This window comes from Salmo salar, chromosome ssa14 (genome assembly GCF_905237065.1).
Source record: "Salmo salar chromosome ssa14, Ssal_v3.1, whole genome shotgun sequence".
NCBI classification, from domain to species: Eukaryota; Metazoa; Chordata; class Actinopteri; order Salmoniformes; family Salmonidae; genus Salmo; species Salmo salar.
In genome coordinates this window covers 92,111,445-92,368,944 of record NC_059455.1, presented here as the reverse complement: position 1 = coordinate 92,368,944, position 257,500 = coordinate 92,111,445, and the positions used below count along the sequence as shown (strand labels likewise).

The 257,500-nt window shown below is 45.1% G+C and overlaps 7 protein-coding genes and 1 long non-coding RNA gene across 12 annotated transcripts in view; all 8 read right to left on the bottom strand.

Annotated features, from left to right (window-relative positions):
* Positions 1–5,165, bottom strand: part of LOC106570639 (AT-hook DNA-binding motif-containing protein 1) — a 54,530-nt gene extending 49,365 nt beyond the window's left edge. Inside the window, exon 1 of the mRNA XM_045693716.1 lies at positions 4,551–5,165. The gene's annotated coding sequence lies outside the window, so the exon portion shown is untranslated. The remainder of the gene's footprint in view (positions 1–4,550) is intronic.
* Positions 5,166–13,107: 7,942 nt separating this feature from the next.
* On the bottom strand, positions 13,108–59,387 carry LOC106593574 (proto-oncogene tyrosine-protein kinase Yrk). 2 transcript variants are annotated; one of them, XM_045695022.1, is made up of 13 exons: positions 58,959–59,387; positions 32,909–32,952; positions 32,229–32,471; positions 29,967–30,069; positions 25,908–26,006; positions 25,522–25,625; positions 24,565–24,714; positions 19,078–19,242; positions 17,900–18,079; positions 17,647–17,723; positions 17,165–17,318; positions 16,946–17,077; positions 13,108–13,714 (listed from the first exon to the last, which is right to left on the bottom strand). In XM_045695022.1, exons 3-13 carry the CDS (start codon positions 32,449–32,451, stop codon positions 13,506–13,508), a joined length of 1,596 nt encoding a protein of 531 aa, XP_045550978.1. In that variant the 5' UTR covers positions 32,452–32,471; positions 32,909–32,952; positions 58,959–59,387; the 3' UTR covers positions 13,108–13,505. The 2 variants fall into 2 exon arrangements, with proteins under 2 accessions (XP_045550978.1, XP_045550979.1); XM_045695023.1 differs by lacking the exon at positions 19,078–19,242 and adding an exon at positions 18,798–18,953 and having other exon boundaries at positions 13,109–13,714.
* A 27,863-nt stretch (positions 59,388–87,250) lies between these two features.
* Positions 87,251–89,565, bottom strand: LOC123726879 (uncharacterized). Its single transcript, XR_006759011.1, has 2 exons — positions 88,022–89,565; positions 87,251–87,910 (listed from the first exon to the last, which is right to left on the bottom strand). It is a non-coding gene; the product is annotated as an uncharacterized lncRNA (long non-coding RNA).
* Positions 89,566–91,459: 1,894 nt separating this feature from the next.
* LOC106570634 (syndecan-3) lies at positions 91,460–98,867 on the bottom strand. The gene is made up of 3 exons (XM_014143102.2): positions 98,334–98,867; positions 97,334–97,532; positions 91,460–91,874 (listed from the first exon to the last, which is right to left on the bottom strand). Exons 1-3 carry the CDS (start codon positions 98,676–98,678, stop codon positions 91,708–91,710), a joined length of 711 nt encoding a protein of 236 aa, XP_013998577.1. The 5' UTR covers positions 98,679–98,867; the 3' UTR covers positions 91,460–91,707.
* Positions 98,868–99,406: 539 nt separating this feature from the next.
* LOC123726878 (putative uncharacterized protein DDB_G0271982) lies at positions 99,407–152,389 on the bottom strand (the record flags this gene model as incomplete). The annotated part of the gene is made up of 3 exons (XM_045695021.1): positions 151,728–152,389; positions 100,443–100,536; positions 99,407–99,756 (listed from the first exon to the last, which is right to left on the bottom strand). Coding segments are annotated over exons 1-3 (504 nt in total), but the record flags the coding sequence as incomplete, so codon positions are not given.
* Positions 152,390–157,084: 4,695 nt separating this feature from the next.
* On the bottom strand, positions 157,085–216,875 carry LOC106570615 (pumilio homolog 1-like). The gene is given in 25 exon segments (XM_045693715.1): positions 157,085–157,736; positions 160,170–160,362; positions 160,484–160,605; positions 160,827–160,952; positions 161,505–161,642; positions 162,769–162,903; positions 185,159–185,288; positions 185,824–186,091; positions 186,226–186,468; positions 191,785–191,889; positions 192,194–192,373; positions 195,440–195,577; positions 195,710–195,833; positions 196,117–196,259; positions 196,447–196,545; positions 201,133–201,208; positions 202,888–203,017; positions 203,019–203,126; positions 208,705–208,871; positions 211,454–211,644; positions 211,764–211,869; positions 212,531–212,599; positions 214,269–214,445; positions 215,987–216,141; positions 216,863–216,875. Coding segments are annotated over 25 exon segments (3,468 nt in total). The 3' UTR covers positions 157,085–157,604.
* Positions 216,876–224,847: 7,972 nt separating this feature from the next.
* Positions 224,848–237,173, bottom strand: LOC106570599 (sodium/potassium-transporting ATPase subunit beta-1-interacting protein 1). Of its 4 annotated transcripts, XM_014143057.2 has the most exons (8): positions 236,819–237,165; positions 236,217–236,552; positions 231,958–232,095; positions 230,168–230,257; positions 228,574–228,771; positions 227,249–227,309; positions 226,475–226,556; positions 224,848–225,910 (listed from the first exon to the last, which is right to left on the bottom strand). In XM_014143057.2, exons 2-8 carry the CDS (start codon positions 236,268–236,270, stop codon positions 225,901–225,903), a joined length of 633 nt encoding a protein of 210 aa, XP_013998532.1. In that variant the 5' UTR covers positions 236,271–236,552; positions 236,819–237,165; the 3' UTR covers positions 224,848–225,900. The 4 variants fall into 4 exon arrangements, with proteins under 4 accessions (XP_013998532.1, XP_013998533.1, XP_013998531.1 ...); XM_014143058.2 differs by having other exon boundaries at positions 226,471–226,556; positions 236,217–237,173; XM_014143056.2 differs by having other exon boundaries at positions 236,217–237,165.
* Positions 237,174–245,130: 7,957 nt separating this feature from the next.
* LOC106570614 (U5 small nuclear ribonucleoprotein 40 kDa protein) overlaps positions 245,131–257,500 on the bottom strand; it is a 22,599-nt gene continuing 10,229 nt past the window's right edge. The window contains exons 6-10 of the mRNA XM_045695020.1: positions 246,386–246,506; positions 246,018–246,100; positions 245,772–245,833; positions 245,559–245,662; positions 245,131–245,397 (exon numbers count right to left, since the gene is read on the bottom strand). Of these exons, the coding sequence (XP_045550976.1) occupies positions 245,348–245,397; positions 245,559–245,662; positions 245,772–245,833; positions 246,018–246,100; positions 246,386–246,506 (420 nt within the window). The 3' untranslated portion in view covers positions 245,131–245,347. The remainder of the gene's footprint in view (positions 245,398–245,558; positions 245,663–245,771; positions 245,834–246,017; positions 246,101–246,385; positions 246,507–257,500) is intronic.

Sequence of the window (257,500 nt, the reverse complement as noted above, 5' to 3'; positions counted from 1 at the left end):
AGAACCAGAACTAGAACCACAACTCTAAGTGGGAGTGTCATGACCTTCAGTTAGATAGGGTGTATGACACACACACACACACAAATACATACATGAAGCAGTCCAGGACAAACACTCAACGTACACATTTCTGTATAGATGTGTGTGTGTGTGTGTGTGTGTGTGTGTGTGTGTTGACTGCTGACCTGGCCTATAAGGACAGCGAGAACATCAGCGGCGATACAAGGCTGTTTCTATGACTACCACCACCGAGCACACAGGTACACAATAGGTCTACGCTATTATATATCCTGCAATGGCACACACCTACACACACACACACACACCTACACACACCTACACACACACCTGCGCAAATACAGACGTACATACCCACACCCACGTACATACCCACACCCACGTACATACCCACACCCACACAGACGTACATAGCCGCACCCACACAGACGTACATACCCACACCCACACAGACGTACATACCCACACCCACACAGACGTACATACCCACACCCACACAGACGTACATACCCACACCCATACAGACGTACATACCCACACACAGATGTCTCTCCCTTTAAGACATATCATTCTGCATCACGTGCACAAGTTGTGCATGTCAATAAGGGCCCTAAATAAAATAGCACTGTCAGGGCACATGTACACTGTCTCATCTTTATCTCTCTTTCTCTCTCTCTTATTTACAACGACGGCCAAACCCTAACGACGCTGGGCCAATTGTGCGCCGCCCTATGGGACTCCCAATCACGGCCGGTTGTGATACAGCCTGGAATCAAACCAGGGTCTGTAGTGACGCCTCTAGCACTGAGATGCAGTGCCTTAGACCGCTGAACCAGGGTCTGTAGTGACGCCTCTAGCACTGAGATGCAGTGCCTTAGACCGCTGAACCAGGGTCTGTAGTGACGCCTCTAGCACTGAGATGCAGTGCCTTAGACCGCTGAACCAGGGTCTGTAGTGACGCCTCTAGAACTGAGTTGCAGTGCCTTAGACCGCTGAACCAGGGTCTGTAGTGACGCCTCTAGCACTGAGATGCAGTGCCTTAGACCGCTGAACCAGGGTCTGTAGTGACGCCTCTAGCACTGAGATGCAGTGCCTTAGACCGCTGCGCCACTCGGGAGCCAAACCTTTCCTGACTTCTAAGAACAGAAGAGAAAATGTCTGTTCTGGGAACGTTTATTTTTATGTTGCAGGGAGGTCCTGAGAACGTTTTACTCTGGTTCCAGGGAGGTCCTGAGAACGTTTTACTCTGGTTCCAGGGAGGTCCTGAGAACGTTTTACTCCGGTTCCAGGGAGGTCCTGAGAGCGTTTTACTCTGGTTCCAGGGAGGTCCTGAGAACGTTTTACTCTGGTTCCAGGGAGGTCCTGAGAACGTTTTACTCCGGTTCCAGGGAGGTCCTGAGAACGTTTTACTCCGGTTCCAGGGAGGTCCTGAGAACGTTTTACTCCGGTTCCAGGGAGGTCCTGAGAACGTTTTACTCTGGTTCCAGGGAGGTCCTGAGAACGTTTTACTCCGGTTCCAGGGAGGTCCTGAGAACGTTTTACTCTGGTTCCAGGGAGGTCCTGTCCTGAGAGCGTTTTACTCTGGTTCCAGGGAGGTCCTGAGAGCGTTTTACTCCGGTTCCAGGGAGGTCCTGAGAACGTTTTACTCCGGTTCCAGGGAGGTCCTGAGAGCGTTTTACTCCGGTTCCAGGGAGGTCCTGAGAGCGTTTTACTCCGGTTCCAGGGAGGTCCTGAGAGCGTTTTACTCCGGTTCCAGGGAGGTCCTGAGAACGTTTTACTCTGGTTCCAGGGAGGTCCTGAGAGCGTTTTACTCCGGTTCCAGGGAGGTCCTGAGAGCGTTTTACTCCGGTTCTAGGGAGGTCCTGAGAATGTTTTACTCCGGTTCCAGGGAGGTCCTGAGAGCGTTTTACTTCGGTTCCAGGGAGGTCCTGAGAGCGTTTTACTCCGGTTCTAGGGAGGTCCTGAGAACGTTTTACTCCGGTTCCAGGGAGGTCCTGTCCTGAGAACGTTTTACTCCGGTTCCAGGGAGGTCCTGTCCTGAGAACGTTTTACTTCGGTTCCAGGGAGGTCCTGAGAGCGTTTTACTCCGGTTCCAGGGAGGTCCTGAGAACGTTTTACTCCGGTTCCAGGGAGGTCCTGAGAACGTTTTACTCTGGTTCCAGGGAGGTCCTGTCCTGAGAGCGTTTTACTCTGGTTCCAGGGAGGTCCTGAGAGCGTTTTACTCTGCTTCCAGGGAGGTCCTGAGAACGTTTTACTCCGGTTCCAGGGAGGTCCTGAGAGCGTTTTACTCCGGTTCCAGGGAGGTCCTGAGAGCGTTTTACTCCGGTTCCAGGGAGGTCCTGAGAGCGTTTTACTCCGGTTCCAGGGAGGTCCTGAGAACGTTTTACTCCGGTTCCAGGGAGGTCCTGAGAGCGTTTTACTCCGGTTCTAGGGAGCTCCTGAGAACGTTTTACTCCGGTTCCAGGGAGGTCCTGAGAACGTTTTACTCCGGTTCCAGGGAGGTCCTGAGAGCGTTTTACTCCGGTTCTAGGGAGGTCCTGAGAGCGTTTTACTTCGGTTCCAGGGAGGTCCAGAGAGCGTTTTACTCTGGTTCCAGGGAGGTCCTGAGAACGTTTTACTCCGGTTCCAGGGAGGTCCTGAGAACGTTTTACTCCGGTTCCAGGGAGGTCCTGAGAGCGTTTTACTCCGGTTCCAGGGAGGTCCTGAGAACGTTTTACTCCGGTTCCAGGGAGGTCCTGAGAGCGTTTTACTCCGGTTCCAGGGAGGTCCTGTCCTGAGAACGTTTTACTCCGGTTCCAGGGAGGTCCTGTCCTGAGAACGTTTTACATCGGTTCCAGGGAGGTCCTGAGAGCGTTTTACTCTGGTTCCAGGGAGGTCCTGAGAACGTTTTACTCCGGTTCCAGGGAGGTCCTGTCCTGAGAGCGTTTTACTTCGGTTCCAGGGAGGTCCTGAGAGCGTTTTACTTCGGTTCCAGGGAGGTCCTGAGAACGTTTTACTCCGGTTCCAGGGAGGTCCTGTCCTGAGAACGTTTTACTCCGGTTCCAGGGAGGTCCTGAGAGCGTTTTACTCCGGTTCCAGGGAGGTCCTGTCCTGAGAACGTTTTACTCTGTTCCAGGGAGGTTCTGAGAACGTTTTACTCTGGTTCCTTGAAAGGTTTCCTGGAAGGTTTTCTTAAGGTTATTTGGAGGTTTTTGAATGACTTCCTTAAAACTTTCACTGAACGTTTCAATAACCCTACTAGCTTATTTTGGAACTCCAAGTACAAAGAGGCATTAATCATGCAGTGGGATATGAACTTATAACCTGTTATTTATCCATGGAAGTAGTCCACTGCGCCACCAGGATGGAACTAAAATGCTTTGTTTTTTTACACATACAAAACAGTTCATTTTAGTTTATTCAAACAGACCCCATTTCAAAGGAAACAAGTACTCGTTAAAACCAGTTGTGGCCAATTAGTGGGCGAGGCCAACACACCTGAACACACTTTACAAGATAGAGTTTTATTGATGGTGAGAACGGAATGTATATGTTTTTAAATAATTCTTATATTCTGAACGTTACTTAAGTACATTTGTTTATGGAAAGTTCTCAGAACCATTTGAAAATATGGTTTTAAATAGAACCATGAGTAAATGTATGAAACTTTATGCTGAATTACTGAAATTCCCACAGAAGAAGGTTGCTTTCTTAACATTCTCTGAACTACTTGTGAATGTTCCCAATGTCCGAACCAGTTGGAGAGATCGTTCCTAGAACATTACCAAAATGTCAATTAAATTGAAAGTAATGAAATGACAAGAAAATCATGTATTTTATTTTTTTTGCCAAGTTCCTTAAATGTGCTGAGAATGTTCCAAAACCAAGCAAACATCCTGTACCATTCCCAGAACGTTATGGGAAGGTTGTATACAAGATAAACATAGGACAACAACACTCTCACCAAGCTGTAAGAAACATATGGTTCTCAGAATGGTACGTGCTAGCTGGGCTTTCTCTATCTCCAAATAAATTAGAGTAAACATCTGTCGGAGCGCGCCCAGGGCTCGCGCCACAGCAGCACCGGGAGCACCGAATGTTCCATTGAGCTCGAGACCGATCGCGTCCATTCACGGTGAATGCAGATGAGAGACAGTCTGTCTCAGTAACGGATATGTGTTTTTGTATGGTAGACATCTTGGGTTTCACAACCAGCAGAAACAATAGCCTTAACTCTCTCTCTCTGTGTGTGTGTGTGTGTGTGTGTGTGTGTGTGTGTGTGTGTGTGTGTGTGTGTGTGTGTGTGTGTGTGTGTGTGTGTGTGTGTGTGTGTGTGTGTGTGTGTGTGATCACCATCAGTAATTAGAGGGAAGCCCACCACATCAGTGACAGACTGACCCAGCGCGAATTATAACCGCACCGCCGAGGTTAATACAAATTCCTTCAATAAAAAAAAAATGCAGCGGTGCCGCGCGCTTCTGGCAGCGGCGCTAGAACAGCCCAGTATGCAAATATGGGTTGTGTATACAGACACACGATGCATGCGCACTCACCGGGAGAGGCTTGGTGCTGCAGCGGGTCTTCTCTCCTCGTCGCGCGGGTCACGAATTTATCGGTAATATCACGGCTGCCACCGCTGGCGCACAGCATTTTCCGTTCATTCCTCCAGTTAACGTCGTTGTCTGTCTGTCTCCTCTCGGTGCCTCGCACTTCTCTGTCTGTCTGTGTGTGTGCAGGGCTCCGACACAGAAAACCGTTTCTCTAAAAACAAGCTGGTGTACATCAACAGCAGAGACCAGAAAACGGAGAAAAATACAGAAAAAAAGGAGAAGATATGGAGAGAAGGGGAAACGGAGAGGGGGGGCGGTTACTCCTGCATACACGCACACACAGGAACACTCCTCAAACCCTGCTAGAACGATCCCGTGGCAGACAGGCGCGGGACAGACGTTCCTGGAAGAAAACAGAGGAAAGAACCAAATATTTCGTCCGTTTCTCTCTTTCCCCGCGATATGATATCCACCTTTCTATCTCTGTCTCTCTTGTCTCTCACACTGCAATCTCGCCTCTCGTTTCTCGCCAGACGTGCCTGGCTGTCAGTCCCATCCGGGGACCCGTATTTGGCCTCGGTACTACCGATAAGTACTCTGGGAAGTGTATTTCTATTTTTTTTATTATATCAGAACCTGTTGTCTGGGTTACGCAATGCCGATGGGGGTGGGGGTAGATAGAGTCGTCAGAGAAAGAACTGAGATGGAGAAAGAGACAGCGAGGAAGAGAGAGATATCTACTTCACTTGCTTTGGCTATGTTAACATATGTTTCCCATGCCAATAAAGCCCTTGAAACCTCTTAAGGATCCACCTCTTTTTTTTCTTTCAATTTTTTCCTAAAATGACATACCCAAATCTAACTGCCTGTAGCTCAGGACCTGAAGCAAAGATATGCATATTCTTGATACCATTTGAAAATGAAACACTTTGAAGTTTGTGGAAATGTGAAAGTAATGTAGGAGAATATAACACATTAGATCTGGTAAAAAATAATACAAAGAAAAAAACATGCATTTATTTTGTACCATCATCTTTAAAATGCAAGAGAAACGCCATAATGTATTGTTCCAGCCCAGGCGCAATTTAGATTTTGGCCACTAGATGGCAGCAGTGTATGTGCAAAGTTTTAGACTGATCCAATGAACCATTGTATTTTTGTTAAAAATGTTGTATGAAGACTGCCCAAATTGGTTTATTAATACATTTTCAATTTCATAACTGTGCACTCTCCTCAAACAATAGCATGGTATTATTTCACTGTAATAGCTACTGTAAATTGGACCGTGCAGTTAGATTAACAAGAATTTAAGCTTTCTGCCAATATCAGATATGTCTATGTTCTGGGAAATGTTCTTGTCACTTACAACCTCATGCTAATCACATTAGCCTACGTTAGCTCAACCGTTGAAATTTAGAGAGAGAGCGGGCACTGAGTCAGTGCTATAATAACTGGTTGTAACCCTATGCTTATGAGGGACAGTGATGGCATAGATACAACTGCAGACAAACTGACCTAACCACAGGAGGAACCCAATTTATAGTAGACTGGCCACACCAGTCAAAATGTGTGTGTGTGTGTGTGTGTGTGTGTGTGTGTGTGTGTGTGTGTGTGTGTGTGTGTGTGTGTGTGTCTTTAGAAACAATGGAATCAAGACACACAGGTATTGTGGAATAGCCTTTACCATAAACATCTGAAACAAGAGAAGGCCAGAAACATTTGAAACAAGAGAAGGTCAGAAACATTTGAAACAACAGAATGTTACAATGATAAAAAAAAAACAGTAAAAATCTAATAAAACTAAAGCAGCCTATGTGGGAGGAGCCATGTGTGTGTTATAGGCCTATAGTTCGTTTTTGGGGGATTTCACATCTTGCCACTGGGGGGCAGTAATACATAAGGAGATGGGACCATAGACTTGGATAGACAGTATCCATGTATCTGTGTCATGATGATGTCTGTGAGAACATGGGCAGCACCGTTGAGGACATCTCTCATCTTGAAATAGTACATTTTGTCACGACTCCAACCGGGTCATCAGGAGAGATCAGCCAATGAAGTTGGAAGTCCCACCCAGTTGACTAAATCAAAATGGCTAAAGTCCTCAATGGCGCGGCCACAGGCTTTTGGTCACTAGAGGACTCTATACAACTCCCTGGCCAGGAAATATGTTCGTTAAGGTTTAAATTAGAAATCCATCCTAATTTGACTTGGATTTAAAGGATAAGCACCTAGACTGGTGCCAGAAATATGGCCCATGTTTACACCAATCTAATGCTTTTGTAACTTTCCTAGTAGATGTAAGAAGAATCAAGTACCTTTATGTGACAAAAACAACAAATGAAGTCATGTGAAATGTTATGTTTATGTAATATGAAACATGTATCATCACTGTGACTAACCCCTTGAAATTGGGTTCATAAAACAGCTGCAACAAAAGCAAAAACATGAGCAATGCAACACTTCTTCACAAATCTATAAGTGTGTGTGTGTGTGTGTGTGTGTGTGTGTGTGTGTGTGTGTGTGTGTGTGTGTGTGTGTGTGTGTGTGTTTTTGTGTGTGTGTGTGTGTGTGTGTGTGTGTGTGTGTGTGTGTGTGTGTGTGTGTGTGTGTGTATGTGTGTATGTTTCTGTTCAACCAAACAAGATTCTCTGGATTATCTTCAAGAAGACTCTGCATTCCAAAGAGGTTGTCGTTCGGTTTTTCAAGCCTGATGAAAGGCTGAATATTCTCTCCGTGAAAGCTTGGGATGCAGGGGCAGGAACCAGATCCAGTGCCACAATGCACAGCCATCCTTGCCTGCCAGAACTGGAGAGGTGACTCTGTAAACATGCCCCTCTTTACCTCTTCCAGGTATTTCCACAGCTCACACAGGGCACTGAATACCCTGACAGGTTGACCCTCCGGCTCGACTATCCTCGATGCGAGGAAACTATATTTCTGAAGAACTGTGGTCGAGATGCTTGCTGGATTCAATGTGCTGGCATCTTGCTGGGGTCCTGCTGCTCCATGGCTGTACTCTCTGATTTGCTGAAGTACAAAAGACTCTGCTTCCCTGATCAGTGGCTCCACCTATGTTGAGCAAGCTGCTGTAGAGTGAGGATTGAAGTTTGCTGCCAGAGGATTCAGTGTGCATGCAAAGCGCTCACGCAGCGACATAAGGAGGACCTGTGCCAACTGTTTTGCAACAGTAGTTGACTGCAAGTGTGACTCGCGGTTGAGACGACACCACATCAGACAGTGACTGGCTGTCAGTTTGAAGTCTGCGAACGGCTCCAGCAACTTCACAAGCTGCTCTAGCTTGGCCCAGTCACGCTCCGTGCTCACCCTCGGATTTCTTCCCTGTTAGTTAGTGATAGCTAGTGATAGCTAGTGATAATGATGCACAAGCTAGGCCTATTTGTAACATCGGCAACCACTGGCAGCATTCTTCTCTGCATGTCTGCTAAAATCTGGGTAAAAGATTGAAAGGAATGTGAGTCTTATTCAATACATTTAGTTATTGCTTGCTTTTCTAAAGTCTTCCAACCTTGACAGCCGGCATGCCAGCTAAGACAGACAAGCTAGCTACTCTAACTTGATTGATAGTCTGAAATGGCTTCTTGGTAGTTAGTTATGAGGTTGGGAGAGCTGGGCTAACCAAAGCCAACTTCATAAACTTGCTAGGTGGCTAGTAGTATGACAGAGAAACAACAACTAATATATATATATATATATATATATATACTGCTCAAAAAAATAAAGGGAACACTTAAACAACACATCCTAGATCTGAATGAAAGAAATAATCTTATTAAATACTTTTTTCTTTACATAGTTGAATGTGCTGACAACAAAATCACACAAAAATAATCGATGGAAATCCAATTTATCAACCCTTGGAGGTCTGGATTTGGAGTCACACTCAAAATTAAAGTGGAAAACCACACTACAGGCTGATCCAACTTTGATGTAATGTCCTTAAAACAAGTCAAAATGAGGCTCAGTAGTGTGTGTGGCCTCCACGTGCCTGTATGACCTCCCTACAACGCCTGGGCATGCTCCTGATGAGGTGGCGGATGGTCTCCTGAGGGATCTCCTCCCAAACCTGGACTAAAGCATCCGCCAACTCCTGGACAGTCTGTGGTGAAACGTGGCGTTGGTGGATGGAGCGAGACATGATGTCCCAGATGTGCTCAATTGGATTCAGGTCTGGGGAACGGGCGGGCCAGTCCATAGCATCAATGCCTTCCTCTTGCAGGAACTGCTGACACACTCCAGCCACATGAGGTCTAGCATTGTCTTGCATTAGGAGGAACCCAAGGCCAACCGCACCAGCATATGGTCTCACAAGGGGTCTGAGGATCTCATCTCGGCACCTAATGGCAGTCAGGCTACCTCTGGTGAGCACATGGAGGGCTGTGTGGCCCCCCAAAGAAATGCCAACCCCACACCATGACTGACCCACCGCCAAACCGGTCATGCTGGAGGATGTTGCAGGCAGCAGAACGTTCTCCACGGCGTCTCCAGACTCTGTCACATCTGTCACTTGTTTAGTGTGAACCTGCTTTCATCTGTGAAGAGCACAGGGCGCCAGTGGCGAATTTGCCAATCTTGGTGTTCTCTGGCAAATGCCAAACGTCCTGCATGGTGTTGGGCTGTAAGCACAACCCCCACCTGTGGACGTCGGGTCCTCATACCACCCTCATGGAGTCTGTTTCTGACCGTTTGAGCAGACACATGCACATTTGTGGCCTGCTGGAGGTCATTTTGCAGGGCTCTGGCAGTGCTTCTCCTGCTCCTCCTTGCACAAAGGCGGAGGTAGCGGTCCTGCTGCTGGGTTGTTGCCCTCCTACGGCCTCCTCCACGTCTCCTGATGTACTGGCCTGTCTCCTGGTAGCGCCTCCATGCTCTGGACACTACGCTGACAGACACAGCAAACCTTCTTGCCACAGCTCGCATTGATGTGCCATCCTGGATGAGCTGCACTACCTGAGCCACTTGTGTGGGTTGTAGACTCCGTCTCATGCTACCACTAGAGTGAAAGCACCGCCAGCATTCAAAAGTGACCAAAACATCAGCCAGGAAGCATAGGAACTGAGAAGTGGTCTGTGGTCCCCACCTGCAGAACCACTCCTTTATTGGGGGTGTCTTGCTAATTGCCTATAATTTCCACCTGTTGTCTATTCCATTTTCACAACAGCATGTGAAATGTATTGTCAATCAGTGTTGCTTCCTAAGTGGACAGTTTGATTTCACAGAAGTGTGATTGACTTGGAATTACATTGTGTTGTTTAAGTGTTCCCTTTATTTTTTGAGCAGTGTATATACAGTGCCTTGCGAAAGTATTCGGCCCCCTTGAACTTTTCGACCTTTTGCCACATTTCAGGCTTCAAACATAAAGATATAAAACTGTAATTTTTTTGTGAAGAATCAGCAACAAGTGGTACACAATCATGAAGTGGAACGAAATTTATTGGATATTTCAAACATTTTTAACAAATAGAAAACTGAAAAATTGGGCGTGCAAAATTATTCAGCCCCTTTACTTTCAGTGCAGCAAACTCTCTCCAGAAGTTCAGTGAGGATCTCTGAATGATCCAATGTTGACCTAAATGACTATTGATGATAAATAGAATCCACCTGTGTGTAATCAAGTCTCCGTATAAATGCACCTGCTCTGTGATAGTCTCAGAGGTCCGTTTAAAGCGCAGAGAGCATCATGAAGAACAAGGAACACACCAGGCAGGTCCGAGATACTGTTGTGGAGAAGTTTAAAGACGGATTTGGATACAAAAAGATTTCCCAAGCTTTAAACATCCCAAGGAGCACTGTGCAAGCGATAATATTGAAATGGAAGGAGTATCAGACCACTGCAAATCTACGAAGACCCGGCCGTCCCTCTAAACTTTCAGCTCATACAAGGAGAAGACTGATCAGAGATGCAGCCAAGAGGCCCATGATCACTCTGGATGAACTGCAGAGATCTACAGCTGAGGTGGGAGACTCTGTCCATAGGACAACAATCAGTCGTATACTGCACAAATCTGGCCTTTATGGAAGAGTGGCAAGAAGAAAGCCATTTCTTAAAGATATCCATAAAAAGTGTTGTTTAAAGTTTGCCACTAGCCACCTGGGAGACACACCAAACATGTGGAAGAAGGTTCTCTGGTCAGATGAAACCAAAATCGAACTTTTTGGCAACAATGCAAACCGTTAGGTTTGGCGTAAAAGCAACACAGCTCATCACCCTGAACACACCATCCCCACTGTCAAACATGGTGGTGGCAGCATCATGGTTTGGGTCTGCTTTTCTTCAGCAGGGGCCGGGAAGATGGTTAAAATTGATGGGAAGATGGATGGAGCCAAATACAGGACCATTCTGGAAGAAAACCTGATGGAGTCTGCAAAAGACCTGAGACTGGGACGGAGATTTGTCTTCCAACAAGACAATGATTCAAAACATAAAGCAAAATCTACAATGGAATGGTTCACAAATAAACATATCCAGGTGTTAGAATGGCCAAGTCAAAGTCCAGACCTGAATCCAATCGAGAATCTGTGGAAAGAACTGAAAAGAACTGTTCACAAACGCTCTCCATCCAACCTCACTGAGCTCGAGCTGTTTTGCAAGGAGGAATGGGCAAAAATGTCAGTCTCTCGATGTGCAAAACTGAGAGAGACATACCCCAAGCGACTTACAGCTGTAATCGCAGCAAAAGGTGACGCTACAAAGTATTAACTTAAGGGGGCTGAATAATTTTGCACGGCCAATTTTTCAGTTTTTTATTTGTTAAAAAAGTTTGAAATATCCAATAAATTTCGTTCCACTTCATAATTGTGTCCCACTTGTTGTTGATTCTTCACAAAAAATACAGTTTTATATCTTTATGTTTGAAGCCTGAAATGTGGCAAAAGGTCGAAAAGTTCAAGGGGGCCGAATACTTTCGCAAGGCACTGTATATACAGTGGGGCAAAAAAGTATTTAGTCAGCCACCAATTGTGCAAGTTCTCCCACTTAAAAAGATGAGAGAGGCCTGTAATTTTCATCATAGCTACACGTCAACTATGACAGACAAAATGAGGGAAAGCAATCCAGAAAATCACATTGTAGGATTTTTAATGAATTTATTTGCAAATTATGGTGGAAAATAAGGATTTGGTCACCTACAAACAAGCAAGATTTCTGGCTCTCACAGAGCTGTAACTTCTTCTTTAAGAGGCTCCTCTGTCCTCCACTCGTTACCTGTATTAATGGCACCTGTTTGAACTTGTTATCAGTATAAAGGACACCTGTCCACAACCTCAAACAGTCACACTCCAAACTCCACTATGGCCAAGACCAAAGAGCTGTCAAAGGACACCAGAAACAAAATTGTAGACCTGCACCAGGCTGGGAAGACTGAATCTGCAATAGGTAAGCAGCTTGGTTTGAAGAAATCAACTGTGGGAGAAATTATTAGGAAATGGAAGACATACAAGACCACTGATAATCTCCCTCGATCTGGGGCTCCACGCAAGATCTCACCCCGTGGGGTCAAAATGATCACAAGAACGGTGAGCAAAAATCCCAGAAGCACACGGGGGGACCTAGTGAATGACCTGCAGAGAGCTGGGACCAAAGTAACAAAGCCTACCATCAGTAACACACTACGCCGCCAGGGACTCAAATCCTGCAGTGCCAGACGTGTCCCCCTGCTTAAGCCAGTACATGTCCAGGCCCGTCTAAAGTTTGCTAGAGAGCATTTGGATTATCCAGAAAAGGTAAGGGGAGAATGTCATATGGTCAGATGAAACCAAAATATAACTTTTTGGTAAAAACTAAACTCGTCGTGTTTGGAGGACAAAGAATGCTGAGTTGCATCCAAAGAACACCATACCTACTGTGAAGCATGGGGGTGGAAACATCATGCTTTGGGGCTGTTTTTCTGCAAAGGGACCAGGACGACTGATCCGTGTAAAGGAAAGAATGAATGGGGCCATGTATCGTGATATTTTGAGTGAAAACCTCCTTCCATCAGCTAGGGCATTGAAGATGAAATGTGGCTGGGTCTTTCAGCATGACAATGATCCCAAACACACCGCCCGGGAACGAAGGAGTGGCTTCGTAAGAAGCATTTCAAGGTCCTGGAGTGGCCTAGCCAGTCTCCAGATCTCAACCCCATAGAAAATCTTTGGAGGGAGTTGAAAGTCTGTGTTGCCCAGCGACAGCCCCAAAACATCACTGCTCTAGAGGAGATCTGCATGGAGGAATGGGCCAAAATACCAGCAACAGTGTGTGAAAACCTTGTGAAGACTTACAGAAAACGTTTGACCTGTGTCATTGCCAACAAAGGGTGTATAACAAAGTATTGAGATAAACTTTTGTTATTGACCAAATACTTATTTTCCACCATAATTTGCAAATAAATTCATAAAAAATCCTACAATGTGATTTTCTGGATTTTTTTTTCTCATTTTGTCTGCCATAGTTGAAGTGTACCTATGATGAAAATTACAGGCCTCTCTCATCTTTTTAAGTGGGAGAACTTGCACAATTGGTGGCTGACTAAATACTTTTTTGCCCCACTGTATATAGTTGTTGTTTATGAAGTTAAAAACATTTAAGAAATAAAATTATATATATATATATATATATATATAATTTTTTTTCTTAAATGTTTTTAAACAGGGCACATTCTTTGAGGGGACACGTGCCCCCTATGGGCATGCCGCCTCTGGCAGCATTTACCTGCCAGATTCAGAAGCTCGAAAAAAAACAACAGACTTAAGAAAGGTTACAGTAAAAATCCACTTTGACATGAAAGATGGTTAAAGAGTAAAAAGCATTGGAAGTGAAGACATCATCATCATTATCATATTACACTGAGTATAGATTTAAGGCACAATCTGGCATGCTACAGCCTACAAAAACTGTGTGTGTGTGTGTGTCTGTATTTATGTGAGTGAGTGTCTGTCTGTGTGCGTGTGTGCGTGTGGTCACAGGTTCTCTCCAGGCTGGTACTGGGGTTCAGTAGCAGTGAAGTAGTCTTCCAGGAAGGCCTGCAGGTATTCAAAGGTGTGTCTCTCGTCCGCATCATTCCGCCAGCACTGTACCATCAGGTCATGGAGGGAGGCAGGACAACCAACCGCACAGGGCATCCTGTACCCCCTCTCCACCTGCTCCAGGACCTCGCGGTTATTCATACCTAGAGAAGATGAGGGAGATGGAGTGGTAGAGAGGGAGAAAGAGACATACAGTGGCAAGAAAAAGTATGTGAACCCTTTGGAATTACCTGGATTTCTATATAAATTGGTCATAAAATTAATAACCCACAAATTATTGAATTCTTCTTGTCTATATTGAATACATCATTTAAACATTCACAGTGTTCAGTCGTGGCCAAAAGTTTTGAGAATGACAAATATTAATTTTCACAAAGTTTGCTGCTTCAGTGTCTTTAGATATTTTTGTCAGATGTTACTATGGAATACTGAAGTATAATTACAAGCATTTCATAAGTGTCAAAGGCTTTTATTGACAATTACATGAAGTTGATGCAAAGAGTCAATATTTGCCGTGTTGACCCTTCTTTTTCAAGACCTCTGCAATCCGCCCTGGCATGCTGTCAATTAACTTCTGGGCCACATCCTGACTGATGGCAGCCCATTATTGCATAATCAATGCTTGGAGTTTGTCAGAATTTGTGGGTTTTTGTTTGTCCACCCGCCTCTTGAGGATTGACCACAAGTTCTTAATGGGATTAAGGTCTGGGGAGTTTCCTGGCCATGGACACAAAATATCGATGTTTTGTTCCCCGAGCTACTTAGTTATCACTTTTGCCTTATGTCAAGGTGCTCCATCATGCTGGAAAAGGCATTGTTCGTCACCAAACTGTTCCTGGATGGTTGGGAGAAGTTGCTCACGGAGGATGTGTTGGTACCATTCTTTATTCATGGCTGTGTTCTTAGGCAGAATTGTGAGTGAGCCCACTCCCTTGGCTGAGAAGCAACCCCACACATGAATGGTCTCAGGATGCTTTACTGTTGGCATGACACAGGACTGATGGTAGCGCTCACCTTGTCTTCTCCGGACAAGCTTTTTTTCCAGAGAAAATGACTTTTTTCCAAGATTTTCCAGAGAAAATGACTTTACCCCAGTCCTCAGCAGTCCAATCCCTGTACCTTTTGCAGAATATCAGTCTGTCCCTGATGTTTTTCCTGGAGAGAAGTGACTTCTTTGCTGCTCTTCTTGACACCAGGCCATCCTCCAAAAGTCTTCGCCTCACTGTGCGTGCAGATGCACTCACACCTACCTGCCGGCTGCCATTCCTGAGCAAGCTCTGTACTGGTGGTGCCACGATCCAGCAGCTGAATCAACTTTAGGAGACGGTCCTGGTGCTTGCTGGACTTTCTTGGGCGCCCTGAAGCCTTCTTCACAACAATTGAACCGCTCTCCTTGACGGTCTTGATGATCCGATAAATGGTTGATTTAGGTGCAATCTTACTGGCAGCAATATCCTTGCCTGTGAAGCCCTTTTTTTGCAAAGCAATGATGACGGCATGTGTTTCCTTGCAGGTAACCATGGTTGACAGAGGAAGACCAATGATTCCAAGCACCACCCTCCTTTTGAAGCTTCCAGACTGTTATTCAAACTCAATCAGCATGACAGAGTGATCTCCAGCCTTGTCATTGTCAACACTCACACCTTTGTTAATGAGAGAATCACTGACATGATGTCAGCTGGTCCTTTTGTGGCAGGGCTGAAATGCAGTGGAAATGTTTTCCGGTGATTCAGTTCATTTGCATGGCAAAGAGGGACTTTGCAATTCATTGCAATTCATCTGATCACTCTTCATAACATTCTGGAGTATATGCAAATTGCCATCATACAAACTGAGGTAGCAGACTTTATGAAAATTTATATTTGTGTCATTCTCAAAACTCTTGGCCACGACTGTAGGTTGGAAAAAGTATGTGAACCCCTAGGCTAATGACTGCTCCAAAAGCTAATTGGAGTCAGGAGCCAGCTAACCTGGAGTCCAATCAATGAGATGAGATTGGAGATGTTGGTTAGAGCTGCCTTGCCCTATAAAAAACACTCACAAAATTTGAGTTTGCTATTCACAAGAAGCATTGCCTGATGTGAACCATGCCTCAGACAAAGGAGATCTGAGATGACCTAAGATTAAGAATTGTTGACTTGCATAAAGCTGGAAAGGTTTACAAAAGTATATCTAAAAGCGTTTGTTTGTCAGTCCACGGTAAGACAAATTGTCTATAAATGGAGAAAGTTTAGCACTGTTGCTACTCTCCTTAGGAGTGGCCATCCTGCAAAGATGACTGCAAGAGCACAGCACAGAATGCTCAATCAGGTTAAGAAGAATCCTAGAGTGTCAGCTAAAGACTTACAGAAATCTCTGGAACATGCTAACATCTCTGTTGACGAGTCTACGATACATAAAACGTTAAACAAGAATGGTGTTCATGGGAGGACACCACGGAGGAAGTCACTGCTGTTCAAAAAAAACATTGCTGCACGTCTGAAGTTTGCAAAAGTGCACCTGGATATTCCACAGAGCTACTGGCAAAATATTCTGTGGACAGATTAAACTACAGTTGAGTAGTTTGGAAGGAACACACCTCACTATGTGCGGAGAAAGAATAGGCACACAACACCAACATCAAAACCTCATCCTCACTGTAAAGTATGGTGGAGGGAGCATCATGGTTTGGGGCTGCTTTGCTGCCTCAGGGCCTGGACAGCTTGCTATCATTGACGGGAAAATGAATTCCCAAGTTTATCAAGACATTTTGCAGGAGAATGTAAGGCTATCTGTCCACCAATCGAAGCTCAACAGAAGTTGGGTGATGCAACAGGACAACAACCCAAAACACATAAGTAAATCAACAACAGAATGGCTTCAACAGAAGAAAATACACCTTCTGGAGTGGCCCAGTCAGAGTCCTGACCTCAACCCAATTTGAGATGCTGTTACATGACCTCAAGTGAGCAGGTCACACCAGACATCCCAATAATATTGCTGTACTGAAACTGTTTTTTAAAGAGGAATGGTCCAAAATTCCTCCTGAAAACGTTTGGTTGAGGTTATTGCTGCCAAAGGAGGGTCAACCAGTTATTAAATCCAAGGGTTCAAATACTTTTTCCACCCTGCACTGTGAATGTTTACACAGTGTGTTCAATAAAGACATGAAAATGTATAATTGTCTGTGTGTTATTAGTTTAAGCAGACTGTGTTTGTCTATTGTTGTGACCTAGATGAAGATCAGATCACATTTTATGACCAATTTATGCAGAAATCCAGGCAATTCCAAAGGGTTCACCTACTTTTTCTTGCCACTGTACAGAGATGTTTAGTAACACATGGTATCCTATGCCTGGAAAAAAGAAGGGAGAGAGTAAGACACGCCCACCTACCTGGGTAAGGTACGCGTCCCTTTGTGATGAGCTCAGTGAGCAGTATACCAAAGCTCCACACGTCAGACTTGATGGTGAAACGCCCGTATAGAGCTGCTTCAGGAGCAGTCCACTTGATGGGGAACTTGGCTCCTGTAAAATCAATCAATCAATCAATCAATCAATCAAATGTATTTATGAAGTCCTGTTCTCATCAAGAGTTGTCACACTCTCTCTTACCTTGTCTGGCAGTGTACTCATTGTCCTCTATGAGTCTGGCCAGACCAAAGTCAGCGATCTTGCACACCAGATTATCACTGACCAGAATGTTAGCCGCTCGTAAATCCCGATGGATGTAGTTCATTCGCTCTATATACGCCATGCCTGCCGCTATCTACGCGCGCACACACACACACACACACACACACACACACACACACACACACACACACACACACACACACACACACACACACACACACACACACACACACACACACACACACACACACACACACACACACACACACACACACACACACACACACACACACACACACACACACACACACACACACACACACACACACACACACACACACAGGAGGAAGGGTTAGAGGTGCCCGTCATCCCCACTTGTCCCACCTACAGCAGAGTGTGAGGTGGCACCAGCGCCCGACCAACAGAGGAACGTGGTCAAGATGGTGGATGTGTGTTCTGACCTGTGCAGCCATATCCACCAGTTGAGGCAGCTTCAGATTTCCTCCTTCCCCATCCTTCAGGAAGTCCAGTAGACTTCCTGCAGTACACACAGTTGAATACATGTCAGAAATCATTGCAAAAACATGTGGTGTGTGTGTGTATATGAGTGTGTGTGTGTGTGTGTGTGTGTGTGTGTGTGTGTGTCTGTGCGCGAGTGTGTGTGCGAGCTTCCTTGCTTAGGTGTGTGTGCATGCTGTGTGCTCCGTGCAGCACCTTGGCTCATGAACTCTGTGATGATGTAGATGGGTTCTTCAGAGACCACAGCGTACAGCTGCACCAGCTTGTCATGTCTCAGTCTCTTCATGATCTGAGCTTCTTCTAGGAAGGCCTCTGGAGACATGGTGCCTGGCTTCAACGTCTTCACTGCTACCTTGGTGGTGCTGTTCCACATACCTGACATACACACACACACACACAGAGGCAGAAACACACACAATGATATACACACACGCACACCTACACACAGACTTAAATAGTACACACATTAAAAGAGTGATGATGAGGTCATGCGTGGAGGAGGCAGGGTGGGGTAACAATTGGGAGAGAGGGAAGGAGAGAAGGGTGAAGAGACTGGAGGAGGGATGGGGAGGAGAGTGGGGAGGAAAGAGGAGGAGAAAGGGGAGGAGAGAGGGAAGGATAGAGGAGAGAGAGAGGGAGAGGAGGAGGGAGGGGAACAGAGAGGGGAGGAAGGAGGGAAGGAGGGAACGGAGGAGAGAGGAGAGGGGAGGAGGGAGGCGAGGAAGGAGGGGAGGAGAGGGGAGGGGAGGAGAGGAGGGAGGAGAGAGGGGAGGAGCGAGAGGAGAGAAGGGGTACCAGCATGAAGCTACAGTAGCACATGAAGCTGGACCAGTAAAACACCCTCTGGTCTGGACACACTCACACACTTTAACACTGACACAGAACAGCACTGGTCTGGACAGACACAGACACTTTAACACTGAACTGGACACCGGGAACACCACATCAGCAACACATTGGGAATCTCCAGAGACACACTGAGAAGCCCTTCTGGAATACAGACTGTACAAAGTGGGCCAACATACAGTAAAAGAAGGTGACTGATTGATTGATTGATTGATTGATTGATTGATTGATTGACAGTCGGTCTCACCCATCCAGACATCTCCGAAGCAGCCCTGACCCAACTTCTTGTTTAGGGCCAGCGTTTCCCGGGCAACCTCCCAGGCGTCCCGCCCCAAACCCAGGGTGAGGGGCGTTGAATTGGGACAGGACATGGTCAAGAAGTGACACATCCCATCGTTACTGCCTAGAAGAGGGAGGGGTGGAGAGGATGGTAGGAGTGGAGAGGGAGGAGGGGGTGGAGGGAGGGATAGAGGGAGGGAGATTAAATGAGATGAAGAGGCATGCAAAGACAGAGAACTAGTTCCTACCCATCCAGACTTCTCCAAACTGCCCGTTGCCCAGCTTCTTAATGAGCTGGAGAGACTCTCTGGGAATCTCCCACACATCCTTGGTCTTTACCGATAGGTCCGCAAGCTTAGGCATGCCCCGCCTACAGCTGCCAATCAACCTACAGCACAGACCTGCAGCTCGCTCTGATGGGAGTGAGAGAGAGACAGAGAAAGACAGACAGACAGAGAGAAAGAGAGACAGAGAGAGACCGAGAGAGGGATAGAGAGAGAGAGGGAAAGATAGAGATAAAGAGAGAGAGAGAGGGAGAGAGAGAGAGAAAAAGACAGACAGACAGACAGACAGACAGACAGACAGACAGACAGACAGACAGACAGACAGACAGACAGACAGACAGACAGACAGACAGACAGACAGACAGACAGACAGACAGACAGACAGACAGACAGACAGACAGACAGACAGACAGACAGACAGACAGACAGACAGACAGACAGGGAATGAAGAGATCAAAGGCAACAAACACATATAGAACACATATAGAACACATAAAACAGGATGCTTTACTTGTTCCACTAAAGAGTACTAACATACATAACATAGATACACTACGAGACTAAAAGTATGTGGACAGCTGTTTGAACAACTCATTCCAAAATCATGGCGATTTTTAGCGCTACGCACTTCAGCACTCGGCAGTCCCGTTCTGTGAGCTTATGTGGCCTACCACTTTGCGGATAAGCCGTTGTTGCTCCTAGACCTTCAGCACTTACAGTTGACTGGGGCAGCTCTAGCAGGGCAGAAATTTGACGAACTGACTTGTTGGAAAGGTAGCATCCTCTGACGGTGCCACGTTGAAAATCACTGAGCTCTTCAGTAATGTCATTCTACTGCCAATGTTTGTCTATGGAGATTGCATGGCTGTGTGCTCAATTTTATGCACTTGTCAGCAATGGGTGTGGCTGAAATAACCGAATCCATTAATTTGAAAGGGTGTCCACATACACTGCATCACCAAAAGTATCTTACAGACACATAACACATACACATTAGCACTGACACACCATGCTGTCCAATAGTACCGACACCATGCTGTCCAATAGTACCGACACCATGCTGTCCAATAGTACTGATACACCATGCTGTCCAATAGCACTGATACACCATGCTGTCCAATAGCACTGATACACCATGCTGTCCAATAGTACCGACACACCATGCTGTCCAATAGTACTGACACACCATGCTGTCCAATAGCACTGATACACCATGCTGTCCAATAGTACTGATACACCATGCTGTCCAATAGTACTGATACACCATGCTGTCCAATAGTACTGATACACCATGCTGTCCAATAGTACTGATACACCATGCTGTCCAATAGTACTGATACACCATGCTGTCCAATAGCACTGATACACCATGCTGTCCAATAGCACTGATACACCATGCTGTCCAATAGTACTGATACACCATGCTGTCCAATAGTACTGATACACCATGCTGTCCAATAGTACTGACACACCATGCTGTCCAATAGTACTGATACACCATGCTGTCCAATAGTACTGACACACCATGCTGTCCAATAGCACTGACACACCATGCTGTCCAATAGTACTGATACACCATGCTGTCCAATAGTACTGATACACCATGCTGTCCAATAGTACTGATACACCATGCTGTCCAATAGTACTGATACACCATGCTGTCCAATAGTACTGATACACCATGCTGTCCAATAGTACTGATACACCATGCTGTCCAATAGCACTGATACACCATGCTGTCCAATAGTACTGATACACCATGCTGTCCAATAGCACTGATACACCATGCTGTCCAATAGTACTGATACACCATGCTGTCCAATAGTACTGATACACCATGCTGTCCAATAGTACTGATACACCATGCTGTCCAATAGCACTGATACACCATGCTGTCCAATAGTACTGAATTTAAATATGCTCTCTCTAATTCTCTCTTTCTCTCTTTCTGTCTTTCTCTCGGAGGACCTGAGCCCTAGGACCATGCCTCAGGACTACCTGGTATGATGACTCCTTGCTGTCCCCAGTCCACCTGGCCGTGCTGCTGCTCCAGTTTCAACTGTTCTGCCTGCGGCTATGGAACCCTGACCTGTTCACCGGACGTGCTTGTTGCACCCTCGACAACTACTATGATTATTATTATTTGACCATGCTGGTCATTTATGAACATTTTAACATTTTAACATCTTGACCATGTTCTGTTATAATATCCACCCTGCACAGCCAGAAGAGGACTGGCCACCCCTCATAGCCTGGTTCCTCTCTAGGTTTCTTCCTAGGTTTTTGGCCTTTCTAGGGAGTTTTTCCTAGGGAGTTTTTCCTAGCCACCGTGCTTCTTTCACATGCTTTGCTTGCTGTTTGGGGTTTTAGGCTGGGTTTCTGTACAGCACTTTGAGATATCAGCTGATGTACGAAGGGCTATATAAAAATAAATTTGATTTGATTTGATTTGACAGCATGGTGTATCAGTGCTATTGGACAGCATGGTGTGTCGGTACTATTGGACAGCATGGTGTATCAGTACTATTGGACAGCATGGTGTATCAGTGCTATTGGACAGCATGGTGTATCAGTACTATTGGACAGCATGGTGTATCAGTGCTATTGGACAGCATGGTGTATCAGTACTATTGGACAGCATGGTGTATCAGTGCTATTGGACAACAATAGCACTGATACACCATGCTGTCCAATAGTACTGATACACCATGCTGTCCAATAGTACTGACACACCATGCTGTCCAATAGCACTGATACACCATGCTGTCCAATAGTACTGATACACCATGCTGTCCAATAGTACTGATACACCATGCTGTCCAATAGCACTGATACACCATGCTGTCCAATAGCACTGATACACCATGCTGTCCAATAGCACTGATACACCATGCTGTCCAATAGCACTGATACACCATGCTGCCCAATAGCACTGATACACCATGCTGTCCAATAGCACTGATACACCATGCTGTCCAATAGCACTGATACACCATGCTGTCCAATAGTACTGATACACCATGCTGTCCAATAGTACTGATACACCATGCTGTCCAATAGTACTGACACACCATGCTGTCCAATAGTACTGACACACCATGCTGTCCAATAGTACTGATACACCATGCTGTCCAATAGTACTGACACACCATGCTGTCCAATAGTACTGATACACCATGCTGTCCAATAGCACTGATACACCATGCTGTCCAATAGTACTGATACACCATGCTGTCCAATAGCACTGATACACCATGCTGTCCAATAGCACTGATACACCATGCTGTCCAATAGTACTGATACACCATGCTGTCCAATAGTACTGACACACCATGCTGTCCAATAGTATTGACACACCATGCTGTCCCATAGTACTGACACACCATGCTGTCCAATAGTACTGATACACCAAATCAAATCAAATTTATTTATAAAGCCCTTCTTACATCAGCTGATATCTCAAAGTGCTGTACAGAAACCCAGCCTAAAACCCCAAACAGCAAGCAATGCAGGTGTAGAAGCACGGTGGCTAGGAAAAACTCCCTAGAAAGGCCAAAACCTAGGAAGAAACCTAGAGAGGAACGAGGCTATGAGGGGTAACCAGTCCTCTTCTGGCTGTGCTGGGTGATTATAACAGAACATAGCCAAGATGTTCAAATGTTCATAGATGACCAGCAGGGTCAGATAATAATAATCACAGTGGTTGTAGAGGGTGCAACAGGTCAGCACCTCAGGAGTAAATGTCAGTAGGCTTTTCATAGCCAATCATTCAGAGTATCCCAACCGCTCCTGCTGTCTCTAGAGAGTTAAAAACAGCAGGTCTGGGACAGGTAGCATGCTGTCCAATAGTACTGATACACCATGCTGTCCAATAGTACCGACACACCATGCTGTCCAATAGTACTGATACACCATGCTGTCCAATAGTACTGACACACCATGCTGTCCAATAGCACTGATACACCATGCTGTCCAATAGTACCGACACACCATGCTGTCCAATAGTACTGATACACCATGCTGTCCAATAGTACTGATACACCATGCTGTCCAATAGTACTGATACACCATGCTGTCCAATAGCACTGATACACCATGCTGTCCAATAGTACTGATACACCATGCTGTCCAATAGTACTGATACACCATGCTGTCCAATAGTACTGATACACCATGCTGTCCAATAGTACTGATACACCATGCTGTCCAATAGCACTGATACACCATGCTGTCCAATAGCACTGATACACCATGCTGTCCAATAGCACTGATACACCATGCTGTCCAATAGTACTGATACACCATGCTGTCCAATAGTACTGATACACCATGCTGTCCAATAGTACTGATACACCATGCTGTCCAATAGTACTGATACACCATGCTGTCCAATAGCACTGATACACCATGCTGTCCAATAGCACTGATACACCATGCTGTCCAATAGCACTGATACTATTGGCCACAGCTGCTTATTTAATGTGCTTGATAATGCATTACTTGATCATATTAAGTATGCTAGAATGGATATTGGACATACAGACACAGGAATTAGCACACACACACATAAGAAAGATGCTGCTATAACAGACTGCGCCACCAGAGAGCAGACAGACACTGGGAGAGAGGAGAGGAAACAGGGCCCTGACTTACCGAAGCCTTGGACATGGAGAGAGGAGAGGAAACAGGGCCCTGACTTACCAAAGCCTTGGACATACAGAGAGGAGAGGAAACAGGGCCCTGACTTACCGAAGCCTTGGACATACAGAGAGGAGAGGAAACAGGGCCCTGACTTACCAAAGCCTTGGACATACAGAGAGGAGAGGAAACAGGGCCCTGACTTACCGAAGCCTTGGACATGGAGAGAGGAGAGGAAACAGGGCCCTGACTTACCGAAGCCTTGGACATACAGAGAGGAGAGGAAACAGGGCCCTGACTTACCAAAGCCTTGGACATACAGAGAGGAGAGGAAACAGGGCCCTGACTTACCAAAGCCTTGGACATACAGAGAGGGGAGGAAACAGGGCCCTGACTTACCAAAGCCTTGGACATGGAGAGAGGAGAGGAAACAGGGCCCTGACTTACCAAAGCCTTGGACATACAGAGAGGAGAGGAAACAGGGCCCTGACTTACCGAAGCCTTGGACATACAGAGAGGAGAGGAAACAGGGCCCTGACTTACCAAAGCCTTGGACATACAGAGAGGAGAGGAAACAGGGCCCTGACTTACCGAAGCCTTGGACATGGAGAGAAAGGCCTTGTCCAGAAATAACCCAGAAACAACCCTAGCCCCAAATTTTATATACTTCCCCTTATGCCCTACACCCTACACCCTAGTACCTAGCTTTTATATACTTCCACCTACACCCTAGCCCCTAGCTTTTATATACTTCCCCCTATGCCCTACACCCTACACCCTAGCCCCTAGCTTTTATATACACCCTAGTCACACCTTTGTAGTGCTCCACCAGCTGTTGCACAGTGTCAAACTGTGTGCGTGTTGTTATGTAATATCCACCACTGTCCAGCTTCCTGATCTTATAATGCTTGACATGGTCACCTTTACCATCATCCCAGTCACAGATAGACAGAGAGTAGGCACCTGGAGATAGGAGAGAGGGGAGGGGGGGGAGACAGAGAGAGACAGAGAGAGGAGAGAGAGAGAGAGAATGAGAGGGGGAGAGAGAGAGATGAGAGGCGAGAGACAGAGAGAGAGAGAGAAAGAGAGAGAGAGTGATGTGAGAGAGAGAAAGAGAAAAAGAGAGAGAGGGGGGAGGGGAGAGAAAGAGGGGGAGAGAGAGAAAGATTGACGATGGGAGAAAGAGAGAGGTGAGAGATAGAGAGAGGTGAGAGATAGAGAGAGGTGAGAGATAGAGAGAGGTGAGAGATAGAGAGAGGTGAGAGATAGAGAGAGGTGAGAGATAGAGAGAGGTGAGAGATAGAGAGAGGTGAGAGATAGAGAGAGGTGAGAGATAGAGAGAGGTGAGAGATAGAGAGAGGTGAGAGATAGAGAGAGGTGAGAGACAGACAGACAGACAGACAGACAGACAGACAGACAGACAGACAGACAGACAGACAGACAGACAGACAGACAGACAGACAGACAGACAGACAGACAGACAGACAGACAGACAGACAGACAGACAGACAGACAGACAGACAGATAGATAGATAGATAGGGAAAGGAGGGAGAGTGAGAGAGATGAGATAGAGAGAAAGCGCCCGTGTAAGAGAGAGAGGTGAGATAAATAGAGAGAGAGATGAAAAGGGGAAAGGAAGAAGTTAATAACCTGATGATTCTAAAGCTGTACCCAAGACAATAACAAAGTATAGCTGTGTGTGTGTGTGTGTGTGTGTGTGTGTGTGTGTGTGTGTGTGTGTGTGTGTGTGTGTGTGTGTGTGTGCGTACCCATGGTGGTCTCACTCTCTCTGATAAGGAATGTTCCTCGGGGGTTCCCCTGACCCAGGAGCTGTCTCTCTGCATCCTTCCTCCCCATCTTCCCAAAATACCACCTGGCAACACACACACACACACACACACACACACACACACACACACACACACACACACACACACACATACACACACATACACACACATACACACACACACACACACACACACACACACACACACACACACACACACACAATCTAGTCATACAATTCATCACCATGACAACCAGTCACCTCAATATTTCTTACAGTTCAGACACAGATGTTGTACTGTAGTTGGTGAGTAGGTGTGTGTGTGTGTGTGTGTGTGTGTGTGTGTGTGTGTGTGTGTGTACTCACTCCTCAGCCTGTATGGAGTCTACAGGAGCGACGTAGTTACTAGGGATGTATCCTGAGATCCCCGTGTTCAACGACCGGGCCTCCCACCAGTCCCCCTCTCTGTAGAGACAGACAGTCATCAGACAGGACCTCCCACCAGTCCCCCTCTCTGTAGAGACAGACAGTCATCAGACAGGACCTCCCACCAGTCCCCCTCTCTGTAGAGACAGACAGTCATCAGACAGGACCTCCCACCAGTCCCCCTCTCTGTAGAGACAGACAGTCATCAGACAGGACCTCCCACCAGTCCCCCTCTCTGTAGAGACAGACAGTCATCAGACAGGACCTCCCACCAGTCCCCCTCTCTGTAGAGACAGACAGTCATCAGACAGGACCTCCCACCAGTCCCCAGCTCTGTAGAGACAGACAGTCATCAGACAGGAACTCCCACCAGTCCCCCTCTCCGTAGAGACAGACAGTCATCAGACAGGACCTCCCACCAGTCCCCCTCTCTGTAGAGACAGACAGTCATCAGACAGGACCTCCCACCAGTCCCCAGCTCTGTAGAGACAGACAGTCATCAGACCGGGCCTCCCACCAGTCCCCCTCTCTGTAGAGACAGACAGTCATCAGACAGGACCTCCCACCAGTCCCCAGCTCTGTAGAGACAGACAGTCATCAGACAGGACCTCCCACCAGTCCCCAGCTCTGTAGAGACAGACAGTCATCAGACAGGACCTCCCACCAGTCCCCCTCTCCGTAGAGACAGACAGTCATCAGACAGGACCTCCCACCAGTCCCCCTCTCTGTAGAGACAGACAGTCATCAGACAGGACCTCCCACCAGTCCCCCTCTCTGTAGAGACAGACAGTCATCAGACAGGACCTCCCACCAGTCCCCCTCTCTGTAGAGACAGACAGTCATCAGACAGGACCTCCCACCAGTCCCCCTCTCCGTAGAGACAGACAGTCATCAGACAGGACCTCCCACCAGTCCCCCTCTCCGTAGAGACAGACAGTCATCAGACAGGAACTCCCACCAGTCCCCCTCTCTGTAGAGACAGACAGTCATCAGACTGGACCTCCCACCAGTCCCCAGCTCTGTAGAGACAGACAGTCATCAGACTGGACCTCCCACCAGTCCCCAGCTCTGTAGAGACAGACAGTCATCAGACAGGACCTCCCACCAGTCCCCAGCTCTGTAGAGACAGACAGTCATCAGACAGGACCTCCCACCAGTCCCCCTCTCCGTAGAGACAGACAGTCATCAGACAGGACCTCCCACCAGTCCCCCTCTCTGTAGAGACAGACAGTCATCAGACAGGACCTCCCACCAGTCCCCCTCTCTGTAGAAACAGAGAGTCATCAGACAGGACCTCCCACCAGTCCCCCTCTCTGTAGAGACAGACAGTCATCAGACAGGACCTCCCACCAGTCCCCCTCTCCGTAGAGACAGACAGTCATCAGACTGGACCTCCCACCAGTCCCCAGCTCTGTAGAGACAGACAGTCATCAGACTGGACCTCCCACCAGTCCCCCTCTCCGTAGAGACAGACAGTCATCAGACAGGACCTCCCACCAGTCCCCCTCTCCGTAGAGACAGACAGTCATCAGACAGGACCTCCCACCAGTCCCCAGCTCTGTAGAGACAGACAGTCATCAGACTGGACCTCCCACCAGTCCCCAGCTCTGTAGAGACAGACAGTCATCAGACAGGACCTCCCACCAGTCCCCAGCTCTGTAGAGACAGACAGTCATCAGACAGGACCTCCCACCAGTCCCCAGCTCTGTAGAGACAGACAGTCATCAGACTGGACCTCCCACCAGTCCCCCTCTCTGTAGAGACAGACAGTCATCAGATAGGACCTCCCACCAGTCCCCAGCTCTGTAGAGACAGACAGTCATCAGACAGGACCTCCCACCAGTCCCCAGCTCTGTAGAGACAGACAGTCATCAGACAGGACCTCCCACCAGTCCCCCTCTCTGTAGAGACAGACAGTCATCAGACAGGACCTCCCACCAGTCCCCAGCTCTGTAGAGACAGACAGTCATCAGACTGGACCTCCCACCAGTCCCCAGCTCTGTAGAGACAGACAGTCATCAGACAGGACCTCCCACCAGTCCCCCTCTCTGTAGAGACAGACAGTCATCAGACTGGACCTCCCACCAGTCCCCAGCTCTGTAGAGACAGACAGTCATCAGACAGGACCTCCCACCAGTCCCCCTCTCTGTAGAGACAGACAGTCATCAGACAGGACCTCCCACCAGTCCCCCTCTCCGTAGAGACAGACAGTCATCAGACTGGACCTCCCACCAGTCCCCCTCTCTGTAGAGACAGACAGTCATCAGACAGGACCTCCCACCAGTCCCCAGCTCTGTAGAGACAGACAGTCATCAGACAGGACCTCCCACCAGTCCCCCTCTCTGTAGAGACAGACAGTCATCAGACAGGAACTCCCACCAGTCCCCCTCTCCGTAGAGACAGACAGTCATCAGACTGGACCTCCCACCAGTCCCCCTCTCTGTAGAGACAGACAGTCATCAGACAGGACCTCCCACCAGTCCCCAGCTCTGTAGAGACAGACAGTCATCAGACAGGACCTCCCACCAGTCCCCAGCTCTGTAGAGACAGACAGTCATCAGACTGGACCTCCCACCAGTCCCCAGCTCTGTAGAGACAGACAGTCATCAGACAGGACCTCCCACCAGTCCCCAGCTCTGTAGAGACAGACAGTCATCAGACAGGACCTCCCACCAGTCCCCCTCTCCGTAGAGACAGACAGTCATCAGACAGGACCTCCCACCAGTCCCCCTCTCTGTAGAGACAGACAGTCATCAGACAGGAACTCCCACCAGTCCCCCTCTCCGTAGAGACAGACAGTCATCAGACTGGACCTCCCACCAGTCCCCAGCTCTGTAGAGACAGACAGTCATCAGACAGGACCTCCCACCAGTCCCCCTCTCTGTAGAGACAGAACGTCATCAGACAGGACCTCCCACCAGTCCCCCTCTCCGTAGAGACAGACAGTCATCAGACAGGACCTCCCACCAGTCCCCAGCTCTGTAGAGACAGACAGTCATCAGACAGGACCTCCCACCAGTCCCCAGCTCTGTAGAGACAGACAGTCATCAGACTGGACCTCCCACCAGTCCCCCTCTCTGTAGAGACAGACAGTCATCAGACTGGACCTCCCACCAGTCCCCCTCTCCGTAGAGACAGACAGTCATCAGACTGGACCTCCCACCAGTCCCCCTCTCCGTAGAGACAGACAGTCATCAGACTGGACCTCCCACCAGTCCCCAGCTCTGTAGAGATAGACAGTCATCAGACAGAACCTCCCACCAGTCCCCAGCTCTGTAGAGACAGACAGTCATCAGACAGGACCTCCCACCAGTCCCCCTCTCTGTAGAGACAGACAGTCATCAGACAGGACCTCCCACCAGTCCCCCTCTCCGTAGAGACAGACAGTCATCAGACAGGACCTCCCACCAGTCCCCCTCTCCGTAGAGACAGACAGTCATCAGACTGGACCTCCCACCAGTCCCCAGCTCTGTAGAGATAGACAGTCATCAGACAGGACCTCCCACCAGTCCCCAGCTCTGTAGAGACAGACAGTCATCAGACAGGACCTCCCACCAGTCCCCCTCTCCGTAGAGACAGACAGTCATCAGACAGGACCTCCCACCAGTCCCCCTCTCTGTAGAGACAGACAGTCATCAGACAGGACCTCCCACCAGTCCCCCTCTCCGTAGAGACAGACAGTCATCAGACAGGACCTCCCACCAGTCCCCCTCTCTGTAGAGACAGACAGTCATCAGACAGGACCTCCCACCAGTCCCCCTCTCCGTAGAGACAGACAGTCATCAGACTGGACCTCCCACCAGTCCCCAGCTCTGTAGAGACAGACAGTCATCAGACAGGACCTCCCACCAGTCCCCAGCTCTGTAGAGACAGACAGTCATCAGACAGGACCTCCCACCAGTCCCCAGCTCTGTAGAGACAGACAGTCATCAGACAGGACCTCCCACCAGTCCCCAGCTCTGTAGAGACAGTGCAACGTAATGTGGATGTGACTCTCACGTGTTGTTGAGGATGTGGAACTTCTCTCCCTTCTGGAAGGACAGATCATCTTCAGTACGAGCATCATAGTCATACAACGCTATGAAGAGAGTCACACCTCCACCTGTAAACACATACAACACTATGAAGAGAGTCACACCTCCACCTGTAAACACATACAACACTATGAAGAGAGTCACACCTCCACCTGTAAACACATACAACACTATGAAGAGAGTCACACCTCCACCTGTAAACACATACAACACTATGAAGAGAGTCACACCTCCACCTGTAAACACATACAACACTATGAAGAGAGTCACACCTCCACCTGTAAACACATACAACACTATGAAGAGTCACACCTCCACCTGTAAACACATACAACACTATGAAGAGTCACACCTCCACCTGTAAACACATACAACACTATGAAGAGAGTCACACCTCCACCTGTAAACACATACAACACTATGAAGAGAGTCACACCTCCACCTGTAAACACATACAACACTATGAAGAGAGTCACACCTCCACCTGTAAACACATACAACACTATGAAGAGTCACACCTCCACCTGTAAACACATACAACACTATGAAGAGAGTCACACCTCCACCTGTAAACACATACAACACTATGAAGAGAGTCACACCTCCACCTGTAAACACATACAACACTATGAAGAGTCACACCTCCACCTGTAAACACATACAACACTATGAAGAGAGTCACACCTCCACCTGTAAACACATACAACACTATGAAGAGAGTCACACCTCCACCTGTAAACACATACAACACTATGAAGAGTCACACCTCCACCTGTAAACACATACAACACTATGAAGAGAGTCACACCTCCACCTGTAAACACATACAACACTATGAAGAGAGTCACACCTCCACCTGTAAACACATACAACACTATGAAGAGAGTCACACCTCCACCTGTAAACACATACAACACTATGAAGAGAGTCACACCTCCACCTGTAAACACATACAACACTATGAAGAGAGTCACACCTCCACCTGTAAACACATAGAACACTATGAAGAGAGTCACACCTCCACCTGTAAACACATACAACACTATGAAGAGTCACACCTCCACCTGTAAACACATACAACACTATGAAGAGAGTCACACCTCCACCTGTAAACACATACAACACTATGAAGAGAGTCACACCTCCACCTGTAAACACATACAACACTATGAAGAGTCACACCTCCACCTGTAAACACATACAACACTATGAAGAGAGTCACACCTCCACCTGTAAACACATACAACACTACGAAGAGAGTCACACCTCCACCTGTAAACACATACAACACTATGAAGAGTCACACCTCCACCTGTAAACACATACAACACTATGAAGAGAGTCACACCTCCACCTGTAAACACATACAACACTATGAAGAGAGTCACACCTCCACCTGTAAACACATACAACACTATGAAGAGAGTCACACCTCCACCTGTAAACACATACAACACTATGAAGAGAGTCACACCTCCACCTGTAAACACATACAACACTATGAAGAGTCACACCTCCACCTGTAAACACATACAACACTATGAAGAGAGTCACACCTCCACCTGTAAACACATACAACACTATGAAGAGTCACACCTCCACCTGTAAACACATACAACACTATGAAGAGAGTCACACCTCCACCTGTAAACACATACAACACTATGAAGAGTCACACCTCCACCTGTAAACACATACAACACTATGAAGAGAGTCACACCTCCACCTGTAAACACATACAACACTATGAAGAGAGTCACACCTCCACCTGTAAACACATACAACACTATGAAGAGTCACACCTCCACCTGTAAACACATACAACACTATGAAGAGAGTCACACCTCCACCTGTAAACACATACAACACTATGAAGAGTCACACCTCCACCTGTAAACACATACAACACTATGAAGAGAGTCACACCTCCACCTGTAAACACATACAACACTATGAAGAGAGTCACACCTCCACCTGTAAACACATACAACACTATGAAGAGTCACACCTCCACCTGTAAACACATACAACACTATGAAGAGAGTCACACCTCCACACACACACACACACAAACCTCCACCTCCACACACACACAGACAGACAGTAAGCATTGATAGTCCAGCCACAAAATCGAACACACTATGAAATAAATAGTTCCCCTCTGCACTTAGCAGTACACACATAGATACACACACCTCACCAACAGACACATATCCCTACACCTTACCTGTGATTACTCCTGCACAGGGTTGTGTGTTGGTGTTGGGGAAACACACAGAGCCAAATGGCTTGTTGAAGTCAGGTATAGTCTGGTGGGTGGGGTCAGGGAGATAACAGGGTGTGGCTAACACTATAGACACACCCCCATCAGGGCTGTTGCTAGGAGATGGGTCAGCTACCTCGGCTGCCTTGGCTGCAGCATTGTACTGTTTACAGTGGGCACAGCCCATATTAACCACAGAGACTATCGCTACGGAGACAGAGAGAGGAGGGGGGGTGCATAGACATATAATTATTTCACAGTAATTGTCTTTCTATAGAGGGGTAAAAGAGGGGACAAATGAGAGAGAAAGAGAAGGTGATAGAAAGATAGAGAGCAAAAGAAAGTGAGTGAGAGAAAGAAAGAGAGAGTGAAAGAATGAGAAAGCGTGCGAGAGAGAGAGCGAGAGAGAGAGAAAGAGAGAGAGAGAGAGAGAGAGAGAGAGAGAGAGAGAGAGAGAGAGAGAGAGAGAGAGAGAGAGAGAGAGAGAGAGAGAGAGAGAGAGAGAGAGAGAGAGAGAGAGAGAGAGAGAGAGAGAGAGAGAGAGAGAAAGCATGAGAAAGAAAGAGTGAGAAGGAGAAGTATAAAAGAGAAGTAGAGAAAAGGATGAAAAAATATGGAGTGTAAAAAAGGGCAGAGTTTGTTACCGGCTGTCTTCCTATGTCAAATCATCTGTCAGTCAACATTGCCACTAGAGAGAGAGAGAGAAAGAAAGGGAGAGAGAGAGAGAAAGATATGATGAAAGGGAGAGATGAAGAGAGAGAGATTAGCCACTTCCCTTTTCAGTCCTCTGAAAACCTACAGTATACAATTCAACGGGCTTTATTGACATGGGAAACCTATGTTAACATTGCCAAAGCAAGTGAAATAGACAATAAACAAAAGTGAAATAAAGAATAAAAAAGTCAACATTACACTCACAAAAGTTTAAAAAGAATAGAGACATTTCAAATGTTATATTATGGCTATATACAGTCGCAAGAAAAAGTATGTGAATTACAGCTCTAGTCACACTGGAACAGAGCATGTGTGATATATCACTGTGACTGTCCAATTTATGGATCTATGCACACTCAAAACTGGCTTGTTTTTGCTGTAAATTCAATTCAGGTTTGTTTATCAAAATTGTCTGGGGATGTATATAAATCTCAAAAAAGCTCCAATGTTTACACAAATGGTCTCAAATTATAGCTCTAGTCACACTGGAAAAGAGCACCATGGTTTGGGGCTGCTTTGCTGCCTCAGGGCCTGGACAGCTTGCTATCATCGACGGAAAAAGGAATTCCCAAGTTTATCAAGACATTTTGCAGGAGAATGTAAGGCTATCTGTCCACCAATCTAAGCTCAACAGAAGTTGGGTGATGCAACAGGACAACGACCCAAAACACAGAAGTAAATCAACAACAGAATGGCTTCAACAGCAGAAAATACACCTTCTGGAGTGGCCCAGTCAGAGTCCTGACCTCAACCCGATTGAGATGTTATGGCATGACCTCAAGAGAGCAGTTCACACCAGACATCCCAAGAATATTGCTGAACTGAAACAGTTTTGTAAAGAGGAATGGTCCAAAATTCCTCCTGACTGTTGTGCAGGTCTGATCCACAACTACAGAAAATGTTTGGTTGAGGTTATTGGTGCCAAAGGAGGGTCAACCAGTTATTAAATCCAAGGGTTCATATACTTTTCCCACCCTGCACTGTGAATGTTTACATGATGTGTTCAATAAAGACATGAAAACGTATAATTGTCTGTGTGTTATTAGTTTAAGCTGACTGTTTGTCTATTGTTGTGACTTAGATGATGATCAGATCAAATGTTATGACAAATTTATGCAGAAATCCAGGTATTTCCATACTTTTTCTTGCCACTGTACAGTGTTGTAACCATGTGCAAATAGTTAAAGTACAAAATATAAATATGGGTTGTATTTACAGTATCTATCACAGGTGTGTGTGTGGTCTGCTGAACAGTGAGAACATGACACAGTGACACTTGAATTAGAAATGATCATTACCACTGGTGTGTGTGTGTGTGTGTGTGTGTGTGTGTGTGTGTGTGTGTGTGTGTGTGTGTGTGTGTGTGTGTGTGTGTGTGTGTGTGTGTGTGTGTGTGTGTATGTGTGTGTGTGTGTGTGTGTGTGTGTGTGTGTGTGTGTGTGTGTGTGTGTGTGTGTGTGTGTGTGTGTGTGTGTGTGTGTGTTATCACTCAGTTCACTTCCTGCTTTGCAGTGAGGTAGGAAGTCACAGCTGAGATCAGGAAAAACAAAATGGCCGTTGAGAGGAAACAGTCAATCTTCTCTCTCCAGGACCAGCGCTGATATACTGTACGTGTAATGCATTCTATTCCACCGCAAACCCAGAATTCAGACTTACCTACGTCACAATCACATATTCTACAAAGCATTCTAGAATCATCCCTGCTATTGGATCCATTCATGGATAAAGGTGACTACACTTCAAGTCTTAGGAAGGCTACATCACTGTGCGATGCTAGTTTATCCGTCCACTGCGCTAGCACAATCCCTCCTGTGCCATACAGGTCTGGAGCTCTTGGCATAGCATTTAATAATATACAGTTGGGAGAAATCTGAGATTCCTGATTTACCAGGAACAATCACATCTCGGAATACTCTAAAGAAAATCTCAACCTTTCTCAAAACAACAAAAGCATGATGGTGATGGACGCAATCCAAAACACATTTCAGTGCTTACTGCTTAGTTTACAACAATATTTTCACAAGAACTCCCAACACACACACACACACACTATCTGGTCGGCCATCAGGAAAGCCACAGGAAGTCAGCCCTGTTAGAGTTTCCTGTCCACCCCTATGATGGCTCCCCCGTTTTCCTGGAAACCCAGGACACAGTTCATCAACACATACAGAATCCTCCCATGCCAGCTGCAGTCCCACTGCCCCCACCACACTCACACCTCTCCCTCTTGGTTTCTCTCCTACAACAAGAGAAGAGGAATGTCTGCTCACTGTACTGCTGTTCCCAAATGTCATTTCTTAATGAGGCAAATTACAACATTATGGTCTTTGTCAGGTAAACTACTTCTCTCTCCTGACATTCTCTATCTCTCTTTCTATCTCTATCTCTCTCTCTCTCTCTCTCTCTCTCTCTCTCTCTCTCTCTCTCTCTCTCTCTCTCTCTCTCTCTCTCTCTCTCTCTCTCTCTCTCTCTCTCTCTATTCAATTACATTTCAATTTCAGGGCTTTATTGGCAGGGGAAACCAAAGCAAGTGAAATGGATAATAAACAAAAGTGAAATAATCAATAAAAACAATTACAGCAAACATTACACTCACAAAAAGTTCCAAACGAATAAAGACATTTCAAATGTCATATGTGCAAATAGTTAAAGTACAAAGGGGAAAATAAATAAACATAAATATATTTACAATGGTGTTTGTTCTTCACTGGTTGCCCTTTTCTTGTGGCAACAGTTCACAAATCCTGCTGCTGTGATTGCACATTGTGGTATTTCACCCAATAGATATTGGAGTTTAGCAAAATTGGGTTTGTTTTCAAATTCTGTGTGGATCTGTGTAATCTGAGGTAAATATGTGTCTCTAATATGGTCATACATTTGGCAGGAGGTTAGGAAGTGCAGCTCAGTTTCCACCTCATTTTGTGGGCAGTGTACACATAGCCTGTCTTCTCTTGAGAGTCAGGTCTGCCTACGGCGGCCTTTCTCAATAGACTCTTCCTAAAGCTGGCCACCCGGCCAAACTGAGCAATCAGGGGAGAAGGGCCTTGGTCAGGGAGGTGTCATTCTGACAGAGCTCTAGAGTTCCTCAGCTCTAGAGTTCCTTTGTGAAGATGGGAGAACCTTCCAGAAGGACAACCATCTCTGCAGCACTCCACCAATCAGGCCTTTAATAATAACAATAAGGCTTAAAGTACGACTTTGTCTTCTTTGCTTCACGAAAGTATTCAATCTTTATTGATTTCATACATTTTAAGAATTGCTTCCTTAACACTGTCATAATCATGAACAAAGTTAATGTCCGTAGTCACATAGGCTTCTCTTGCCTTCCCTGTTAGCAGACTTACAAGCAGAATCACTCACGCTTCTCTCGGCCAACCACACGTAGCCGCCATCTGTTCAAACGTTGCAAGGTACACTATATTTCATCATTGTCAGTGAGCTTGGGCAGTGATGGGTCCAGCCGGAACGTCACTGGCACCGGGCCCCTTGGATCTGGGTGGGGATTGGACTGATCAGGTAAGCCAGTGCTGTTTTCTTTTAGGTCAATAACCATCACCTCTACCAACTCGGGGCTCCCGAGTGGCGCAGAAGTCTAAGGCACTGCATCTCAGACCCTCTTTCGATTCCAGGCTGTATCACAACTGACCATGATTGAGAGTCCCATAGGAGGGTGCACAATTGGCCCAGCGTCGTCCGGGTTAGGGTTTGTCCATCATTGTAAATAAGAATTTGTTCTTAACTGACTTGCCTAGTTACATAAAGCTTAAATCCTTTTTAAAACATTTATTAACTGGAGCTGAGCCTCTTGTCTCTGCTCCCGATGCTCGCTCTTTTTAATGCTCAATTGGAGCAAGTCCATGAGCTCCAGCATAGCACACAGCTGTGGATCACGTTGCCTCTTGCCCACAGAAAATGCAGCATTGCTGATATGTGGTTGTCTGTGTGCAAATCTCTGTGGTGTCCCCAGCCCACTCAACAATATATCCTTCTGTATTGCGCCTTGTGTTAATGCCATCCGTACCTGGTTCCTTGGTAGTTTTGTGGTAGCTCCCAACCCGTGCTCCATCGTCGTATCAAATCAAATCAAATTAAAGTTTATTTGTCACGTGCGCCGAATACACGTGCGCCAAATTTTTGCACTATTGGGTAGAGCATTTTTGCATAAGCATTTCACTGTAAGGGTGACACTCACACCTGTGTTAATGAGAGAATCACTGACATGATGTCAGCTGGTCCTTTTGTGGCAGGGCTGAAATGCAGTGGAAATGTTTTTGGGGGATTCAGTTCATTTGCATGGCAAAGAGGGACTTTGCAATTCATTGCAATTCATCTGATCACTCTTCATAACATTCTGGAGTATATGCAAATTGCCATCATACAAACTGAGGCAGCAGACTTTGTGAAAATTAATATTTGTGGTATTCTCAAAACTTTTGGCCACGACTGTACATGTAGATATGGTTAAAGTGACAATACATATATGATGAACAGAGAGTAGCAGTAGCATAAAAGAGGGGTTGGCGGGTGGCGGGACACAATGCAGATAGCTCGGTTACCCAATGTGCGGGAGCGCTGGTTGGTCGGCCCAATTGAGGTAGTATGTACATGAATGTATAGTTAAAGTGACTATGCATATATGATAAACAGAGAGTAGCAGCAGCGTAAAAGAGGGGTTGGTGGGGAGGGGGGCACACAATGCAAATAGTCCGGGTAGCCATTTGATTACCTGTTCAGGAGTCTTATGGCTTGGGGATAAAACTGTTGAGGAGCCTTTTTGTCCTTGACTTGGCACTCCGGTACCACTTGCCATGCGGTAGTAGAGAGAACAGTCTATGACTGGGGTGGCTGGGGTCTTTGACAATTTTTAGGGCCTTCCTCTGACACCGCCCCAGTGATGTACTGGGCCGTACGCACTATCCTCTGTAGTGCCTTGCGGTCGGAGGCCGAGCAATTGATGTACCAGGCAGTGATGCAACCAGTCAGGATGCTCTCGATGTTGCAGCTGTAGAACCTTTTGAGGATCTCAGGACCCATGCCAAATCTTTTTAGTTTCCTGAGGGGGAATAGGCTTTGTCGTGCCCTCTTCACGACTGTCTTGGTGTGTTTGGACCATTCTAGTTTGTTGTTGATGTGGACACTAAGGAACCTGAAGCTCTTAACCTGCTCCACTACAGCCCCATCGATGAGAATGTCAGTGTGCTCGGTCCTCCTTTTCCTGTAGTCCACAATCATCTCCTTAGTCTTGGTTATGTTGAGGAATAGGTTGTTATTCTGGCACCACCTGGTCAGGTCTTTGACCTCCTCCCTGTAGGCTGTCTCGTTGTTGTTGTGTCGTCTGCAAACTTAATGATGGTGTTGGAGTCGTGCCTGGCCATGCAGTCGTGGGTGAACAGGGAGTACAGGAGGGGACTGAGCACGCAACCCTGGGGAGCTCCAGTGTTGAGGATCAGCTTGGCAGATGTGTTGCTACCTACCCTCACCACCTGGGGGCGGCCCGTCAAGAAGTCCAGGATCCAGTTGCAGAGGGAGGTGTTTAGTCCCAGGATCCTTAGCTTAGTGATGAGCTTTGAGGGTACTATGGTGTTGAACGTTGAGCTGTAGTCAATGAATAGCATTCTCATATAAGTGTTCCTTTTGTCCAGGTGGGAAAAGGCAGTGTGGAGTGCAATAGAGATTGCATCATCTGTGGATCTGTTTGGGCGGTGTGCAAATTGGAGTGGGTCTAGGGTTTCTGGGATAATGGTGTTGATGTGAGCCATCAACAGCCTTTCAAAGCACTTCATGGCTACGGACGTGAGTGCTACGGTCTGTAGTCATTTAGGCAGGTTGCCTTTGTGTTCTTGGGCACAGAGACTATTGTTGTCTGCTTGAAACATGTTGGTATTACAGACTCAATAAGAGACATGTTGAAAAGGTCAGTGAAGACACCTGCCAGTATACAAAACAGGGTCCGTACGCTTTCTGTTTTTAGCGCACTAGAATCCTCAAAGCCACTGCCACCAAATGCCACAGAAAGATATCTGGATATGGGCTTCATCTTAATCCACAACATCTGCCTATGTCGGCCTTCTGAATCTTTGGTGGAAGGTGGCAGAGCTACAGCGGTGTTTGTCAGAACATTTCATATCCCGAAAATCGGTCTTCTAACGAAACAAAGCGTATGAACGGTTTGGCCTACAAACTGATATGACCACTCTATGGAAAGATGAGACTCTCACAAATATGATGGTGTTCTCTGTTTTAACCTACGACCCCCATGAGTGTCACGGGACCTGTCTGAATGTAATCCAAAATATATATATGTCACGTCCTGACCAATATTTAGGTATTATTTGTATTATATTTTGGTCAGGACGTGGCAGAGGTATATTTGTTTTGTATTTTGGGGTTTTGTGTGTGGTGTAGTGGGGTGTGTTAGTGGTTGGTATAGGTTCTAGGTTTGTTTTTCTATGTATAGTTAATTGGGGTTGGACTCCCAATTGAAGGTAGGTGTGTTGAGTTGCCTTTGATTGGGAGTCCTATATAATAGGGTGTGTTTGTCTTTGTGTTTTGTTGGTAGTTGTATTTTGCACTGCGTTTATTTATGCCTGTAAAACTGTCACTAGTCTTATTTCGTTTACTTGTTTTTCCTCCGTGTTCACATTCGTTTAATAAATTAAGATGATGAGCACTAACTCCTCTGCGTATTGGTCCACGTTCTCCGACGATGATTTCGCTATATCGTCTAGCGACTAATAAATCTGTGACAATATATATATATATATATTTTCCTGAGCTTTCTTATAGCTCCTAGATATAGGACAGGCATTTTAAAAACGTATCCCTTATTATTTATTTTATGTTTGCCACTTATGAATGTGTTAATCAATGTGTTTCAGCATAGACTAGCCTAAATTTCAAACTGGTCGATACTGGTCTATTCTGGTTTATTCTAGTCCATGCTGGTCCATACTAGTCCATGCTGGTCTATGCTGGTCCATGCTGGTCTATGCTGGTCCAAGCTGGTCAGTGCTGGTCTGACCAGCATGGTCTAGCTCAGGCCTGGGCAATTCCAGTCCTCTGGGGGCCTGATTGGTGTCACACTTATCCCCCATCCCTAGCAAACACACCTGATTGAAACAAAATGCATGTTTAACTGAAGATCATGATTAGTTGATTATTGGAGTCAGGTGTGTTAGCTGTGGCTGGGGCAAAAGTGTGAAAAAAGTCTAGCTGTTTAGGCTGGCCGACAAGCTGGTCAAGCTGGTGATGCTGGTATCCTGGTGACTGAGCTGGTCCATGCTGGTCTATGCTGGTCCAGCATGTCTTATTAAGAACCTTTAGGTCACCCCCTCTTAGACTCGCTTCACTTCCTGTTGAACGTAGAGTGCGAAAAGAGGGAGAATTCAGTTTGTTGTTTTAGAAGGTTCTGAAAGTCTATTGAAAAAGTTTGGTTACTAGCTAGCTACCTTTTGAGTTTGGATCCCGCGACGTGGTTGGCATCGGTTGCTGGGGCAGCAACTATTTGTCCAGTGATCCTGCCGACCAAGGCCAGGTCTGAGGAGCTGCTTAGAGTAGCAGCTAGCCTATCAAGCTAGCAGGGTTTTCTTAAGGGCTTGAACGTAGCCCACGATGCACTTAGCCATTGTGGCTGGGACCACAGATTATCCCGAGCTTGTGGCTGTCTAGAACCCTACTGTTTATTGTTGTTGTTTTCAATCTTCCTTGCAACCTGCCCTGTCTGGAACTGAAAGGAGTAACAGCGTAACCTACTGTTGTTACCATGACAAAGACCAAAGCCGGCCGGAGTATCATTGAGGACAGTGGTGTCTTTCTATTACGGGAGAAAGATCTTTTAAAAGAACATTAAGAGTTCTACAAACAGTTGTTACAACAACAAGAAAATAGCTTCAAGTGTTGTGTCCAAATACTGGTGGAGTCGACTAATAAAAGAATGGACGATCTGACCAGAGAAGTCCAAGACCTGAAGAACAGTTTGCGGTTCTCTCAGGGTCAGCTCGATGAGTTTAAACAGAAGAACGGCAAGATGACTGCAATCTGTAAGTCAGAGGACATCAGTTCTGTTTGTGAATCCATGATAACAATGACAGAGAAATCAGATTATCTTGAGGGACAATCAAGAAGGCACAACACTGTTGTGGACGGAATTACATAATCTCCATGAGACCTGGACAAAGTCTAAGGACAAAGTGAGGGAAATTATCTTGGAGAAACTGAACATGGACCACAAGAATATTGAGGTGGAGCGCGCCCACAGGACTGGAAAACCCACCACCGGCCCAGGGCAATAATAGTCAAGTTCCTGATGGTTCAAGGACAAGGTAGCTGTTCTGGAAAGAGCCAAGAACTTGAGAGGAACGTACATCTTCCTCAACGAGGATTATCCTGAAGCTGTGTGCCAGAAGAGGAAAAAACATATCGCAGCCATGAAAGGTGCCCAAGTGTGTGGGGACATTGCTTACATCCGCTATGACAGGCTCATTGGTCACCCTCCAAATTATTATTATTATTATTTAACTATACAAGCCAGTTAAGAACAAATTCTTATTTACAATGACAACCTACCCCGGCCAAACCTGGACGACGCCGAGCCAATTATGCGCTGCCCTATGGGACTCTCAATCATGGCCGGATGTGATACAGCCTGGATTCAAACCAGGGACTGTAGCGATGCTTTTTGCACTGATATGTAGTGCCTTTGACTGCTGAGCCACTCAGGAGCCCAAAAAAGCCCGGAAGGGATGAGAGAGCCAAGCATATGGGTTCGTAGCTTCAACCCTGCAGCACACATCAACTGATTAATGGACCGCTGAACGTATATATTTGGTTCTTGCTCTGTTTGCTCTTTTCCATATTATGTCTATATCTGATACCCAGGAAAGGGCTGAAAATAGCCCATATTAATATATGTAGCCTTAGAAATAAGGTTCATGAAATCAATAGCTTGTTAAGATCAGATAACATTCATATATTAGCCATTTCTGAGACGCACTTAGATCATTAATTTGATGATATAGCAATACAAGGATATAACATCTATAGAAGAGACAGGAATGCTTATGGGGAAGATGTGGCTGTATATATTTAGAGCCATATCCCTGTAATACTTATAAGATCTTATGTCAAGTGTCATCTAAAGCCTTTTCTTTTGGGGTGTTGATATAGGCCGCCAAGTGCTAACAGTCAGTATCTAAATAATATGTTTTTTTATATTTATTTATTTCACCTTTATTTAACCAGGTAGGCAAGTTGAGAACAAGTTCTCAATTACAATTGCGACTTGGCCAAGATAAAGCAAAGCAGTTCGACAACATACAACAACACAGAGTTACACATGGAGTAAAACAAACATACAGTCAATAATACAGTAGAAAAATAAGTCTATATAAAATGTGAGCAAATGTGGTGAGATAAGGGAGGTAAAGGCAAAAAAGGCCATGGTGGCAAAGTAAATACAATATAGCAAGTAAAACACTGGAATGGTAGATTTGTAGTAGAAGAAAGTGCAAAGTAGAAATAAATAATGGGGTGCAAAGGAGCAAAATAAATAAAATAAATAAATACAGTAGGGGAAGAGGTAGTTGTTTGGGTTAAATTATAGATGGGCTATGTACAGGTGCAGTGATCTGTGAGCTGCTCTGACAGCTGGTGCTTAAAGCTAGTGAGGGAGATGTGTTTCCAGTTTCAGAGATTTTTGTAGTTCGTTCCAGTCATTGGCAGCAGAGAACTGGAAGGAGAGACGGCCAAAGGAGGAATTGGCTTTGGGGGTGACAAAAGAGATATACCTGCTGGAGCGCATGCTACAGGTGGGTGCTGCTATGGTGACCAGTGAGCGGAGACAAGGGGGGACTTTACCTAGCAGGGTCTTGTAGATGACCTGGAGCCAGTGGGTTTGGCGACGATTATGAAGCGAAGGCCAGCCAACGAGAGCGTACAGGTCGCAGTGGTGGGTAGTATATGGGGCTTTGGTGACAAAACGGATAGCACTGTGATAGACTGCATCCAATATGCTGAGTAGAGTGTTGGAGGCTATTTTGTAAATGACATTGCCGAAGTCGAGGATTGGTAGGATGGTCAGTTTTACGAGGGTATGTTTGGCAGCATGAGTGAAGGATGCTTTGTTGCGAAATAGGAAGCCAATTCTAGATTTAACTTTTGATTGGAGATGTTTGACGAGTCTGTAAGGAGAGTTTACAGTCTAACCAGACACCTAGGTATTTGTAGTTGTCCACATATTCTAAGTCAGAACCGTCCAGAGTAGTGATGCTGGACAGGCGGGCAGGTGCCGGCAGCGATCGGTTGAAGAGCATGCATTTAGTTTTACTTGTATTTAGGAGCAGTTGGAGGCCATGGAAGGAGAGTTGTATGGCATTGAAGCTCGTCTGGAGGGTTGTTAACACAGTGTCCAAAGAAGGGCCAGAAGTATACAGAATGGTGTCGTCTGCGTAGAGGTGGATCAGAGACTCACCAGCAGCAAGAGCGACATCATTGATGTATACAGAGAAAAGAGTTGGCCCAAGAATTGAACCCTGTGGCACGCCCATAGAGAATGCCAGAGGCCCGGACAACAGGCCCTCCGATTTGACACACTGAACTCTATCAGAAAAGTAGTTGGTGAACCAGGCGATGCAATCATTTGAGAAACCAAGGCTACTGAGTCTGCCGATAAGGATGTGGTGATTGACAGAGTCGAAAGCTTTGGCCAGGTCAATGAATACGGCAGCACTGTATTGTTTCTTATCGATGGCGGTTACGATATCGTTTAGGGCCTTGAGCGTGGCTGAGGTGCACCCATGACCAGCTCTGAAACCAGATTGCATAGCGGAGAAGGTGCGGTGGGATTCGAAATGGTCGGTAATCTGTTTGTTGACTTGGCTTTCAAAGACCTTAGAAAGGCAGGGTAGGATGGATATAGGTCTGTAGCAATTTGGGTCAAGAGTGTCCCCTCCTTTGAAGAGGGGGATGACAGCAGCTGCTTTCAAATCTATGGGAATCTCAGACGACACGAAAGAGAGGTTGAACAGGCTAGTAATAGGGGTTGCAATAATTTCGGCAGATAATTTTAGAAAGAAAGGGTCCAGATTGTCGAGCCCGGCTGATTTGTAGGGGTCCAGATTTTGCAGCTCTTTCAGAACATCAGCTGAATGGATTTGGGAGAAGGATAATTGGGGAAGGCTTGTGTGAAAGCTTGATAGTGTACTTAGGTCTACTTTCTTGGGGACCTGAATACTGACTGGTTTTCATCAAGCTGTCCACTCAAGAGGAAGCTCTCACTGTAACCAGTGCCTGTAATCTGGTTCAGGTTATTAATCAACCTACCAGTGTTTACAAACACTACAGGAACAAGATCATCCACATGTATTGATCACATTTTTACTAAACTTTGTTCTAAAGCTGTATGCGTACCCATTAGATGTAGTCATCACAATATAGTGGCTATATCCAGGAAAACAAAAGTTCTGAAAGCTGGGCCTAAAATAGTGTATAAGAGATCAATATTTTGCTGTGACTTATGTGGATGATGTTAAAAATATTTGTTGGTCTGATGTGATTAATAAGGAGCATCCAGATACTGCACTTGATAAATTTATGAAATTGCTTCTTCCAATTATTGATAAACATGCATATCTGTCATATCTTTAATCTGAGCCTAGAGGAAAGTCTTTGTCCTCAGTTCTGGAGGGAAGTCAAAGTCATTCCGCAACCCAAGAGTGGTAAAGCGGCCTTTACTGGTTCTAACAGCAGACCTATCAGCTTGCTGCTAGCAAACTGTTGGGGAAAAATGGTGTTTGACCAAATACAATGCTATTTCTCTGTAAACAACAGACTTTCAACATCCTTATAGAGAAGGGCACTCAACATGTACTGCACTGACACAAGTGACTGATGAAATAAATTGCTAATAATAAGATTGTGGAAGCTGTACAGTTAGATTTCAGTGCAGCCTTTGATATTACTGAGAAAACGTACATTACCTTTCAAAAGTTTCGGGTCACCTCAAAATGTCATTGTTTTCCATGAAAACATACATGAAATTAGTTGCGAAATGAATAGGAAATAGAGTCAAGACATTGACAAGGTTCTAAATAAGGATTTTTCATTGAAATAATAATTGTGTCCTTCAAACTTTGCTCTCGTCAAAGAATCCTCCATTTCAAGCAATTACAGCCTTGCAGACCTTTGGCATTCTAGTTGTCAGTTTGTTGAGGTAATCTGAAGAGAGTTCACCCCATGCTTCCTGAAGCACCTCCCACAAGTTGGATTGGCTTGATTGACACTTCTTACGTACCATACCGTCAAGCTGCTCCCACAACAGCTCAATAGGGTTGAGATCCGGTGACTGTGCAGGCCACTCCATTATAGACAGAATACCAGCTGACTGCTTCTTCCCTAAATAGTTATTGCATAGTTTGGAGCTATGCTTTGGGTCATTGTCTTGTTGTAGGAGGAAATTGGCTCCAATTAAGCTCCATCCACAGGGTATGGCATGGCGTTGCAAAATGGAGTGATAACCTTCCTTCTTCAAGATCCCTTTTACCCTGTACAAATCTCCCACTTTACCACCTCCAAAGCACCCCCAGACCATCACATTGCCTCCACCATGCTTCCCAGATGGCGTCAAGCTCTCCTCCAGCATCTTTTCATTTTTTCTGCATCTCACGAATGTTCTTCTTTGTGATCCGAACACCTCAAACTTAGATTCGTCTGTCCATAACACTTTTTTCCAATCTTCCTTTGTCCAGTGTCTGTGTTATTTTGCCCATCTTAATATTTTATTTCTATTGGCCAGTCTGTGATATGGCTTTTTCTTTGCAGCTCTGCCTAGAAGGCCAGCATCCCAGAGTCGCCTCTTCACTGTTGACGTTGAGACTAGTGTTTTGCGGGTACTATTTAATGAAGCTGCCAGTTGAGGACTTGTGAGGCGTCTGTTTCTCAAACTAGACACTCTAATGTACTTGTCCTCTTGCTCAGTTGTGCACCGGGGCCTGCCACTCCTCTTTCTATTCTGGTTAGAGCCAGTTTGCGCTGTTCTGTGAAGGGAGTAGTACACAGCGTTGTACGAGATCTTCAGTTTCTTGGCAATTTCTTGCATGGAATAGCCTTCATTTCTCAGAACAAGAATAGACTGACGAGTTTCAGAAGAAAGTTATTTGTTTCTGGCCATTTTGAGCCTGTAATGCTGATGCTCCAGATACTCAACTAGTCTAAAGAAGGCCAGTTTTATTGCTTCTTTAATAAGCACAACAGTTTTCAGCTGTGCTAACATAATTGCAAAAGGGTTTTCTAATGATCAATTAGCCTTTTAAAATGATAAACTTGGATTAGCTAACACAACGTGCCATTGGAACACAGGAGTGATGGTTGCTGATAATGGGCCTCTGTATGCCTATGTAGATATTCCATTAAAAATCAGCAGTTTCCAGCTAAAATAGTAATTTACAACGTTAACAATGTCTACACTGTATTTCTGATCAATTTGATGTTATTTTAATGGACAAAAAATGTGCTTTTCTTTCAAAAACAAGGACATTTCTAAGTGACCCCAAACTTTTTGAACGGTAGTGTATTGTGTTATGGCTTTTCAACCTCTGCGATATCGTGGATTCAGAGTCATCTATCTAATAGAACTCAGATGGTTTTCTTTAATGGAAGCTTCTCTAATGTCAAACATGTAAAGTGTGGTGCACCTCAGGGCAGCTCTCTAGGCCCTCTACTCTTTTCTATTTTTACCAATGACCTGTCACTGGCATTTAACAAAGCAGGTGTCCATGAATGCTGATGATTCAACCATATACGCATCTGCAACCACAGCTAATGAAGTCAATGAAATCCTTAACAAAGAGTTGCAGTCTGTTTTGAAATGGGTCGCCGTTAATAAACTTACCCTGAACATCTTTAAAACTAAGAGCATTGTATTTGGTACAAATCATTCCCTAAGTTCTAGACCTGAGCTGAATCTGGTAATGAATGGCGTGGCTGTTGAACAAGTAGAGGACAATAAATTACTTGGTGTTACCTTAGATTGTAAACTGGCATGGTCAAAACATACAGATGAAATGGTGGTAAATATGTGGAGAGGCCTGTCAGTAATAAAGAGATGCTCTTTATGTAGCTACATTTGAAATGGTATATCAGCTACAACATGGTATATATCATACACTACAGTTGAGGAATAATGAGTAAGTAATTCTGCTTTGAAAGTTGATAAACTTGTAACCTCACTTTAGAGAAAATGGCCCTTGAATGTTTTGGTACACCTACTGGAGAGCTCCTCTTTGTCTACACCCATTCAGCATCATTCACACCCTCTTAAGCCCCACCCATCTCTTTAAGGATTCACATGTGAGGCCATGTGCTAAACAGAGTGGGTACGGTAGTGTACTAAACAACAAAAGATTTCAAGACTAAAGGCTGGTTTATACTACGTCTATCGACATGAACATTCTATTGTCGTACGACATCAAACTTGTCGTTGTGAAAAAGTATCAACCCCAAAAACTCCAGGCTGCAGGACATCAGCAGCCTTGTGGTGCAAAATAGCATAACTGGTGTATTTTAACACCAATATACCCATCCATTTAAAAATGAATTTAGTATATGTCAATCTAGCAAACCAGGCAAAAATAAGCAACTTTCTAAACAATGTTTTGGTTCGTGTCTAGCTTGTTAGCTAACCTTAAATTAGCTGGCTAACCAGTTCAAATAATGACCATATCATATAGCTGACAACGTCTTCACTTTAGCTTATTTGTATTCAATATTACAGGAAAATAAACTCACAACAAGATCATTATTTACAAGTTAATCACAAGCTAATTACAGAAAATACCTTACGGTTGTGATTGTGACTAAATAAAAGCAGGGCAGTCTACCGAATAATTTTAGAACTTGGACACTGTCTCATTGGCATAACAATATATCATAATTTGACTTTGGTGCAGGTCATGTTGTTCTTCACATTACCCTCTCTGGTAAACACACACTATATTAAATAAGAGCAAAGTATATTTGTCACATGCACAGGATACAGAAGGTGTAAATTGTACAGTGAAATGGTTCCTTGCATAGTGGTGTCTTTTGTATAGACATGTAGCTAGCTAGCTAAACAATGAACCATAATCCCAACTCATAACATTACTACCCTGCATGAATCTGCAGGTAACTAACCAACTAGGTTCAATGTTAGCTAGCTAGCTAACATTAGGCTATAACTAGCAAGGCAAATGGCTCTGAGATACAAATAATATTACTACACAGATCATACACGTAATGTTAGCTAGCTAGCTAGCTAGCGAGCCAGCCAGTTAACGTTAGCTAACTAGCTAACAGTACGCTTTAACTTGCAATGAAAACGACTTTGAAAAATTTTGAATTATATAATATCTGAAAATGTAGCTAGCTAAACACTCTTACCCGTATAAATGCATGAACGCTTCTCCCTCTCTATCACGAATGCCATGGTTGCCCTTAGTTTGAAGATATAATCCGGAGACAGGTGTTTTATACAACAGCCTTCTGTGTTCTCTTTTCGACTCCCTCCACATATTTGGAATCAAACGGCAGAATTTTCTTCATCTCCTTAGCTATCATACTCTGATTCCACTGGGCATTCCACTGATTTCAAAACTCAGTCCTCCAGAAAGTGGAGAGCATTGTCAACACTTCTGCAGTAATTTGTGATTTCTTTCAAAAAGCCACGTTAGAAAGGATTACCTACACATACTGATCAGCTCATGTTACAAGGCAGACCAATTCGAAATCAGCTCTCAGCATGTCCAGGCCTTCCATTATCTCAGTCAATCATGGCTAGCGGAAAGGTTCCTTTTTCCGTGGCTAAATCAACTAGGCTCATAATTTAACAATTCAATTCGTATTTACAGATAGCGTACAAGTTTGTTATTAAGGTACATGAAAGTTCACATTTTCCACAAGGCATTTCTGTAAAAAAAAACGCATTTTGATAAAAAAATGTATGTTTACATTCAAATGCCTCCCCTGTGAAGTAGTGACTCGCAACATACGCCTAGTTTCCTGAAACGAGTCACATTTATTCAAGTGCTGCAAAGAAAAACCTAGTTAAGCTGCAGCTGGCCCAGAACAGAGCGGCACATCTTTTTCTTAAAGGACTAATATTAATACTAGGCATGTCAGTCTCTCTTGGATACAAGTTGAGGAAAGACTGACTGCGTCACTTCTTGTTTTTATAAGAAACATTAATGTGTTGGAAATTCCAAATTGTTTGCATAGTCAACTTACACACAGCTCTGACCAGTGGTGGTCGGTGCCGTTTAAGATGAGGAAGGACATCCATTTTTTTCATGAGCGTGGCCTTATTTCTATTACAGCATATTGGATGACTGTAATTCATATTCCATTCACCCAGTTCAATGTAACATCAATAGGTTTAGCCTACTGCATGATTTACATGGTAACATTTTCCCTATACCCATCATGAGGTTGCTACAACCTAGCCTATGAATGAAAGTTTACAACGTAGGCGCACACAGGTCGAGAGAAAGATTGTGACAAACAGTGAAGCATTCAATACCGCCTTGCATCTAGGGTGTAATCATTAGTCCAACAGTTGCAAACAACAGTTTCTTTTGGACTAATTCCTGTACATTGATTAATTAATCAATCATTTTTGTCCTATGCTACACAAAGATAAATAACATACATTTTCTAAACTAATCAAATCTGTTAGTTGGACTTGTTGCACCGCTACTGAAATGGTTGTTCCAGTTTAGATGGTTAAGGTTGTCTCATTTATTTTTCTTTCCAACCCTGCCAGTCATTCTGAATGCAGCGAAGGCTGGTGACCAGTGTCTAAAACACAACGAAGGCTGGTGACCAGTGTCTAAAACACAACGAAGGCTGGTGACCAGTGTCCAAAACACAACGAAGGCTGGTGACCAGTGTCTAAAACACAACGAAGGCTGGTGATCAGTGTCTAAAACACAACGAAGGCTGGTGACCAGTGTCCAAAACACAACGAAGGCTAGTGACCAGTGTCTAAAACACAACGAAGGCTGGTGACCAGTGTCAAAAACACAACGAAGGCTGGTGACCAGTGTCCAAAACACAACGAAGGCTGGTGACCAGTGTCCAAAACACAACGAAGGCTGGTGACCAGTGTCCAAAACACAACGAAGGCTGGTGACCAGTGTCTAAAACACAACGAAGGCTGGTGACCAGTGTCCAAAAAACAACAAAGGCTGGTGACCAGTGTCCAAAACACAACGAAGGCTGGTGACCAGTGTCTAAAACACAATGAAGGCTGGTGACCAGTGTCCAAAACACAACGAAGGCTGGTGACCAGTGTCAAAAACACAACGAAGGCTGGTGACCAGTGTCTAAAACACAACGAAGGCTGGTGACCAGTGTCTAAAACACAACGAAGGCTGGTGACCAGTGTCTAAAACACAACGAAGGCTGGTAACCAGTGTCGAAAACACAACAAAGGCTGGTGACCAGTGTCCAAAACACAACGAAGGCTGGTGACCAGTGTCTAAAACACAACGAAGGCTGGTGACCAGTGTCCAAAACAAAACGTAGGCTGGTGACCAGTGTCAAAAACACAACGAAGGCTGGTGACCAGTGTCCAAAACACAACGAAGGCTGGTGACCAGTGTCCAAAACACAACGAAGGCTGGTGACCAGTGTCTAAAAAACAACGAAGGCTGGTGACCAGTGTCTAAAACACAGCGAAGGCTGGTAACCAGTGTCTAAAACACAACGAAGGCTGGTGACCAGTGTCCAAAACACAACGAAGGCTGGTGACCAGTGTCCAAAACACAACGAAGGCTGGTGACCAGTGTCTAAAACACAACGAAGGCTGGTGACCAGTGTCTAAAAAACAACGAAGGCTGGTGACCAGTGTCTAAAACACAGCGAAGGCTGGTAACCAGTGTCTAAAACACAACGAAGGCTGGTGACCAGTGTCTAAAACACAACGAAGGCTGGTGACCAGTGTCTAAAACACAACGAAGGCTGGTAACCAGTGTCGAAAACACAACAAAGGCTGGTGACCAGTGTCCAAAACACAACGAAGGCTGGTGACCAGTGTCTAAAACACAACGAAGGCTGGTGACCAGTGTCTAAAACACAACGAAGGCTGGTGACCAGTGTCCAAAACACAACGAAGGCTAGTGACCAGTGTCAAAAACACAACGAAGGCTGGTGACCAGTGTCCAAAACACAACGAAGGCTAGTGACCAGTGTCTAAAACACAACGAAGGCTGGTGACCAGTGTCTAAAACACAACGAAGGCTGGTGACCAGTGTCCAAAACACAACGAAGGCTGGTGACCAGTGTCTAAAACACAACGAAGGCTGGTGACCAGTGTCCAAAACACAACGAAGGCTAGTGACCAGTGTCAAAAACACAACGAAGGCTGGTGACCAGTGTCCAAAACACAACGAAGGCTGGTGACCAGTGTCAAAAACACAACGAAGGCTGGTGACCAGTGTCTAAAACACAGCGAAGGCTGGTGACCAGTGTCCAAAACACAATGAAGGCTGGTGACCAGTGTCAAAAACACAACGAAGGCTGGTGACCAGTGTCAAAAACACAACGAAGGCTGGTGACCAGTGTCTAAAACACAACGAAGGCTGGTGACCAGTGTCTAAAACACAACGAAGGCTGGTGACCAGTGTCTAAAACACAGCGAAGGCTGGTGACCAGTGTCTAAAACACAACGAAGGCTGGTGACCAGTGTCCAAAACACAGCGAAGGCTGGTGACCAGTGTCCAAAACACAACAAAGGCTGGTGACCAGACTAACCAACAGACTAACAGACTAACCAACAGGTTGAGAACTGATGAAAAAAAGTGATAGATAACTGTCTGATGGACTTGTAAGCAACATACACAGACCAGAATGACTAGCCCACAGACCTGCCGTTGAGAATGGTTACATCTCCCTGATACAGGCCAGGGTGTCTGGTTTGAGAGAGCGTGTACATCTGTGTGAAACTGTGTGTGTCTGGTGTGAATGTTATGGTTCTCAGAAGTGCTGTCAGTTTAAATAAGGCCTATTTATGTCAGAGTAAATTTAACAGCAGCTATAGTTCCCCTCTGCTCTACCCTAACCAGAGATATTAGAGCAATCTCTCTCTCTCTCTCTCTCTCTCTCTCTCTCTCTCTCTCTCTCTCTCTCTCTCTCTCTCTCTCTCTCTCTCTCTCTCTCTCTCTCTCTCTCTCTCTCTCTCTCTATATATATATATCTCTATCTATCTATCTATCTCTCTCTCTCTCTCTCTCTATCTATCTATCTATCTCTCTCTCTCTCTCTCTGTTTTTTTTCTCTCTCTCTGTTTTTTTTCTCTCTTTCTCATGGGTGAAACCCTTTACTAAACTTATATTTGCATAGATTAAAAAAGAAGCAACACTGTATCAAAATAGTGTTTTGGAGATAATGGCATGCTTGTACACTCATCCCCTCTATAGGGGTGGAAGCCAACCCTCCTGCAGGAAAGCTACTGGGTGTGCAGACTTTTGCTTCAGCCATACTGTAATCAGTGGTGTAAAGTACTTAACTAAAATTATTTAAAGTACTACTTAAGCAGTTTTTTGGGGTATCTGTACTTTACTTTACTATTTATATTTTTGACAACTTTTACTTATACTTCACTACATTCCTAAATAAAATATTGTACTTTTTACAACATACATTTTCCCTGACAACCCAAAGTACTTTTGAATACTTCACACACTTATCAAGAGAACACGTGGTCATCCCTACTGCCTCTGATCTGGCAGACTCACTACACACAAATGCATCTTTTGTAAATATTGTCTGAGTGTTGGGAGTGTGCTTCTGGCTATCCGTTCATTTTAAAAACAAGAAAATACTTCATATGAGGAATTTGAAATGATTTATACTTTTACTTTTGTTACTTAAGTATATTTTGGAATTACATTTAGTTTTGATACTTAAGTATATTTAAAACCAAATACTTTTAGACTTTTATTCAAGTAGTATTTTACTGGGTGACTTTCACTTTTACTTGAGTAACTTTTTATTAAGGTATCTATACTTTTACTCAAGTATGAGAATTGGGCACTTTTTTCTACCACTGACAATAACATACCTGATTCAGCTAATCAAGGTCCTGTTGAGCAGCTGATTAGTAGAACCATTTTTAAGTAGTGGTGGAACAATACCCAGCATACCCAGCATCTCTCAAGAAGGAGGGTTGGCCACCTCTGATATACGGGCAGTAACTCTCTTTGTACTCAACCGGTTACAAGAAGTTCAGTGGTTTAAATCCAACTCAGGCTATTCCCACCTAAATTGCCTATCTAATGGACATGGAGGGATTTTAAAAAAATAAAACATTTACTCTGGACTGAAAACGCATAGCAGACACACACACCACCCTCAATCATCACACTCACAGACATCCAAACACACCCTTTCCTGTGCCATCTCCTACAGATAAACAGCTCCCAGCAGGGAATTCACAGCAGGAACAACACAGTAGGAACAACAGAGTAAGAACAACACAGTAGGAACAACACGCACACACAGCTATGTGGAGTAAGTTTGGGTTGGTATACAGAATACTTTATCTCTCTCATTCTGGCCTAGTTACAGAATCCTTTATCTCTCTCATTCTGGCCTAGTTACAGAATCCTTTCTCTCTCTCATTCTGGCCTAGTTACAGAATCCTTTATCTCTCTCATTCTGGCCTAGTTACAGAATCCTTTATCTCTCTCATTCTGGCCTAGTTACAGAATCCTTTCTCTCTCTCATTCTGGCCTAGTTACAGAATCCTTTCTCTCTCTCATTCTGGCCTAGTTACAGAATCCTTTATCTCTCTTATTCTGGCCTAGTTACAGAATCCTTTATCTCTCTTATTCTGGCCTAGTTACAGAATCCTTTATCTCTCTCATTCTGGCCTAGTTACAGAATCCTTTATCTCTCTCATTCTGGCCTAGTTACAGAATCCTTTATCTCTCTCATTCTGGCCTAGTTACAGAATCCTTTATCTCTCTCATTCTGGCCTAGTTACAGAATCCTCTCTCTCTCTAATTACCTGCTTTCGGTGCCTGTGAGGGTTTCTCTGGGCTTGACTACAGACCAACAAACAATCTCCCTGCACTTCTCACACTCACTTTGTTTGAAAAATCACTCTGTCATTTAACCAAACCAAAACAAAGTTTGTGAAATTGTGCTGGTTTTGTTTTCGCTGAGTGAGTGTGTTGAGTAACTTCAGATTTTATTTTTTACGGATGTTGGCCAGTGAAGCGTGAAGGGCAGCGCTTACAGTTCACACTGAGCCTGTTAAGTCAGTTATTTTGAAATCAAATTACAGAGCAATAAATGGAACACTAGATTAGGAGTAAATAACGGTGGTGAATCAAAGGCTGCATCTGACTTCATGACAGTGTTGCCTATTCCCTATATATGCCTAGTGTACCGTAGGCCTACTAGGCTATTTTTGTTCAGATACATATAGCGAGGGACAATACATGAGAACGGATCCTTGGTGTCCACATCACCAACAAACTAACATGGTTCAAGCACACCAAGACAGTCGTGAAGAGGGCACGACAAAACCTATCCTCCCTCAGGAGACTGAAAAGATTTGGCATGGGTCCTCAGATCCTCAAAGGTTTCTACAGCTGCACCATCGAGAGCATCCTGACTGGTTGCATCACTGCCTGGTATGGCAACTGCTCGGCCTCAGACCGCAAGGCACTACAGAGAGTAGTGTGAACGGCCCAGTACATCACTGGGGCCAAGCTTCCTGCCATCCTGGACCTCTATACCAGGCAGTGTCAGAGAAAGGCCCTAAAAATTGTCAAACACTCCAGCCACCCTAGTCATAGACTGTTCTCTCTACTACCACACGGCAAGCGGTACCGGAGCGCCAAGTCTAGGTCCAAGAGGCTTCTAAACAGCTTCTACCCCCAAGCCATAAGACTCCTGAACATCTAGTCAAATGGCTACCCAGACTATAAGCATTGCCTCCTCTCCGCACCACTGCCACTCTCTGTTGTCATCTATGCATAGTCACTTTAATAACTCTACCTACATGTACATAGTACCTCAACTAACCGGTGCCCCTGTACATTGACTCTGTACCGGCACCCCCCTGTATATATATATATTTAACCATTGTTGGTTAGGGGCTCGTAAGTAAGCATTTCACTGTAAGGTTGTATTTGGCGCATGTGACTGATACAATTTTATTTGATTTTGATTACATAGGGAGGGATGCTACATAGGGAGAGATGCTACATAGGGAGGGATGCTCCATAAGAAGGGATGCTACGTAGGGAGGGATGCTACATAGGGAAGGACGATACATAGGGAGGGACTTTACATAGAAAGTCTGCAACATACGGAGGGATGCTACATAGAGAAGGACACTACATAGGGAGGGATTCTACGTAGGGAGGGATGCTACATAAGAAGGTATGCTACATAGGGAGGGATGCTACATAGGGAGGGAGGGTACAAAGGGAGGGACACTACATAGAGAGGGACACTACATAGAGAGGGATGCTACATAGGGAAGGACGATACATAGGGAGGGACTTTACATAGAAAGTCCGCAACATACGGAGGGATGCTACATAGAGAAGGACACTACATAGGGAGGGATTCTACGTAGGGAGGGATGCTACATAAGAAGGTATGCTACATAGGGAGGGATGCTACATAGGGAGGGAGGGTACAAAGGGAGGGACACTACATAGAGAGGGACACTACATAGAGAGGGATGCTACATAGGGAAGGACGATACATAGGGAGGGACTTTACATAGAAAGTCCGCTACATACGGAGGGATGCTACATAGAGAAGGACACTACATAGGGAGGGATTCTACGTAGGGAGGGATGCTACATAAGAAGGTATGCTACATAGGGAGGGATGCTACATAGGGAGGGAGGGTACAAAGGGAGGGACACTACATAGAGAGGGACACTACATAGAGAGGGACGCTACATAAGGAGGGATGCTACATAGGGAGGGATGCTACATAGGGAGGGATGATACATAGAGAGGTACACTACATAGAGAGGGACGCTACATAAGGAGGGACAATACATAAGGGATGCTACATAGGGAGGGATGCTACATAGGGAGGGATGCTACATAGGGAGGGACGCTACAAAGAGAGGGATGCTACATAAGGAGGGATGCTACATAGGGATGCTCCATAGGGAGAGATGGGGATGCTACATAGGGAGGGATGCTACATAAGGAGATATGCTACATAGGGATGGATGCTACATAGGGAGAGATGCTACATATGGAGGGCAAAAAGTACTACAGTGGAGGAATATGGCTCTGGTCAAAAGTAGCCTAGTGCATTATAAGGGAAATAAGATACGGCCTGACACTTTTCTGTTAGCTTGACAATGGCTTTTTGGACGTGGTCATTAGCGATATAGAGGAAATCTTCGGCTCTGTCGATTACAGGATGAGTGTACTCCTATGTCATAAAGGTTCAGACCTCTTGGTAGAGGCTATAGTAGGCCAGAGGCAGGCGCCCACTGAAACCTTCTTTCACTCTATCACTCCCTTTCTCTACTTTTCTATATGGAGGATGTGATGACATCACGTGGAAACAGGAAGACCCTGTGCCTGAGACACCTGACTTCGCAGAACTTTTCCATCTCTCCCTCACCCTTCATCACTCACTCTCTCTTTTTCCACCCCCCAACCTCCCCCTGTACCTCTCACTCAGTGGAGGCTCCACAGAGGAGGAAGGGGGGACCATCCTCCTCAGTAAATTTTATTAAAATTAAAATTGTAAAACATTTAAAAAGTTATAATTTTTTTATTAAACTATACTAAATATATTCACGTCACCAAATAATTGATTAAAACACACTGTTTTGCAAAGAAGGTCTACAGTACTCTGTAGGGTAGCACCATTGTGTAGCTGGAGGACAGCTAGCTTCCGTCCTCCTCTGGGTACATTGACTTCAAAACAAACCTAGGAGGTTCATGGTTCTCACCCCCTTCCATAGACTTACACAGTAATTAGGAAAACTTCCAGAGGATGTCCTCCAACCGATGAGAGCTCTTGTAGCATGAACTGACATGTTGTCCACCCAATCAAAGGATCAGATAATTAATCAAGTGCTGAAAGCATAAGCTACAACTAGCTAGCACTGCAGTGTATAAAATGTGGTGAGTAGTTGACTCAAAGAGAAAGACAATAGTTGAACAGTTTTTAACTAATTCATTTCTTACAAAATGAAGGAGAAGCAAGAGAGAGAGAGAGATTGTCATTTTTTTTTACTTTCAGTTTCACTTACTTAGCTAGCTAACGCAGCTAGCTAGTTTAGCCTACTCAAACACCTTTCTCAAACAGAGGGATGCTATGTTAGCCAGCTGGCTATGACTATCCAACACAACACTGGAACTCTTCCAAGTCAAGGTAAGCTTTTTTTTACAAATGTATTGCCACTAGGGCCTGCCGGTATAAGTGCTAAACTGCTTACTGACTGTACACTATAATGTTACTGCATGATTGTAGAGGGTAACAGGGATAAACATATCTGAATTTGTCCAATAGAAAACTCTTGTTTGCAACACCCTATATCAGCTAGATGCAGGCAAGCTTGTGCAATACGGTATTGAATGTGTCACTGTCTGTCCATCTGTCACTGTCTGTCACATCAAATTTTTCTCTCAACCTGAGTGCACCTACGTTGCAAACTTTAATTCATAGGCTAGGTTGTAGCAACCTCATGATGGGTATAGGGAAAATGTTAGTATCATGCAGTAGCCTAAACCTATCGATGTTACATTGAACTGGGTGAATGGAATATGAATTACAGTCATCCAATATGCTGTAATAGAAATAAGGCCACGCTCATAAAAAAAATGGATGTCCTTCCTCATCTTAAAACAGCACCGACCGCCACTGGTCTAACAACCCCCCCCCCCCCTCTCTCTCTTTCCCTGCCCTCTCACTCTCTCTCTCCTTGCCCTCTCTCTCTCTTTCCCTGCCCTCACGCTCTCTCTCCCCCTCTCTCTCTCCTTGCCCTCTCTCTCTCTTTCCCTGCCCTCTCGCTCTCTCTCCCCCTCTCTCTGTCCTTGCCCACTCTCTCTCTCTCTCCTTGCCCACTCTCTCTCCCTGCCCTCTCTCTCTCTCTCCCCCTCTCTCTCTCCTCCTCTCTCTCTCTCCCTGCCCTCTTTCCCTGCCCTCTCACTCTCTCTCTCCTTGCCCTCTCTCTCTCTTTCACTGCCCTCTCGCTCTCTCTCCCCCTCTCTCTCTCCCCCTCTCTCTCTCCTTGCCCACTCTCTCTCTCTCTCCTTGCCCACTCTCTCTCCCTGCCCTCTCTCTCTCTCTCTCTCCCTCTCTCTCTCCTCCTCTCTCTCTCTCTCTCCCTGCCCTCTTTCCCTGCCCTCTCACTCTCTCTCCCCCTCTCTCTCTCCTTGCCCACTCTCTCTCTCTCTCCTTGCCCACTCTCTCTCCCTGCCCTCTCTCTCTCTCTCTCCTCCTCTCTCTCTCTCTCTCCCTGCCCTCTCTCCCTGCCCTCTCGCTCTCTCTCCCCCTCTCTCTCCTTGCCCACTCTCTCTCTCTCCTTGCCCACTCTCTCTCTCTCTCTCTCCCTGCCCTCCATTTTCTCTGTATATCCCCACTATTCCTCTTTTTCGCTACATTGAAGGTTATGCTTTGAGATAAAACAAAATATGGGCTCCTAGACTGCTCACTTCTCAGTATCCTATCACTACTGCTCCACTCACACCCTGCAGTGTTTCCTGTTGACCAGGAGAGAGAGAGAGAGAGAGAGAGAGAGAGAGAGAGTGTGTGTGTTTCATACCTGTGCCTGTGCCCTCAGAAATAGGGGGAAACAGCCAAAACAATATACATTTACATTGCTACACACAGACATTTGAACTTTACCATAGATACACATACACACACTGAGTATCTTTTTTTAGGCTACAGAGGTTTACACTCAGTCTCAGAAAGCTAAATAAGAGTCGCAAACATGACTGACTCACCGGAGAGCATGAAGGGTCGTCCGTTATTCGCGCTGGCTGGCGGAGAGAACAGCACCAGGGAGTTAAGTCCAGGCGCACGGGACAGAACGGGATGAGACCGTGGCTCGCGGAGCGCTCCTCTAGAGGGGATGTGAACGCGCGGCGCTCTCTCTCTCTGTCCGGAAGGGTTGGATTGACTGACACGCGCACTGACTGACATCCACTCCGAAGAGCGCACCCTGGATGTGCTTGTGATTTAACAGGAAAAATAGAAATCTGGTTTTGACTTTCAATTACGTGATTCATCTAGAATTTTTTTGGACAAAACCGCTGAGCCCGGGAATAGAACCAGGTAGTCCCTTCCGCCTATCCTGCTAGAGAGACATATGTTTCCCATGAAATAGAGCCCTCGAATTGAAAAAGAGACAGACAGATAATGTCTCTCTTTCTCTCTCTTCCCTACCTCTTTCTCTTTCTCTCTTTCTTTCTCTTCCCTACCTCTCTCTCTTTCTCTCTCTTCCCTACCTCTCTCTCTTTCTCTCTCTTCCCTACCTCTCTCTCTTTCTCTTCCCTACCCCTCTCTCTCTCTTTCTCTTCCCTACCTCTCTCTCTCTCTCTCTCTCTCTCTCTCCCTCTCTTTCTCTTCCCTACCTCTCTCTCTCTCTCTCTCTCGGCATCTAGAGAGGTACTGGAAGCGGATAAAGTGTGATCTCGCCTACAGTCTAAAACTTAACGAACGGGTTTTCAGCGTAACATCAGTTTGTTCAATGCTGGAGACACCAAAGAGTAATGACGTCTTTTTGTAGGCATTAACTCCGCCATGGTTCGTTGGCCAAAACCTACCGGGAAAATTCATGGCGTGTTTGTAGGGTTTTCTGGACTAAAGTCGAAAATAAGGTCTGTGGTGAAGATAATCTTCATTCGATTCCAGGCTGTATCACATCCGGCTGTTATTGGGAGTCCCGTAGGGCAGCGCAGAATTGGCCCAGCGTCGACCGGGTTTGGCCGGAGTAGGCCATCATTGCAAATGATTTGTTCTTAACAGACTTGCCTAGTTAAATACATAGATATTTATTTTTTCCAAAACCCTATTCATTCCCCATTCATTTTTCCCATAGGGATGACTGAACGAACCAGAGGTAATATATTTCCGGGTTTTATAACTACAAACTGGCGAGATTTGTTCTCTGTTGGGAACAAGAGGTGGTTATAATGATTTTAGAGTTCTATGAAACTCAGGAATTGATGGAGGAGCCAGTAAGAGAAGGGACGAGCTGTCCTTTGTCTCCACGCGGTGGCCAGTCTGTGGAACTGCAGATGCGATTCACTAAATATTTTACCTCTTGGTGATGTCATTCGGTAACACAATGTCAACTTTCACTGCTATGCGGATGACACACAGCTGTACATTTCGATGAAACACGGGGAAGCTCCGAAATTGCCCACCCTGGAAGCCTGTGTTTCAGACATAAGGAAGTGGATGGTGGCAGATTTTTTACTTTTAAACTTTGACAAAAACAGAGATGCTAGTTCTATTTCCCTAGAAACAAAGAGACCTGCTGTTGGATCTGACAAGTAATCTTGATGGTTGTACAGTCTTCTGGAATAAAACTGAAGGACCTCGGCGTTACTCTGGACCCTGATCTCTATTTTGACAAACATATCAAGAATATTTAAAGGACAGATTTTTTTCCATCTTCGTAACATTGCAAAAATCTGAAACTTTTTGTCCAAAAATGATGCATAAAAATGTATCCATGCTTTTGTCACTTCTAGGTTAGACTACTGCAATGCTCTACTTTCCAGCTACCCGGATAAAGCACGAAAATTAACTTCAGTTAGTGCTAAACACGGCTGCTAGAATACTGACTCGAACCAAAACATTTGATCATATTACTCCAATGCTAGGCTCTCTATGTTGGCTTCCTGTTCAGGCTAGGGCTGATTTCATGGGCTAGGTCCCTACGCATCTCTGTGAGGACAGACACTGTAGATGAGAAGCAAGTACAGGAAGTGAACATTTAATAAAACATGGACATGAAACAGAACACGGACAGCATCTGGACAGGGGAAACGTAAACGACAATAATGCTGACACGGGGAATCAAAGGAGGAACAGACAGATATTTTTTATTTTATTTTTTATTTCACCTTTATTTAACCAGGTAGGCTAGTTGAGAACAAATTCTCATTTACAACTGCGACCTGGCCAGGATAAAGCAAAGCAGTGCGACACAAACAACAACACAGAGTTACTGTCACGTTTGTGTGTAGGAACGGACCAAGGCATAGCGTGAATATCGTTCCACAGCTTTTATTTTGATTGTGAAACTTAGCTAAACAAACAAACTATAAACAAAACACAAACCGTGACGAAAGAGGTGCAACATGCACTAACTCAAAATAATCTCCGACAAACAAAGGTGGGAAAAACAACTACTTAAATATGATCCCCAATTAGAGACAACGATAACCAGCTGCCTCTAATTGGGGATCATCCAAAAACCCCAACATAGAAAAACAGAAACTAGAACCAAACAACATAGAAAAATAAAACTAGAATACCCCCCCCCCCAGTCACGCCCTGACCTACTCTACCATAGAAAATAAGAGCTCTCTATGGTCAGGACGTGACATACACAGAGTTACACATGGAATAAACAAACATGCAGTCAATCAATAATACAATAGAAAAGGTCTATATACAGTGTGTGCAAATGAGGTAGGATAAGGGAGGTGAGGCATTAAATAGGCCATAGTGGCGAAATAATTACAATATAGCAATTAAACACTAGAGTGATAGATGTGCAGAAGATGAGTGTGCAAGTAGAGATACTGGGGTGCAAAGGAGCAAGATAAATAAATAAATACAGTATGGGGATGAGGGAGTTGGATGGGCTGTTTACAGATGGGCTATGTACAGGTGCAGTGATCTGTGAGCTGCTCTGACAGATGGTGCTTAAAGCTAGTGAGGGAGATATGAGTCTCCAGCTTCAGTGATTTTTGCAGTTCGTTCCAGTCATTGTCAGCAGATAACTGGAAGGAAAGGTGGCCAAAGGAGGAATTTGCTTTGGGGTTGACCAGTTAGATATACCTGCTGGAGCGCGTGCTATGGGTGGGTGCTGCTATGGTGACCAGTGAGCTGAGATAAGGCGGGGCTTTACCTAGCAAAGACTTATAGATGACCTGGAGCCAGTGGGTTTGGCGACGAATATGAAGCGAGGGCCAGCCAACGAGAGCATACAGGTCGCAGTGGTGGGTAGTATATGGGGCTTTGGTGACAAAACGGATAGCACTGTGATAGACTGCATCCAATATGCTGAGTAGAGTGTTGGAGGCTATTTTGTAAATTACCACCGAAGTCAAGGATTGGTAGGATGGTCAGTTTTACGAGGGTATGTTTGTCAGCATGAGTGAAGGATGCTTTGTTGCGAAATAGGAAGCCGATTCTAGATACATTTTGGATTGGAGATGCTTAATGAGAGTCTGGAAGGAGAGTTTACAGTCTAACCAGACACCTAGGTATTTGTAGTTGTCCACATATTCTTAAGTCAGAACCGTCCAGAGTAGGGATGCTGGACGGGCGGGCGGGTGTGGGCAGCGATCGGTTGAAGAGTATGCATTTAGTTTTACTTGCAATTAAGAGCAGTTGGAGGCCACGGAAGAAGTGTTGTATGGCATTGAAGCTCGTCTGGAGGCTAGTTAACACAGTGTCCAAAGAAGGGCCAGAAGTATACAAAATGGTGTCGTCGTAGAGGTGGATCAGAGAATCACCAGCAGCAAGAGTGACATCATTGATGTATACAGAGAAAAGAGTCGGCCTGAGAATTTAACCCTGTGGCTCCCCCATAGACACTACCAGAGGTCCGGACAACAGGCCCTCTGATTTTACACACTGAACTCTGTCTGAGAAGTAGTTGGTGAACCAGGCGAGGCAGTCATTTGAGAAACCAAGGCTGTTGAGTCTGCCAATAAGAATGTGGTGATTGACAGAATTGAAAGCCTTGGCCAGGTCGATGAATACAGCTGCACAGTATTGTCTCTTATCGATGGCGGTTATGATATTGTTTAGGACCTTTAGCGTGGCTGAGGTGCACCCATGACCAGCTCGGAAACCAGATTGCATAGTGGAGAATGTACGGTGGGATTCGAAATGGTCGGTGATCTGTTTGTTAACTTGGCTTTCGAAGACCTTAGAAAGGCAGGGTAGGATAGATATAGGTCTGTAGCAATTTGGGTTGAGAGTGTTTCCCCTTTGAAGAGGGGGATGACCGCGGCAGCTTTCCAATCTTTGGGGATCTCAGACGATACGAAAGAGAGGTTGAACAGACCAGTAATAGGGGTTGCAACAATTTTGGCTGATAATTTTAGAAAGAGAGGGTCCAGATTGTCCAGCCCGGCTGATTTGTAGGGGTCCAGATTTTGCAGCTCTTTCAGAACATCAGCTATCTGGATTTGAGTGAAAGATAAATGGGCGAGGCTTGGGCAAGTTGCTGTTGGGGGTGCAGGGTTGTTGACCGAGGTAGGGGTAGCCAGGTGGAAAGCAAGGCCAGCCGTAGAAAAATGCTTATTGAAATTCTCAATTATCATGGATTTATTGGTGGTGACAGTGTTTCCTAGCCTCAGAGCAGTGGGCAGCTGGGAGGAGGTGCTGTTATTCTCCATGGACTTTACAGTATCCCAGAACCTTTTGGAGTTTGTGCTACAGGATGCAAACTTCTGTTTGAAAAATCTAGCCTTTGCTTTCCTAACTGCCTGTGTATATTGGATTCTAACTTCCCTGAAAAGTTGCATATCACGGGGGCTATTCGATGCTCATGCAGTAGGATGTTTTTGTGCTGGTCAAGGGCAGTCAGGTCTGGAGTGAACCAAAGGCTATATCTGTTCCTGGTTCTAAATTTTTTGAATGGGGCATGCTTATTTAAGATGGTGAGGAAAGCACTTTTAATAAATAACCAGGCATCCTCTATTGATGGAATGAGGTCAATGTCCTTCCAGGATACCCATGCCAGGTCGATTAGAAAGGCCTGCTCGCTGAAGTGTTTTAGGGAGCGTTAGACATCCTGGAAGGATATTGACCTCAATTCATCAGTGGTGGTCGTTTGACCGCAGACCCATTACGGATGCAGGCAATGAGGCAGTGATCGCTGAGATCCTGGTTGAAGAAAGCAGAGGTGTATTTGGAGGGCAGGTTGGTTAGGATGATATTTACATTTACATTTTAGTCATTTAGCAGACGCTCTTATCCAGAGCGACTTACAGTAGTGAATGCATACATTTCATACATTATTTTTTATGATAATTTTTTTCTTCTTCTGTACTGTATGATATCTATGAGGGTGCCCGTGTTTACGGATTTGGGGTTGTACCTGGTAGGCTCATTGATAATTTGTGTCAGATTGAGGCCATCAAGCTTAGATTGTAGGATGGCCGGGGAGTTAAGCATGTCCCAGTTTAGGTCACCTAACAGCACGAGCTCTGAAGATAGATGGGGGACAATCAATTCACATATGGTGTCCAGGGCACAGCTGGGGGCAGAAGGTGGTCTATAGCAAGCGGCAACGGTGACAGACTTGTTTCTGGAAAGGTGGATTTTTAAAAGTATAAGCTCAAATTGTTTGGGCACAGACCTGGATAGTAAGACAGAACTCTGCAGGCTATGGCTGCAGTAGATTGCAACTCCGCCCCCTTTGGCAGTTCTATCTTGTCGGAAAATGTTATAGTTAGGGATGGAAATTTCAGGGTGTTGGTGGTCTTCCTAAGCCAGGATTCAGACACGGCTAGGACATCCGGGTTGACAGAGTGTGCTAAAGCAGTGAATAAAACAAACGTAGGGAGGAGGCTTCTAATGTTAACATGCATGAAACCAAGGCTTTTACGATTACAGAAGTCAGCAAATGAGAGCGCCTGGGGAATGTGAGTGGAGCTAGGCACTGCAGGACCTGGGTTAACCTCTACATCACCAGAGGAACAGAGGAGAAGTAGGATAAGAGTACGGCTAAAGGCTATAAGAACTGGTTGTCTCGTACGTTCGGACCAAAGAGTAAAAGGAGCAGGTTTCTGAGCATGGAAGAATAGATTCAAGATATAATGTACAGACAAAGGTATGGTAGGATGTGAATACAGTGGAGGTAAACCTGTGCATTGAGTGACGATGAGAGAGATATCGTCTCTAGAAACATCATTTAAACCAGGTGAGGTCACCGGATGTGTGGGAGGTGGAACTAAAGAGTTAACAAAGGCGTAGTGAGCAGGGCTAGAGACTCTACAATGAAACAAGGCAATAATTACTAACCAAAACAGCAATGGACAAGGCATATTGACATTAGGGAGAGGCATGCATAGCCGAGTGATCATTCGGTCCAGTGAGTAGCTGGGCGAGCTGGAGACAGCGATTCAAACAGCTAGCGGGCCGGGGCTAGCAAGCTAGCAGAAGGGCCTTAGAGGGACGTCGCGATGGAAGAAGTCAGTTGTAGCCCCTTCGTGCAGTTACGTTGGCAGATCAGTCGTGATGGATCAGCAGGGGTCCGTGTAGTAAAAGGGTCCATGCCAATTGGCAAAATAGGTATAGTAGCCCAAAAAGAAATTGGCTGATGGACTTCTTCAGCCAACAGTCCTGTGTGCTCTAGACAGCTAGCGGGCCGCGGCTAGCAGGCTAGCAGATGGGCATTCCGGGGACGTCGCGATGGGGGAGCCAGTTGAAAACCCCCTCGGGTGGATTACGTCGGTAGTCCAGTCGTGAATGATTGTCGGGGCTCCGTATCAGCAATAAAAGGGGTCCAGGCCAATTAGCAAAAAAGGTATTGTAGCCCAAGGAGTGGCTGATGGACCTCTTCAGCTAGCCGGAAGATGGACCTAGAATAGGCTAGCTCCAGGCTAATTGGTGCTTGCTTTGGGACAGAGATGTTAGCCAGGAGAAGCCAATCGGATAGCAGCTAGCTAGCTGCGATGATCCAGGTGAAAAGGTTCAGAGCTTGCGGTAGGAATCCTGAGATATGGAGAAAAATAAGTCTGATTTAATCTGGTTTGAGTCGCGCTGTCCAGACTGGCGAGAGTTGTCCAGGCTGAAGGTAGCTGATGACCGCTAGCAGTGGCTAGCTGACTACTAGCTGGTAGCTAGTTAGCTGGCTAGCTGCTGTTGAGGGTCCCGGTTCAAAAGTAAAGAAAATAGCAGAATCATACCACATTGGGTGAGGCGGATTGCAGGAGAGTATGTTGAAGTTGAGGTTAAGAAAAATCTAAAAAAAGATATGCGAAGAAAAAAGATATAAAAAGATATATACATGGGACACGACAAGACGAAGGACAAAAGATGTCTGACTGCTACACCATCTTGGAAATGCATGGGGTATCGTCGGACGGGGCCACAGTGTCCCTTGACCCACCCCTGTCTCAGTCTCCAGTATCTATGCTGCAATAGTCTATGGACAGTCTGTTATATCTGCTGTAATTCTCCTGTCTTATCTGGTGTCCTGTGTGAATTTAAGTATGCTCCCTCTAATTCTCTCTCTCTCCCTCTCTCCCTCTCTCCCTCCCATCTCGGAGGACCTGAGCCCTAGGATCATGCCTCGGGACTACCTGGCCTGATGCCTCGTGGCTGTACCCAGTCAACCTGGTCGTGCTGTTGCTCCAGTTTCAATTGTTCTGCCTGCGGCTAGATAACCCTGACCTGTTCACCAGACGTGCTACCTTGTCCCGGACCTGCTGTTTTCGACTCTCTCTACCGCACCTGCTGTCTCGACCTCTGAATGCTCAGCTATGAAAAGCCAACTGACATTTACTCCTGAGGTGCTGACCTGTTGCACCCTCTACAACCACTGTGATTATTATTATTTGACCCTGCTGGTCATCTATGAACGTTTGAACATTACATTTGAGTCATTTAGCAGACGCTCTTATCCAGAGCGACTTACAGTAGTGAATACATACATTTCATTTCATGCATTTTTTCTTTTTGTACTGGCCCCCCGTGGGAATCGAACCCACAACCCTGGCGTTGCACACACCATGCTGGCGTTGCAAACACCATGCTCTACCAACTGAGCCACAGGGAAGACCTGAACATCTTGGCCATGTTCTGTTATAACCTCCACCCGGCACAGCCAGAAGAGGACTGGCCATTCCTCAGAGCCTGGTTCCTCTCTAGGTTTCTTCCTAGGTTCCAGCCTTTCTAGGGAGTTTTTCCTAGGCACGGTGCTTCTACATCTGCATTGTTTGCTGTTTGGGGTTTTAAGCTGGGTTTCTGTATAGCACTTTCTGTATAGGGCTTAATAAATACATTTGATTGATTGATTGTCTCGCTGTGTGTGTAACCTGATTTTGTGTGTGTGTGTGTGTGTGTGTGTGTGTGTGTGTGTGTGTGTGTGTGTGTGTGTGTGTGTGTGTGTGTGTGGTAATGGCCAAACCAAACTGCAGGCCTCTCCTCCACCACTTCACGTAGGCAGTCAATTAATCCATCCATTAACCACACTACACAAACCAATTGTTCATGTTTGTTAATGACTGTGAATCTCTGTGGGTCCCAGGCAGGTCAGGTAAAGGAGAGGAGGGAGTGGAGCCATCAGTGGAGCAGCTACCCCTTATCATGAATAGTCCACATCCCCTTTACGAAACACCAGCCTCCCCCTCCAAGCTACCTTCCTGAATCAAATCAAATCAAACTTTATTTGTCAAATGCGCCAAAGTGTAGACCTTTCCGTGAAATGCTTACTTACAAGCCCTTAACCAACACTGCAGTTCAAGAAGAGTTAAGAAAAAAATTTACCAAATAAACTAAAGTAAAAAAATATTAAAAATTAACACACTAACATAACAATAACGAGGCTATATCCAGGGGGTACCGTTACCGAGTCAGTGTGGAGGTTATATACAGGGGGTACCGGTACCGAGTCAGTGTGGAGGCTATATACAGGGGGTACCAGTACCGAGTCAGTGTGGAGGCTATATACAAGGGGTACCGGTACCGAGTCAGTGTGGAGGCTATATACAGGGGGTACCGGTACCGAGTCAGTGTGGAGGCTATATACAGGGGGTACCGGTACCGAGTCAGTGTGGAGGCTATATACAGGGGGTACCGGTACCGAGTCAGTGTGGAGGCTATATACAGGGGGTACCGGTACCGAGTCAGTGTGCAGGGGTACAGGTTATAGGTAATTTGTACATGTAGGTAGGGGTGAAGTCACTATGCATAGATAATAAACAGCGAGTAGCAGCAGTGTACAAAACAAATGGAGGGGGGGGGCAATGTAATAGTCCGGTGGCCATTTGATTAATTGTTCAGCAGTCTTATGGCTTGGGGTTAGAAGCTGTTAAGGAGCCTTTTGGTCCTAGACTTAGCGCTCTGGTATCGCTTGCCGTGCGGTAGCAGAGAGAACAGTCTATGACTTGGATGACTGGAGTCTCTGTCAATTTTATGGGCTTTCCTCTGACACCGCCTATTATATAGGTCCTGGATTGCAGGAAGCTTGGCCCTAATGATGTACTGGGCTGTACACACTACCCTCTGTAGCGCCTTACGGTCAGATGCCGAGCAGCTGCCATACCAGGCGGTGATGCAACCGGTCAGCATACTCTTGATGGTGCAGCTGTAGAACCTTTTGAGGATCTGGGGACGCATGCCAAATCTTTTCACTCTCCTGAGGGGGAAAAGGTTTTGTTGTGCCCTCCTCACGACTGTCTTGGTGTGTTTGGACCATGATAGATCGCTGGTGATGTGGACACCAAGGAACTTGAAACTCTCGACCAGCTCCACCACAGCCCCGTTGACGTTAATGGGGGCCTGTTCGACCCGTCTTTTCCTGTAGTCCACGATCAACTTCTTTGTCTGCCTCACATTGAGGGAGAGGTTGTTGTCCTGGCACCACACTGCCAGTTCTCCTCCCTCCTCCCTATAGGCTGTCTCACTGTTGTCGGTGATCAGGCCTACCACTGTTGTGTCGTCAGCAAACTTAATGATGGCGTTGGAGTCGTGTTTGGCCACGCAGTCGTGGGTGAACAGGGAGTACAGGAGGGGACTAAGTACACACCCCTAAGGGGCCCCAGTGTTGAGGATCAGTGTGGCAGATGTGTTGTTGCCTACCCTTACCACCAGGGGGCGGCCCATCAGGAAGTCCAGGATCCAGTTGCAGAGGGAGGTGTTTAGTTCCTTAGCTTAGTGAGGAGCTTTGAGGGCACTATGGTGTTGACCGCTGAGCTGTAGTCAATGAACAGCATTCTCACATAGGTGTCCCTTTTGTCCAGGTGGGAAAGGGCAGTGTGGAGTTCGATTGAGATTGCATCATCTGTGGATCTGTTGGGGCGGTATGTGAATTGGAGTGGGTCTAGGGTATCCAGGAGGATGCTGTTGATGTGAGCCATGACCAGCTTTTCAAAGCACTTCATGGCTACCGACGTGAGTGCTACGGGGAGGTACTCATTTAGGCAGGTTACCTTTGCTTCCTTGGGCACAGGGACACTGGCGGTCTGCATGAAACATGTAGATTTTACAGACTCAGTCAGGGAGAGGTTGAAAATGTCAGTGAAGACACTTGCCAGTTGGTCCGCGCATGCTTTGAGTACACATCCTGGTAATCCATCTGGCACTGTGGCTTTGTGAATGTTGACCTGTCATGCTAGGTCATGCTAAAATCGGCTACTGAGAGCATTATCACACACTCATGCAGAACAGCTGGTGCTCTCGTGCATGCTTCAGTGTTGCTTGCCTCGAAGCGAGCATAAAAGGCATTTAGCTTGTCTGGTAGGCTCGCGTCACTGGGCAGCTCGTGTCTGGGTTTCCCTTTGCAGTCCATAATAGTTTTCAAGCCCTGCCACATCCGACAAGCGTCAGAGCCGGTGTAGCAGGATTCAATCTTAATCTTGTATTGACACTTTGCTTGTTTGATGGTTCGTCTGACGGCATAGCGGGATATCTTATAGGCGTCCGGATTAGTGTCCCGCTCCTTGAAAGCAGCAGCTCTAGCTTTTAGCTCGATGCGGGTGTTGCCTGTAATCCATGGCTTCTGGTTGGGATATGTACGCACGGTCACTTTGGGGACGACGTTGTCGATGCACTTATTGATGAAGTCGATATCCTCCTCAATGCCATTGGATGAATCCCGGAACATATTCCAGTCTGTGCTAGCAAATCAGTCCTGTAGCGTAGCATCCGCGTCATCTGACCACTTCCGTATTGAGCGAGTCACTGGTACTTCCTGCTTTTGTTTTTGCTTGTAAGCAGGAATCAGGAGGAAAGAATTATGGTCAGATTTGCCAAATGGAGGGCGAGGGAGAGCTTTGTATGCATCTCTGTGTGTGGAGTAAAGGTGGAATAGAGTTTTTTTTCCTCTGGTTGCACATGTGACAAGCTGGTAAAATTTTGTAAAACTGATTTAAGTTTGCCTGCATTAAACTCCCCCAACCCTACCCACAACCCCATCCAGTGTTAAACAAATCAAAATATATTTTAGATTTCACATTCTTCAAGCCCACATAACGGACCGTATAACATACAAACAATTACTCACAAACAAACATGGGGGAACAGAGGGTTAAATAATGAACAAGTAATTGGGGGACTGAAACTGGGGGATTGGGGGATTGCAGCCCAGGTGTGTAAGACAAAGACAAAACAAATGGAAAATGAAAAGTGGATTGGCGATGGCTAGAAGGCTGGTGACATCGATCGCCGAACGAACAAGGAGAGGGACCGGCCTCGGCGGAAGTCGTGACAACAGGACAACGACCCAACACACCTCCAGGGGCTATGTGATCAAGAAGGAGAGGGATGAAGTGCTGCATCAGATGACCTGGCCTCCACAATCCCCCTACCTCAACCCAATTGAGATGGTTTGGGATGAGTTGGACCACAGAGTGAAGGAAAAGCAGCCAACAAGTGCTAAGCATATGTGGGAACTCCTTCAAGACGGTTGGAAAAGCATTCCAGGTGAAGCTGGTTGAGAGAATGCCAAGAGTGTGCAAAGCTGGCATCAAGGCAAAGGGTGGCTACTTTGAAGAATCTCAAATATAAAATATATTTTGATTTATTTAACACTTTGTAACGTCTGTCTGGAAGAGGGAACCAAGGTGCAGCAGAGGATGTGTTCATCATTAGAATTGTAATTAAAAAAAACAAGAGAACACTACAAAAATGAACAAAACGACAGCAAACAGTCCTGTTAGGAAAATACTCAAAACAGAAACAATTACCCACAAAACACAAAGGAAAAACAAGCTCCTTATGTGTGACTCCCAATCAGCAGCAACGAGCTTCAGCTGTGCCTGATTGGGAGCCACACACGGCCCAAAACAAAGAAATACCAAAACATAGAAAAAGGAACATAGAACGCCCACCCAATGTAACACCCTGGCCTAACCAAAATAAAGAACAAAAAACCCCTCTCTATGGCCAGGGCGTTACAGTACCCCCCCCCCCCAAGGTGCGGACTCCGGCCGCAAAACCTGACTCTGAAGGGGAGGGTCCGGGTGGGCCTTCTTACGGCGGCGGCTCAGGTGCGGGACGTGGCCTCTGCTCCACCCTTGACGTCGCCCTTTTAGGTGGCGCACCTGGCCGCGCCGAAGGTCTGGTGGGCGACGCTGACTGCGCCCGGCTGGCGGGCGGCGATGGCTGCGCCCGGCTGGCGGGCGACCCTGGTTGCGCCCGGCTGGCGGGCGGCGATGGTTGCGCCCGGCTGGCGGGCGGCGATGGTTGCGCCCGGCTGGCGGGCGGCGATGGCTGCGCCCGGCTGGCGGGCGACCCTGGCTGCGCCCGGCTGGCGGGCGTCCCTGGCGGCGCCCGGCTGGCGGGCGTCCCTGGCGGCTCCGACGGCACTGACCCAGGATTCACCAGGCTGGGGAGACATGATGGATGCCTGGCCCTGGGCACAGGCACAGGACTCACCAGGCTGGGGAGACATGACAGAGGCCTGGCCCTAGGCGTAGGCACAGGACTCACCGGGCTGGCGGGCGTCCCTGGCCACTCTGGCAGTTCAGGGCAGTCTGGCCACTCCGGCAGTTCAGCGCAGTCTGGCCACTCCGGCAGTTCAGCGCAGTCTGGCCACTCTGGCGACTGTTGACTGGCGGGCAGCTCTGACGACTGTTGACTGGCGGGCAGCTCTGACGACTGTTGACTGGCGGGCAGCTTTGGACAGGTGAGACCCACTGGAGGCCTAGTCCTGGGAGGTGGCACAGGACGGACCAGGATGGGGAGACCCACTGGAGGCCTAGTCCTGGGAGGTGGCACAGGATGGACCAGGATGGGGAGACCCACTGGAGGCCTGGTCCTGGGAGGTGGCACAGGATGGACCAGGATGGGGAGACCCACTGGAGGCCTGGTCCTGGGAGGTGGCACAGGATGGACCAGGATGGGGAGACCCACTGGAGGCCTGGTCCGAGGAGGCACAGGATAAACCGGGCTGTGGGGGAGCACTGGAGTTCTGGTACGGACACTCTTTACCCATACTCCAGGCTGAATGCCCACTTTGGCCCGGCACGGGCGGAGAACAGGCATTGGGCGAACTGGACCCTCCCAGCGCTCTGGAGACACAGTGCGCAACGCCGGCGCAGGATAACCTGGACCGAGGAGGCGCACTGGAGACCAGACGCGCTGAGCTGGCACCATCCGCCCTGGCTCGATGCATGCACTCGCATGGCACTTGCTTGGGGCTGGTATGTAGCGCACCAGGCTTTGAACGCGCACTGGGGATACAGTGCGCTCCACAGCATAACACAGTGTCTTACCAGTACCACGCTGCTTCCGGTAAGCACGGGGAGTTGGCTTAGGTCTACCACCTGACTCCGCCAATCTCCCCGTGTGCCCCCCCCCAAAAAAATTGTGGGGCTGCCTCCCGTGTCCGTTGCGCTCCCTCTCCTCATACCAGCGCCTCTCAGCTCTCGCCGCCTCGATCTCCCACTGTGGGCGGCGATAATCCCCAGCTTGAGTCCATGGTCCTTTCCCGTCCAGGATTTCCTCCCAAGTCCATGACTCCAGATAGCCTTTCTCCTGGTGCCTCTCCTTGTGCTGCTCCTTCCTCTGCTGCTTGGTCCGTTGTTGGTGGGTAATTCTGTAACGTCTGTCTGGAAGAGGGAACCAAGGTGCAGCAGAGGATGTGTTCATCATTAGAATTTTAATTCAAAAAAACAAGAGAACACTACAAAATGAACAAAACGACAGCAAACAGTCCTGTTAGGAAAATACTCAAAACAGAAACAATTACCCACAAAACCCAAAGGAAAAACATGCTCCTTATGTGTGACTCCCAATCAGCAGCAACGAGCTTCAGCTGTGCCTGATTGGGAGCCACACACACGGCCCAAAACAAAGAAATACCAAAACATAGAAAAAGGAACATAGAACGCCCACCCAATGTAACACCCTGGCCTAACCAAAATAAAGAACAAAAAACCCCTCTCTATGGCCAGGGCGTTACACACTTTTTTGGTTACTATATGATTCCATATGTGTTATTTCATAGTTTTGATGTCTTCACTATTATTCTACAATGTAGAAAATAAAGAAATACCCTTGAATGAGTATGTGTGTCCAGACTTTTGATTGGTACTGTATATATGTATTTTTTACCTAGGGTATATGCAGGGACCTTATGGCTGGCTTGTGTTCTCATGTTTTACTCACATATGGAGGGGGGGGAGGGGTGTTACAGCTCATCTGTAAAGTGCATTGATATTTTCTTTTTACCTTTATTTAACTAGGCAAATCAGTTAAGAACAAATTCTTATTTTCAACAACAGCCAAGTTCAGGGGCAGAACAACAGATTTTTACCTTGTCAGCTCGGGGATTCGATCTTGCAACCTTTCAGGTACTAGTCTAACGCTCTAACCACTAGGCTACCCTGCTGCCCCAATATGGTTTGCCTACAAGAATGTGTTTGTGCTGCTATTGTAGTAATAGGAATTCAAATACTTTAATTTAATAGGATCTTTAGTAAATTACATATCACCCACCAGAGGGAGCCAAGAGCTACACAACGCATTTCATTCACTTTACAAGGAAACAATACTATAAGACTACAGTTTCTATAGAGTTACATTCACAATGAAACAATACTATAGACTACAGTTTCTATAGAGTTACATTCACAAGGAAACAATACTATAAGACTACAGTTTCTATAGTTACATTCACAAGGAAACAATACTATAGAGTACAGTTTCTATAGAGTTACATTCACAAGGAAACAATACTATAAGACTACAGTTTCTATAGAGTTACATTCACAAGGAAACAATACTATAGACTACAGTTTCTATAGAGTTACATTCACAAGGAAACAAGTACAGCAAGTACTAGCAGCAATCCCCATACCTCTCCCTTTCTCTCTCCTTCCCCAGGGGATGAGTACAGATTATTTTGCATGAGGTTTGTGGAGGTATGTGGTGACTGGGGTGTAATACTATAATCAAACAGCAGAGGGTGCAGTGTGTCACAGCATCACCCAGTCAGCGTCACTCCATCCATGTATGACTAAACATTGGATTCTCTCAGCTCTACTCAAGTGCCTAGGAGGTAGAGGTTATTGATGTGAGATTCAGAGGTCTCTGAGAGCGATATGTTTGTGTGTGCTATATGTCTGTTCCATATGTAGGGTGTCCAATCAAAAACTAATCTTTTGACCAATAGGTAAAATAATATGTAAATGGTGTAGATAATCCTCGAAGAAAACCAATGGTCCAAACCTCATGTCTTTATCATAACCCAATCAAAAATAGTTTTTACCCTTGTAGATGGTCAAAATCAGGGTGACTAAATCAGCCAGAGAAAAAAAAGTTGTCAAAAATCTGGAAAATAGCATCACATCAGATATTCTGGATTCTGTGCAAGAATGAAGGCTATTGGTTACCAGACAGAGGCTCCCTTTCCCATTGATCTCATCTTTCTTCTCGAATCCGCAGGACATAAAACAATATAGAGGTCAGATGGATATGTATTTTGAGACATGGCATGTAGTATTCTCATTATTTTAGTATACACTTTTCATATTAATTTGAAATTCATGTTAATTTCTCGCCAAAACAAGCTTATCTCTGGGTAACACTTCCTTTTTAAGGGGTCCTTATTACATAATGTAATTACACTAACAAGTTTAGTTAACTATAGCAACTCAGTTACACTCTAAAAAATGTGTGATGCAACAAGGGTTCCTCTAAGATCCTCAAAGTTCTTTTGAAGAACCTTCAGGTTCTTGACACTGAAAATGGCCCCCAAAAGGTTCTTCCGAGAACCCCATAGGAGGTGGGATTCATCAAAGAACCTCCTTAGTTGTTGGAGGTTCTTGCAGGAACCTAACTGCCCATCTGAAACATTTGGATTTAAAGGACAGCAAGTGCAGGCACTTAAATGAAACATGTAAAGATCTCCTCAATTGAAGGTAAGGTTTGTCCCTTGTATGATCTAAATTGATATTGTTTTACGATAACACCATCTATCTTTCCATATTTGTGCAAATCTTTCTAAAACAGAGAATGGACACAATTCAATGGATATCAATCAACAAAGAGGTAAGAATATGTAGGCTATGAGGATATGTTGAAGGCTAGTTGTATTGGGTGCAGATTCCCGAACTGCTCACTTTTGTGTCTGTAAGTATACAGACGAGGAGGGATACAAAGGTATATCAATTGGTATGTTATGCAGATCACATGTACCATCCTCCTCCCTTACCTCTTCAATGAATATCCCATAGGCCTCTACATTATGGACAAGGGATGAGTATGAAAACATTTATCAAAACAGTTTTTTTCATTCACATTGACCACAAAAAAACCAAGGTATGAATACTGTCTGTGCATGTTTTGTTAACCTCTCTAGGATAGGTGGCACCAAATCGTCCCACCTACGTAACAGCCAGTGTAATCCCGTGGCGCGTTATTCAAAAACCTTAGAAATGCAAAAACTTCAATTTTTCAAACATATGACTATTTTACACCATTTTAAAGACAAGACTCTCGTTAATCTAACCACACTGTCCGATTTCAAAAAGGCTTTACAACGAAAGCAAAACAGTAGATTATGTCAGCAGAGTACCCAGCCAGAAATAATCAGACACCCATTTTTCAAGCTAGCATATAATGTCACATAAACCCAAACCACAGCTAAATGCAGCACTAACCTTTGATGATCTTCATCAGATGACAACCCTAGGACATTATGTTATACAATACATGCATGTTTTGTTCAATCAAGTTCATATTTATATCAAAAACCAGCTTTTTACATTAGCATGTGACTAGCATGTGACTAGCATTCCCACCGAACACTGCCGATGAATTTACTAAATTACTCAAGATAAATGTTCACAAAAAGCAGAACAATTATTTTAAGAATTATAGATACAGAACTCCTCTATGCACTCGATATGTCCGATTTTAAAATAGCTTTTCGGTGAAAGCACATTTTGCAATATTCTCAGTAGATAGCCCGGCATCACAGGGCTAGCTATTTAGACACCCAGCAAGTTTAGCACTCAGAAAAGTCACATTTACTATAAGAAAATTTTTATTACCTTTGCTGTCTTCGTCAGAATGCACTCCCAGGACTTCTACTTCAATAACAAATGTTGGTTTGGTTCAAAATAATCCATAGTTATATCCAAACAGCGGCGTTTTGTTCGTGCGTTCAAGACACTATCCGAAAGGGTAAATAAGGGTGACGAGCATGGCGCAATTCGTGACAAAAAAATTCTAAATATTCCATTACCGTACTTCGAAGCATGTCAACCGCTGTTTAAAATCCATTTTTATGCCATTTTTCTCGTAAAAAAGCGATAATATTCCGACCGGGAATCTGCATTTAGGTAAACAGAGGAAAGAAAATAAAGCATTCGGTCGACTCGGGCACACGCCTAAGCCCACAGTACTCTGAGCGGCCACTTGCCAAACGCGATAATGTGTTTCAGCCAGAGCCTGCCTCGATATCCTTCAGCTTTTTCCCGGGCTCTGAGAGCCTATGGGAGCCGTAGGAAGTGTCACGTTATTGCAAAGATCCTAAATCTTCAATAAAAAGAGCCCAGATGAAACACAACTTGTCAGACAGGCCACTTCCTGCATGGAATCTTCTCAGGTTTTGGCCTGCCATATGAGTTCTGTTATACTCACAGACACCATTCAAACAGTTTTAGAAACTTTAGGGTGTTTTCTATCCAAAGCCAATAATTATATGCATATTCTAGTTACTGGGCAGGAGTAGTAACCAGATTAAATCGGGTACGTTTTTTATCCAGCCGTGTCAATACTGCCCCCTAGCCCTAACAGGTTAATAAATGTAACAAGAAACCTGTTCGATCACCATGTACTGCAAAATCATTCTGGCTATGGATACGGAGAACATCAACACATTAACATCAACAGGACAGAGGATATACCCACTGGACTTGGTTGAATATCCAACCTGAAACTGTTTTTACCTCGGTAGAAGAGCAACACATTAACATCAACAGGACAGAGGATATACCCACTGGACTTGGTTGAATATCCAACCTGAAACTGTTTTTACCTCGGTAGAAGAGCAACACATTAACATCAACAGGACAGAGGATATACCCACTGGACTTGGTTGAATATCCAACCTGAAACTGTCTTTACCTCGGTAGAAGAGCAACACATTAACATCAACAGGACAGAGGATATACCCATTGGACTTGGTTGAATATCCAACCTGAAACTGTCTTTACCTCGGTAGAAGAGCAACACATTAACATCAACAGGACAGAGGATATACCCACTGGACTTGGTTGAATATCCAACCTGAAACTGTCTTTACCTCGGTAGAAGAGCAACACATTAACATCAACAGGACAGAGGATATACCCACTGGACTTGGTTGAATATCCAACCTGAAACTGTTTTTACCTCGGTAGAAGAGCAACACATTAACATCAACAGGACAGAGGATATACCCACTGGACTTGGTTGAATATCCAACCTGAAACTGTCTTTACCTCGGTAGAAGAGCAACACATTAACATCAACAGGACAGAGGATATACCCACTGGACTTGGGGCACTGGTGGGAGTTTAATTCTGCTTTGCCACTAAAATCTAAGTAAACACTGACAACTAAACTATTGTGTTTTTGTTGTTATTGTTATGCATATTAGTATTATGCATAATAATAGGGGAGGGAGGGTAGTCAAAAAATTAACTCCAAAACGTTCTTCAAAAGGTTCTTCAAGTATCCATTAAAATGGGTTCTTTGAATAATTTCTAGGGGTTCCCCCACAGTTTCAATTTGAAGAACCCCTAAAGGATACTCTAGGAACCTTTTGTTTTTAGAGTGTATAACGATGACAAACGGTGCCCACAAACTGTTAGGGCCTACATAAAGCTGTCCCCGACAGCGAAGCTTTCTTTTCAGCAGCACGGGGTGAATCATCACCACTGCTACACCTGGCAAATCAACAGAGCCTCATCTGGCAGCAAAAATTATCATTCAGCCTCATTTACTGTCTTTTTAAAAAGTCATACCTGACATGGCTGACTTGCTTAAATTTATAAATATTGTTTCTACTTTGTTGTGTAACTCGATAAAAAAACAAAAACATTCTCTTTCAATAAAAATGAAAGCCGACATGAGTTCTGAATATTTAACCATACACAAACATGATTACATTTATGTTCAGTAGATTCATAATGTTTGTTTGTATATCATTATCAGCTAGCTCTAAGTATAAGCAAGTGCAAGCAAACGAGCTGCAACGAGGTAGGCCTTTGTTCAGCACTTTCAAAATGGACACCAACAGAAATTCAGATCGGTGTTAGTTCAGATTAAACCAGCAAGATATTGAGGCCTTAACTTTACTCTTCTTTACGTCACCACTGAGAGAGAGACGACACGGTTAGCCTACAATTTGAAGTATTATTTTAGGCCTACATGGTCTAAAAAGGAAGGTAATTACAATCATGAGGATCCACTTTTATAGACAATATAACGAAGCACAGACAGCACATTGCGCAAACAAAACAACCATCACAATATCAAATGGAATTGCATGGGTCTGTTACTGAATGGTCACTGACAAACATAGTTATAGACCCAAAAACATTATATAGTATCCCCTCTTCATGGTTACAGACCCAACAACATTATATAGTATCCCCTCTTCATGGTTACAGACCCAAAAACATTATATAGTATCCCCTCTTCATGGTTACAGACCCAACAACATTATATAGTATCCCCTCTTCATGGTTACAGACCCAAAAACATTATATAGTATCCCCTCTTCATGGTTACAGACCCAACAACATTATATAGTATCCCCTCTTCATGGTTACAGACCCAACAACATTATATAGTATCCCCTCTTCATAGTTCCAGACCCAACAACATTATATAGTATCCCCTCTTCATGGTTACAGACCCAACAACATTATATAGTATCCCTCCTCATGGTTACAGACCCAACAACATTATATAGTATCCCCTCTTCATGGTTACAGACCCAACAACACTATATAGTATCCCCTCTTCTTGTAGTAAAGCACATGAGCTAATTATAATACACAAAGTATGCAAAACAAAGAAATGCATAATTCCTACATTGCCTAAAATGATGTATAAGATACTGAGATAGACCTATATAACAATTGAGATGTACAAACTATGGCATAAGGGAACAATGAAGGGATAAGAGGCATTTTTGATTAAGACATTAATGAGCGAGTTCAGAGTGACGATATAACTCTGTGTTCAGCCCTTTTGAAATGGACAGTGACAGATTTTAGAACATGGGCCGTTCTTACAGTGTTCTCCCTGTATACCAAGTCTGTCACGAATTGCTAGGAGTGGTGGTAGGAGTCAGGCGCAGAGAGCAGAGGTAAGGAAGTAATGGATTTATTTTCTCTGGTACAAAACGGTCAACGCCAACACAACAGGCACGTGAACAAAATGACCAACCCAGTAATAACGGGCACACAGTCCGGAAAGGAAATCAAGGTGAATAACCAGCACATCCAAAAAACACACTGACATAAAATAATCCCGCACAAACCTGGGCGGGCTAAGCAGGCTTAAATAAACACAAATCAAGACACTCACATAGGGAACAGGTGCAACCAATAAGACATTACAAACAGAAAAGGAAAAAAGGATCAGTGGCGGCTAGTAGGCCTGGCGACGACGACCACCGAGCGCCGCCCGAGCAGGCAGGGGTGCCACCTTCGGTGGGATTCGTGACAGTACCCCCCCCCGACGCGCGGCTCCCGCAGCGCGCCGCCACCGGCCTCGAGGGCGACCCGGAGGACGAGGCGCAGGGCGATCCCCATGAAGGCGGTGGAAATCCCTCAGTAGTGAGGGGTCCAAAATGTCCTTCACTGGTACCCAGCACCTCTCCTCCGCGCCGTACCCCTCCCAGTCGACGAGGTACTGTAGGCCCCCCACACGACGTCTGGAGTCCAGAATGGCGCGTATCGTATACGCCGGGGACCCCCCAATGTCCAGAGAGGGTGGAGGGACCTCCGGCACCTCACCTTCCTGCAGGGGACCAGCCACCACCGGCCTGAGGAGAGACACATGAAACGAGGGGTTAATACGGTAGTAAGATGGAAGTTGTAACCGGTAACACACCTCGTTTATCCTCCTCAGGACTTTAAACGGCCCTACACACTGCGGCCCCAGCTTCCGGCAGGGCAAGCGGAGGGGTAGGTTTCGAGCCAAGAGCCAGACTCGATCCCCTGGTGCAAACACAGGGGTCTCACTGCGGTGCTGGTCAGCGCTCTTCTTCTGCCGTCCACTCGCCTTTGTTAGTGCGTCTTGGACGGCTTTCCAAATGTCCTTCGAGCGCTGCACCCACTCCTCCACCGCAGGAGCCTCGGTCTGGCTCTGGTGCCATGGAGCCAGGACCGGCTGGTAGCCCAACACGCACTGAAACGGTGACATGTTAGTTGATGAGTGACGGAGGGAGTTTTGGGCTACCTCTGCCCATGGGACGTATCTCGCCCACTCCCTGGGCCGGTCCCGGCAATACGTCCTTAGAAACCTACCCACCTCTTGGTTCACTCTCTCCACCTGCCCATTACTCTCGGGGTGGAAACCCGAGGTCAGGCTGACCGAGACCCCCAACCGTTCCATGAACGCCCTCCAAACTCTGGACGTGAACTGGGGACCCCGATCAGAAACGATGTCCTCGGGCACCCCGTAGTGCCGGAAGACATGGGTAAACAGGGCCTCCGTAGTCTGCAGAGCCGTAGGGAGACCGGGCAACGGGATGAGACGGCAGGACTTCGAGAACCGATCCACAACGACCAGGATTGTGGTGTTTCCCTGAGATATGGGAAGGTCGGTGAGAAAGTCCACTGACAAGTGCGACCACGGCCGCTGTGGAACGGAGAGGGGCTGTAATTTCCCTCTAGGCAGGTGTCGAGGAGCCTTGCTCTGAGCGCACACCGAGCAGGAGGAAACATAAAACCGCACGTCCTTTGCCAAGGTGGGCCACCAGTACTTTCCCCTCAGGCTCCGCACTGTCCTCTCGATCCCAGGGTGACCCGAAGAGGGGAGATTATGGGCCCATCGAATCAATCGATCACGGACACCAAGCAGCACATACTTAACACCTGCTGGACACTGAGATGGTGCTGGTTCCAACCGTAACGCCCGCTCGATCTCCGCGTCCACCTCCCATACCACCGGTGCTACCAAGCACGATGCTGGGAGGATGGGAGTTGGATCGATGGCCCTCTCCTCGATGTCATATAGGCGGGACAGCGCGTCGGCCTTCGTGTTTAATGAACCTGGCCGATAGGAGATTGTGAACCGAAATCGGGTAAAGAACATGGCCCACCTGGCCTGACGCAGATTCAGTCTCCTAGCTGCCCGGATGTACTCGAGATTACGGTGGTCAGTCCAGATGAGGAAAGGGTGCTTAGCCCCCTCAAGCCAGTGTCTCCACACTTTCAGAGCCTTGACTACAGCTAACAACTCCCGGTCCCCCACGTCATAGTTCTGCTCCGCCGGACCGAGCTTCCTAGAAAAGAAGGCGCAAGGGCGGAGTTTTGGTGGCGTGCCCAAGCGCTGTGATAGCACGGCCCCCACCCCAGTCTCGGACGCGTCCACCTCCACTATGAATGCCAAAGAGGGGTCCGGATGAGCCAGCACGGGAGCATCGGTAAACAGCTCCTTCAGACGACTGAAAGCTCTGTTCGCCTCTGCTGACCAGCGCAAGTGCGCCGGACCCCCCTTCAGCAGTGAGGTAATGGGAGCAGCCACCTGACCAAAGCCCCAGATAAACCTCCGGTAGTAATTGGCAAACCCTAAGAACCGCTGCACCTCCTTTACCGTGGTCGGTACGGCCTTAACGCGGTCACACTCCATCACCACCCCCGAGGTGGAAATGCGTATAATGGTATTGGTTTCCCTGTTTATATAGACAGAGTTTTGAAATCTGAAAACGGCACTAACTGGTGTTCCTCGTCATTCCCCCGTGTGTTCATGTTTCTATGTGTGTGTGAATGTGATATGTGTCACGTCTTTCGTAATGGATGGACCAAGGCGCAGCGGGTATGTGAATGCTCATTTTTATTAAACACGAAACAAAACAAAAAAAAATGATGACCGGACGACAAACAGTCTTGTAGGCTCACACAGCAATACAAAGAACAATCTCCCACAATCCCCAAAACAAACAAACTCCTAATTATAGGACCTTCAATCAGAGGCAACGATAACCAGCTGCCTCCAATTGAAGGCCCCGATCCCAATTACTAAACATAGAAATAAACACCCTAGAAACATACATAGAACTGTACAACATAGAACTAAACCAAAAACCCCGGAAACATAAATAAAACGACCCTCTACATAAACACACACTCAAAACCATATGAAACAAATACCCCCTGCCACGTCCTGACCAAACTACAATAACAAATAACCCCTTTACTGGTCAGGACGTGACAATATGAGAATTGTGTGAGTGTAGAAATAAATGTTCATCTGAAGTTTGGATAATAACATATAGAAATTTGCATTATAAGAGATTGGAATTTGTATAATAAACTGATTTAAATTTGGATAATAAGTTTTGATATATGGCGTTATCTTGGGGTTCCGTCCATCACTGCCCATCATAGAATATCACAGGCTGGTATTGAGCGTGCCATGTTATTTTAGACAGTAGCGGCATGTCTATAATTTCTGGAAGTCTATAGAGAACCGTTGAGGATACGGGTGGAGCATTATTCCTATGACCCGCCGGGCAGCGTCCAGGAAACTAACATTTTGGGTTCTGCTGGGAGTAATATGGATGGAGAGTCATTGAAAACGCACATGGAGTGATTCATTAATGTGAGTACCTAACATTTCTACATTATATATTGATTCTGTGAAGATATGAGAAAAAAAAATATATATATATATATATTTTTTAATAATGATGAATTGTATGTGTGTATAATCGATTACTAGCAATTTGATGAAGAATGATGGAACTAAATTATGAATAATATACTAACACCCAGATGTAGAGGTACGTCGGGTGGGGAAATAGTAAATACACGTTTTTTCTGAGTTGGTCCCCTTTATGGATCATTTGATAAGAGATAAGGTTAAAGCATTATATGACTGTCTAAATACTTATGGGATTTTTCCTGGTCCTGGAAATACATTTATAGAAAACTGCCCTTAAGGCCTGAACATGTATTTTTTTGCAGTAAGAGATGAGTTGCTATATTTATTGAATAGATGCTTTTCCCTTACAGTTACAGTGAATTAAGATGGAATCTCGACGTAACTTATATGTCATACAAAGCCAAATTAGGGTTTCCATTAAACTAATTATCTTTGCGAAGCTAATGTGACGTAGCACAGTAATTTAAATATGTTGCATGAGAAAAGATCATTTGCTTTTAAGGCTGGTTTTGAGTTAATGGATGTTGATTGTATTTGTTTGACTGCTATGAGAGATGTGGAAATCTCTGTGGAGAAACACTTGACTGAACTTTAAGGCTATTTTCTGGTAAATTGTGTCGGTATTGTCTGTCAGATGTTAAGACTACAGACCGTTATAATTGCGTTATTTGCGGGATTTGTTTGTCATTTCAATAGCATTGGGTCTGTTTTACTGACTGTTTCTGATTGTGATTTCAACTATTTCCATGTTATTTTTTCTTCAGAAAGTTATAGCAGCCAGTGTTTTGTTTTAAGATATAAACTGGATGATTTTACAGCTTGCTTAGTTCGATTTTGAATGACTCTTTAATCGCCTGATAGAATAGGCTACTAGGAATGATGTCGTAATTTAAATCACTGAATCAAATATTAATGATATGGATATGAACTGAATATATGCTTGTTCAAAAAAATGCAAGTGTTTGTTTTATTACCTGTAGCCTGATCAGAAGGGACAGTTACTACGTCTAATGAATTTTAATAATAACGGATGGGAAATTGCGATGGATCTGTGACAATGATCATAGTTGATAACTATGTATGGGTATTAATTATTGCATGATAACAAGGCTACAACAGCAATGGATTGATGTTATGGACAGAAAGAGCCTCTATCATTGTGAACTATCAGCTCCCATCAAAATGTATTTATTCCCCTTATGATTTGACATATAGATTTTATTTAGCGCATTACATGTTCATTTCAAAGTCATGGACATTTAATAAGTGTGAAACAGAGGTTGTAATTAAAAATATAGAGTAATATTGTTTGGGTAGACTGAAATTAAGACAATGCCTTTTAATAATTTGAATGGACATATGTATTAGTTATTGATGGTTTCTGGGTAGACTACTAATGCCATGTTTTTAGTCCGCTGTTGAAAGTGAGTTGTGCTCGCTGGGCTATATCGGGCTGTAAGGGATGCAGTAAACGGAACTGGCCTGGCCATTTTTATTTGTTTTTGCCATATGGTTTGCAAATACCCACAACACATTTGTTATGAATATTTGTTGGTGGTGTTAATATGTGTTTGTCACGACTTCCACCGAAGTCGGTCCCTCTCCTTGTTCGGTCCCTCTTTTAAATTGAAAACATTGACATTTTTTTTATATACGAAATGTCCGGTAAATGTGAACACGGGATACGAAATGTATGAAATGTTTTGACTGTTTTTCATTAATTAGTCTAATATAGTGAGAAACACTTCTTTGAAGGTTTTTGTATGACCTCTGTCCTGACTTTCTAGTGTGGTTTGATCACCCTCACCAAAAAGCCATTAGGATGATGAATTTGAAGGTAATTTGTAATGCTGATTTGAAGGTCATTAGTAATACTGATCATTATGATGAAGTGTATGGTTCATAGCCCTATCTGTGATTTGGACCACCAGGAAGAAGGAGATGGTGTTGCTTTTGAATAAGGGTAGGCTGTCATAAGTCTATTTTCATATGACTGTACGGGTACAAATTTATTATTATCGTTATTATGGGTAGTGATTCTAATTATATTTTTGTTATTTGAAATTGTTTTGTTTTATTTTTAACCAGTAGTGTAGCTTTGTTATTTTAACACATTACTCACATTGAGTATTGTGTCAAAAATGGGGGAATAGTGATATGTATGAGTGTATCGAAGTGATACACTTCGGGGGGGGGGGACCGAATTGCTCAACTATGCCCAGAATTGATTTTAAGTTGGGGTATTAAGTTGATTGTAGAGGTATACACCCTGCTAAATTGACTTATTTAGATTAAGAATGCATTGCGATACTGATCTGTGGTTATATTCATGATAAGAAAGTAAACACTATAGTAATGGATAATTATGCTGTATGCTAATATAAATATACATTCTGCCAGTATCGATGTGCTTAGTTGAGGGTTTTTAACTTTGAGTACTAGGACCAATCCCTGAAGCATTGTCATTCTAATTTTTGTGTTGGATAATTAATTGGGTATTGATTATGATTTGGAAACTGAAATATATTTGAAAACTGACCAATTGATTTGAGTATGTTCTTAGTATGTTAATAACTATATGAGTGAAGCAATTCATGTATTATGGATTGATTGTTTTGATTGATGTAATGATAATTGTAAAGAAGTTGTGAACAAAAGGTGTTGACAGTATTCACAGCATGCCCTGGTGAATGGAGAGGGTGAACTCTGATCCCGAGAGATCCTATCCATTACCAAATTACATTTTCTAAATTTCCACCATGCTGACCCGTAATTATTGTACCAGGTGCCAGTGTGACGGTTGTGTTGAATGTTGTAATGAAGCTTGAGTGCTATGTGACTAAGAGACGATTGTCGTATTTGTGCTACATTCCCTTGTGAACCTAAATAATTGATTGTAATGTTTGTGTTGGAGTTAGTACCTCCAAAGCGGGGAGTGAAAGGAATGTTATAATATCTGTACATTATAGGAACACCTGTAATTACAAAAGTACAATGATTCATGTTTTACATTAGCTTGAGATTAAGAATCAGTGGTAGAGACTTTATAAGTGCATGAAGAGGTCAACTGTACAAAAGTCAGATGTCTGTGTGTTGAAACTATCCTTTCAGTTCCTGTTGAATACTATGTTCCAGTCTTACTTCTGCTAGCACATGATAGCAATAGGAGGAAGGATTGAGAAACTAACTGCAAATAACAATAAGCTGAACTCCGCCTAGCAGAGACATCGTTGTATTAGCAACTATTAATTATGATCTTATATGGTATTAAAGTTAAGGGACATCACCCTGGGCGGGGTGATCCTCAGTAGGGGATACAAAGGGAAAACACCATCTTTTGTACTGAGTGTGTTACTTGCAAATGACTGTAAGCGTATACTCCGGGTTGCAATCCGGCTTGCGATCCTTATTAAACAAACTAACCTCTGATTAAAGAAGTTTCCTGTGGTCTCTGGTATAAACACAGGGCACAATTCCCTTACAAGGGGACTTTGAAGGCGACAGCCACAAAATGTAAAATCCTCTACAGTTTTTATGAGAAACCAGCACCGTTATGTCAATAGAGCTTGGTGCTTACTATGGGATGTATTAGGTTACTAGCATAACATTAATGATATGCTGGAGAACAACCCCACTGAATGATTCAGAACATGAATAATCATACTTGTCTTGTTTACATGTTAGTCATTTAGCAGACACTCTTATCCAGACAGACTTACAGTAGTGAGTTCATACAGTTTCATACTGGTCCCCAGTGGGAATTGAACCTACAACCCTGGCTTTACAAGTGCTGTGCTCTACCAGCTACACGGGACTAAGTGTAAAATGTATTTTATAACATAAGGAAGTGAAATTATCACCGAAGAGTGTTAACCATGTGATATTGCGATTCACTATTCAGAGCTCTTCACCCCATCAGTCCCCTCATGTTCCTTCCACCCACACAGCCTCAGCCAATGAAATCACAGAGAACAGTGAGTTAACCAATGAGGTCTTTTATTTGGAACAGAGTGGCAGGGCTGTTGCGAGGAGGTCCGTCTCCCGGCGCCCAGCAGTCAATGACAGAAACTCAGCCTTAAAAAATGTACATGTATAAAAACAGGATGGGTAACCGTGAATACGGCTTGGCACACACACACACACACACATACACACACACACTGTGATGTGTGTGTCAGTCAGTCCTAATACAAACAGAGAGACAGACTGTGTGAAAAAGCAGACTAGCCCCACATTCAGCAGTGAACAGGTGAGATCTACACACACACACACACACACACACACACACACACACACACACACACACACACACGTCTACAGGTGTGACTACCTGACTATGGAAGAGCGTCAGAACTGCTGGAACAGGTAAAATACACACCTGCCCACAGTATATTCCTCTCAGAGAACACCCCTCACACACACACACACACACACACACACACACACACACACACACACACACTAGTATAGTTTGACTCCCATGCAGTTGTTCTATAGTATATTAGAAGATATTAGCCTGGTTGTATTATTAGCATGGTATTGTACTGTTGTGTTGGTTATTGTTACAATCTTAGATAGAAAGCACAACTCCTGTCCCCACACCTACCCACAGCCCCCAACCAAACTCCTGTCCCCACACCTACCCACAGCCCCCAACCAAACTCCTGTCCTCACACCTACCCACAGCCCCCAACCAAACTCCTGTCCTCACACTTACCCACAGCCCCCAACCAAACTCCTGTCCTCACACTTACCGATGGACAACTTCTACTTGAAGAGTCACTTTCAGCATCGTAAGTCCCACCCTCACAGTTACAAAGAACCGCCCACCCCCAGACAGACAACCAATGGAATAAGAGAAAGAAAGAGCATGCAGGAGATTGGATGGATACACGATTTTGCTTTTACACAACGGACCAAACTCTAACCAACCTGAAACGGATTGATGACTTATCAATAACGTACTGAAACCATCTTGTCTGATGAGGACAATGATATGTTGACTGATATGATTGATGTATATTTAGTCAATGAAGCGCAGGTGATATGTATGTTTGTGTGTGTATGTCTGTGTTCGAGCGTGTGAACACGTGCTTGTGTGTGTGTGTGTGTGTGTTTGCATGTGTGTGTGTGTGTGTGTGTTGAGAGCACAGCGCCACAGACCGACGTGATATAGAAACAGTGATCGTGGTTAGAGTGACAATGACAGACAATGATATTTACATATAAACTTTTGAAAATGCTAAATACATATGCTCCCGTTGGAGTATTATCAATATTATCATTTACCATCCAGCCTGGAACATTGACATATTATTGATGATCAATATCACTATCCATAGAACTAATCACTTTTGTACAGCATAAAGGAGCAGACCAGACAACTAGCCACTATTCCTGTGCATACAGCACCAGGGTCCTATTCATTAAGACACGCAATGGACAATGTTGGAAAATGTTTTGCAATGGAAAACGGAAATGAGCATTTCTTACAGGACAAGGCCAGATAGTCCCTCTCCCCGTTTCCGTTAGTTTTCTTCATTTGCTGCTTGATGAATACGACCCAGGGATGTAGGAGGGTAAACGCTCGTAAACTGTTGTTTAAACACCCCTTTAGTTGGTGAACAGTGTTAATTGTTGTTTAAACACTCCTTTACTTTGTTTAAACTCCCCTTTACTTGGTGAACAGTGTTAATTGTTGTTTAAACACCCCTTTACTTTGTTTAAACACCCCTTTACTTTGTTTAAACACCCCTTTACTTTGTTTAAACACCCCTTTACTTGGTGAACAGTGTTAATTGTTGTTTAAACACTCCTTTACTTTGTTTAAACTCCCCTTTACTTTGTTTAAACACCCCTTTACTTTGTTTAAACACCCCTTTACTTTGTTTAAACACCCCTTTACTTTGTTTAAACACCCCTTTACTTTGTTTAAACACCCCTTTACTTGGTGAACAGTGTTAACACATCTACTATGCTCAAGTGTCATTCTTAGCATTAGCTAATGTTTATGTTACTCGCCGCCCCACCGGGCTTCAGCGGTTTGTTTACCCACTATTTTATTTACCACTACATCCTTGGTTAGAATCCTTTGCTAACTAACAGTGAATGTTGCCACAACGTTGTCCCGAGGTTGTCAGAGCGTTGTGGGAGGGTTCCCCTACTCCAATTGACCAAGCACAGAGAGAGGGGTCCAAGCTGTGTGTGTGTGTGTGTGTGTGTGTGTGTGTGTGTGTGTGTGTGTGTGTGTGTGTGTGTGTGTGTGTGTGTGTGTGTGTGTGTGTGTGTGTGTGTGTGTGTTCGTGCACTACACACCACTACAGTACAGTCGTGGCCAAAAGTTTTGAGAATGACACAAATATTAATTTTCACAAAGTCTGCTGCCTCAGTTTGTATGATGGCAATTTGCATATACTCCAGAATGTTATGAAGAGTGATCAGATGAATTGCAATGGATTGCAAAGTCCCTCTTTGCCATGCAAATGAACTGAATCCCCAAAAACATTTCCACTGCATTTCAGCCCTGCCACAAAAGGACCAGCTGACATCATGTCAGTGATTCTCTCGTTAACACAGGTGTGAGTGTTGACGAGGACAAGGCTGGAGATCACTCTGTCATGCTGATTGAGTTCGAATAACAGACTGGAAGCTTCAAAAGGAGGGTGGTGCTTAGAATCATTGTTCTTCCTCTGTCAACCATGGTTACCTGCAAGGAAACAAGTGCCATCATCATTGCTTTTCACAAAAAGGGCTTCACAGGCAAGGATATTGCTGCCAGTAAGATTGCACCGAAATCAACCATTTATTGGATCATCAAGAACTTCAAGGAGAGCGGTTCAATGGTTGTGAAGAAGGCTTCAGGGCGCCCAAGAGAGTCCAGCAAGCGCCAGGACCGTCTCCTAAAGTTGATTCAGCTGCGGGATCGGGGCACCACCAGTACAGAGCTTGCTCAGGAATGGCAGCAGGCAGGTGTGAGTGCATCTGCACGCACCATGAGGCGAAGACTTTTGGAGGATGGCCTGGTGTCAAGAAGGGCAGCAAAGAAGCCACTTCTCTCCAGGAAAAACATCAGGGACAGACTGATATTCTGCAAAAGGTACAGGGATTGGACTGCTGAGGACTGGGGTAAAGTCATTTTCTCTGATGAATCCCCTTTACGATTGTTTGGGGCATCCAGAAAAAAGCTTGTGCGGAGAAGACAAGGTGAGCGCTACCATCAGTCCTGTGTCATGCCAACAGTAAAGCATCCTGAGACCATTCATGTGTGGGGTTGCTTCTCAGCCAAGGGAGTGGGCTCACTCACAATTCTGCCTAAGAACACAGCCATGAATATAGAATGGTACCAACACATCCTCCGAGAGCAACTTCTCCCAACCATCCAGGAACAGTTTGGTGACGAACAATGCCTTTTCCAGCATGATGGAGCACCTTGCCATAAGGCAAAAGTGATAACTAAGTGGCTCGGGGAACAAAACATTGATATTTTGGGTCCATGGCCAGGAAACTCCCCAGACCTTAATCCCATTAAGAACTTGTGGTCAATCCTCAAGAGGCGGGTGGACAAACAAAAACCCACAAATTCTGACAAACTCCAAGCATTGATTATGCAAGAATGGGCTGCCATCATCAGTCAGGATGTGGCCCAGAATTTAATTGACAGCATGCCAGGGCAGATTGCAAAGGTCTTGAAAAAGAAGGGTCAACACTGCAAATATTGACTCTTTGCATCAACTTCATGTAATTGTCAATAAAAGCCTTTGACACTTATGAAATGCTTGTAATTATACTTCAGTATTCCATAGTAACATCTGACAAAAATATCTAAAGACACTGAAGCAGCAAACTTTGTGAAAATTAATATTTGTGTCATTCTCAAAACTTTTGGCCATGACTGTGTGTGTGTGTGTGTGTGTGTGTGTGTGTGTGTGTGTGTGTGTGTGTGTGTGTGTGCGCACCAGGACGATGGAAGGCAATTCAATAGTGAGCTTTCCACTAACTTTGACCCCAGTATCTGTGTGGCCAATCAGATGACACCTCTCTCCCTCCTACCTCCTTCTCTCCTCATCCCTCTTTCTCTTGGCTCATTTGCTCAGTGGAACAGACAGAGGAGTATTGTGCTGGAACACAGGATAAGAGCTTGTGTTTTTACAACAAAAAAGAAAATGAATTAATTACATCAGAACAATAATTGTATAATATTCATAACATTTACTTAAAAAAACAAATGTGTGTATCATGTGTTTATGGTTATTTATTCAACGTATATATTTTTGTTCATTTATTTTTAAATTTTTTTAAAGAAAGTTCGGAGTCCATGGAGACAGGCACTCTTAACAACAACTGACATGGGGGAGAGGGAGGAAGAGATGGGAAGGAGAGGTGAGGCGACAAGACAGGAGGTGGAGTGATCTCTCTTCCTCTCTCTCTCTCTCCCTCTCATGCATAGAACTCCTCCTGTTTGTCAGGGTTCTGGTAGGTGACGGTAGCCTGTTTGGGTTCCTCCAGTGTGTAGCTGCCTTCATCTTTCTTCTTCATCCTGTACACCAGCAGCATGACCAGGAACGCTGCGAACAGAGCCCCCACTACACCTCCCACTATCACCGCTGTGGAGGGAGAGATGGAGGGAGGGAGAAGGAGAGAGGAGGGAAAGAGAGCAGAAGAGAAGGAGGGATGGGGAGAGAGCGAGAGGGAGAGACGGGGAGAGAGCGAGAGGGAGGGACGGGGAGAGAGCGAGAGGGAGGGACGGGGAGAGAGCGAGAGGGAGGGACGGGGAGAGAGCGAGAGGGAGGGACGGGGAGAGAGCGAGAGGGAGAGACGGGGAGAGAGCGAGAGGGAGAGACGAGGAGAGAGCGAGAGGGAGGGACGAGGAGAGAGCGAGAGGGAGGGACGGGGAGAGAGCGAGAGGGAGGGACGGGGAGAGAGCGAGAGGGAGAGACGGGGAGAGAGCGAGAGGGAGAGACGGGGAGAGAGCGAGAGGGAGAGACGGGGAGAGAGCGAGAGGGAGGGACGGGGAGAGAGCGAGAGGGAGGGACGGGGAGAGAGCGAGAGGGAGGGACAGGGAGAGAGCGAGAGGGAGGGACGGGGAGAGAGCGAGAGGGAGGGACAGGGAGAGAGCGAGAGGGAGAGACGGGGAGAGAGCGAGAGGGAGGGACGGGGAGAGAGCGAGAGGGAGGGACAGGGAGAGAGCGAGAGGGAGGGACGGGGAGAGAGCGAGAGGGAGGGACAGGGAGAGAGCGAGAGGGAGGGACGGGGAGAGAGCGAGAGGGAGAGACGGGGAGAGAGCGAGAGGGAGGGACGGGGAGAGAGCGAGAGGGAGGGACGGGGAGAGAGCGAGAGGGAGAGACGGGGAGAGAGCGAGAGGGAGAGACGAGGAGAGAGCGAGAGGGAGAGACGGGGAGAGAGCGAGAGGGAGGGACGGGGAGAGAGCGAGAGGGAGGGACGGGGAGAGAGCGAGAGGGAGGGACGGGGAGAGAGCGAGAGGGAGGGACAGGGAGAGAGCGAGAGGGAGGGACGGGGAGAGAGCGAGAGGGAGGGACAGGGAGAGAGCGAGAGGGAGAGACGAGGAGAGAGCGAGAGGGAGGGACGGGGAGAGAGCGAGAGGGAGAGACGGGGAGAGAGCGAGAGGGAGGGAGGGAGGGAGGGAGGGAGGGAGGGAGGGAGGGAGGGAGGGAGGGAGGGAGGGAGGGAGGGAGAAACGGGACAGAGAGAAATATGGTCAAACATTGTAGAACTTATTCTAAATAGGACGGAAGATGTAAATAAACCACCAGAAAGAAACAGACATGCAGTTGAAGTAGCTAGTGCTGACCAACGGCTCCTATTGGCCGTCGCCATGCAGTTGAAGTAGCTAGTGCTGACCAACGGCTCCTATTGGCCGTCGCCATGCAGTTGAAGTAGCTAGTGCTGACCAACGGCTCCTATTGGCCGTCGCCATGCAGTTGAAGTAGCTAGTGCTGACCAACGGCTCCTATTGGCCGTCGCCATGCAGTTGAAGTAGCTAGTGCTGACCAACGGCTCCTATTGGCCGTCGCCATGCAGTTGAAGTAGCTAGTGCTGACCAACGGCTCCTATTGGCCGTCGCCATGCAGTTGAAGTAGCTAGTGCTGACCAACGGCTCCTATTGGCCATCGCCATGCAGTTGAAGTAGCTAGAGCTGACCAACGGCTCCTATTGGCCATCGCCATGCAGTTGAAGTAGCTAGTGCTGACCAACGGCTCCTATTGGCCATCGCCATGCAGTTGAAGTAGCTAGTGCTGACCAACGGCTCCTATTGGCCATCGCCATGCAGTTGAAGTAGCTAGTGCTGACCAACGGCTCCTATTGGCCATCGCCATGCAGTTGAAGCCATGCAGTTGAAGTAGCTAGTGCTGACCAACGGCTCCTATTGGCCATCGCCATGCAGTTGAAGCCATGCAGTTGAAGTAGCTAATGCTGACCAACGGCTCCTATTGGCCATCGCCATGCAGTTGAAGCCATGCAGTTGAAGTAGCTAGTGCTGACCAACGGCTCCTATTGGCCATCGCCATGCAGTTGAAGCCATGCAGTTGAAGTAGCTAGTGCTGACCAACGGCTCCTATTGGCCGTCGCCATGCAGTTGAAGTAGCTAGTGCTGACCAACGGCTCCTATTGGCCGTCGCCATGCAGTTGAAGTAGCTAGTGCTGACCAACGGCTCCTATTGGCCGTCGCCATGCAGTTGAAGTAGCTAGTGCTGACCAACGGCTCCTATTGGCCGTCGCCATGCAGTTGAAGTAGCTAGTGCTGACCAACGGCTCCTATTGGCCGTCGCCATGCAGTTGAAGTAGCTAGTGCTGACCAACGGCTCCTATTGGCCATCGCCATGCAGTTGAAGTAGCTAGAGCTGACCAACGGCTCCTATTGGCCATCGCCATGCAGTTGAAGTAGCTAGTGCTGACCAACGGCTCCTATTGGCCATCGCCATGCAGTTGAAGTAGCTAGTGCTGACCAACGGCTCCTATTGGCCATCGCCATGCAGTTGAAGTAGCTAGTGCTGACCAACGGCTCCTATTGGCCATCGCCATGCAGTTGAAGCCATGCAGTTGAAGTAGCTAGTGCTGACCAACGGCTCCTATTGGCCATCGCCATGCAGTTGAAGCCATGCAGTTGAAGTAGCTAATGCTGACCAACGGCTCCTATTGGCCATCGCCATGCAGTTGAAGCCATGCAGTTGAAGTAGCTAGTGCTGACCAACGGCTCCTATTGGCCGACTGGAGAGTAGACCATATAAATGGATTCAAACTTAATAAAATCACCCTCGGCATGGTAAATTGAGTGAGTTAAAGGTGCACTATGCAGAAATCGCTCCACCATTTCCTGGTTGCGTTTCCTAATTTCAGTTTATGTGACAAAACAAGCAATGTATATTGTAGAGAATCATTGTACCATCTAAACCACTGTGAAATATCTTCCTTTTCAATAACCAAAATATTGTATTTTCAGCTTGTTTGAAGCTGGCGTACAAAACCGAAAGTAAAAGCCGCATAAACACTTCCTAGACTTGCTTTCAATTTCGAATCACAGATCTATAACTCACATTTCTATGCGCATTTGGTCAGATTGCCACAAAAAGTTACATATTGCAGCTGTAAGTAAGTACCCACATCTTCAAGTACCAATTCAAGCACTGCACACAATGCTAGCATACCAACTGACATGTCAACCTATCAACTCACTATCATCTGTCATTATGATCTAAAGTCCCCAAAGCTGTGTCCTTACATAGTCCCCACCTACACAGTACACGCTAACATCACGTGTCACGACTGTAACATCATGTGTCAATAAGACACACAAGCACATACACACTCATATCATGCGTGGGCTACTGTTCCTACACAACACACTAACAGCACACGTGTCTAGCTCCCTGTGGCTCAGTTGGTAGAGCATGGTGTTTGCAACGTCAGGGTTGTGGGTTCGATTCCCATGAAATGTATGTAATGTATGCATTCACTACTGTAAGTCGTTCTGGATAAGAGCGTCTGCTAAATGACTAAAATGTAAATGTGGCGCACGGACACGCTAAGGACACGTTAAACCCTGTATGACTCCTGCTCTTTACCGATCACCACGAAGGCAGCGAAAACCACCACCACCAGGCAAGCAATCTGAATGGCTGAGGGAGAGACAGACAGCCAATCAGAATGAAGACAAAAAGGCTATGTCCCATCAGAAGAATACGGAGAGAAAGAGAGAGATGGAGTGACAGAGATTAGAAAAGAGAGAGATGGAGTGACAGAGATTAGAAAAGAGAGAGATGGAGTGACAGAGATTAGAATAGAGAAAGAGAGAGATGGAGTGACAGAGATTAGAATAGAGAAAGAGAGAGATGGAGTGACAGAGATTAGAAGAGAGATGGAGTGACAGATTAGAATAGAGAAAGAGAGATGGAGTGACAGAGATTAGAATAGAGAAAGAGAGATGGAGTGACAGATTAGAATAGAGATGGAGTGACAGAGATTAGAATAGAGAAAGAGAGAGATGGAGTGACAGAGATTAGAAGAGAGAAAGAGAGATGGAGTGACAGAGATTAGAAGAGAGATGGAGTGACAGATTAGAATAGAGAAAGAGAGATGGAGTGACAGAGATTACAAGAGAGAAAGAGAGAGATGGAGTGACAGAGATTAGAAGAGAGAAAGAGAGATGGAGTGACAGAGATTAGAAGAGAGATGGAGTGACAGATTAGAATAGAGAAAGAGAGATGGAGTGACAGAGATTAGAATAGAGAAAGAGAGATGGAGTGACAGATTAGAATAGAGATGGAGTGACAGAGATTAGAATAGAGAAAGAGAGATGGAGTGACAGAGATTACAAGAGAGAAAGAGAGAGATGGAGTGACAGAGATTAGAAGAGAGAAAGAGAGATGGAGTGACAGAGATTACAAGAGAGAAAGAGAGAGATGGAGTGACAGAGATTAGAAGAGAGAAAGAGAGATGGAGTGACAGAGATTAGAAAAGAGATGGAGTGACAGATTAGAAGAGAGAAAGAGAGAGATGGAGTGACAGAGATTAGAATAGAGAAAGAGAGAGATGGAGTGACAGAGATTAGAAGAGAGAAAGAGAGATGGAGTGACAGAGATTAGAAGAGAGATGGAGTGACAGATTAGAATAGAGAAAGAGAGTTGGAGTGACAGAGATTAGAAGAGAGAAAGAGAGAGATGGAGTGACAGAGATTAAAAGAGAGAGATGGAGTGACAGATTAGAATAGAGAAAGAGAGATGGAGTGACAGAGATTAGAATAGAGAAAGAGAGATGGAGTGACAGAGATTAGAATAGAGAAAGAGAGAGATGGAGTGACAGAGATTAGAAGAGAGAAAGAGAGAGATGGAGTGACAGAGATTAGAATAGAGAAAGAGAGATGGAGTGACAGAGATTAGAATAGAGAAAGAGAGATGGAGTGACAGAGATTAGAATAGAGAAAGAGAGATGGAGTGACAGAGATTAGAATAGAGAAAGAGAGAGATGGAGTGACAGAGATGAGAAAGAGAGAGATGGAGTGACAGATTAAAAGAGAGAAAGAGAGATAGAGTGACAGAGATTAGAATAGAGGAAGAGAGAGATGGAGTGACAGAGATTAGAAGAGAGAAAGAGAGATGACAGAGTGACAGAGATTAGAATAGAGAGAGATGGAGTGATAGAGATTAGAATAGAGAGAGATGGAGTGATAGAGATTAGAATAGAGAGATGACAGAGTGACAGAGATTAGAATAGAGAGAGATGGAGTGACAGAGATTAGAAGAGAGAAAGAGAGAGATGACAGAGTGACAGAGATTAGAATAGAGAGAGATGGAGTGATAGAGATTAGAATAGAGAGAGATGGAGTGATAGAGATTAGAATAGAGAGAGGTGGAGTGATAGATTAGAATAGAGAAAGAGAGAGATGGAGTGACAGAGATTAGAAGAGAGAAAGAGAGAGATGACAGAGTGACAGAGATTAGAATAGAGGAAGAGAGAAAGAGAGAGATGACAGAGTGACAGAGATTAGAATAGAGAGAGATGGAGTGATAGAGATTAGAATAGAGAGATGACAGAGTGACAGATTCACCTATCAGGACCTCCTTCCTCTCCAGGATGTTCTTCTGAGGAAGTTGAGCGGCAGAACTTCCCGTGTTGATCGTGTTGCCAATCAGATCAGGCTCCGCTCCCGCCTCCACGCCACGCCCAACAACCTCGTTGCCCTGGCGACGGTCCTCCTCACGGATCTCAAAGTCTCCGCTGGGTCCGTTAACCCCCAACTCATTATTCTGAGAGAGAGAAATACAGTGACCATGTCAGTTGTACACATCAGATAGAGAACCCAAATAAACATCATAGTATGTGCGTTTGTCACAGGAGGCTGGTGGCACCTTAATAGGGGAGGACGGTACCGTGGTAATGACTGGAGCAGATGGTGGAATGGTATCAAATACATCAAACACCTTAATAGGGGAGGACGGTACCGTGGTAATGACTGGAGCAGATGGTGGAATGGTATCAAATACATCAAACACCTTAATAGGGGAGGACGGTACCGTGGTAATGACTGGAGCAGATGGTGGAATGGTATCAAATACATCAAACACCTTAATAGGGGAGGACGGTACCGTGGTAATGACTGGAGCAGATGGTGGAATGGTATCAAATACATCAAACACCTTAATAGGGGAGGACGGTACCGTGGTAATGACTGGAGCAGATGGTGGAATGGTATCAAATACATCAAACACCTTAATAGGGGAGGACGGTACCGTGGTAATGACTGGAGCAGATGGTGGAATGGTATCAAATACATCAAACAGACGGTTTCCATTTGATCCGTTCCAGACATCATTATGAGCCGTCCTCCCCTCACCAGCCTCCACTGGCTCCAGTCCATTTATCTGGATTCTAATAATGTAATGAATCGTTAACGATGCTACTAACAAGGATCCGCTCTCATAACGAGGCCCACCTGTGTCTCTCACTCCACATGTGATGACACATTCACACAGGACACACACACACACACACACACACAAACACACACACACACACACACACACACACACACACACACACACACACACCGTCGTAGAGGGTAGCTGCGGACGTGTGCTCTTCTCTGAGGGTGCAGCTTTAGTAGGCAAGGTCACAGGAACCCTGGGCCTGAAGGGGGCGGAGCTTGACCTCTCAGTTGGGGCTGGGCCAGTCGTAGTGGGTGGAGCTGTTGTCTCTGGGATGGGTGTGGTCTTTGTCTCTGTGGCAGTAGTGGTCACTTCTTCTTCTGTGGTGGTCTCCATAAGTAAACTGGTGGTGGGGTCTGGGGACAGGTAAACATCCTCGTCCTCTTCTTCTGTGGTGCCCAGGTCCTCCACGCCGCTAGAGGGCGCTGCGCTCTCCGCCGGAGGGGTCGCCAAACTGGTGGTTGCCATGGGAAGAGCTGCAGGGCTGCGGGGGGAGATGGTAGTCTGGACGGCTCTCGCCTTCTCTCTTTCACCTTCTCTTTCTTGTTCCCTCTCTATTTCCCGTATCCTCTCTCTTTCTCGTTCTCTCACCCTCTCCCTCTCTCGTTCTCTCTCCCTCTCTCGTTCTCTCTCCCTCTCTCGTTCTCTCTCCCTCTCTTGTACCCTCCCCCTCTCTTGTTCCCTCTCCCTCTCTTGTTCCCTCTCCTTCTCTTGTTCCCTCTCCTTCTCTTGTTCCCTCTCCCTCTCTTGTTCCCTCTCCTTCTCTCGTTCCCTCTCCTTCTCTTGTTCCCTCTCCTTCTCTTGTTCCCTCTCCTTCTCTTGTTCCCTCTCCTTCTCTCGTTCCCTCCCCCTCTCTCCCTCTCTCTTGTTCCCTCTCCCTCTCTCGTTCCCTCTCCTTCTCTTGTTCCCTCTCCTTCTCTTGTTCCCTCCCCCTCTCTTGTTCCCTCTCCTTCTCTCGTTCCCTCTCCTTCTCTCGTTCTTCCCCCTCTCTCCTCTCTCTCTTGTTCCCTCTCCTTCTCTTGTTCCCTCTCCCTCTCTTGTTCCCTCTCCTTCTCTCGTTCCCTCTCCTTCTCTCGTTCCCTCTCCTTCTCTTGTTCCCTCTCCTTCTCTTGTTCCCTCTCCCTCTCTTGTTCCCTCTCCTTCTCTTGTTCCCTCTCCTTCTCTTGTTCCCTCTCCCTCTCTTGTTCCCTCTCCGTCTCTTGTTCCCTCTCCTTCTCTTGTTCCCTCTCCCTCTCTTGTTCCCTCTCCCTCTCTTGTTCCCTCTCCTTCTCTTGTACCCTCCCCCTCTCTCGTTCCCTCTCCCTCTCTTGTTCCCTCTCCGTCTCTTGTTCCCTCTCCGTCTCTTGTTCTCTCTCCCACTCTACCCCGCTCTCCCCTTCTCCCTCAGTGGGTAGTGGGGTAGGAAGGACGTCAAGTTTAGGGCTGGGCTCGGCTACAGGTGGGGCCGAGGGTGCGGGGCCAGTGGCCTGGGTGGTGGAGAAGGGGAGGGGCGCTTCCGTTGTGAAAGATATGTCCACCGCCGTAGGGTTGATCTTCATCTCTGGAACTATGGAGAGAAAGAAAGATGGAAGGAGTGGGGTTAGTTGTTCATCTAAATATGAATTAAAATACTGTATGTTATCAGAGTGAGAGGAAAAGAAAGAGGAAGAGGCTAATCTGAAACAGAGATAGAATGGATAATTACAGTTATAGAAATTCATCTGAAACAAACAAATACCTCTAATATAACAAATAAAATGAATAAGACATCTGATTAAAGTTATGGAGGCAATTCTAGACACACACACACACACACACACACACACACACACACACACACACACACACACACACACACACACAATGGCTTGTCTACTTGTGATCACCTGATCTGCTGTCTGTAATCAGATTACAGTAAATAAAATCAGTTAATCTGGGTGGAGGCCTGGCTACTGGGAGGGGTGTGTTTGCTTTAGTTTCTGTGTCCAGTTCCTGTTTTCAGTTAAAACGTGTGAGTGTGTATACGTGCCTGTGTTCAGTTTGACCACAGAGTCAGAGCTGCAGATTTAACAACTCACACACATACGGATTCTAACATCGACCTGTTCAAACATGCTTACACACACACACACACACACACACACACACACACACACACACACACACACACACACACACACACACACACACACACACACACACACACACACACACACACACACACACACACACACACACACACGGGACACTCACAGCCAGATCCGGAGCCTGAGACGAGGTCTTCATCGTCATAGAACTCATCTCCGGAAGAACTTTCTTGATCTATAGACGACACCCAGGTCTGACCCTAGAGAGAGGGGGGAGAGAGAGAGAGAGAGAGAGAGAGAGAGAGGGGGGAGAGAGAGAGAGAGAGAGAGAGGGGGGAGAAGAGAGAGAGAGAGAGCGGAGAGAGAGAGGGGGGAGAAAGAGAGCGAGGGCGGAGAGAGAGAGAGAGGGCGGAGAGAGAGAGCGAGGGGGAGAGAGAGAGAGAGGGTGAGAGAGAGGGGGAGAGAGAGAAGAGAGAGAGAGAGAGAGAGAGAGAGAGAGAGAGGGGGGGAGAGAGGGGGGAGACAGGGGAGAGAGAGAGAGAGAGAGGGGGAGAGAGAGAGGGGGAAGAGAGAGAGAGGTAAGAGAGAGAGTGAGAGAGAGAGAGGGGGAGAGAGAGAGAGAGAGAGAGAGAGAGAGGGGGGAAGAGAGAGAGTGAGAGAGAGAGAGAGAGAGAGAGAGAGGAAGAGAGAGTGAAGAGAGAGAGAGAGGGAGAAGAGAGAGAGAGCGAGAGAAGAGAGAGAGAGAGGGGAAGAGAGAGAGAGAGAGAGAGAGAGAGAGAGAGAGAGAGAGAGAGAGAGAGAAGAGAGAGAGCGTGAGAGAGAGAGAGAGAGAGAGAGAGAGAGAGAGAGAGAGAGAGAGAGAGAGAGAGAGAGAGAGAGAGAGGGGGGGGAAGAAAGAGAGAGAGTGAGAGAGAGAGAGAGAGAGAGAGGGGGAAGAGAGAGAGAAGAGAGAGAGGGAGGGAGAAGAGAGAGAGAGCGAGAGAAGAGAGAGAGAGAGGGGGAAGAGAGAGAGAGCGAGAGAGAGAGAGAGAGAGAGAGAGAGAGAGAGAGAAGAGAGAGCGTGAGAGAGAGAGGGGGAAGAGAGAGAAAGAGAGAGACAGAGAGAGAGAGTGAGAGAGGGGGAAGAGAGAGAAAGAGAGAGTGAGAGAGAGAACAAGATTGTTTATTTGTTTATTTAAATTTCTCAGAGAACATTTAGTTAGATTACAGACTCTACTTTCAGAATTATAAAGGCAGAGAAGGAGAGAAGAGAGGGGGACTATCCATCAGAGAAAAGAGGAGAGAAGAGAGGGGGACTATCCATCAGAGAAAAGAGGAGAGAAGAGAGGGGGACTATCCATCAGAGAAAAGAGAAGGAGAGAAGAGAGGGGGACTCTCCATCAGAGACTACTATTGAGTTTTATAACTGAGTACTATTGAGTTTTATAACTGAGTACTATGGAGTTTTATAACTGAGTACTATTGAGTTTTATAACTGAGTACTATTGAGTTTTATAACTGAGTACTATGGAGTTTTATAACTGAGTACTATTGAGTTTTATAACTGAGTACTATGGAGTTTTATAACTGAGTACTATGGAGTTTTATAACTGAGTACTATGGAGTTTTATAACTGAGTACTATGCAGTTTTATAACTGAGTACTATTGAGTTTTATAACTGAGTACTATTGAGTTTTATAACTGAGTACTATGGAGTTTTATAACTGAGTACTATGGAGTTTTATAACTGAGTACTATGGAGTTTTATAACTGAGTACTATGGAGTTTTGAGTATAGGCACTATTGTAGTGTCTAAACCAAAGCTGAAAGTTTGCCAGGCGAAAATGGTTTAGAGATGAGAGGATACATTTGTTGGTCGTCTCAGTAAACGTCTGTGGGATGTCATTTGGCAAATCTGGCCATAACTCTATCCACCTGATTCCTGCTTACGAGCAAAAATGAAAGCAGGAAGCAGCAGTGACTCGGTCTATAGAAAAGTGGTCAGATGAAGCAGATGCTAAGCTACAGGACTGTTGTTGCTAGCACAGACTGGAATATGTTCCGGGATTCTTCCGATGGCATTGAGTTGTACACCACATCAGTCACTGGCTTCAACAATAAGTGCATCGAGGACGTCGTCCCCACAGTGACTGTACGTACATACCCCAACCAGAAGCCACGGATTACAGGCAACATTCGCACTGAGCTAAAGAGTAGAGCTGCCGCTTTCAAGGAGTGGGACTCTAACCCGGAAGCTTATAAGAAATCCCTCTATGCCCTCCGACGAACCACCAAACAGGAAAAGCGCCAATACAGGACTAAGATCGAATCGTACTACACGGGTTCCGACGCTCGTCGGATGTGGCAAGGCTTGCAAACTATTACAGACTACAAAGGGAAGTACAGCCGGGAGCTGCCCAGTGACACGAGCCTACTGGACGAGCTAAGTTACTTAGCTTGCCTGTTTGATGGTTCGTTGGAGGGTATAGCGGGATTTCTTATAAGCTTCCGGGTTAGAGTCCCGCTCCTTGAAAGCGGCAGCTCTACCCTTTAGCTCAGTGCGAATGTTGCCTGTAATCCATGGCTTCTGCTTGGGGTATGTATCTACAATCACTGTGGGGACGACGTCCTCGGTACACTTATTGAAAAAGCCAGTGACTGATGTGGTGTACTCCTCAATGCCATCGGAAGAATCCCAGAACATGTTCCATTCTGTGATAGCAAAACAGTCCTGTAGCTTAGCATCTGCTTCATCTGATCACTTTTTTATAGACCCGAGTCACTGGTGCTTCCTGCTTTAATTTTATGGTCGCTTCGAGGCAAGTAACACTGAAACATGCATGAGAGCATCAGCTGTTCCGGCGACTGTGTGATCACGCTCTCCGCAGCCAATGTGAGTAAGACCTTCAAACAGGTCAACATTCACAAGGCCGCTGGGACAGACGGATTAACAGAACGTGTACTCTGAGCATGCGCTGACCAACTGGCAAGTGTCTTCACTGACATTTTCAACCTCTGTAATACCAACATGTTTCAAGCAGACCACCATAGTCCCTGTGCCCAAGAACACTAAGGTAACTTGCCTAAATGACTACCGACCCGTAGCATTCATGTCTGTAGCCATGGAATGCTTTGAAAGGCTGGTCATGGCTCAAATAAACACCATTATCCCAGAAACCCTAGATCCACCCTAATTTGCATACCGCACCAACAAATCCACAGATAATGCAATCTCTAATGCACTCAAAACTGCCCTTTTACACCTGGACAAAAGGAACACCTATGTGAGAATGCTATTCATTGACGACAGCTCATCGTTCATCACTAAGCTAAGAACCCTGGGACTAAACACCTCCCTCTGCAACTGGATCCTGGACTTCCTGACGGGCCGCCCCCAGGTGGTAAGGGTAAGTAACAATACATTCGCCACTCTGATCCTCAACACGGGGGCCCCTCAGGGGTACATGCTTAATCCCCTCCTGTACTCCCTGTTCACTCATGACTGCACAGCCAGGCACGACTCCAACACCATCATTAAGTTTGCTGACAACACAACAGTGTAACGATGAGACAGCCTATAGGGAGGAGGTCAGAGACCTGACCGTGTGGTGCAAGGACAACAACCTCTCCCTCAATGTGATCAAGACAAAATAGATGATTGTGGACTAGAGGAAAAGGAGGACCGAGCACACCCCCATTCTCATCGACGGGGCTGTAATGGAGTAGGTTGAGAGCTTCAAGTTCCTTGGCGTCCACACCAACAAACTAACATGGTCCAAGCACACCAAGACAGTCGTGAAGAGGGCACGACAAAACCTATTCCCCCTCAAGAGACTGAGAAGATTTGGCATGGGTCCTCAGATCCTCAAAAGGTTTTACAGCTGCACCATCGAGAGCATCCTGACAGGTTGCATCACTGCCTGGTATGGCAACTGCTCGGCCTCTGACCGCAAGGCACTACAAAGGGTAGTGCGTACAGCCTAGTACATCACCAGGGCCAAGTTTCCTGCCATCCAGGACCTCTATACCAGGCGGTGTCAGAGGAAGGCCCTAAAAATTGTCAAAGACTCCAGCCACCCTAGTCATAGACTGTTCTCTCTGCTACCGCACGGCAAGTGGTACCGGAGCACCAAGTCTATGTCCAAGACTCTCCTAAATAGCTTCTACCCCCAAGCCAATGGCTACCCAGAATATTTGCATTGCCCACCCCCCCTCTGGAAAGCTTCTGTGACTCTCTGTTATTATCTATGCATAGTCACTTTAATAACTCTACCGACATGTACATATTACCTCAATTACCTCGACACCGGTGCCCCCGCACATTGACTCTGTGCCGGTACCCCCTGTTTATATCCCCTGTTTATAGCCACGTTATTGTTATTTACTGCTGCTCTTTAATCATTTGTTATTCTTATATCTTACTTTTTGGGGGGGGGGGGCTATTTTCTTAAAACTGCATTATCGTTTAAGGGCTTGTAAGTAAGCATTCCATTGTAAGGTCTAGACCTGTTGTATTCGGCGCATGTGACAAATACAATTTTATTTTATTTTATTTAACCACGTGGATCACAGTCCTGTAAAGGCCAGAAAGCAAAGTATTTCACTTGAGAGTTGTAGCAGAGAGCAAACAAGGAGAGCGCTGTTTCAGACCACTCTTAAACTATATATAGAAATGCCACCATAACAGCATATGTGAAGGAGTTGTGCACTGCGATTGACTTTGAAAGGTGGTTTACACAACTTTTTGGTCCTGTGGTGGAGCTGTGACGACCTGGCAACCCCAGACTCAGGTGACGAGATCAGGGTGATCTGCCGCCGGCCTGAATGTGCTCACCTTAACCCTCACACTTTACCCTCACACTTAACCCTCACACTTAACCCTCTCTGACTATACTGTAGGTTTAGGGTATAAACCGTAGGTTTAGGGTATATACTGCAGGTTTAGGGTATATACGGCTAGGGGGCAGTATTTTCACGGCTGGATAAAAAACGTACCCGATTTAATCTGGTCACTACTCCTGCCCAGTAACTAGAATATGCATATAATTATTGGCTTTGGATAGAAAACACTCCAAAGTTTCTAAAACTGTTTGAATGGTGTCTGTGAGTATAACAGAACTCATATGGCAGGCAAAAACCTGAGAAGATTTCATGCAGGAAGTGGACTGTCTGACAAGGTGTCGTTCTTCTTGTCTCTGTTTATTGAAGAGTGAGGATCTTAGCTGTCCCGTGACACTTCCTACGGCTGCCATAGGCTCTCAGAAGGCGGCAAAATGCAGAATCGTGGCTTTGCAGGCTCTGGCTGAAAAAAATAGCGCGTTTGGATAGTGGCTGGTTACAGTACTGTGAGACTCAGGCTCGTGCCCGCGTCGACCGAAAGCTTTGTTTACTTTCCTCTGTTTAGCTAAATGGACATTCCCGGTCGGAATATTATCGCTTTTTTACGAGAAAAATGGCATAAAAATTGATTTTAAACAGCGGTTGACATGCTTCGAAGTACGGTAAAGGAATATTTAGATTTTTTTGTCACGAATTGCGCCATGCGCACGACCCTTCTTTACCATTCGGATAGTGTCTGGAACGCAACGAACAAAACGCCGCAATTTGGATATAACGATGGATTATTTTGGACCAAACCAACATTTGTTATTGAAGTAGCAGTCCTGGGAGTGCATTCTGACGAAGACAACAAAAGGTAATCAAACTTTTATAATAGTAAATCTGATATTGGTGAGTGCTAAACTTGCCGGGTGTCTAAATAGCTAGCCCTGTGATGCCGGGCTATGTACTTAGAATATTGCAAAATGTGCTTTCACCAAAAAGCTATTTTAAAATCGGACATATCGAGTGCATAGAGGAGTTCTGTATCTATAATTCTTAAAATAATTGTTATGCTTTTTGTGAACGTTTATCGTGAGTAATTTAGTAAATTGTTAGCAAATTCCTCCGGAAGTTTGCGGGGGTATGCTAGTTCTGAACGTCACATGCTAATGTAAAAAGCTGTTTTTTGATATAAATATGAACTTGATTGAACAAAACATGCATGTATTGTATAACATAATGTCCTAGGGTTGTCATCTGATGAAGATCATCAAAGGTGAGTGCTGCATTTAGCTGTCTTCTGGGTTTTTGTGACATTATATGCTAGCTTGAAAAATGGGTGTCTGATTATTTCTGGCTGGGTACTCTGCTGACATAATCTAATGTTTTGCTTTCGCTGTAAAGCCTTTTTGAAATCGGACAGTGTGGTTAGATAAAGGAGAGTCTTGTCTTTAAAATGCTGTGAAATAGTCATATGTTTGAAAAATTGAAGTTTTTGTATTTTTGAGGAATTTGTAATTCGCGCCACGCCTATCATTGGATATTGGAGCAGGTGTTCCGCTAGCAGAACGTCTAGATGTAAGAGGTTTTAAGGTATATACACTGTAGGGTACATACTATAGGGTATATACTGTAGGTTTAGGGTATATACTGTAGGTTTAGGGTATATACACTGTAGGGTACATACTGTAGGTTTAGGGTATATACTGTAGGTTTAGGGTATATACACTGTAGGGTACATACTGTAGGGTATATACTGTAGGTTTAGGGTATATACTGCAGGTTTAGGGTATATACTGTAGGTTTAGGGTATATACACTGTAGGGTATATACTGTAGGTTTAGGGTATATACTGTAGGTTTAGGGTATTTACTGTAGGTTTAGGGTATATACACTGTAGGGTACATACTGTTGGGTATATACTGTAGGTTTAGGGTATATACTGCAGGTTTAGGGTATATACACTGTAGGGTACATACTGTAGGGTATATACTGCAGGGTTAGGGTATATACACTGTAGGGTACATACTGTAGGGTATATACTGTAGGTTTAGGGTATATACTGTAGGTTTAGGGTATATACTGTAGGTTTAGGGTATATACACTGTAGGGTATATACTGTAGGTTTAGGGTATATACTGTAGGTTTAGGGTATTTACTGTAGGTTTAGGGTATATACACTGTAGGGTACATACTGTAGGGTATATACTGTAGGTTTAGGGTATTTACTGTAGGTTTAGGGTATATACACTGTAGGGTACATACTGTAGGGTATATACTGCAGGGTTAGGGTATATACACTGTAGGGTACATACTGTAGGGTATATACTGTAGGTTTAGGGTATATACTGTAGGTTTAGGGTATATACACTGTAGGGTATATACTGTAGGTTTAGGGTATATACTGTAGGTTTGGGGTATTTACTGTAGGTTTAGGGTATATACTGCAGGGATAGGGTATATACACTGTAGGGTACATACTGTAGGGTATATACTGTAGGTTTAGAGTATATACTGTAGGTTTAGGGTATATACTGTCGGTTTAGGGTATATACTGTAGGTTTAGGGTATATACTGTAGGTTTAGAGTATATACTGTAGGTTTAGGGTATATACTGTAGGTTTAGGGTATATACTGTAGGTTTAGTGTATATACTGTAGGTTTAGGGTATATACTGCAGGGATAGGGTATATACACTGTAGGGTACATACTGTAGGGTATATACTGTAGGTTTAGAGTATATACTGTAGGTTTAGGGTATATACTGTAGGTTTAGGGTATATACTGTAGGTTTAGAGTATATACTGTAGGTTTAGGGTATATACTGTAGGTTTAGGGTATATACTGAAGGTTTAGGGTATATACTGTAGGTTTAGGGTATATACTGCAGGGTTAGGGTATATACACTGTAGGGTACATACTGTAGGGTATATACTGTAGTTTTAGGGTATATACTGCATGTTTAGGGTATATACTGCAGGGTTAGGGTATATACACTGTAGGGTACATACTGTAGGGTATATACTGTAGGTTTAGGGTATATACTGTAGGTTTAGGGTATACACTGCAGGTTTAGGGTATATACTGAAGGGTTAGGGTATATACACTGTAGGGTACATACTGTAGGGTATATGCTGTAGGTTTAGGGTATATACTGAGGATTCTCTGGCAGGCAGGCAGGAAGACACACACACACACAGTGCCAACTAGAGCTACTGTAAACCCACTGCTCTCTGTCAGGAAACACAAAGGAAACTTGATGCCACTGAAATCCAATACAACCACAATGAATGTAGAAACTAGAAACCTGACAATAACTTGCTTCACTATGGATTGTACTAGAACCAAGACTCAAATGGCACCCTATTCACTCTATAGAACACTACCTTGTCAGTAGTAGTGTTATTCCCTCGATAGTGCACTATTTTTGGTGCAGTAGTGTTTACTTATATTAGTAGTACACTATTGGGAATAGATTTACTCTGAGAAAACTAAAATACAAAGAGAATAAGTTGTTGCTGTTTTTAAAATGTTCTTTGGAAATTGAACAAATAGTAAAATGTTGTTTTAGCCCTCTGGGTAGGCTGAACCAGTCACAGCTTATTTTACAAGAAACACAACAATCAGCCAACACTGAAAAGATACAAAAAAATACATCTCAAATAGTGCATAGTGTGTGTGTGTGTGTGTGTGTGTGTGTGTGTGTGTGTGTGTCTATAGCAAGGATCTGTTTACAATGAGGCCTGTTGCTAGGGGCAACCTCTGCCTTTTACAGAAATGTCCATCTCCCACAGTGAGGCAACCACACCAACACTCACACAACCTTATAAGTACATACACACACACACACACACACACACACACACACACACACACACACACACACACACACACACACACACACACACACACACACAGTAAACATAGATACAGTTAATACGTACATACACACATGTAACCAAATAGGCAGGAGTTACGTCAGACCAAATAAACAACCCAAAAAAGATCAAAACAGTCTCTCTCCATCTCCCATCTTTATTCATTATCTCTCAACATCTCCCCTCTTTCTTTCATTATCTCTCTCCATCTCCCATCTTTCTTTCATTATCTCTCTCCATCTCGCATCTTTCTTTCATTATCTCTCTCCATCTCCCATCTTTCTTTCATTATCTCTCTCCATCTCCCATCTTTATTCATTATCTCTCAACATCTCCCCTCTTTCTTTCATTATCTCTCTCCATCTCCCATCTTTCTTTCATTATCTCTCTCCATCTCCCATCTTTCTTTCATTATCTCTCTCCATCTCCCATCTTTCTTTCATTATCTCTCTCCATCTCCCATCTTTCATTCATTATCTCTCTCCCTCTCCCCTCTTTATTCATTATCTCTCTCCCTCTCCCATCTTTATTCATTATCTCTCTCCCTCTCCCATCTTTCTTTCATTATCTCTCTCCCTCTCCCCTCTTTCTTTCATTATCTCTCTCCCTCTCCCCTCTTTCTTTCATTATCTCTCTCCCTCTCCCCTCTTTCTTTCATTATCTCTCTCCCTCTCTCATCTTTATTCATTATTTCTCTCCCTCTCTCATCTTTCTTTCATTATCTCTCTCCCTCTCCCCTCTTTCTTTCATTATCTCTCTCCCTCTCCCATCTTTATTCATTATCTCTCTCCCTCTCCCATCTTTCTTTCATTATCTCTCTCCATCTCCTCTTTCTTTCATTATCTCTCTCAATCTCCCCTCTTTCTTTCATTATCTCTCTCCCTCTCCCATCTTTATTCATTATCTCTCTCCATCTCTCCCTCTTTCTTTCATTATCTCTCTCCCTCTCCCCTCTTTATTCATTATCTCTCTCCCTCTCCCATCTTTATTCATTATCTCTCTCCCTCTCCCATCTTTCTTTCATTATCTCTCTCCCTCTCCCCTCTTTCTTTCATTATCTCTCTCCATCTCCCATCTTTCTTTCATTATCTCTCTCCCTCTCCCATCTTTATTCATTATTTCTCTCCCTCTCTCATCTTTCTTTCATTATCTCTCTCCCTCTCCCCTCTTTCTTTCATTATCTCTCTCCCTCTCCCATCTTTATTCATTATCTCTCTCCCTCTCCCATCTTTCTTTCATTATCTCTCTCCATCTCCTCTTTCTTTCATTATCTCTCTCCCTCTCCCCTCTTTCTTTCATTATCTCTCTCCCTCTCCCATCTTTATTCATTATCTCTCTCCCTCTCCCATCTTTCTTTCATTATCTCTCTCCCTCTCCCCTCTTTCTTTCATTATCTCTCTCACTCTCCCCTCTTTCTTTCATTATCTCTCTCCCTCTCCCATCTTTATTCATTATCTCTCTCCCATCTTTCTTTCATTATCTCGCTCCCTCTCCCATCTTTATTCATTATCTCTCTCCCTCTACCATATTTATTTCATTATCTCTCTCCCTCTCCCATCTTTATTCATTATCTCTCTCCCTCTACCATCTTTCTTTCATGATCTCTCTCCCTCTCCCCTCTTTCTTTCATTATCTCTCTCCCTCTCCCATCTTTCTTTCATTATCTCTCTCCATCTCCTCTTTCTTTCATTATCTCTCTCCCTCTCCCCTCTTTCTTTCATTATCTCTCTCCCTCTCCCATCTTTATTCATTATCTCTCTCCCTCTCCCATCTTTCTTTCATTATCTCTCTCCCTCTCCCATCTTTATTCATTATCTCTCTCCCTCTACCATCTTTATTTCATTATCTCTCTCCCTCTCCCCTCTTTCTTTCATTATCTCTCTCTCTCCCTCTCCCATCTTTATTCATTATCTCTCTCCCTCTCCCATCTTTATTCATTATCTCTCTCCCTCTACCATCTTTCTTTCATTATCTCTCTCCCTCTCCCCTCTTTCTTTCATTATCTCTCTCCCTCTCCCATCTTTATTCATTATCTCTCTCCCTCTACCATCTTTATTTCATTATCTCTCTCCCTCTCTCATCTTTCTTTCATTATCTCTCTCCCTCTCCCTATTTCTTTTCATCTGTTTTTCTCCCTTTATCCTTCTCCCAATCTTTCTCTGATTGGTGTTAAAGCTGTATCAACAACCCTCCTCTCCTTCTCCTCCCATCCCCTCCATCTTTCCCCTCCTCCTCAGGTTATGCTATTTGCCTCATCACTCCTGCTTGCTTTATTGACAATGACTTGCTTGTTTACCCAACCATGGGACAGACAATGTTTGTTCCCACACTCGGGACTCCGATCCTGTTCTCACCACCTCTCGCCAGCTTTGTATTCATGTTACCTAATGAAATTGCTGTACAATATAATCGTGTTGCCATCTGATGCACTGCAGAGCTCTCCCTGTCCTCTGCCATGCCCTGATTGTATTACTGCTGATGATATCTGTAAATGTGCATGTACACCCTGGCCCATCTACTGTTGATAGCCCCAATTCTCACTTGTGCTCTGATATCTGTTTCACTGATTTCTGCTCTCGCAAACGTTAATGTGCACATTAACACTAGAAGCTCATTACCTGAAATGTATCAATTGAAAGTGTGATTTCACAGCTCCAATCCAGATGTGTTGATCATTACTGAGACGTGGTTAAGGAAGATTATTACCAATCCCACAAGGTATGACTCGAAACATCCAGAAAAGGCTATTCTCCTCAATGTTATCCTCACAAATAATCCTGATAGGTATCAGTCTGGTGTTTTCTATAATGACCTTAGTGATCACGGTTTTACAGCCTGTGTTTGTAATGGCTGCTCAGTGAAACTACCTGTCCTGATTTGTCATAGACGCTTGCTAAAAAACTTTAATGAGCAAGCCTTCCTTCATGATCTGGCCTCTGTCGAAGACGCTTGGACCTTCTTTTTTGATATTTTCAGTGGTATTGTTAACAAACGCCCCCCATAAAGAAAATGTGAATTAAATACAGGTTCTGACCCTGGTTCGACCGTGATCTTGCAGAGTTACTCCACCTCAAGAATTCCATTTGGCGAAAGGCTCGGCACACGCATACTCAGGCTGACTGGCTATTGTTCAGGCAAATGAGAAATAAGTGCACTCAGGCTATCCGGAAGGCCAAAGTTAGTTACTTTAAAGAGCAGTTCTCTCTATGTGGGTCTAACCCCAAGTTCTGGAAAACGACCTGGAGAATAAACCCTCCTCCTCACAGCTACCCATGTCCCTTAATGTTGATGATGTGGTTGTTACTGACAAGAAGCACATGGCTGAGCTGTTTAAATCACCACTTCATTAAGTCAGGATTCCTATTTGACTCAGCCATGCTTCATTGCCCATCCAACATTTCCTCATCTCCCACCCTTTATAATCCGTCTAGCCCCGATGCTACTTCCTGCCCCGCTACAAAGTTTCTCCCTGCAGGCAGTCACTGAGTCTGAGGTGCTAAAGGAGCTCCTTAAACTTGACCCCCAAAAAAACATCTGGGTCAGATGGTTTAGATCCTTTCTTCTGTAAGGTTGCTGCCCCTATCATCGTCAAGCCTATCTCTGACGTGTTTAACCTGTCTCTCCTCTCTGGGGAGGTTCCCATTACTTGGAAGGCAGCCACTGTTCATCCTTTATTTAAAGGGGGAGATCAAGCTGATCCTAACTGTTATAGGCCTATCTCTATTTTGCCCTGTTTATCAAAAGTGTTGGAAAAGCTTGTCAATAATCAACTGACTGGCTTTCTTGATGTCTATAGTATCTCTCTGGTATGCAATCTGGTTTCTACTCAGGTTATGGATGTGTCACTGCAACCTTAAAGGTCCTAAATGATGTTCCCATTGCCCTCGATTCTAAGCAATATTGTGCTGCTTTTTTTATTGACTTGGCCAAAGCTTTTGATACGGTAGACCATTCCATTCTTGTGGGCCGGCTAAGGAGTATTGGTGTCTCTAAGGGGTCTTTGGCCTAGTTTGCTAACTACCTCTCTCAAAGAGTGCAGTGTATTAAGTCAGAACATCTGCTGTCTCAGCCACTGCCTGTCACCAAGGGAGTACCCCAAGGTTCCCCTGCCCTTAACCTTGTTCTGAACAAAACAAAGGTCATGTGGTTTGGTAAGAAGAATGCCCCTCTCCCCCAGGTGTGATTACTACCTTTGAGCGTTTAGAGTTTGAGGTAGTCACCTCATACAAGTACTTGGGATTATGGCTTGACGGTGCACTGTCCTTCTCTCAGCACATATCAAAGCTGCAGGCTAAAGTTACATCTAGACTTGGTTTCCTCTATGGTAATCGCTCCTCTTTCACCCCAGCTGCCAAACTAACCCTGATTCAGATGACCATCCTACCCATGCTAGATTACGGAGACGTCATTTATTGATCGGCATGTAAGGGTGCTCTCGAGTGGCTAGATGTTTTTTTTACCATTCGGCCATAATACTTGCCACAAATGCTCCTTAAAGGACACATCACTGCACTCTATACTCCTCTGTAAACTGGTCATCTCTGTATAACCATCACAAGACCCACTGGTTGATGCCTATTTATAAAACCTTCTTAGGCCTCACTCCCCCCTATCTGAGATATCTACTGCAGCCCTCATCCTCCACATACAACACCCATTCTGCCAGTCACATTCTGTTAAAGGTCCCCAAAGCACACACATCCCTGGGTCTCTCCTCTTTTCAGTTCGCTGCAGCTAGCGACTGGAACGAGCTGCAACAAACACTCAAACTGGACAGTTTTATCTCCATCTCTTCATTCAAAGACTCAATCATGGACTCTTACTGACAGTTGTGGCTGCTTTGCGTGATGTATTGTTGTCTCTACCTTCTTGCCCTTTGTGCTGTTATCTGTGCCCAATAATGTTTGTACCATGTTTTGTGTTGATACCATGTTGTGCTGCTGCCATGTTGTGCTTCTACCATGTTGTTGTTATGTTGTGTTGCTACCATGCTGTGTTGTCATGTGTTGCTGTCATGCTAGGGTGTTGTCTTAGGTCTCTCTTTATGTAGTGTGTTTTGTCCTACAGTTTTATTTTGAATCCCAGCCCCCGTCCCCACAGGAGGCATTTTGCCTTTCGGTAGGTCGTCATTGTAAATAAGAATTTGTTCTTAACTTGCCTAGTTAAATAAAGGTTAAATAAAAATAAAATCTGGGAGACTGAACCAGCCTCTCACATAACACCCTGATTATACCCACCCACCCACATACACACCAAAACAGGACACAGATGCACTGTGTCTGTCACCTGCTGTGTTGTTTGTCTGGTCAGTCTGAATAAGAATGTAAGTAGGTTGTCTGTGTGTGTTTATAATGTGGAGGGATGTTTATGATGTGGATGGATGTTTATAATGTGGATAATTGCATGTATGTATGTATGAGAGAGAGAGAGAGAGAGAGAGAGAGAGAGAGAGAGAGAGAGATTTAAGAGACAAGGGAAGAAGGGCCTTCTACGCCATCAAAATGAACATAAAACATGACATCCAAAATAGGATCTGGCTAAAAATACTTTAAAATCAAGTTTAGAACCCATTGCCCTTTATGGTTGTGAGGCCTGGGGTCCGCTCACCAACCAAGAATTCACAAAATAAGACAAACACCCAATTGAGACTCTGCAAAGAATATCCTTCATGTTCAACACAAAACCCCCATACAAATCCGACAGGAATTCAACCCTTCGTGCCTTAATCAACATCCACAGTGCCCAGGGAACAGTGGGTTAACTGCCTAGCTCAGGGACAGAATGACAGATTTTTACCTTGGCAGCTCGGGGATTCGATCCAGCAACCTTCCAGTTACTAGCCCAATGCTTTAACCACTAGGCTACCTACAGGAAGCACAGAAAACACACCTAGTATTTCACTGGAATTCCTTACCTTGTATGTCTAACAGCTTAGCATTGGCCACCACACCACATTCGAGTTGCTAAGGTCATGAGAAAACAATACATTTCCTAATTAATCTGTTTCTGATTCTTTGTCTCATTTGCAGCTCCATTAGTCCAGTGGTCTACTAGTTAAAACTCCATTAGTCCAGTGGCCTACTAGTTAAAGCTCCATTAGTCCAGTGGTCTACTAGTTAAAGCTCCATTAGTCCAGTGGTCTACTAGTTAAAGCTCCATTAGTCCAGTGGTCTACTAGTTAAAGCTCCATTAGTCCAGTGGTCTACTAGTTAAAGCTCCATTAGTCCAGTGGTCTACTAGTTAAAGCTCCATTAGTCCAGTGGTCTACTAGTTAAAACTCCATTAGTCCAGTGGTCTACTAGTTAATGCTCCATTAGTCCAGTGGTCTACTAGTTAAAGCTCCATTAGTCCAGTGGCCTACTAGTTAAAGCTCCATTAGTCCAGTGGTCAACTAGTTAAAACTCCATTAGTCCAGTGGTCTACTAGTTAATACTCCATTAGTCCAGTGGCCTACTAGTTAAAGCTCCATTAGTCCAGTGGTCTACTAGTTAAAGCTCCATTAGTCCAGTGGTCTACTAGTTAAAACTCCATTAGTCCAGTTGTCAACTAGTTAAAACTCCATTAGTCCAGTGGTCTACTAGTTAAAGCTCCATTAGTCCAGTGGTCTACTAGTTAAAACTCCATTAGTCCAGTGGCCTACTAGTTAAAGCTCCATTAGTCCAGTGGTTTACTAGTTAAAGCTCCATTAGTCCAGTGGTCTACTAGTTAAAACTCCATTAGTCCAGTGGTCTACTAGTTAAAACTCCATTAGTCCAGTGGTCTACTAGTTAAAACTCCATTAGTCCAGTGGTCTACTAGTTAAAGCTCCATTAGTCCAGTGGTTTACTAGTTAAAGCTCCATTAGTCCAGTGGTCTACTAGTTAAAGCTCCATTAGTCCAGTGGTTTACTAGTTAAAGCTCCATTAGTCTAGTGGTCTACTAGTTAAAACTCCATTAGTCCAGTGGCCTACTAGTTAAAGCTCCATTAGTCCAGTGGCCTACTAGTTAAAGCTCCATTAGTCCAGTGGCCTACTAGTTAAATCTCAATTAGTCCAGTGGTCAACTAGTTAAAGCTCCATTTGTCTAGTGGTCTACTAGTTAAAACTCCATTAGTCCAGTGGCCTACTAGTTAAAGCTCCATTAGTCCAGTGGTCTACTAGTTAAAGCTCCATTAGTCCAGTTGTCTACTAGTTAAAAGTCCATTAGTCCAGTGGTTTACTAGTTAAAGCTCCATTAGTCCAGTGGTCTACTAGTTAAAACTCCATTAGTCCAGTGGTTTACTAGTTAAAACCCCATTAGTCCAGTGGTCTACTAGTTAAAACGCCATTAGTCCAGTGGTCTACTAGTTAAAGCTCCATTAGTCCAGTGGTCTACTAGTTAAAGCTCCATTAGTCCAGTGGTTTACTAGTTAAAGCTCCATTTGTCTAGTGGTCTACTAGTTACAACTCCATTAGTCCAGTGGTTTACTAGTTAAAGCTCCATTAGTCCAGTGGTTTACTAGTTAAAGCTCCATTAGTCCAGTGGTCTACTAGTTAAAATCCAATTAGTCCAGGGGCTACTAGTTAAAGCTCCATTTGTCTAGTGGTCTACTATTTAAAGCTCCATTAGTCCAGTGGTCTACTAGTTCAAATCCAATTAGTCCAGGGGTTTACTAGTTAAAGCTCCATTTGTCTAGTGGTCTACTAGTTAAAACTCCATTAGTCCAGTGGTCTACTAGTTAAAGCTCCATTAGTCCAGTGGTTTACTAGTTAAAGCTCCATTAGTCCAGTGGTTTACTAGTTAAAGCTCCATTAGTCCAGTGGTCTACTAGTTAAAGCTCTATTAGTCCAGTGGTCTACTAGTTAAAACTCCATTAGTCCAGTGGTCTACTAGTTAAAGCTCCATTAGTCCAGTGGTCTACTAGTTAAAGCTCCATTAGTCCAGTGGTCTACTAGTTAAAGCTCCATTAGTCCAGTGGTCTACTAGTTAAAGCTCCATTAGTCCAGTGGTCTACTAGTTAAAGCTCCATTAGTCCAGTGGTCTACTAGTTAAAGCTCCATTAGTCCAGTGGTCTACTAGTTAAAGCTCCATTAGTCCAGTGGTCTACTAGTTAAAGCTCCATTAGTCCAGTGGTCTACTAGTTAAAGCTCCATTAGTCCAGTGGTTTACTAGTTAAAGCTCCATTAGTCCAGTGGTCAACTAGTTAAAACTCCATTAGTCCAGTGGTCTACTAGTTAATACTCCATTAGTCCAGTGGCCTACTAGTTAAAGCTCCATTAGTCCAGTGGCCTACTAGTTAAATCTCCATTAGTCCAGTGGTCAACTAGTTAAAACTCCATTAGTCCAGTGGTCTACTAGTTAATACTCCATTAGTCCAGTGGCCTACTAGTTAAAGCTCCATTAGTCCAGTGGTCTACTAGTTAAAACGCCATTAGTCCAGTGGTCTACTAGTTAAAAGTCCATTAGTCCAGTTGTCAACTAGTTAAAACTCCATTAGTCCAGTGGTTTACTAGTTAAAGCTCCATTAGTCCAGTGGTCTACTAGTTAAAACTCCATTAGTCCAGTGGTTTACTAGTTAAAGCTCCATTAGTCCAGTGGTTTACTAGTTAAAGCTCCATTAGTCCAGTGGTCTACTAGTTAAAACTCCATTAGTCCAGTGGTTTACTAGTTAAAACTCCATTAGTCCAGTGGTCTACTAGTTAAAACTCCATTAGTCCAGTGATTTACTAGTTAAAGCTCCATTAGTCCAGTGGTTTACTAGTTAAAGCTCCATTAGTCCAGTGGTCTACTAGTTAAAGCTCCATTAGTCCAGTGGTTTACTAGTTAAAGCTCCATTTGTCTAGTGGTCTACTAGTTAAAACTCCATTAGTCCAGTGGTTTACTAGTTAAAGCTCCATTAGTCCAGTGGTTTACTAGTTAAAGCTCCATTAGTCCAGTGGTCTACTAGTTCAAATCCAATTAGTCCAGGGGTTTACTAGTTAAAGCTCCATTTGTCTAGTGGTCTACTAGTTAAAACTCCATTAGTCCATGGGCTACTAGTTAAAACTCCATTAGTCCAGTGGTTTACTAGTTAAAGCTCCATTAGTCCAGTGGTTTACTAGTTAAAACTCCATTAGTCCAGTGGTTTACTAGTTAAAGCTCCATTAGTCCAGTGGTCTACTAGTTAAAACCCAATTAGTCCAGTGGTTTACTAGTTAAAACCCCATTAGTCCAGTGGTCTACTAGTTAAAACCCCATTAGTCCAGTGGCCTACTAGTTAAAGCTCCATTAGTCCAGTGGTCTACTAGTTAAAGCTCCATTAGTCCAGTGGTTTACTAGTTAAAGCTCCATTTGTCTAGTGGTCTACTAGTTAAAACTCCATTAGTCCAGTGGTTTACTAGTTAAAGCTCCATTAGTCCAGTGGTCTACTAGTTAAAACTCCATTAGTCCAGTGGTCTACTAGTTAAAGCTCCATTAGTCCAGTGGTCTACTAGTTAAAGCTCCATTAGTCCAGTGGTCTACTAGTTAAAACTCCATTAGTCCAGTGGTTTACTAGTTAAAACTCCATTAGTCCAGTGGTCTACTAGTTAAAGCTCCATTAGTCCAGTGGTCTACTAGTTAAAGCTCCATTAGTCCAGTGGTCTACTAGTTAAAGCTCCATTAGTCCAGTGGTCTACTAGTTAAAGCTCCATTAGTCCAGTGGTTTACTAGTTAAAGCTCCATTAGTCCAGTGGTCTACTAGTTAAAACTCCATTAGTCCAGTGGTCTACTAGTTAAAGCTCCATTAGTCCAGTGGTCTACTAGTTAAAGCTCCATTAGTCCAGTGGTCTACTAGTTCAAACTCCAATTAGTCCAGTGGGTTCCTACTAGTTAAAGCTCCATTTGTCCAGTGGTCTACTAGTTAAAACTCCATTAGTCCAGTGGGCTACTAGTTAAAAACTCCATTAGTCCAGTGGTCTACTAGTTAAAAGCTCCATTAGTCCAGTGGTTTACTAGTTAAAACTCCATTAGTCCAGTGGTCTACTAGTTAAAGCTCCATTAGTCCAGTGGTCTACTAGTTAAAGCCCCATTAGTCCAGTGGTTTACTAGTTAAAGCCCCATTAGTCCAGTGGTCTACTAGTTAAAGCTCCATTAGTCCAGTGGTCTACTAGTTAAAGCTCCATTTGTCCAGTGGTCTACTAGTTAAAGCTCCATTAGTCCAGTGGTTTACTAGTTAAAGCTCCATTTGTCTAGTGGTCTACTAGTTAAAGCTCCATTAGTCCAGTGGTCTACTAGTTCAAAGCTCCATTAGTCCAGTGGTTTACTAGTTAAAGCTCCATTTGTCCAGTGGTCTACTAGTTAAAACTCCATTAGTCCAGGGGCTACTAGTTAAAACTCCATTTGTCTAATGGTCTACTATTTAAAGCTCCATTAGTCCAGTGGTCTACTAGTTCAAACTCCATTAGTCCAGTGGTTTACTAGTTAAAGCTCCATTTGTCTAGTGGTCTACTAGTTAAAACTCCATTAGTCCAGTGGTCTACTAGTTAAAACTCCATTAGTCCAGTGGTCTACTAGTTAAAGCTCCATTAGTCCAGTGGTCTACTAGTTAAAGCTCCATTAGTCCAGTGGTTTACTAGTTAAAGCTCCATTAGTCCAGTGGTCTACTAGTTAAAACCCAATTAGTCCAGTGGTTTACTAGTTAAAACCCCATTAGTCCAGTGGTCTACTAGTTAAAACGCCATTAGTCCAGTGGTCTACTAGTTAAAACTCCATTAGTCCAGTGGTTTACTAGTTAAAGCTCCATTAGTCCAGTGGTCTACTAGTTAAAGGTGAGTATATTGTCTTTTACTACTACAGTACATCATGTGCACTATTTTGTGACTGTTTTTTATGTGACACACACAGATGTTCTGTATTCTGAACTCTGCCCCTGTCATCTGTCTCCTGTCCTCCCCAGTTAAGACAGAGCCCGTAAACAACAGTGAGACTGACTACCACAGAAGGCAACACTGGACCGCCATGCGGCCCCTCATTTCTCCCTTTCCAACAGAGCCTACTCACAGATGTTGTTGGTGTACCAGCCATATTAAAACCAATCACCAAGTTTACCATTGCTGACATTTGTTTCCCTTCACCCCAATACACATAAACTGCTCATGTAATGTCACCATTACGCTCACTCTTGTTACAAAATATTATTTTACCGTATTTATTCCTGCAAGACTGCGCAAACATCAAAACAGTGACTCGCTCCTGCCGGTTCATGCTCTACAACAGCCATAGAGTACGACCCTACCTCACACAGGAAGAGGAACATCCGTAGAGTACGACCCTACCTCACACAGGAAGTGGAACATCCGTAGAGTACGACCCTACCTCACACAGGAAGTGGAACATCCATAGAGTACGACCCTACCTCACACAGGAAGAGGAACATCCATAGAGTGAGACCCTACCTCACACAGGAAGTGGAACATCCGTAGAGTACGACCCTACCTCACACAGGAAGTGGAACATCCGTAGAGTACGACCCTACCTCACACAGGAAGAGGAACATCCGTATAGTACGACCCTACCTCACACAGGAAGTGGAACATCCGTAGAGTACGACCCTACCTCACACAGGAAGTGGAACATCCGTAGAGTACGACCCTACCTCACACAGGAAGAGGAACATCCGTATAGTACGACCCTACCTCACACAGGAAGAGGAACATCCGTAGAGTACGACCCTACCTCACACAGGAAGAGGAACATCCGTAGAGTACGACCCTACCTCACACAGGAAGTGGTGAAGGTCCTAATCCAGGGTCTTGTTCTCTCCCGTCTGGACTACTGCAACTCACTGTTGACTGGGCTCCCTGCTTGTGCCATCAAACCCCTGCAATTTATCCAGAACGCTGCAGCCCTCCTGGTTTTCAACCTTTCCAAGTTCTCATGTCACCCCACTCCTCCATACACTCCACTGGCTTCCAGTCGAAGCTCGCATCCACTACAAGACCATGGTGCTTACCTATGGAGCAGCAAGAGGCGCTGCCCCTCCCTACCATCAGGCTATGCTCAAACCCCACACCCCAACCCGAGCACTCCACCACCTCAGGTCTCTTGGCCCTCCCAGCCCTATGGGAGGGCAGCTCCCGCTCAGCCCAGTCCAAGCTCTTCTCTGTCCTGGCATCCCCAATGGTGGAACCAGCTTCCCCCTGAAGCTAGGACAGCAGAGTCCCTGCCCATCTTCCCCCTGAAGCTAGGACAGCAGAGTCCCTGCCCAGCTTCTGAAAACATCTGAAACCCTACCTCTTCAAACAGTATCTTAAAACCCACTTCGCCGTAGCCCCCCCCCCCCACAAAAACAACAACAGAACTTGTACTTTCTAGCTCTGACTACTCAGACGTTATTATTCCTCCATAAAGTAGCTATCTATACCTGTTGTTGGATTCTAGCTTGAAATATACTTATTTATGTTACCAGACTAGAACCTATTGATTACTTTACATGTATATAGAATATATATGTTGGGGTCAATTGTCACGTCCTGGCCATAGTAAGTTGTTATTTTTTATGGTAGAGTAGGTCAAGGCGTGACAGGGGGTGTTTGTCCGATTTTCTATTTCTATGTTTAAGTTCTAGTTTTTCTATTTCTATGTTGGGATTGTTTGAGTTGATCTCTAATTGGAGGCAGCTGATCCTCGTTGCCTCTGATTAGAGATCATATTTAAGTAGTGCATTTTGGTCCGCTCATTCAAACAGCCGTGACATCAATGAAGGGTGGATAGGAACTTGTTTTATGGAAAGTCACTGAGTGACACGGGAAAGTGCAGAAAGTTCATATTCTGTTCAAACATGTTATTGTTGAATATCAATGTTCCTAAAGAGGGAGGCAAAGGGCAACAATGTTGTTTCATTTCCTGATAAGGCAGGCCAGCTGCGGAACTAGGGAGGAATTTGGCTCGAGGTCAAGTCAACAGATGAAGTGAGAACGAACCTCTGGGAGGGCCAGAGGGGCCCACCACAACGACCCTCCTACTACAGTCCTATCTCACACAGAGGGGCCCACCACAACGACCCTCCTACTACAGTCCTATCTCACACAGAGGGGCCCACCACAACGACCCTCCTACTACAGTCCTATCTCACTCACATAAACTTCCACCAAGTTCTAGCATCAGGCACAGGGGCCCACAACGACACTCCTACTACAGTCCTATCTCACACAGAGGGGCCCACCACAACGACCCTCCTACTACAGTCCTATCTCACTCACATAAACTTCCACCAAGGTTCTAGCATCAGACAGGACCATGACTACACCAGTGAGAGGAACCAATTAAGTTCCTGCCTAGCAACAGAGATGTATAGGCTGTCTAGATGTGTAAGGAGTTGACCCCTGCCTAGTAGGAGGTTATAAATATATGTGCTTGTGTAATCATACCTCGTCTTTGCAGCTGTGTGACCCAATGGGTGAATAAACTTGGTTTGTGCTTTTTATAGTCATCCGTTTGAGTTTTTACTCTGTTTGTTCAGAACCTAACAGTGTGATATGTGGTTGTCCCACCCAGTTATCTGAAGATGAATGCACTAACTGTAAGTCGCTCTAGATAAGAGCGTCTGCTAAATAACTAACATGTAAATGTAAATGATTCCTACAGGAACTGACAGTATTCCTGCAGGAATTGTCCTACATGAAAGTGGCCCCGAAAATCCTATGGAATATCCTGCAGGAGTTTCCAGAATTTTTTTGTGCAGGATTCCTGTCGGACGTTTTTGTAAGTGGAGCAGAAATTACAATAAGAAGCATTTTAGATGTGCGCTTACAAAACACAGCAAGAGATTTTACGCGTTGTATCTTTTTCCCAACGTGAAAAATGCTGAATTCTGTGTTAACGCGACCCCTAAGTTTAACTTGCAAGTCATCTAAGTTACTGACTGAATAAGGTGATGTGGCATCATACTGTGTTTGGCTTTCCGCAGTGTTTGAGAAGTCAAAACCATGAGCTATCTGTACAGCTGCCATCTTTTGATTTCTGTGCCTTTTTTTCCCCCCTCTCTGTTCTCAGCCTGTGTGTTCCTCCCCCATCTTCTCCAGGCAGAGCATGCAACCGTTGCCCTAGCAACTCCAGACAGACAGTGTGTACACATGCTGCTTCAGTGCAGATAAGCATACCTCAAAACTTTATTCATTTACACAATGTCTCTCGTTCACATTCACTTGTAAATGTCTAAACTCACCAGAAATGCTCCTACCTACCTATATACATATAGCTTTAGGAGCTGGACTGCCTGTCTTTGCAATTTGTTTATTTTTCGTTTGCGCTAGTTAGCATATTTAGCTAGCAGCCTCCATGGAAATTCAGTATTACATGTGCAAATATTGTTAGCATTCTGGTAATAGGCGCCCAAACCTTATTCTACATGCCAGTCAATCCTATTCTACATGCCAGTCTACCCTATTCTACATGCCAGTCTACCCTATTCTACGTGCCAGTCTACCCTATTCTACATGCCAGTCTACCCTATTCTACATGCCAGTCTACCCTATTCTACATGCCAGTCTACCCTATTCTACATGCCAGTCTACCGTAATCTTGAGAGATAGGAAGAGAGAGATAGAGAGACCGAGACAGAGAGAGAGAGAAACAGAAACAGAGACAGAGAGAGATAGAGAGACCGAGAGACAGAGAGAGACAGAGACAGAGAGAGAGAGAGAGGAAGAAAGGGGGAGGTATTGTGTGTGAGTGAGGGCTGAAACAGATAGTTGGCTACCCGGTGATGACCTCGTTTAGTCACCTGCCACCTTCAGCAGAGATTAACACAGAAACCCTTCACACACATGCACGCACTTGGCAGTGAAGCCAAGTTTAAGAGGGAGCCGTATCTTAATCCTGTCAAGGTAAACTAACAGTAGATTTAGGAGACAGAGAGAATCCTGTAACGGCGATGGTAGATTAACTCGTTAGCTATGAGCCACATCTAACTGCTGCCTGCTAGTCGGTCTGACAAAAGGTGGGTCGGGAGTACGAATCCGTGGTCGGTTAGGTCACAATACATTTTGGAGGCTTTAGGTCAAAACCATTCAAAAATGTTTTGGTCCAATCCAGACTGTTAGGCAAGTCCAAAAAAATTGGCTGAAACAGAATGGAGCTTCCAACTTGAGTGGGTTGAGTCACTGACGTGATCTTCCTGTCCGGGTTGGCGCCCCCCCTTGCCGTGGGGGAGATCTTCGTGGGCTATACTCGGCCTTGTCTTAGGATAGTAAGTTGGTGGTGGCTGTGCTTTCGCAAAGTGGGTGGGGTTATATCCTGCCTGTTTGGCCCTGTCCGGGGGTATCGTCGGACGGGGCCACAGTGTCTCCCGACCCCTCCTGTCTCAGCCTCCAGTATTTATGCGTCGGGGGGGGCTAAGGTCTCTCTCTCTCTCGACCTGAGCCCTAGGACCATGCCTCGGAACTACCTGGCCTAATGACTCCTTGCTGTCCCCAGTCCACCTGGTCGTGCTGCTGCTCCAGTTTCAACTGTTCTGCTTGTGGCTTTGGAACCCTGACCTGTTCACCGGACCTGCTGTTTTCAACTCTCTAGAGAGAGCAGGTGCGGTAGAGATCCTCTGAATGATCGGCTATGAAAAGCCAACTGACATTTACTCCTGAGGTGATGACCTGTTGCACCCTCTACAACCACTGTGATTATTATTATCTGACCCTGCTGGTCATCTATGAACGTTTGAACATCTTGGCCATGTTCTGTTATAATCTCCACCCGGCACAGCCAGAAGAGGACCGGCCACCCCTCAGAACATGGCTCCTCTCTAGGTTTCTTCCAAGGTTCCAGGCTTTCTAGGGAGTTTTTCCTAGCCACCGTGCTTCTACAGTTGAAGTCGGAAGTTTACATACAATTAGGTTGGAGGATTAAAACTCATTTTTCAACCACTCCACAAATTTCTTGTTAACAAACTATAGTTTTGGCAAGTCAGTGAGGACATCTACTTTGTGCATGACACAAGTAATTTTTCCAACAATTGTTTACAGATTAATTCACTTATAATTCACTGTATCACAATTCCAGCTGGTCAGAAGTTACATACACTAAGTTGACTGTGCCTTTAAACAGCTTGGAAAATTCCCGAAAATGATGCCAGGGCTTCTGATAGGCTAATTGACATCGTTTGAGTCAATTGGAGGTTTACCTGTGGATGTATTTCAAGGCCTACCTTCAAGCTCAGTGCCTCCTTGCTTGACATCATGGGAAAATCAAAAGAAATCAGTCAAGAGCTCAGAAAAAAAGATTTGGGCCTCCACAAGTCTGGTTCATCCTTGGGACCAATTTCCAAACGCCTGAAGGTACCACGTTTATCTGTACAAACAATAGTACGCAAGTGTAAACACCATGGGACCACACAGCCGTCATACCGCTCAGGAAGGAGACGCGTTCTGTCTCCTAGAGATTAACGTACTTTGGTGCGAAAAGTGCAAATCAATCCCAGAACTACAGCAAAGGACCTTGTGAAGATGCTGAAGGAAACAGGTACAAAAGTATCTATATCCACAATAAAACGAGTCCTATATCGACATAACCTGAAAGGCCGCTCAGCAAGGAAGAAGCCACTGCTCAAAAACCGCCATAAAAAAGCCAGACTACGGTTTGCAACTGCACATGGGGACAAAGATTGTACTTTTTGGAGAAATGTCCTCTGGTCTGATGAAACAAAAATAGAACTGTTTGGCCATAATGACCATCGTTATGTTTGGAGGAAAAAGGGAGAGGCTTGCAAGCCGAAGAACACCATCCCAACCGTGAAGCACAGGGGTGGCAGCATCATGTTGTGGGTGTGCTTTGCTGCAGGAGGGACTGGTACACAAAATAGATGGCATCATGAGGTAGGAAAATTATGTGGATATATTGAAGCAACATCTCAAGACATCAGTCAGGAAGTTAAAGCTTGGTCCCAAATGGGTCTTCTAAATGAACAATGACCCCAAGCATACTTCCAAAGTTGTGGAAAAATGGCTTAATGACAACAAAGTCAAGGTATTGGAGTGGCCATCACAAAGCCCTGACCCCAATCCTAATGAAAATTTGTGGGCAGAACTGAAAAAGCGTGTGCGAGCAAGGAGGCCTACAAACCTGACTCAGTTACACCAGCTCTGTCAGGAGGAATGGGCCAAAATTCACCCAACTTATTGTGGGAAGCTTGTGGAAGGCTACCCGAAACGTTTGACCCAAGTTAAACAATTTAAATGCAATGCTACCAAATACTAATTGAGTGTATGTAAACTTCTGACCCACTGGGAATGTGATGAAAGAAATAAAAGCTGAAATAAATAATTCTCTCTACAATTATTCTGACATTTCACATTCTTAAAATAAAGTGGTGATCCTAACTGACCTAAGACAGGGAATTTTTACTAGGATTAAATGTCAGGAATTGTTAAAAACTGAGTTTAAATGTATTTGGTTGAGGTATATGGTACTTCAGCTGTACATCTGCATTGCTTGCTGTTTGGGGTTTTAGGCTGGGTTTCTGTACAGCACTTTGTGACATCTTCTGATGTAAGAAGGGCTTTATAAATACATTTGATTGATTGATTAAACAGTAAGGAGGCTGGCTAACTGAGGCATCAAACTACACTATATATACAACAGTATGTATACAACAGTATGTATACAACAGTATGTATACAACAGTATATATACAACAGTATGTATACAACAGTATGTATACAACAGTATGTATACAACAGTATGTAAACAACAGTATGTATACAACAGTATATATACAACAGTATGTATACAACAGTATATATACAACAGTATGTATACAACAGTATGTATACAACAGTAACAGTATGTATACAACAGTATGTATACAACAGTATGTATACAACAGTATATATACAACAGTATGTATACAACAGTATGTATACAACAGTATCATCAATCACATACTGCTTCGTGAAATGGGTCTCCGTGGCCGAGCGGCCGCACACAAGCATAAGAGTGATGAATCACGTTTCCCCATCTGGCAGACCGACAGACAAATCTGGGTTTGGCGGATGCCAGGAGAACGCTAACCGCCCCAATACATAGTGCCAACTGTAAAGTTTTTGTGAAGGAGGAGGAATAATGGCCTGGGGCTGTTTTTTATGGTTCGGGCCCCTTTGTTCCAGTGAAGGGAAATCTTCATGCTACAACATACAATGACATTCTAGATGATTCTGTACTTCCAACTTTGTGGCAACAGTTTGGTTTAGGCCCTTTCCTGTTTCAGCATGCCCCTGTGCACAAAGCGAGGTCCATACAGAAAGGTTTGTTGAGATTGGTGTGGAAGAACTTGACTGGCCTGCACAGAGTGCTGACTTCAACCCCATCGAAGACCTTTGGGATGAATTGGAATGCCAACTGTGAGCCAGGCCTAACCGCCCAACATCAGTGTCGGACCTCACTAATGCTCTTGTGGCTGAATGGAAGCAAGTCCCCGCAGCAATGTTCCAACATCTAGTGGAAAGCCTTCCCAGGAGAGTGGAGGCTGTTACAGCAGCAATGGGGGGACCAACTCCATATTAATGATTTTGGACATATAGTGTATCTGATAGGAATAGGGTTGGAGAGCCTTGATATATATGGTGTGTGTGTGTGTGTGTGTGTGTGTGTGTGTGTGTGTGTGTGTGTGTGTGTGTGTGTGTGTGTGTGTGTGTGTGTGTGTGTGTGTGTGTGTGTGTAAGACAGACAGAGAGAGTTTGTAGGGGGGGAGAGTGAAGGACTCGGGGCATATAAATCATTAGTGAGCTCTAAACTTTTGAATAGATTGGCCGGCCAGAAGGCATCACACACACGTTGACGGGAATCACATTTATCCGACATACAGTAATCAGAATCACATTGACTCATTTGATCTACTCATCACAGAAGTGATTCTAAAGAAGGAGAGAGAGAGAGAGAGAGAGAGAGAGAGAGAGAGAGAGAGAGAGGCGAGAGAGAGAGAGACCGGTGCATCAAGGTTCAGACTAACAGACTCCTAGACAGCTTCTATCCCTTGGCCATAAGACTGTTAAATGGCTAGCAACTACTGTTCTCCCTCATACCTACGCTGCTGCTAAAACGATTAAATGTATTATTACAGCTACGCTGCTGTTCATTATTGATTGCCATAAGTGGCCTAAGGCAGTGGCCTAATGCAGTGGCCTAAGGCAGTGGCCTAAGGCAGTGGCCTAAGGCAGTGGCCTAAGGCAGTGGTCTAAGGCAGTGGCTAAGGCAGTGGCCTAAGGCAGTGGTCTAAGGCAGTGGTCTAAGGCAGTGGCCTAAGGCAGTGGCCTAAGGCAGTGGTCTAAGGCACTGCATAGCACTGTTGGCTGTACCACTAGAGATTCTGGGTTCGAGTCCAGGCTCTGTCGCAGCCGGCTGCAACCAAGGGGCGGGTTGGCCCAGTGTTGTCCGGGTTAGGGGAGAGTTTGGCCGGCAGGGATGTTCTTGTCCCATCATGCACTAGCAACTCCCGTGGCGGGCCGTGCACGGTCGCTAGGTGTACAGTGTTTCCTCAGACATATTGGTGCGGCTGGTTTCCGGGTTAAATGGACATTGTGTCAAGATGCAGTGCGGCTTGGCTGGGTTATGTTTCGGAGGACGCATGGCTCTCGACCTTCGTCTCTCCCAAGTCCGTACGGGAGTTGCAGCGACGAGACAAGACTGTAACTACCAATTGGACACCACAAAAAAAATTGGGGAGAAAAAAAAAGGGGTAACATTTTTTTAAATAAAATAATAATAATTTAAAAAATAATAATAATATCAAGGGCATTTATTTTCTTAAATCACTATCTTATTTTCTTTTCTTAAATCACTGAACAAAACAGGTACTTATTAGGGACAGGCTTCTATTTGAGCCAGGGGTCTATTTCCTTAATGCAAACAGCTTTTGCTCATTTACACAGTTAATTGTTTAATTCCAGCATTTACTTCCAGCATTTTACTACATTTCTATATTTCCTGCACCAATGTTTTATCATTTGCTTACAGTGTCATGTTTCTTGTCTTAGTATGCCTCTATAAAAATAATAATAATAATAATATACATTTTACTCTTTGGCAGTTCTTACTTCTGGGGGTCTGTACTCAGGAAGTTGACTGTTTTACTGCTTGCCAGTTAGCTAGGAGTTCTCAGCTGTTGGCAGCCAATGGCTAGCAGTTTCTTACTGCCGATAAAAACAGATAATTGACAGCTTTTTTGAGTCATTACTGAATTATTAAATGTAACAAATCAAACATTAAACCTTGTAAACAATTCATTTAGATCCAGCGTTTATTTGTAACAAGCTTTCTTTTGGTGAAATGTGTGCCGTTGCCCGACTATTAAAAGGGAAAGGCTACTATTTGCGACTCAGCGTTTAATTGAAGTTTTAACGGTTAGTACCATTAGTATATTGCCGTAAATATGTATATATTCCTGCTACCAGTCACCTTCAGCCCTGTTTCCATGTATATCCGCCTTTCACGCCGACACACACACACACACACACACACACACACACACACACACACACACACACACACACACACACACACACCACCACCACCACCGCCACCACCACCTATGCTGCTGGCATACTGTTTACTACTACGACTACTACTGCTACTATTATTAATTCTGCTACCAGTCACGTTCTCCTAATCCCTGCCTACAGTACATGCACATATCTACCTCAAGTACTCCAGTATCCCTGCACATTGTAAATTACTGCCACTGACCCTGTACATACATTCTGAAAGAATTCACATCCCTTGACTTAGTCCACATGTTGTTGTGTTACAGACAAATTCAACATTTATTATATTGTTGTTGTTTTTTCCGCCACCCATCTACACTCAATACCCCAGACATTTTTGCACATTTATTGAAAATGAAATACAGAAATATCTCATTCACACCCCTGGGTGTAAGTATTCACACCCCTGGGTCAATACATGTTATAATCACTTTTTGGCAGCAAAATAAACTAAGAAATAAATAAAACACACACATATATATATATGTATATGTGTGTGTGTTTTATTTACACACACAAACACACAGTACCAGTCAAAGGTTTGGACACACCTACTCATTCAGGGGTTTCTTTATTTTTACTATTTTCTACATTGTAGAATACTAGTGAAGACATCAAAACTATTAAATAACACGTATGGAATCATGTAGTAACCAAAAAAGCTAAATCATAATATATTTTATATTTAAGATTCTTCAAAGTAGCCACCCTTTGTCTTGATCACAGCTTTGCACACTCTTGGCATTCTCTCAACCAGCTTCATGAGGAATGCTTTTCCAACAGTCTTGAAGAAGTTAACATACAGTGAGGGAAAAAAGTATTTGATCCCCTGCTGATTTTGTACGTTTGCCCACTGACAAAGAAATTATCAGTCTATAATTTTAATGGTAGGTTTATTTGAACAGTGAGAGACAGAATAACAACAAAAATATCCAGAAAAACGCATGTCAAAAATGTTATAAATTGATTTGCATTTCAATGAGGGAAATAAGTATTTGACCCCCTCTCAATCAGAAAAATGTCTGGCTCCCAGGTGTCTTTTATACAGGTAACGAGCTGAGATTAGGAGCACACTCTTAAAGGGAGTGCTCCTAATCTCAGCTTGTTACCTGTATAAAAGATACCTGTCCACAGAAGCAATCAATCAATCAGATTCCAAACTCTCCACCATGGCCAAGACCAAAGAGCTCTCCAAGGATGTCAGGCACAAGATTGTAGACCTACACAAGGCTGGAATGGGCTTCAAGACCATCACCAAGCAGCTTGGTGAGAAGGTTACAACAGTTGGTGCGATTATTCGCAAATGGAAGAAACACAAAAGAACTGTCAATCTCCCTCGGCCTGGGGCTCCATGCAAGATCTCACCTCGTGGAGTTGCAATGATCATGAGAAAGGTGAGGAATCAGCCCAGAACTACACGGGAGGATCTTGTCAATGATCTCAAGGCAGCTGGGACCCTAGTCACCAAGAAAACAATTGGTAACACACTACGCCGTGAAGGACTGAAATCCTGCAGCGCCCGCAAGGTCCCCCTGCTCAAGAAAGCACATATACATGCCCGTCTGAAGTTTGCCAATAAACATCTGAATGATTCAGAGGACAACTGGGTGAAAGTGTTGTGGTCAGATGAGACCAAAATGGAGCTCTTTGGCATCAACTCAACTCGCCGTGTTTGGAGGAGGAGGAATGCTGCCTATGACCCCAAGAACACCATCCCCACCGTCAAACATGGAGGTGGAAACATTATGCTTTGGGGGTGTTTTTCTGCTAAGGGGACAGGACAACTTCACCGCATCAAAGGGACGATGGACGGGGCCATGTACCGTCAAATCTTGGGTGAGAACCTCCTTCCCTCAGCCAGGGCATTGAAAATGGGTCGTGGATGGGTATTCCAGCATGACAATGACCCAAAACACACGACCAAGGCAACAAAGGAGTGGCTCAAGAAGAAGCACATTAAGGTCCTGGAGTGGCTTAGCCAGTCTCCAGACCTTAATCCCATAGAAAATCTGTGGAGGGAGCTGAAGGTTCGAGTTGCCAAACGTCAGCCTCGAAACCTTAATGACTTGGAGAAGATCTGCAAAGAGGAGTGGGACAAAATCCCTCCTGAGATGTGTGCAAACCTGGTGGCCAACTACAAGAAACGTCTGACCTCTGTGATTGCCAACAAAGGTTTTGCCACCAAGTGCTAAGTCATGTTTTGCAGAGGGGTGAAATACTTATTTCCCTCATTAAAATGAAATCATTTTATAACATTTTTGACATGCGTTTTTCTGGATTTTTTTGTTGTTATTCTGTCTCTCACTGTTCAAATAAACCTACCATTAAAATTATAGACTGATAATTTCTTTGTCAGTGGGCAAACGTACAAAATCAGCAGGGGATCAAATACTTTTTTCCCTGACTGTATATGCTGAGCACTTGCTGGCTGCTTTTCCTTCACTCTGCAGTCCAACTCATCCCAAACCATCTCAATTGGGATGAGGTCGGGTGATTGTGGAGGCCAGGTCATCTGATGCAGCACTCCATCACTCTCCTTCTTGGTCAAATAGCCCTTACACAGCCTGGAAGTGTGTTTTGGGTCATTGTCCTGTTGAAAAACAAATGATAGTGGGACTAAGCGCAAACCAGATGGGATGGCGTATCGCTGCGGAATGCTGTGGTAGCCATGCTGGTTAAGTGTGCCTTGAATTCTAAATAAATCACTTACAGTGTCACCAGCAAAGCACCCCCACACCTTCACACCTCCTCCTTCATGCTTCACGGAGGGAACCACACATGCGGAGATCATCCGTGCACCTACTCTGCGTCTCACAAAGACACGGCGGTTGGAACCAAAAATCTCAAATTAGGACTCATCAGACCAAAAGGACAGATTTCCACCAGTCTAATGTCCATTGCTCGTGTTTCTTGGCCCAAGCAAGTCTCTTCTTCTTATTGGTGTCCTTTAGTAGTGGTTTATTTTCAGCAATTCGATCATGAAGGCCTGATTCATGCGGTCTCCTCTGAACAGTTGATGTTGGTGTGTATGTTACTCTTAAGCATTTATTTGGGGCTGCAATCTGAGATGCAGTTAATTGCCCATTTCTGAGGCTGGTAACTCTAATGATCTGCAGCAGAGGTAGCCTTCCCTGTAGCTCAGTTGGTAGAGCATGGTGTTTGCAACGCCAGGGTTGTGGGTTTGATTCCCACGGGGGGCCAGCACAGAAAAAAAATGTATGAAATGTATGCATTCACTACTGTAAGTCGCTCTGGATAAGAGCGTCTGCTAAATGACTAAAATGTAAATGTAACTCTGGGGCTTCCTTTCCTGTGGCAGTCCTCATGAGAGCCAGTTTCATCATAGCGCTTGATGGTTTTTGCGACTGCACTTAAAGAAACGTCAAAGTTCTTGAAATGTTCCCGGATTGACTGACCTTCATGTCTTAAAGTAATGATGGACTGTCATTTCTCTTTGCTTATTTGAGCTGTTCTTGCCATAATATGGACTTGGTCTTTTACCAAATAGAGCTATCTTCTGTATACCAACACCTACCTTGTCACAACACAACCGATTGGCTCAAACGCATTAAGGAATGAAATTCCACAAATTAACAAGGCACACCTGTTAATTGAAATGCATTCCAGGTGACTACCTCATGAAGCTGGTTGAGTCTATAAGTCTCTCCTCTCTCTGAGTCTGTCCGTCTCTCCTCTCTCTGAGTCTGTCCGTCTCTCCTCTCTCTGAGTCTGTCCGTCTCTCCTCTCTCTGAGTCTGTCCGTCTCTCCTCTCTCTGAGTCTGTCCGTCTCTCCTCTCTCTGAGTCTGTACGTCTCCCCTCTCTCTGAGTCTGTCCCTCTCTCCTCTCTCTGAGTCTGTACGTCTCTCCTCTCTCTGAGTCTGTCCGTCTCTCCTCTCTCTGAGTCTGTACGTCTCTCCTCTCTCTGAGTCTGTACGTCTCTCCTCTCTCTGAGTCTGTACGTCTCTCCTCTCTCTGAGTCTGTCCGTCTCTCCTCTCTCTGAGTCTGTACGTCTCTCCTCTCTCTGAGTCTGTACGTCTCTCCTCTCTCTGAGTCTGTACGTCTCCCCTCTCTCTGAGTCTGTCCCTCTCTCCTCTCTCTGAGTCTGTACGTCTCTCCTCTCTCTGAGTCTGTACGTCTCCCCTCTCTCTGAGTCTGTACGTCTCTCCTCTCTCTGAGTCTGTCCGTCTCCCCTCTCTCTGAGTCTGTCCGTCTCTCCTCTCTCTGAGTCTGTCCGTCTCTCCTCTCTCTGAGTCTGTCCCTCTCTCCTCTCTCTGAGTCTGTACGTCTCTTCTCTCTCTGAGTCTGTACGTCTCTCCTCTCTCTGAGTCTGTCCCTCTCTCCTCTCTCTGAGTTTGTCCGTCTCTCCTCTCTCTGAGTCTGTACGTCTCTCCTCTCTCTGAGTCTGTACGTCTCTCCTCTCTCTGAGTCTGTACGTCTCTCCTCTCTCTGAGTCTGTGCGTCTCTCCTCTCTCTGAGTCTGTACGTCTCTCCTCTCTCTGAGTCTGTCCGTCTCTCCTCTCTCTGAGTCTGTCCGTCTCTCCTCTCTCTGAGTCTGTCCGTCTCTCCTCTCTCTGAGTCTGTACGTCTCTCCTCTCTCTGAGTCTGTACGTCTCTCCTCTCTCTGAGTCTGTACGTCTCCCCTCTCTCTGAGTCTGTCCCTCTCTCCTCTCTCTGAGTCTGTACGTCTCTCCTCTCTCTGAGTCTGTACGTCTCTCCTCTCTCTGAGTCTGTCCGTCTCTCCTCTCTCTGAGTCTGTCCGTCTCTCCTCTCTCTGAGTCTGTACGTCTCTCCTCTCTCTGAGTCTGTACGTCTCTCCTCTCTCTGAGTCTGTACGTCTCTCCTCTCTCTGAGTCTGTACGTCTCTCCTCTCTCTGAGTCTGTACGTCTCTCCTCTCTCTGAGTCTGTACGTCTCTCCTCTCTCTGAGTCTGTCCGTCTCTCCTCTCTCTGAGTCTGTACGTCTCTCCTCTCTCTGAGTCTGTCCGTCTCCCCTCTCTCTGAGTCTGTCCGTCTCTCCTCTCTCTGAGTCTGTCCGTCTCTCCTCTCTCTGAGTCTGTCCCTCTCTCCTCTCTCTGAGTCTGTACGTCTCTCCTCTCTCTGAGTCTGTACATCTCTCCTCTCTCTGAGTCTGTCCCTCTCTCCTCTCTCTGAGTTTGTCCGTCTCTCCTCTCTCTGAGTCTGTCCGTCTCTCCTCTCTCTGAGTCTGTCCGTCTCTCCTCTCTCTGAGTCTGTACGTCTCTCCTCTCTCTGAGTCTGTACGTCTCTCCTCTCTCTGAGTCTGTACGTCTCCCCTCTCTCTGAGTCTGTCCCTCTCTCTGAGTCTGTACGTCTCTACGTCTCTCCTCTCTCTGAGTCTGTACATCTCTCCTCTCTCTGAGTCTGTCCCTCTCTCCTCTCTCTGAGTCTGTACGTCTCTCCTCTCTCTGAGTCTGTCCGTCTCTCCTCTCTCTGAGTCTATACGTCTCTCCTCTCTCTGAGTCTGTACGTCTCTCTTCTCTCTGAGTCTGTCCGTCTCTCCTCTCTCTCTGAGTCTGTACGTCTCTCCTCTCTCTGAGTCTGTCCGTCTCTCCTCTCTCTGAGTCTGTCCGTCTCTCCTCTCTCTGAGTCTGCACGTCTCTCCTCTCTCTGAGTCTGTCCCTCTCTCCTCTCTCTGAGTCTGTCCCTCTCTCCTCTCTCTGAGTCTGTGCGTCTCTCCTCTCTCTGAGTCTGTACGTCTCTCCTCTCTCTGAGTCTGTCCCTCTCTCCTCTCTCTGAGTCTGTACGTCTCTCTTCTCTCTGAGTCTATACGTCTCTCCTCTCTCTGAGTCTGTACGTCTCTCCTCTCTCTGAGTCTGTACGTCTCTCCTCTCTCTGAGTCTGTACGTCTCTCCTCTCTCTGAGTCTGTACGTCTCTCCTCTCTCTGAGTCTGTACGTCTCTCCTCTCTCTGAGTCTGTCCGTCTCTCCTCTCTCTGAGTCTGTACGTCTCTCCTCTCTCTGAGTCTGTACGTCTCCCCTCTCTCTGAGTCTGTCCGTCTCTCCTCTCTCTGAGTCTGTACGTCTCTCCTCTCTCTGAGTCTGTACGTCTCTCCTCTCTCTGAGTCTGTCCGTCTCCCCTCTCTCTGAGTCTGTCCGTCTCTCCTCTCTCTGAGTCTGTCCGTCTCTCCTCTCTCTGAGTCTGTCCGTCTCTCCTCTCTCTGAGTCTGTCCCTCTCTCCTCTCTCTGAGTCTGTACGTCTCTCCTCTCTCTGAGTCTGTACATCTCTCCTCTCTCTGAGTCTGTCCCTCTCTCCTCTCTCTGAGTCTGTACGTCTCTCCTCTCTCTGAGTCTGTCCGTCTCTCCTCTCTCTGAGTCTATACGTCTCTCCTCTCTCTGAGTCTGTACGTCTCTCTTCTCTCTGAGTCTGTCCGTCTCTCCTCTCTCTGAGTCTGTACGTCTCTCCTCTCTCTGAGTCTGTCCGTCTCTCCTCTCTCTGAGTCTGTCCGTCTCTCCTCTCTCTGAGTCTGTACGTCTCTCCTCTCTCTGAGTCTGTCCCTCTCTCCTCTCTCTGAGTCTGTCCCTCTCTCCTCTCTCTGAGTCTGTCCCTCTCTCCTCTCTCTGAGTCTGTGCGTCTCTCCTCTCTCTGAGTCTGTACGTCTCTCCTCTCTCTGAGTCTGTCCCTCTCTCCTCTCTCTGAGTCTGTACGTCTCTCTTCTCTCTGAGTCTGTCCGTCTCTCCTCTCTCTGAGTCTGTACGTCTCTCCTCTCTCTGAGTCTGTCCGTCTCTCCTCTCTCTGAGTCTGTACGTCTCTCCTCTCTCTGAGTCTGTCCATCTCTCCTCTCTCTGAGTCTATACGTCTCCCCTCTCAATTCAATTTCAATTTAGGGGCTTTATTGACATGGGAAACATGTTTATATTGGCAAAGCAAGTGAAGTAGATAACAAACAAAAGTGAAATAAACAAAAATGAACAGTAGACGTTACACTCACAAAAGTTCCAAAATAAAGACATTTCAAATGTCATATTATGTCTATATAGTGTTGTACTGATGTGCAAATAGGAAAAATAAATCAAAATAAATATGGGTTGTATTGACAGTGGTGTTTGTTCTTCACTGGTTGCCCTTTTCTTGTGGCAACAGGTCACAAATATTGCTTCTGTGATGTCACACTGGTATTTCACCCAATAGATATGGGAGTATATCAAAATTGGATTTGTTTTTTCGAATTCTTTGCGGGTCTGTGTAACCTGAGGGAAATATGTGTCTCTAATATGGTCATACATTTGGCAGGAGGTTAGGAAGTGCAGCTCAAACCATATCATACAGACACGTCTCTGTGGCCTGACCCCCTGCTGGTTGAGATTAGGGGTAATCCAGAACTGTTGGGATGAAACATTATGAATGAATTACCTGCTGCTGCTGAGACAGACATAGAGGGTGAGGTTGAGGGTGTGTGTGTGTGTGTGAGGAGCCTGAAAGTAATGACAAACTGCACGCAGTGTGTGTGTGTTCATGCATTTTGTATATAGTATCAACCTCCTCAAACACACAGACAACGATGACAAATACACACACACACACACACACACACACACACACACACACACACACACACACACACACACACACACACACACACACACACACACACACACACACACACACACACACACACACACACACACACAGAGATTATTATCTTCAGTAGCACATTCAGCCTGCATACACCTTTGACAGAACCATTTAAAAAGCTTTGGTTCAAAGGATAACGAGGGCATTCACCAAACAGACAGCTTCTGCAGCAGCCATTTTGCTTTGCTTTACAGCACATAAATCTATACTGAGCATAACAAACATTAGGAACAGCTTCATAATATTGACTTCCACCTTCATCCCCCCGTCCCCTCTAGAACAGCCTCAACTCATCGTGGCATGGACCGTATAAGGTGCCAAGAGTGTTTCACTGGGATGCTGGCCCATGCTGACTCCAACGCTTACCATAGTTGTGTCAAGTTGTCTCGATGTCCCTTGGGTGGTGGACCATTCTTGATACACACCGAAAACTGTTGAGCGTGAATAAAAAAACAGCAACGCTGCAGTTCTTGACACACACCGATGCACCTGGCACCTAAACCAAACCCCATTCAAAGGCACTTAAATATTTTGTCTTGCCCATTCAGCCTCTGAATGGCACACATACACAATCCAAGTCTCAATTGTCTATGTCATCCCTTTTATACTATGGCTATAATTTAACACATTTACCTCTAGAAATGTGTCCATTTACCTCTACAAATGTGTTCATTTACCTCTACAAATGTGTCCATTTACCTCTACAAATGTGTTCATTTACCTCTACAAATGTGTTCATTTACCTCTACAAATGTGTCCATTTACCTCTACAAATGTGTCCATTTACCTCTACAAATGTGTTCCTTTACCTCTACAAATGTGTCAATTTACGACTACAAATTCATCCATTTACCTCTAGAAATGTGTCCATCATCCACTGAAGTAGTTAGCAAGTTTACTAGATAGCTACAGGTGTTGCCTTGGTAACGAAGCAAACAGACTTGCTAGTTTAGCTGACTAAAACATCGGTCGTAGCGCGCTATTATGACAATCCAATTCAACAATGCTAATAATGTTTTCAATTTGACTTTTGCTTTCAAAAGCAGCTCAAACATAGAAGATGTAAGAATGAACTAAAGCCATTGAATTCTACCGATATACCGAGCGTTATACACCGAGGTGATATTCACCTAATAATAAGGAATTTCCCTCGACCACGTCCACAAATTGAGGAAAACAAACATTCTTTCCTATTGACCCCCATTGTAGAAGAGCCGACATCATCGTCTACCCAGTGTCCAAGTAGTCTACATGTGTGGAAAACATTTCATCACAGGTAAGACTTTTAACTTGTTTAGTACAGGGCCTTTGTAACTCCACTCATTACTTGTAGGCTGTATAGTCTGTTTCTGTTGTTGGTCTTGGCTAGCGTAATGTTCTGGTCGGTAGCTAGCTAGCACTCACTCACTCTAGTGGCTGCTAGCATCGGCATGAAAAGGGGCATGAGGGAAGCCCTACAATAACGTTTTTCTAAGTAGTGAGAACTCTAAGGAGCAGGCAATGTTGAAAAGTCATCATTAGACATGTTGTACTTTTCTTAAATGTAGTTTTGTAATTGACTAAAACAAACAGACAACAAGAAATTGCATTTGAAAAAGGTAACCACAGGTTGTTTTCCCCACAGGCGGGAAGGGCCGCGACGTATTCAACAATACCGTCGTATGAATTGGAATATTGCACATTTAGGTTTTAAAAGCAATATTAAACATTTATCTCGTTCTTGTTTGTTTAACCTCTTGACGGTCGCCTTGGATAGGGGGCGCTACAGCGATTTTTGAAAACAATTCGTGCCCATTTTAAATGGCCTCCTACTCAAACTCAGAAGCTAGGATATGCATATAATTAATACTTGTGGATAGAAAACACCCTAAAGTTTCTAAAACTGTTTGAATGGTGTCTGTGAGTATAACAGAACTCATATGGCAGTCAAAACCCTGAGACAAATTCTGACAGGAAGTGGATACCTGATGTGTTGAATTACCTTTAAGCCTATGCCATTGAAACACACAGGGGTTTATTAATCGTTGAGCACTTCCTATGGCTTCCACTAGATGTCACCAGTCTTTACAAACTGTTTTGCGTCTTCTACTGTGAGATCTGACCGAACAAGAGCCTTGGAACGGTGGTGGCCGATTAGACTCTGGCGCGCGAGTTCATGTTGGGTACTCTCGTTCCAATACGTTTTAAAAGAGAATGCAATCGTCCGCCTTGAATATTATTCATGTTCTGGTTAAAAAAGGCACTAATGATTTATGCTATACAACGTTTGACATGTTTGAACGAACTTAAATATTTTTCCCCCCCTCGTTTATGAAGACAAGTCCGGCGGACATAGATCATGTGCTAACAACACGGAGGTTTTTGGACATAAATTATGAGCTTTTTCGAACAAAACTACATTTGTTATGGACCTGGGATTCCTGGAAGTGACATCTGATGAAGAGAATCAAAGGTAATGGATTATTTACATAGTATTTTCGATTTTAGATCTCTCCAACATGGCGGTTAGTCTGTATCACAAAGCGTATTTTTCTGGGCGCAGTGCTCAGATTATTGCAAAGTGTGATTTCCCAGTAAGGTTATTTTTAAATCTGGCAATTGCGTTCAAGAGATGTAAATCTATAATTCTTTGAATGACAATATAATATTTTACCAATGTTTTCGAATAGTAATTATTTAATTTGTTGTGCTGATTGACTGGCGGTTATTGGAGGGAAACGATTTCCTGAACATCAACGCCATAGTAAAATGCTGTTTTTGGATATAAATATGAACTTGATAGAACAAAAAAGCATGTATTGTCTAACATAATGTCCTAGGAGTGTCATCTGATGGAGATTGTCAAAGGTTAGTGCATAATTTTAGCTGGTTTTCTGCTTTTGGTGACGCCTGTCTTTGAATTGACAAAACATTACACACAGCTATTGTCAATGTACTCTCCTAACATAATCTAACTTTATGCTTTCGCCGTAAAGCCTTTTTGAAATCGGACAACGTGGTTAGATTAAGGAGATGTTTATCTTTCAAAGGGTGTAAGATAGTTGTATGTTTGAGAAATTTGAATTATGACATTTAATTGTTTTCAAATTTGGCGCTCTTGATATTTCACCTGTTGTTGATAGGGTGTACCAGGGGTGGGACGCTTGCCAGCTCGGGGATTTGATCTAGCAACTTTCGGTTACCAGTCCAACGCTCTAACCACTAGGATACCTGCCGCCCCACACATGCAGCTAACACAAATAAACTCAGCAAAAAAAGAAACGTCCCTTTTTCAGGACCCTGTCTTTCAAAGATCTTCATTGTAAAGGGTTTAAACACTGTTTCCCATGCTTGTTCAATGAACCATAAACAATTAATGAACATGCACCTGTGGAACGGTCATTAAGACACTAACAGCTTACAGACGGTAGGCAATTATGGTCACAGTTATGAAAACTTAGGACACTAGAGGCCTTTCTACTGACTCTGAAAAAAACCAAAAGAAAGATGCCTAGGGTCCCTGCTCATCTGCGTGAACGTGCCTTAGGCATGCTGCAAGGAGGCATGAGGACTGCAGATGTGGCCAGGGCAATAAATTGCAATGTCCTTACTGTGAGACGCTTAAGACAGCGCTACAGGGAGACAGGACGGACAGCTGATCGTCCTCGCAGTGGCAGACCACGTGTAACAACACCTGCACAGGATCGGTACATCTGAACATCACACCTGCGGGACAGGTACAGGATGGCAACAACAACTGCCTGAGTTACACCAGGAACTCACAATCCCTCCATCAGTGCTAAGACTGTCTGCAATAGGCTGAGAGAGGCTGTACTGAGGGCTTGTAGGCCTGTTGTAAGGCAGGTCTTCACCAGACATCACCGGCAACAACGTCGCCTATGACCACAAACCCACCGTCGCTGCACCAGACAGGACTGGCAAAAAGTGCTCTTCACTGACAAGTCGCAGTTTTGTCTCACCAGGGGTGATGGTCGGATTCGCGTTTATCGTCAAAGGAATGAACGTTACACCGAGGCCTGTACTCTGGAGCGGGATCGATTTGGAGGTGGAGGGTCCGTCATGGTCTGGGGCGGTGTGTCACAGCATCATCGGACTGAGCTTGTTGTCATTGCAGGCAATCTCAACGCTATGCGTTACAGGGAAGACATCCTCCTCCCTCATGTGGTACCCATCCTGCAGGCTCATCCTGACATGACCCTCCAGCATGACAATGCCACCAGCCATACTGCTCGTTCTGTGTGTGATTTCCTGCAAGACAGGAATGTCAGTGTTCTGCCATGGCCAGCGAAGAGCCCAGATCTCTATCCCATTGAGCATGTCTGGGACCTGTTGGATTGGAGGGTGAGGGCTAGGGCCATTCCCCCCAGAAATGTCCAGGTTCTTGCAGGTGCCTTGGTGGAAGAGTGGGGTAACATCTCACAGCAAGAACTGGCAAATCTGGTGCAGTCCATGAGGAGGAGATGCACTGCAGTACTTAATGCAGCTGGTGGCCACACCAGATACTGACTGTTACTTTTGATTTTGACCCTACCTTTGTTCAGGGACACATTATTCCATTTCTGTTAGTCACATGTCTGTGGAACTTGTTCCGTTTATGTCTCAGTTGTTGAATCTTATGTTCATACAAATATTTACACATGTTAAGTTTGCTGAAAATAAATGCAGTTGACAGTGAGAGGACGTTTCTTTTTTTGCTGAGTTTATATGGAAATGACAAAAAATGACAACCAACTAATTGCAGTAGTACCGCAGAAATGGAAGAGGCAAGTGGAAGGGGGAAAAAGTAAGGAACTTGTCTGTCGGCCCTGCAGCTTCATTAAATAGTACCCGCAAAACACCAGTCTCAACGTCAACAGGGAAGAGGCGACTCCGGGATGCTGACCTTCTAGGCAGAGTTCCTCTTTCCAGTGTCTGTGTTCTTTTGCCCATCTTAATATTTTCTTTTTATTGGTCAGTCTGAGATACGCCTCTTCACTGTTAACGTTGAGACTGGTGTTTTGCGGGTACTATTTAATGAAGCTGCCAGTTGAGGACTTGTGAGGCGTCTGTTTCTCAAACTAGACACTCTAATGTACCTGTCCTCTTGCTCAGTTGTGCACCGGGGCCTCTCACTCCTCTTTCTATTCTGGTTAGAGACAGTTTGCGCTGTTCTGTGAAGGGAGTAGTACACAGCGTTGTATGAGATCTTCAGTTTCTTGGCAATTTCTCGCATGGAATAGCCTTAATTTCTCAGAACAAGAATAAACTGACGAGTTTCAGAAGAAAGTTCTTTGTTTCTGGCAGGTATGTGTATGTACGTATATATTATATATATACATACATACATACATACATACATACACACACACACATATATATATATATTTACCCCAGAAATATATGAGGGATTAGAAATTATGCTGACAATTACATTGATGGATGGAAGCTACAATCTAGCCGCAATATTAAAGCTGATCTACCCCCTAAAACATAAAAATAATTTTAAAAACAACAGAGACTGTGGTTCCACCTAATTACACCTCTTTAGTGGAAGGTTCTGGTGACCCGCAGCAACCTATATTTAGCACGTTATATAACAGTACATAGGCATGACATATAGTAACATATTGACAACACAGTAGGTGATATCTGTATCTACAAACACACGGTCATCTGTGTTCAGACTGGATATGACCGTCCAGACGTGATCCTTCTCTAGTAAGGAAGGAGGGAGAGGGGAAAGAGAGGTGAGAGATATGTACTGAGGGAGAGCTAGATTGAGAATTAGAGATGTAAATATGGAGGGAGAGAGAGAGATGGATGGATGGATGGATGGATGGATGGATGGATGGATGGATGGATGGATGGATGGATGGATGGATGGATGATGGATGGATGGATGGATGGAAAGAGACGGTTGTAGCATGTGCTTCTGACCTCGTTCACTCCTCTGTCAGTAGACTGGCTAAATTATTCAAACACACACGCGCATACTGACACACACACACAGCGTTCCGCACAGGAAGTCCCCCCCTTCCTCAGACGAAGCTCCAAGGCCAGATCTATAAATACACACTTCCTGTGTCCAGCACATAACCCCACGACATAACACACACACACACACACACACACACACACACACACACACACACACACACACACACACACACACACACACACACACACACACACACACACACACACACACACACACGGATCCATCCATATTTGGTTACAGATGTCAGAGGACTGCTAGTTGTCCCCAAGAGTCAATAACTAAAACACTTCAAACATTTGAACTCCATGATCTGTTAAACATTAGTCTGCTGTTACCTCTCTGAGCCGCCCTGCTGGGGATCTGAATTCCAGAATTCCCAACAGGGCGGATCGGATTTCTAGTAGCATGACCACGCCCATCCGGTCTCCTCGTTAACCTAATCACCAGGATTGCTACGGAAACGACAGACAGACAGACAGACAGACAGACAGACAGACAGACAGACAGACAGACAGACAGACAGACAGACAGACAGACAGACAGACAGACAGACAGACAGAGAGGATAAAGCAACACACATGCAAAGAAGAGAATCAGACAAAGAGAAAGATAGAGGACGAAGATGTATAACCGCATCACTAACGAACCTGTGTATGAGGGAGTTGTTTCTGGTTTATATTCCTAGCAAAGTCCTATAAACACAGAGAACACAGAATGTTTTGTGGTTTTGGAGACAGTACGCTGCTGCTCTCTGATTTACAGTCCTGTAATAGAATGTGTGTACGCATACATGTCACATACACACGGTTTGTCTCAGTAAGCGTAACATACACAGGCAGACTAAATAGACCGTAGTAACAGAGGAACAACCAGATAGTATTTTTTTTTCTCAGCTGGTAATTGAAGCGTGTCTCCCATTCAAAGTGCAGGCAACAGGCTATCAGGCTAATATACTTTATTGTTTGAAACCTGAATGTTTTATTTTATATTACCTTGCTTCAAAGTAGCCTATAGGAAAAACCCGACCATGGAAACGCGGAGGGAATCATTTTTATAGAGACTTCATAGCCTGCGCTTGAGTTTCAAATTTGGGAAAAACGTAACAATTTATCATTCAATTTATTTCTACCTTTCTGCGTGCCAGTTATTATTTTCATCCCTATTCCCTTCCGCTAGTCTCACACCCTATATCCTTTCCCTATCCCCTAGTCTCACACCCTATCCCCTAATCTCACACCCTATCAAAACAAAAGTACTATTTTCTCTGTATGCATCAATGATGTCGCTCTTGCTGCGGGTGATTCCTTGATCCACCTCTACGCAGACGACACCATTTTGTATACACCTTGCCCTTCTTTGGACACTGTGTTAACAAACCTCCAAACGAGCTTAAACACCATACAACACTCCTTCCGTGTCCTCCAACTGCTCATAAACACTAGTAAAACTAAATGCATGCTCTTCAACCGATCGCTGCCCGCACCTGCCCGCCCGACTAGCATCACTAGTCTAGACGGTTCTGACTTAGAATATGTGGACAACTATAAATACCTAGGTGTCTGGTTAGACTGTAAACTCTCCTTCCAGACTCACATTAAGCATCTCCAATCCAAAATTAAATCTAGAATCGGTTTCCTATTTCGTAACAAAGCATCCTTCACTCATGCTGCTAAACATACCCTCGTAAAACTGACCATCCTACCGATCCTCGACTTCGGCGATATAATTTACAAAATAGCCTCCAACACTCTACTCAGCAAACTGGATGCAGTCTATCACAGTGCCATCCGTTTTGTCACCAAAGCCCCATATACCACCCACCACTGCGACCTGTATGCTCTCGTCAGCTGGCCCTCGCTACATATTTGTCGCCAAACCCACTGGCTCCAGGTCATCTATAAGTCTTTGCTAGGTAACGCTCCGCCTTATCTCAGCTCACTGGTCACCATAGCAACACCCACCCGTATCACGCGCTCCAACAGGTATATCTCACTGGTATCCCCAAAGCCAACACCTCCTTTCCTTCCAGTTCCCTGCTGCCAATGACTGGAACGAATTGCAAAAATAGCTGAAATTGGACTTATATCTCCCTCACTAACTTTAAGCATCAGTTATCTGAGCAGCTGTACACAGCCCATCTGTAAATAGCCCATCCAACTACCTACCTACCTCATCCCCATATTGTTTTTATTTGCTCTTTTGCACACCAGTATTTCTACTTGCACAACATCATCTGCACATCTATCACTCCAGTGTTCATTTGTAATTACTTCGCTACTAATGGCCTATTTATTGCCTTAAGACCTTACTCCATTTGCACACACTGTATATACAGTCAATAATACAATAGAAAAATGTATGTTTGTTTATCCCACGTGTAACTCTGTGTTGTTGTTTTTTGTCGCACTGCTTTGCTTTATCTTGACCAGGTCACAGTTGTAAATGAGAACTTGTTCTCAACTGGCCTATCTGGTTTAATAAAGGTGAAATTAAAAAGTCTCGCACCCAATCCATTATTTTGGGCCGGCTAAGAAGTATTGGGGTCTCTGAGGGGCCTTTGGCCTGGTTTGCTAACTACCTCTCTCAAAGAGTGCAGTGTATAAAATCAGAACATCTGCTGTCTCAGCTACTGGCTGTCACCAAGGGAGTACCCCAAGGCCCAATCCTAGGCCCCACGCTCTTCTCAATTTACATCAACAACATAGCTCAGACAGTAGGAAGCTCTCTAATCCATTTAAATGCAGATGATACAGTCTCATAATCCGCTGACCCCTCCCTGGATTTTGTGTTAAACGCTCTACAACAAAGCTTTCTTAGTGTCCAACAAGCTTTCTCTGCCCTTAACCTTGTTCTGAACACCTCCAAAACAAAAGTTAGTATGGTTTGCTAAGAAGCCTCAGTCTCACACCCTATCCCCTAGTCTCACACCCCATCCCCTCCCCCTAGTCTCACATCCTATCCCCTTCATAGTCTCACACCCCATCCCCTCCCCCTAGTCTCACACCCTATCCCCTTCATAGTCTCACACCCCATCCCCTCCCCCTAGTCTCACACCCTATCCCCTTCATAGTCTCACACCCCATCCCCTCCCCCTAGTCTCACACCCTATCTCTTTCCCCTAGCCTCACACCCCATCCCCTCCCCCTAGTCTCACACCCTATCCCCTTCCTAGTCTCACACCCCATCCCCTCCCCCTAGTCTCACACCCCATCCCCTCCCCCTAGTCTCACACCATATCCCCTCCCTAGTCTCACACCCTATCTCTTTCCCCTAGCCTCACACCCTATCCCCTCCCCCTAGCCTCACACGCTATCCCCTCCCCCAAGTCTCATACCCTATCCCCTTCCCCTATCCCCTTCCCCCTAGTCTCACACTCTATCCCCTCCCCCTATCCCCTTCCCCTAGTCTCACACTCTATCCCCTCCCCTATCCCCTTCCCCCTAGTCTCACACTCTATCCCCTCCCCCTATCCCCTTCCCCTAGTCTCACACTCTATCCCCTCCCCTATCCCCTTCCCCCTAGTCTCACACTCTATCCCCTCCCCCTATCCCCTCCCCCCTAGTCTCACACCCTATCCCCTCCCCCTATCCCCTCCCCCCTAGTCTCACACCCTATCCCCTCCCCCTATCCCCTTCCCCTAGTCTCACACTCTATCCCCTTCCCCTATCCCCTTCCCCCTAGTCTCACACTCTATCCCCTCCCCCTAGTCTCACACCCTATCCCCTCCCCCTATCCCCTTCCCCTAGTCTCACACTCTATCCCCTTCCCCTATCCCCTTCCCCCTAGTCTCACACTCTATCCCCTCCCCTAGTCTCACACCCTATCCCCTCCCCCTATCCCCTTCCCCCTAGTCTCACACCCTATCCCCTCCCCCTATCCCCTTCCCCCTAGTCTCAAACTCTATCCCCTCCCCCTATCCCCTTCCCCCTAGTCTCACACCCTATCCCCTCCCCCTATCCCCTTCCCCCTAGTCTCACACCCTATCCCCTCCCCTATCCCCTCCCCCTAGTCTCACACCCTATCCCCTCCCCTATCCCCTTCCCCCCTAGTCTCACACCCTATCCCCTCCTCCTAGCCCGTTCTATTTCAGTATTAATTAGGTCTGAAAGAACTGGCTAGGTGTAGGTAACATGGTGATGTCATACCTTCACTAAGCATATAGGAGAAGAGACATTATGCTGGTGTTTCTCCTGGACCTTGGGGACCACCAGACCAGACAGTCCACCCTTTGTTTCTAGCCCTGCGCTGTCACACCTGATTCAACAAAACTTCTTTAACACCAAACCTTTGGTTAGTTGCCTCAGGTGTGACAGGTCAGTGTAGGTATGGAACAAAGAAGTGGACTATCTGTCTGGTGGTCCCTTAGGAGGGGTTTGGGAAAGACTGGTTCCACCTATTCAGGGCTGTTATATGTTACTACTACAACTGTTATATGTTACTACTACAACTGTTATATGTTACTACTACAACTGTTATATGTTACTACTACAACTGTTATATGTTACTACTACAACTGTTATATGTTACTACTACAACTTATGTTACTACTACAACTGTTATATGTTACTACTACAACTTATGTTACTACTACAACTGTTATATGTTACTACTACAACTGTTATATGTTACTACTACAACTGTTATATGTTACTACTACAACTGTTATATGTTACTACTACAACTGTTATATGTTACTACTACAACTGAGGTAAGGGAAGCTAAGGGGGAGGAGCTAGACTAGAGGTAGAGAGTAGGGTGGAGCCATCATCACTACTTGTTCTCAGGCCAGGCTCAATAGACTTAGGCATACATACATACATACACACACACACACACACACACACACACACACACACACACACACACACACACACACACACACACACACACACACACACACATACATACATACATACATACATACATACATACACACATACATACATACATACAATAAAACATACCATAAAACATAACATAACATACCAGTCAAAAGTTTGGACACAACAACCCATTCAAGGGTTTTTCTTTATTATTTCTTATTATTTTCTACATTGTAGAATAATAGTGAAGACATCAAAACTATGAAATAACACATGGAATCGTGTAGCAACCAAAAAGTGTTAAACAAATCAAAATATATTTTATATTTGAGATTCTTCAAAGTAGTCACCCTTTGCCTTGATGACAGCTTTGCACACTCTTGGCATTCTCTCAACCAGCTTCATGAGGAATGCTTTTCCAACAGTCTTGAAGGAGTTCCCACATATGCTGAGCACTTGTTGGCTGCTTTTCCTTCACTCTGCGGTCCAACTCATCCCAAACCACCTCAAGTGGGTTGCGGTCAGGTGATTGTGAAGGCCAGGTTAACTGATGCAGCACTCCATCACTCTGGCCCAGCGAAAGCCCAGACTTGTACCTGATAGAACATCTCTGGAGAGACATGAAAATAGCTGTGCAGCGACGCTCCCCGTCCAACCTGACAGAGCTTAGAGAAGAATGGGAGAAACTCCCCAAATCCAGGTGTGCCAAGGAAGTAGCGTCATACCCAAGAAGAATCGAGGCTGTAATCACTGCCAAAGTACTGAGTAAAGGGTCTGAATACTTTATTTTTAATACATTTGCAAAAATGTTTCAAAATCAGTTTTTGCTATGTCATTATGGGGTATTGTGTGTAGATTGATGATATATATTTTTAATCCATTTTAGAATAAGGCTGTAATGTAACAAAATGTAGAAAAAGTCAAGGGGTCTGAAAACATCCCGAATGCCCTGTACATACAGACCTACGGTATAACGGTATGGTATAACAGAGCTCCAAATATGAACTGAGAGATGTTTCATTTCCTATTACTGCAGTGGAACTGACTCCAACCCTGAACAATGTATACTAGGCTACATAGTGTAGTATAGTGATGGGGAAAATCCCAGCCCTAGCAGTATAGGTGTTATTATTATACACCTATATATGGGAGTTCTGATATCTGTCCACACCCATCTGTCTGTCTGTGTGTGTGTGTGTGTGTGTGTGTGTGTGTGTGTGTGTGTGTGTGTGTGTGTGTGTGTGTGTGTGTGTGTGTGTATGTGTGTGTGGTGTAAACACTGTATATTGGAATAAAGTCTTTTGAAATGTCTCTATTCCTTTGGAACTTGTGAGTGTAATGTTTACTGTTCATTTCACTTTTGTTTATTATCTATTTCACTTGCTTTGGCAATATAAACATGTTTCCCATGCCAACAAAGCCCTTTGAATTTAATTGAATTGAGAGGAGAGAGAGAGACACAGACACAGAGAGAGAGAGAGAGAGAGAGAGAGAGAGAGAGAGAGAGAGAGAGAGAGACAGATCACAGCAGCAAGATGTGTGACCTGTTGCCACAAGAAAAAGGCAACCAGTGAAGAACAAACACCATTGTAAATACAACCAATATTTATGTTTATTTATTTTCCCTTTTGTACTTTAACTATTTGCACATCGTTACAACACTGTATATAGACATAATATTACATTTGAAATGTCTTTATTCTTTTGGAACTTCTGTGTGAGTAATGTTAACTGTTCATTTTTATTGTTTATTATCTACTTCACTTGTTTTGGCAATGTTAGCATATGTTTCCCCATGACAATAAAGCCCCTTAAATTGAATTGAAATTGAGATCGAGAAACTGCCCTTAAAAGAGTGAGAAGGACCCACTTCCTGTGTCAAATTGCCTCTGACATTCCACACACTCTCTCTATCCCCTCTCTCTCTCACTATTGTCTCCTCCCTCCTTTGCTCTCTATGGGGGGCTTTGTCTACTATGTCAGGCACAAGAAACTGATTCATTCCCCGAACCAAACATGATCCTCAAAAACACCCGACTTCTCTCTCTCTCTCTCTCTCTCTCTCTCACACACACACCATAAAAGTGCTCTCTCGTTTCATACATGCCACACAAAAAGCTAGCAGACAAACCCTGGCAGACACACACACACACACACACACACACACACACACACAGAGAGACTCTGTGGGAAAATCAGGCTTCATCTAAAACCCTGGTACGAAAAGATAGGCGCGCACACACACACACACACACACACACACACACACACACACACACACAGAGAGAGTCTCTGTGGGATGCAGCAGATGTATGTGGGAAAATCAGGCTTCATCTAAACTTACACGGCAGGAAATGAAAAAACAGCCTCATATCATAGGAAATAAATAACAACGCAGACTATGCACTGAGGATTGAACCAGGACACACACACACACACACACACACACACACACACACAGAGAGAGTGATAGAAAACCGCACAGATGGAGGCAGGTGTGTGTCTCATGCTGGCACAGGTAACGTCACACACACATCAGTGGTCTCCAGAATGCTCAGTAACCCCAGACAGCCCTGCCCCGGGGACAGCGACATACACACTTCAAAAGGCACTCACACACAGATTGGCATACTTGCTCAGATCTTTTGCTGCCGCCAGTGACTGACGGGTCGTGTGTGTGTGTGTGTGTGTGTGTGTGTGTGTGTGTGTGTGTGTGTGTGTCATCAGGGTCCGATTAGAGGGAGGCAGATCTTTGGCAGCCAACAGCACCAACTGACCCAGTATGTGCCTGTTGGAGAATCTCAATTGCATCCTCTCTACTTCTCAAAACAGTGAAGTTAAACATTGTGTTTTTATTTAACTTTATTTAACTAAGTAGGTAAATTCAGAACAAATTCGTATTTACAACAACAGCCTTGGAACAGTGGGTTAACTGCCTTGTTCAGGGGCAGAATGGCAGATTTTTACCTTGTCAGCTCAGGGATTCGATCCAGCAACCTTTGCCGTGTTTGACCTCAATACTCCAGAAAAACTGACCACATAGAGAATAGGAGGTAAAGCTACAGAATGGGTATTTTTAGGCAATTATGTGATTTACCATTTTTAAGACAATAGCACTTTTGCATCCAAGATGGATTGTGGGCTATATGACGACTTGTGCTAAGACCACAACCGTCTCTTCCGGTATGGAGGATAAATTAGCACGAGCTGGTGAGGGGGTGCTGGATGCGCATGAAGCGCCGGTAGGCTCCAGGAGACTCACGCGGTCCTAACAGTTCGCTTCCTCACGATTCCCGATTACATCATTCCCATCCATCGCGCACCGCCTGGCGTTTCCCCTACCCCACCCCTTCTTCACACCCTCCGGTTACCGGAGAAGCCCCGGGGTCTCTCACCCATCCTCAACGGACAGGCCCCCCGTTTACTCCAGGCCGGCCCTCACCTCAGTATCTGAGAGACACCCACAGCCGTACATATAAACAGGGCAACCAATCGAAACCGTACCGCAGGAGCCTAAAAAGGCTCGAGCTGAATTACCGGGGGATGGATGTGAGTTAGCGAAGCAGACGCCACAAGAGCAGTTCACCGAACAGCCCATAATAACCTCAATCAGAACGGACCCCCAGTCTCTGAGACACAAAGACTCGGGAGAGACACGGGAGTCACGGGCGGCTCGCGACCAAATATGGGTCGAGTCCAAGATTTACTACCGACCACTATGCCCCCATAGACCACCGAGCAGCACACACACACACACACACCACTGATACCTTATTAACCACGAGCAACACACGTCAAAGTCATAGCCTATCAATACCCTATGCTATGGAAACCTAGATTCCGGTTTTCACAGTCCATCGAAGTGATTAATCGGTAGAAATGGAACAGTACTTCAATAGAATACACAAAGGACCCGGCAGTCTCGTGCCCTTACCATCGCGGAGTGAGCGAGCAGCGCCGCGACGAGCGCCATGAAACAAGGCGGCAGCTTCATGCTGTGGCCGGGGGGCGCTAGCCTTCACTGGAAAAACAAAAGCGCTTCTCTCCTCTCTCCGTATTCGGTAGGCAGTAGTCTCCAACTTCAGAGCGGACCACCCCTCCTCGCGAACATCCGTCTGGCGTTTTATTAATCCGTCTCGGTAAAACGCTTAACCCGCGTGTGTCCTCGCTCTGGTAATGGAACCAGGTTTAAAACGATGGGAGATTCCTTCTTCCTGCAAGGGAGACCCTTTCCTCTTTATTGCCTCTTTATTTCCTTTAGTCCCCCTCTTTTGGACTTGATGTGGTGGAGACCTGATAGATTTACTACCAGGAGACGCCAGTCCTCAGCTCTGATGTTCCGTTGGCGACGCGCCTGGGAGAGGGGTTTCACTATAGTTACCCCAGCCACAAAGTTCAAATTGTCAATATTGTAAAACTGCATGAAAACTAAAAATAGCTTTTTGGCCTTAATTTAAGGTTAGGGTTCGGCATAACGTTTGCAGTGTGGTGATGTTTAAAATAACCAATTTAAGAGCAACTGTAGAAATAGGCGGGGTTCATGACTTTGTGGCTGTGGTAACTAGGGACGAGCCTGGGAGAGTCAGTCTGGCAGGAGGAGGTTGTGTGTGTGTGTGTGTGTGTGTGTGTGTGTGTGTATTGAGGGGGTCTCCTCTGGTGGGCGAGGCGAGGATGCCCTCTGCAGCCCCGAATAGGCTCCCTCAGGCTGTTCCATCGCCGCCGCCCCTGACACACCTCCTAAAGAAACCGCAACCGGGCCCGAGGTAGGGCACATTCCACACTGCAGGGGACACTGGACGGACGCAGCGCCAGTCGGTTATAGGGGGCATGTCTATGTTCACTCCACACCATCCGGTTACCGGTCCCGTTTTCCAACCGGACAATAATAACCCGAGTCAGAGGACGCACACCAACATATCAACTAATTCTACAGTCAAAACTGGGTCGCATTCAGTAGGCTAGACCATTTTTTTTTTTTTTTTTAACGTTCAACAATTAGAATTTGCCGAAGGAAGGTAAATCAATTGCGATATATTATATTATATTATATATATATATATATATATATAAATATATATATACACACACACATACATACACACACTTATTTCTATGTTGCCTATACTCTACCATTGAATGATGACCCAGACTGACCTCTTCTCCCATTCCATCATATTGAGGTGAACTGACATTAGCCCATCATTATTAGGCTTATTGGGAATGTGAGGGCACGTTCCCATGAGACCTCCCCCTCTCCAGCCATTTTGTCTCACCTGTCCTTTGAATACAGAACAGTTTAGCAAGGGAAGGACAGGAGGCAGAGGACACTCTATTGAAACACAATGCTAATAAATCAACAGATTTTCTACACGAGTGTCTTTCGATTTAATGCTTTGGTTAAATATTTACCAAAACAATTGTACAAATGGCCAATTTAAAATGAACTTAAAAGTTGGCCTATTAGAAAACACCACAATAAAAGTCTTTCCAGATTCCCTTACCCCAATACAATGTAGCCTCATCAAGTCTGATATTGTTGGTGGTTTTTTCCACCAATTGGTCTTTTGACCAATCAGATCAGATCTTTTGCCAATAATGTGGCAAAAGATCAGAATTGGGCTGCCTGTGTAAACACAGCCATATAGGCCTACCAGTCTGAAAACGAACAGATTCCCTTCATGGAGGACAATAAAACAACTATTCTATAGGCTTATTAGCTAGATCTGTTTTATCATGATAGGCTAATCAAATCACTGCAGTTGTAGCCTAGTGGTTGGAGCGTTGGACTAGTAGCCGAATGGTTGCGAGATCAAATCCCCGAGCTGACAAGGTAAAAATCTATCGTTCTGCCCCTGAACAAGGGGGTTAGGAACGCTGTTCCTAGGCCGTCATTGTAAATAAGAATTTGTTCTTAACTCGGCCCAGGACCGAGTTAGAGAAACTCTGGTGTAAAGCTTAAATCAGAACTAGTAGGATAAGTGATTCTGTTATGAGGATGATTATCAAAATCCAGTACTCTGCGTGTTACTCAACACAAATCACAAAAAAACACTCCAAAACAACAGTTTTTTTGTTCAGTTTTGTTTCAAAATAAAAATCACACATTGTTTAGAGAGACAATCTACAACAGGAGATACAAAAAATATAGTTGCCCAGGCAACAAGCACACACACACACACACAGGTTTCTGTTAAAACTATACACATTATGGTTACAGATGGTGCTCCTATTCAGATACACGCTGCTCCAAATGTACACATGCCGCTGCCCACCGCCGCCACAATAGTCCTGGTTACGGACGGCGAGACAGGCGACGCCCGGGCCTTTACCGGGGGACATTATGATACATCACTTTTACAGGACTATTATTTAGGTACAAAAAAAAGCACACCACGCTGCTGCCGTCTTTTGTACGACCCATGGTTTCACTGTACCTGAGAGAGCAGAGGGGTTCGAGGTAGACTCAGCCATATGACATAGTACACAGTGGGAGCTACTTCCTGCTTCCAGACATCAGTAAAAACACAATTCATATATTATATGCCAAGACCGCCACTGACGGCTCTTCTCAATGTGGGCGTCATGCCTCAAGGGAAGAACCAACATTTGGTAGTCTTGGCAGATTTGAAATAGGCCGTTGTTGATGTCTGCAAGCCGGGCAAGTCTCCCCGGTGTGTATGACGTCATATCACTAAGTCAACCTTTAAACTCATAGCCCCTCACCCCATCCACTACCCTTAGACAAGGGGAAAGCCTTCCTATAAAATATCTAAAAATACAACAACAAACCACAGCTTCAAGTTAAAGCAGACTGCTAACAGTGTGTCTTGTGGTATCGTTTACAACCCCCAAACTACACTGCAAACATCTGACGTGTGTTCTGTAATGTTTTGACTGCTACAGCACAGGCGGAAACCCCAAAGACACTTCTCAGTTGTTTATGCTTCAGTCAGATGCCATGTCTCTCTCTCTCTCTGTGTAATTTAAATAGACTTTTAAAGTGTAAAAAGAGTCGCTTCACTACTGACATGATGTACCACGTCTCACTGATTTCAGTGTTAACTGTGGCTAACGGACAGGGAGCGTTTGCAGTGCAGTTCGGTGGTTGGGAAGGAGGAGGTGAGTTCTGTTGAAGCAGTGAGTAAAAGTTATAACCAGAGAGTGTTGGGGGGGGGGGGCTTTGTACAAGTACTACGCAGTATAGAAAGGGCTTTTCAAAACCAAAATTTGATATTACAATTTACAATATACAACAACTCATATGTCACAACCAAAGAGGTGAGAATATACACTGAAATGAAGAAGAGTTAAGAGTTTTTTTGTTTATATATATATATAGATATATATATATATATATATATATATCGTCTGATACCAAAAAGGGTGGTAAATCACTTTTACATTACAAGGGTTTACAAATGTACAATTATACAGTCAGAAATGTGTTCAATACTAGGATACATTATAGATAGTCAACATCAAAAAACAGAAAAACTACAAAGTTTTAAATATTTATATATATGCAAAGGTCTACACCAAGTATACACGATATATATATATATACTGTACCTGAAAGAGCATATATATATATATATATATATATATATATATATATATATATATATATATATATATATATATAAGAAGCAGGACTGGTTATGTTAAATGATCTGCTGGTAAGCACATGGCTTGTGTGTTTGTGTATGTGAATATGATTCGGTGACGTAGTCAGTCAAATGAAACATGTTCCTTCCCATACTAGCGATACGACAGAACTGTGAATGCCACAGCAGTAGCAAAAAAGTGAAACGATTCTAGTTTATTCAAAAGACGAATAACGAAAAACAAAAACAGGGAGAAGGAACGAAGGGTGGGGACGCCTCTCCCTCACTCACCTCTCCCTCACTCCACCACCTCTCCCTCACTCCACCACCTCTCCCTCACTCCACCACCTCTCCCTCACTCCACTCACCTCTCCCTCACTCACTCACTCACCTCTCCCTCACTCCACCACCTCTCCCTCACTCACTCACCTCTCCCTCACTCCACTCACCTCTCCCTCACTCCACCACCCCTCCCTCCACCACCCCTCCCTCACTCCACCACCCCTCCCTCACTCACCTCTCCCTCACTCACCCCTCCCTCACCCTCTCCCTCACTCTACCACCCCTCCCACACTCACCTCTCCCTCACTCCACCACCCCTCCCACACTCGCCTCTCCCTCACTCCACCTCTCCCTCACTCCACCACCCCTCCCACACTCACCTCTCCCTCACTCACCTCTCCCTCACTCACCCCCTCCACACTCCACCTCTCCCTCACTCCACCACCCCTCCCACACTCACCTCTCCCTCACTCACCTCTCCCTCACTCACCTCTCCCTCACTCCACCACCCCTCCCACACTCACCTCTCCCTCACTCCACCACCCCTCCCACACTCACCTCTCCCTCACTCCACCACCCCTCCCACACTCACCTCTCCCTCACTCCACCACCCCTCCCACACTCGCCTCTCCCTCACTCCACCACCCCTCCCACACTCGCCTCTCCCTCACTCCACCACCCCTCCCACACTCGCCTCTCCCTCACTCCACCCCCCCTCCCACACTCACCTCTCCCTCACTCCACCACCCCTCCCACACTCACCTCTCCCTCACTCCACCACCCCTCCCACACTCGCCTCTCGCTCACTCCACCACCCCTCCCACACTCGCCTCTCCCTCACTCCACCACCCCTCCCACACTCGCCTCTCCCTCACTCCACCACCCCTCCCACACTCACCTCTCCCTCACTCCACCACCCCTCCCACACTCGCCTCTCCCTCACTCCACCACCCCTCCCACACTCGCCTCTCCCTCACTCCACCACCCCTCCCACACTCGCCTCTCCCTCACTCCACCACCCCTCCCACACTCGCCTCTCCCTCACTCCACCACCCCTCCCACACTCACCTCTCCCTCACTCCACCACCCCTCCCACACTCGCCTCTCCCTCACTCCACCACCCCTCCCACACTCACCTCTCCCTCACTCCACCACCCCCTCCCACACTCACCTCTCCCTCACTCCACCACCCCCTCCCACACTCACCTCTCCCTCACTCCACCGCCCCCTCCCACACTCACCTCTCCCTCACTCCACCGTCCCCTCCCACACTCACCTCTCCCTCACTCCACCGCCCCTCCCACACTCCCCTCTCCCTCACTCCACCGCCCCCTCCCACACTCACCTCTCCCTCACTCCACCGCCCCCTCCCACACTCCCCTCTCCCTCACTCCACCGCCCCCTCCCACACTCACCTCTCCCTCACTCCACCGCCCCCTCCCACACTCACCTCTCCCTCACTCCACCGCCTCCTCCCTGCAGCAGGGTGGGGCTTGGTTGGGGGACGGGCTAAAACTAACCAAGGCTTCCTGTTTAGACACAGGCTCATACCAATGGGTTACCATGGCGATAAGAGTGGGAGGGGAAAGGGAGGGTTCTACATGATGTCATTGGGGGGTAGGACAGCAGTTTACATGATGTCATTAGGAGGGGAAAAGAGGGTTTAGGCCAGCGGGTGGTAGGGTGTGGGAAATAATGGGTTGTGTGTGGGTAGTAGCTAACATGATGTTTTTCATGTAGGGTATAGGCTAGGAGTTATGGTATAAAAGACATGACATTCCAATACAACGTCAGCTGTGCACGGAGGGTGGCTGTCCTACATGTTGAATCTCCACCAACCCAGCCGGTGATCTACTGAGCACGTCCGACGTTCCCGTTGGTCCGTCTTGTCCTCAAGAGTTAAGGTGTTGAAAAGGGTAGTAAGTTTACATGATGCCGTTGGGAGGGCCACAGAGAGGGCCCAGGTCCACTCCATTCTTCATGTAGTATTTCTCCAGCTTGGCCAGGATGTGTTTGCCATACGTATACTTCCTCAGAGTGGAGATGTGGGGACGGATCTGAGGGGGGGAGGATGGCCAGACAGACAGACAGAGACAGACAGAGACAGACAGAGAAATAAGTACCATCTCTCGCACACAAACTCATGGTCCCTTCAAACAAATCAAGGGTTAAAATATGGATTGATTGTCTGCAACACTCTGGAATTATCAGAAGTCATTCATGAAACAGATGATGCTTGGGTCAAGATCAGGCACACAGGCTTAGGCCTGGTTTGGAAAGCTTTTAAGCAAACTGAGGAATCATTGTGTAAGACAAATCTGAGGCTAAATCTTGATTATGTAAATGATTGTAAATGGGAACCTGGTTAATTCAGGAAAACTTCGTCCTCTCTGCCACAACAAATCAATTCAGTCACTGGCCTCATTACGGGGAAAAATGCCATCATTGATACATTTAAGTCACCATTTTATTTCAGCGTGCTCTCTCTTTGAACGAACTTCTAAGCCCATTCACAATGATGTTGGGCTGGATGCTGATAGGTGGAAACTTGCTGAATGATCATTGAAATGATAGTCAAAGCTTTTTTTTAGGCTTATTTACAGAAAAAAATAAAGTCCTGGACGCTATGCTAGCAATAGACAACATGAAATCCACAGGGGCTGACCAATTAGATCCCGGGCTGCTTAAGTGGGCGGCGCCCATCATTGTTGGTTCAGAAAATATTCCAGAAGTCAGGAAATCAGCTGGTGCTGCCGGTCCATAAGGGTAGTGAGCTTAATAATGAATCGCCCCATTTCAAGGCTTCCTTGTTTACATTAACATTTTACATTTTAGTCATTTAGCAAACGCTCTTATCCAGAGTGACTTACAGTAGTGAATGCATACATTTCATACAATTTTTTTCCCCTCCGTACTGGTCCCCCGTGGGAATCGAACCCACAACCCTGGCATTGCAAACAGCATGCTCTACCAACTGAGCCACACGGGACCGTAGATAAGATTCTTGAACGCTTGATAAATGTACAACTTTGTTTTATCTGAGAAATGTATTTGAATGTAAACCAATCAGGGTTTAGGCCTGGGCACAGCACCATTACAGCAACCAGTCTAGTTGTATTTAACTAGACAAGTCCGTTAACAAATTCTTATTTACAAATTCTCCAAAACTACGTTGGATGCAGTTTATGGTAGATAAATTAACATTAGATTATCTGGCAACAGCCCTGGTGGACATTCCTACAGTCAGCGTGCCAACTGCACCCTCCCTCAAAACCTGAGACCTCTGTGGCATTGTGTTGTGTGACAAAACTGCACATGAGTGACCTTTTAATGTCCCCCAGCACAAGGTGCACCTGTTTTAATGATCATGCTGTTTAATCAGCTTCTTGATATGCCTGTCAGGATTACCTTGACAAAGGAGAAATTCTCACTAACAGATGTTACACACAGTTGTGCACAACATTTGAGAGAAAGACGTTTTTTGTACGTATGGAAAATTTCGGGGATCTTTTAATTCAGGTCATGAAACATGGGACCAACACTTTGCGTTTATATTTTTGTTCAGTGTAGTTTGGGTATGATATGTTTATTTATGTTGTATCATACTGGGCGCAATTGTAAAAGATAGCTAGGTCTCAATGTCTTCCCTGTTAAAATAAAGGTTAAATACAAATAAAAACTTCCACTCGCTCACACCTACTTCAAACCGCTCGCTCACACCTACTTCAAACCGCTCGCTCACACCTACTTCAAACCGCTCGCTCACACCTACTTCAAACCACTCGCTCACACCTACTTCAAACCACTCGCTCACACCTACTTCAAACCACTCGCTCACACCTACTTCAAACCACTCGCCTCACACCTACTTCAAACCACTCGCCACCTCTCAAACCACTCGCTTCACACCCCACTTCAAACCACTTCAACAACCACTCAAACCACTCGCTCACACCTACTTCAAACCACTCCCGCTCACACCTACTTCAAACCACTCGCTCACACCTACTTCAAACCACTCGCTCACACCTACTTCAAACCACTCGCTCACACCTACTTCAAACCACTCGCTCACACCTACTTCAAACCACTCGCTCACACCTACTTCAAACCACTCGCTCACACCTACTTCAAACCACTCAGCTCACACCTACTTCAAACCACTCGCTCACACCTACTTCAAACCACTCGCTCACACCTACTTCAAACCACTCGCTCACACCTACTTCAAACCACTCGCTCACACCTACTTCAAACCACTCGCTCACACCTACTTCAAACCACTCGCTCACACCTACTTCAAACCACTCGCTCACACCTACTTCAAACCACTCGCTCACACCTACTTCAAACCACTCGCTCACACCTACTTCAAACCACTCGCTCACACCTACTTCAAACCACTCGCTCACACCTACTTCAAACCACTCGCTCACACCTACTTCAAACCACTCGCTCACACCTACTTCAAACCACTCGCTCACACCTACCTTGTGCATGATGATCTTTCTCTGTGTGGGTTCGGCCACGTCAATCATTTTCTGCACCACGTAATTGGCATACTGGTCCTTCATCATGGTGTACAAGGCACTGTGGGGCCCCTCAGTCAGACTACACACCTCGTCTATCAACACGGCCCGCTCCGCACGCGACGCATGGCTCACACACTTCTCCACTACATTACTGCAGAGAGAGAGAGGGTTAGCCACTGACACGCCACGTTAACTAACTTTGTGACAATCGAAGGTGTAAAATCGATGTGATTAATTGATGTGTGTGTGTGTGTGTGTGTGTGTGTGTGTACCTGGCAAACTTGTGTTGGCTGAGCCCCAGTACGTTTCCTCTGATCTCAGCAACTATCTTACTCTTGTCCTCTGCTCTGCCGTGTTCTAATACATGCTGGATCACATAGTTACCATACTGGTCCTAGCAGAGAGAGAGAGAAGGGAGAAACGGCTATACACAGAGTTCTGCATTTACGTTAGCAACTTGGCAAGGCTGAACTCTTCTTTCAACAAGTTTCAAGTTCTAGCCGTTTTAGCAGCCTAAACTACAATACATAAGGTCAGTGTGATGACAAATGTCCTCATCTTGACATCAGCAGTTTTGCAACAAAATGTCTGGTCGAACCGGTGGGCGTTTGTCACCTGCACCAGTTGTTCCGTGTGTTGGTGCAGCTCCTCCAGAATGGACAGGGTCTGTTCTGGAAGGCAGTGCTCTAGAATACGCTGGATCACTCTACAGCCGTAGGGATGGGTGGAGAGGGCAAATACCTGCACACACACACACACACACACACACACACACACACACACACACACCAGTGAAAGACAGATGAAAGCCCATTCCTGATGACCTATTTAAGCAACTAGACAAACAATCACTAACATTTACACAACTGACTATCTGATGGGTAGGAATGAAAAATACAGGGAAAACAGAAGTGGAAATTGGTACCATTGTAAAATCCAAGAGTCCAATCAAATTTGACTGCTATACAGACAATCTGTGTGTGTGTGTGTTATATAAACAACAACAGTGTATAGTGCATTAGCAGTCTCTCCAGCAGTCAAAACACAGGCTCAATATTCTCTTTAAAAACACACACACGCTTTATGCTAATTCTGACATTTAGTCAGCGGATAAAAGAGAGCTGCCTCTGGGCTGCTGTTGCCGTTTCCATGGTGACCCACCTGTCCCCTGTGGGCGATGATGATGGTGTGTGTGTGTGTGTGTGTGTGTGTGTGTGTGTCACCCACCTGTCCCCTGTGGGCGATGATGATGGTGTGTGTGTGTGTGTGTGTGTGTGTGTGTGTGTCACCCACCTGTCCCTTGAAGGCGTCGATGATGAAGTGTAACGCGTGGGGTTGAACACACTCGATACACTTCTGCACCACGTGATTGCCGTTCTGATCCTTCACACACTTCAACACGTGACCGTCCAACTCCCGTACCATCTCACTCTGCAACACACACACACACACACACACACACACACACACACACACACACACACACACACACACACACACACACACACACACACACACACACGGTTACATCAAACACCAAATACTTTGAGGTTAGAGAAAACTGCATTTTTCAAAAACGCAAGACAATCAAAAAAACCTCTGCATTTTAAACTATTTGACCTGCGTTTCATACTGCAAGTCAACTCAATAGTGATCAGGGAAATATACTTCGCCTTCACAGAAAATACTTTAGTTCTACACACTCGGCAGAAAATAGGTTCCTTTTATCGGCTTTTAGGCTGGCAGCGACACAAGTAGGCTAAATGTGCTAACAATGAAAGATCATTTTCCCCAAAACGATGCATAGCCATCATATTTCTACTGTTTTGATTAAAGTTCATTTTACTGGAGAAAAGTAGGCTACACAGAGCGCGGTCTGCTGATAAAATGACCGTTCGTGAATTCTCATCCGAGTGGAGAAGTGCAACTGAAGCACAAAATGAGTCTGATGCCGAGCACAAATTACAATAACAAGTATTTTAGATCCGCGTTTACAAAACACAGCAAGATATTATTATATATTATTATATTATGCGTTTGACCTTTTACTCTGCGTGAAAAAAACACGACCCCTGAGATGCCTGGCCTTTTGGTTCTATGAGGAATTACTTTTGTAATAACCAGGATTAACAGTCTGACACGTACAAGCATTTTTATCCTCTTAAAACAACACCGCTGTCTGACTAGCATCTCCTGTACTTAAAAATGTTACCTTTATTTAATAACTAGGAGAGTCACTTAAGAACAAATCCTTATTTATAAATGACGGCCTACCCCGGACGACGCTGGGCCAATTGTGCGCCGCCCTATGGGACTCCCAATCACGGGCCGGATGTGATACAGCCTGGATTTGAACCAGGGACTGTAGTGACGCCTCTTGCATCGAGTGCCTTAGACCGCTGCGCCGGACTCAGCACACACCTTTTGCTTTGAGGCTTCTCATACACAATGTGTGTGTGATCGCGTGCCGCACGCGCACACACGCACACACAGCACACACACACACACACACACACACACACACACACACACACACACACAGCAGTTGAATACATACTATAACTTGTTGGTCTGAGGGGATGAACTCCAGGGCCTTCTGTATGACCCTACAGCCATACATCTGAAGGGCCAGAGACAGGACATGACCCCTGATCCTCTCTGCTACAGCCAGCTTCTGGTCCACACTGCCAAACTACAAACAGAGAGAGACAGAGAGAGAGACAGAGAGAGAGAGAGAGAGACAGAGAGAGAGACAGAGATAGAGACAGAGAGAGAGACAGAGAGAGAGACAGAGAGAGAGACAGAGACAGAGACAGAGACAGAGACAGAGACAGAGACAGAGAGAGAGACAGAGACAGAGACAGAGAGAGAGACAGAGACAGAGAGAGACAGAGACAGAGACAGAGAGAGAGACAGAGAGAGACAGAGAGAGACAGAGACAGAGAGAGACAGAGACAGAGAGAGACAGAGAGAGACAGAGAGAGACAGAGAGAGAGAGAGACAGAGACACAGAGAGAGCAGAGAGAGAGAGAGAGACAGAGAGAGAGAGAGACAGAGAGAGAGAGAGACAGAGAGAGACAGAGACAGAGACAGAGAGAGACAGAGACAGAGAGAGACAGAGACAGAGACAGAGACAGAGAGAGACAGAGACAGAGAGAGACAGAGAGAGACACAGAGAGACAGAGACAGAGGGAGAGACAGAGACACAGAGAGAGAGAGAACACTGAATAATAACATCTGCATAGTAAGCAGTAACTTCCTTATTATTACTATTATTGTTATTACTGTTATTGTTATTTATCATTCCAAATAGTAGTGGTATGGGTAGTAATGGTAATGATAGCAGTTTAGTGATGTGGTGGTAGTAGTAGTAGTGGTATGGGTGGTAATGGTAATGATAACAGTTTAGTGAGTGGTGGTGGTAGTAGTAGTAGTGGTATGGGTAGTAATGGTAATGATAACAGTTTAGTGATGGTGGTGGTAGTAGTAGTGGTATGGGTAGTAATGGTAATGATAGCAGTTTAGTGATGGTGGTGGTAGTAGTAGTGGTATGGGTAGTAATGGTAATGATAACAGTTTAGTGATGGTGTGGTAGTAGTAGTAGTAGTGGTATGGGTAGTAATGGTAATGATAACAGTTTAGTGATGGTGATTGTAGTAGTAGTAGTGGTATGGGTAGTAATGGTAATGATAACAGTTTAGTGATGGTGGTGGTAGTAGTAGTGGTATGGGTAGTAATGGTAATGATAACAGTTTAGTGATGGTGTTGGTAGTAGTAGTAGTAGTAGTGGTATGGGTGGTAATGGTAATGATAGCAGTTTAGTGATGGTAGTAGTAGTAGTAGTGGTATGGGTAGTAATGGTAATGATAGCAGTTTAGTGATGGTGGTGGTAGTAGTAGTGGTATGGGTAGTAATGGTAATGATAGCAGTTTAGTGATGGTGGTGGTAGTAGTAGTGGTATGGGTGGTAATGGTAATGATAACAGTTTAGTGATGGTGGTGGTAGTAGTAGTGGTATGGGTAGTAATGGTAATGTTAACAGTTTAGTGATGGTGGTGGTAGTAGTAGTGGTATGGGTAGTAATGGTAATGATAGCAGTTTAGTGATGGTGGTGGTAGTAGTAGTGGTATGGGTAGTAATGGTAATGATAGCAGTTTAGTGATGGTGGTAGTAGTAGTAGTAGTGGTATGGGTGGTAATGGTAATGATAACAGTTTAGTGATGTGATGGTGGTAGTAGTAGTGGTATGGGTGGTAATGGTAATGATAACAGTTTAGTGATGGTGGTGGTAGTAGTAGTAGTAGTGGTATGGGTAGTAATGGTAATGATAACAGTTTAGTGATGGTGGTAGTAGTAGTAGTGGTATGGGTGGTAATGGTAATGATAACAGTTTAGTGATGGTGGTGGTAGTAGTAGTAGTAGTGGTATGGGTAGTAATGGTAATGATAGCAGTTTAGTGATGGTGGTAGTAGTAGTAGTAGTAGTGGTATGGGTAGTAATGGTAATGATAGCAGTTTAGTGATGGTGGTGGTAGTAGTAGTGGTATGGGTAGTAATGGTAATGATAGCAGTTTAGTGATGGTTAGTAGTAGTAGTGGTATGGGTAGTAATGGTAATGATAACAGTTTAGTGATGTGGTGGTGGTAGTAGTAGTGGTATGGGTAGTAATGGTAATGATAGCAGTTTAGTGGTGGTGGTGGTAGTAGTAGTAGTGGTATGGGTAGTAATGGTAATGATAGCAGTTTAGTGATGGTGGTGGTAGTAGTAGTGGTATGGGTAGTAATGGTAATGATAACAGTTTAGTGATGGTAGTAGTAGTAGTAGTGGTATGGGTAGTAATGGTAATGATAACAGTTTAGTGATGGTGGTGGTAGTAGTAGTGGTATGGGTAGTAATGGTAATGATAACAGTTTAGTGATGGTGGTAGTAGTAGTAGTAGTAGTGGTATGGGTGGTAATGGTAATGATAACAGTTTAGTGATGGTGGTAGTAGTAGTAGTGGTATGGGTAGTAATGGTAATGATAGCAGTTTAGTGATGGTGGTGGTAGTAGTAGTGGTATGGGTAGTAATGGTAATGATAGCAGTTTAGTGATGGTGGTGGTAGTAGTAGTGGTATGGGTAGTAATGGTAATGATAGCAGTTTAGTGATGGTGGTGGTAGTAGTAGTGGTATGGGTAGTAATGGTAATGATAACAGTTTAGTGATGGTGGTGGTAGTAGTAGTGGTATGGGTAGTAATGGTAATGATAACAGTTTAGTGATGGTGGTGGTAGTAGTAGTGGTATGGGTAGTAATGGTAATGATAACAGTTTAGTGATGGTGGTGGTAGTAGTAGTGGTATGGGTAGTAATGGTAATGATAACAGTTTAGTGATGGTGGTGGTAGTAGTAGTGGTATGGGTAGTAATGGTAATGATAACAGTTTAGTGATGGTGGTGGTAGTAGTAGTAGTAGTGGTATGGGTAGTAATGGTAATGATAACAGTTTAGTGATGGTGGTAGTAGTAGTAGTAGTATGGGTAGTAATGGTAATGATAACAGTTTAGTGATGGTGGTGGTAGTAGTAGTAGTAGTGGTATGGGTAGTAATGGTAATGATAGCAGTTTAGTGATGGTGGTAGTAGTAGTAGTAGTAGTGGTATGGGTAGTAATGGTAATGATAACAGTTTAGTGATGGTGGTGGTAGTAGTAGTGGTATGGGTAGTAATGGTAATGATAGCAGTTTAGTGATGGTGGTGGTAGTAGTAGTAGTAGTGGTATGGGTAGTAATGGTAATGATAACAGTTTAGTGATGGTGGTGGTGGTAGTAGTAGTGGTATGGGTAGTAATGGTAATGATAGCAGTTTAGTGATGGTGGTGGTAGTAGTAGTAGTGGTATGGGTAGTAATGGTAATGATAGCAGTTTAGTGATGGTGGTGGTAGTAGTAGTGGTATGGGTAGTAATGGTAATGATAGCAGTTTAGTGATGGTGGTGGTAGTAGTAGTAGTAGTGGTATGGGTAGTAATGGTAATGATAACAGTTTAGTGATGGTGGTAGTAGTAGTGGTATGGGTAGTAATGGTAATGATAGCAGTTTAGTGATGGTGGTGGTAGTAGTAGTAGTAGTGGTATGGGTAGTAATGGTAATGATAACAGTTTAGTGATGGTGGTGGTAGTAGTAGTGGTATGGGTGGTAATGGTAATGATAACAGTTTAGTGATGGTGGTGGTAGTAGTAGTAGTAGTGGTATGGGTAGTAATGGTAATGATAACAGTTTAGTGATGGTGGTGGTAGTAGTAGTGGTATGGGTAGTAATGGTAATGATAGCAGTTTAGTGATGGTGGTGGTAGTAGTAGTGGTATGGGTAGTAATGGTAATGATAACAGTTTAGTGATGGTGGTAGTAGTAGTAGTGGTATGGGTAGTAATGGTAATGATAACAGTTTAGTGATGGTGGTGGTAGTAGTAGTGGTATGGGTAGTAATGGTAATGATAACAGTTTAGTGATGGTGGTGGTAGTAGTAGTGGTATGGGTAGTAATGGTAATGATAGCAGTTTAGTGATGTGGTGAGTAGTAGTAGTAGTGGTATGGGTAGTAATGGTAATGATAGCAGTTTAGTGATGGTGGTAGTAGTAGTAGTGGTATGGGTAGTAATGGTAATGATAACAGTTTAGTGATGGTGGTGGTAGTAGTGGTATGGGTAGTAATGGTAATGATAGCAGTTTAGTGATGGTGGTGGTAGTAGTAGTGGTATGGGTAGTAATGGTAATGAGAACAGTTTAGTGATGGTGGTAGTAGTAGTAGTAGTAGTGGTATGGGTAGTAATGGTAATGATAACAGTTTAGTGATGGTGGTGGTAGTAGTAGTAGTGGTATGGGTAGTAATGGTAATGATAGCAGTTTAGTGATGGTGGTGGTAGTAGTAGTAGTAGTGGTATGGGTAGTAATGGTAATGATAACAGTTTAGTGATGGTGGTGGTAGTAGTAGTGGTATGGGTAGTAATGGTAATGATAGCAGTTTAGTGATGGTGGTGGTAGTAGTAGTGGTATGGGTAGTAATGGTAATGATAACAGTTTAGTGATGGTAGTAGTAGTAGTGGTATGGGTAGTAATGGTAATGATAACAGTTTAGTGATGGTGGTGGTAGTAGTAGTGGTATGGGTAGTAATGGTAATGATAACAGTTTAGTGATGGTGGTAGTAGTAGTGGTATGGGTAGTAATGGTAATGATAGCAGTTTAGTGATGGTGGTAGTAGTAGTAGTAGTGGTATGGGTAGTAATGGTAATGATAACAGTTTAGTGATGGTAGTAGTAGTAGTAGTGGTATGGGTAGTAATGGTAATGATAACAGTTTAGTGATGGTGGTGGTAGTAGTAGTAGTAGTAGTGGTATGGGTAGTAATGGTAATGATAGCAGTTTAGTGATGGTGGTGGTAGTAGTAGTAGTAGTAGTGGTATGGGTAGTAATGGTAATGATAACAGTTTAGTGATGGTGGTGGTAGTAGTAGTAGTAGTAGTGGTATGGGTAGTAATGGTAATGATAGCAGTTTAGTGATGGTGGTGGTAGTAGTAGTAGTGGTATGGGTAGTAATGGTAATGATAACAGTTTAGTGATGTGGTGGTGGTAGTAGTAGTAGTGGTATGGGTAGTAATGGTAATGATAGCAGTTTAGTGATGGTGGTGGTAGTAGTAGTAGTGGTATGGGTAGTAATGGTAATGATAACAGTTTAGTGATGTGGTGGTGGTAGTAGTAGTAGTGGTATGGGTAGTAATGGTAATGATAACAGTTTAGTGATGGTGGTGGTAGTAGTAGTGGTAGTGGTATGGGTAGTAATGGTAATGATAGCAGTTTAGTGATGGTGGTGGTAGTAGTAGTGGTATGGGTAGTAATGGTAATGATAACAGTTTAGTGATGGTGGTGGTAGTAGTGGTATGGGTAGTAATGGTAATGATAGCAGTTTAGTGATGGTGGTGGTAGTAGTGGTAGTAGTGGTATGGGTAGTAATGGTAATGATAGCAGTTTAGTGATGTGGTGGTAGTAGTAGTAGTAGTGGTATGGGTAGTAATGGTAATGATAACAGTTTAGTGATGGTAGTAGTAGTAGTGGTATGGGTAGTAATGGTAATGATAACAGTTTAGTGATGGTGGTGGTGGTAGTAGTGGTAGTAGTGGTATGGGTAGTAATGGTAATGATAACAGTTTAGTGATGGTGGTAGTAGTAGTAGTGGTATGGGTAGTAATGGTAATGATAGCAGTTTAGTGATGGTGGTAGTAGTAGTAGTGGTATGGGTAGTAATGGTAATGATAACAGTTTAGTGATGTGGTGGTGGTAGTAGTGGTAGTAGTGGTATGGGTAGTAATGGTAATGATAACAGTTTAGTGATGGTGGTGGTAGTAGTGGTATGGGTAGTAATGGTAATGATAGCAGTTTAGTGATGGTGGTGGTAGTAGTAGTAGTGGTATGGGTAGTAATGGTAATGATAACAGTTTAGTGATGTGGTGGTGGTAGTAGTAGTAGTGGTATGGGTAGTAATGGTAATGATAACAGTTTAGTGATGGTGGTAGTAGTAGTAGTAGTAGTGGTATGGGTAGTAATGGTAATGATAACAGTTTAGTGATGGTGGTGGTAGTAGTGGTATGGGTAGTAATGGTAATGTTAACAGTTTAGTGATGTGGTGGTGGTAGTAGTAGTGGTGTGGGTAGTAATGGTAATGATAACAGTTTAGTGATGTGGTGGTGGTAGTAGTAGTGGTATGGGTGGTAATGGTAATGATAACAGTTTAGTGATGGTGGTAGTAGTAGTAGTAGTGGTATGGGTAGTAATGGTAATGATAGCAGTTTAGTGATGGTGGTAGTAGTAGTAGTGGTATGGGTGGTAATGGTAATGATAACAGTTTAGTGATGGTGGTAGTAGTAGTGGTAATGATGACAATAAAGCAGCTTGAATTTGAATTTGAAAAATTTGAGAACAGCTAACACACTTTATGATGATGTAGCTGGCAAAACACACCAACAATTTACACACAGAGACAGGCCTGTTACAAATCAGACAATTCAAATAACTTCTGGAGAACCTACCTGGCAAACACCTAAATACCCCCCCCCCCACACAGGTCTGATACACACCCCTAAATACCACCACACAGGTCTGATACAAACCCCTAAATACCACCACACAGGTCTGATACAAACCCCTAAATACCACCACACAGGTCTGATACAAACCCCTAAATACCACCACACAGGTCTGATACAAACCCCTAAATACCACCACACAGGTCTGATACAAACCCTAAATACCACCACACAGGTCTGATACACACCCCTAAATACCACCACACAGGTCTGATACACACCCCTAAATACCACCACACAGGTCTGATACACACCCATAAATACCACCACACAGGTCTGATACAAACCCCTAAATACCACCACACAGGTCTGATACAAACCCCTAAATACCACCACACAGGTCTGATACACACCCCTAAATACCACCACACAGGTCTGATACACACCCCTAAATACCACCACACAGGTCTGATACACACCCCTAAATACCACCACACAGGTCTGATACAAACCCCTAAATACCACCACACAGGTCTGATACAAACCCCTAAATACCACCACACAGGTCTGATACAAACCCCTAAATACCACCACACAGGTCTGATACAAACCCCTAAATACCACCACACAGGTCTGATACAAACCCCTAAATACCACCACACAGGTCTGATACAAACCCTAAATACCACCACACAGGTCTGATACAAACCCCTAAATACCACCACACAGGTCTGATACAAACCCCTAAATACCACCACACAGGTCTGATACAAACCCCTAAATACCACCACACAGGTCTGATACACACCCCTAAATACCACCACACAGGTCTGATACACACCCATAAATACCACCACACAGGTCTGATACAAACCCCTAAATACCACCACACAGGTCTGATACAAACCCCTAAATACCACCACACAGGTCTGATACACACCCCTAAATACCACCACACAGGTCTGATACACACCCCTAAATACCACCACACAGGTCTGATACACACCCCTAAATACCACCACACAGGTCTGATACACACCCCTAAATACCACCACACAGGTCTGATACAAACCCCTAAATACCACCACACAGGTCTGATACAAACCCCTAAATACCACCACACAGGTCTGATACAAACCCCTAAATACCACCACACAGGTCTGATACAAACCCCTAAATACCACCACACAGGTCTGATACAAACCCCTAAATACCACCACACAGGTCTGATACAAACCCCTAAATACCACCACACAGGTCTGATACAAACCCCTAAATACCACCACACAGGTCTGATACAAACCCCTAAATACCACCACACAGGTCTGATACACACCCCTAAATACCACCACACAGGTCTGATACACACCCCTAAATACCACCACACAGGTCTGATACACACCCCTAAATACCACCACACAGGTCTGATACAAACCCCTAAATACCACCACACAGGTCTGATACAAACCCCTAAATACCACCACACAGGTCTGATACACACCCCTAAATACCACCACACAGGTCTGATACAAACCCCTAAATACCACCACACAGGTCTGATACAAACCCCTAAATACCACCACACAGGTCTGATACAAACCCCTAAATACCACCACACAGGTCTGATACAAACCCCTAAATACCACCACACAGGTCTGATACACACCCCTAAATACCACCACACAGGTCTGATACACACCCCTAAATACCACCACACAGGTCTGATACAAACCCCTAAATACCACCACACAGGTCTGATACAAACCCCTAAATACCACCACACAGGTCTGATACAAACCCCTAAATACCACCACACAGGTCTGATACACACCCCTAAATACCACCACACAGGTCTGATACACACCCCTAAATACCACCACACAGGTCTGATACAAACCCCTAAATACCACCACACAGGTCTGATACAAACCCCTAAATACCCCCCACACAGGTCTGATACAAACCCCTAAATACCACCACACAGGTCTGATACAAACCCCTAAATACCAACACACAGGTCTGATACAAACCCCTAAATACCACCACACAGGTCTGATACAAACCCCTAAATACCACCACACAGGTCTGATACACACCCCTAAATACCACCACACAGGTCTGATACAAACCCCTAAATACCACCACACAGGTCTGATACAAACCCCTAAATACCACCACACAGGTCTGATACAAACCCCTAAATACCACCACACAGGTCTGATACAAACCCCTAAATACCCCCACACATGTCTGATACAAACCCCTAAAAACCACCACACAGGTCTGATACAAACCCCTAAATACCACCACACAGGTCTGATACACACCCCTAAATACCACCACACAGGTCTGATACAAACCCCTAAATACCACCACACAGGTCTGATACAAACCCCTAAAAACCACCACACAGGTCTGATACACACCCCTAAATACCACCACACAGGTCTGATACACACCCCTAAATACCACCACACAGGTCTGATACAAACCCCTAAACACCCCCACACAGGTCTGATACAAACCCCTAAACACCACCACACAGGTCTGATACAAACCCCTAAATACCACCACACAGGTCTGATACAAACCCCTAAATACCACCACACAGGTCTGATACAAACCCCTAAATACCACCACACAGGTCTGATACACACCCCTAAATACCACCACACAGGTCTGATACACACCCCTAAATACCACCACACAGGTCTGATACACACCCCTAAATACCACCACACAGGTCTGATACACACCCCTAAATACCACCACACAGGTCTGATACAAACCCCTAAATACCACCACACAGGTCTGATACAAACCCCTAAATACCACCACACAGGTCTGATACACACCCCTAAATACCACCACACAGGTCTGATACACACCCCTAAATACCACCACACAGGTCTGATACACACCCCTAAATACCACCACACAGGTCTGATACAAACCCCTAAATACCACCACACAGGTCTGATACACACCCCTAAATACCACCACACAGGTCTGATACACACCCCTAAATACCACCACACAGGTCTGATACACACCCCTAAATACCACCACACAGGTCTGATACACACCCCTAAATACCACCACACAGGTCTGATACACACCCCTAAATACCACCACACAGGTCTGATACACACCCCTAAATACCACCACACAGGTCTGATACACACCCCTAAATACCACCACACAGGTCTGATACAAACCCCTAAATACCACCACACAGGTCTGATACACACCCCTAAATACCACCACACAGGTCTGATACACACCCCTAAATACCACCACACAGGTCTGATACACACCCCTAAATACCACCACACAGGTCTGATACACACCCCTAAATACCACCACACAGGTCTGATACACACCCCTAAATACCACCACACAGGTCTGATACAAACCCCTAAATACCACCACACAGGTCTGATACAAACCCCTAAATACCACCACACAGGTCTGATACACACCCTAAATACCACCACACAGGTCTGATACACACCCCTAAATACCACCACACAGGTCTGATACACACCCCTAAATACCACCACACAGGTCTGATACACACCCCTAAATACCACCACACAGGTCTGATACAAACCCCTAAATACCACCACACAGGTCTGATACACACCCCTAAATACCACCACACAGGTCTGATACAAACCCCTAAATACCACCACACAGGTCTGATACACACCCCTAAATACCACCACACAGGTCTGATACAAACCCCTAAATACCACCACACAGGTCTGATACACACCCCTAAATACCACCACACAGGTCTGATACAAACCCCTAAATACCACCACACAGGTCTGATACACACCCCTAAATACCACCACACAGGTCTGATACACACCCCTAAATACCACCACACAGGTCTGATACACACCCCTAAATACCACCACACAGGTCTGATACACACCCCTAAATACCACCACACAGGTCTGATACACACCCCTAAATACCACCACACAGGTCTGATACACACCCCTAAATACCACCACACAGGTCTGATACAAACCCCTAAATACCACCACACAGGTCTGATACACACCCCTAAATACCCCCACACAGGTCTGATACAAACCCCTAAATACCACCACACAGGTCTGATACACACCCCTAAATACCCCCACACAGGTCTGATACAAACCCCTAAATACCACCACACAGGTCTGATACAAACCCCTAAATACCACCACACAGGTCTGATACAAACCCCTAAATACCACCACACAGGTCTGATACAAACCCCTAAATACCACCACACAGGTCTGATACAAACCCCTAAATACCCCCACACAGGTCTGATACAAACCCCTAAATACCACCACACAGGTCTGATACACACCCCTAAATACCACCACACAGGTCTGATACAAACCCCTAAATACCACCACACAGGTCTGATACACACCCCTAAATACCACCACACAGGTCTGATACAGACCCCTAAATACCACCACACAGGTCTGATACACACCCTAAATACCACCACACAGGTCTGATACAAACCCCTAAATACCACCACACAGGTCTGATACAAACCCCTAAATACCACCACACAGGTCTGATACACACCCCTAAATACCAACACACAGGTCTGATACACACCCCTAAATACCACCACACAGGTCTGATACAAACCCCTAAATACCACCACACAGGTCTGATACAAACCCCTAAATACCACCACACAGGTCTGATACAAACCCCTAAATACCACCACACAGGTCTGATACACACCCCTAAATACCACCACACAGGTCTGATACAAACCCCTAAATACCACCACACAGGTCTGATACAAACCCCTAAATACCACCACACAGGTCTGATACAAACCCCTAAATACCACCACACAGGTCTGATACACACCCCTAAATACCACCACACAGGTCTGATACACACCCCTAAATACCACCACACAGGTCTGATACAAACCCCTAAATACCACCACACAGGTCTGATACACACCCCTAAATACCACCACACAGGTCTGATACAAACCCCTAAATACCACCACACAGGTCTGATACAAACCCCTAAATACCCCCACACAGGTCTGATACAAACCCCTAAATACCACCACACAGGTCTGATACAAACCCCTAAATACCACCACACAGGTCTGATACAAACCCCTAAATACCACCACACAGGTCTGATACACACCCCTAAATACCACCACACAGGTCTGATACACACCCCTAAATACCACCACACAGGTCTGATACACACCCCTAAATACCCCCCACACAGGTCTGATACAAACCCCTAAATACAACCACACAGGTCTGATACAAACCCCTAAATACCACCACACAGGTCTGATACAAACCCCTAAATACCACCACACAGGTCTGATACACACCCCTAAATACCACCACACAGGTCTGATACAAACCCCTAAATACCACCACACAGGTCTGATACACACCCCTAAATACCACCACACAGGTCTGATACAAACCCCTAAATACCACCACACAGGTCTGATACACACCCCTAAATACCACCACACAGGTCTGATACACACCCTAAATACCACCACACAGGTCTGATACAAACCCCTAAATACCACCACACAGGTCTGATACACACCCCTAAATACCACCACACAGGTCTGATACACACCCCTAAATACCACCACACAGGTCTGATACAAACCCCTAAATCCCCCCCCCACCACCACACAGGTCTGATACAAACCCCTAAATCCCCCCCCCACCACCACCACACAGGTCTGATACAAACCCCTAAATACCACCACACAGGTCTGATACACACCCCTAAATACCACCACACAGGTCTGATACAAACCCCTAAATACCACCACACAGGTCTGATACACACCCCTAAATACCACCACACAGGTCTGATACATACCCCTAAATACCCCCCACCAACACACAGGTCTGATACAAACCCCTAAATACCCCCCACCAACACACAGGTCTGATACAAACACCTAAATACCCCCCCCACCAACACACAGGTCTGATACAAACACCTAAATACCCCCCCACACACAGGTCTGATACAAACACCTAAATACCCCCCCCACCAACACACAGGTCTGATACAAACACCTAAATACCCCCCCCCACCAACACACAGGTCTGATACAAACACCTAAATACCCCCCCCCCACCAACACACAGGTCTGATACAAACACCTAAATACCCCCCCCCACCAACACACAGGTCTGATACAAACACCTAAATCCCCCCCCACCAACACACAGGTCTGATACAAACCCCTAAATACCACCACACAGGTCTGATACAAACCCCTAAATACCACCACACAGGTCTGATACACACCCCTAAATACCACCACACAGGTCTGATACACACCCCTAAATACCACCACACAGGTCTGATACAAACCCCTAAATACCACCACACAGGTCTGATACAAACCCCTAAATACCACCACACAGGTCTGATACACACCCCTAAATACCACCACACAGGTCTGATACACACCCCTAAATACCACAACACAGGTCTGATACAAACCCCTAAATACCACCACACAGGTCTGATACAAACCCCTAAATACCACCACACAGGTCTGATACAAACCCCTAAATACCACCACACAGGTCTGATACACACCCCTAAATACCACCACACAGGTCTGATACAAACCCTAAATACCACCACACAGGTCTGATACAAACCCCTAAATACCACCACACAGGTCTGATACAAACCCCTAAATACCACCACACAGGTCTGATACAAACCCCTAAATACCACCACACAGGTCTGATACAAACCCCTAAATACCACCACACAGGTCTGATACACACCCCTAAATACCACCACACAGGTCTGATACACACCCCTAAATACCACCACACAGGTCTGATACAAACCCCTAAATACCACCACACAGGTCTGATACAAACCCCTAAATACCACCACACAGGTCTGATACAAACCCCTAAATACCACCACACAGGTCTGATACACACCCCTAAATACCACCACACAGGTCTGATACACACCCCTAAATACCACCACACAGGTCTGATACAAACCCCTAAATACCACCACACAGGTCTGATACAAACCCCTAAATACCACCACACAGGTCTGATACAAACCCCTAAATACCACCACACAGGTCTGATACACACCCCTAAATACCACCACACAGGTCTGATACACACCCCTAAATACCACCACACAGGTCTGATACACACCCCTAAATACCACCACACAGGTCTGATACAAACCCCTAAATACCACCACACAGGTCTGATACACACCCCTAAATACCACCACACAGGTCTGATACACACCCCTAAATACCACCACACATGTCTGATACACACCCCTAAATACCGCCACACAGGTCTGATACAAACCCCTAAATACCACCACACAGGTCTGATACACACCCCTAAATACCACCACACAGGTCTGATACACACCCCTAAATACCACCACACAGGTCTGATACAAACCCCTAAATACCACCACACAGGTCTGATACACACCCCTAAATACCCCCACACAGGTCTGATACAAACCCCTAAATACCACCACACAGGTCTGATACACACCCCTAAATACCCCCACACAGGTCTGATACAAACCCCTAAATACCACCACACAGGTCTGATACACACCCCTAAATACCCCCACACAGGTCTGATACAAACCCCTAAATACAACCACACAGGTCTGATACAAACCCCTAAATACCACCACACAGGTCTGATACAAACCCCTAAATACCACCACACAGGTCTGATACACACCCTAAATACCACCACACAGGTCTGATACAAACCCCTAAATACCACCACACAGGTCTGATACACACCCCTAAATACCACCACACAGGTCTGATACAAACCCCTAAATACCACCACACAGGTCTGATACACACCCCTAAATACCCCCAAACAGGTCTGATACAAACCCCTAAATACCCCCACACAGGTCTGATACAAACCCCTAAATACCACCACACAGGTCTGATACACACCCCTAAATACCACCACACAGGTCTGATACAAACCCCCTAAATCCCCCCCCCCACCACCACACAGGTCTGATACAAACCCCTAAATCCCCCCCCACCACCACCACACAGGTCTGATACAAACCCCTAAATACCACCACACAGGTCTGATACACACCCTAAATACCACCACACAGGTCTGATACAAACCCCTAAATACCACCACACAGGTCTGATACACACCCCTAAATACCCCCCCCACCAACACACAGGTCTGATACAAACCCCTAAATACCCCCCCCCCACCAACACACAGGTCTGATACAAACACCTAAATACCCCCCCCCCACCAACACACAGGTCTGATACAAACCCCTAAATACCCCCCCCACCAACACACAGGTCTGATACAAACACCTAAATACCCCCCCCCACCAACACACAGGTCTGATACAAACACCTAAATACCCCCCCCACCAACACACAGGTCTGATACAAACACCTAAATACCCCCCCCCACCAACACACAGGTCTGATACAAACACCTAAATACCCCCCCCCACCAACACACAGGTCTGATACAAACACCTAAATCCCCCCCCACCAACACACAGGTCTGATACAAACCCCTAAATACCACCACACAGGTCTGATACAAACCCCTAAATACCACCACACAGGTCTGATACACACCCCTAAATACCACCACACAGGTCTGATACACACCCCTAAATACCACCACACAGGTCTGATACAAACCCCTAAATACCCCCACACAGGTCTGATACAAACCCCTAAATACCACCACACAGGTCTGATACACACCCCTAAATACCCCCACACAGGTCTGATACAAACCCCTAAATACCCCCACACAGGTCTGATACAAACCCCTAAATACCACCACACAGGTCTGATACACACCCCTAAATACCACCACACAGGTCTGATACAAACCCCTAAATCCCCCCCCCACCACCACACAGGTCTGATACAAACCCCTAAATCCCCCCCCCCACCACCACCACACAGGTCTGATACAAACCCCTAAATACCACCACACAGGTCTGATACACACCCCTAAATACCACCACACAGGTCTGATACACACCCCTAAATACCCCCCCCCACCAACACACAGGTCTGATACAAACCCCTAAATACCCCCCCCCCACCAACACACAGGTCTGATACAAACACCTAAATACCCCCCCCACCAACACACAGGTCTGATACAAACCCCTAAATACCCCCCACCAACACACAGGTCTGATACAAACACCTAAATACCCCCCCACCAACACACAGGTCTGATACAAACACCTAAATACCCCCCCCAACAGACAGGTCTGATACAAACACCTAAATACCCCCCCCCCACCAACACACAGGTCTGATACAAACACCTAAATACCCCCCCCCACCAACACACAGGTCTGATACAAACACCTAAATACCCCCCCCCCAACACACAGGTCTGATACAAACACCTAAATACCCCCCCCCCACCAACACACAGGTCTGATACAAACACCTAAATACCCCCCCCCCACCAACACACAGGTCTGATACAAACACCTAAATACCCCCCCCCACCAACACACAGGTCTGATACAAACACCTAAATCCCCCCCACCAACACACAGGTCTGATACAAACCCCTAAATACCACCACACAGGTCTGATACAAACCCCTAAATACCACCACACAGGTCTGATACACACCCCTAAATACCACCACACAGGTCTGATACACACCCCTAAATACCACCACACAGGTCTGATACAAACCCCTAAATACCACCACACAGGTCTGATACAAACCCCTAAATACCACCACACAGGTCTGATACAAACCCCTAAATACCACCACACAGGTCTGATACAAACCCCTAAAAACCACCACACAGGTCTGATACAAACCCCTAAATACCACCACACAGGTCTGATACACACCCCTAAATACCACCACACAGGTCTGATACAAACCCCTAAATACCCCCACACAGGTCTGATACAAACCCCTAAATACCACCACACAGGTCTGATACAAACCCCTAAATACCACCACACAGGTCTGATACAAACCCCTAAATACCACCACACAGGTCTGATACACACCCCTAAATACCACCACACAGGTCTGATACAAACCCCTAAATACCCCCACACAGGTCTGATACAAACCCCTAAATACCACCACACAGGTCTGATACACACCCCTAAATACCACCACACAGGTCTGATACAAACCCCTAAATACCACCACACAGGTCTGATACAAACCCCTAAATACCACCACACAGGTCTGATACAAACCCCTAAATACCACCACACAGGTCTGATACACACCCCTAAATACCACCACACAGGTCTGATACAAACCCCTAAATACCACCACACAGGTCTGATACAAACCCCTAAATACCACCACACAGGTCTGATACACACCCCTAAATACCACCACACAGGTCTGATACAAACCCCTAAATACCACCACACAGGTCTGATACACACCCCTAAATACCACCACACAAGTCTGATACACACCCCTAAATACCACCACACAGGTCTGATACAAACCCCTAAATACCACCACACAGGTCTGATACAAACCCCTAAATACCACCACACAGGTCTGATACACACCCCTAAATACCACCACACAGGTCTGATACAAACCCCTAAATACCACCACACAGGTCTGATACACACCCCTAAATACCACCACACAGGTCTGATACAAACCCCTAAATACCACCACACAGGTCTGATACAAACCCCTAAATACCACCACACAGGTCTGATACACACCCCTAAATACCACCACACAGGTGTGATACAAACCCCTAAATACCACCACACAGGTCTGATACACACCCCTAAATACCCCCACACAGGTCTGATACAAACCCCTAAATACCACCACACAGGTCTGATACACACCCCTAAATACCACCACACAGGTCTGATACAAACCCCTAAATACCACCACACAGGTCTGATACAAACCCCTAAATACCACCACACAGGTCTGATACAAACCCCTAAATACCACCACACAGGTCTGATACACACCCCTAAATACCACCACACAGGTCTGATACAAACCCCTAAATACCACCACACAGGTCTGATACAAACCCCTAAATACCACCACACAGGTCTGATACACACCCCTAAATACCACCACACAGGTGTGATACAAACCCCTAAATACCACCACACAGGTCTGATACAAACCCCTAAATACCACCACACAGGTCTGATACAAACCCCTAAATACCACCACACAGGTCTGATACAAACCCCTAAATACCACCACACAGGTCTGATACACACCCCTAAATACCACCACACAGGTCTGATACAAACCCCTAAATACCACCACACAGGTCTGATACAAACCCCTAAATACCACCACACAGGTCTGATACACACCCTAAATACCCCCACACAGGTCTGATACAAACCCTAAATACCACCACACAGGTCTGATACACACCCCTAAATACCACCACACAGGTCTGATACAAACCCCTAAATACCACCACACAGGTCTGATACACACCCCTAAATACCACCACACAGGTCTGATACAAACCCCTAAATACCACCACACAGGTCTGATACACACCCCTAAATACCACCACACAGGTCTGATACAAACCCCTAAATACCACCACACAGGTCTGATACACACCCCTAAATACCACCACACAGGTCTGATACAAACCCCTAAATACCACCACACAGGTCTGATACACACCCCTAAATACCACCACACAGGTCTGATACAAACCCCTAAATACCACCACACAGGTCTGATACACACCCCTAAATACCACCACACAGGTCTGATACAAACCCCTAAATACCACCACACAGGTCTGATACAAACCCCTAAATACCACCACACAGGTCTGATACACACCCCTAAATACCCCCCCCACCAACACACAGGTCTGATACAAACCCCTAAATACCCCCCACCCCCCACCCCCCCAACACACAGGTCTGATACAAACACCTAAATACCCCCCCCCACCAACACACAGGTCTGATACAAACGCCTAAATCCCCCCCCCACCAACACACAGGTCTGATACAAACACCTAAATACCCCCCCCCACCAACACACAGGTCTGATACAAACACCTAAATACCCCCCCCACCAACACACAGGTCTGATACAAACCCCTAAATACCCCCCCCCCCAACACACAGGTCTGATACAAACACCTAAATACCCCCCCCCACCAACACACAGGTCTGATACAAACCCCTAAATACCCCCCCCACCAACACACAGGTCTGATACAAACACCTAAATACCCCCCACCAACACACAGGTCTGATACAAACCCCTAAATACCCCCCCACCAACACACAGGTCTGATACAAACACCTAAATACCCCCCCCCACCAACACACAGGTCTGATACAAACACCTAAATACCCCCCCACCAACACACAGGTCTGATACAAACACCTAAATACCCCCACACAGGTCTGATACAAACCCCTAAATACCAACACACAGGTCTGATACAAAAAAAATGGAAAGCAGGAAAAATCCATATATTAGCCGCGTCATTGTTTAAGCCGCGGGGTTCAAAGCGTGGGAAAAAAGTTGCGGCTTATGTCCAGAATTTACGGTACTCCAGTGCTAGCCTCTCTCTACACTGGCTTCCTGTTAAGGCTAGGGTTGATTTCAAGGTTTTACTGCTAACCTACAAAGAATTACATGGGCTTGCTCCTACCTATCTTTCCGATTTGGTCCTGCCGTACATACCTACACGTACGCTATGGTCACAAGATGCAGGCCTCTTTACTGTCCCTAGAATTTCGTAGCAAACAGCTACATTTTTATGGAATGGTCTGCCTACCCATGTGAAACACGCAGACTCGGTCTCAACCTTTAAGTCTTTATTGAAGACTCATCTCTTCAGTACGTCCTATGATTGAGTGTAGTCTGGCCCAGGAGTGTGAAGGTGAACGGAAAGAAGCAACGAACCGCCCTTGCTGTCTCTGCCTGGCCGGTTCCCCCCACTGGGATTCTCTGCCTCTAACCCTATTACAGGGGCTGAGTCACTGGCTTACTGGTGCTCATCCATGTCGTCTCTAGGAGGGGTGCGTCACTTGAGTGGGTTGAGTCACTGACGTGATCTTCCTGTCCGGGTTGGCACGCAGTGGCGGAGATCTTTGTGGGCTATACTCGATCTTGTCTCAGGATGGTAAGTTGGTGGTTGAAGATATCCCTCTAGTGGTGTGGGGGCTGTGCTTTGGCAAAGTGGGTGGGGTTATATCCTGCCTGTTTGGCCCTGTCCGGGGGTATCGTCGGACGGGGCCACAGTGTCTCCTGACCCCTCCTGTCTCAGCCTCCAGTATTTATGCTGCAGTAGTTTATGTGTCGGAGGCCTAGGGTCAGTCTGTTATATCTGGAGTATTTCTCCTGTCTTATCCGGTGTCCTGTGTGAATTTAAGTATGCTCTCTCTAATTCTCTATTTCTTTCTTTCTTTCTCCCTTTCTCTCTCTTGAAGGACCTGAGCCCTAGGACCATGCCTCAGGACTACCTGGCCTGATGACTCCTTGCTGTCCCCAGTCTACCTGGCCATGCTGCTGCTTCCGTTTCAACTGTTCTGCCTGCGGCTATGGAACCCTGACCTGTTCACCGGACGTGCTACCTGTCCCAGACCTGCTGTTTTCACCTCTCTAGAGACAGCAGGAGCGGTAGAGATACTCTGAATGATCGGCTATGAAAAGCCAACTGACATTTACTCCTGAGGTGATGACCTGTTGCACCCTCGACAACCACTGTGATTATTATTATTTGACCCTGTAGTCATCTATGAACATTTGAACATCTTGGCCATGTTCTGTTATAATCACCCAGCACAGCCAGAAGAGGACTGGCCACCCCTCATAGCCTGGTTCCTCTCTAGGTTTCTTCCAAGGTTCTGGCCTTTCTAGGGAGTTTTTCCTAGCCACCGTGCTTCTACACCTGCTTTGCTTGCTGTTTGGGGTTTTAGGCTGGGTTTCTGTACAGCACTTTGAGATATCAGCTGATGTAAGAAGGGCTTTATAAATACATTTGATTGATTGATCTGACTAGTGAGCCTCGACCGGACCAGGCTGTGTGTTGTGATGCTAGCCACAATAAGGATTAGGCACAATAGTGGAATTTGTGGTTTGCCTTCAAAATAAAAGTACCTCTTTGAAAGTGATGCAGAAGGCCACAATTGGTGGAATCATGCCATATTTAGACTAGATAATGTTAAACAAGGTTGGAATGTGACGCAATGAAATGGGGTATCAGTCTACTCGGTGACACCCACAGAACACAACTGGTGAAGAGTTTACGCAAATATTAGCATTGTAGCTCTTATCGCAGGACTGTGACTGTGTGAAATCACCTCCCCAGTCAGCCTATTGTTTTTATTGACATTCATATTGCACTGTACAGCTTTACCTAAGGATTGGGGATCAATGAAATGGGGTATCAGTCTACTCAATACCCAAGATATTTTTTCCCCAACGTCCTCCTCGGAGTTATCACTCCAACACATCCACGCAGTGTTGTTTTACATCGGGAATAATGTTCAATACACACAGGTTGACAATAAATGTGACTCAATTCACAGTTGTTTCAGAGTCCCACAATAACAGCTATGACGCTAATGTTCTCTGGGAGTCACCGAGTAGACTGATACCCCATGTCATTGATCCACAATCCATAGGTAAGGCTGTACAGTGAAATAAGTATGCCCCCAATGCAAATCTAAAGTATAATACATCCAGTGCGATTTCAACAGATTGTCAAATTAACAAATGATTGTCTTTTGTTGATTTTATAACATTCCAACCTCGTTTAGCATGATCTATTCAATTATGGCAGAATTCTACTATTTGTATTAATTTGCATCACTGTCAACGACATACTTTTATTTTGAATGCTAACCACAAAGTCCACTACTGTGGCTAATCCTTGTTGTGTCTAGCTTAAACATAGATGGGTCCGACCACCATTAATCAAATAAGAACTGTCTTATAAATTAGGGTTATTTTAGATGATGACACCTAGCTAGATAGTTAGCTAGCTAACGATAGCTACTGAAATAGATTGATCAAATAAGAACTGTCTTATAAATTAGGGTTATTTTAGATGATGACACCTAGCTAACGATAGCTACTGAAATAGATTGTCGTTTTACTGTGTTTTTGGGGAAGATCATTGTTTGCATCCATGAGCTAGCTAGCTTTTTTTTTATGACCAGCACTGTAGCTGCACGAGACTTTACCAGCATCATAGCAGACGTATCGATGAATCGTTGTGACATATGAAATACGAGTCATAGCGTAATCAGTGTATAAAAACTACATATAAAAATGAATGAACGCGTTAAATTACTATGTGACATGCAGTCATATTCAGGTCCTGATTGGTCAAATAGTGTATCTTTTTTGACCCGCAAAGACCCAAACGGTGTTCCATAGAAATCCTGGTTGAGAATGAAACGACTGAACAATGAAACAGCACAGCAAGTCAGTGACATAAATAGTTTTTGATTATGTTTTACTGGTAATGGGGACATATGTTAATGCCAACAAAATAACTTTTTGGTCAGTGTGTGTAACCTCTATTTAACTAGGCAAATCCGTTAAGAACAAATTCTTATTTACAATGACGGCCCACGCCTCTTGCACTGAGATGCAGTGCCTTAGACCGCTGCGTCCATGTGTGTGTGTTAACTATTTAACTGTACTAGAATGCTTAAAAAGGCCACTAAAAAAATTATAAATCGGTATCAGGTTTTTTGGCAAGGAAAATATTGGATATCGGTATCGGCCAAAAATGTAATACGGGTGCATCACTAATACTCCGTGTACACACACCTCAAAGAACTTCTGGATGACGTAGTTTCCAAAGACGTCGACCATGAGTTGGTAGGCAGCCTGGAGGATCTCACTGAAGACCAGCTGACGCTCCGCTGAGCTGGCCCTCTCCAACTTCAACTGGATAAACCTGGAGATCCACAACACTCAAATTAATGCTCCTATATTTACTCACAGGGATGAACAGAGAGAGAAAGAGATGAGAGAGAGAGAGGGGGATGCGGAGGATAATGAAGGGGGGGGGGCAGACAACATCTGGACTCAATCAATAATGATTAGACAGTAGGTCTGAGGTTTGGTACCAGGGTTTTGGTACCAGGGTTCGGTATTGGGCAGTGGTGATGAGATTGTTTGTGCTATATAGCTGTGACAATTTTATGAATATGGCCACAGGTGTGTGTGTGTCTCTCGTCTTTCTACCTGCTGCCATGCTGGTCCTGGCTGAACTCCATGATGTGTGTGTCTCTACCTGCTGCCATGCTGGTCCTGGCTGAACTCCATGATGTGTGTGTCTCTACCTGCTGCCATGCTGGTCCTGGCTGAACTCCATGATGTGTGTGTCTCTACCTGCTGCCATGCTGGTCCTGGCTGAACTCCATGATGTGTGTGTCTCTACCTGCTGCCATGTTGGTCCTGGCTGAACTCCATGATGTGTGTGTCTTTACCTGCTGCCATGCTGGTCCTGGCTGAACTCCATGATGTGCCCAGCAATCTCTCTCAGCTGCAGGTTGGGGTAGCGGTTGTTCCGGAAGTCTTCCAGGAGCCGGCTCCGCCCTGACGGCATCACGTCCGACATTCCGTAACGTAGCCGTGACGACGGGAAGAGCTGGCTGCTGGGAGAGAAGAGGGATGAGCCAGAACTGGCGCTGCGATACTTCGCCTCCGCCCCCGGAGCAGCAGATATGAAACGACCGCTGCCATTGGTCAGACCTCCTGTGGGAGGTGTTCAGAGAGGAGGGGTGATTAGTGCTGATTGGACATAACAATAACCATGATAAAATTATATAACCACAAAAATACACTGCAAGTTTTATGTCAGCATGGTAACAATAGACCTCGTCACTCACCCAGGTTGAGGTTGGATGAGGAGCTGTGATTGGACAGAGAGAGGGGTGGAGTTAGGGAGTGGGAGGGGCCTTGGTTGGGCAGAGGCATTCCGACCGGCCCGGGGGAGGAGCTAAAGCCCAGGGTTCCGTTGTAGAACCCCCCGTGGCCAATGGGAGTGAGGCTGGACTGCGTGCGTTTGTACAAGTCACTACTGCCGGTCAGAGAGTCACGACGAGAACTGCTGCCACCGTTGGAGTTAGCCACTGGAGGGAGACAGAGACCATAAACACAGAGTTGGCCAGTAGAGGGAGCTATACACACAGACACATAGATAAGCCAGAAAGCTTCAGACAGTTGAACAGAAATCCGGCGCAAGAGGAGCAGGGGGTCGGTGTGTCTGACATGGAGACATGGAGAGAGAGCGACAGAGAGAGGAAGTAGCCAAATAGACTTGTTTAACAACAAATTAAACTTGTTGCTGCGATAGGTTATCCATCATCTCATCTGGTAGTGTCTGTCTTGACTGGAGTTAGTTAGCCAGCTAGCTAGCCAGGCTAATTCAGGCTATTTAGCTGCAGCCTCGTCTAAAAACAACTCCATATTAAACAACAGCCTACCTGTTGGTTAATCACGGCTGCCTACTCCTCATTTAGCCAACTTAATTCCGTATTTGTAATTTCATCTTGGTGAACGGTACTGGAGGGAATACAGGCTGTATTGCGGGTTCTTGACCAATTGCGCTATTTTGTGTATTTTTTTGTGTGCTGAGCTTAACATCTTTTGTACATGTTTCCCCCCATCATTTTATATAACCGAAAATAGCTTCTGGACATCAGAACCGCGATAACTAACCTCGATTTGGAAGAGTACTTCTATTTCAATGAGTCAGAGGCGAAATACATTAATTATTCCGGACCAGGCCCAAATTCCCGACACTTGAAGGAGACAGCGCAATAGAGGCCGACGACACTACAAAACAGAGAGTGGAAAAATTGCCTCTACAGTCCGTTCTATTGGTGAACGTGCAATCACTGGAGAATAAACTGGATGAGTTCCATTCCAGACTGATCTGAATAACTGTAATATCCTGTTTCTCAGTCGTGACAAAACAAGGACATTGTAAATATAAATCTAGCTGATTTTTCTAATCGGTAGGACAGCACGGCAGCATCGGGAAAGCTCAGGGGAGGGGGTTCTCTCTCAGTTATCAGCTGGTGCGCAATCTCTAATATCAAGGAAGACTCGAGGTTCTGCTCGCCGAAGTTAGAATACCTCATGATAAGCTGTAGACCATAATATTTACCAAAAATAGTTTATATTTTTAGTAGGTGTCTATTTACCACCCCAAATCGATGATGGCACTAAGACCGGACTCAATGAGCTATATAGGGCCATGAGCAAACAAGAAACTACTTACCCGGAGGGCAGCGCCCCTAGTGGCCGGTTACTTAAATGCAGGAAAACTGAAATCCGTTTTTACTTCAATTCTACCAGCATGTTACCTTCGCAACTAGAGGCGAAATGTTCTGGAATCTCATGTTCTGGGATTCATCCGATGGCATTGAGGAGTTTACCACATCAGTCACCGGCTTCATTAATAAGTGCATCGACGACGTCTTCTCCACAGTGACCGTACGTACATTTCCCAACCAGAAGCCATGGATTACAGGCAACATCTGCACTGAGCTAAAGGGTAGAGCTGTCGCTTTCAAGGAGCGGGACACTAATCCAGACGCTTATAAGAAATCCTGCTACAACCTCCGATGAACCATCAAACACGCAGTGTCAATAGAGGACAAAGCCTACCAGACGAGATAAATAAATGATATGCTCGCTCCAACGCTAGCAACACTGAACCATGCTCTTCCGGACGACTGTGTGATCACCATCTCTCCGTAGCCGATGTGAGTAAAATCCTATAAATAGGTTAACATTCTGGGGGCTAGACGGAATACCAGGATGCATACTCAGAACACGCGCTGATCAGATGGCAAGTGTCTTCACTGACATTTTCAACCGCTCCCTGTCGGAGTCTAATACCTACATGTTTCAAGCAGACCACCATAGTCCCTGTGCACAAGAACGCCAAGGTAACCTGTCTAAATGACATTCGCTCCATAGCACTCACATCTGTAGCTTGAAATGGCAGACAACGCCATCATCCCAGACACCCTGGACCCACTGCAATTCGCATACCACCCCAAAAGATCCACATATGACGCAATATCTCGTGCTCTCCACACTTCCCTTTCCCACCTGGACAAAATGAACACCTACGTGAGAATGCTGTTCATTTGCCTACAGCTCGGCGTTCAACACCAGTGCCCTCATCACTAAGCTAAGGACCCTGGGATTAACTGGATCCTGGACGGGGAGCGTCAAGGTTGTGATGGTAGGCAACAACACATCCGCCACGCTGACCCTCAACATGGAAGCCCATCCTTTACCCCTACCTACAGTATACTGCTGTTACTGTCTATTATCTATCCTTTACCCCTACCTACAGTATACTGCTGTTACTGTCTATTATCTAGTCACTTTACCCCTACCTACAGTATACTGCTGTTACTGTCTATTATCTATCCTTTACCCCTACCTACAGTATACTGCTGTTACTGTCTATTATCTATCCTTTACCCCTACCTACAGTATACTGCTGTTACTGTCTATTATCTATCCTTTACCCCTACCTACAGTATACTGCTGTTACTGTCTATTATCTATCCTTTACCCCTACCTACAGTATACTGCTGTTACTGTCTATTATCTATCCTTTACCCCTACCTACAGTATACTGCTGTTACTGTCTATTATCTATCCTTTACCCCTACCTACAGTATACTGCTGTTACTGTCTATTATCTATCCTTTACCCCTACCTACAGTATACTGCTATTACTGTCTATTATCTATCTTTTACCCCTACCTACAGTATATACTGCTGTTACTGTCTATTATCTATCCTTTACCCCTACCTACAGTATACTGCTGTTACTGTCTATTATCTATCCTTTACCCCTACCTACAGTATACTGCTGTTACTGTCTATTATCTATCCTTTACCCCTACCTACAGTATACTGCTGTTACTGTCTATTATCTATCCTTTACCCCTACCTACAGTATACTGCTGTTACTGTCTATTATCTATCCTTTACCCCTACCTACAGTATACTGCTGTTACTGTCTATTATCTATCCTTTACCCCTACCTACAGTATACTGCTGTTACTGTCTATTATCTAGTCACTTTACCCCTACCTACAGTATACTGCTGCTACTGTCTATTATCTATCCTTTACCCCTACCTACAGTATACTGCTGTTACTGTCTATTATCTATCCTTTACCCCTACCTACAGTATACTGCTGTTACTGTCTATTATCTATCCTTTACCCCTACCTACAGTATACTGCTGTTACTGTCTATTATCTATCCTTTACCCCTACCTACAGTATACTGCTGCTACTGTCTATTATCTATCCTTTACCCCTACCTACAGTATACTGCTGTTACTGTCTATTATCTATCCTTTACCCCTACCTACAGTATACTGCTGTTACTGTCTATTATCTATCCTTTACCCCTACCTACAGTATACTGCTGTTACTGTCTATTATCTATCCTTTACCCCTACCTACAGTATACTGCTGTTACTGTCTATTATCTATCCTTTACCCCTACCTACAGTATACTGCTGTTACTGTCTATTATCTATCCTTTACCCCTACCTACAGTATACTGCTGTTACTGTCTATTATCTATCCTTTACCCCTACCTACAGTATACTGCTGCTACTGTCTATTATCTATCCTTTACCCCTACCTACAGTATACTGCTGCTACTGTCTATTATCTATCCTTTACCCCTACCTACAGTATACTGCTGTTACTGTCTATTATCTATCCTTTACCCCTACCTACAGTATACTGCTGTTACTGTCTATTATCTATCCTTTACCCCTACCTACAGTATACTGCTGTTACTGTCTATTATCTATCCTTTACCCCTACCTACAGTATACTGCTGCTACTGTCTATTATCTATCCTTTACCCCTACCTACAGTATACTGCTGCTACTGTCTATTATCTATCCTTTACCCCTACCTACAGTATACTGCTGCTACTGTCTATTATCTATCCTTTACCCCTACCTACAGTATACTGCTGCTACTGTCTATTATCTATCCTTTACCCCTACCTACAGTATACTGCTGTTACTGTCTATTATCTATCCTTTACCCCTACCTACAGTATACTGCTGTTACTGTCTATTATCTATCCTTTACCCCTACCTACAGTATACTGCTGTTACTGTCTATTATCTATCCTTTACCCCTACCTACAGTATACTGCTGTTACTGTCTATTATCTATCCTTTACCCCTACCTACAGTATACTGCTGTTACTGTCTATTATCTATCCTTTACCCCTACCTACAGTATACTGCTGTTACTGTCTATTATCTATCCTTTACCCCTACCTACAGTATACTGCTGTTACTGTCTATTATCTAGTCACTTTACCCCTACCTACAGTATACTGCTGTTACTGTCTATTATCTATCCTTTACCCCTACCTACAGTATACTGCTGCTACTGTCTATTATCTATCCTTTACCCCTACCTACAGTATACTGCTGCTACTGTCTATTATCTATCCTTTACCCCTACCTACAGTATACTGCTGCTACTGTCTATTATCTATCCTTTACCCCTACCTACAGTATACTGCTGCTACTGTCTATTATCTATCCTTTACCCCTACCTACAGTATACTGCTGTTACTGTCTATTATCTATCCTTTACCCCTACCTACAGTATACTGCTGTTACTGTCTATTATCTATCCTTTACCCCTACCTACAGTATACTGCTGTTACTGTCTATTATCTATCCTTTACCCCTACCTACAGTATACTGCTGTTACTGTCTATTATCTATCCTTTACCCCTACCTACAGTATACTGCTGTTACTGTCTATTATCTATCCTTTACCCCTACCTACAGTATACTGCTGTTACTGTCTATTATCTATCCTTTACCCCTACCTACAGTATACTGCTGTTACTGTCTATTATCTAGTCACTTTAGCCCTACCTACAGTATACTGCTGTTACTGTCTATTATCTATCCTTTACCCCTACCTACAGTATACTGCTGTTACTGTCTATTATCTATCCTTTACCCCTACCTACAGTATACTGCTGCTACTGTCTATTATCTATCCTTTACCCCTATGTAGCCTCTGACGGTAGTGTTGCTTTGATTGACCCACAATAACAAGCTACACAGGTGAAAAGTGTGTAGGCTACCAGTGTTTTTAAATGGGACGCACACATAAAAACTGTCAAATCTGTTGTTTCATTAACATTTCTCAATGCCATGGTATGTACAAATCTCACAGATAATTTCATTTTAGACAAAGCCCTTTCATTAAAATAAGCATTTTATTATTTGTCGAAAATTAATACTCTCGCAATTAACTGAATACTAAAGTCCGTTCGGATAGTGGAATAACGGTACCCCCCCCCCCCTCTCCATTCGTTAGCCTTACGTTGCACAAACCATCACACACACACACCTGCAGTGCCAAAGCCGCCCAACGTCGCTCCGAGTGTCGCTCCGAGTGAAGAGTTGCTCTGACCAAACCCCAGAGAGGCGGAGCCAGGGCCCGGCTGGGCGGAGCCTGTAGAGAAAACAACCAATCACCTTTGTTAAATCTACTTTTGTCACCGAGTTTATATGCTAAACAAAATAATATATGAGCACATTTTGGTCACGTTCCAGGCCGACTACATTGCAGACACCCGCCAGATCTCACAAAGCCAAGACAGGTTTTTGACATATGAACTACCACATGATATAGGAATCTGATGCGCGATTGGGCAATCCATGACGCGGCACGCAACGTCTCCAATGTGGTCGGCCTGGAACCGACCTCTGCCAATTCACCCGTTTAGTTTTTCACTCACAGTACGTTGATTGGCTACCTTGAGAGAAGAGGGAGGAGCTCTGGGATGAGTTGCTAAGAGAGGATCCATAAAAAGAGTTTCCTGACATAGCCCCTCCCCCCTGCTGCTGAGACTGCTGGGATTGCATGGCTCGGAACGGACCATTGGCCCCGCCTCCCATACCACCGTTAGCCCCGCCACCCGCAGCTGCTGCTGCCACTGGAGCGAGGGTAGAGAGAGAGCGAGGGTAGAGAGAGAGCGAGGGTAGAGAGAGAGCGAGAGAAAGGAGAGAGCAGAGAAATAAATTGTCATAAGTGAGAGTTTGGTGGGCTGATACAAGTGACAGAGATACCGAATTAGGGTGACTGAGTGAGAGAGAGATACCGTATTAGGGTGACTGAGTGAGACAGAGATACCGTATTAGGGTGACTGAGTGACGGAGAGATACCGTATTAGGGTGACTGAGAGACAGAGAGATACCGTATTAGGGTGACTGAGAGACAGAGAGATACCGTATTAGGGTGACTGAGAGACGGAGAGATACCGTATTAGGGTGACTGAGTGACGGAGAGATACCGTATTAGGGTGACTGAGTGACGGAGAGATACCGTATTAGGGTGACTGAGTGACGGAGAGATACCGTATTAGGGTGACTGAGTGACAGAGATACCGTATTAGGGTGACTGAGTGAGGGAGAGATACCGTATTAGGGTGACTGAGTGAGGGAGAGATACCGTATTAGGGTGACTGAGAGACAGAGAGATACCGTATTAGGGTGACTGAGTGACGGAGAGATACCGTATTAGGGTGACTGAGTGACGGAGAGATACCGTATTAGGGTGACTGAGTGAAGGAGAGATACCGTATCAGGGTGACTGAGTGACGGAGAGATACCGTATTAGGGTGACTGAGTGACAGAGAGATACCGTATTAGGGTGACTGAGTGACAGAGATACCGTATTAGGGTGACTGAGTGACGGAGAGATACCGTATTAGGGTGACAGAGATACCGTATTAGGGTGACTGCGTGACAGAGAGATACCGTATTAGGGTGACTGAGTGAGAGAGAGATACCGTATTAGGGTGACTGAGTGACAGAGATATACCGTATTAGGGTGACTGAGTGACAGAGAGATACCGTATTAGGGTGTGTGAGTGACGGAGAGATACCGTATTAGGGTGACTGAGTGACGGAGAGATACCGTATTAGGGTGACTGAGTGATGGAGAGATACCGTATTAGGGTGACTGAGTGATGGAGAGATACCGTATTAGGGTGACTGAGTGACGGAGAGATACCGTATTAGGGTGACTGAGTGACGGAGAGATACCGTATTAGGGTGACTGAGTGACGGAGAGATACCGTATTAGGGTGACTGAGTGAGAGAGATACCGTATCAGGGTGACTGAGTGACGGAGCGATACCGTATCAGGGTGACTGAGTGACAGAGAGATACCGTATTAGGGTGACTGAGTGACAGAGATACCGTATTAGGGTGACTGAGTGACGGAGAGATACCGTATTAGGGTGACTGAGTGACAGAGATAGCGTATTAGGGTGACTGAGTGACAGAGATAGCGTATTAGGGTGACTGAGTGACAGAGAATACCGTATTAGGGTGACTGAGTGACAGAGAGATACCGTATTAGGGTGACTGAGTGACAGAGAGATACCGTATTAGGGTGACTGAGTGACAGAGATAGCGTATTAGGGTGACTGAGTGACAGAGATAGCGTATTAGGGTGACTGAGTGACAGAGATAGCGTATTAGGGTGACTGAGTGACAGAGAGATACCGTATTAGGGTGACTGAGTGAGAGAGAGATACCGTATTAGGGTGACTGAGTGAGAGAGAGATACCGTATTAGGGTGACTGAGTGACAAAGATACCGTATTAGGGTGACTGAGTGAGAGAGAGATACCGTATTAGGGTGACTGAGTGACGGAGAGATACCGTATTAGGGTGACTGAGTGACGGAGAGATACCGTATTAGGGTGACTGAGTGACGGAGAGATACCGTATTAGGGTGACTGAGTGACGGAGAGATACCGTATTAGGGTGACTGAGTGACAGAGATACCGTATTAGGGTGACTGAGTAACAGAGATACCGTATTAGGGTGACTGAGTGACAGAGAGATACCGTATTAGGGTGACTGAGTGACGGAGAGATACCGTATTAGGGTGACTGAGTGACGGAGAGATACCGTATTAGGGTGACTGAGTGACGGAGAGATACCGTATTAGGGTGACTGAGTGACGGAGAGATACCGTATTAGGGTGACGGAGAGATACCGTATTAGGGTGACGGAGAGATACCGTATTAGGGTGACGGAGAGATATCGTATTAGGGTGACTGAGTGACGGAGAGATACCGTATTAGGGTGACTGAGTGACAGAGAGATACCGTATTAGGGTGACTGAGTGACAGAGAGATACCGTATTAGGGTGACTGAGTGACGGAGAGATACCGTATTAGGGTGACTGAGTGACGGAGAGATTCCGTATTAGGGTGACTGAGTGACGGAGAGATACCGTATTAGGGTGACTGAGTGACGGAGAGATACCGTATTAGGGTGACTGAGTGACGGAGAGAGATACCGTATTAGGGTGACTGAGTGACGGAGAGAGATACCGTATTAGGGTGACAGTGACGGAGAGAGATACCGTATTAGGGTGACTGAGTGACGGAGAGAGATACCGTATTAGGGTGACTGAGTGACGGAGAGATACCGTATTAGGGTGACTGAGTGACGGAGAGATACCGTATTAGGGTGACTGAGTGACGGAGAGATACCGTATTAGGGTGACTGAGTGACGGAGAGATACCGTATTAGGGTGACTGAGTGACGGAGAGATACCGTATTAGGGTGACTGAGTGACAGAGATACCGTATTAGGGTGACTGAGTGACAGAGAGATTCCGTATTAGGGTGACTGAGTGACAGAGATACCGTATTAGGGTGACTGAGTGACGGAGAGATACCGTATTAGGGTGACTGAGAGACGGAGAGATACCGTATTAGGGTGACTGAGAGACAGAGAGATACCGTATTAGGGTGACTGAGAGACAGAGAGATACCGTATTAGGGTGACTGAGTGACGGAGAGATACCGTATTAGGGTGACTGAGTGACGGAGAGATACCGTATTAGGGTGACTGAGTGAGAGAGAGATACCGTATTAGGGTGACTGAGTGACGGAGAGATACCGTATTAGGGTGACTGAGTGACGGAGAGATACCGTATTAGGGTGACTGAGTGACAGTGTAAATGGAGGAGTGAGTTACCTGCTTGTGCAGCGGAGGGGGAGATAATAACTGAGCCTGCAGGGGCCATGAGGCGTACGGGTCCGCCCCTAGATCCTGTGTTGACCACTAGCGCCCCCGTCTGGTCATAGTAAGCAGCTGGAGCCAGCATGGGATATCCTGCAGAGAGGAACTCTAGGGTTAATCGTGTGTGTGTGTGTGTGTGTGTGTGTGTGTGTGTGTGTGTGTGTGTGTGTGTGTGTGTGTGTGTGTGTGTGTGTGTGTGTGTGTGTTAGTAAATGTCTTGCTCACCAGGCACGCCGGCAGCCAGCCCCTGTCCGAAGGCGAGCGCTGAGTTGATCAGCTGGTCGTTCTGCTGACCCTGTTGACCTTGGCTAGGGGTCAGGGGTCGCTGGTTACCGCCCCCACGCATCACCTAGAGTTACATTAAAGGTTAGCCAATAGGAGGGCAGAAGGTCTGAGACTGAGCCAATGGGAAACGCTGAGGAGCGGGAGGGCTGGTTTAACTCCACAAGGTGCTGTTCTTAGTAAAATGCCATGAACACACTGTGACATAAGGAGAAATGAAGTGCATGAGGGCATAACTTCTCTGGGCTTGTGGTAATCTTACAACCATAAAGCGGTGAGCACTGAAGCAAAAATGTCTGACAGTAGCTTTACCTAATGAGGAGAGGTCTAGCCAATAGGAAGCCACTGACCTGTTGTTGGTTCTGCTGGTTCTGTCCTTGAGCCTGTTGATTGGCTGAGTTGTTGGCGGCCGCAGCCTGTTGCTGGAAAAGATTGGCTGGATACACTCCCCAGGGTGTCACCCCGTAGTACTGGGGAGGCATCACCGCTGGGCCTGAACACACACAATAGGTTAGTTGGTATAGGATGGAGGTCACAACGCCGAGACAGCAGGTTAGATTCCTGGGACCACCCATATATAACAATGTATGCATGCTGGACTGTCATCATAATCCCATAGTACTGGAGATATGAAATAACAAATGGCGAGAGTGTGAGAGTGTGTGTGGTGTGTGTCTTACCCAGTGTTGCAGCAGCTGCCAGTCCAGCAGCGTAGGGGTCAGTTCCAGGCGGACCAGTACTGATGATGTAAGGGTTGGGAACAAACGCTTGAGCCAAACCTGAAAAGACACATACATAAAGATCACAGAGAAACAGAGACTAGGGCTGCCCGAAAGTAGTGGAATTTTTGGTTGACGGTAATTGGCCAGCCAGACACACATTTTCTCTCCTGACTGCATGTGCTGCCATAGAAAGACAATGAGTGCAACAGCCATCCACATTCAAGTCAATGATGACATAATGGGTGGACTGGTGGCCATTGGGAGTGTACCCATAGCAACAAAGCAGGAAGTAAAATAGGTGCTAAAATATGTGCAATGATTCTGCTCAACTGACAATACATTTATTGAATTGCATGAGCCTCATAAGGTAACATCATTAGAACGAACATTCTACATTACCATGGAAATTATGGCGTCACAATACCATGCAGCCACTGTGAGTGTACAAATGACTGTATATTGACAAAGCCATTGATCACGTGACATCCATCATTCAGATGTGAACACTCAATAGGGCATTTGAAGCCCAGTGGAGGTGGTTAAGATGGCGTCTCATGGAGGCTAAACTTGCAGTTTGAGCTACTCCAGAGGTGATGTTGCTAGCCCACAGCTGCCCCCTCTCATAGAGTAACTGAAGTTGAAAGCCAACCAAAGCCCTCCCTGTAGCTCAGTTGGTAGAGCATGGTGTTTGCAACGCCAGGGTTGTGGGTTCGATTCCCACGGGGGGCCAGCAAAAAAAAAATGTATGAAATTGTATGAAATGTATGCATTCACTACTGTAAGTCGCTCTGGATAAGAGCGTCTGCTAAATGACTAAAATGTAAAAAAATGTAACCAGGGTACTGCAGGCTGCCATTAGCTACTAAATGATCTTATAATGTCTGTGTGAGAGGTAATAGATTCAAGGACATGCATCTGGTGTAATGGAAGTAATTATTGGTGTCATGATTGTCTTCAAGTCCAGTCCAAATTCAATTGATTGGACATGATTTGGAAAGGTACACACCTGTCTATATATGGTCCCGCAGTTGGCAGTGCATGTCAGAGCAAAAAAACAAGCCATGAGGTAGAAGGAATTATCCGTAGAGCTCCAAGACAGGATTGTGTTGAGGCACAGATCTGGGGAAGGGTACCAAAAAATGTATGCAGCATTGAAGGTCCACAAGAACACAGTGGCCTCCATCATTTTTAAAATGAAGAAGTTTGGAACCACCAAGACTCTTCCTAGACCTGGCCGCCCAGCCAAACTGAGCAATCCCGGGAGAAGGATCTTGGTCAGGGAGGTGACCAAGAACCCAAATGGTCACTCTGACAGAGCTCCAGGGAGAACCTTCCAAAAGGACAACCATCTCTGCAGCACTGCACCAATTAGGCCTTTATGGTAGAATGGCAGATGGAAGCCACTCCTCAGTAAAAGGCACAACAGCCCTCTCGGCGTTTTCCAAAAGGCACCTAAAGGATTCAGACCATGAGAAACAAGATTCTCTGGTCTGATGAAACCAAGATTGAACTCTTTCGCCTGAAAGCCAAGCGTCACTTCTGGAGGAAACCAGGTACTGCTCATCACCTGGCCAATACCATCCCTACGGTGAAGCATGGAGGTGGCAGCATCATGCTGTGGGGATGTTTTTCAGTGGCAGGGACTTGGAGACTAGTCAGGATTGAGGAAAAGATGAACGGCGCAAAGTACAGAGAGATCCTTAATGAAAACCTGCTCCAGAGCGCTCAGGACCTCAGACTGGGGTGACAGGACAACAACCCTAAGCACACAGCCAAGACAACGCAGGAGTGGCTTCGGGACAAGTCTCTGAATGTCCTTGAGTGACCCAGTCAGAGCCCGGACTTGAACCCGATCGAACATCTCTGGAGAGACCTGAAAATTGCTGTGCAGCAACGCTCCCCATCCAACTTGACAGAGGTTGAGAAGATCTGCAGAGAAGAATGGGAGAAACTCCCGAAATACAGGTGTGCAAAGCTTGTAGCGTCATACCCAAGAAGACTTGAGGCTGTAATCGCTGCCAAAGCTGCTTCACTGAGTAAAGGGTCTGAATACTTATGTAAATGTGATTTGTTTTTAATTTGTCATAAATTTGCAAAAAGTTTTAAAAAAAACAGTTTCTGCTTTGTCACTATGGCGTATTGTGTGTAGATTTATGAGGGGAAAAAACGATTTAATACATTTTAGAATAAGGCTGTAACGTAACTAAGGATGATACGGTTACCGGTTTCAAGATAAACCACGGTAAAATTCCAGACGATTAGTTTTACAGTTTCAAATGATCATTAAAACCGTGTTTGATTACCACGGTTTGAAAAACTCACGGTAAATAATGTCCAACATCAACCAAAGTTAGCAACAGTCTGACGCAGGTGCAGCGTGGGTTTTGTTTTGTGTAAAAACATGGAGGAAGGCAGTGACAGCGCTCAGGAGATTTTTTCGGCCTTCTAAGAGGACCAAATCTGAAGTGTGGTTGTATTTTATTTTGGGTTTTACAAGAGTGCTGAGGGAAACTTAAATCGAAGATGGTCACCCTGTCTGCAGAACATACACTGCTCCAAAAAATAAAGGGAACACTAAAATAACACATCCTAGATCTGAATGAAATAATCTTATTAAATACTTTTTTCTTTACATAGTTGAATGTACTGACAACAAAAATCACACAAAAATAATCAATGGAAATCCAATTTATCAACCCATGGAGGTCTGGATATGGAGTCACACTCAATATTAAAGTGGAAAACCACACTACAGGCTGATCCAACTTTGATGTAATGTCCTTAAAACAAGTCAAAATGAGGCTCAGTAGTGTGTGTGTGGCCTCCACGTGCCTGTATGACCTCCCTACAACGCCTGGGCATGCTCCTGATGAGGTGGCGGATGGTCTCCTGAGGGATCTCCTCCCAGACCTGGACTAAAGCATCCGCCAACTCCTGGACAGTCTGTGGTGCAACGTGGGGTTGGTGGATGGAGCGAGACATGATGTCCCAGATGTGCTCAATTGGATTCAGGTCTGGGGAACGGGCGGGCCAGTCCATAGCATCAATGCCTTCCTCTTGCAGGAACTGCTGACACACTCCAGCCACATGAGGTCTAGCATTGTCTTGCATTAGGAGGAACCCAGGGCCAACCGCACCAGCATATGGTCTCACAAGGGGTCTGAGGATCTCATCTCGGTACCTAATGGCAGTCAGGCTACCTCTGGCGAGCACATGGAGGGCTGTGCGCCCCCCCAAAGAAATGCCACCCCATACCATGACTGACCCACCGCCAAACCGGTCATGCTGGAGGATGTTGCAGGCAGCAGAACGTTCTCCACGGCGTCTCCAGACTCCGTCACGTCTGTCACATGTGCTCAGTGTGAACCTGCTTTCATCTGTGAAGAGCACAGGGCGCCAGTGGCGAATTTGCCAATCTTGGTGTTCTCTGGCAAATGCCAAACGTCCTGCACGGTGTTGGGCTGTAAGCACAACCCCCACCTGTGGACGTCGGGCCCTCATGGAGTCTGTTTATGACCGTTTGAGCAGACACATGCACATTTGTGGCCTGCTGGAGGTCGTTTTGCAGGGCTCTGGCAGTGCTCCTCCTGCTCCTCCTTGCACAAAGGCGGAGGTAGCGCTCCTGCTGCTGGGTTGTTGCCCTCCTACGGCCTCCTCCACATCTCCTGATGTACTGGCCTGTCTCCTGGTAGCGCCTCCATGCACTGGACACTACGCTGACACACACAGCAAACCTTCCTGCCACAGCTCGCATTGATGTGCCATCCTGGATGAGCTGCACTACCTGAGCCACTTGTGTGGGTTGTAGACTCCGTCTCATGCTACCAACTAGAGTGAAAGCACCGCCAGCATTCAAAAGTGACCAAAACATCAGCCAGGAAGCATAGGAACTGAGAAGTGGTCTGTGGTCTCCACCTGCAGAACCACTCCTTTATTGGGGGTGTCTTGCTTATTGCCTATAATTTCCACCTGTTGTCTATTCCATTTGCACAACAGCATGTGGAATTTATTGTCAATCAGTGTTGCTTCCTAAGTGGACAGTTTGATTTCACAGAAGTGTGATTGACTTGGAGTTACATTGTGTTGTTTAAGTGTTCCCTTTATTTTTTTGAGCAGTGTACAACAACAAAAACAAGTGCATAGTGCTGCTAATTTTATTGGTTGGTTTTCAATATAAAATGATTTCAGTGTATCAGTACTTTAACATTACCAGCACGTTTTAATAATACTGATAACTGTGATCATTTTGGTCACTAAAATCTCTAAACGTAACAAAATGTGCAAAAATGGGTCTGAAATCTTTCCAAATACATTGTATGTTGTTCTCAGACTCTGATTTGACTCTCTGAGGGGAGATTTACATTTCCAGCCTTTCATAATACAATAATTACACCACCCACAATTCTTCATCATCATTACGCTACTGTTCTAAATGTAATTCATTCTCCGTTTAAACAGTTATTTTTTCCCAGAGGGTCTTCATCCATAACCGTCGGTTACATGCTAATTGTGCCGGACATAAGAGAGATACACAGCTAGTCCAAGAACAACTTTTCATCAGTGAATAACTGCCCAAAAAATGGGTTAGTGGAGTATCATGTCTTTCACCTACAAAACAACTCACACACTCTCTCTGTCTCTTACCAATGTGAGATTGCTGTGCTGCTGCCAAGGCATACTGCTGCTGCTGGGCTGCTAGAGCACTGGGTCTCTGGAACAACTATACACACGGGTTATATTATACACACAGGTTATATTATACACACGGGTTATACTATACACACACGGGTTATATTATATACACACGGGTTATATTATACACACACGGGTTATATTATACACACACGGGTTATATTATACACACACGGGTTATATTATACACACGGGTTATATTATACACACGGGTTATATTATACACACGGGTTATATTATACACACGGGTTATATTACACACACGGGTTATATTATACACACACGGGTTATATTATACACACACGGGTTATATTATACACACACGGGTTATATTATACACAAACGGGTTATATTATACACACACGGGTTATATTATACACACACGGGTTATATTATACACAAACGGGTTATATTATACACACACGGGTTATATTATACACACACGGGTTATATTATACACACAGGTTATATTATATACACACTGGTTATTATACACACACGGGTTATATTATATACACACGGGTTATATTATACACACACGGGTTATATTATACACACACGGGTTATATTATACACACACGGGTTATATTATACACACACGGGTTATATTATATACACACGGGTTATATTATACACACGGGTTATATTATACACACGGGTTATATTATACACACACGGGTTATATTATATACACACGGGTTATATTATACACACACGGGTTATATTATATACACGGGTTATATTATACACACACACGGGTAATATTATATACACGGGTTATATTATACACACACACGGGTTATATTAGACACACACGGGTAATATTATATACACACACGGGTTATATTATACACACACACACGGGTTATATTATACACAGTTATATTATTATTAGTTAATATATATATATATAGTTAATATATATTATACACAGTGCCTTCGGAAAGTATTCAGACCCCTTGACTTTTCCACATTTTGCTACGTTACAGCCTTATTCTAAAATGGATTAAAAGTAGTTTTTTCACCAATCTACACACAATAATACCCCATAATGAGAAAGCAAAAACTGGTTTAGAAATGTGCCAATTTATTACAAATAAAAAAAATAATCTAATATTACATTTACATAAGGATTCAGACCCTTTTACTCAGTAGTTTGTTGAATCACCTTCGGCAGCGATTACAGCCTCGAGTCTTCTTGGGTAGAACTCTACGTTTGGCACACCTGTATTTGGGGAGTTTCTCCCATTCTTCTCTGCAGATCCTTGGTTTTTTTTAAATTATAAATTAGCAAAAATGTATAAAAACCTGTTTTCGCTTTGTCATTATGGGGTATTGTGTTTAGATTGATGATATTTTATTTATTTAATCCATTTTAGAATAAGGCTGTAACGTAACAAAATGTTGTCAAGGGGTCTGAATACTTTCCGAAGGCACTATACCTCACAGGTCACATGATACACACACGTCACATGATACACACACAGGTCACATGATACACACACAGGTCACATGATACACACACAGGTCACATGATACACACACAGGTCACATGATACACACACAGGTCACATGATACACACACAGGTCAACATTATCATTATATACACACACGTTATGCTCATAGTCACACACTTAGTATATACACACATACACCTCTGCTGGTTGCTGTAGTAGAGGGGTCCATGGTGGTCATCACACACACACCTGTTGTTGGTTGCTGTAGTCGAACAGGCCCACGGTGGGCTGAGAGTCCATGGCCATCTGGGAGTTGTAATCAAACTGCAGAGGCTCCATCACAGACTGCATGGTATCCATGGTAACACCCTGTTCCACCTTGGGGTTTGGGACCACCACCACCACCTCCCATGGAGCCCATACCCTCCCCTACTACACCCGCTATTACGTCAGTGTCTGGACCCGCGGGCAGTATCTGGCCTTGACGACTGCAGAGAGGAGGGAAGAAGAGGGACGGGGTGGATGGAGAAGAGGGACGGGGTGGATGGAGAAGAGGGGCGGGGGTGGAGAAGAGGGGCGGGGTGGAGAAGAGGGGCGGGGGTGGAGAAGAGGGGCGGGGGTGGAGAAGAGGGGGCGGGGGTGGAGAAGAGGGACAGGGTGGAGAAGAGGGGCGGGGGTGGAGAAGAGGGACGGGGTGGAGAAGAGGGACGGGGTGGAGAAGAGGGACGGGGTTGAGAAGAGGGACGGGGTGGAGAAGAGGGACGGGGTGGAGAAGAGGGACGAGAGCGGGGGAAACATGGTTAGCCATCCGCGTGCATATATACACACTGAGTGTACAAAACATTAAGGACACCTTCCTAATATAGAGTAGCACCTCCCCCTTTTGACCTCAGAACAGCCTCAAGTCGTTAGGGCATGGACTCTACAAGGTGTCCAAAGCGTTCCACAGGGACGCTGACCCATGTGGATTGAAATGCTTCCCACAGTTGTGGTTGGCTGGATGTCCTTTGGGTGGTGAACCATTCTTGATAGGACCACTATTGTTTTCACTATATATTTTACCTCTTGGTGGATGTTATTCGAAAACATAATGTTAACTTTCAATGCTATGCGGATGACAGACAGCTGTACATTTCAATGAAACATGGTGAAGCCCCAAAATTGCCCACCCTGGAAGCCTGTGTTTCAGACATAAGGAAGTGGATGGCTGCAAACGTTCTACTTTTAAACTCGGACAAAACAGAGATGCTTGTTCTAGGTCCCAAGAAACAAAGAGATCTTCTGTTGAATCTGACAATTAATTTTGATGGTTCTACAGTCGTCTCAAATAAAACTGTGAAGGACCTCGGCGTTACTCTGGACCCTGATCTCTCTTTTGAAGAACATATCAAGACTGTTTCAAGGACAGCTTTTTTCCATCTACGTAACATTGCAAAAATCTGAAACTTTCTGTCCAAAAATGATGCAGAAAAATTAATCCATGCTTTTGTTACTTCTAGGCTGGACTACTGCAATGCTCTACTTTCCGGCTACCCGGATAAAGCACTAAATAAACTTCAGTTAGTGCTAAATACGGCTGCTAGAATCTTGACTAGAACCAAAACATTTGATGATATTACTCCAGTGCTAGCCTCTCTACACTGGCTTCCTGTTAAGGCAAGGGCTGATTTCAAGGTTTTACTGCTAATCTACAAAGCATTACATGGGCTTTCTCCTACCTATCTTTCCGATTTGGTCCTGTCGTACATACCTACACGGACGCTACGGTCACAAGACGCAGGCCTCCTAACTGCCCCTAGAATTTCTAAGCAAACAGCTGGAGGCAGGGCTTCCTCCTATAGAGCTCCATTTTTATGGAATGGTCTGCCTACCCATGTGAGAGACGCAGACTCGGTCTCAACCTGCCATATGAGTTCTGTTATACTCACAGACACCATTCAAACAGTTTTAGAAACTTTAGAGTGTTTTCTATCCAAATCAAACAATTATATGCATATTCTAGTTACTGGGCAGGAGTAGTAACCAGATTAAATTTGGTATGTTTTTTTATCCGGCCGTGAAAATACTGCCCCCTACCCTCAACAGGTTAATGAGACGCAACTTTCAATTCTATTTATGAAAATATATGCTTATAAACGTACCATTATATAGTAACATGATGATTGAGTGTCTATATAGCTGTTCCATGATATTTGCATTGCTACTAAGTAAACCTCCAATTGGTCCCAACTATTCCACCCACTAAAAGCCTTCCTCATCCCTAGTTGGGTTGTCATCCCAATGCCCGGCAGACCACCCCCGACCCCCCGTATCCCATAGCCCTGAACAGACTGGGATCCATCCTGGGAAAAGAGCACACAGTGCCATTTACAGAACAGAAGTAGATCAACCTCCGTATGCATTTCCATCGCCCTCACCTCGATTTGTATTATATATAGCTGTGGATCATCCTCTATTGTCCCGAACATCTTTAAGTCCTTCACAACATTTGTGGGATACACACATACACCCACACACACTCAACCCTTTCCCCCACACAACAACCATAAGCTCACATTCTCAACAGTTGCACCATCCCAGAGCCCAACTCAAGAAAGCTCTTGATTTACAAATGCACTTACAGTTGCAGCTGTATGAGAAGGCCTGCAAGACCGTGCAAAAAAAATGGGCAGAAATGGAGAGATTTTATTAACCATTGTCACGTCCTAGATGGAGGTCAAATGTACCCCTTTCCCCCGAAACACCTACAACACGGTCCCCCGTATTGACCATATTCCCAAGCATCTCCATGCAGTCAGACTTATGATTTTGTGCCACCAGGGCCACAATAATATACCTCCTCTCTGAATGTCCGAGTGTGACCCCCATCCCCATGGGTTACTGTAGCTAGTGTTGCCAGCACTGCCACTGCCTGGTTGGGGGCACCCCACCGGCTAGGTACAAGGTCATCATTAGCAGCTTTGAGAATTTCCTTGTGTATTATGCTCTCCCTTAAGGGGGCTTTGGCTCAGAATCTTGAGGGGGCAGTGCTGCTCTTGGTCTCTGACTGCATTTTGGCTGCATACAGACCGCTTACAGCAGGCACATAAAACAGTTAGGGACTTCTCCTTAGTATCTGGGTCGTTCAGGTGGGTGTCCAGGGTATAGGGTTGTGTCCTTAGTATCTGGGTCGTTCAGGTGGGTGTCTAGGGTATAGGGTTGTGTCCTTAGTATCTGGGTCGTTCAGGTGGGTGTCCAGGGTATTGGGTTGCGTCCTTAGTATCTGGGTCGTTCAGGTGGGTGTCTAGGGTATTGGGTTGTGTCCTTAGTATCTGGGTCGTTCAGGTGGGTGTCCAGGGTATTGGGTTGTGTCCTTAGTATCTGGGTCGTTCAGGTGGGTGTCTAGGGTTGTGGACCGTTCCATTAAGATCATAAATAAATAATTACATATAATTTATTTAAAAAATGTAGATCCCCATGATAGAACAATAAATAAATGAAATGAATAATTTACTTTAAAACTGTTCCACTATGATAGGACAATAAATAAATTAGACGTATAATTCATTATAAAGTACATCCATCATCTGAACAACATTGAAAGCCCTCTCATACCCCCCCCCTGCTCTCAGCAATACATTGGTTCTGGGATATGCAACCATTTCATTACTACCTCACTCACATTTCCCAAACTTAACAAATAAAATAAAAAGATAAACACACGTACTGTTCCTTCTGTTTACTGAGTTTTTATCTCCACCATGTTGAATTAGTGCTTGTGTGTTCCAATTAGTTGTATGTGAAGATATATACAAAAGCTATTTTTTTTTTTTGAATTGTATTGTTACAATCCATAACCGGGCTAGAATGGTGTTTCATTATTTTCCTATAATAACTTAATGTTTTTAATAGCCATGGAGTAGTCTGTGTCTCTGAACAACTGGTTATCGATATATAGTTTATCAACGACGAGAGCTACTCCTTTCCCCTTTAATCTATTTTCTTTGAAAATTGGATACAGAACCTTAGCCGTTCTGCAATTTCCTTCAGGAACTGATCATTCATGCCAATTTTGGTCCCAGCAAGTCTTTTACCCAGGCTTTTAACCATTATTTTATCTTTAAATCAAGAAAATTTGGCAACGATTGGGCGTTCATACCTCTGGCCTCTCTGTCTGAAGCGGTGTACACGTTGGAGTTGGATTTTGTCGATAGCTTGGCGTGGAATCTGAAGCGCTGTCAGGAGGAACTCTCTAACTACAGAACTTCTCCTTCTTTCTTCTGGATACCTGTTAGTACCAGATTCTCTCTCATGGTTCTAGTCTGTATGTCCAGTAAGGATACCTGTTAGTACCAGATTCTCTCTCATGGTTCTAGTCTGTATGTCCAGTAAGGATACCTGTTAGTACCAGATTCTCTCATGGTTCTAGTCTGTATGTCCAGTAAGGATACCTGTTAGTACCAGATTCTCTCATGGTTCTAGTCTGTATGTCCAGTAAGGATACCTGTTAGTACCAGATTCTCTCATGGATCTAGTCTGTATGTCCAGTAAGGATACCTGTTAGTACCAGATTCTCTCATGGTTCTAGTCTGTATGTCCAGTAAGGATACCTGTTAGTACCAGATTCTCTCATGGTTCTAGTCTGCATGTCCAGTAAGGATACCTGTTAGTACCAGATTCTCTCATGGTTCTAGTCTGTATGTCCAGTAAGGATACCTGTTAGTACCAGATTCTCTCATGGTTCTAGTCTGTATGTCCAGTAAGGATACCTGTTAGTACCAGATTCTCTCTCATGGTTCTAGTCTGTATGTCCAGTAAGGATACCTGTTAGTACCAGATTCTCTCATGGTTCTAGTCTGTATGTCCAGTAAGGATACCTGTTAGTACCAGATTCTCTCATGGTTCTAGTCTGTATGTCCAGTAAGGATACCTGTTAGTACCAGATTCTCTCATGGTTCTAGTCTGTATGTCCAGTAAGGATACCTGTTAGTACCAGATTCTCTCATGGTTCTAGTCTGTATGTCCAGTAAGGATACCTGTTAGTACCAGATTCTCTCATGGTTCTAGTCTGTATGTCCAGTAAGGATACCTGTTAGTACCAGATTCTCTCATGGATCTAGTCTGTATGTCCAGTAAGGATACCTGTTAGTACCAGATTCTCTCATGGTTCTAGTCTGTATGTCCAGTAAGGATACCTGTTAGTACCAGATTCTCTCGGAACGATGTTCTCCTTTTTAATTTCATTCACTTCGGTTTCAATCTTATTGACTGTCCCTTTTAGCTTGTGTGTTTTCCTTCTCCAATGTAGCAGTTTTTTCATCACTCATCTCGAGGCCTCCAACTCTTTTATATCCTTACTGACTAATTCAAGTATACCCAGTTTGTCATATATTGATTTTTTTTAACAGATGAGTTTCGACCTTTACCATTCCCGGTGGTGAAAAGATTAAATCTTCTGTGTCTGTAGAAGAGTCACGTTTTCGTTTTGAAATCGGTTCCCTTGTCTGACTCTCCGTCGTGTTTGGGTGTTGCTTGTTTTTGTGATATCTGGCGATAAATGTCTCTGGTCTTAAGATTTGTTTTGTGTTATTATCCAGATTGAAGGTTATCACCCACCTGATTGTGAAGTGCTAATATTTTAGTCTAACTTAGCGATATTGAATATTATGTTTTTATCTTGAGGTGCTCTACATAACGTCGTTCAGTCTGCCATCTTCCTTCCTTCCTGGCCACACCATAGGCGGGGGGTTGAGTTCTTGACACAAACCGGTCTGTCACCTACTACCGTACCCCGTTCAAAGGCACCTACATCTTTAGTCTTGCTCATTCACCCTCTGAATGACACACATACACAATCCATGTCTCAATTGTCTCAAGCTTAAAGATCCTTCTTTAACCCGTCTCCTCCCCTTCAGTTACACTGATTGAAGTGGATTAAACAAGTTACATCAATAACGGGTCATAGCTTTCACCTGGATTCACCTGGTCAGTCTGTCATGGAAAAAGCAGGTGTTCCTAATGTTTTGTACACAGAAGAGGTGTGTGTGTGTGTGTGTGTGTGTGTGTGTGTGTGTGTGTGTGTTTTACCTGTACTCTTTGACGTCCACGTCCAGGCCGTTCTGCACAGGGTGCCCGTTGGGGTTAATGACATCACTGATGACGTCACCCTCTACCATCTCCTTGACTTTCTCTCCTTCAAACAGAGCCTTTGGTTTCTCCCTCTTCTCCTCCTCCACCTCTCCATTCCTTGGACCCTGAGACAGAGAGAGAGAGGGATGGAGGGAGGGAGACAGAGAGAGAGGGATGGAGGGAGGGAGACAGAGAGAGAGAGGGAGGGAGGGAGGGAGACAGAGAGAGAGAGGGAGGGAGGGAGGGAGGGAGACAGAGAGAGAGAGGGAGGGAGGGAGGGAGACAGAGAGAGAGAGGGAGGGAGGGAGGGAGACAGAGAGAGAGAGGGATGGAGGGAGGGAGACAGAGAGAGAGAGGGATGGAGGGAGGGAGACAGAGAGAGAGAGGGATGGAGGGAGGGAGACAGAGAGAGAGAGGGATGGAGGGAGACAGAGAGAGAGAGGGATGAGGGAGGGAGACAGAGAGAGAGAGGGATGAGGGAGGGAGACAGAGAGAGAGAGAGAGGGATGGAGGGAGGGAGACAGAGAGAGAGAGAGAGGGAGGGAGGGAGGGAGGGAGACAGAGAGAGAGAGGGAGGGAGGGAGGGAGGGAGACAGAGAGAGAGAGGGATGAGGGAGGGAGGGAGACAGAGAGAGAGAGAGGGAGGGAGGGAGGGAGACAGAGAGAGAGAGAGGGATGAGGGAGGGAGACAGAGAGAGAGAGGGATGGAGGGAGGGAGACAGAGAGAGAGAGGGATGGAGGGAGGGAGACAGAGAGAGAGAGGGATGGAGGGAGACAGAGAGAGAGAGGGATGGAGGGAGACAGAGAGAGAGAGGGATGGAGGGAGACAGAGAGGGAGGGATGGAGGGAGACAGAGAGAGGGATGGAGGGAGACAGAGAGAGGGATGGAGGGAAAGAAAAAGAGAGAGGGATGGAGGGAAAGAAAGAAAGAGAGGGATGGAGGGAAAGAAAGAGAGAGAGGGATGGAGGGAAAGAAAGAGAGAGAGCGAAAGAAAGAGGGGAGGGGGGAGGGGAGGGAGCGAAAGACGCATAAATAAAAGTTGGACGACAGATTGAGAACATTGTGATTGACACATTGATCAATAAAGTGACAGTAATATATAGAGGTAAGAGCAGGAGATCCAGAGACACAGAGAGAGACAAACGAGACAGAGACACAGAGAGAGAGAGAGAGCTGAGTTCACAAACCTGCTCTACTAACACACTGAAGCCTCAGGACCCTCATCCAGCTGGTCCTGGGACTGAGTTCACTAACCTGTTCTACTAACACACTGAAGCCTCAGGACCCTCATCCAGCTGGTCCTGGGGCTGAGTTCACAAACCTGTTCTACTAACACACTGAAGCCTCAGGACCCTCATCCAGCTGGTCCTGGGGCTGAGTTCACTAACCTGTTCTACTAACACACTGAAGCCTCAGGACCCTCATCCAGCTGGTCCTGAGTTCACTAACCTGTTCTACTAACACACTGAAGCCTCAGGACCCTCATCCAGCTGGTCCTGGGGCTGAGTTCACAAACCTGTTCTACTAACACACTGAAGCCTCAGGACCCTCATCCAGCTGGTCCTGGGGCTGAGTTCACTAACCTGTTCTACTAACACACTGAAGCCTCAGGACCCTCATCCAGCTGGTCCTGGGGCTGAGTTCACAAACCTGTTCTACTAACACACTGAAGCCTCAGGACCCTCATCCAGCTGGTCCTGAGTTCACTAACCTGTTCTACTAACACACTGAAGCCTCAGGACCAGAACATCCAATCAATCAGATCAAACCAAATTACAACACAGTCAAAACAAAACTACATTACTTATAGGGAAACACAAGCACAAAGCAAAATGCAGTGCTATCTGGCCCTAAATCGACAGTACATCATGGCAAACTATTAGACCATGGTTACTGATCAAAACCTTAGAAAAACCTTGACAAAGTACAGGCTCAGTGAGCACAGCCTTAACATTGAGAAGGGTAGACACAGGAAAACCTGGCTCCCTGTAGAGGAAAGGCTGTGCAGCCACTGCACAACAGCAGAACCTGAGACGGAGCTGCATTTCCTGACAAAATGTCAAAAATATAAAACAATTAGAGAGTGTCATTTCCCCAAATGTGAAACCCTTATTCAAGGTTTCAAAGACCTCTCTGATGAGGACAGGCTACCCGTCCTGCTGGGGGAGGACGCAGAGAGCTGTGGGTTGGCAGCGCACTACATTGCTGCCTGCTATAAGATGAGGGACAGTGTCTGACAGACCAATCAACCTGCACATGTCCTCTACTGTATGATTATTGTTATTGTTCAATGTGTGGTTATTTTGACCCTTGGTTACTGTTGTTACTGTTGTCCCGTTGACAATTTTTTATTCTCATTTTTATTTATTTTTATATTGTAAATATCCAAAATAAGCTTTGGCAATATGTATATTGTTACGTTATGCCAATAAAGCGAATTGAATTGAGAGAGAGAGCGAGGGGCACAGAGAGAGAGAGAGAGAGAGAGAGAGAGACAGAGAGACAGAGAGAGACATAGAGAGACATAGAGAGACAGAGAGAGAGAGAGACAGAGAGAGACATAGAGAGACATAGAGAGACAGAGAGAGCTCTAAACGAGACCACGTATGCAGTATAACCCAGTGCAGCGAGGAGTCCAGGTTGCCAGTGGTGAAGGTGATCCATGTAGAGATATGTATTGAATGATGGCAGTGTAAAGCTACTTACGAAAGGTCCCTTATGGAGGCAGGAGTCCAGTTTCTCGGCGGGAGAAGAGGAGAGGACGTATTCTACCATACTGACTCCCAACCCCCCGCTCTCTGACCGCGGTGACATCACTGACCCGCCCACCTCCCCGCCGCCATGGAAACCCCCGCCCGGCCGACGAGACACCATGATTGGCTGAGACATCGAGTGGTCTGGTAGAGGAGAAAGAAGGAAAAAGAGACCGATTGTCAAACTGCCAAAAACACGCATTCGACTGGGTACTCAAGACTTGGTGTATCAATCCAGGGGCTGGGCTCACGCTCGGTCTTACCTGTGGCCCCCCATGCGCTGTCCCTCCACTGGTCCAGGAAGATCCCTTTTGGTCCATCTTTTCCAGCTTCGTCACTCTCCCAAAACTTCTTACCTGTCAGAAGCTGCTGTAAAAAGGAGAGGGGGAAGGGGAGAGAAAGAGAGAGGGGGAAGGGGAGAGAAAGAGAGAGGGGGAAGGGGAGAGAAAGAGAGAGGGGGAAGGGGAGAGAAAGAGAGAGGCGGAAGGGGAGAGAAAGAGAGAGGCGGAAGGGGAGAGAAAGAGAGAGGGGGAAGGGGAGAGAAAGAGAGAGGCGGAAGGGGAGAGAAAGAGAGAGGCGGAAGGGGAGAGAAAGAGAGAGGCGGAAGGGGAGAGAAAGAGAGAGGCGGAAGGGGAGAGAAAGAGAGAGGGGGGAAGGGGAGAGAAAGAGAGAGGGGAAGGGGAGAGAAAGAGAGAGGGGGAAGGGGAGAGAAAGAGAGAGGGGGAAGGGGAGAGAAAGAGAGAGGGGGAAGGGGAGAGAAAGAGAGAGGGGGAAGGGGAGAGAAAGAGAGAGGGGGAAGGGGAGAGAAAGAGAGAGACAGAAAGAGAAAGAGCAACAAAAATAAAATTGAGAGAGAGAAGTGAAAGAGGGAGAGAAATGTCAGGGTGTTTTCCACAGATAGACTAAATATAGCAGCAGGATTTACTTTATTCTGGGCTACAGTACTCTTCCTACCACAACCACATGGCCTTCAGTAGCCTGAGTGTCTATGGTCCTCTAACTACTTGACCTGTAACCTCTGACCCCTTACCTCTCCCATGGCACGCCCCTCTAAAGCCAGAGCCTGGAAGTCATAGTTCAGCTCATCCATCGACCGCACCTACACAGAGAGACCAGGTTAAAATAACACCCCCCCTACACAGAGAGACCAGGTTAGAATAACACCCCCCCTACACAGAGAGACCAGGTTAGAATAACACCCCACCTACACAGAGAGACCAGGTTAGAATAACACCCCCCCCCTACAGAGAGACCAGGTTAAAATAACACCCCCCCTACACAGAGAGACCAGGTTAGAATAACACCCCCTCTACACAGAGAGACCAGGTTAGAATAACACCCCCCCTACACAGAGAGACCAGGTTAGAATAACACCCCCCCTACACAGAGAGACCAGGTTAGAATAACACCCCCCCTACAGAGAGACCAGGTTAGAATAACACCCCCCCTACAGAGAGACCAGGTTAAAATAACACCCCCTCTACACAGAGAGACCAGGTTAGAATAACACCCCCCTACACAGAGAGACCAGGTTAGAATAACACCCCCCCTACACAGAGAGACCAGGTTAGAATAACACCCCCCCCCTACAGAGAGACCAGGTTAGAATAACACCCCCCCCCCCTACAGAGAGACCAGGTTAAAATAACACCCCCCCTACACAGAGAGACCAGGTTAGAATAACACCCCCCCTACACAGAGAGACCAGGTTAGAATAACACCCCACCTACACAGAGAGACCAGGTTAGAATAACACCCCCCCTACAGAGAGACCAGGTTAGAATAACACCCCCCCCCCTACAGAGAGACCAGGTTAGAATAACACCCCCCTACACAGAGAGACCAGGTTAGAATAACACCCCCTCTACACAGAGAGACCAGGTTAGAATAACACCCCCCCTACAGAGAGACCAGGTTAAAATAACACCCCCCTACACAGAGAGACCAGGTTAGAATAACACCCCCCCCTACAGAGAGACCAGGTTAGAATAACACCCCCCTACAGAGAGACCAGGTTAAAATAACACCCCCCCCTACAGAGAGACCAGGTTAGAATAACACCCCCTCTACACAGAGAGACCAGGTTAGAATAACACCCCCCCTACAGAGAGAGACCAGGTTAGAATAACACCCCCCTACACAGAGAGACCAGGTTAGAATAACACCCCCCTACACAGAGAGACCAGGTTAGAATAACACCCCCCTACAGACAGACCAGGTTAGAATAACACCCCCCTACACAGAGAGACCAGGTTAGAATAACACCCCCCCTACACAGAGAGACCAGGTTAGAATAACACCACCCCTACACAGAGAGACCAGGTTAGAATAACACCCCCCCCCTACAGACAGACCAGGTTAGAATAACACCCCCCCCCCCTACAGAGAGACCAGGTTAGAATAACACCCCCCCCCCTACAGAGAGACCAGGTTAGAATAACACCCCCCCTACAGAGAGACCAGGTTAAAATAACACCCCCCTACAGAGAGACCAGGTTAGAATAACACCCCCCCTACAGAGAGACCAGGTTAGAATAACACCCCCCTACAGAGAGACCAGGTTAGAATAACACCCCCCTACAGAGAGACCAGGTTAGAATAACACCCCCCCTACAGAGAGACCAGGTTAGAATAACACCCCCCTACACTGCACCTTCAGAGAGAGGGGCAAGGTTACACACAGAGAAAAAGAGAGACTGTCAGTACAGACTAGGTCTATAAACTGAAACCAATACCATCTTCTGATTTTACACCCCCTCCCCTAGTACCTGGCTGTCGTGGATGTTCTCCCCAGCGGGCCAGCGGTGTTTGTTCTCCCCAGCGGGCCAGCGGTGTTTGTTCTCCCCAGCGGGCCAGCGGTGTTTGCCAGGCTGCTCTTCGTGCTGCCGTTGGAAGAAGTAATTCACCATGGCATCATCCTGAGACCGCCCCGTACCCGCCACGCCCTGCAACACACACACAGCTCACATCTCCGCTACCACCTTTGCTCCAAAAAAAACCATACATTTCTCTGTACATCTGTCAGTCTGTGTGCCGTGTACTGCAGTCTGTGTGCCGTGTACTGCAGTCTGACATGACAGATTTAAACATCTACCAGCCACTCAGATTATTATAATATATATTTATTATTATTTTATATATATTTTTTTAATATAAATTTTTATTTTTTATAAATCTGCCAAAATATTTCCCCCCCCGCCAAAATGACACCAACAAAACACACACAAAAAAAACTGATGAGCATGCTTTGTAATTGTTAAATTTCATTTTTTGTGACCCGAGTCATTTAATCCTAAAATATCACAGATGAGACAAATCTTCACCTGTCTCTTTAAGGGCGGGAGGTTACCGTGGTAGCACGACGAGTCGTTTTTACCTGCGAGTCTGACTATCAGAGACGTTGTCTTCTCTCTTTCCTAGCAGTCGAAACTCAAACATACAAAACAATAAAAAGATGAAGCACCAGGCAGCTGTAGCGCGAGGTGGAACAGGCAGCTGTAGCGCGAGGTGGAACAGGCAGCTGTAGCGCGAGGTGGAACAGGCAGCTGTAGCGCGAGGTGGAACAGGCAGCTGTAGCGCGAGGTGGAACAGGCAGCTGTAGCGCGAGGTGGAACAGGCAGCTGTAGCGCGAGGTGGAACAGGCAGCTGTAGCGCGAGGTGGAACAGGCAGCTGTAGCGCGAGTTGGAACAGGCAGCTGTAGCGCGAGTTGGAACAGGCAGCTGTAGCGCGAGGTGGAACAGGCAGCTGTAGCGCGAGGTGGAACAGGCAGCTGTAGCGCGAGGTGGAACAGGCAGCTGTAGCGCGAGGTGGAACAGGCAGCTGTAGCGCGAGGTGGAACAGGCAGCTGTAGCGCGATGTGGAACAGGCAGCTGTAGCGCGAGGTGGAACAGGCAGCTGTAGCGCGAGGTGGAACAGGCAGCTGTAGCGCGAGGTGGAACAGGCAGCTGTAGCGCGAGGTGGAACAGGCAGCTGTAGCGCGAGGTGGAACAGGCAGCTGTAGCGCGAGGTGGAACAGGCAGCTGTAGCGCGAGGTGGAACAGGCAGCTGTAGCGCGAGGTGGAACAGGCAGCTGTAGCGCGAGGTGGAACAGGCAGCTGTAGCGCGAGGTGGAACAGGCAGCTGTAGCGCGAGGTGGAACAGGCAGCTGTAGCGCGAGGTGGAACAGGCAGCTGTAGCGCGAGGTGGAACAGGCAGCTGTAGCGCGAGGTGGAACAGGCAGCTGTAGCGCGAGGTGGAATAGGCTATACAGGAGTCGGAGTTATTTGAGCTATGAAACAAAAAACATCAGAAATACTTTGAAAACAGCTACTGCAGCATTTATTTTACTTTAAAATGTGATCACACTTGACTACTTTTTTTATTCACAAATGCCAGTGAAATGCTGGTCCTGTGGAGCCCTGGTGAAATACACATCATACCCGCCAATGCCAAAATCTACCCGCATTTGGCAGGTGTTAATTGTATTCCCTTGTCTCCATCCCTTACCGGCTGGCTTGTTGGCGGGGCATGTGGGGTCTGTCCGGCCGGGGGTGCATGTCCTCCGCTGCTCAGCACCACCGGCATGCTGGGAGTTGAAGTTCTGAGGTGGGGGCTGAACGAGTCCTGCCAGAGCACTGATTTACCCTTCAACACACACGCTGCTCATTCCACCAGGGCCTGGGGAAGACACACACACACACACACACCGTTAGTTACACAGAGCCTGACTGATATACGGGATTTTTTTTTATCCGATTCAGATTTTAGAGTGGAAACACATAACCAATACATCTGCCAATATTTTTATTATTGTAGCTGAAAAAAAATAACGTCATGGATTGTGCTTAAAACAGCCCTCCAAATATACTCCGAAAGCATATTTCTTAAAGAGCTACTGAAAACACCAGTTCCACATTTGGTTAGTGATGTTTGAGACACTGTACAAGTGGAAGCCTATTTGGCTTCCTAAAATCCTAATTCCATCTATCTATATCTATACACACACACATACATAAGGGCTGTCCTCGACTAAAACAAATCTCGGTAGACCGAAAGTCGTCTGTTCATTCGACCAATCGATTGGTAGAATTTTTTTTACGTGTATTTTTCAATATAGACACACCCAATGTGTTTTAATAAAATCAACTGTATATGCATTGAGCTTGTCTGATTCTTTAAGCTCATTGTTTGCTGAAATAAGACACCAATGACTCAAGAGGGAGCCAGAGATCAAGATAACCAGAATATGAAACCTTAACCTGACCCGACCATCCTCCTCCTGCTGGCTTTTGCAGATTCTGTCCTTACTCTCCTGAAGTTGGCGGTAATAGGCTACACGAGGAGTCTGCAACCTTTCACGTGTGGAATGACCATTTATCTCACCATTTCTACCCATCTGCGTGCCAGTTATGGTTTTCAAAATTCAAATTTTCGTGGAACAATTACATTTAACTCATAATAACATCTTCGTATCTCAAAATCATTGTCGTGTGGTTAATCAAAATTCTAATCTAAATCTAAATTAAAATGATAAACCTAAAAATGTACTTTGTCATTGCCACAAATGTAAAAATAGCCTATAAAACCAACAAATAAAAACATTGCAGCCTGCAGGAAGAAATTAATATCCACCCCAAAAAAAAATCACATTGGCTAAGCATGGCCTGCAATGAACTTTAAACATTGTAGCAACTATTAACTTGGGTCTGGCCTGAAGTCTGGCCTGAAGCTCCTTGCAACATTGTATAACATATTCTGGGCCCTGAGAGTTGCCTGCCAGTGAGCTCGGGACAGACACAGCTATAGGCTATTTGCGCAAGAGATAAGAAGTAATCAGGTAGGCCTATTTAATGACGTTTCCACTGAATCAGAGCATTACATTTTTCCCTTTCATGCTGAGTGGTTTTCGAAAGGGAGAGAGCTGGAAAGATTTTTCAAATATATTAAAAGGAACTATTGTCATTCTCAACGGAAGTAAAAACAGGCTGTTAACTTGCTGTTTGAGGTGAAGAAAACATTACTTTGAGAAGCTCCACAGGTCATTAGTGGTGGTGCATTGAGCCAATCAGAAATACTATCAAATCCCCAAATGGGAATATTTATGTCTACTTTTTCATGCAGACCAGGTAGCCTATAGGCCAACTTATATGCGTAATCAAGACAACAACTACATTGACAAAACTCGTAAATGTAATGAAATAAAGCAAAACTTGATCCTCACAGGTGTAGCATAGGTTGTGTACTCCGCAAACCATGTGTCCACTCACTCAGAAAATGAGAACGGTAAAGAGACTGGAATAATAATATTGAACGCATATATCAGACATTACCGTAACCAAACAAACATTGTAGATTAGAAATTATAGGAATTTAACTTTAAAATGTACTACTGGTGATATGTGTAATGGGGAATTGATATACACGAACAATCAAAACAATTTATGAAACAATGAATGTGCATTAATTGGCAGGAGAGAGCACATTCTGGAGAGAGATGCATTGTGCAGCCACATTCCCCTTCTTTAGACTGCGCCATCCCCACGGCCTCGGCAACGGGCCCGCCTCGGCAACGGGCCCGCCTCGGCAACGGGCCCGCCTCGGCCTCCGCAACTACACTATGAAACCACGCACTATGGAATCATTCCCATGGTGAATCCCCACTACACTATGAAACCACACTATTGAATCATTCCCATGGTGAATCCCCACTACACTATGAAACCACGCACTATGGAATCATTCCCATGGTGAATCCCCACTACACTATGAAACCACACTATTGAATCATTCCCATGGTGAATCCCCACTATGAAACCACACTATGGAATCATTCCCATGGTGAATCCCCACTACACTATGAAACCACACTATTGAATCATTCCCATGGTGAATCCCCACTACACTATGAAACCACACTATTGAATCATTCCCATGGTGAATCCCCACTACACTATGAAACCACACTATTGAATCATTCCCATGGTGAATCCCCACTACACTATGAAACCACACTATTGAATCATCCCCATGGTGAATCCCCACTACACTATGAAACCACACTATTGAATCATTCCCATGGTGAATCCCCACTACACTATGAAACCACACTATGGAATCCTTCCCATGGTGAATCCCCACTACACTATGAAACCACACACTATTGAATCATTCCCATGGTGAATCCCCACTACACTATGAACTATTGCAGAGACGTTGATATTACCGGGCCCTATTGATATGGTGAAAACAACATGTGGGGAGGCAGAGGCACAGAAACTCACATCAATACCTTTATCAGATTTGTATTTATATTTATTTATTTCACCTTTATTTAACCAAGTCGGCAAGTTGAGAACAAGTTCTCATTTACAACTGCGACCTGGCCAAGATAAAGCAAAGCAGTTTGACACATACAACAACACAGAGTTACACATGGAGTAAAACAAACATACAGTCAATAATACAGAAGAAAAATAAGTCTATATACAAAGTGAGCAAATGAGGTGAGATAAGGGAGGTAAAGGCAAAAAAGGCCATGGTGGCGAAGTAAATACAATATAGCAAGTAAAACACTGGAATGGTAGATATGTAGTGGAAGAAAGTGCAAAGTAGAAATAGAAATAATGGGGTGCAAAGGAGCAAAATAAATAAATAAATAAATACCGTAGGGGAAGAGGTAGTTGTTTGGGCTAAATTATAGATGAATTATAGATAAATTATAAATTATAGATAACACTGTTAAACAAATCATTTATTGTATTGCTAGCAATCAAGAGGAAACTGATTGAACAACTCAAAAACTCCCATGCATTGACTTTTGTTCTCTATACATTTCGGGGGATGCTATTCACGAGGACATATTGTTCTGTCTCAAGATTCCCAAGCAGGAAACAGCACAGGGGATGTTCAGTGTGCTGCTTGGCTATATTGACAAAAAAACAGATTCCATATGGGATTGAGTGATGGGGCTTTGCACAGATGGGGTTCCATCTATGGCGGGGCGGCAGGCAGGCCTCTGCACTCTAGTTATGAATGAGTCGCCCACTGCCATATGGACGCATTAAAAAATATATATATATTTCACCTTTATTTAACCAGGTAGGCCAGTTGAGAACAAGTTGAGATCCACTTCCACGCTTATAAGAAATCCCACTATGCCCTCAGACGAACCATCAAACAAGCAAAGCGTCAATACAGGATTATGATTGAATCCTACTACACCGGCTCTGACGCTCGTCGGATGTGGCAGGGCTTGAAAACTATTAAGGACTACAAAGGGAAACCCAGACGCGAGCTGCCCAGTGACGCGAGCCTACCAGATGAGCTAAATGCCTTTTATGCTCGCTTCGATGCAAGCAACACTGAAACATGCACAAGAGCACCAGCTGGTCTGGATGACTGCGTCTGAATGCTCTCGGTAGCCGACGTGAACAAAACCTTTAAACAGGTCAACATTCACAAAGCAGCTGGGCCAGACGGATTACCAGGACGTGCACTCAAAGAACGCGCAGACCAACTGTCAAGTGTTTTCACTGACATTTTCAACCTCTTCCTGACCGAGTCTGTAATACCTACATGTTTCAAGCCGACCACCATAGTCCCTGTGCCCAAGGAAGCGAAGGTAACCTGCCTAAATGAATACCTCCCCGTGGCACTCACGTCGGTAGCCATGAAGTGCTTTGAAAGTCTGGTCATGGCTCACATCAACAGCATCCTCCCGGACACCCTAGACCCACTAATTCGCATACCGCCCCAACAGATCCACAGATGACGCAATCTCAACTCAATCCACACCGCCCTCTCTCACCTGGACAAAAGGAACACCTATGTGAGAATGCTGTTCATCGACTACAGCTCAGCGTTCAACACCATAGTACCCACAAAGCTCAACACTAAGCTAAGGACTCTGGGACTAAACACCTCCCTCTGCAACTGAATCCTGGACATCCTGACGGGCCGCCCCCAGGTGGTAAAGAGTAGGCAACAACATGTCCGCCACACTGATCCTTAACACTGGGGCCCCTCAGGGGTGTGTACTTAGTCCCGTCCTGTACTCCCTGTTCACCCACGACTGCGTGGCCATACACAACTCCAAACACCATCATTAAGTTTGCTGACGACACAATGTCGTAGGTCTGATTACCGACAACGATGAGACAGCCTGTACGGAGGAGGTCAGAGAACTGGCAGTGTGGTGCCAGGACAACAACCTCTCCCTCAATGTGAGCAAGACAAAGGAGCAGATCGTGGACTACAGGAAAAGGGCCGAACAGGGCCCCATTATAAAATCTTTGTAAATGGCTAAAAACCAAGCTAGGCTTCCTCTATAGAAACAGGACGTGTTTGTCCTCTACAAATAGAAGACAAATTGTGCAAGCTACTTTTATGTCTGTTACACATTATGGGGATATTATCTACATGCATGCTACGGCATCAACACTTAAATCGCTGGATGCTACTTATCATTTCGTACTTAGGTTTATTACGGGTGCTAGCTACAGAACTCACCACTGTGTTTTATATCAAAATGTGGGTTGGACTTCGCTGTCCGTGAGACGAGAACAACATGCTCTCGTGTTTGTCTATAAAGCACTTCTAAATAGGCTACCTTCTTATTTATCATCACTCATCAATATTATAATTCCTAAAACCAGGTCTCAAGCATGGATTACACTTGAGGCCCATGCGATTTCCACAGTTGGGTGTGGATGCCTTTTCCTGTTACGCTCCTTGCCTATGGAATAGCCTGCAGACTAAACTTCAACTTCAGACTCTTGTCCCCCTTGCTCATTTTAAATATTTATTGGAGGATTTTTTTTTTTGTATTGCTTGTAACTGTTTCGGGTAATGCAAGTTCTTGTGCTGTTAGTAGAATAACCTGTGTGTAAATGTAATCTGTTGCTGTATTTTTTTGTGTTATCTGTGATCGTTTTGTTTGTCTTGTTTAGTTTTAAATCATTGTACCTAAACTGTATGTGTAAACATGTATACACAGGGGCCAGCTGTAAAAGAGACATTGGTCTCAGTGTGTTCCTTGTTGATATAAAGGTGTATTAACATTGACAGGGCTGTAGTGGAGCGGGTCGAGAGTTTCAAGTTCCTTGGTGTCCACATCACCAACGAACTATCATGGTCCAAAACATACCAAGACAGAAGTGAAGAGGGCACGACAAAACCTTTCCCACCCCAGGAGACTAAAAAGATTTGGTATGGGCCCCCAGATCCTCAAAAGGTCCTAAAGCTGCACCATCGAGAGCATCCTGACTGGTTGCAAACCGCCTGGGTATGGCAACTGATATGACATCTGCTTGGCATCTGACCGTAAACATGCTTCTCTGACTTGCTGAAAATAAATCATATCAGTTTAACTCATGACATTTCTATCTGGAACATAAACACAACATTGTGCCCTGCTGAATGTGGCCCAGCCAGGTGATGTGAATTCCACCCACTCAACAGACGAGGGGTGTGTTCAGTCAATAAAGCAATGTTCAAGACAACCAGGTGGTCTGTTCTATGTTTTATTTAGTGTTCAACCCCACCAACCTCCGATGGGCAGGAAGCCACAAAAGTATTTGGAAAATATAGCCTGAATCTCTCTACCTCACACACTTTATTTAATATTATTTCACCTTTATTTAACCAGGTAGGCAAGTTGAGAACAAGTTCTCATTTACAATTGCAACCTGGCCAAGATAAAGCAAAGCAGTTCGACACATACAACAACAGAGTTACACATGGAGTAAAACAAACATACAGTCAATAAAACAGTAGAAAAATAAGTCTAAATACAATGTGAGCAAATGAGGTGAGATAAGGGAGGTTAAGGCAAAAAGGCCATGGTGGCGAAGTAAATACAATATAGCAAGTAAAACACTGGAATGGTAGATTTGTAGTAGAGGAAAGTGCAAAGTAGAGATAGAAATACCGGGGTGCAAAGGAGCAAAATAAATAAATAAAGGAGGGGAAGAGGTAGTTATTTGGGCTAAATTATAGATGGGCTATGCACAGGTGCAGTGATCTGCACACACACATCCATCGTGGCCCAGAAATGTGTACATACACAATCCTAATTGTTCCAGGGTCGCTATTAATAAATGGTTGACCCTGGCCGGGGGTGCCTCTGGGGGAGATGGGACATGCTAATATATATATATATATATATATATATATATATATATATATAAAAAAAAAAAGAGTTTTCCATTTTCACATGCATATAATACACACTTCTGCATGTGTGAAATAGGCCAAATATAAAATACCCACCCTGGCCTCCATGCATAGAGTTATGCCATAACAAGCACCCCCCCTCTACAGGCAATGTTAGTTAGCCAGCCAGCTAGCTCCTGCCATCCAGACAACCACTTACAAGCAAAAACAAATACTTCCGGTGTATTTGGGTCTGAAAATATGTTATTCAATACAAGCAGAAAACAAACAGCCATTCATTTCTCAGCGGTGTATACCATCATAACTAGGTAACGTAACCTATTTGATAACACCCGGAAATCAGTAACGTTAGCGAGCAGTCTCGCTCGCCAGCCGGAAATAGCATTGTTGCCCATAACTAGGTTAATAATCATTATTTTAATACCGTGGGTCGATTATCACCGCGAACTACTGTCCTGTCCACCTGGACCAGAACAATAAAAACGGAAGGTAGTTTTGTGTGTCAGCTAGATAAGTCAGTCGCCGAGGCACAACTCATCCAAGCTAACTAAACAAATAGAGGCCAATTAGACATGAAAATGGACGTAAGTAAATGTGTGTTTGTCTAGTTGACATACAACTAGGTAATTACATTATCCATGTACTGGAGTGTTCGCTAGTTAGCTTAATTGGCATGTATTGATGCCGAACCACGGAACTGGTTCCAGTAACTAACTACCCAAGTCTACCAACAAACAATACCCGACCTCCAAGCCAGCGACCAGAGCAACTAGCCCCCGGTATCCTCTACCGGTAACACACACCGGTGACCCGTTACTAACACGTCTTCCGTGGTCTCCATGACGCGGGTGTTAGCTAGCTAGCTAACAAAGGCCCTAGCTGTCTGGCTAGAGCGGAAGACGGCAACAACCGGAGGCGGCAGGGGAGGGAGGAAACAACACAGCTGTTAAAATAAACCCACAAAACTATCGTTACGGTCCGGTAAAGGCAATACATCGGGCGATGTGTAGTTTGAGGCGGCTAGAGGCACACTGTGCCCCCGGGTGAGGGCTACTTACAGGCGGAGAGGGCGGATGGTCGAAGATTTCAGCCCCGGTTCTCTATCCAGATTTCCAGGCTTTCATTCCGACAACATGGCGGCTCGGAGAGGAGCAGCGACGGGCAGACGCGCTGCATCATGGGAACGGATGAGAAGAGAGAGTGCGGTTCATTGGGTCTTACACCAGTCCCTTTGTTATATACATATGTGTGGCTCTTCTGTTGACATGCGCTGTTCTCTCACATTGGGCAAAAATACACTAATAATCTGAAATACATTCATAATAAAGACTATAGTGGTCTCTTTAACACTGGTTAGGGGAAGTGTGTGGACAGTTCGTTATGGGGCGGCAGCGTAGCCTAGTGGTTAGAGCGTTGGACTAGTAACCGTTAGGTTACCTGCTGCTACCGCCCTGCCCTTTTCACACTGGCTGTTAGTTGGTTCACAATGCACCGGTCCACAGCAGTGTTTCCTAAAAAAATGTTTGATGGTACCATTGTTGGTACCATCAAATGAATTTTGCTCTGCCCGGAGTACCCCCTCGTGTGCGGTTTATCATCCAGATCCAGCCTCATGAACACCCTCTGTGCTCAGCAGTCAGCATGTTGCCATGGCTGCAGCTGGACCCTATTACCATAATTCTCTGAACATTCTGTCCATACCTAAAAATGTGTACAGGGAATACTTTTTTTATTTTACCTTTATTTAACTAGGCAAGTCAGTTAAGAACAAATTCTTATTTTCAACGACGGCCTAGGAACAGTGGGTTAACTGCCTGTTCAGGGGCAGAACGACAGATTTGTACCTTGTCAGCTCTGGAATTTGAACTTACAACCTTTCGGTTAAGAGGGGTTGGGTCACAGTAAAGAGCAGTGGGCCACCAACTGAAAAGGTCGCTAGTGTGAATCCCCGAACCGACTAGGTGAAAAATGTGTCCTTGAGCAAGGCACTTAACCCCAATTGGTCCTGAAAGTTGCTCTGGATATGAACCTCTGCTAAATTACTGAACTTCAATGAATAGTAGTCACAAAAATAATTTATCAGTCTGTCATTAGAAATGACTATATGCAGCACGGTCTACCATGCAATGCAAGGCTAAATTCATACTTACATCAATTTGTCCAAAGGTGTGTGTGTGCAGAAAACATAGGGCTGATTTAATTTAAAAACAGTTTATTTATTTCCCCAACCCCCTTCCCAATGTCTCCTAAACACACAGGTCTTACCCAGGAAACCACTTCAGAAATACAGTCTCCCTCCTTCTCTGTCCTCCGCCAGGCATTTCTGACCTGGAAATGCACAATGACCTATTGTATGGTGGTGAAATAAATCAGTGTCCTTGTATTCCTTACATTAATATCATCAGGTCAGACCAGTGAATTCTTTACAGAAGAAAGGAAGGAGTGAATGAAGCGTAGAGGGGGGGGGGGAGAATAACAGAAGAAAGAAATGGTAGTAAGGTGTGAGGGAGGAGGGAGGAAGCATTTCTAAAGTCATGAAGGACCATTCTTGGTCGTGAAAAAGGTGAGAGAAGAAACGTAAATGGGGCGTGGCTACGCAAACCCCCCTCACCACCCCCAAAAACAAAGCAATCAGCCGGATATTTACATGCACAGAATCCCCACAACTTTCCCCAGAGACACTAAAGCCCAATCCTTAAAACTGGTCCATAGCAGATCACTTAACCCAGTGTACACACAATCGCGACAAAACCGCTTCTGCTTTTTTTGCTGTGATTGTGAGTACACAGGGTCACCCTGTCACAACAGAATTAGGGACAAGCTTGGGATTGGGGGTACGATTGTTCTATTATGACCTCACATTCTAAAATGACAACATGTGACTTTGGAGGCCCCTCCCACAATAGTTCAGAGGTCATTCAGCTAGTCCTTTAGAACTACACACACACAGGGTCCTAGGAGTGCAAAGAGCCAGCGGGTGCAGAGTGTCCTCTCAATATCCTCCGTGTCCATTAACAAGTGACCACGCCCAGTGCCCCCCCCCCCCCCCCATAGAATGGCTGGTTCCACCCTGTCCTCTGTACATTCACCTCAGGGGTATCAGTCAGTTTACCCTCGATTACCACACACATACACACACAGGTGAGTCCATCTTTCAGTTGTACTGTGACACGCAGAGTGAGTGCTCTGTTCCCAAGACGTCTCAGCTTCACGGCTGTGGTGTGGTCTGATGGGGGCGCCCCCTTCCCCTACCCGGCCCTGAGAGAGAGACATCATACAGTTCAAATAGAAAGTAGGTCACACAATAAATAATATATATTTTGTTAAAGCCTTCCGCCGAACTTGGCTAAACGAGTGCTCGCATAATCCCTTAAAAGACCTTCGCGTGAAAAACGTTTGTCCATCGTGAGACGCCGTAGCCAGTACACACTTCCTGAAAATAGTCTGAATTAATCTAACTCAATAAATCTGTCATACATTTTTACGTTTTTGTCAAGGAGATCTTAGTTGTGCAATTTTACATCTAACTAAGATGTTTGGTGCAGTATTTCTCAAGGTAAAAATGTGCATGAAAACAATGTCATTTGTTGAATGACAACAAACACTTTATTTAAGAATCCCTACTGTTGACCAATCACGACAAAGGGGCGGAGACTTCGGCTTGTGTGCGCGAACAGCCGAAAAAAAACTTTGCTGAAGACCAATTAGAACAAAAACGTCACAAAATGTCATAATATGTTCACTAACTGTTCTGAACCGCTGCGGAATGGAAGGGTAAGAGGTCACTGTGAGGTTAAGGTTGAAACGTTAGAGGTTACCTACGTGTAGAGGGGCTGCAGTTGGAGGTGGGAGGTCTTCTGAGGAGGCTGGTAACCATAGGATTCAAAGCCACCAATGAAATCAACTGAGAGAGAGAAAGAGATCAGAGGCAGGCAGAACACCCAGACAGACGCAACACCCAGACAGACAGACGGACGGAACACCCAGACAGACAGACGGACGGAACACCCAGACAGACGGACGGAACACCCAGACAGGCGGACCACCCAGACAGACAGACAGGCGGACCACCCAGACAGGCGGACCACCCAGACAGACAGACAGACGGACCACCCAGACAGACAGACGGACGGACCACCCAGACAGACAGACGGACGGACCACCCAGACAGACAAACGGACGGACCACCCAGACAGACAGACAGGCGGACCACCCAGACAGGCGGACCACCCAGACAGACAGACGGACCACCCAGACAGACGGACGGACCACCCAGACAGACAGACGGACGGACCACCCAGACAGACAGACAGGCGGACCACCCAGACAGACGGACGGACCACCCAGACAGACAGACGGACCGGACCACCCAGACAGACAGACGGACCACCCAGACAGACAGACGGACGGACCACCCAGACAGACAGACAGACGGACGGAACACCCAGACAGACAGAAGGACGGACCACCCAGACAGACAGAAGGACGGACCACCCAGACAGACAGACGGACCACCCAGACAGACAGACGGACCACCCAGACAGACTAAAGAATAAAGAGATAAATGGATCCCTCAGACAAATGCAAAACACTCACAGCTATCCTCGTCATCCTGGAAGACTTTGCTCAAATAGCAGGCATACACAAAGCCAAAGAGCTAAGGGAGAGACAGAGAGAATAAGGTTAGTATCATGTATGTGTGTGTGTGTGTGTGTGTGTGTGTATGTGTGTGTGTGTCAGGGTTTCTGTTAGTCGATAATAGCCAGCTTCAGGCCAATAAAAAAAAAATATATATATATATGAAAAGCTGATAAATAACATTGGCACCGGACAGCCGGGAGAATTTTCTTTTTAAATCCCGTTGCAAAGTAATGCTTTTTAACATGTTCATTGATGGAAATACATTTGACCGGTCATCCTTAAAAAATAAAGTCTTTAGGTTAATAATTGCACAACAATTCTAAATGCAAATCGCATGAAAAAAAAAGTTTCTGATGGCTACGATTAAAAAGAGATACTATTTTATATTTCTCAACTAGTGATTTAAGCGTGGTTCCCATGCGCCATTCAAGTGCTTAGGCAATGGTCGGCAGGCTTTAGTGCATCACACAACACTTTGCAATGTGAGCTGGAGGCACTATGCAGATTGAAATCAAATATTTAATTGTGTGAAACCTGAGTGTTTTACTTCACATGAGCCATGTCTTACCTTGTTTCAAAGTAGCCGAGCCAAAATCCTTTCCTTTAAACGTAGAGGCAATTATTTTATAAAGACTTCCATGCGCTGTTGAAACAAGTAGCCTATTTCTCTTACGTTCTATTGGTTATCAAATCAACTTTCTTTCGCTGTCCGGTAGCCAAAGGCACAATCCTAGTCATATTAGCAACCCATGCTAGTTGTTTAAATTTACAACAGATATTTTAATCTCCGTCACATGAAACCCGCTCGCATGTGCAGTGTGCTTTTGACATTCGGGACGTAGCCTACTGCCTCGTGTGCATTGCTACGGAGCTATAATGTGAAGAAATAAGTTGCATCAGCCTCAATGCTTTATTAAAGGTATTTTGATGTACTGGAGGTATGAATTTGGGATGTATCGTCCCACAACTGTCCCAGACTCTGTTTGGAATATTTCTTTCTCGCGCACTACATTACTCGTGTTGTTGGCTGACGAAGAGTAAACATGGACAGTTATTCTAAACAACTTCAAAGTGCGCATCGGAATTCGTTAAGAAGGAAGCACGTCATTGTTTTGTTAAGATAAATTACAATAAATCAAAATATAATTTCTGTCATTCTAAGCATTGTGGGTGGACGCCATATGGGTACGGTAAAATTTCTCAAAGTGTCCTGCAAATTAAAACGTCGCTGGTGCCACATTTTCCTAAGGGAAACCCTGGTGTGTGTGTGTGTTACTTACAGCCAGTAGGACCTGGAGCGCGGCACTCAGCACCTCAATGTACTGGTAGTCAAGGAGACAGCCGGAGACGGTGATGACATGGTGGTCGTCAGGGGCGATGCGGGAGTCCAACACCGGCGTTACTAGGCAACCAGGGCCGTGCTCCATCCACCAGGACCGATGCAGCGACGTGTTGAACGTCATCAGGAAGTCCCTGTCCTACACACACAAACACACAAATTAGAAAAAAAACATGTTATGAACACACAAACGTTATAAACACATCAATACATAAACACACATTATAAACATGTTGTAAATCAGACTACAAAAAGGGAAGCACAGCCGCGAGCTGCCCAGTGACACGAGCCTACCAGACGAGCTAAATCAATTCTTTGCTCGCTTCGAAGGCAAGTGAGTAAGACCTTTAAAAACAGGTCAACATTCAGACAGATTACCAGGACGTGTACTCTGAGTATACGCGGACCAACTGGCAAGAGACTTCAGACATTTTCAACCTCTCCCTGACCGAGTCTATAATACCAACATGTCATTCAACATTCAAGCAGACCACTATAGTCCCTGTGCCCAAGAACACTAAGGTAACCTGCCTAAATGACTACCGACCCGTAGCACTCACGTTTGTAGCCATGAAGTGCTCGTCAATAAACTAAGGGTCCCTGGGACTAAACACCTCCCTCTGCAACTGGATCCTGGACTTCCTGACTGGCAGCCCCCCAAGTGGTAAGGGTAGGTAACAACATCTGCCATGCTGATCCTCAACACGGGGGCCCCTCAGGGGTGTGTGCTCAGTCCCCTCCTGTACTCCCTGTTCACCCATGACTGCATGGTCAAGCATGACTCCAAAACCATCATTAAGTTTGCCGACGACAACAGTGGTAGGCCTGATCACCGACAACGATGAGACAGCCTATAGGGAGATCAGAGACCTGGCAGTGTGGTGACAGGATAACAACCTCTCTTCCTCAATGTGAGCAAGACAAAAGGAGCTGATCGTGGACTACAGGAAAAGGAGGGCCGAACACGCCCCCATTCACATCAACGGGGCTGTAGTGGAGCAGGTTGAGAGCTTCAAGGTCCTTGGTATCCACATCACCAGCAAACTATCATGGTCCAAACACACTAAGACAGTTGTGAAGAGGGCACGACAAAACCTATTCCCCCTCAGGAGACTGAAAACATTTGGCGTGGCTCCTCAGATCCTAAAAAAGTTCTACAGCTGCACCATCGAGAGCATCCTGACTGGTTGCATCACCGCCTGGTATGGCAACTGCTCAGCCTCAAGGCACTACAGATGTTAGTGCAAGTCAGAAGAACGCCCTAAAAAAAAATGTTTTAAATCGCCGAAGACTCCAGCCACCCTAGTCATAGACTGTTCTCTCTGCTACTTACAGCAAACGGTACAGGGGCCCAAGTCTAGGTCCAGTTTATTTTAGTAAATACTTTTTCTTCCTCTTAAAACTGCATTGTTGGTTAAGTGCTTGTAAGTAAACATTTCACTGTAAGGTCTACAGTAATCGGCACATGTGACAATTACAATTTTAAACACGTTATAAACACAAATATATGATAAACACGTTAAACACACACACACCTCTCTTACCTGAGACAAGTGTCCCACCTCAAGGTAGAAACAGATGATGAAGGAGTTCCATCCCACCCACAGCACTAACCACACCGCATACTGATATACACAGAGACAAAGAGGGGTTAGGGTGTGTGTATTAGAGGTCGACCGATTAATCGGCATGGCCGATTAACTGGGGCCGATTTTAAATTTTCATAACAAATCGGTAGTATGCCTTTTTGGATGCCGATTATGGCCGATTACATTGCAATCCACAAGGAGACTGCGTAGCAGGCTGACCACCTGTTAGGCGAGTGCAGTAAGGAGCTAAGGTAAGTTGCTAGCTAGCATTAAACTTATCTTATAAAAAAAACAACCAATCTTCACATTACTAGTTAAACTAGTAATGTCATCAACCATGTGTAGTTATCTAGCGTGTCCTACGTAGCATATAATCGATGCGGTGCCTGTTAATTTATCATCGAATCACAGCCTACTTCAACTTGATGATTTAACAAAAGCGCATTCGCGAAAAAAAGCACAATCGTTGCAATAATGTACCTAACCATAAACATCAATGCCTTTCTTAAAATCAATACTCAGGTATATTTTTTAAAACCTGCATATGTAGGGGCGGCAGGTAGCCTAGTGGTTAGAGTGTAGGGCCAGTAACCGGAAGGTTGCAAGATCGAATCCCCAACCTGACATGGTAAAAATCTGTCATTGAAAATAAGAATTTGTTCTTAACCGACTTGCCTAGTTAAATAAAGGTGAAATAAATTAAATAAATAAAAATGTTCAAAGAAATTCAGGTTAGCAGGCAATATTAACTAGGGAAATTGCGTCAGGGTATATGCAGCAGTCTGGCTCGTTGAGAACTGTGTGAAGACCATTTCTTCCTAACAAAGACCGTAATGAATTTGCCATAATTATGACATAACATTGAAGGTTGTGCAATGTAACAGCAGTATTTAGACTTATGGATGCCACCCGCTCGATAAAATATGGAACGGTTCCGTATTTCACTGAAAGAATAAACGTTTTGTTTCCGGATTTGACCATATTAATGACAAAACGCTCGTATTTCTGTGTGTTTATTATATTAAGTATATGAATTGATATTTGATAAAGCAGTCTGAGCGGTGGTAGGCAGCAGCAGGCTCGTAAGCATTCATTCAAACAGCAGCTCTTAGCAATGCTGGGATGCACAGCGCTGTTAATGTCTTCAAGCCCATCAACTCCCAAGATTAGGCTGGCATTACTAAAGTGCCTATAAGAACATCCAATAGTCAAAGGTATATGAAATACAAATCGTATAGAGAGAAATAGTCCTATAATTCCTATAATAACTACAACCTAAAACTTCTTACCTGGGAATATTGAAGACTCATGTTAAAAGGAACCACCAGCTTTCATATGTTCTCATGTTCTGAGCAAGGAACTTAAACGTTAGCTTTTTTACATGGCACATATTGCACTTTTACTTTCTTCTCCAACACTGTGTTTTTGCATTATTTAAACCAAATTGAATATGTTTCATTATTTATTTGAGAATAAATTGATTTTATTTATGTATTAAGTTAAAATAAAATAAGTGTTCATTGTTCCTTCAGTACTGTTGTAATTGTCATTTAAATATATATCTATATAGAAAAATCATCCGATTAATCAGTATCGGCTGTTTTTGGTCCTCCAATAATCGGTATCGCCGTTAAAATCATAATCGGTCAACCTCTAGTGTGTGTGATTGATGTATGTATGTATGTATGTATGTATGTACATATATATGTATGTGTGTGTGTGTGTGTGTGTCTCACCAATATGAGGTAGCGGGATCTGAACTGCACTGTCCCAAAGATCCCCAGTATGACGGCCATGATGTGGAGGAAGTTGGCCAGGATAGGAGCCCACTGGTAACCCAGGAAGTCAAACACCTGTCTCTGGAGCGCTGCCATCTATACACACACGCGTATATCACAAGATACATCTAGGGGATCGTTATGGTATTACATTGTTGCAAATTCAAACACTCCCTCTCTGGGATATGCACAGGGACACACAAAGAAACAACTGTCTCTCTCACACACACACACACACACACACACACACACACACACACACACACACACACACACACACACACACACACACACACACACACACACAGTATGCTGCAGTTGTTTCCATGGAAACTGCAAGGAGCACCCGCCGAGGGACTACCCCCCAAAACACAAACTCCCCAAACTACTGAAAATAAGCTGTACCCACTGTCACACAGTATATCACACACACACACACACACACACACAGCTGTACCCACTGTCACACAGTATATCACAATTACACACACTAATAAAAACACAGAAAATAAGCTGTACCCACTGTCACACAGTATATCACACACACACACACACAGCTGTACCCACTGTCACACACACACACTAATAAAAACACAGAAAATAAGCTGTACCCACTGTCACACAGTATATCTCACACACACACACAGCTGTACCCACTGTCACACACACACACACACACTAATAAAAACACAGAAAATAAGCTGTACCCACTGCCACACAATATATCACACACACACACACACACACACACACACACTAATAAAAACACAGAAAATAAAAAGTAGAAAATAAGAAACAGAAATAAAAGTTTTGACCAAATAGACAAAGAGTAGCAGGAAGACAGGAAGACAGGAAGACAGGAAGACAGGACGTAGATGAGAGGAAGAGCAGGACGTAGATGAGAGGAAGAGCAGGACGTAGATGAGAGGAAGAGCAGGACGTAGATGAGAGGAAGAGCAGGATATAGATGAGAGGAAGAGCAGGACGTAGATGAGAGGAAGAGCAGTATGTAGATGAGAGGAAGAGCAGGATATAGATGAGAGGAAGAGCAGGACGTAGATGAGAGGAAGAGCAGGACGTAGATGAGAGGAAGAGCAGGATATAGATGAGAGGAAGAGCAGGACGTAGATGAGAGGAAGAGCAGGACGTAGATGAGAGGAAGAGCAGGACGTAGATGAGAGGAAGAGCAGGACGTAGATGAGAGGAAGAGCAGGACGTAGATGAGAGGAAGAGCAGGACATAGATGAGAGGAAGAGCAGGACATAGATGAGAGGAAGAGCAGGACGTAGATGAGAGGAAGAGCAGGACGTAGATGAGAGGAAGAGCAGGACGTAGATGAGAGGAAGAGCAGGACGTAGATGAGAGGAAGAGCAGGACGTAGATGAGAGGAAGAGCAGGATGTAGATGAGAGGAAGAGCAGGATATAGATGAGAGGAAGAGCAGGACGTAGATGAGAGGAAGAGCAGGACGTAGATGAGAGGAAGAGCAGGACGTAGATGAGAGGAAGAGCAGGACGTAGATGAGAGGAAGAGCAGGACGTAGATGAGAGGAAGAGCAGGACGTAGATGAGAGGAAGAGCAGGACGTAGATGAGAGGAAGAGCAGGACGTAGATGAGAGGAAGAGCAGGATGTAGATGAGAGGAAGAGCAGGATATAGATGAGAGGAAGAGCAGGATATAGATGAGAGGAAGAGCAGGATGTAGATGAGAGGAAGAGCAGGATATAGATGAGAGGAAGAGCAGGATATAGATGAGAGGAAGAGCAGGATGTAGATGAGAGGAAGAGCAGGATATAGATGAGAGGAAGAGCAGGATATAGATGAGAGGAAGAGCAGGATGTAGATGAGAGGAAGAGCAGGATATAGATGAGAGGAAGAGCAGGATATAGATGAGAGGAAGAGCAGGACGTAGATGAGAGGAAGACAGGACGTAGATGAGAGGAAGAGCAGGATATAGATGAGAGGAAGAGCAGGATGTAGATGAGAGGAAGAGCAGGATGTAGATGAGAGGAAGAGCAGGATATAGATGAGAGGAAGAGCAGGATATAGATGAGAGGAAGAGCAGGACGTAGATGAGAGGAAGAGCAGGACGTAGATGAGAGGAAGAGCAGGATGTAGATGAGAGGAAGAGCAGGATATAGATGAGAGGAAGAGCAGTATGTAGATGAGAGGAAGAGCAGGACGTAGATGAGAGGAAGAGCAGGATATAGATGAGAGGAAGAGCAGGACGTAGATGAGAGGAAAAGCAGGAAGAGCAGGAAGACAGGAAGAGCAGGATATAGATGAGAGGAAGAGCAGGATATAGATGAGAGGAAGAGCAGGAAGACAGGAAGACAGGAAGAGCAGGATGTAGATGAGAGGAAGAGCAGGATATAGATGAGAGGAAGAGCAGGAAGACAGGAAGAGCAGGATGTAGATGAGAGGAAGAGCAGGATATAGATGAGAGGAAGAGCAGGATATAGATGAGAGGAAGAGCAGGATGTAGATGAGAGGAAGAGCAGGACGTAGATGAGAGGAAGAGCAGGATATAGATGAGAGGAAGAGCAGGATATAGATGAGAGGAAGAGCAGGATATAGATGAGAGGAAGAGCAGGAAGAGCAGGAAGACAGGAAGAGCAGGATGTAGATGAGAGGAAGAGCAGGATATAGATGAGAGGAAGAGCAGGATATAGATGAGAGGAAGAGCAGGATATAGATGAGAGGAAGAGCAGGATGTAGATCAGAGGAAGAGCAGGATGTAGATGAGAGGAAGAGCAGGACGTAGATGAGAGGAAGAGCAGGAAGAGCAGGAAGACAGGAAGAGCAGGATATAGATGAGAGGAAGAGCAGGATATAGATGAGAGGAAGAGCAGGAAGAGCAGGACGTAGATGAGAGGAAGAGCAGGACGTAGATGAGAGGAAGAGCAGGATGTAGATGAGAGGAAGAGCAGGATGTCGATGAGAGGAAGAGCAGGATATAGATGAGAGGAAGAGCAGGATGTAGATGAGAGGAAGAGCAGGATATAGATGAGAGGAAGAGCAGGATATAGATGAGAGGAAGAGCAGGATGTCGATGAGAGGAAGAGCAGGATGTAGATGAGAGGAAGAGCAGGATGTAGATGAGAGGAAGAGCAGGATGTAGATGAGAGGAAGAGCAGGATATAGATGAGAGGAAGAGCAGGATATAGATGAGAGGAAGAGCAGGATGTCGATGAGAGGAAGAGCAGGATGTCGATGAGAGGAAGAGCAGGACGTCGATGAGAGGAAGAGCAGGATGTAGATGAGAGGAAGAGCAGGATATAGATGAGAGGAAGAGCAGGATATAGATGAGAGGAAGAGCAGGATGTCGATGAGAGGAAGAGCAGGATGTAGATGAGAGGAAGAGCAGGACGTAGATGAGAGGAAGAGCAGGACGTAGATGAGAGGAAGAGCAGGATGTAGATGAGAGGAAGAGCAGGATGTCGATGAGAGGAAGAGCAGGATGTTGATGAGAGGAAGAGCAGGATATAGATGAGAGGAAGAGCAGGATATAGATGAGAGGAAGAGCAGGATATAGATGAGAGGAAGAGCAGGATGTCGATGAGAGGAAGAGCAGGATATAGATGAGAGGAAGAGCAGGATGTCGATGAGAGGAAGAGCAGGATGTAGATGAGAGGAAGAGCAGGATGTCGATGAGAGGAAGAGCAGGACGTAGATGAGAGGAAGAGCAGGACGTAGATGAGAGGAAGAGCAGGACGTAGATGAGAGGAAGAGCAGGATGTAGATGAGAGGAAGAGCAGGATGTAGATGAGAGGAAGAGCAGGATGTAGATGAGAGGAAGAGCAGGATGTAGATGAGAGGAAGAGCAGGATGTAGATGAGAGGAAGAGCAGGATGTAGATGAGAGGAAGAGCAGGATATAGATGAGAGGAAGAGCAGGATATAGATGAGAGGAAGAGCAGGATATAGATGAGAGGAAGAGCAGGATATAGATGAGAGGAAGAGCGCTCTCTTGTTTTCCTGCTGTTACTTTCAAAGCATTGGTTCCCAGAATACAGTGATCACCACACACTTGTCCTGTGGTTGCCAATAATGTGACACACTGTTAATAGTTCAAACGTTTTTCAGTCAGACCATCTTTCTCTCTCCCTCTTAGATTCAGTGAGTGGGAGAGGGATGGGAAGCGGGACAGAGTGGTTATTGTGGATAAGCATCACACACACATCTTTTCCCATTCACACATCACTGCAACAAACACTCACCAGCTGCAGTGAACATATCGCCACCAGCGTAACTCTCCCGTCACACTTCCCCATCTTGGAGGGCTCTGGACGCGGCTTGGGGCCACGCAGGCTCCGGGGAAAGGACGGGTGGTCACCGGTCAGACCCAGACTGGCTGCCCGACTCAGATCACACCATGCCCGGCCAAACCACGCCTGGACCTGGTCCTCCTGGTTCTTCTAGGTATGGAAGACTCCTTGAGACTGCCGTTAATCACACCGACCCATCCCGGCCCACTGTGATCATTCTGTCGGTGTCGGTATGTAAAGGTGCATGTAGTTCGCCGGGGGGGGGTTCTTCACGCGCCAGTCCGACAACTGTTTAAAGCAAAGACAGTATTACCGAATCGCCTCGAGCCGGCCACACCTTCAGGTTGAAGGAGGGGGGAGACATAGACACAAAGAAAGACGGAAAGCTATTATAACCGGGCAAGTCTCGCGGGTTAACTGGTAGAAATGAGCAGCATATGATAACGGATCACACGGGGAGGGGAGGAATGAAATGACCCGATGGAGGTAGCTAGCTAGCTGCCTGGGCTGATTAAACGGAATTGAAACACACAAAACGATTCATTGTGACTCACGGTTGATTTTCAAGACGCTCGCGCTCCTTTCCTCGTTCTCCGTAAAAAAAAGAAAAACGGACGGTGTCTTCAACCGTAGTCCTCCGGTGGCTTAAAAACCAAAGCTCGGGCTCTCTTTTCCGTCTCGCGGAGTCTTTGTCAACAATCCGTGGTGCCTGCTGGGGCGGGCGCGGGCACGCGGCAGCGCAAATCCTCTATCCGTTTCAGCGGAACTGGGCCGTGATCCCGATACAACGATCAACATCCTTCTGTCCTTCCTTGTGGCGACCACTGATCTTACAGGATTATATGTGAGAGTAAGTCATCCTACTAGATTGGTTTTTACTTTTCAAAACGTTGTCAAATCTATTAGAACCTCAAGGTGAAGAGCGGAGGAGGAAGGAAGGAAGGAAGAATGTAATTTCAAAAGGAGTCGAACACGGTCCCGCATAATACCGACCGCGTGCGCGCGACCGCATGGCGAACGGAACAGAGGAGCGCGAGGGGTTCAGCAGACAGACAAAAGAAACGGGGCTCGTTGCGAATCTAATAAAAGTTTGTGAATAATACCAGACTGAAAAAGGTCACAGCAAATACAATATCTAGGTCTATGCTCTATAATGGTAGGCAGCTAGTGTTTAAAAATATATATATATTTTTGTTGTTGTTGCATGAAACCAATCTAAATAATGTATTACTTAGATAGTTAAATCCAAATTGCACATTTTAAAACTCAAAAACCTTATAGCTATTTAAATACCTAGTTGTATGGCTGTGTTTAAGAGTGTCACAGTTTGTTTTTTAAAGGATACAAAGTACTAACACATTCAGAGTAAAGACGGGTATTACAAAACACACACATTCAGCTTCAGGGTCTTTCCACAAAGAGTACTTTTTGCGTGCGTTCCTTTGATATATTAAGTAGAAATTATAGACAGCAATATTGTTTTTTTTAAAAGCCTGTTATATTAAATTAAGTGTCCTTTGATATAGACCACATGGAGAATTTAAAAAATCCAGCATTTTGACATGTCCCTGTGTGACTTCTAAGAAGATTCTAGCCCACTTAACTTCAACATTTCTCCAAGTTATCACCATCATTGTAAAGCCCTAGTTATTTTGTTGCTTTGACAAAGTAATTTCTGAAGATTTATTTTAATGTGATTAGTGATTCATTATAGTATGTCCCTCATTTTAAGGTCAACTCTGTTACGTGAACTGAACTCTCGTTTTAATCCAGTTATTCCTTTTTGAAATATATATTTTGTTTTTTTTAAATAAACATTGAGCATCTAACAGTGAAATTATAGTGTAAAAGCAGGCGAGCTGGTTTTCTGGATGCCCGACGACTCAAACTGAATTCTTCCACTGCTCCATGTTTGCTACATACTTCAGTCTCTGCAATCCTTCAAGTCGTTTGTGGTGACATCTAGATGAGGGCTGTTGTACAAAACAAAGGTCATCAGCCATTTGGCTTGCTTTACCCATGGGCTTCTGGCTCTGGACCAATCAGAACGCTTACAATGTGTTTGTTGTTCAAATCGTTGGGGAAGACTCATTGGAGTACACCACATCAATGACCACTGTTGTTTTTTTTATTTCCTTACTTATCTAAATTGTTCACCGAATACCATTTTTTTTTTACTTAAAAATTGCACTGTTGGTTAAGGGCTTGTAAGTAAGCATTTCAGTGTAAGATTTAATACCTGTTGTATTCGGCGCACGTGACAAATAAACTTTGATTTGATTGCAGGGAAGAAACGTTTGTGGGCGTGGCGGCGCAATGAGTTTGGTTAGCCAGGCAAATTTTCTGGTCTTATGTTGTGGAAAACTGAGTGAGTTTAGCATAAGGCAATCAACCCTGTTACCCATAAATAGACAAGCTCGAAATTATTTAACAATACCATTTTTTTGTGTGAAGCTTGAATTTATTTGCCACTCACCATTGCACCCTGCAATCTTCCATTCCCGCTGTCACACAGGGGATTTACGGCTGATTTCAGAAGAAATTGTCAACCCTGTTACTTTATTTGGCACTTAAAAAGGTTCTACAAATAGGATTTTATTTTTGCATTATAATTTCAGAAAGTGTCAATATAAACTCAAAAGAAAAAGAAACGTCCCTTTTTCAGGACCCTGTCTTTCAAAGATAAATTGTTTGGATTTTTACAAATTAACAGATATTCATTGTAAATGGTTTAAACACTGTTTCCCGTGCTTGTTCAATGAACCATAAACAATTACATGAACATGCACCTGTGGAACGGTCGTTAATTAGAGAGGAGATCCCGCTAGCGGGATAAAATTCGACAACATCCGGTGAAATCGGAGCGTGCCAAATTCAAAATCGTAATATTAAACATGAATGAAAATACAAGTGTCATACATGATTCTTTAGCTTAGAATCTTGGTAATCGAACTGCTTTTTCAGATTTCAAAAAGGCTTTACGGCGAAAGCATAGCATTCGATTGCCTGAGGACAGCGCCCCACAACAACATCATTTTCAAACCAGCACAGGCGACACAAAATCACAAAATAGCGATAAAATAAATCACTTACTTTTGAAAATCTTACTCTGTTTACAATCCCAAGGGTCCCAGCTACACAATGAATGGTCGTTTTGTTCGATAAAGTCCTTCTTTATATCCCAAAAACTCAGTTTAGTTGGCGCTATTGAATTCAATAATCCCGTCCTTCAACATGCATACAAAGGATTCCAAAAAGTTACTAGCAGAGTTCATCCAAATGAGTCAAACGATGTTTTTTATTAATCCTCAGGTTGTCTAATATCTAAATAAACAATAACATTTCAGACTGAGATTACTATGTTCAATAGCAAAGGAAAAGAACGAAGAGCACGTTCACATGCGCAAAAAGACTACTTTTGCTCGGACTCTGAAAAACACCAAAAGAAAGATGCCCAGGGTCCCTGCTCATCTGCGTGAACGTGCCTTAGGCATGCTGCAAGGAGGCATGAGGACTGCAGATGTGGCCAGGGCAATAAATTGCAATGTCCGAACTGTGAGACACCTAAGACAGCGCTACAGGGAGACAGGACGGACAGCTGATCGTCCTCGCAGTGGCAGATCACGTGTAACAACACCTGCACAGGATCGGTACATCTGAACATCACACCTGTGGGACAGGTACAGGATGGCAACATCAACTGCTCGAGTTACACCAGGAACGCACAATCCCTCCATCAGTGCTCAGTCTGTCCGCAATAGGCTGAGAGAGGCTGGACTGAGGGCTTGTTGTAAGGCAGGTCCTCACCAGACATCACAGGCAACAACGTTGCCTATGGGCACAAACCCACCGTCGCTGGACCAGACAGGACTGGCAAAAAGTGCTCTTCACTGACGAGTCATGGTTTCGTCTCACCAGGGGTGATGGTCGGATTCACGTTTATCGTCAAAGGAATGAGCGTTAGACTGAGGCCTGTACTCTGGAGCGGGATCGATTTGGAGGTGGAGGGTCCATCATAGTCTGGGGCGGTGTGTCACAGCATCATCGGACTGAGCTTGTTGCCATTGCAGGCAATCTCAACACTGTGCGTTACAGGGAAGACATCCTCCTCCCTCATGTGGTACCCTTCCTGCAGGCTCATCCTGACATGACCCTCCAGCATGACAATGCCACCAGCCATACTGCTCGTTCTGTGTGTGATTTCCTGCAAGACAGGAATGTCAGTGTTCTGCCATGGCCAGCTAAGAGCCCGGATCTCAATCCCATTGAGAATGTCTGGGACCTGTTGGATCAGAGGGTGAGGGCTAGGGCCATTCCCCCCAAAAATGTCCAGGAACTTGTAGGTGCCTTGGTGGAAGAGTGGGGTAACATCTCACAGTAAGAACTGGCAAATCTGGTGCAATCCATGAAGAGGAGATGCACTGCAGTACTTAATGCAGCTGGTGGCCACACCAGATACTGACTGTTACTTTTGATTTTGACCCCCTGGGGTGAACCAAAACTGAAAGTAACTGGACCACCAGCTTCAAACAGCTGTAAAAGCAATATTTTTTGTTATTGAAAAGATATTTCACAGTGATTTAGATGTTACAATGACTCCCTACACTTTCAGTGCTTGCTTTCTCACAAACTGAAATTGAGATAAGACGGCGCCGAAGAGAATGGCTGACGTTTACATGCTCCTAACCAACTGTGCTATTTTGTTAGTTTTTTTGCATTGCTTGTTACTTATTTTGTGCATAATGTTGCTGCTACCGTCACTTCTGGACATCAGAAAAGCGATTACTCACAACGAACTGGAAGAAGCTTTTTCCTTTAACGAGGCCGACGAGAAGGATATACTGCTTTCCTGGGAACAGGCCCAAATCCCCGTCATTTGAATGAAGAAAAGACGGAGGAAAAGGGAGCGCAGATGGGGTAGCCTTCTGAGAATCCGTAGGCGAGCGAGTAAACTCCCACTGCCATCCGTTCTACTGGCTAACGTGCAATCATTTGAAAATAAAATGGATGACCTACAATTAAGATTATCCTACCAACGGGACATTAAAAACTGTAATATCTTATGTTTCACCGAGTCACAGCTGAAAGACGACAGGGATAATATAGAGCTGGCGGGATTTTTCATGAACCGGCAGAACAGAGTAGCTACGTCTACTAAGACCAGGGGCGGGAGTGTGTCTCTATTTGTCAATAACAGCTGGTGTGCGATGTCTAATATTAAAGAAGTCTTGAGGTATTGCTCGCCTGAGGTAGAGTACCTTATGATAAGCTGTAGACCACACTATCTACCAAGAGAGTTCTCATCTATATTATTCATAGCCGTCTATTTACTACCACAGACCGATGCTGGCACTAAGACCTCACTCAACCAACTCTATAAGGCCATAAGCAAAGAAGAAAATGCTCATCCAGAAGCGGCGCTCTTAGTGGCCGGGAACTTTAATGCAGGCAAACTTAAATCAGTTTTACCAAATTTACCAGCATGTCACATGTGCAACCAGAGGGGGAAAAAAACTCTAGACCACCTTTACTCCACACACAGCGATGCATACAAAAGCTCTCCCTCGCCCTCGCCCTCGATTTTGGCAAATCTGACCATAATTCTATCCTACGATTTCAGATTACAAGCAAAAACAAAAGCAGGAAGTACCAGTGACTCGTTCAATACGGAAGTGGTCAAATGACGCAGATACTACACTACAGGACTGTTTTGCTAGCACAGACTGGAATATGTTCCAGGATTCATTCAATGGCATTGAGGAGTACACCACCTCAGTCATCGGCTTCATCAATAAGTGCATCGACGACATCATCCTCACAGTGACCGTACTTACATATCCCAACCAGAAGCCTTGGATTACAGGCAACATCCACATCGAGCTAAAGGCTAGAGCTGCCACTTTCAAGGAGCGGGACACTAATCCGGACGCTTATAAGAAATCCCGCTACAACCTCCGATGAACCATCAAAGAGGCAAAGGGTCAATACAGGACTAAGATTGAATCCTACTACACCGGCTGTGACTCTGGTTGGATGTGGCAGGGCTTGAAAACTATTACGGACTACAAAAGGAAACCCAGACGCGAGCCTACCAGATGAGCTAAAAACCTTTTATGCTCGCTTCGAGGCCAGCAACACTGAAGCATGCACAAGAGCACTAGCTGTTCTGGATGACTGTGTGATAATGCTCTTGGTAGCCAATGTGAGCAAGACCTTTAAACAGGTCAACATTCACAAAGCCGCGGGGCAAGACAGATTACCAGGACATGTACTCAAAGCATGCGCGGGCCAACTGGCAAGTGTCTTCGCTGACATTTTCAACCTCTCCCTGACCGAGTCTGTAATACCTACGTGTTTCAAGCAGACCACCATAGTCCCTGTGCCCAAGGAAGCAAAGGTAACCTGCCTGAATGATTACCACCCCGTAGTACTCATGTCGGTAGCCATGAAGTGCTTTGAAAGGCTGGTCATGGCTCACACCAACAGCATCCTCCCAGATACCCTAGACCCACTCCAATTCACATACCGCCTCAACAGATGACGCAATCTCAATCACACTCCACACTGCCCTTTCTCACCTGGACAAAAGGAACACCTATATGAGAATGCTGTTCATTGACTACAGCTCAGCGTTCAACACCATAGTGCCCACAAAGTTCATCACTAAGCTAAGGACTCTGGGACTAAACACCTCCCTCTGAAACTGGATTCTGGACATCCTGACAGGCCGCCCCCAGGTCGTAAGGGTAGGCAACATGTCTGCCACGCTGATCCTCAACACTGGGGCCCCTCAGGGGTGTGTACTTAGTCCCTCTTTTACTCACTGTTCACCCACGATTGTGTGGCCAAACATTACTCCAACACCATAATTAAGTCTGCTGACGACACAACAGTGGTAGGCCTGATCACCGACAACGATGAGACAGCTTATAGCAAGGTGGTCAGAGAACTGGCAGTGTGGTGCCAGGACAACAACCTCTCTCTCAATGTGAGTAAGACAAAGGAGCTGATTGTGGACTACAGGAAAAGGCAGGCCGAACAGGCCCCCATTCACATCGACGGGGCTGTAGTGGAGCAGGTCGAGAGTTAAGTTCCTTGGTGTCTACATCAACGAACTATCATGGTCTAAACACACCAAGACAGTCGTGAAGAGGGCACGACAACACCTTCTCCCCCTCAGGAGACTGAAAAGATTTGGCATGGGTCCCCAGATACTCAAAAAGTTCTAAAGCTGCCCCATCGAGAGTAGAGGTCGACCGATTAATCGGAATGGCCAATTAATTAGCGGCGATTTCAAGTTTTCATAAACAAATCGGTATTTTTGGACACCGATTTGGCAATTTTTTTTTTTACACCTTTAACTAGGCAAGTCAGATTAAAAACACATTCTTATTTTCAATGACGGCCTAGGAACGGTGGGTTAACTGCCTTGTTCAGGGGCAGAACAGATTTTTACCTTGTCAGCTCGGGGATTCGTTTTTGCAACCTTCCAGTTACTAGTCCAACGCTCTAACCACCTGCCTTACATTGCACTCCACAAGGAGCCTGCGTAGCAGGCTGACTACCTGTTACGCGAGGGCAGCAAGAAGCCAAGGTAAGTTGCTCGCTATCATTAAACTTATCTTACAAAAAAAAACTATCAATTTTAACATAATCACTAGTTAAACTAGTAATATCATCAACCATGTGTAGTTATCTAGCTTGTCCTGCGTTGCATATAATCGATGCGGTGCCTATTAATTTCTCATCGAATCGCAGCCTACTTCGACAAACGGGTGATGATTTAACAAGCGCATTTGTGAAAAAAGCACTGTCGTTGCACCAACGTACCCAACCATAAACATCAATGCCTTTAAAATCAATACACAAGTATATATTTTTTAAACCTGCATATTTATTTAATATTGCCTGCTAACATGAATTTCTTATAACTAGGGATGTGACGTTGTGCACCAATTTGTAAGTCACTCTGGATAAGAGCGTCTGCTAAATGACGTAAATGTTGTCACTTCTCTAGCGTTCCGTGCAAGCAGTCAGGGTATATACAGCAGTTTGGGCCGCCTGGCTCATTGCGAACTGTGTCTAGTCCATTTATTCCTAACAAAGGCCGTAATTAATTTGCCAGAATTGCACATAATTATGACATAACCCACGGGGGACCAGTACGGAGAAAAAATGTATGAAATGTATGCATTCACTACTGTAAGTCGCTCTGGATAAGAGCGTCTGCTAAATGACTAAAATGTAAAATGTAAATGTAATAACATTGAGCAATGTAACAGGAATATTTAGACTTAGGGATGCCACCCAATAGATAAAATATGGAACGGTTCCGTATTTCACTGAAATAAAGGTTTCGTTTTTGAAATGATAGTTTCCGGATTCGACCATATTAATGACCAAAGGCTCGTATTTGTGTGTGTTATGCTATAATTAAGTCTATGATTTGATATTTGATAGAGCAGTCTGACTGAGCGATGGTAGGCAGCAGCAGGCTCGTAAGCATTCATTCAAACAGCACCTTTGTGCGTTTGCCAGCAGCTCGTTGCAATTCTGCTCCGGCGGGAGAAATCAATAGGCCAATTTCACAGCCAATCAGAACATTGGCGGGTAAGTAATAGTGTGACACACCATCATTCCACTATTACGGCAGATATATTATGGACATCTTCTGAAATTACAGCATGTTTAATAGGCACTTACTATAGTCATTCTATTTATCTAACCTCGAGATGGGAAATTTTGTTTTTTTGCGAAGTAGAACACGTGCAAATTAAATGTTTTTTTGACCAAGTTACACTTCTAGAATGACCATTTATTTTAAAAAAAAGATTAAAAAAATAAAAAAGAGGATATGACAAAACAATATTTTTCCCCAGACGTAGTTTATTAAGAGACATTTTTAAAAAAAACAGGTGTTGGTTGTTGTGACTGGACATTCTAAAGTAAATGACAGTCTGAGGATGTTACTAAATAAAACAGAAGCATATAAAAGTACCTTTCATTCACACAGTTTGGGGCTGGATCCATACACACAAGGCTCCGGGGCAGGACATTCACACTCACAACACACACAAACAGTCCTACTGAATCTCTCCCATGTAGAGTCTCTTGTCACTGGCGCCAGAGAGGACTGTGGGGGGAAAAAATAAAATAGACACTATTAGAAAACGAGAGAGAGTACAGACCAAAAACAACCTAGACAAAGATTAAACCCGCAATAGAAAAAAGCTACAGAGACTCGGAGAGCGTGTGATTCGCCAGATACACGGATATAAAACAGACTCCTCTCACCAATAGGCTCCTCGGGATGGAAGGCGACCTCGTTGACTGACCCAGCGTGGCCTGGCAGCTTGTACAGGATCCTACGAGAGGTGGTGTCCCACACATACACAAACCTGGACACACACAAACAGTTTATAAAAGGATCATACAAGAGGTGTTTGGTGCATTTGGGGGAGGGGTGGTTGTATTGCTGTGTGTGCGTGTGTGTGTGTGCGCGCTCACCTGTCAGCTGAGCCTGCTGCAATCTTGCTGCCATCAGCAGACCAGGAACACCTCAGAAGGTTCTGTGGACAGAGCAATGTATTATAAACAAGTTTATTAACATGCTATAACCAGGCTATAGCAGACCACTAGACTTACATAACAGGAGCACAAATATTAAAACACACTCGCAATTAAAGTCTTTTCAGCTCCAAAATAAAATAAAAAAACACTTGAATCTCACTCTGATCAAAAGTCTTAATTTACCTTCTCAAAGTTGTGAATGTTCCCCTGGAATATCTTCACACATCTCTCCTTGGGAGCGAACGGACGGACGTCCCAAATACGCACTACGGGATAACACACACACACACATAATATAACAATATAATATATTCTACGTGTATACTAGGGGTGGGGGGGCTCACATGGTTGAGGGGCAGCTCTTGGTGGCCTGGAGGTGGGAACTTGGGCCGGTGGCTGATAGTGGTGATTTTTATCCAAAGCGACTTAGTAAATAGGTGGCCTCAGCAGGAATCGAACCCACGACCCATGGCGTTACGAACGCCATGCTCTAGCAACTGAGCCACACAGGACAACACTGAAGTATTGTAACCACACACACACACACTGACCTGTGTTGTCCATGGAGTTGGAGAGGAGGTAGGATCCCTCTGAGCTCAGACAGAGGCCAGTCAGGGAATCACCATGACCATGCATACCGTAGATCATCTTATTCTGCCTCAGGTCCCACACCTGCACTCACAGAGAGACAGGAAGTAAGTTATTCACTGTCTGACGACACGACACAGGTAGCCTCCTGGTAAGATCTGGTCTCTCTCTCACGCATCTTTCTGAAGGTACGTACGGGGATGTAACCTAATGTGAAAGGGAGCTCCCAGGCATACAGATATACACAACAAGTCAAAAGTTTTACAACACCTACTCATTCAAGGGTTTTTCTTGATTTTTACTATTTTCTACATTGTAGAATAATAGTGAAGACGTCAAAACTATGAAATAACACATATGGAATCATGTAGTAACCAAACAAGTGTTAAACAAATCAAAATATATTTTAGATTCTTCAAAATAGCCACCCTTTGCTTTGACAGCTTTGCACACTCTTGGCATTCTCTCAACCAGCGTCACCTGGAATGCTGGAGTTCAAGTATGCTGAGCACTTGTTGGCTGCTTTTCCTTCACAAGTCCGACTCACCCCAAACCATCTCAATTTTGGTTGAGGGCAGGGGACTGTGGAAGCCAGATCTGATGCAGCACTCCATCACTCTCCTTCTTGGTTAAATAGCCCTTACACAGCCTGGAGGTGTGTTGGGTCATTGTCCTGTTGAAAAACAAATCATAGTCCAAACCAGATGGGATGGTGTATCGCTGCAGAATGAATGAATGCTGTAGTAGCCATGCTGGTTAAGTGTGCCTTGAATTCTAAATAAATCACAGATAGTGTTACCAGCAAAGCACCCCCACACCTCCTCCATGCTTCACGGTGGGAAATACACATGCGGAGATCATCCGTTCACCCACACCACATCTCACAAAGACACGGCGGTTTGAACCAAAAATCTCCAATTTGGATTCATCAGACCAAAGGACAGATTTCCACCGGTCTAATGTCCATTGCTCGTGTTTCTTGGCCCAACCAAGTCTCTTCTTCTTAGTGTCCTTTAGTAGTGGTTTCTTTGCAGCAAAATCGACCATGAAGGCCTGATTCACAGTCTCCTCTGAACAGTTGATGTTGAGATGTGTCTGTTACTTGAACTCTGTGAAGCATTTATTTGGGCTACAATTTGAGGCTGGTAACTCTAATGAACTTATCCTCTGCAGCAGAGGTAACTCTGGGTCTTCCATTCCTGTGGCGGTCCTCATGAGAGACAGTTTCATCGTAGCGGTTGATGGTTTTTGCGACTGCACTTGAAGAAATGATCAAAGTTCTTGAAATGTTCCGTATTGACTGACCTTCATTTCTTAAAGTAATGGACTGTCGTTTCTCTTTGCTTATTTGAGCTGTTCTTGCCACAATATGGATTAGGTATTTTACCAAATAGGGCTATCTTCTGTATACCACCCCTACCTTGTCACAACACAACTGATTGGTTCAAATGCATGAAGGAAAGAAATTCCACAAATTAACTTTTAACAAGACACAACTGTTAATTGAAATGCATTCCAGGTGACTACCTCATGAAGCTGGTTGAGAGAGTGCAAAGCTGTCATCAAGGCAAAGGGTGGCTATTTGAAGAATCTCAAATATAAAATATTTTAATTTGTTTAACACTTTTTTGGTTACTACATGATTCCATAGTTTGTCTTCACTATTGTTCTACAATGTAGAAAATAGTTAAAAGAAAAAACCTTGAATGAGTAGGTGTTTTTGACCGGTGTGGGGGGAAAGGAGAGAAGGAAAGGAGAGAGAGAGAGAGAGAGAGAAAGGAGAAAGAGAGCGAGAGAGAAATCAGGGAATCAGTGCAATACCACAAAGATGAGAATGTTTTTTATGCATATTTCACCCCAAAGTGTGTGTGTTTGAGTGAATAGGGGCGTCATGCACCCATTATTTGAGGATGGAGGGGTGGTGAGCGTTCTTTAAACTCCTGAAAAACAGCTTTTCCCTGCCATAATTATTATGCCTCATTATGTCAAAAATGTATATTTTTCTCCATAGGTTCTCTAACGTCTTTACCTGTTCAATTGTCATTTTAATAAAATAATGCACATTTTATTCTTTACGAACTTCAATACCTGAGTTTACTACAACTCGTATATAACGTCATAACCCAAGAATTAAAGACGTTTCAGGTATTTTTCTAAAGTCTAGCAACTTTTCCAGCAGGCATGACAGCTTAGATCCTTAGAATAGCTACTGTAACTTGATTGTTAGCCTGAAATGGCTTGGTAGCTAGTTATGAGGTTGAGAATCTATCTAGCAGGCTAGCTAAAGCCAACTTCATAAAATGGCTAGGTGGTTGTATTACAGAGAAACGTGTTAGTTGCATTTATTCATCAAGAATTAAATCAACAGGCTACATAACGTGATCAAATTCATTAAAACAACATACCTCCTGCAAGTCCTGCCCATCACAGGTAATTAAAACCAAATCAAACACTATGTGTCATTTAACAAGCTCCGTGGAACCTCGGAAGGAAACACTTACTATTGGAGGTGAGATAGAGAGACAGGAAGCAACTCCCAAACCTTCCATAAAGCCATCACATACAGAGATATTAACCTGGTCCTGTGGCTCTGTTCACAAACAGACCCCACAGAGCCCCAGGACCAGACAGACAATTAGACCCAACCAAATCAAGAGAAAACAAAAAGATAATTCTTTCTAATGTGTCAAGTAATTAACAAAATAACAGAGCAAACTAGAATGCTTTTGTAAATAACTATTTGCACATCATTAGAACACTGTATATATACACATATGACATTTGTAATGCCTATTCTTTTAGAGCTTTTGTGAGTGTAATGTTTACTGTACACTTTTTATTGTTTATTTCACTTTTCTTTATCTATTTCACTTGCTTTGTCAATGTAAACATAGGTTTCCCATGCCAATAAAGCCCTTAAATTGAATCGAGCGAGAGAGAGAAAAGAAATAGGCGAGAGGGATCGATAGATAGGTGACAGATGGCGAGAGGAAGAGAGGGATCAGTGACAGATGGAGGGAGAGAGGAGATATGCCTGTAACAAGGGAAAAACTGCTTGGTTCTGCATGTATACAGGCCTCTGCCCTTCCTCCATTTCTCCTTCTGCACATGGTTAAAGTTACATAGCTGTTGAGACTAAATGTGTTCTCAGACTAGTGGGAGTGGAGAGATGAGACATTGACATCTCTACCACTCATCACTCTCTTCCTCCCTCCCTCCCTCCCTCCCTCCCTCCACCTCTCCTTCCTGTAAATAAACTAAGGGTCACCATCTGAGTATAGAATGAAGTGCAGAGTGAATAACCAACATTTTTGTTATTTGTTTTAAAAACAACAAATTCACGACGTCGGTTCAATTATTTTGAATTCCATTTCGTTTGTTTTTTTTGTGAACTAAATCCTGAACTGTGCGATGTACTAGGGTGTTGAGAGTAGGCTAATATTCTGCCTAGTTTAGCACTGAAAACATGGTAATTAACTACAATGACCACAATCCATTGCGTGGCCTACTTGTCCGGTCAGTGTGGGGGCAGAAACGGAGACAGAAAATAAACAGAACAACACAAGATAGAGAGCAGTTGCTTCATGAGGCATCTCTACTTGACAATATATGATCTAAGTCAGCAGTTCCCAAACTTCTTCACTCAGGTCCTCCTTCCAGCATTGGGGAACTTATCGCATCTATTTCCATGGGGACAAGCACTGTTCATGACACAAACTGTTCACACCCCTCTTGTTGGTGTAGAGAACATTTTACAGGTTTAAAGCTTATTTCCTGGGGTACAGAGAAAGTGATGCAGTTTTAAAGCTTCTGCATTCTACTATTACAACCCAGTTTAGTTATGTCACCTTGTACAGTCTACTATTACAACTCAGTTTAGTAATGTCACCTTGTGTATTCTACTATTACAACTCAGTTTAGTAATGTCACCTTGTACATTCTACTATTACAACTCAGTTTAGTAATGTCACCTTGTGTATTCTACTATTACAACTCAGTTTAGTAATGTCACCTTGTGCATTCTACTATTACAACTCAGTTTAGTAATGTCACCTTGTGTATTCTACTATTACAACTCAGTTTAGTAATGTCACCTTGTGTATTCTACTATTACAACTCAGTTTAGTAATGTCACCTTGTGTATTCTACTATTACAACTCAGTTTAGTAATGTCACCTTGTGTATTCTACTATTACAACTCAGTTTAGTAATGTCACCTTGTACAGTCTACTATTACAACTCAGTTTAGTTATGTCACCTTGTACAGTCTACTATTACAACTCAGTTGAGTAATGTCACCTTGTGTATTCTACTATTACAACTCAGTTTAGCAATGTCACCTTGTGTATTCTACTATTACAACTCAGTTTAGTAATGTCACCTTGTGTATTCTACTATTACAACTCAGTTTAGTAATGTCACCTTGTGTATTCTACTATTACAACTCAGTTTAGTAATGTCACCTTGTGTATTCTACTATTACAACTCAGTTTAGTAATGTCACCTTGTACAGTCTACTATTACAACTCAGTTTAGTAATGTCACCTTGTGTATTCTACTATTACAACTCAGTTTAGTAATGTCACCTTGTACATTCTACTATTACAACTCAGTTTAGTAATGTCACCTTGTGTATTCTACTATTACAACTCAGTTTAGTAATGTCACCTTGTGTATTCTACTATTACAACTCAGTTTAGTAATGTCACCTTGTGTATTCTACTATTACAACTCAGTTTAGTAATGTCACCTTGTGTATTCTACTATTACAACTCAGTTTAGTAATGTCACCTTGTGTATTCTACTATTACAACTCAGTTTAGTAATGTCACCTTGTGTATTCTACTATTACAACTCAGTTTAGTAATGTCACCTTGTGTATTCTACTATTACAACTCAGTTTAGTAATGTCACCTTGTGTATTCTACTATTACAACTCAGTTTAGTAATGTCACCTTGTGTATTCTACTATTACAACTCAGTTTAGTAATGTCACCTTGTGTATTCTACTATTACAACTCAGTTTAGTAATGTCACCTTGTGTATTCTACTATTACAACTCAGTTTAGTAATGTCACCTTGTGTATTCTACTATTACAACTCAGTTTATTAATGTCACCTTGTACAGTCTACTATTACAACTCAGTTTAGTAATGTCACCTTGTACATTCTACTATTACAACTCAGTTTAGTAATGTCACCTTGTACAGTCTACTATTACAACCCAGTTTAGTAATGTCACCTTGTACATTCTACTATTACAACTCAGTTTAGTAATGTCACCTTGTGTATTCTACTATTACAACCCAGTTTAGTAATGTCACCTTGTACATTCTACTATTACAACTCAGTTTAGTAATGTCACCTTGTGTATTCTACTATTACAACTCAGTTTGGTAATGTCACCTTGTACAGTCTACTATTACAACTCAGTTGAGTAATGTCACCTTGTGTATTCTACTATTACAACTCAGTTTAGCAATGTCACCTTGTGTATTCTACTATTACAACTCAGTTTAGTAATGTCACCTTGTGTATTCTACTATTACAACTCAGTTTAGTAATGTCACCTTGTACAGTCTACTATTACAACTCAGTTTAGTAATGTCACCTTGTGTATTCTACTATTACAACTTTCAAGAGTTCAACCCCTCGCCCCCCACACCGACCCCTCGCCCCCCCACACCGACCCCTCCACACCAACCCCTCGCCCCCCCACCGACCCCTCGCCCCCTCGTGCCAACCAGGCCTCATGAAACTCAACTGCAATGAATTACAATGAGAAGAAAGAACAGGGGAATAAAAACATAAACTGGGTCAAAACGAACAAACCATTAAATCAAAGTATAAATTAAAAAGCTGATATCAGACGAAGAGAGAGTACACCGCGTGGAACTGGGACAGTGTTGAAATAACTGAACACTCCATCCTCTCTGAAGTAATGCTTTCAAAAAGTGATGTCAGCACTCGAACCTCGCTGAAGCAAGCAGACTAATAAAATACAAAATGTAGCACATTTTGCTAACAATATATATATATTTTTAGATATACAAAACATTAGGAACCCCTGCTTTGTCCATGACAGACTGACCAGGTGAATCCAGGTGAAAGCTATGACCCCTTATTGATGTCACTTGTTCAATCCACTACAATCAGTGTAGATGAAGGGGAGGTAACAGGTTAAAGAATGATCTTTAAGCCTTGAGACAGCTGGGAATGTGTGTCATTCAGAGGGTGAATGGGCTAGACAAGCATATAAAGTCCCTTTGAACGGGGTATGGTAGTAGGTGCCAGGCGCACCGGTTGGTGTCAAGAACTGCAACGCTGGTGGGTTTTTCACGCTCAACAGTTTCCTGCGTGTATTAAGAACGGTCCACCAACCAAATGACATCCAGTCAACTTTACAACTGTGGTAAGCATTGGAGTCAACATGGACCAGCATCCCTGTAGAACACTTAAAACATTGTAGAACATCAACGAATTGAGACTGTTCTGATAGATACCTTCCATCAAAACTACTCTACTGAGAAGCTATCAGCAAGTCAAATTTGTTAACCCTTGTGTTCAGACATGGATCCGAGGGCACCTACGGCATCCTTGTAGGTGATTTACACATGCACACCAACATGCATATGATGTTCCAGAAATGAAGTCCATGAGGGTCAATCCACTCAGTTAAGGTGTGCAGGGACCAGAAGACCCAACGATCATTGGGATATGCCTACAAACTTTTTACCATCAAAAGCATGCAGAGTCTGCCTTGGACAATCTGAGATGGGAAACAATCAAACGGAAGACCAAAGCGAATCATGTGGTATCAACGAGATCCTTCACTGAGGAAGTGCGGCATTGGAAATATTATCGTTGGTTATCTTGAGGACATGTTTTATGTGTTCGGAGATATTCTGTCCTCCAAGACTGTGATACAAAAGGGTATAGTTATGGTCACTACACAAAACCCAGGACGCTGCTGAACGAGCCAAGATGTTGAACGGTAAGAAGTTGGCTAGAGAGAGTATCGAACCCTTCAAATCTCGTCAACAGCAAGCGGCTGAATTAGGATCCAGGACAAAAAAAGAAAAAATGTATATGTATATTGTAGATACACATTGTGTGTGTATGTATGTATGTATGTATGTATGTATGTATATATATATATATATATATATATATATATATATATATATATATATATAGAGATATAGATATAAATAAATAAATAAAGAGTTCAATGTGTACATCAAGAACATTTGCATCAACCTGGAATGCATTTTTTCAAAATATTTTAGCGAGATGTCCTGACTGTTTAGTTGGCCTTATTATTGAGTTGAGGATTCTGTCCACTTCAGGTCCAGAGAGTCACGGTCGATCACAGCGGGACGGCCAGAAGATTCAGTTTCAACTGGCATGAAGATGCACAGAAGGTGAGAGATCCCATCCATTATTGATGTGTTACAGAGCTCTCATTAGAGTGCATCTGACCTCCTCGGGCTGTGGATCAGATGAATGGGAAGGAGGTGAACAGGATGTGGATCTATGTGGGCAAAGCCCAGAAGAAACGCGAGCGCCAGACGGTGTTGAAACGCAGGTCCACATTACCAGAGTCATCCTGTACGTGAAGAAACTGGATGATAGCCGGGACGATCGTCGTCTCCAGAAAGATTTGCCGCGTCGGAACCATCATCAGCGCCAAGGTGATGACGGAGTGCTGCCGAAACAAAGGTTTTTGGATTTGTGGCTTCCTCCTCCGCTGTGGACGCCACCAGGGCCTTGAGGGATATGAACGTCCACATTGTGAACAATAAGCCGCTATTCGTGGCTCCAACAGCAGGAATATCTGATAAACAGCCACCTGCAGCAGATTGCTAGCGTCATGATTTCGCCCAACCCAGTTTAACCTCATCCAGCATGCACCTACCATTCAACAAGCCTTGAACCCTCCAGTGCTCAACACCCACCAGCTGACTGGTCCAGAATATACCAGTCATGCATCCATGCACCATGAGCGCCTCGTCCTCACAGGTGTCTCACAGGATGACCCCTCAGAGGAAGCCGTAAACTCAGTCCGTCCCGCTGTGATCAACCATGACCCTGACTCAATATGACCCTGACTCAATATGACCCTGTGATCAACCATGACCTCGACTCAATATGACCCTGTGATCAACCATGACCTCGACTCAATATGACCCCGACTCAATATGACCCCGACTCAATATGACCCCGACTCAATATGCCCCACCTCGACTCAATATGACCCCGACTCAATATGACCCCGACTCAATATGCCCCTGTGATCAACCATGACCCAATATAAATGGCGTCGGAGGAGATGGCTGCCGTTTTACAGGCTCCTAACCAATTGTGCTATTTTGTGTGTTTTTCACGTTATTTGTAACTTATTTTGTACATAATGTTGCTGCTACCGTCTCTTATGACCGAAAATAGCTTTTGGATATCTGGACAGCGATTAGTCACCTCGAACTGGACAAAGATTTTTTCTTTAATGAGTCGGACGCAAAGGATTTACTTCAGACACCCGACAAGGCCCAAATCCCCATCATTCGCGTGAAGAGAAGAAGCAGATACAGTGGACGCAGGTCTGGGTGTCTTGTGAGAATTTGTCAGCGAGTGGGTAATGCGCCTCTACTGTTCGTCCTATTGGCCAATGTGCAATCATTCGAGAAAAAGATGGATGAATTCCGTTCAAAATTAGCCCACCAACGGGACATTAAAAACTGTAATATCTTATGTTTCACCGAGTCGTGGCTGAAAGACGACATGGATAATATACAGTTGGCTGGTTTTTCTATGCATCTGTAAGATAAGGGGTGGCTGTCTGTGTCTATTTGTCAATAAAAAAAATCTAATATTAAAAAGACGTCTCGAGGTTTTGCTCGCTTGAGGTAGTGGATTTCATGATAACTAGTGTGGTCTACAGTTCATCTATATTTTCCGTAGTTGTCCATTTACCATCAGAAACCGATACTGAGGCTAAGTCCGCACTCAACAAGCTGTATAAGGCCATAAGCAAACAAGAAAATGCTCATCCAGGTGGCGGCACTCCTAGTGGCCGGGGACTTCAATGAAGGGAAACTTAAATCCGTTTTACCTCATTTCTACTGGCACGTTACATGTGCAACAAGAAGAAGAAGAAAAAAAGGGGAAAAAAGACCTTTACTCCACACACAGAGACGCATACAAAGCTCTCCCTCACCCTCCACTTGGCAAATCCGACCTTAATTCTATCCTCCTGATTCCTGCTTACACGCAAAAACTAAAGCAGGAAGTACCAGTGACTCATTCCAGACGGAAGTGGTCAGATGACGCAGATGCTAAGCTATAGGACTGTTTTGCTAGCACAGACTGGAAAATGTTCCGGGACTCATCCGATGGCATTGAGGAGTACACCACATCAGTCACCGGCTTCATCAATAAGTGCATCGATGACGATATATTTAACTAGGCAAGTCAATTAAGAGTAAATTCTTATTTACAATGACGGACTATCCCAGCCAAACCCTCCCCTAAACAGGACGACGCTGTGCAAATTCAGCGATGCCCTATAGGACTCCTGATCACGGCCGGATGTGATACAGCCCGTGATCGAACCAGGATCTGTAGTGACTACTCCATCACTGAGATGCAGTGCCTTAAACCGCTGCGCCACTCAGGATGTAGCAGGGCTTGCAAACTATTACAGACTACAAAGGGAAGCACAGCCACAAGCTGCCCAGTGACAAGTCTACCAGACGAGCTAAATGACTATGTGCACGTCGAGGTAAGCAACACCGAAGCATGCATGAGAGCACCAGCTGTTCCGGACGACTGTGTGATCACGCTCGCAGTAGAATATGTGAGTAAGCCCTTTAAACAGGTCAACATTCACAAGGCCACAGGGCCAGAAGGATTACCAGGACGGTTACTCCGAGCACGCACTGACCAACTGGCAAGTGTCTTCACTGACATGTTCAACCTGTCCCTGGCCGAGTCAGTAATACCTACATGTTTCAAGCAGTCCACCATAGTCCCTGTGCCCAAGAACACCAAGGTAACCTGCCTAACTGACTACAGACCCGTAGCACTCACATCAGTAGCCATGAAGTGCTTTGAAAGGCTGGTCATGGCTCACATCAACACCATCATCCCGGGAAACCCTGGACCCACTCCAAATTGAATACCGCACCAATAGATCCACAGATGACGCAATCTATTGCACTCAACACTGCCCTTTCCCACCTGGACAAAAGGAACACCTACGTGAGAATGCTGTTCATAGTGCCCTCAAAGCTCATCACTAAGCTAAGGACCCTGGGACTAAACACCTCCCTCTGCAACTGAATCCTGGACATCCTGACAGGCCGCCCCCAGGTGGTGAGGGTAGGTAACAACACATCCGTCACTCTGATCCTCAACACGGGGGCCCCTCAGAGATGCGTGCTTAGTCCCCTCCTGTACTCCCTGTTCACCCATGACTGCATGGCTAGGCACGACTCCAACACCATCATTAAGTTTGCAGACGACACAGCCTGATCACCGACAAGACAGCCTATAGGGAGGTCGGAGACCTGAAAATGTGGTGCCAGGACGACCACCTCTCCCGCAATGTGATCAAGACAAAGGAGATGATTGTGGACTACAGGAAAAGGAGTGCCGAACACGCCCTCCATTCTCATTGACAGGGCTGTAGTGGAGCAGGTTGAGAGCTTCAAGTTCCTTGGTGTCCACATCACCAACAAACTAACATGGTCCAAGCACACCAAGACAGTCGTGAGGAGGGCACGACAACACCTATTCCCCCTCAGGAGACTGAAAAGATTTGGCATGGGTCCTCAGATCCTCAAAAAGTTATACATCTGCACCATCGAGAGCATCCTGACTGGTTGCATCACCGCCTGTTATGGCAACTGCTTGGCCTCCGACCGCAAGGTGCTACAGAGGGTAGTGCTAGTCAGAGAAACGCCCTAAAAATTGCCAAAGACTCCAGTCACCCTAGTCATAGACTGTTCTCTCTGCTACCACACAGTAAGCAGTACCGGCGCGCCAAGTCTAGGTCCAAAAGGGTTCTGAACAGCTTC

What these genes read in the sequence shown, in the direction of transcription:
- LOC106593574 (XM_045695022.1), bottom strand. Translation starts at nt 32,451, where the DNA reads ATGGGCTGTGCCCACTGTAAACAGTACAATGCTGCAGCCAAGGCAGCC. An exon ending in TTCCACATCCTCAACAACAC is followed by an intron (nt 26,007 to 29,966) that starts GTGAGAGTCACA and finishes CTGTCTCTACAG; the next exon opens with AGAGGGGGACTGGTGGGAGG. An exon ending in CACAGAGTTCATGAGCCAAG is followed by an intron (nt 17,724 to 17,899) that starts GTGCTGCACGGA and finishes TGTGTACTGCAG; the next exon opens with GAAGTCTACTGGACTTCCTG.
- LOC106570634 (XM_014143102.2), bottom strand. Translation starts at nt 98,678, where the DNA reads ATGGCAACCACCAGTTTGGCGACCCCTCCGGCGGAGAGCGCAGCGCCC. An exon ending in CGCAGCTACCCTCTACGACG is followed by an intron (nt 97,533 to 98,333) that starts GTGTGTGTGTGT and finishes TCTCTCTCTCAG; the next exon opens with AATAATGAGTTGGGGGTTAA. An exon ending in GAGGAAGGAGGTCCTGATAG is followed by an intron (nt 91,875 to 97,333) that starts GTGAATCTGTCA and finishes CTCCCTCCACAG; the next exon opens with CGGTGATAGTGGGAGGTGTA.
- LOC106570599 (XM_014143056.2), bottom strand. Translation starts at nt 236,270, where the DNA reads ATGGGGAAGTGTGACGGGAGAGTTACGCTGGTGGCGATATGTTCACTG. An exon ending in GATCCCGCTACCTCATATTG is followed by an intron (nt 230,258 to 231,957) that starts GTGAGACACACA and finishes TGTGTATATCAG; the next exon opens with TATGCGGTGTGGTTAGTGCT. An exon ending in CGCTCCAGGTCCTACTGGCT is followed by an intron (nt 227,310 to 228,573) that starts GTAAGTAACACA and finishes TCTCTCCCTTAG; the next exon opens with CTCTTTGGCTTTGTGTATGC.